The sequence below is a fragment of the Gouania willdenowi genome, chromosome 3 (assembly GCF_900634775.1).
Source record: "Gouania willdenowi chromosome 3, fGouWil2.1, whole genome shotgun sequence".
NCBI classification, from domain to species: domain Eukaryota; kingdom Metazoa; phylum Chordata; class Actinopteri; order Blenniiformes; family Gobiesocidae; genus Gouania; species Gouania willdenowi.
This window is the reverse complement of record NC_041046.1, coordinates 24587353-24875710: the sequence shown is the minus strand read 5'-3', so window position 1 is coordinate 24875710 and position 288358 is coordinate 24587353. Positions and strand designations below refer to the sequence as shown.

At 38.7% G+C, this 288358-nt stretch overlaps 2 protein-coding genes, 1 long non-coding RNA gene and 1 pseudogene across 4 annotated transcripts; 1 reads left to right on the top strand and 3 right to left on the bottom strand.

Annotated features, from left to right (window-relative positions):
* Positions 1–56006: 56006 nt before the first annotated feature.
* Positions 56007–56711, bottom strand: LOC114458943 (coiled-coil-helix-coiled-coil-helix domain-containing protein 2 pseudogene; annotated as a pseudogene).
* Positions 56712–156188: 99477 nt separating this feature from the next.
* Positions 156189–262693, bottom strand: mafa (MAF bZIP transcription factor a). 2 transcript variants are annotated; one of them, XM_028476929.1, is made up of 4 exons: positions 261277–262693; positions 252471–252535; positions 167044–169912; positions 156189–156206 (listed from the first exon to the last, which is right to left on the bottom strand). In XM_028476929.1, exons 1-2 carry the CDS (start codon positions 262242–262244, stop codon positions 252508–252510), a joined length of 996 nt encoding a protein of 331 aa, XP_028332730.1. In that variant the 5' UTR covers positions 262245–262693; the 3' UTR covers positions 156189–156206; positions 167044–169912; positions 252471–252507. The 2 variants fall into 2 exon arrangements, with proteins under 2 accessions (XP_028332730.1, XP_028332723.1); XM_028476922.1 differs by lacking the exons at positions 156189–156206; positions 167044–169912; positions 252471–252535 and adding an exon at positions 259471–260499 and having other exon boundaries at positions 261277–262692.
* On the top strand, positions 209289–209996 carry LOC114481877 (uncharacterized). The gene is made up of 2 exons (XR_003676280.1): positions 209289–209478; positions 209604–209996. It is a non-coding gene; the product is annotated as an uncharacterized LOC114481877 (long non-coding RNA).
* Positions 210242–214199, bottom strand: LOC114481853 (zinc finger BED domain-containing protein 4-like). Its single transcript, XM_028476913.1, has 2 exons — positions 211504–214199; positions 210242–211299 (listed from the first exon to the last, which is right to left on the bottom strand). The coding sequence occupies exons 1-2, from the start codon at positions 212745–212747 to the stop codon at positions 210621–210623; spliced, it is 1923 nt and encodes a 640-aa protein (XP_028332714.1). The 5' UTR covers positions 212748–214199; the 3' UTR covers positions 210242–210620.
* Positions 262694–288358: the final 25665 nt, after the last annotated feature.

Here is a 288358-nt window from a genome sequence, read left to right as displayed (position 1 = left end):
TCTGGGGAGCTTTGGAGTCTGTCCTCGATGATTACTCCCTCTTGTTATTATTTTGTCATTCTGGGATTATTCTGTCATCACAACGCATATTTTCCAGCGTCTGTAGCTGTTGAATGAAGAAATTATCTGTACCTTTCATTACTAACAGTATTTTATTGGCATGGAGGTTTTCTTCTTTTCCTCAGTTTTATTTGGTCTTCTGGCATCAATTTTGCATTATGATCCAAAGTTTTAATGATTAAGCAAAAGCTTTGTTTGTTCTTACTGTTATACTATTGCAAACAAAATTTCATTAAAACCCTTTCCATTTTAGAATAAATCTGAAATGGAGTCCATCGCAACTGACACTGAGTGCAATGCTGTGTCTACGCTAAAAAGGGGTTCAGTCTGTTCTCATTTATTCAGCATTTATTTATCTACATTCCATGCTCATTTTAGATCCTCAGTTTATTTTAGCCAGAGATTTTGCACTGTTTGATTAAATGGTGGAAAATCTTATGAGAAGCTTAACAACAATATCTCACCCAATGGTCCCATGAGGCACATCTTAGTGGTTTGGGATCCTTGCAGCAGTGACGTACAGTCAGAGTGGGCAGGGGAAGCAGAGCCTCACCGTTCATCATGACATGTAAAATACAAACAATGTTAAGAGAAAATCCAATTATCCACTTGACTACTCAATACATGTGTTTTCTGCATTTTTATGATCAAAATTGTCACAAACACTGAGTGAGCAGACAGATAGCACATGCCCATTGCTTTATCTCTTTATATCGCAATTATACATTTTGATTACACGTGTTGACGTTCCAAAGTCTGTCTAATAATTCTAATCAATGTTTGAGACATTTAGTCTTTCTGATAAGCCAAAAATGCACAGTGAAAAAGCACATAGTACTGGGCCACTATGGTAGGAGGCCGCAGTAGTGGACAGAGGAGAGCACAGGGGAGACTAGAGTTCCATGTTCGAATCCAGCAGTGAGTAGGCATGGCCATCACCACTGTACTGGGGCTGAGCCAGGGGGCGGCCACTATAGATCAATTGTCGGCCACCCTCCGGAGCCACCCCAAGCACTACACTGCTTTGCCAGTGCTTTTTTTTTTTTTTTTTTTGTGGAACCATTTCTGTGCGTCAGGGTTGCCACAGGGACGCAATTCAACAGCACACCTCGGACGAGAAGTTCTCCACCAGGACAGATGCTGACGGTAATAAGAAACTCTCAACCTGAACGTCAGTGTCAACCACCAGTTAAAATTGTGTTCCACTATCGTTATACATAAACGGTTTGTTCACCCACATTAGGGTTGGAGGTGGTATTTCCCCATTGATTTACTATGTTTTAAATACTTCTTGTCTTAATGTATGCATTATTTGGCTATGCTGTGGTTGGCAAAATTTGCAAATTTAGGCTTCTAACTGTATGAAAGTAGAACACTTTCACCATATCACTGCTATTGAAAAAATATTATGTTTTATTTACTGACTCCTGATGAAACCTGTTATTTTAATAGTTTTTGTTGTTAATGTTTTTTTTTTTACCCCAAAGCTTTCAGCAAACGCACAGACACAGCACTCCTGTCTGTAAGTGTTCAACCAAGTGCTGGAGCAGCTACAAAGACACCGTGGGAGCCAGGACACTGTTCTGATTCATTGAAGAGCTCGTGTTCACATAGCTTGTAAATCCTCTGAAGCTCTTCGGTTGACGGTGGCTTGGCAGAGCTTTCACTCCCCAGACAGAAGGAGAGAAAATATGGTTTAGCAACAGCAATGCGAAATAAAGTGGAATGCTGCTCCCACTCAAGGTCTTGAAGGCCAATAGGGAGGGTCCCGAATAGAGGACTCAATCACAATAGAAAAACCCTTCACTGTTCATTTTAACGATTAAAGATGCAGACGTTGTTAAAAGAGCATAGGGCAGGATTCGTTAAAAAATAAACATTCATTTTAAGTATTTTAATGCTAATGGGTGATGGGTGAATTTCCCGCACAATCATCCAGTCAAATGATGCTGAATGCACGTTCTCGACGGCACACTCACATGGGGGTGTAGCCAGTACTGGCTTGGAAGTGGGCAGCAGTCTCGCTGATGTCACTTCTGTGACTTTCTAAAACCGTTCCTGCAGACACACACCCTTCACACACACACACACACACAACAGGTTAAACGAAAAGGCTGACTAACTGACGAGAACTTAAACGTCCGACCAAGAGCTGGCCGCCACATTGAAAACAACCAACACCTCCATCTGTCAGTCAGAGACTGATAAAGGCTCCTAATCACTGATCTGCCAGTGCACACAGACTGCAACACCCACGCAGCACGTGCTTAACAAATGCACTTCCGCTCAAACACATGTACAACCTTCACACAAGGCTCCTACACCTCCGACCACGGAACGCTGGCACCACCCAACTGTGCGTTCCAGAAAACAAACTCAAGCACACAAACACGCACACTACACAGAGCAACTCATGCAGGGAACAGACAAAAGACAGAACTGCACACATGGAGACACGCAGCGACGGACCAGAAGACTAAAAACGGACCGGGAGCCACAATCCAACAGGAAGATGTGCACAGAGCGGTGTGGACAGATGGGGAAACACACACATACACACAAAGACCAGGATCCACACACACCACAGTGATCATGCTCTCTCATCCACACCAGATCGCCGGTCATTCAGAAGCCTAAACTTAAAAAAAAAAAGAAAAGACAAACAGCTGACTGAAAAAACAAAGATAGAGGCTGGCACCATGACCATCCCCTTGGCTGCTGACTGTAGTTACCCTAACGGCCATCGTGTTACTATGGAGTCTTATTTCTTGATCCTGTCCTATGCTCCTTTAACAAGTGAGCAATTACCTTTTTCTGAGTTTAACTTCTTTTTATAAACTTCATCTTGTAACAGAATACTGTGACAGTAAACTACATGTTTTAATTTCAGAGGCAGTATTTTACAGGAGTCAAACTAATGTGTCACAAACTTAACACTTTTTACGCTAGATGTAGATATATAGAGCTTTTACACAACCCACATGGCCTTTTTTTTATGAACAGTGCCTAGAACAAGGTTTAGCACATTTTTGACGGTCTCAGTGGCACATGAATGAGCTGCTTATTTGAGCGTATTTGAGTTTATAGGCCGCTGTCAACCCCATTTAACCACAAACGCATACAGCAGTAGTCAGTCAGATTTAGGTATGACCTGCATGTGTGCATATTCATAAACTACAGCCCTCATAATTCATTTCTTATGTCATGTTGCTGAACTGGAAATGGCAACGACAAATTTTCATTTGCAACACTTTTGCTAAGACTGCATGTTAAGGGCTGTTTTATGTTATATCCAATGAGGCAGGGCCGGTTCTACGGTGGTTGCAATTGCACCGCGCCCAATCCTACCAAAAAAAAAAATTGTGATTATTATTTTTTTTTTTTTTTGGTCACTCAGTACAAGGGGCCCTTTTTTCCCCCATAACAAGTTATTTTCAAAAATGTGTCAATTTTGTTAGTTTTGCCCATGCCGAATGCGCAAGAGAGACTTGAGTCAACGCTAGACTCAGACCGTGACTTGCCAACATGTCGGTAAATAGATTAAAATTGGGTTGCCAGAAACAGAGAGAGGTAAAACGAACAGTAGAAAGTACAAAACAGGAGGCAGAATATGCTAAAAAGGTTTACGGTTCGTAGTTTAACGTACGGACAGCCGCAGCAGAAGAACAAGAAGACACTGTGGCTGTCCCTCTGTGTGAAACTCAACACACACACACGCTTACCAACCCCCTCTCCCCCACTCACTCACTCCAGCAGCCACAGTGACAATATTAAGACAGAGTCAAATGAAGAGTTAGTTAGTAAAAAAAAAAAAAAGAATAATGGTTCAATTTGGAAATGGTTTGGCTTCAGAGTGTAACTGTGCGCGAGTGTGTGTGTGTGTGGTGCTGTATAGATGCAGAGGTCTCCGCGGGTCAATAACGTTATAAACAGAACTCAAAACAACTCTTTACAGTCACACTGCACGTTTATTGTAAGCAGGGGAAGCTCAAACACTGCTTCTATGTTGTTTCAGATGGGACGGTAACAGAAAAGTAATATACAGCTCCATCCATGCGCTCAGTACAAATCAGGAAGTAAGCAGGTCCTTGAACTTGAAGACGTTTAATTCCGCTTTAAATTAATTCCGGTCATTTTGCCATGACACGCTGGTGACGACATAATCCAAGATGACCGCCGAGAAAATGTATTTGATAAGAGCCTTAGAAGACATTGATATAATGAAAAGAATGGATGGACGGAAGCATAAACATGTGGACATTCACACAGACACACAGACAAAACAATATTTTATGTATCAAGTTCCATATCATGACAAATGCTTTGACTGTTGAACAGCCATTGCTCACAAACTAGTTTGCACAATTAAAATGTTTAATGCAATTATATTTACAGTGATATTTCAAAATTGAGTTTTGTGAATGTAGAAATTGTATGATCTTTATCTTTTTCTTGATACAATGGTGCAGTATGCCTTTTGCTTTTTGAATCATGGACAAGACACACATGCTATGTGATGGGGTTTCATATTCCTTCTTTCCTCCCTATCTTGCGTTTTCTATCTTTCCAGTGATACAGTGAATGTTTTGGCAGAGAGCTCTCTGTTAAGAACTAAAGGCAGTGCAATTGTTGGACATGGGCCAATATTTGTCAGCCCTTTTTTTTCATAAAAGATTAAGGCGGAAAAGCTTTTACTGTAGGTATCTTACCTTGTCTCAAACTTACTTTGGGAAGTCTCATTCTGCACACGAGCTGGAAACCAGAAATGTTAACACAGGAAAAAGAATTAGAGAAATGTAATAAGGGTCATGGTATGCTGTTTGATTTGAAAGAAAATACAAGTATATTTTATTATACCACCATTTGTAAAATTGAAGATTAATAAACTGTTACCTGTAGCCTGTAGCCCTTAGCCATGCTGCTGAATGGTTTTATTAATGGGTAATGAAGCATGAAGCCAGGGCACTTCCAGTTTTCCTAAAAAACACATTAAGAAGGCCTGATATTTTTACAGCTGTCATGTGGCTGGAGGTGGAGTTGGGATGAAAAGGCCACTGTGTCCAAAGCAGGTCAGTGTGCAAACTATAAAGGAATGTAACAGTTCTTGGCAGCACTTAGGAATATAATTTATTTTCTAAACTGGCTGTTTAAATCAGCAATTCTTTAATTCATTATTTAACATTTTTTCATATCAAATGAAACATTGATCTGACTTTTTTTTTCTCTTTTTAAAACTCATTTCATTTAGCTCTTATCCAAAGCGACACAAAACGAGCAGTTAGGGTTAAGGGACTTGCTCAACATCCTACAGTGATGACCCAGGTTGGATTCAAACCGGTGACCATCCGATTACTTGTAAGTTCGCTTCCTTAACCATAGATGATTGTATGATATACTGCATTTTTTGTTGGTGAATATCTTTCCAGAAAGCAGCAGTGGTCACAACAACTGTGGCAATGTTGCTAATTTGCTGGAGTTAAACGGAGCCTTGACACGTTCCGAAAGCCAGGAATCTATATTTGTGACAGATTGTCTCACATTTTAAGTTAAGGCATGAAAGATGGAACGGGTCAGTGGTGACTCGCCAGGCTCTGTGATACTCTGTGATTCTTGGTCATGATCAGTGGGTGCGCACTAGTATGAGTCATACCGACACAGTACGCGGCACCACACGTGTGACAAATGTTACCAAATGGGTATATAATTGGCTCTACACACATCCAAATTCATCCCTTCTTGGACAGTTTACATCGATCTACAGTTCACCATTCTGTTATTATATAGGAATGTCCCCATTCCCCCCTGTGTTTGCATGTAAATAGTACAACTCAACGTGTAAACAGGAAGTGTTGAGTTAAGTTATGAACCACATGGTGCAGGAGTAATGATTGTGGAGGGCGCCGGTTGGTCTCTGGTCCTGGACTTTGACGTGTTCTGCAACTGTGGCATCTTGAAACGGTGAGAAATGAGGTGAAGATACACTCCAAATGCTTTCAAGCTCTGTTACGTGCCAAAACGGACCAACACGGGGAGACAAGAATGTCTACGCACTGCTCCGCACTCCACTCCACGTAAAAAAAAAATCTGATTTGACTCATCAAACGAGTCCTCTCCAGTTAGGTTGAGCTTCGTCGAGAGTGTCACACATCACACAAATTTGACATTTCTAACTTGTCAGGGTTCTGTGTAACCCCAGCATTTACAGGAGTTTGAGTGACAAAAAAAACAAACTAAATAAAAACAACGCATTATGTTTCATACTTGTTGGGAGAGTTAATAAGCCTAATTTAAAATCGCACTCATATTGCTTCGTAACAATCATATATATAGTTAGGTTGAAGAGAAACATGATTCAAAGAAAAAAACTGCGTGCTCGTCCGACTAGAATCAAGTGACTAGCCAAACTCTTTCCCTTGTTTGCTGGATGAGGAAACCGTTTCAGATTTAGCTGTAGTGTCTTTTTTTGACTCTGTGCCTCTACACATTTGACCATGCATTCCAGGCGAAGTACAATTGATTTTGGCAGTAAAAAGAGAAAATATTGATTAAATTGGAATGGAAAGAACCTTGCTGGATAATTGACCATGCAGTAACCCTTAAGCCGTGTAGGCCTTTGCCAAGAAAGTACTCACAGTTATTCTAGCGTAGGAAGCAATGTGATTACAGCCTTCACACGCAGAGCAACAATAGATGGGAAGGTACTGTTTTCAGTAATGATACATGTGCCCACTGGACTAGTTTTACTGTTAATTGGAAGATTGTCTAATATCTCACTGTGGTCCTGGATGGAATGAGAGAACTGACCTCAACAAACTAGTATGCAAATATTTATTCTGCTTGTAAAATGTCTATTACGTATAGGGACACTGATGAGAAAGAGCTGGTAATGTTAAAAGATTTTACTGCGGCAAAACAGACTCATCTGTTGTCCTTAACCATGTTTTATAGTTCCCACACTTATGGCAAAACAAGCCAAACTAAACTGAAGTGATCTGAACCAACCAACCAACCAACCTCACTTGGAGATGATGAAATACTCCAACATATTTCAAGAAGCAGATATCTATGGGTATTTTATGCTGGGTGTTACTGCTCAGTCTTACAAAGTTCTTGACAATGACACAAAATGGACTTTGAATAATTCAATGTGCCTGGCAACACGATGTCCACATATTTTTGGTGCTGTGCAGCAAGTAACATTACGTGTCTGCAGCACAAAATGAATGTGAAAGTCGTGGTTGCATGCATGAAAAGAAAAAAAAAATTAACAGTCTTACTTCATTATACACTTATTTAACATTTATTATTTCTTTCGTCTTTGTTAAACATTTTTTCTTAAGTACCTGTAACAAAAGCAATTTCCCCCTGGGATTAACAAAGGAATTCTGATTCTGATTACTATTAACACTTATACTTCTAATACAGTGTTAACTTTTTTGCCAGCTTTAACCCCATAAACATTTCCTCTCTGCTCTTAATCCATTTTATATTGACCCTGGTACTATGTTGAGGCTCTGTTTGTTCAGCTGCACATATTATTTTTCTGACGTTTGGGAAGCCTCACCAGACATTGTTTAAAAAAAAAATACACAGAATAAATTGTAATATGAAAAGGAAGAAGATTGGTCAAGGCCATGGACTGCCAAGGAAATATTAAATTGAAGTTACAGCAGAACTCCTCGGACATCCATAGTCAATCTCTGGGGCCACGCCAATGAAAGCAGCATGTTGAGAACCTGAGATGGGGTCCCACAAATTTCATGCCCTCTTTTCTCACCATCATCACTGTTGTCTTCATTTTCTCTTCCACTTTCGATAATATACACACCCTACCAACATTCCCTAATGCTTTGTTTCTTTTATTTTTAGGATTAGAAGAAAATATGTGCTGAGTCATGGAACAGATAACCCTGACTTTGGGCTGAAGCGTAACAGAGCAATGGGAAGTTCTCAGTTTTCAGGTTCAATTGGTACCTGCAGTTGTAGACGATTCTGTTGCTCAACATATCCATTCTGGGGGTTAATGCTGGAGATTCCTTTGCCCATATGCAGTTGGAAACACTTAAGTTCAACAATTTTGCAGATAAATTTCACATTCTTTTATTCTTCAGGACTGGACTTGGAACCTGCTTCATGTAAAAAGAGAACTTTGAAACCATTATTAGAACCTTAAAAAAAGCTAATTCACAGAAAAGAAATTATATTTCAATTCTTTTAAAAAGTACATAACTTTTAAGTGGTTTCCCAAGACGCCAGCCATGTTGAATAAGCATTGAAATATGAACTTCAATTAAAAAGAGGATGCTTTGCAAATTTACATCCCAACCACAGTGTGTTGACTCGGTTATGTATTTGATTTTATTTCCTTGGAGTCTCTTTAATAATGTGCATGCATTTCTTTAAACCTTTTTTATAGTGGGGTATTAAAAGCACAGTGTTCCACTTTAATCCAACTGGGGTATTGTCCCAGATGCTAAGTGTCTTTACAGAGCAGTGACATTAGCTTGTTTATTGGTTGCAGGGGTGTAAAGATGCTATTGTTTTAATTGCTTGTTCATGCTCCTGGGATAAACTAAGATTATGGAGACTGCAGATGGCAGCATATTGGAAATGGGATAACAAAAAGCAACTCAAGAAAGCAAAATATACTATATTTGATTTGTTTGCTATCCGGACCAAAAAAAATTAACATAGTCATTAAAAGCATATTCTCTCAGCTACAAAAACCTAATGAAGGCAATTGTAATACAGTTAAAGATTTAGCAGCTTCAGTGTATTTATAGTCAATTTGAGTACTCTTGCTTGTATATACATACTTGTCTTATGTTTCAAGCTGAAGGTCTGCCTTTGGCTCTCGTTTTGGAGATATTTGAGCTGCTGATTGGCTGATTGCCTTTGTAAGGATCCTAGGCTCTTGGCTGCAGATGACCAGAGGTTGATGGACTACTCCTCCAGCAACTCCTTTGATTGTGTTGTGTTTACTTTTTCAGAGCTTTGCTAATAAATAAGCATACTAGATAGATATTTTAGCTATACTCGCCACCAAACAGCTGCATGTTTATTTAAATGACTTGAGAGAATGTCCGTGCACTGGCCTCGTCAGCTTCACCAGTAATTTAGCATGAGCACTGACACTTATAACTGCACTTTCCAACAATGCTGTGGTACCTGTTTTGGTCCTAGTTTATTACATTTGGCAGATACTGGCCTTTTAGTACAATAACCAGCTGAACCTTTTTTTTTTTATTCTCTAAACCTTTAACCAAATTCCTCTGGTGCGACATTAGCCTGGGAAGTGGCAGAGCAGGGAAGAGGGAGTCAGCAACTTTAACAAGTTCCTGAGAGCTTTGGGCCTCATCTTTTTTTTTTTTTTTTTGCCAATGGCATTATTTAATAATATTTCTAAGGGGCTGTTTAGTGCTTTGAATGTGCCATAGTGCCTGTTCTGTCTCATCAACTCATTCCCAAGATTCGTGCCAATGCTACACCCTATACAAGCTTTCTTAAGCACCTGCTCAGTAAGCCATTTCCCAGCTCTGAAAACATATCTTCCTTCCCAGTTAATAAGGGTCCTTTTTCACCTGTTTACCATTGGGACTGACATTTAATGAACTGTCTAACAAGTGGCTCTTCAGACTTTAAGTCAGCTGTCCCCTCTATGCTTCTCTTGCGTCCTTCCTGTTTCTGTCTCCTGATTCTTCCAATTCTCTGAGGCCAAGTCCACTCATTGCCTGCTATTGGGGCGCAGGGATCGAACGGCAAGACGTTGTTAAGCAAGAAGTGGTGAGGGAGCAAGAAAACAACTTTAGCTGCTGGAGCAGAGAGACGATGTTACCTTAATACAGTGACAGCCATTCGGTGCTGTGGTCGCTGGGGCAAAACGTGGTGGGCAGAGGTCTCACACAACAGGCCCCTTCAGCTGCTTTCCCAGCAAATGAGCTGCCAGGCCAATATAATGGAGCTCTAATTGGTGATTAGGAGAGAGGGAAAGGTGAGGGAGTGTCTACTGGCGGCCTGCTGTTGGTGGAATGAGGCTACCGGCTGCTGTAGTCACTGTTTCTATGAAAGAAAAAAAAAGCAATTAAGATTGTCATGGAGATGCATCAATGTTAATGGTTAGAACTGCCTCCAATAAACAGATTAAGACAATCAATGACTGCATTTTCATTAGGTGAATATGCATAAACACGGTGGGACCTTTTCTGTAGGTTGTTTTACATACAAATCCGTTACATGTGATGTAAAATGAAAATTATCCTCTATACCAGGATCCTATGGATACTTTGTAAATGAAAATAACTTCTTAGCGCTGTCTGTAGCTGTTGTCACCCCATTGTCTGAAGACAATGGGGTGACTTCTGCAGGGGTTCAGACCTTACGGGCCAAGGAGAACAAGGTCTGAAATGACTGCCTGTCTGCTTCCTGCCACTAATCCACCGCATTAGCTGTGTGTGAGCTTGTGTGAGTTCGTTTGTGTATGTGCGTGCACATAACCCTATTTATAGCTGTTCCAGGATGTGAAAAGGCGGTCTCGTTTCACTTTTCATACAGTGAGTAATTTTAGTCTCCATTTGAACCACATCTTGTCTCTCTTCATGAGACACAGGATAGAGTATTCAACATTGGGCCTCTCTTGTGTATTGTCTAGATAAAGTTTTATTTTGTTCCCTTTTATTGTGTAGAGCCTTGATGTTCTATTGAGCTGATATTTAATCCGTCTCGGAAGAAAATATGTTGTTATTGTGTGTTTGTATAAACAAGTCTTCAATCTTCCTGTGAGGTCAAGTAAAAACCTCAAACAAAATGTTGTACTGGTACATAAAAAAAAAAATAAAAAAAAATTGAGAGGTACCATCAATAAATCTGGGCTCTTCATGCTACCAACAAAAAAACAGCTCTTATTAATGCTGCACCAAGTAGAAGGTGACAGCCTATGAGATGGCGTTCAATTGCGTGTACTGTGGAAAAAGAATCCAAAAACAAGGTTCTTGTTTTTGGATTCTTTTTTCAGAGTACACAAAATATAACGCCCTCATTTATCAATCTTGTGTGAATTTGAGGGCAGATTTGTACGCACACTCATAAGACAGGACATACGTGATTTATGAAGCATTCGTATCAGACCCATCGCAGTGTACAAAATGATAAAGTGTTGATAAATGTGATGGCTGAATGCAATTTGCATTAACATGTTACACCCTTAAATATTCCTGGTTCGGAGGCCTTGCCCACTAAGGTCAAACAAACACTGGCAAAAAAATACACATTTTCGAAATGAAAGTCAATTTCCTCACATCTGAGGTGAAGCAAGAGAAAGATATGCTTTTTGGCAATGTGAAAATTGGAATTAAAGGAGCTCATAAAAATGCTCTGTGAAAGAGAATAACTGGCAGGGAACTGGCAGTGTTAATGTACAGGTTTGAATAAAATTCTCTACAACTTAAACTCCTAATGATGGTTTAAACTAATATTTTATTCATCTACAGCCTAATAGCATATGCTTGCTAATTGCTCAAGATATTTCTTTACATTTAGGTAGGTATTTAGACAGAGCGTGGGGGCGGGGTGTTTGCCGGTACATACATAGACTGTAGAAAATACATACAGAGCACTGCGCTAAGGATGATGAAATGCTCATCTTCGTCAATCACGACAGAGAGCTTCCTGGAGATGCGGATTCTCCAGCTCAGTGTCGCGTCAAATTCGTCATTAAAGTGGGAACGCGTCAACAAATTGGAGCGAGGTGTTTGGGCTCGCCCTGCAGTAAGGAAGGATCAAATCACCCTCTAACGATTGAGGGAATCAATGAAAAAAACAGTTTGGGCATGTGTATGAAGCCCACATAGCACTTTGATCATGTTTAAAACACATAAAAGTTGATTTAACGTAACAATACAAAAGTGAAAAGTTTTGTCAATGTCACACACTTTCTCTGTGATCTCCCCCACTGGTCAAAGACAGGGTTGAGGCAGAGAAGTGCTCCACTGTAACCCATGTGCACTCTGCAAACTTTCAAACTACACTGCTGTTCAGTAGTGAGGGATATTGAGGGACATTATTTACACATTACGCTTAGCTTCACATAAAGCAAGTCATGTGTCCGCAACACACCCGTTCCAGACACATTGATCACTGATACAGGTTACGTGGGCAGGGGGCCCGACGGCAGAGGAGGGGCGAAGGAGATAAAGCCGGGGAGAAAAGCCAAAGCTTGCTCTCTTTCTCTGGATCCCGCATGGTGAAGGAGCTTGGAGCCAGAGCCGAAATAGTATTTCACTCACTCGTAAACAGTATCTGTAGTAAATGGTGTTAAATGTATTCCTTGACTTCATCTTCATTATAAGTGTATGATTATAAATGTGTGTCCTCCTCCAGCATTAAAGAACTGGCTCTGGTTGGCAGTGTAGATCCTCTAGGGACTGGACCAGAGCACATGTAAAGAATATACAGTAACCCAACAGTAGCAGGGTTTGCCAGCAGGGTTATTGGGTATTCTGTGACACAAAATAAGTGGTACCAGTAATAACATGGGCTTTCAAAAAAATTGTTTTATTTAGTTTATTTGTTTTAATAATCTGTTTTGATCTGTTCTGAATTTGTGTCTGCTTATTCTTGATTTACAGTTAATATTTTTTGAATAATTATTTTCAGACTCTGTCAGATTTTGCTGCGCTGCCCCACAATTCCACACTCATATTTGCATACACAAACTCAGACTTGACATGAGGTCTTGTAGCTTCAGCTCACGCCTAAATTGATATATAGCTTGCGTGGATATGGTCATACGCTGATAAGTGAGGCCTAAGGTTCATCATCAGGTTGTAATTCCTGCCATTCATGTGTGTGTTTAAGGTGCTTTGCTCCGAGCTACTAACTATAGGGATGTCTGGAACTTTGTGGCTCTGTGGATTCCAAAAGGCAGCATAGCAGGTGTCTGTGCTACTCCTCTTTGTTTACTGGCAAGCTATTAATTGTGCAGTTTATTCGAAAGCAGCCCTTTTTTGTTGACACGGCGTTTCCTGTTTTACCACCGCTATCACAGACCGACCCCTCTTGGTGCATCTGTGGCAGATTAATCAAAAACTTCTGAAGAACTTCGGGGGGCCTAAATCCTCTCTTCATGTGGGCGTGGAAAAATGTTATGGGTTCCCACCCACAGTCTTGAGGTCCAGCCAGAACAACTTCCCTTGTGTTCCACTTAAAACCTGGGCAAAGAGGTATTGAGAAAGCAAAGCAATTTTGCACAGATGGACACCGGCCGTGTGTGTGTGTGTGTGTGTGTGTGTGTGTGTGTGTGTGTGTGCGCATGCTAATCCCAATTGCTAATATTGACATGGGTGTCCCTGTTCAATCTTGTTACAAGGATTATTGTCTATTGAGATTCTATTTCATTAGGCTAAAACACACACCTTGGGGTGTGCATTGGTTTTGCTGCAAGGGTCTCAGCTTTTTAGCTTCCTTGCTTGGCTGATTGAGTAGAGCAGGCCTATAAGTATAAGTCAATATACCATATGTGAGACAAGTTAAACTCTAAAAGAAAACATCATAGGATGTATAAGCCCGTAAATGCTAATAAGCATTGTACTATGAGCACATGGATACCACACTAATACGCACTCTTACTTTGAAAATTGCAATTTCCAGTTGCATCATGTGATAAAACAGGCATTTTTTTGTACGTCTTCTAACATTTCATTTTTTTGTTTTTAGAAACAGACAATAACAGTCTGTTATTTAATGTTTGTTTATCAATTCTCAATGCTGATAATGAAAAATGTCTTGCATTATAATCTTAATTTGTTGAATTTGAAATTTTTTATCAAATAACCACTAATTTCTATTCTTTTTAAATGTCCGTTTCTGAATGGAAAATCTGACGATGACCAAAACAAACACTGACCCTGGGGCTTGACAAACTTTACATCACGGCAGTGACAATTAGGCAGAGGTGCTGGCTGCCTCACCTCGTGCTTTTTTTAGTGTGGTTTTATGTGAAATCAACAAGAGCAAATATGTAATAAACATAACATTACCTATTCTATGGAAAGTGAGGACATACAGTATACATTTGTGACAAACAGTTAGAAAGCAACCCAGTTAAGGAGTCACCTCCCACAGAGAAAGTGAATGTAAATCCTTTGGACAACTTCTCACCTTTTTGGCCCAGAAGGATCTGATGCAAATTGTCTCTGAGGCGACAAAGTTACTCCAACCGGTGCTCACTATACTGGCTAGAACAGCATCCGTGGAAAGGCCTTTCTCTGCATTAAAACAGAACTAAGTAACTTGTGCTTAGCGCTCCCCCTAAAGGTCCCTTTTGGTTATGTCACTGTCGTAAACACTCCGCACCCCCGCCACCTGCCCCACCCCTCAGCTACATGCGCACCTTTGCTCTCCCAAGACGGTTGCAACCGATCACTGAAAAATCCTAATACAACAGTGACACTAAGGGTGCTTTCACACATATAGTCCCATGTGACCATGTGAACAGCACGAGGAAGAGAGATGAGTAAAATACATGAATGATGTAGGAGTAATACGGAAGGGAGTGTGGAAATGTGTGTATTTTTGTTTGCGTGCTGACAAAGCGACTCTGAAAATGGATAGATAGATAGATAGATGTGTATTTATGTATGTATTTGTATGTGCTGCCTGATAAAGTGCTGGGTTGCAAGTGTGTGTGCGTGCCTGTTTCCGCGACCTTAGTGTGTGTGTTTGCTGTGTGTTGCTGCGGAGCTGTCACTATATGGAATTGCTCCGTTCCTCGGACAAAGGTCTTCTCTGCCTTGTTTTTGCTGGCTTCGCCATGATTGATTGAGAAAAGCAAATTTGTAGACAAACGTGTGCATTAGTTTGTATTGGGCTGTCGTAAAGCAGTACAGTACGTCTTGCCACTATGTCGGAGGCAGGAAAGTTGCAAGTGTGGTTTTCTGGCCAGAGACATCATGGAGAGATGAAAGACCCCCCAATCACCCCATAAACACTTGTAGTACCCTCACAGGGACTACGAGAAGGATTTATTAAGGTGAAAAAGTTAAAACATAGAGTCGGAATCGGACTGACCAATGAAAAACTTTCATCCCTGGAAGTAATCTCTAGTGAGAAGGAGATACTTTTAAAACTAAAAGAACACAAGGAGGACTTTTACAACAAAGTCACAGAGATTTTTGTCCAGAAGGATGGGCAAATTGACTTTATTTACAAATCAAGATAAGACCATGACATTTATTGAGTATGAATTGTGGAATTGCAATGGCAAATTAAGAAAACATGGCCAAATATGGCTGCGTGTGTGTAATAATGTTAACATGAAATATAAAACACAACCAGTAGTCAATGTGCAAGCTGCCAATTGAATGGTGAATTTAAGCTACTCTACAAATGGGTTCATATATTTGTAAATCTGACTCTGAAAAATTCAGTGCCTCACCAGCCATGAACCTCACCGCACGTCACTGAGGTAGGACTATGTGAACCAGCCAAAACTTGAGAACAAGTGACTGCAGGAAAATGAGTGCCTTGAAATTGATTTGCTAAATTTGCCTGGCTTTAGTCACTCAACTTCCTGTTTCACTCATGGTATTATTTACAGCTGCCTCTGCCAGTTTAAATACTGAGAACCAATTTGGATTGTGTTTGGAAGCAGAACAAATATGTTATTCCAGTTTCTCATAACATAAAAAAAAGCTTGATTTGACACGTTAGCTTGTTCTTTTCAAACGTATGAGGGATTGTATTATAACTAAAAGTGTATCTGTGGGATTGAACACACAATCTCTGTGCTGGCAAGCAGTAACACCTTAGAGTCATACAACCTAACTTAACACTTACTTTTAGCCTCACTCACCTGACAAATAAACATCTTATTTTATGATCTTTAAAATAACTTGGTAACGATTGACTTTAATTAATAATTTAGTTTAACACATTTTCAAGATTTGAGATTTTTGCATGTTGTGCTTTAGAGTTGCAGACACCTTGTTTTGAAATGTATTTAAAAGAGAAAATGTACTTTATCTGTGAAACCTTGTCATGGTTTTTAAAAATTGATTTTTACAGTCTTAGTCTTGTCGTGGTCTCAACTTCAAAACATCTTTGTTATGGTCTCTGTGAGTGTTCTGGTCTTGGTCTCAGATCGTGTGGTCTTGAGTACCATTACAAATTGATGGATGTAGGGTTGGTAGATGTAGACCTTTATCTGATGTCAGTGATAGCCAATCTGACACCTATTACGATTGATCCTTCCTTATAAACTTACACAGTCATTTTAGTTCATGGGCCAAATGCAAAGCAGCTTTATCTCAAGTGGGCCACAGATTCTATGCTGGAAAACGAGTTATTTCAACATTATTGTGCTCTAGTTTTTACTTCTACGTATACATAAAATGTACAAAATATGTAAGAAAACGACAATGCCCAAGCAATAGGTGACAGATGTCAGTCCCAACAGGATCTTCACTTTAAGTTTCACAGATTTTGTGACCAATTTCTATTAAATTAAGGGAAATATTTTGTAATAATTTGAGGAAAATGTAAGGATTTTGTTAAAATTTTGAGTTTTTTCAACAGTCTCACATAAGAAAATGACTGAAATCATGCAATATAAGCACCGGGAAAACTGTGAGCACCTGCAAATATTGTTTTGTTTCATTTACACAAGGATTCATGTTTTCTCTCTAGTTTTTACTTTCTCCTGCGGGCCAATTGGATGCTCCAAAGGGCCGGATTTGGCCCTTGGACCATGAGTTTGACACATTTGGGTTCGAAGGAAGGATTTAAAACCCATCAAACTCATGTGCTTTATATGTGCATCTACTATGAATTCTCTTGAGCATACATAACTTGCTAATAAAATAGATTTTTCCTTTGTTCATTGCCAGTTCTCCAGTTCCCAGTTGGTGTCCAGACTGTTTGATTTGTGGATCTTCTTGTTACCTGCTGTGCATTTGATGTTCCCGGATACATTGATGTTCTTCTGGTGGGCCGATGTTGTCATACTGGCCTTTGGGCCTGCATTTGTTCGCTAGTATGTTGGCATTTTCACAAAAACACGGATTCCTTTTTTTAAGGTTGTATCACTTGTATGCAATTTAAAACCGTAATTACATTTTATGTGTGAGGGCTTATTGTGTTGACATATAGAAATGTGTCCTAGTCTGAGGGCAGAGCTCAATTCAAAATGTTGAAAAGACATTTGGTGACAGAAATCCACCTCTGGGACATGATTATTATTCCACTAACCTCATTTTGCACAGAGTGGCAGCAGTTGGCTGATAGAATAAAAGAAATGAAGCATCCCTAATGGAGGCAAATAGTGGAAACATGCTCCATCAGAAGTGATTACTGCTAATTAAGCTGTTTTCACAGCTGGCTGCTTTTCTTTAATATGCATGCGTGTATCATACAAAGCGCTGAGTGAAAAGGTGTGAAAACGTTTGCTGATCCACTTGAGTCACTGAACACTGATTAAATGGATTAATGTTATTCACAACAGACAAACACTGGAAATATTAGTGCTCTAAGGTAATTACTTCCTCAGGCATTTAAAAAGAGGAATAAAGTCTGATTTGAATAATTAGAAGGTTGGTGGGAAAGAGAAAATGGCATTAAGAGGCATTGCAGATCCACGTAAGAGTAATTGTGATCATTTTTAATGCATGTGTTGTCTCCCCCTCCTGCTGGCCTGTCTGAGCAGAACCAGCGTTGAGTGACCGAGTTCACACTCTGAGGCCTCGTCCTGACCAATAAATGACTGATTTCGCTTCCCTATTCTTTGAGGCACAAGCCAACATCAAAAAATGTACATGCTTCCGCAAAACAATTTGTTGTTTGATGAGGATCCAAGATGGTGCATTCAAGATTTTTTTTTTTTTACAAAGCATTTAGTGGCACGTGATCAACACGAAAGTACCCAGCACAGCATCATACACACTGGGACTGTCATTTGTCTGGCCCTGCAGGTCCTGGTGGGTCACAAAGAGGATGAAATAAAAGCTTTCATAATGACATGTGTGACATCAACAAGTGACAGTGGTATTGGAGATGAGAATTGGCATATTTTTCATTTCAGAAAACACATAAAAACTCGTATTTCTCTCTTTCCCGGTGGTGATTTGTCAGGGTTCATGACCTTCTACCGTTTAGAATGTATTTTCCCTCTTCTCCTGTTGGACATGATGCCATTTGAATGCTCAAATTTTGGGAAGTGAAATTACCAGTGGGAGACCACCCCAGCTCCTACAAGAAGTTGTTTTGTATTCTTTTCTCCTCTCTGCCAAACTAAGCGTGAGGTCTTTGAGGGACTCGTGCCTGTGAAAACCACAGCAGGAGAAAGAACTGTAGGCTACTCTGTTCTTCAGACCACTCTCTTTTTCACCACTTTTTAAGAGACTTCTTTTCCTGCCCATGCTGTGGTGACGGGATCAAACGTTCAGACTTAGAACCCTTAGAACTAAAGAGAAAGCTTTTACAGAAATTAAAAGGGGATTTGAACCCAGGCTAATTGTTTCAGTCAGGTTTATATCACCAGGTTGTTTAACTGCATTTACTTTCCTCTCAAGGATATTAATGTGGTATTTTTTCCTCTCAAATTTAAAAATGAAATGTAAAAAAATAAGATGCAAATTATTACACTCATTTTTTTTACTCAATGGACAATTATTTCGGAAAACTATTAGGAACTTCCAACAATGTCCATTTTTTTTCTCCATTTCTTCCCACTATGCCATTGCACCTTGTCTTAAAGTGCAACAAACCCTCACTGGTTTTTCATTGACTAAAAAAACGGGACATGTATGGGAAAAGTGTGAATAGAATAGATGTGGACAAGTTATGTGGGTCCCATACAGGTTACCATACATAGGCCCCACATAGGAAGCCCATGTTGGCTTACCATATGCGTCCCATAAAGGACATGTGTGGGAAAAGTTTGAATAGGATAAAAGTAGGCGAGTTATGTAGGTCCCTTACAGGTAATCATATATAGGCCCCACATAGGAAGCCAATGTTAACCAACTGTATAAGCCCAGTAAGGGACATAGATGGGCATAATGGGCATGGGTTGGAGCTAGATATCTTTATTTGGGGCCCATGAGGTTTCAGTGAAATGGGTGCCACAGAGGAAACCTATTTGGGCAGATTGTACTGGTCTCATATGGGATGAGAGTGGGCCAAGTAGGAATAGGCTTGAACTGGAAAAGTTGTGTGGGCCCCAAGTGGTTTCAGTAACATGGGTCCTTCATAGGAAGCCCATGTGGGTAGACTCTTTGGGCCCTACAAGGGCCATAACCAGGTAAACTTGACATGGGTAAGAACTTGGTATCAATATCTTGGACCCATGTTTCTTCTGTAACATGGGTGCCAAATGGTAAGCCCATGTGGGCAGACACTATAGGCCTCATAAGGGATGTAGGCAGTCAATCCTGACTCGGGGAAGAACTTGGTATCAATATCTGGTACCCATGTTTCTTTGTGACATAGGTCCTTAGTCATATAGGACCCAAAAGGGACTAGTAGGGTCCCATGTAAGTTAGTAAATATAGGCCCTACATAGGAAGCCCATGTTAACACTAACCCGGTGGAACTGTGCACGGAAACAAGGCCAAGCTTCACAACAGTAAACAGGTAAATATGATTTTGGCTCTTACCTGACCCATAGACCTATATCAATGTGACCCGATGCAAACTTGTAATGTTCTGTAACGCACGTGCAGAACAGTACAGGCGTGGCTTCTGGTAGAGTGGCACAGGCAGTGGGAGGAAGTGAGGCTGTTTAGGGCGGGACATCGAGACGTTTCTCAGAAACTCCGGATGGCAGCTTCAAGTGTCATTTGTAATCCTAACCCTGAACCTATGTTACCTTCACCGCTAACCCTAACCCCTAACCTTAACCCTAACCTTAAGTTACCCTAAATGCTAACCCCAACCCCTAACCCTAACTTTAACCCCAACCCTACCTAGCCCCTAACCCCACTAGATCCCTCCACCTAACCAAAAAATGCCAACATAGCTCCAAAGGTGTCATAATTTAGAGAACGACACTTAATGACAGCCTTCATGACACCTTATTTATGCTAATGACAGATAATGACAGCGTAATGTCAGCTTTATGTATAAAACTTCAACTAAGTGTTACAGTTTTTTGGATACGTACCAGGTTATAAACTAATAATCTAATGACATTTTAAGATTATATTCTAACCAATTAAAAAGTTGTGCACCACATGCTTGTTAATTAATGAGACTCATAACCTTCAGAAGTATTCTTTAGGTCATTCTCTATTTCATAGGTTTATAGTGTGACCACTTCCTGTATCTCTCTCTCTACGCAATCAAATACACATGCACACATAAGCACACACCCAAACAGTGTAGGACATTTGCTTCAGCCAGAAGCAGCAGTAGAAGAGTGTAGCTGTCATATTAAACCTCTGTGCACACTCACTTAGCACGCTGCACTCTCGGGGGCGCCCCTGTTTGTCTACACCATTGTTCCGGTTCAGTAGAGAGAGCAACAGGGAGAAGAGAGGCTCAGTGTGCATTACTGTCAAGAATTCCTCCACTGATCCTGTAACCCATCCTCACTCATTTATGCATGCATGTGTGCGCGCACACACGCACACACACGCGCACACACACGCACACACGCACACACACACACACACACACACACTTTGGGTTTGCATCCTTTTAATGCTCAGGGCATACACGGGCACTTACCTACTGCAGCTTCATTCATTATGGGTCTAATTGATACATTTTAAAACCTTAATAAGGCTCTTTGATTGTGGCGGTAGTGATTATTATAGTAGAATAACATTAGTAAATTAATAATAAAGCATTCAGTGGTAGTTAGCAGGTTAATAAGGACGGTCTTTGAGGTTTGAGGTGATTGCACTTCAATGTGAAGTTTCTGCTGAGTTTGCTGGAAAATACATCAATCTGGTTTTAGTGCTTTGGCCTTTGTTGAGGAAACAACTGCAGTGTTAGACCAATAGAGGGCATTGTTGTTCAACTGCAGGCACAGAGAGCCACTCATCTGTCACACAGGTAACCATGAATTTTCCTGTTTTATACTTTGCTTCTTTCTTCACTCAGACTCTCTGAGCTGGGTGGTTTTGTTTGGATAAAATCTTAAAATCTTCATCTGTCTGTCAGTCTTATGGGTTTCTAATGATCTTTCAGTTATGACAGTTCTCGAACATTTTCTCTCTTAATGGATAGCTGTTTATAATTCACCATGAATGGATTTAAGATTAAAAGATCCATTTCAAAAAGCTGTGTGCTTTTTTTCTTAATAGGAAGGAATGCTTAAATCAATATATTGTATTATATATAGGCTTTATTTTGTCTGCAGAAAGGACATAACAGTTTAATAAACAAATCCCGATGTGGTCACTCAAATCCACTCAGATTGTGCCTAAAGCATTTGTATAAGGTTTAAAGCAAACACAATAAATTTGCAAAAAAATATAATTTAGTGCCATGAATTATATTATAAAGGGAATTATTTCTGCATATCATTTTCAGAGTAAATAAAATTACAACATGTAAAATATACATCATCCATTCTAGCTGTTTAAAGCCTTGGAATATTCTCAGAGACAAATACATTCACACAGAGATTTACACATGCACACATATACAAAAGGCCTGGCCAGTTGTTACATTAACCATACAGATGAACCAGAAAGGAGTAATTTATCATGATTGTTATTGCTTTTCCACCAAAAACATTTTTTTTCAAATTATCATATTTTACCCTCAATCGATTTTATCCTAATTATTTTAATACGACTTTTTTGCTTGCCCTTTTAAGGAGTCATTTAGTCTTCTCTGTTCTGCTTTATGTGGTATTCATAGTCATTTGTATTGCTTCATATACATTGATCATTTCAGATTATATCTCAAGATCGGAAAAGGGCATATTTGTGATTGAGTACGACTGCTTAGCACAGAAAAATAAGACTGTCATGGAAATTTGTGTTCTCAATTCAGACGGTGACAATATATTTACTTAAAGCATTAAAAAAAAAAAAAAAAAAAAAACAGCTTTTGAGAGTATATCTCTGCGGCTGTGCTGAAAACAAAGCCATTGGTCAAAAGGACAGAACTCATTCATGCTCATTTTAACACAATGGATGAGCATTCAATCAAACGGTCATCAATTTATTGATTTAGGGAAATGCACCAAAGAAATGATTTAAAACATGTCCGATAGCCATTAACAGGGAATCTGAAAGTAGACAGCTGAATGGTCGTAGATCACAACTGGCAGCAAATCTATCTCACCTCACTCATTTCTTCTTTTCATTTGTTCATCCACAGACTGAGATTTTTCACATCACCTTTCTATGGTGTCTAATCATTCTAAGGTTCATAACCTACATTTCAGTCAGGATTTACACTAATTGGTAAAAGCACAATTTTTTAATACAGATATCTGGAGTTTCTGAGAGGACGTCTCGATGTCCCGCCCTCAACAGCTCCACTTCCTCCCCCTGCAATCTACCAGAAGCCACGCCTCTACTTTTCTGCACTCGCATCGCAAAACATAACAAGTTTGCATCGGGTCACATTGATATAAGTCTATGGGTCAGGTAAGAGCCAAAATCATATTTACCTGTTTGCTGTTGTGACGCGCAACCTTGTTTCTGTGCGCAGTTCTGCATTCACTTTGATTGACAGTCTCAAAACAGGAAGTCGAAGCCTATTGGCTGGGTGCACTCGGCAATCGTTTCCATTTGTATAGGGGTCTATAGGACGAAGGAGGGACTTCGGAAATCAGCTTTAAGTTTTCTCTTCAAGTATTAAACAATGTTCTAATAGGAAGGTTAGCAGGCAGTCAGGAGAACAAACATGTATAAGACTGCAGAACAGAGGGTCGTCTTTGTAAGCATATGCATTTTTAGACTCTCCCTCGAAGTTCTCAGAGCAGCTGATATGTGATCTGGCAGAGGGCAGTTCATTGATTTCTGTGGGGACTGAAGTGTTAGGATGACGGTGTATGGTCAGACAGTTTGAGGGGTCATGGTTGCAGCTACACAAGGCGTTTGCTTTGGCATATTGATAGCAAGAGGTAAATGATGAGAGAGAAAGACAAAAAAAATAAATAAAAAAAACACGTTTAAGAACAAGTCAAGGGTTTAAGTTTTATTCAGATAGAAATTTCCTCACCTCATAGTTTTATATTTCTGGCCGCTAAAATACAGTACATAAATCCTTTTTAATACATTTGATTTTTAATTAAATCTGCAAAGATTTGTATTAAAATGATGTTCATGTTCAGATTTTTTTTCGTATATTGAACCAACATTCTACAAAGTTTGAAAAGTTTGAAAAAATTCGGGCTAAAACGTTCCAATTTATTTTGTGGTTTATTTATGTGTGCGCCAAATAAGAGTGTATTGACACATGCAATAAGCTTGTTTTCATCATAAAGAAAAAAACGCATTGCCTCCAATTTGGTGTGAAGATGTCCAGAGGGGTTGGAATGTGAGCTGGGCTGCGGTCGGTGTTCTCAGGTGATGGATAGGGTAGAGGAGTCAGTGGTGGGATGGGCCGACTCTGACCTTGGCAATGAACAGCAAGCGCTAGCTCAGATATCTAACATGATACCCATACATAGCGGCTCATTACGGAAGAGCCCCTATATGCAAAATGCAGAGCTCAACACTCGCTGGCTGACAGGGGCTGGTCTAGCACTGCTGACCTAACAATAAGACAACAGGGTCGTCCCCACCTCCCCAAAAAAAACACATCCTCCGCTGCGTTGCTGTTCGTAATCAGCACGGGTCAGCATTTACAGCGAGTTTGTGTTCCCACAGCTGTGACTATCGCTGGAATGGTAAGTACTTAAAGTACTTAAAAAAAACAGGCTAAAAAAATGCTACTAATAAATACATATTTGGAGTGTTACAGAGCTGAGAAAGTTTTAATAATTTGTGTGATATCTTTTTAGTGTCAGACTACAATATCCTTTCCTGAGTGAGTTTCCTGCAGGTTCTTAAGAGCTCCATGCTCCAACACACCTGAATCTAATACATGTGTAATCAGCCACCTGTGTTGACCTGGCCTGTAATGAGCTCATCACATTCAGGTGTTCCAGCAGGAGGAGTAAAATAAATGTGGGAAAAAAAAAAAAAATGATTCAACAATAAAGTGACATTGAACGAGATGAAGTTATGTTTTTTTTTTTTTCCATATCAGGATCTACACTTTTTTATTTCATGAGCAGTTTCCCACCACATTTGGTTTCCCAAAAATGATGTTATACAGCTGTATTTCAAGCCATGGTTACATGGTTTCTAACGGTGATCAGGAAATATTTTTTAAACTAAAGAAAATATTTGTGATATTTTTGGAATATTGAAAAAGTGGACAAAATTCACCATATCAATGTCAATATAACCTAATCCTGATCCATAACCCCTAAATCTAAATGTACTAAAACAGAAGGTTTTAAAGTGTGGAGGAGAATTCTTAAGAGGGGTGTGTGACATGAAATAAACAAAAAAGAAATTGTGTTAAAATTATTACACAAAGGAGAAGGAGAAACATGATATTTGTTCTTGAATATCTCCCACCAGGTATTTTGAGCATAGGCAGAGATTCTTACAATTTGTGTAACACATACAGTAATGCATCAATTATCAGTAACATAACTGATAATGTTGACTACAAAAAATTGCGTAGACAAGTTGTTTAATGTTGTAAATTTGCGATAAAATCAGGCCGGCAACCACTTCCTGCTTAATTTTTGCTGCAGTACCATAAATGAACTGCTGGGCGCAGTGTCGTTTCACCATTTACATTGTGAAGAAAAATTGCGCAACAGAAGAAAAACCAACCTAAAGTCTCAAAAGTTTGGAGCCATTTCACTGAAAACATATACTACACACCTGAGGGTAGAACTAAGTAACTTTGTAAAGTTACTGCGTTTTATGACTCTGAAAATATTTGTATATCATGTAAATTATATTAAGAATTTCATTTTTTGGAATGCATTTGGGAGAACTGTAATGAAAACTTTGCTCCAACTGCCCCCACAAACTCTTGTGTTGCTTTTTTTGAGGCTTTCTGTAGCTTTCTCATCATCTTTCTTTGTTAAAGGGTCCATGTTACACTAAATCAACTTTTCTGTGCTTTAAACATGATAAAAGTGCTATGTGGGCTTCATACACATGCCCAAAGTGTTTTTTCATTGATTCCCTCAATCATTAGTTAGAGGGTGATTTGCTCCTTTCTTACTGCAGGGTGAGTCCAAACACCTCGCTCCAATTTGATGACGCGTTCCCACTTTGATGACAAATTTGACGCAGCACTGAGTTGGAGAATCATCACCCAGGACCTCTAGTGGGAGCTGAACATCAGCATCCCTCATCAAAAAAGCTCAGCAGAGGATGTACTTCCTGCGGCAGCTGAAGAAGTTCAGTCTGCCAACAAAGATGATGGTGAACTTCTACAGCTCCATCATCCAGTCCATCCTCTGCTCCTCCATCACCATCTGGTACGCTGCAGCTACGGCCAAGGACAAGGCCAGACTGCAGCGTATCATCCACTCAGCAGAGAAGATCATCGGCTGCAATCTGCCCTCCCTCCAGGACCTGTACGCCTCCAGGATTCTGAGGTGTGTAGGAAAGATTGTGGCCGACCCCTCCCACCCCGGTCAAACTGTTTCAATCTCTCCCTTCTGGAAGGAAGTTCTGGTCCACCAGGACCGGAACCTCCAGACACAGAAACAGCTTCTTTCCCTCTGCCACCTTCCACATGAACACTCCCCCAGTCACCCACTGAACCCCCCCCACCACCACCCGATCACCACCTCCATGATGACATTATCTGCTGCACTATATATATATATATATTTATATTTATCCTATTTATCCTTTATTCTCTATCTATCCTTTATTTATCCCTCATCCTTTATATTTATCATTATTATTAATATTGTTGCTGGGTTGTTTCTTTGTTCTTTGTTTTCTTTGTTTTTTGTTTCGTGCACCGACTACAAGACAAATTCCTTGTACTGTCCTTAAAACTGTACTTGGCCATTAAAACATTTCTGATTCTGAGAAGCTGCACCTCTAGGAAGCTCTCTGTCATGTAAACAGACACACCCACGAAGGTGAACATTTCAGCGTCCTTCGCGCAGTGCTATGTATGTATTTTCTACAGTCTATGTACGTGCCGGTGAACGCCCCGCCCCCACGCTCTGTCTCGTGTTTATAAAGCAGCATGAGCTCGGCTACGGAGTGGGTGGGAGGAAGGCGGGCCATCCTCTGGCCCTACGTCACCGTGCAGGGAGGAGGAAGTTAGTGTCCTGTTTATAGACACGCCCACTCGTGAATATGCATAAGTAGGTTGTATATCAGCCTGTTTGTGTAGAGGTGCTCAGAAAGTGACTTTACAGAGGCTAAAACTCTGAAAAACAGGCGAGTTTGGGAAAATAAACCTCAAAAACTATTTTTTGGGGTTCTTAGAACAAATGAAGATGTGTGAAAAATAGCATGATATGGGACCTTTAAGGTGTTGTTTCATGCCTATTGTATATGAGACTCAAGCATCTGAGCACAGGTGAAAGTGTGCATAGGTGTGTGGTAGTGTGATCATTATGATGTGTACATCTCGCACTCTGTCTCTGTGTGTCAGGGGTTTTACTTTTACTCATCAGGGGTTTGGATTTTGTCCTGCCCAGGTAATTTAGCCACTATCTTAAACAATCTGCGCATAAATTGTTGTCCTGGTTAAGTTTAGCTTAAAATTCTGTACAAATGACAGCTTTTACTGTCTTTTGAAAAAAGGCCCCAGGTACACTATGGCTTGAGTGTATTGTATTGTTTTTAGCTGTGTTACATTTAAAGAACTTAGGACAGAATTTGTGAAAAAAATAAACATTCATTTGAAGTCTTTTAATGCTAATGAGTAATGAAGCGTTCAAAAAAAAAAAAAAGAAATTAATAAACCAGAACACATATCTCCACATTGCCTTGAACAGGCTCTGCGAGTCATGGTGTCCTGCAAATCGTGGTCCCAATTTCCCTGGTAGTCCTGCGGACGTGATGTCAAATGAGTCTTGCTTTTTGATCCTACCCTAAGTTCCTTTAAATTGCATATTTAAAATTGAATTTCTTGTTTTTTCCTTAGTTCAATGCAAGTTGTGCAGCAAAATGGCTTTTTGCAGGAAAGCCTTGAGTTTAAATACCTGTTATTTTGTGTTGTTTGCTCATTCGTACCACTATTGTAATGGTTTTATTCTGGGTTGTCTGGTCGGTGTAATGATAATGGAAAAAGGAGAATATTTCGTCTTTGTGTCATCACACTTTGTTTATGTTGTTTTTATACTGTAAATATACAGGAATTCATTATAAATAGTGTTTGCAAAAGTTACAGATAAAATTTAGAATTCATACCGTTTACAAAAAATAATCTAATAACCTAAAAATTGTTTTGTACCTTAAAGTAGTAGACACACAACCCATTACATTAATGGGCAATTTAAAGAGTAACTAAATCTCAAACCCACTTTTTTTCTGCTGAATACATAAGTATTTGGGTATCAAGTAGTGCTGTCGATTGCTACTAGTCTAACTTTTAACATTTTAGGTATTTTAATTTTGCATATTGTGTTGTGAACTGTCAGTGACTGCCCTCTAAGGGTTTAATGCTGGCTATTACAATTAAATTTTGCTATTGGCGAGAACAGATTTTGACATTTCGACCAATGTGCATCACTACCTGTCACTGTTGACCCCGCCCCTCCTATTAAACCTAGTAGGAGGGATCTGTACTTCCTCCAACCCCAGCCTTCAGTAAGTAATGATTGACAGCTCCATGCGTAACCACGTTCCACTGCGATAATATTTGTGACTTTGTGCTTCTATAAAGATCAGATTCTGGTCTAATAATCTTGTGCGTATCCCTGTCTGTCTCTGTGTGTGTGCCATTGTGTGTGTACTTTTTGTTGCTGTATGTGCGTCTTCCTGGTGTGTGTTCAGGGGCTCGTGACTGGAGAGCAGTGGCTGTTTGCCCATAAGTGCTATAGTGTCGATGGGGTTGTCTGTGCGTGGATGAGCTTCACTCAGGGATTGTGTGTGCCTGTGATTGTACCGGCTGCCATAACTGGGCGTGTCTTATCTGCTCCAGAAGGAATGCTCTTTATCATGGTATTTTTTTCAATTTTCCCCCTAGTGGCAGGTCAGTACAAATACGCTTTAGAATTGTGGGAAATCAGAATCTAATTTTGAATTAATTCATTTAAGTCACCTGACCACATAGTTAAAGAGTAACTAAACCCCAAGACCATGAAGGATGTTGTTGATTGATCCTATAGTACAACTCTTGACATTGCAGTAAAAGTATTTTAATGTGTCGTATTTTGCTGTGAAATGTAAAAGTAACTGCCCTCTATTACAATTGAATTTTACTATTGGTAAAATTGGTAGTGTGATGTTTTTTGTCCTTCTTTCATTGCACTGTTGGCCCTGCTCTTTCTATAAAAACAAGTAGGAAGGACTTGTACTTCCTGCTCACTCAGCTGTCTGAGCATTAATGAACAGCTCCGTCGCGCATTGCGTTTAGCTGCTGTGATGCTTGTGGCTTTGTTTCTATAAAGAGCTGATTCGACATACACTATAGCATACATGCAGACATGTATGTCTGGAGGGTTGTGTCTGCATGGGTGAGCTTCACGTCAGGATTGTGTATGCATGTGTTTGTAGAAATGTTGTGTGCACCTGTGTCTTGTTTGTTGGTGGTGTCAGAGATTGACTGGGCGTGTCTTAACTGCTCCAGGAGCAACGCCCATAATCAAAGCATCTTTTTTCTTTATTTCCAGCTTAAGCCAAAACTTTTTGGTTTAGTTATTGTTGCAGCAGGGCAATGAAAACATGGCACACACTTTAATACCCAGTTGGGTATTAAAATAGCAAATGTCCAGATTTATTTAGGAGGGCTACTCACATGATGCAACTGTAATCACCATGTTTGTGAGTTGCGTATGCTACTGTGTTAACGTCAGTCTAACCTCTTCCATCCTGATAGTGTTGGTAAAGACTGCTATAATCCAGAATGGTACAGTTGCACTAAAGCGCGTTACCCACAAGGTTTTTCTAAATCTTGAAATATCTGTTACAGACCCCACACATGAAGCAAACAAATCAGGTATAGAACAGTTTTGATCACACTGTGTATGGTGCGCTCCAATAATTTCTGTCCCACCACCGATGTTCCTTCAAGCAGTCCGGTGATCAAATAAGATCCAAAAATGTGATCTAATGCAGCATTCCAAGCAACTTTTCAAACCCTCTACTTGAAAAAGTGACTTGGAACGCCACCTCAAATTGAAGCTTCTACTTGGTTAGTCGGGAAAAAATATGCTGCTGAACTCAGTTGAACTCGGAAATTTCAAATAAAAAATGTCAAGTTCTGAGATGCATTGAACGCAGCATTGCATGTTTCTTAGCTTGTTTCATGTCACAAATCACGGGGTCATGAGTCTGGAGTCAACAGTTTTCCCCACACACTTGAAGAGTTTTGGTCGTAAATGTGGAGCATGTTTAATATTGTTGGCCCCAACCCATCTCAGAGCCAATTATTGGGACAAATTTACTTTTTACACACCTCAAACCACAGGATGATCTTATTGGGTGATGTTACAAGACATAGAATAACCTGGCATTGCCATCCTTGGCCGGGAAAGGGGAAATTGTGATTGTGTAATCTGCTTGACACGAGCCAAACTGCCTGGACTTTAGCTGTCTAACATGCAAGTGCTAATAGCAAGTGCACATGTGGGATGTTGACCATGCGATTTTTCATTCTTCAGGTTTAGATGTAACTCTTTTACAATAGCTTGTATTACAGGGAGTCACTATTTTCCAAGACAGAAACAATTGTTTCGACGTTTTGTAGGCTTGGTGACAAAAAAGCACATGGAAAATGTCATTTTTGTCATTGAAGTTATTTGAGAGATTTACAACCTAGCCTGTGTGACACTGGATGTTAGCCAATCAGAGATCTTTCTACAAACATGTGTGCTCCATAGGCTGTTTTGGGCATTGCTCTTGGCTGCTCGGCAGCAAAAGTGCAATAGTCATCAGAAGTCTCCATCGTGGCGTTAGGCACAACAGTTACACAGCAAATCAATCGAAAAAAAGGCAGATCGAGGTGGAGAAGCAAGAGTTTAAAGGCAGAAACCTCGAGGATCCCTGTGATTGTGCTGGGTCTGCCCCACGTACTGGTGTCAGATGGAGAGTCATTACAAATGGGATAAATCACATGTAAACCTAAGAGAAGCTTATTCAAGGTGAATTGATTTTACAGTGATGGTTGTCACTCTGCCCTGAGCGGCAGGCAGCTGGGATCACAGCCGACTGTGTGAGCTCTCTGGCCGGGACGAGCTGACGGCAGCAGCCGCTGTTCAGGGCAGTAACTACAGAGTGATATATACTTTCATGTCAGTCTCTTAAACATCAAAAAACTCTCCAATAACACAAGATAAAGACCCTACATCTGTCACAAGTCTCTAGAGAAAAAAAAGTAGCTAAGAGCGTCACAAAAGATACCGGTAAGGGAGGCTAGGTTTCGGTTTCAAAACGAAGCAGAGAGAGGATTCTACAAACTGCAGCTTTAACTTTGATAGAGAAATTAGTATGCCTTGATTCATGAAATGTTTAGCTTTGAGGCCTTTTTAATTTTTTTCACCAGGTTGAGCACAATAAGCTTAATGTTGCTCTGCAGTTGCCAACAAGCAAAAATCAAATTAGGTAGGAAACGCTAAATGTGTATCTATAATCTGCATGTTCACAGTGGTGGAATTTCAGAACAGCCATTGGGCACACTGCAGGAACAGATGGTGTGTTAATTTCAATGTTTATGTCTCAGATGACACAAAATTACCCTCTGTCAACAGAGAGTGGTACTGTCTTCCGTCTTTGTGTGCTAATGGGGGTGTATTGTGTGTGCATGTATGCATGTATGCATACAAGAAAGAGAAAAACATTGGACTCCTGTGAATCCTATCTGCCCCGGGGTAACCTCTTATCAGAGCCATTGGCATATCTTGAGTGGGATGACATGATCAATAATCAGAACTGTTAATCAATAGTATTCTAAATAAGCATTGATTGGACCCACAAGGTTAGCCAGCTTTATTGGTTTACATTAAGCAAAGCAACACAATAGACGAAAGCACCCATGAGTAAAATGGACTTAACCCTTACCAATGCTTGACAAAGAATATAGAGCTACACAGCTGTTCATTCTATCACTTTCTTGTTATACACGGTTATGTCATTTGTTTGTTTTTATTTCAACACTCCTGTGTTGATGAGGATGATGTTCATTTTTCTGGGTTTTTTGATGATCTTGTGCAGCCTCATTTGAATACAATGAAGCTCTAGTTGCATCTCATTATTGACATGGTCAGGTAGACAGCGGTCACTGAATCGTGTCACCTTCCACAGAATAGCCATCTCTTCTGGGAGTGTGTCGAATTAGAAGAAGTGCTAAAGCATCCTGGTGGTGAAAAATCCACGAGAGCTCTGAACATCCCTAAGGAACCAAACGACAAGTCACATAATGTTTATCGGTTAGTTTAGTAAATTATCTGTAGAAGTTGCATACTGTATTCTTAGTGGCAGAGTTAGATTTTTCCTAACAGGAGGCAACATGCAATCTGTACATTTGCCCACTTTCACCGTTTTCAGTGGTTTAGATTTTTCCCTCAATCTCTTTTAAAACATGACAGGTGTGCCTGCACTTATGTCTTAAAACATAATTTTGGCAGGCATGAAGAATTAAACTAAATAACCCTCTTCGTCTCTGCTTACCGCAACAAAACTAGGTTACATGATTACGGTGATCACCAACATGGACAGTCCAATAATTTCCTCACCACTCAGTGCCTAAAAAGTCACTGAGCTTATAATCGGCCCCTGAGAGATGCCTATCTCTACTCATATGAACCAGCTGCCATTATGTGTTTTGTCACTTGTATATTGCTTGTTAAACCTCAATTGCCCTTCCTCTGTTTGTATAATCTCACGTGCACACAGAAAATGAATAAATATTTGGACTTTCTATTAAAGCGTGAATCTAAATCCATCATCATCTATTATTCATACTTGGAAGTTTCACATAGGGTTATCTTCAGCCCTTGAAAGTGTATAAAACTGGTAGTGAGAGGCAATGGTGCTACTTTGATCCTTACTATCTCTCTGAAGTGGTGCGTATCAGTTTCTCCTCTTTGTCGATTTGCAACACATCTCATGTCTTTGCTCCACCTCTCTCTCTGGCTGTCCATCCCTCTCTCTCATTCTCTTTGTCCCTTGTGAAAGCCCCTGTCACCTCTGGCCCTCCTCCTCTCCTCCCCCTCTCTGAGGCTATTACAGGCAGCACTCCTCCTTCTCTGCCTTCCCCATGTATTACCATTAGAAGACATGCATCCTGGGAGCTTCTGCACACTCCTCTGTGTTTTGATTAATATTTTAGCAGCCTCAGGGAGGAAATGGGTCTTCCTCTGAGCTAATCCGTTATGGGGTGGATGATTGGAGCTGAGGAAAGGGAAGATGATAGAGGACGAAGGTCAAGCTCTACTATTTTTATTTTCCATATCACATTTTGTAAAGACATCTTGTAGAAAGCAAATGTATCCAAAGATTTTAGTTTAGCTTTAAAGGGCTTGTATCATGCTAAATCAACTTTTTTGAGCTTATAACCTTGTTACAATGTACTGTACAAAGTATTATTGGGCTTCCTTCCTGCATCTCTGAGCAATCCTCACTTAGAGCTGCTACTCTGCCTTCTTCTGAAAAACGAGTGGTCAGACTTTATTGACATCACTGAAGTCTGAACCGCCCCCTCCAGGAAGTTCCCGCCCACTCTCTCGGAGCTAAAAAGAGTTGGGAGCGGGACAGCGCTGTAAAACTCGCTTTAAACATAACATCATGTCTGCTCCTCTGACAGCCTCCACAACATGTCAGTCATTGTTTTACTGTTATGGAAACACACACACAAACGCTGTAAGTACAGGGACGAGGCAGTAGTAGCAATAATAACAGGAAACACACCTGAGGTTTGGAGCGGACCAATTACAGTCAGCATTTTTGCCTTTAGCTCCGGGAAAGTGGACATGTATGTTCACAAAGGCGTTTGAGGGGCTGCTTCACCAAGGAGAAGGGTCTAGCTGCAGCCGGAGCCGCTACAAACCACGCTCTGTACAAACCACGCCCCCTAGCTTTAGGGCTACGTCACTCACACGGGGAGAGGCGACTCTCCAGAGAACCCGTGTGTTTCAACTTCAGGGTTGAGAGAAAATAAGTCATATTTCTTAATATATTAGTATTTTATTTCGCAAAATGTTAAATATTAACCGTATGTTACTGTAGTTGACTTTGGAAGGTTAAAAAAATAGCATGATATTGGTCCTTTAAGATATCATAAAAGATGCCATATAAAACTGTCCATATTTTGGTCCGAGTATTGTGTAGGTTGTTTGGTGTGCCCTGAACAGTTTGTAAAAGGTGTTCCCCAGCTCCGAACTCAAATGGTTGGCAAACTCTTTGACAGGATACTTATGCAACCAGATTGTGTTTGAATCTGTCAAGGATGTGAGTAGTTGGGTTTTGAACTCAAACGCAAGTGTCACAAGAAGCAGGTAGGCAGGTGTGGCTTAACTTTTGATGCATTTATATAAGATAAATACAATTTAATGCATGAAACTCAAAATCAAAAGGTTAATTTCAACAAAAACCAAAACGATCAAAACTTTAAAACCAAATAAGGGCAAAGCAACAGGGTCCAACGAGTGAAAAATCGAACAAAACAATCGTTCCCCAAGACAATGCACCAGCAAACAGTGTTGAAGCAGTCCTAAAACACAAACACAAAAACAAGGAATAAATGAACAGATTTACAATTCAAGATTTGACAAATAAATATAATTACCAAATCAAAACACAAGGACAAAAGTGAAGGAAAAATTAAATGAAAAATATATTATTTGGTCTTATTCACAACCACGTGTGTGAGGGCTTACAGCTCATAGTGTGCCACTGAACATAATTGAAAAACATAATGGAGTAAAAAATATTTACAAAAAATCACTAAAACCAAAGGCCCTTGACAGTAGCACTGCATAAGAAGAACACTAAAGAACAAATGCATCAGAAATTCTAGGTATGGACAAATGTACAACACAAATTATTAATGAATTCGGCAACTCAACAACTAAAAAGCTGGATAGATTTCTTGTTACATCAAGGTAATACCTGAGAGTTAGTGTATCAGCTCTGAGGTTTGTGTGTCGTTTTACAAGCTTCCCCTTTCATTGATTCCCACTCTCTTTTATTTATGTTTGTTTACTGTGCAGCTTGACTCAAGAACTGCCTATTGCTTTTATTGTCTAATGCAATGAAGGGTGCTTTTATCACTATTTGCCTGCAGGTCAAAGGTGAGAATGGAGACAAATAGGCCAATTGTACAATAAAGAGCAACTGTGTTTACCTAAAAACAAGTGTTTGATCCCCAGCTAGAACCGCACAGTTTCCTTCAAGACAAACTTGAAAATATTTTTTCTGGAGAAAAAAAGCATGAAGAAGGTAATTGCATGCTATGATACTTTTTATTTTACACTCCCCATCATACCTAATGCAGTTTTATAAAAAGGCATTTGAACTATAAATGTAACATAACATTATAGACCACTGGCCATGAGCACTACTTGCACATAGTGTCTGTCTTTTCTCCAGTCCTCAGTCCTACTGCATAACTACCACTCACCATTATGTAGAGTGCTGCATGTTGATCATGACGCTCACATCAGTTATACACTATGTCCCTTTCCTCCATTTTTAAAATGAAACATCATAAATGTTGGTAAAATGAACAACTAGCTTCATTTTCGATAACTGTGCAAGCTCTTCAGTTCCACAGTGAAATAACACTAACATCACAGTCAAAATCAGAACTACCATTGGGAGCAGTTCAGTGACTTTCCCAAGTAAACTTTGACTTTGATAGCTAGCCTTGGAATGGAATCTCCAATTTCTCAATCAAAAGACAAACCGTGTTGCAGCTAAGCCACATTTGTCATCCATAACATAATTGCCAGTATCCAAAGATCTTTTCTTTTAACACCTGTAAATCAGTCTTGACAGAGTTAAGTCTGGTTAGGCCTAAGCCCACACTGTGACATAGCTCTGACTGTATATTGTTAGACCATTGAATCACAACAGGTTAATAACTTTGGGAAATCAATGGCAATGGTGAGCAAAAATCTCACAGGTCTTTTCTTGACTAAAACAATATTTTTGTCTGGTAACACCCAACCTTGGCACTAAATGAGGTGGCATTTTGATGTTAGACACCACTTTGAGCCTTATCTCTGTTGATCAACATGTGAAATATTCAATGGTGGCTATTAGTGTTTGTAGCTCCATTTATTAAAACAAAACAGAGTGAACTAATCATTTTCTTTGTCAAATCAGCAATGTGTGCTGATGTGCACCACTTGTGTTTTGTATACAGATTTTGGCTTGTTGATAAAGCTGGCTTTAAAGTTGGGTAAATTCAGCATGGATAACACACTTTGATAAGTGAGCTAGCTACGTATAGAAATGACGACACTTCTTCAACTGGTTGAAATGTTTGGGTTGGTGTGTGCATGCAAATTATATCTAGAGTGAAGCAGGCAATCCAATTGTAGAGCATATATTTTGACCTAACTTGGAGCATTTCCAATGGAATTCTAGAGCGATCTGGGTGCGAAGTGAACAAGAATAATTTCCACACACTCTTACCTGCCCGCTTTGAGCAACAGATGGGCCCTTTCTTATCTCATTTCTGCTTGTTTGCCCAGAGAAGTTTATATTTCAGTAACAATGCCTCAAGCGACTAGCTCATACAACTGTATCAGAGGTTGTTTGGAGTGGATCAAAAAAATATATGACTGTAAATTCAACAGGTAATAAATTACATAGAAGTTACTGCCGTTGACCTTTTTGATTTTGGGACAATGGGAGAACCCATAGTCTTAGCTGACCTTATTTTGTTTTTAGAGAGAGATTTTTTGTCATTACACTAAAAACAAAATGTATTTGTGAACAATGCCCCACCGCTCTTGCTCTGCTCGTCTTTGCAGCAAGGTTTTCTTCATTAAAACTGACAGAGTCCAGAGCTTTGGGAAGTGTTAAAGCTCTACAGACCTGTCACCACTTTTCCAACAAACCATTATTTAATACGGAACTATAATTGAAGTAATCTTTTCATTTTCTGACAAAGCTGCCAATTGTTAAACCAGAAATCTGCAGACAGGAGAGATAATGTTTTCCCTCATGGTGTTTTAGTTTTGGATTCATTTTCTATTCCAATACATTAAATGCATAAATTTTCTCACTAATGGTTTGTATTAGCCAGAGCGACATCTTATTCAATGATGCAGTTTAAAAGGGGTTTTACGCCTAAAACAAGAACAACCTTAATGGATCCCAATAAATCTGTGGTCTTTCCCGAGCCTAAAATATTTGCCTAGTTAATTTACCTGTCTGCATTGGCCATTTGCAGAAGGGAAAACGTTTTACAGCAACTTACTGCAGAATATTCTGTGTAGAAATTTAAGGTAAAATGAATAATTTGAGACACATAAGAGAAAATGTTCAACAACAAATTAATAAATTTCACACAGTTAATTGTACATTTAGTGTTACTATTTGTTTAACTGTGGGCTTTGGTATTTTATCCTTGTAAGAGTTGAGACTCTTAATGCCAGCTATTAGGCATCAGACCACTAAATATAGTATACAATATACAAAAAACCCCCACAGTGCCACTCTGCCAATCGTAGTTTGCAAGAATACACTCTAAGGCGGTCAACCAGCTTCATTTCACAATGTAAAATATAGAAGTGATAGCCGTACCAGAAAAATGAATAAAATAATACATTTGTGTGTTGCATGAACTTGTCAAAAGTTATGTACTCCAACTAAAAATAAATAAATAAAGTTGCCTGATGCCAAAGTCATTTGCTAGTATATGGCCAAACTTTCCACCTGTGGAAACTTTAATTATATGGGAAAAATGATTCTATCCCTGGGTGAATCATGCCCAAAACAACAACAACAAAAACAAAAAAAATTAAGAGATTTTCAAGTAAAAGTAGCACAACTCAGATCATCGTACAGTCACCGGTCCTCCGTGTGTCTTTACCTGGCTTACAGCATGGGTTGCAACCATGGTTCCTTATACCGTGGCAGCATACTTTAAAGAGTACAATTGGAGAAAACCTCTACTCAATTACAGTAACACAACTTAGTAAATGTTTAGTATCCAGCCAGAAATCTGAAGTCAAAAGATTTTTTTTATCTTTCTTGAAGGACCCATACCTTGGATGCATGGTTTGCTGCACTAAGCTAAAGAATCCCTTTTCGGGAGTGGTGGCCTAGTGGCTTGTATAGACTTTAGAATAGACTTTGTATAAATCTGTGAATGGGTTTGGTCCAGAATACATCAGTGACATGTTAGTCAGGTATGAACCCAGCAGGTCTCTCAGATCTATGGACACAGGTCAGATAGTGGAGCCCAGAGCTCACAGTAAACATGGTGATGCTGCTTTTAGTTGTTATGCTGCAAAGAAGTGGAACAAACTGCCAGCAGAGCTGAAGTCAGCATCCAATGTGAACATTTTTAAATCAAATTTAAAGGCACTTTTTTTCTCAACTGCGTATGATTGAGAGAGAGATTTTTGGTCATGTTGTTGATATGATGATTTTAAGTGATTTTACTGATGATTTTAAATGTTCTTATTGATTTTAAACAATTGAATGTTTTATCATGTAAAGCACATTGAGTTGCCTTCAGTATGAAATGCGCTATACACATAAATTTGCCTTGCCTTGCCTTGCCTTGTAATTGGAGGGTTGCCAGTTCGAGTCTCTCCCGGTCCAACATTGTGGGATGTTTGGCAAGTCCCTTAACCCCCAACTGCTCCCCGGGCGCTGCACCGTTACTGCCCACTGCTCCTTAGGGATGGATCAAACGTAGAAAACAAATTTTGTGTATGTACCTGTACGTATATGACTATAAGGCTAATTAGAAAACACAACAAATATAGAAACAGTGTGTAAAAGGCCATTAAGGCCCAGGTCATTAAAAGAAAATGCAAATCAACATTACACAGTTCAAAAGGAGAACTCATTGATTAAAATAGTCCCGAGAACAAAAAGAAAAGGCAATGATAAAAAGTAAACAACCATTAGTTATATCACAAAATATAAATATTAACAAAAATTAGTTAAATAACTCATCCTACATCAGCATAAACTAGCAAACACTGAGGGTTGGGTTAAATATAATGTCAGGGTTTACCACAATGGACCCTAAAACAATAGAGGAAATCATTCAGCAGCTAAATCCATCACTTTGCCCTGACACAATGCCATCAAACGTCTTTAAAACTGTTAGAAAGTCCAACTGTTAGAAAGTCAAAAGTGTTCATTCCATTTAGACACTGTACCAAAATCCCTAAAAGTAGCTGCTGTGAAACATATGTTAAGAAAGAGAAAACTGGCTAACTACAGACTAATCATAAACATTCCTTGAATGGCCAAGATGATTGAGAAGGAGGTCTTCAAACAGCTAAGTCAACACTTAACCTTCAACAGAATATTTCATACATTCCAGTCAGGCTTTCATTCTCATCACAGCACAGAAACTGCTCTTATCAAAGTGCTAAATGACATAAGGTTGAACACTGATTCAGGAAAAGTGTCTTTTCTCATTCTATTAGATCTAAGTGCTGCATTTGACACTGTGGACCATAACATTTTGCTGCACAGATTGCAATCGTGGGTTGGACTAAATGGAAAAGTAATGCAATGGTTTAAGTTCTACTTGGAGGAGCGAAAGTATTTTTTAAGCATTGGAAACTTTGAATCTGACAGATTACCAATGTCCTCTGGGGTTCCTAAGGGCTCTATTCTTGGACCCCTTCTGTTCAGCCTTTATATGGTTCCGTTAAGTCAAATTCTGCAGAGCTCTAAGGTTGATTATCAGAGCTACGCAGATGATGCACAACTACTGTATATCACTGAACCTGGATAACTATAGTCCCATAGAGGTGTTGTGTGACTGCTTAGAACAGGTAAACTGCTGGATGAGTGAAAACTTCCTTCAACTAAAACATGACAAGATGGAGGCGATTGTGTTTGGTAACAGGGAAAAGAGGACTGCTGTCAGCTAGTACCTTTAGTCTCGATCTCAAAAAACTAAAGACCAAGTCTGAAAGGGTCTTTTGACAAGAATCCACCAAAAGAGCATCAAACAGCTAAAGCTGGTTCAGAACTCTGCAGCTCGGGTCTTAACCAGAACAAAGAGTTCAGAGCCCACTACCCCACTTTTTTAAGTCTTTACACTGGCTTCCAATCAGTCTTGAGGCCCAAACATACGTTCACTTGTTAGGGGAGAGCGTTCACGGAGCGGACTTCACAGATGTCCGCAAGGTCACACCACACCATGTTCTAATTTTTACGACTGCGCAAACTCCGCTCTGCGTTACCCCCAATTTCCACTCTATGCGTCATGCCAGCGAAGCCGATACATTTCTATTTTTGTCAACGTGTCAATTTCCACCGTCAGCGGATGCGGTGCGTAACTATTACGGCCCACTCTGTAACACATACGTAGACCTATTTTTGACGGACGCCAAAGCACGATGCATAAATTCATCAAAGATAAGCTTGTGTGGGACAGGAAGTAATGCACAGACACAGAATAAAACATCTGGTATATTTTTACAGTGAAAATACATTTGTCTTCCCTTGCCTATTGACAAGCTGAAGTAGCTGAGAATACTGTTTCTACCTAGGCTTCAATGCAACCTCTGTGATTATGTTGTGTTTTCTCAAACACATATTTTTCTGCCATTCAAATCCCTCTAAATCATGATGATTCAAATACAAATTAGCTCACAAACAACAACTGCTCTCCTTAACTGCCCGACAACTTCAATATTATGAACACAGTACTGTACATTTTGACATTTCAGCCTTTCATCTTGGAAAAAAAAGGGGCACTGATCAAACTTCTCAATTTTCCTCTATTTCTTCTTACATCACTCTTAGCACAACATTCGACTGTACCTGTAACCAAAATAACCATAGTGTATGCCTCGTTGACACAAAAGAAAAGTGTTTAGTTCCCGTCCATTAATCATTATCCTGAAAATGATTGTGTTTTAAAACATCAATACCTTTTTGATGCATACTGTATATGTATCAATAACAGGAGGAGTTTGGCAACTCCTCCTGTCTTTCTCACTTCACCATAGCAACATTCAAAGAGGGTCAGTGTGGTCACCCATCATGTTGATTGCGGCAAAGATAGATAGCTTTGTGCTGTGAGATAAGTGAAGTGGACTGAGAGGGGTTGAGACACAGTACAATGATATAATATGAACTCATACATATAGGTGAATGATGGAATGGCATGCCAGTTCAAAGCAGGTGTGATTTTGAGAAAAGGACGTGTCAAACTCAAATACAGCCTTTTAGAGTTTCCACTCCAGCCCCTGGGACAGTTTGGCACCCAGTACAAATGTTTAAGGGATAAATGCCATGCAGTGATGTTATAATAACACAAAAAAGCTAGAATGTATAACATATGCCTCATGTTTGACAATCCTGTGATAAATAATTCATTAAAAATGCTGAAGCTCAGTATCTAAATTTTTGTTAAAAGTTTAAATTCTAACAATACCATGCATTTTGTTGTGAGTGATTGTAAATTCTGCACAAGTTTTATCCCCAAAATTGTTGAAATGCTCACAGCAGAGTTATGCAAAATCACAAACAATCATTATCAATGAGATGGAATGTATGATTGATTAATGAAGCTTTTATCAATACAAGGATAGAACGACTGCTGAAATCCACTTACATATCAGCGAGGCACTTTTATCCTTCCTCTCATGAACATGATTTACGAAGGCAGTCGATGCTTGCATGTGACTACATAATGAAATGGTGAGCTAACCTGGCAGAGCACAGACCCTTTGCAAAAAGTATTTAGTTAAGTGTACAGATTAGCATAAGAAAAGCAGTCCCACAACATGTACAGATCTCTCTAATTCAGCCATTGTTTATGTAAGTGGTGTGATTTTCTTTTGGAATAAGTTTTCTCTCTCTACTTTTGCACTGATGGACTATGATGTGTCCATATAAGTTTGTATGTGTGTGAAGGAGAGGACATCCCTTCATATCAATCTCTGCTCAATGGTATGGGACAAGGGGGAGTCATAGTACACACAAAACCAGCCAATAATAAACAGGGTAGCAATATTTCATAATCTATCACTTCTCACATGAATTGATTGATCAAAATTTAATTTTGTGAGTCTGTGCCCGGCTCAAATACTTTTGATTTTTTCTATTAGTTGCAATGCAAAGTCTTTAAGTCACATTTTTGTCTTTAAGTCAAAAAAGGTCAAAGAGAAATGTGTCCTGTCTCTTAGTGTGTAGGTGGTTCAGTGACTAAGAAAGTACCTCGTGTTTCATCAGCAGTGATTGCAACCGGGACAGAGAAGGATGAGTGTTGTCACCTTGCAACATGTTTCCACAAAGCTGTGACTTTGGCTAGATGTCTCCCTCAAAGCTTTTAACAGGCAGATGTAATAGCTTTGTGGTTTTGAAGAGGCCATGCTTAAAATGCCTCAGGAAGAGCAAGCTGCTGTCTCTTGTGGCTTCAGATGTGGTCAAAGTTGTACTTAATGCACGGACAGGTAATCTATCTGAAGGCAAGACGCCTCCTGCTTATTTAGACAGAGAATTAGAGCCTTTTTGTGGTGTTACCCTACAGGAGCATCCTGTTATCACGGTCCATTATGTAAAATGAAATTTTACATTTCCTCTGTTTACAATATTTTGTGTAAAAGTCTGTCTTTCTAGAAGTAACAATTTCATTCAAACTACAACACAGTCTCACAGGGGATTGTATAACTTATCTTTTGTTATGTGCTTGCCAATCTATTTTAAGTGCTGCTTGGAATTAATTTCAAACGTATGTATTTCAAGTGGGGAAGTTATTTTGTGCTACCCACAACATAAAAAAAAAAATATTTTTCCTGTAAAAAAAGGACTGAATCAGTGGATCTCATATTGGGCTACATACACCCTTTGGAGCAGTGGTCCCCAACTTTTTGTTGTCCCCAAAGACAACTGAAATAAATATGAAACAATTTATTAATCTGTATTGAGCCCTTTTTCTTCTGGAAGGTTCTCTCAAAAAACAGATGGAAAAGACAGTCTGGCTGGTCCATGTTGTTATAGTGGAAATGCCATTTGTGTTCATGGTCTTCCTATCTTTGAAAGCTCTTCATCTCTTGACACATGTTATTGATAAATGTGAATAATGACACCATATAACTAAGTATAAATACCGTAAGTAAGCTCTGTTTAAATTTGACTTACTTTGTAAAAAACTCTGTCAGATTATATATGAGAGAGAATAAAACCTAATAGATGTATCTCAGCTATATTTTGATTTTCAAAATCAATCAAAAGTTCATCTATTAGCAAATACTTGCAACTTTGTTGTTCTGTTTCTGCTGTGCGACATTATAGTAAATGTACTCCAAAGTGGGAGAAACTGATTTATCTGCAGTGTCTCATTTACACAAAAACCCAGGCCCTTGCAGTTCTTCTCTGTGATATTTTTAAGCTGTTATTCCCACAGATCTGTTCTCCTGAGACCATCACCCTCTTGAATCCCAGTAAAGGCAACAGCCTCCAAAAGAAGCAATGGGTCTTCTCAGCCTGAAACAGAAGAGCCCTATTACCTCTTTTCATTTTTCAACCCCTCCTCCCTCTTTGGCTTTTCTCTCCCTCCTCTCATTTTTCCTACAGTACATCACTGTGGCTTTATCCATTTCATGTTTAGTGAAACTCCCCTGGCGAGCCAACACAAGACAACGAGATGCCGCAAATCTTTGATATCTTAAACAGAGGGCAAGATGCCAGCACTCCTGCCAGATAGGAAAAAGGGTAATCCAAGGGAGGAACATCCTCCTGAATCAAACAAAATGAATAAATAATCGGGGCTGCTGACACACTTTCATACTTGCGGTGCATGTCCGTGGAGGATTGGTTTACCAGCTTGAGTGATTAGTCTGCTGGCAGAATTATTTGGTTTCTGTGGCCCAACCATTTACAGTATGATATAACAGCAGATCAAATCCTGTTTTGGAGCCTTTGTAGAGCTGCTGGTTTTTAGAAGAAAAAAGCTCACTATTACGCAACTGTCACTTCACATTTGTGATTTTAAAACCAGTGTTTTTCAATCCAGTTAAACCAAAAACCATTTGTGAATTTAAACTGGTTTTGGCTTTTTCCAACACTTCAGTCCATCCAACATCTTGTTGCCACAAATTATTAGAAATTGAATATATTGTCTCAGGTTGCCTTCAGACCAAAATAATCTTAGAGTGTTTAAAATGCTCTAGGATTAAATTGCTCGGATAGTCCGCCTCGTTTTGGCGGTGTGAATTTTGTGAACACACAAACAAAATCTCGAAAGGATCAAATAGGCAAATTCTAGAGTGTTGGTTTTGCTACGTCTCAGAGATCTTCAGCTGTGCCGTGAAAACAGACTCGAGATGACCTAAAAACAGGAAGTATGAGACATAACGTAGAGCACAAGGCATTGTTGATAGGCATGAGAACCGGCTATTGTTAGAAACAGGGCGTTAAAATCACCAAAATCACGGGAATTGGTTGCTGCGCTATTGTTGAATGTTGTAAAAGAACAAATGGAAAAGGCAGAATTCTCTGCACTCCAACATGCTCGCTTTGCCCAATAAATGACTCTCTTCTTTTGATTTCTTTTTGTCTGCCCAAAGACGTCTACTTTAGTAATGTTGCCCCCTGGTGACTTGCTCAGGCAACTGCATAAGAGACTGCTTGGAGTGGATCAAAAAGCTCTGAACACAAACCGAGCCAGATATAGTTGATGAAATTATCCAATATCACCCGACCAGCAGCAGAAAGGGGCATTTTGGTTTGTAAGCGGGTACACCCCCTTCAAAGGCAGAAACACCCCCTTCTTCTTATTCGCTTCTGTTCTTGATCTGTATTTAGAAATAAGATATTGTAATAGGGTTAGGGTTAGGGTCATATTTTCCATATATACCTATATAACCAAGTCAGAAGTCACGTAGCAGAAACTAAGTTTTTTCAAACCCTTTCTGATTGGTTGGTAAAAAGGAACCAGAACCCCCACTAAGGCAGTTTTGTAGCCCATCCGAAATGCCCCACAGCTGGCCCGACCCTCCTCAAATGATCAGCTATTTGGTCTGAGTCGGGGACTATACCAGTGTGAAAGCAGCTTCGGTGTTAAAGCTAGACGTTAATTGGCCTGGCTTGTGACAAATCACTGAGGTCTTAGTTTAAACCCTAATGTGATTTGTAGAGTTTGCATATTCTCTCTTCTTTGAGGTGTACATTTAGTGTGATTACCTGTGTAGCTGTGATTAACTATGTCTGCACTACAGTAGGCTAACATCCTGTCCAGGCTTTGGTTTTCTGGCTATATCACCTAAGACAGTTTCCAGCAGATAGCTGTGTGTTGAAGATTAATAAATAAATAAATAAAGTTGAAGAGCTTTGTCTTCCATTTCTTCCAATAACCATATATATATATGTGCTTTCTATTTATACCTTTTTATTATGATGATGTTAAAACAGTGCTGCAACTGTTTCTGTTGAATTCATACACGGTAGCCTAACAATATACTTCAGCTTATTTCCTTTACAATACTGTCTTTCCTATACAGCATAGAAATTAAAATAGATGGATTTTCTCATTGATAGTGGCTACATGCCTGAAGTTGCAATAATAAACAACCAGGCAGAGATAATATTTTTCAATGGCAAATCGATTTTCACAAGGTTACATTCCTAATATTTATATTTCAGCATCCTCTCTCCTGTTTATACAATAGAGGGTATTAGAAGGGAGATTAAATTTTACCCGCCTGAATATAATACAAACACAAAATTATGCTCCTATTTCCAGGGCAAGCTGTGCATTGTCATTTATTTATGAGGATTTTTTTTTTTATCCGTCCATCCTTTTTTTTTTCTCGCCCAGTAGTAAATATGGAAATTGTGTTTGTATTTGTGTGTATGCACACACCGATTCATGCATATCTATACATGTGCCTTTGTGTTGAAATCTTTAAATGTCTGTCTTTTATATTGCACTGAATGCTAACTTCTGCTGTACGCTGTGCTGTTCATTGGGTGTAGAAGGGTCATGTAGTTCCTGCAAAGAAAAGTCATCTATCCTCCATCACTCAACCTTAACCAACATCAGCAGTCAATTATGTGGCTGCACACATACTTGTCCTCACCTTCCCTGTCTACTTCATTCTTTTAAGGTGTTGATGTACTTTGATTTCAGAAAGGACTTGTCATTATTCTATTGGATAGGAGTTTGCTTTAACATACCCCTGAGGAGAGGAGAACTTTGACATTGAAACAGCTAATTATCCTGTTTTTTAAAATAAATCATCATTATCGCTGCTTCCTTCATCATATCATTTTTTTTTGGTTATCAAGCATTCTTTTTTTTTCCCAGACCAGATTTAAGACTTTCCTATTTGATAATTGTAATAGTTATGGCTGGCTCAGGTATTCCTGAACCTTGTTCCATTGTGGCTCCTATAGAACCTTGTGCACAGAGCAGTTCCCAGTCCATACGCTCCCGTTTCTTTACTTTTTGGTGCCTTTTCCATGTCCCTATCTCTTGCATTGTGTGCTTTCTCCTGCTGTTCTCTTCCTCTACCTTTTCTTTTGCCTATATGTGCCTGAGCTTTGGAGCTGACAGCTCCCGATCTGTGGTTCAAAGTCCAATGTTCTTTTGGTATTTTTATTTTTTTTACATGGTCTCTTCTCCCTGGCCACTAACCCTGACCGGTTGGGGCAGATGGCTGTCACCGCTGAGTATGCTTCTGCTAGAGATTTCTTCCTGGTAAAGGGAATTTTTATTTGATTCCTACGTATGTTAGGACGTGAAAAAATTCCTGGCTTCAGACCCATTTCCCAACCCATTCCATTGGTAATATGTATTTTTCATCAATACGGTTGTATTTGAGTCTTGCAATGTAAACTTATGCAAATGGTGGATTCAACATTATTTTTTGTGTGTTTGAACTGTGTGTCCATTTTGTGTTGCATACTGTAAACCAAACTACTTTGGACCAAGTACAAGTACATGGTAGATTTGCAGATGATTAATATATGAAAGAAAGTCTGAGCTTGGTTGGTCACTGCGTTGGTTTGTAGATGTTCTAGCATAAATTAGGCATGAGAACCCAAACCCATTCTGTACAATCTATAAACCTCCTCTGTTTACTACCACTCTAGGGCTTTAATTGGAGTGGTTGGAAATAAATATCTAATGTAGGACTTTTGGATTTTTTACAGAATAGTTGGCTGGTCAGAAGAGATGCTTACATCTTATTTGTTTAAACTGCATGCTGCAGCGTATTTAAAAGGGCATAATAAAGTTTGAGTTATGAGAATTAACAGTAGAAAAGTACTTGGAGTATTTATTTGTGTTTTTTGGCTTTAACTTTAACTGTTTATGCTCCCTAAAACTGCTCTTTCTAATTTGAGATTAAATAAGATATTCAGTTAACAAAGATTCAACTTCTTTGAAGAAAAACTATTTTCCATCTCTATATATATTTTTTTAACTGAGGAAATTGATTCATGTAAAAAAGAAAAAAAAGGTTACAGCAATTGTAAAACGCGCACACAAAAAACCTCAAACAACTTGTATATTTTTAGGAATCACAGTAAGAAGGGAGATGATGATGAATATCTGATTGGCTATTGATACTTTTCTGTCAGGTATCACTCTGCAAGGCAAGATACAAGAAAGATAAGTAGAATGTAGGTAGAGTTTATCACTGTAGAAGGCAGGGGACGGAGAAGATGTTGTGGTTTACAAAATCAAAGGACTTCTCCCGGCAGAAAAACACTGCATGCATCTTAACTCATTGAGTGCCATTCACGTCTATAGACATTATTGGCTTTAGTATCGTGGAGTGCTATTCACGTCTATAGATGTGAATTGTATTTTTCGGCTGGGGTTGCTAGGAGACAGTGTGACGAAGCTCTCCTGTGAATATCTAACTTGTACAATGATGTAGTGAACAACAGGTGACATGTAGGTGGCAGCAGCCCACCTTTGGATGAGAGATCTCACATGATGGGCAGATCTCAGCGGAAGAGGAAAAGAGTTTACAAGACAGAAAATGATGCTACAAGAGTTTACGCTGAAGTTCCAAGCAGCTCACAGCTGCGCAGACTCGACCAGATCATGTGTGGAACTAAGTGGACTATTGAGATTGTCGCAATGGTGAGAGAAAACAATCAAAAAACATGACAAGCGGTGAGGCATGTCTGGCATGTCCGGGAGGAAGAGAAAGTTGCGTGTGTGGAGAATGATGGGGGAGAGACTTGGAGGAAGGCCAAAATACAGTAAGAAAACCATTCAACTATGACCTAGATAGCAAAATAATAATAATTTTGCCATCAAAAGCCCAGTTTCAGTGTTGTTTTTGGAGATTTATAGAAGGAAACTAATGTTGAGGTGTCCCTGAAGCAAAAAAAAAATGCTTCAAAGTCACTAAACCATTTCTCTCAGCTTTTTGTCACAAACTGGCGTTTTGTGTGAAACTTGCATCTCTTCAACTGCTGATTATGGAAGAACAAATCAAGCTAGAAACAAAATTATTATTTCTAATGAAAGTAGAGTCTAATCTTTCAGAATGTCACATTGTCATAGGACAAAATATTCTGTGGGTCTTGAAAAATCTTGAAAATGGTCTAAAACGCCTGGCACTGAGGGGTTGGCTGCTCTGAAAATGGCTGGCAGTGAATGAGTTAATTGTGCTTGTTTGACCGATGCATCAATTATGTGAGATGTTTACTGACACCTTTTAAAACAAAAGAGCCTGGGTCTGAAGGTTAACCTCCCATTTTCCGCACTTACAGGATTCCATAATCATTTATGGGCTTTCATTGAATCAATGCAGAATAATCTAAGGCAGCTTCACGACACATCAAAACACAATTAAATTCCACACCCTTATTAATATTTTTTTCCTCAGTCCAAGTTTTTGTTTTTATTAATTATCTAAATTGCTGACACATACAAATAATTTACTACTTTAAAGCATCTCTCCAGATCTGACAATCTCAAATATTCTGGCTCACTTGATGTATTGGCTGGGATGCTGAAATTATTCTCAAACACCAGTAATAAAAATAAACAAATCATTTTTTTTTTTAGCTGGGAGGGAGAGTAGACAGAAAACTACATGAAAGCTCACTTTAATTTCTGCTGTATAGTGATGATCTTTAATGACCAAAGACACCTCCTCTAGACGACACACACGCTCCAAAACAGCCAAGTTGTATACTGGCCTCTCATGTTACTCACCCATTAGGCCTGACATTAATAAGTGAAAGCTGACGGCCTGCCACCACTTGTTTTTATAATACCCTATGAAAACAATGGTCAGCTAAAAGGAAGAAGCCTCAACTTGAATGTTTTGCACTCTTTTGATATATTGTGTGATTAATAGATGCATATCAGCTCTATGAGTAATGAATATAGTCTTGTTATAATCAACTCAAACACACTTTTTGGCACTATAATAGCTTTGTAAGGCTGTTTTTACAGAACAGAAAGGGTCCTTAAGACACTGTAAATTAAAGTTAAAGATCAAGTGTTATTTTTGCTAAGTGCAAAATGCGTAGCCTCACATCTAGTACTTGTGCAGTTAGCTTTTTTATTGATCGAACCTTACATAGTACTGTTAGATCTTATATGATCCTGACACCCGATTTGAAGTACTTTCCTCTCCTCTTTTATACACTCTGCTCCCTCCGCTCTCATTCCAGCTGCGAGGTACAATTACTGCCATGAGTAAAATTCTACATTTCCACAGGGCCAGATCATTTAAACCACAATGCCGGTCCCCAGTAACATTAGAGCCCCAGTAGGCCCACTCCAGTGGATCCACAGACCCTGGTGTAAAGGAGGTGACTTGTTTAGCATTTGACATAATGCTCCACTAATGGTCCAAATGTGTTAAGCCAATGATGTCCATATCATAGAAATGTCTTCCAAAGGAACAACAAAAACTCAAGACTTTTTGAAGGTTAAATCAATGTGAGGGAATTGAATGCTTTGACATCATTTAACCAGTCTACTCTATCAAACATTACTGGTGCCTTGGCATAATGTTTGAAATAACATTGTAGTTATTAAGACCCTTTTAATTTTTACATTAAACACGTAAAGAACAAAAAATTGGCTCAACAGCTATATTATTTAATTCATTCTTAGCCATTCAATTCTACTTATCCTGTGCACGGTTGCACGGAATAATTACCTACCCCTGCCTTTTTGCTTTCAAATTAACTTTGCAAACTGTTGTATTCAGACCCTTCCACTGGTACCGGGTGTGTTGATTCCAATATGGTGCGGAATCTCATCACAAGCTGTAATAATTTCATGAGATGAACAAGAGCACCCTGAGAGCACAACCCTCCACCAAGTGCCAAATATCCTCTTTGCCAGATATTTGCAGTTATCTGTTGTAATCATGATCATTCACACTTTAAAGGCTTATAGGAAATGTAAATCCCCATTAAGAACAACACAGGAGGTCCAAATGTATGTGCAGCCTCATTTTAAAAAGAAATCCCAAATGAATAATGCAATCCGCATCTGATCCAGATAAAACTTGGGGGATAATTGAAGAACCATAAATGAGTCAAAATTCATAAATGTTGATCAATGATGAACCGAGATAAACTTTTTTGAAATTTCACCAATGATGACAGATAGGGATTTTTCGATTTTTCAAACTGATCTAGAATCATGTGTATTACGTGTATTGATCTAATGAATTAATTAATGGAATCTTGCATTGCATAAGGTTTATTCTTGGTTAATATTTGAATATTATTACTTCTGACATAATCCTGCTAATGGACAAACAAGCAGACACATAAATGCAGGTAAGGTAACACAAATATTATGGAAGTGATTTGCTGTTTATACCCTGTTAGGCACCTAATCAACAGGGAGATCCAAAGACTGACAGTGCCAATAAGTGTTCATGGAGGATTGGCTAAAGGATGTCCTTGTGATTGATTTTTACTCTAGATTCAAACAACCACCTCTGCCCATAACAGTTGGTTGTGCTGAACAGGACAAACATGAACTTTGAGACACATCAAAGGACTCCCTGTGGTGAAGCAGTAGAGAGTGGAAAGTCCATCTGTGTGATTGCTGCTTAGACATGTCTTTATACTTGGAGTGTAAAACTTGCATCCAATTCCAGTGTCGTGCCAAAGTAGTTACCCCCGACAGACAGTGTATGCCCTGCTGCGGGAGCGCGCATGCATTCGGAAGGGCGGAGCTACAATTCAATGTTTAGATATCAGTTTAGCTTATTAATAAAACTAAATGTGGATTGTTACGATCATGTCTTGATTGTCAAAGATGTTTGGTAATGTAACACGAGACATTTCTACCCAAATAAATGTTTTTGCTATTCTGTACATTACGTGTTGCCCAAGTTAATAGTAGTCATAGCGCTGCTTGACAATGTCACATTCTTCTCCTTTTTCTAGGTGTAATATTGCTAGGCGACCAGCCTGCTAACTAAATGTTGGCTAAATACTCTCTGGGTACTAGAATCAAACACGCTGTAATTCAATCTATAGGATCAATCTGTCCAACTTCTGATACAGTAAAATCAACACCACTGTGACCATTTTAACACACTGCCAGACTCAAATCCACCTTTCTGACTCAAATTATAGGCTATGATGAACTTACTGCAGCACTGCCAACAATAGTTGTTGCTGTAACTCACTTTCCTTTCCATAGGGGATCTTATTTTTAGATATTGCTGTATTTTTTTTTAAAATTCACCCTCTGTTGATCATCATCACGTAATAGCATTAATTCAGAAATTCTCAACAAAGACAAATGGCGATACAGGACTGTCGACCAGAACATGTTATCAGGGGGATACAAATGATTTCAGGCTGCCTCACTGCGCCTGAGAGAAAATGTATCCTCTTATATAATCCTCAGGTGATGAAACATCATGTGGTTTATTCTGTAGACATTTCTGATCATGCATAACCAGTGTTGGGTAAGTTACTCTAAACTTGTAATATATTTATATAAGTAGTTAATGAGATAAAAATTTTATATATTTGTATTACAATATTACTGTTTTTAAAATGTAACTGAGTTACACTACTTTGAATTACTTTGAGTTACTTTTGGTCCAGAACACTAGTTATATCACACTGATAGTGTTTGAATAACATCGGTCTAAGTTTTGTTTCAAATACTTCTGCTGTTTCAGGAGCAGAAAGCTCTTTTTTGTTCCCCATAAGTATTATTTAACTATAATGATCATCTTTTTTAATCAAATAATTGCAAACAGTGAGAAAACAAAGCAAATATGCACTTAAATTAAATATGCATGTAACTTGAGTTACTTTAATTGTAACTAGTAATATATTACCACTTTTCACTTTTGTAATGAGTTACACTACTGAGTTACTTCAAAAAGGAATATATTACTGTAATATATTGGAAAAATAACCATAGTGGCTCCCAACACTGTACATAACTAAACTTGTGAATTAGGACTAGTTTCATCAAACAGATAAATTTATAGGGGGATACAAATTATTTCAGCCTGCTTCTTTTCTTTTTGCAAGAACTGTTTTAGAAAATGTTGAATTTAAAAAACAATAACATATATAAATTACCTGAAATTACCCCAACATGCAGCTTTTATTTACAGAGTTTCACTCCAATTGGTCTATCTGAACTGACCACAATAGCTAGTGCTTCTAAACCAACAACCTGTCTTTTAGATCCAATCCCAACTCCACTATTTAAAGATGTTCTTCCACTAATTAGCACTAATATGATGAACTGGATTAACACATCTCTAGTAACAGGTTATGTGTCACAGGCCTTTAAAACCTCTGTAATCAAACCTCTCCTTAAAAAAACAACCCTTGATCCAAGTGACTTGTCCAATTACAGACCAATATCCAATCTTCCTTTTATTTCCAAAATTCTTGAAAAAGTAATCGCAGGTCAACTATGTGATCACAGGAACAATTTATACGAGAGCTTTCAGTCTGGCTTTAGAGCCTATCACAGCACAGAGACTGCCTTAGTAAAAGTAACCAATGATCTCTTTTTAGCCTCAGACAGAGGGTTGGTCTCAGTTCTGGTGCTCTTAGATCTCAGTGCAGCCTTCGATACAGTTGATCATCATCTACTGCTGCAGAGACTGGAAAGCGTTTTTGGGATTAAAGAAACAGCGCTGGGTTGGTTTAGATCATGATTGGTTTTCATGTTAATAATCTATCCTCAGCGCATGCCAGAGTTAATCATGGAGTTCCACAAGGTTCAGTTCTGGGACCAATACTCTTTACATTATAGAGAACATAATATAAATTCCCATTGTTATGCAGATGATACACAGCTTTATCTCTCAATGAAATCTGATGAAACTCATCAGTTATTAAAACTCCAGGCCTGTCTTAAATACATCACATCCTGGATGAGACACAACTTTCTCCTTCTTAACCAGGATAAAACCGAAGTGATTTTATTTGGTTCAAAACACCTTAGAGATAAATTATAGAGCAAATAGTGTCTCTGGATGGCATTACTCTGTCACCCAGCACCACAGTAAAAAACAGATACTGACTTAACCTTTAATTCTCATATTAAACAAATCACAAGGACAGCCTTCTTCCACCTCCGTAATATCTCTAAAATCAGGAATATCTTGGCCCAGAGTGATGCTGAAAAATTAATCCATGCATTTGTTACATCTAGACTAGATTATTGTAACTCCCTACTGTCAGGATGTCCTAGTAACTCACTAAAAAGTATCCAGTTAATTCAGAAACTACATTGTTATTGTTGTGTTGTGTTTATAATCAATTCACAAATTTGAAGTGGAGCGAAAGTAAAACAACAGTCCTAGGTACAACAAAATAATCTAACCTAAGAATTAAAGACAACTCCCATTATGAAAACAATATTCCATTTTAGAATTAGAAATCACTGTTACTGAATTGCTTTAGTTACCCAGTTCACGTCTGTCTCACGTTCTTGTTCTCCACAAAAGTGACATTTGTCTGTCAGGTTATCTGTTAAAAAAAAGAAGAGGATAGAAAAATATTTTACAATATTTAGGTAACTTCAGAATATTTACTATAACTCACATTTTTACAGGATTTTTATGAACATGTCTGAAATAGCCTGTGTCTGTTTGTGACCTCTTTCGTGGCAGGAAAACTTGTCTTCCTTTTTCAAGAGACATTCTACGAACTGAAAGAAATTTTAACATAACCTTAAGCTATGTCTCTTAGTAATGAAGAGCTTATATATCACCAAATAGAGATGTTAATCTGCTGTGAGTTAATAACTTCTGTGTTTAAATGCCTCAAAGTGTAATTTTATTTGTCTTACAATACAATGTTACAATACAGATATTTGAGGATGATGACCTTGCTCTGCCAAGTAAACATACTTTCAATGCGAAGACTCCACACGATGTACAGTCAGGTTGTTTTGTGTGTCCCTACAGAAATAAAAGAATAATTTCAAAATATGTTTTTCTACTTTGTCAATCACAAAAGCAAACAGTTTAATGTTACCCATTTACACAATTTTGCATTGATATTACAGTAATGTGTGGCAGTTTTGTGGCTATAGTTGACATGCCTATTACCATGCTTTTAAAACAGCTATCCCCATCTTGTTGTGTCCAAGCATTTTTTAATGGCTAATTCGACTCCCCCAGCGAATCCAAGTACAGGGATTTTTTTTTGTCTTGTGGGTAGATGACCTACAAGTATTTTTTCTATGGAAAATAAAATATTAGACATTATATCTTCACTTACTCTAGTTTATACCAAGCACTACATTAGTCTATTGACTCTTTTTATATCATATTTTATTTATAAAATGATTTGTGTCCAGTGATGATGTATCTCTTGAAATATCTAAAATAAAGATTTACAATTGATATGTTTTAAATATTGAAAGCATTAGCTTTCCTTTTAGCTTTGAAATTTCAAATATATTGAAATCTGAGCAAAAATCTATAACAATCATCATAGCAATGCATACTTTGATTCTTTGAGTCCTTTTCTTGCCACATTTCAGTCAAAGCAAATGAATCAATGAATGCACTTTAATAGAAAAAGGAGAAGAATATGACATTGTCAAGCAGCGCTGTGAATACTATTTACTTGGGCAACACGTAATATGCAGAATAGCGAAAGCATTTATTTGGGTAGAAATGTCAAGCGTTAACCCAAACCAAACATCTTTGACAATCAAAGCATGATTGTAACAATCCACATTTAGTTTTATTAATAAGCTAAACTGATGTCTAAACATGGAATTGTAGCTCCGCATCCGCGCTCCCACAGCAGGGGATATACTTTCTGTCGGTGGTAACTACATTGGCACGACAAGGATACCCTTCTTTTATTTGTCAGTGTCAGTTTCTGTTTAGTTTTGTTATTTAGCCTGGTCCCTTCAGTTATTCTGTCTTTGTTTATTCTGTTAGAGTCTGGCCTCCTGTGTTTAACTCTTGTCTTTGTGTTTCAGGTGTTCTTGCTTGTGGCTCCACCCCCAGTGATGTCTGTGTGCTTGATTTCTGACTGATTAGCTACCTCATGTTTTCCACCCAGGTGTGGCCCATTCCCAATCAAGCTTCCCTCATTATTTAGCTGAGTGCTTGGACACAGGGTGACTGCTAAATCATTGTCTTATGTCAATGTCTACCCTCCTCATGTCCTGCTGTGTTTGTTCCCTGCTTCCTGGTGTCTTCGTGCTGCCCTTCTAGTTTTTGGTTTCATTATTAAAAAAGGGACTGGTACCAACGCTACATCTGCCTGCGTCCTCCATCTCTTTCTGCATTTGGGTCCACACCAACACCAAACTCTGACACAGGGGATGTCTACTTGCAGGTTACTACTCACAACTCTACCCTGTTCAACCATTTTTGTAGTTTGTTAGAAGAGATACGATTATTTAGCGGCGCAGAAAATGTTTATTCACACGTTATTTACAAAATGTCAACAATGGAAGACTTGTCCATCCAGCCTTACATGTTCAAGCCAGAGTCGGACCCAGCGGAGCGAGATGAAAATGATGATGAACCTGCAGAACCCTAACAAGTGAGCTAACACAAGCACCAAGCTAACGCTAGCGCCAAGCTAATGTCACAAAATGCATTTTAATACAGTCTTTTTGGAGACAAAAACGGCAAAATGAAACGACTAATGAAAACTTTAGACTTAAATTAAACCACATAGGCCATATCATCAAGGATCTAAAACGAGCACACAGCGCTAACATATGAAGACGGTGCAACTGCTAATGCTAACAAAACAAGCTTACCGAAGTGCTCTGTTCGTCGTCTTCAAAGATAGAAGGAATTGAACCCTCAATCAGACAAATTCTTTCGACAAATCCTTCTTTATACTGGCGGAGGTTGCTGAAGCAGTCATCCTTGAAGTGCTTCGTGCACACAAAAATGACCTCCGTGAAAAAAATTAAACCCAACCAGGCGCTTTGAAAAGGTTCTTTTTTTTTTTTTTTTTTTTTTTTTCATGGTGCAGATGATTTATTAAGTTCACATTTGCTATCAATAAACAGGCCACGTGGCACTGATGTAAAGTCCTGATACACTACAATTGTTGAGTTGCATGATGATAACCTCTAAGTGGAAGCACAGGCACTAAAGAAACAATGGAAATGATCAAACACAACTCACTAAAATGTACAGACATTATTTATAAGACTAAAGCTACAGGCTGTGCAGGAGTCATGACATAACAACAGGTTTCCATTTGAGATAAATCCACTTAAAGTTTTTATATTTTCATTGATTGATTGTTGTCATCTGCTGTGTCGGTCTCTCACTCTCCAACTCATTACATACCGTTAGCAAACTTGCACTGTTTGAGGACGTCACTGAAGCCCTCACAGAGTTTGAGGTCACTCTGATTCTGTGCGCACTCGATAAACTGCTTGAGCTCGTAGGAGCAGGCCTGCTGCTGCTGAGGGACCTCCTGCTGCTGGTACTGGTACGAGGGCTGGGACTGATACGAGGGCTGGGCCTGGTACGGCTCCTGGTACGTGACGTCGGGTTTGGCCGGCTCTGAGTTTCCTCCGCCGAAGCCTCCCGTCATGGCGTGGCCAATGGTGTGTCCTACAGCAGATCCCACTGCGACTCCAGCGGTTGTGGTTGCCATCTGGGCAAACATCCCTGATTGCCTGGGCGCCGCGGCTGGGGTCCCCACAGCAGACGGAGGGGCCTGCATTGGGACTGGAGCATGTGAGGGAGGAGGCGCTGCCCTGGCCATGGGAGGTGGGCGGCTGGCTGGTGGGGCCATCCTGGATGTTCGGCTTCTGCTTCCTCTCGGCATTGTCAAAAATAAACTGCAGAAACCAGTGACTTGGTTATTTAAACTCAGGCAGGTAAAGCTAGGATAACTGTCAGTGACGGTATGTGAAAAGGTTCTGATGCTGGGAGACGGTGTAATGAAGCGTGTGGGTTACTACATCTAACAACCGAACATTTTGACTTATCCTCTCGTAACTTCGGCATCCTTGACTTGGACTACAAAATAAAAGCGAGAAATAAAAATGGCGGATTGCTCAAAGTGTTGGGCCTGGAGTCGATGTCCTAATTTGGCAGTTCCGCTGCAAATACTGTGACGTTATTGTTCAAAAATGTAATAGAGAATCGAAAAATTGAAACAGATTGAAAAATATGACCAAAACAGAATACAAAGATATCAACGGAGCACTTGAAGAGACTAATTTGAACTTTTCTGTGCTTCTAAACACTCTAAATATACAACAAAATGCATTTAAGGACTAAAAAAGTGGATTTAGCAAATGTCCCCTTTAACAGGAAGAAATCTCCAGCAGAACCAGGTTCAAAGGTGGCAGCCATCTGCTTTGACTGGTTGGGGTTAGTGGACAGAAGGACCAACAGACCAGGATAGATAGATAGAACATCAGAGTGTCCCAGACTAGTTGAGCCGTGAACCACAGATCGGGAACTGCCATCATCAGCTTCACGACATCTGAAACAGAGAAGAGAGAGAAGGATGCGGAGAAGGTACTGATTGCAGAAAAACATGATATAGTATTATCAAGTCAGCCTGCCTTGGCCTTGGGCCTCACTCCCAGTGGCCTAGTCAACACGTATTATAAAAGTGATGAATCTCTTCCCGTTTATTGGTAAGCTAACAGAGACTCCAAGGTCTGTAAATGCGACTGTTTATAGAAGAGCCCATGTCCGCTCTAGCGGTTAGGTTATGATGATGGGGCGAGGGTGGTTACCTCTATGTGGTCCGAGTCGATGAACACAGTGTAAAGTGATGTTTTTCACGGTTTCTGTCAGGATCTTTAGAGCAGACGACGTGAAGTTTTTCAGCAGAGCCTCTGGGTCATAGTTGGGGGTTACTGGGATCCCTGAAAAGATCAGGTTTGTGATTTTCCTATTAGTGATGAGAATCTATAAGCAATCATTGAAAAATAAATTTACAGGTGCTTTCATAATAGCAACAATTTCCCCCTCTACAAATGTAGGAGTGATGTATAAATGACCTTTACTAAGGAGGTAATTGTGCAGGTCTTTTGCAAAGGCTTGATTGTAATCTTGCTCTGCAGAGTTGCTGGATCAGCAAGGTTCCATCCTGTTCCTCAACATGGTTCTCTCTTTCCTCCCAAGGTGTCCTCTGGCTCTGCCGGCCTCTTTGAAGGCTCTCCTCTCTATAATGGAAACACTCCATACACTTCCTAGACGGAGCACAGAGAAGCACTAATTCCACACAGATAAAGATCCCCTTTCCTCTCATTTCATAAGTCCCCCACTAGATAGGAAGCTGTGTTAGATTAGATGTGTCACTCCTCCCCCATTCCCTATAACACAAAAGTCCTAACAAAACCCAGCAAGAAAGGTATAAAAAACAGGAGAAAGAGAATTAATTTGATTACTATTCATGTGTGGGTGAACGTGGGGGGAGAGCAACGCACATTTGGGTGGAGATTGTTTTCTTTTTTCTTTTAAACTACAAAAGAGATTTTTTCATTAAAAAAATAAAAAGAATATCTTGAAATGTGCATTGAGAAAGACAAGCCAGAGGTCATTCCCAATATCAGTTAAAGCCAGGTCGTACTTGTCAGATCTGTCAGAGATTCCTCTCTCGCTGTCTAAACAAACACAGGAGGAGGTTCAGTATGATAATGAAGCCCTGTTTGAGTGTATGAATATGTTTGCAGGTGGGAACACAACATATTGGGCTTCCAGTTAAAAAGGTTGTAAAGGACATTTACGATTTTGTTTCAAACTTGCAGTAACAAAATTTACCTAAGCTTCTATTCTATAGTCACATGGGCAAATTTCAAAACACTTCAAAATGTGCAAGAAATCCAGAATCAGCAATTAATACCAAGTTTTTTTTTTTGTTTTCATGCAGCTTTGAATACAAGCAATCAAACATGATAACAGTTTCATTTATATTTGAATAATAATCTTTTTTGTATTAAATAATGTTTGAACTACCAATCAAATGTAGATTCATTCATCAAATTCTAGAAATTTGTCTTAGTCCCTTGTTTATTGCCGGGGTTACGTTCTAAAAATAACCCGCAATAGGTGAAATCTGCGAAGTAGTCAGCTTTATTTTTTACAATTATTATACATGTTTTAAGGCTGTAAAACCCCTCACCACACACTTTATGCACTTTTCTCAGACAGGCATTAACATTTCTGTATTGTTTAAAAACTGTCAAAGTTCAAACCTTCGAAGATTTTAAAACATAAACCTGTTTTCAAACATACAGCACTTCAGATTCACACTGCTAGCAATCAGACATTGATGCCGAACGCATTCTTTGTTGACGATGACATCAGGCCATCAACACAGACAGTCTGTTCACCCATTCACCCCATGGAGTAGAAGCTGTGTTGACCACCAGGAGCTGTATGACACAGCCTTTATAACCGGGACCGGACTAGGAAGGATTAGGCGTGGAGGAGAATCAGTGAGGAGGTGGTAGTAGCAGGTAAAAGTTCTCTCTGTAGCACTGAGCTAGAATAGCATTAGACGCTAATCACACCGCCTTTTTTCACTGGTGGTTTATGTTTATGTTTATGAGAGGAGAAAAAGGAGCGCAGGCAGGGAGTGAAACTTACTGAGTTGGATGTGTCGCTGGTGGGCGAACGCAGCATTAGCCAATCAGGATGCAGAACACAATGCGCATTCATACGCTGTAAAAAAATGCATCCAAAATTGCACTAAATAAAAAAATCAGCGAAACACTAAGGCGGTGAAAGGTGAACCGCGATATAGCGAGGGACTACTGTATATAAACTTCGTCTTAAGTTCTTGAACAAGGCACTTTACTTTTACATTGCCGTATGTTATTGTAAATAAAGAAGTGCTCTATGCATTTACTATGATGAATAATATAAGTTCAGTTAATATAGCAAATTCAACCACTGCACTTCTAATGTTTTTTTTGTTAGCTGTTTAAGGGCATCACTATATGTTTTTATTTTTTTAAAACTTTTAGTTCAAAACAGTCAAATGTGGAAAAAAAAATAACCCAACCATCCCAATATACCAACTTTGAAATAAGCACTTTTTGGGCTAAATATGTTCCATTCCCTTTGTATTATTGAGGAAGTTGTTTAGTTTATGCCAGTTTGATTGAAATGTTATGTCATATGCACAGGACGCCTCCTTTGCTCTTCTCTTTTTCCTCCTTCCTCTCTCTTTGTGCCTGGTATAGGGGATTTCCTTCCAGATGTGGTGCCTTTCCTTTGTTAAGTTTTTCATCTTTTAAAACAGCAGTTTGATCAAAGCTTGTGGATGAAAACAACTTATTTTGTTGTCAATGGTGCTGCTCTTGCATTGCTAAAAATACTTCGCGGGTTCGTGTTTTTATTTTGGAATCCGACAAAGGATTTTGAAAGTACCAAGAAATGTGAGACTAGTTGAACATGCCAATTATTAGCTTCTAAAAGCTATAAAGATTAGACTATTAGATTAAAGATAGGAATATGAAAGATAGGAGTTTATAGATATTAAAAAAAAAAAAAAACTTTGTTTTTAGTTGCATCTAATCACATATTGAACAATAAGCAAATACTTTCCATGACAGATCCTTGCATACCTTTGGCTACCCCTTTGACCGCAACCACAAAACGATCCATATCGTCTAGAAGGTATAGAGTTGCTTGTTGTTGCGTAGGAGTTTTTACCCCCCCACCCCCCATTTATTTATTTATTAACTTTTTGTCTGGTCACTGATAAAAGTGACAACTCAGCCTATTTTATTCTTGCTGGGAACAAGAGTTGGCAGGCATCATATTTCCCTTTAGGTTCAAATGTGCTGTGTACTTTGATAATAGATGGAGAGAGTATGTGAGAGAGTGTTGTATGAGGCCCTGTAGTCAGCTGAGATTAGAGAAAGTAGGTGGGTTAGACTTTGGATTTTATACTTTTAGGGTTTCTCTGTTGTTTTTGAGGCTATTTCCTCACATTTTACAAACAGCCTTAATTAGTGGGGATAACTGACCATTTGAATGTTTTTGATGTCCTGCAAAGACTGCTGACATGGCCAAAGATTTGAATATCAGTCCTATATATATATATATAACAACTTTTTGTGTATTGTTCTTTAAAAATCCATAACCCAGATGTTTTAATTGATTCCCTCACTGTATGCAACCTATATCATTAGCCCAGAAATATCTTCTTTGGAGATAATAGAAGGAGGCAAAACCAGGACATTGTTCTGAAGACCAATTTTCCACTGATAGTTTTTCCATGCTAAATGTTGCACGTATAATCAAACAAAACAACAGAAAAATCTTGGTCTGCCTTTTGTTTGTTTGTTGTATTTTCAGTTTTCACACAGATTAAACATTGTAAATGAATGTGGTAATTAACGTGTGCCGTTCTAGTGTGGGCACGCGTTCTTCTTCTTGTTTGTTTCAGATGAAAGGAACATATTTTCTATAAAACAAAAAAAGTAGAATTGTACTCCGTGCATCAAACCCACTTGTTTATGATGGTCTCCCATGGGGGCTCTCCTCTCTGTTTGTTAGTCTGTTTTGAAAAAGGGAAACTTAAAATAGCCCACATGCTCCAACAGAGCACCATCTATCGGTGAGAGTGCAATGACTGTACTCTAACTTTGTATACTGTATTATCTAGTTTTTCTTCTTATGTTTATTCTGAGAAAAAGAGAGAAAAAGTTCCTATTACTCTTATATTTATACATGATACCATTAAGTTAGATTCTGCACAGTAAACACAACATTGAATCTTAGAACAAACCTGACATTAAGTCTGTAATTAGAATTGTGATTAAATTTGGGTAAGCCAACAGACGGATGTGGTAAGGTAAAGAATATATGAAGTACCAACATTCCTGAGAAAACGGAAAAAAGAAGACATTAAACAGATGATTGTACATTAATAAGAATGGAAATACTGTTAAACAAGCCTCCCATGGTACAATGTAACATTAGGCCAAGTTAGTGACCTTTAAAATCAAAGCATATGCTAATTACAGAGATATTATTAGACGGAGAGGAACTGCTGCTCAAAGCTATACTATCTGTGCCTGCAGAGAAATCACCAATCACACATTGTCACCAGGAAGGTGAACCTATAAATGTCACACAGCTTCTCTTTTGTCTTTACATCAGTGTGGGGAAAGAGCTTAGAAACTATTTGATCCACTTTCTCTCTTTCTAAAGCAATTTCCTGACATTTGCCTTTTTTTCTTTCTTTTTTTAACAAAGCTGTTTTAAAAATTACATGAATATTCATAATTGTGCTACCAATTCATGGTAGGCATCACATGCTTCAAATAATCACCTATTTTAGCATGTTGCAGTGCAATTATATTGAGTACAGTATGCACATTAATACATTGTCTTAGGGTAACTGCATGAAACTGCATGTAGTGGTAATCAGAGCACTCAGGGTTGTGACCTGCACACTAGAGGGGAAGCTACAGCAGTCCTAGAAACAGCTGAGACACATGCATGCACACACACACACGCACACACGCACACACACACACACAGACACACACACACACACACACACACAGACACACACACACACACACACAAATGCGTAAATGCTCCGATCTAAATTGAACAGACCAGCATGGAGTAGGCCAATTACATCACTGTCCTAATTAAAATAAAACAACAGGGCTCTTTCAAGCTGTTCTGCAGGGGAGGGAAATTTAGTCAGAGAGAGAGAAAGAAGCACCATGAAGAACAAATCCCAATCCACTCAGATTGTCATGATGTACATTTTAATTAAAAAATTGGATTCACTGCAATTAACTCCAAACTAATCCCCTGTGGCTCAATGAAAAAGAGAATGATTGACTTTCATTTTACAAACAACTTATGTGAGCGCAACAACGTCCTGTGAACAATTTACCAATAAAGGGGCAGTATTATGAAAAAAAATATATACTGTATATATATATATATATATATATATATATATATATATATATATATATATATATATATATATATATATATATATATGTTCCTTTAGCCTCATTTAGAGGGCCAAAGTTGAAAGGGTTCTGTTTCCTCCCTCCTTTGTTATTCCACATTATATGAAACGTCAGCTCCAAACAGGCCAGTTGGATTTTTCTCGCCTTATGACTCATAGGGTGGAAACTCCTCCTCCTGACAATCCTGGCTCCTCCTACCCTATAAGAATGTGAGCTCTTCCCTCTCAAACTACCTCACAGGTAAAACAAACATAGCGACGGTAGGTTGATATTACAGTTAATATCACAATTAATATATTTACGTTCATTTTAAAGATAATCCGAAGCGCAGTGTGAGCACGCAGTCATTTTCATTAGACATGTTTGTGACCCAATGTGACGCAGTGGTAGGACAAAACAATGGACTATCACCTTAAATGGACTATTTCTGTGGTCAGAAGAGCACGCATTTGCATGAAGGCCCAAAAAACAGCCTGTTTTTAGGAGCGTTCTGAAAGTGACTCTTCAGAGGGCTAAAAACCAGGTGAGTTTGGGAAAATGAACCTCAAATACTATATTGTTGGGGTTCTAGAATAAATGGATATGGGTGAAAATAGCATAACACTGGACCTTTAAAAGAACACAGTGATTATCAATAAATATTTTGGGTATATGACAGACTTTTCAGCAATAGTAAATCCCTCCCCCTGGTTTTTTTTTTAGATTGCTGTGAGGTAAGTGTGTATTTAAGATGACGATGTGGCAGTCAGGAGGACAGTGTTGGAGCCACTCTGCCACTCAGGCTTACAGTGATTGATACATTCTCTGATCAATTCAAACATTCACTTATAGTTGAACCTGCCAGCCTCAATCGACCTTGTAGTAAGTTACATGTCATGTCATTGGGGGGGATGACATTTTCCACTGAGTAGGATGGGCACATGTGTTAATGTGCTGTCCTATGATGTATGTCTTGAAATCTGTAGAGTCGTTGTCTGGGATATGGATTATTACAGTGAAAGGAGTAGAGTGATGAAAGCTTTATGACTAATAGCCTGTCAGAGTGGTACTCAACTCTACTTGGTCACACCGATCAACACTTCTCCATTTTTCTCTGGCATGTGCACACACATTCAGACTTCTGAAATGAGCCAGTGACAAATAGTCATCTACCTAAAGCCAGTCACAATGACATTGTAAGAAAATGTTCTTTAAAATAATTCCAGGACTTTTGGCTCAACCAGTGCAGGTGATACTATAGCAGACAATATAAAAACGCATTCATTTTTGGAAAACTATGTAAATGAAGCTTACAAAGTATATCTCAGTAGAATGCTTGTTAGCTTTATATTTCTTTCAGTAAACACCTTCCAACATTGGATTTTCAGAGCAAGCTACAATAAGAATCTTAAATATAGGATTAAACTAATATTCCCACCAGGCTTTATAAACACTTTAAAAGTAACAACATTTTTAAACATGCCAAAGTCCTCAAGAGTGGGGACTCGCTGTTACTTAATCCGACAGCATACAGTATAAAACTGTGTAGAATAGTTTGAAACAAACAAACAAATGAATGAATGAATGAATGAATTATCAAAAAGTAAAGAAAAATAAATTGTTGTTCTGTACAGCTGTCAGTGACTCACAGCTATTTTAATCTTGCAAACACATATTTTGGTTGTATTTATCAGCCTTGTGTGAAATCATTTTGAAAACCTGAAACAAGACCCTTGTGTGCAAATGTGTCTGCAAGTACTGCAAATTCACTCATAGTCCAAACTCATGTATGTTAGCTTGATTTCCATTAGGAGTAAACGGGTGTTTGAGTTTGTTGTTCTGTCTCTAAACCTAAAACATGATGGAGCTCCTGGAAGCACAATTTTAATAAAGGCTCAAAACCTTCAATCTGCCAGATTTTTAGATTTTTGCTTTTGTGGAACAATGAAAGCTCTGCATTCATTTTTGCTTGAAGGTATAGGTGTTCAATCCTGTTTTTGTGTTATGAAAGTCACCTCCATGAAGTCTTCCACTGGACATTTTCTCAGCAGTAAAGATGAATGATATCAATACCTTTTTCTATCATACTCAAAGTAAATACTCTTTTCTTCCTTTTCTTACAGAGCTGAAATAAAATGAATTATACTGGTAAATAGCTTCTTCCACTTTTGGTATGAACAAACTTTATAAAATGCGAATAATATAAAGAGAAAAATGAACAGCACCAAAAACCTGGGGACACTCACTTCCATACAAAGAGAATGAGTGGTATTCAGGTATACTTTGGTCGTCATTTTTCCCCGCCTGTTCAGTTCTAAAAGCAGCTAAGAGAAATATTCACTTATTAAAGCGTAACCGGAATTGACTGTGCCATGCATCAGACTAATAGCTGAAAGCCATGGTTCAATACAGTAGAATTAGGACAGTCTTTGCTAATGGAAGAAGTGACGTGGTTGCAGCCCAATTGTCATTCATCAGACCGCGCACCGTTCGTTAGGAGCTACAATGCTCTGACATCTCGCACACTTGGGCTCATCTATAACCCTCGGCAAAGGCACCCACTAGATTATGAAAATAACAGATTGAGGAAAACAGGACACCAGTAGGCCATCCATGTGGAAATGATTGGTGTCAGGAGAGCCTTGTGGAAATGTCTGACTGTAAGGGATGCAACACTATTTCCATTGCATGAAGATCTATCTTAGGTGTCGTTGCAGCTGGAAAGCTGAGAGTTGCCTCAGTGGAAACCATGTGCCAGATGTTATAGTCTAGGTAAAGGCTAAGTATAGGCTTTGTGCATTCCTGTCTGCCACTAATAGTGTGCTCTGACTGTGGTTTTCATGTTCTGCGTCAGTGAATGAACTTAAGATCCAATATGTGGGTTAATGTTATTATATCAATGCTGTAAACCTAGGATGGGAGAGGGGCGACATGACAGGAGGAAGACAGACAGAGTGTGGTTTGGTCAGTAAATTGGTCCTCTGAGATTTGGTTAAATTCAAATTTAATGCAAAATGAGTTTAAATCCAAATATCTGTTTCAACTCCAGTAAAGGACCATTCATTTTGTTTTTTCTTCTGCTCCATTTTACTCCATATATAAGAAGACAAATGTCTCGCCTGCCATCTACTCTACAATTAGCTGATTATTTACAAAATTTTGTAACACCAGATGGAGATCATTCATATCTTAACTAACTGAAGGCCAAAATCTTTAGATTAAGATGTAATGAGCTACCAATACATGTTAGAAATGCCTCACCACTGTCCATTTTTAAAACTACTCTTAAAACCCATTTTTATTTCTTGGCGTTTAATCCAGTATGAGACTCTGCTCTTGTTTTAGTGTCCTGTGGTTTGTCATTATTTACTGTTGTGCTGAATAATTACATCCATTTTTATTCTTGTTTTACTTAGTTTATTGAATTGTTTTGCTGTTGTTTTCATTTATTTTGTACAGCCCTTTGTGCCAGCTGTGGCTGCCTTAAAGGGCTAAATAAATAAAGTTGAGTTGAGTTTCAAACTGACCATACGCTCATAAAAATATAACCTTTTTGAGTGGAGTATTTAAAAAAAGAAATGCATGTTATGACAAGACTTGTATTGATAAGAATGTATAGATATCATGAAACCCAGTGTAGATAAATATCCATTTGGGAAAAATGACATTCTCAAGTTTTGTATTATGGAGCAACAATTGTTGTCCAGTTAATATGTTCCCAAATGACCTAAACGCCTAATCTATCAATGACAAATGAGTAATGTTTCTCTTACAACCACATGAATGTCAGGACAATGTGTCCGGACCAGTGGACAATAGAGGTGACGTGACAGGATGATCCAGGACGTGTGTACTGGGTGCTCTGGGTCTGGGCACACAAAGAGATGAAGCCTGCATTAGATCTCACATAGCTCCAGGGGATGATGTGATGTCACTCGCACCCACTCTGCAACAAAGACTTTGTTTAGTCAGCAGTTTGATGTGATGGAGACATGACCATCTCCTCCATACACAAAGGACCCAAATGCCCAAAGGGCTGCAGGGCATGAGTGGATCACAGCTTTGCTGCACAACAGGTGTGTGTTCATCTGTGAATGGAAAAAGTACTGTCACTGAGTGATGAAAAATCCAGTTTCACTTGATTCAGCTTTTCTAAATAACATGTTTTTTTTTTTTTGTTTCTGAGACTGTTTCATGTATGTCAGCAATTCAGTTTGAGGTAAAGTAGTAAACAATGGACATGAAGTTAAAAAAAAACAAAATTAGCCAAACTCTGACAAAGGCAGACACAATTTGGTCTTTATTGACAATAAAATAAAGATCAACCGATGAGAAAGGAACCATTCGGTTGTGACGTAAAATAGTTCGACACATTGGCTTTAGCTAATTTGTTACAAATGAAATGGGATACAGGCAGTGCTGAATTTGAAAATCATCAGGTCCCGGAGCAAACGCTGAGTGTTGTTCCGGCAGTAAGAGACTGACAAAAATGTAACAGAATACATTTTTTCAAGCACCTTTTGCTAACTAAAAAGGCCAATAATATCACGTGAACACAAACAACCAATCAGCGTTAAAGAAGCTCGGACAATCACCCATTACAGAGTATCCGTCTCTCTCTCTGTCAAAATCTGCTGTGTTTCAGCAGCAAGGACAGCGCAAAATCACCGCTAATTTAGCCACAAAGGTCAATAAACTTTCCAAACACAAAAACCCTCAAATACAAAATAATGACAAACTTTTACACCCAAAACATAAGGCCACAACTCATCTAATTAATCAACAGCAGAGCAGAAAATGAAAATAAAATGCACACGTACCTTTTATTTGTCAAAATAGCCAAAAAACAGCCACGGAGAACTTTTTGTCCTCGCAACCTTTTAACATATTTAACAGCCCAGGCCTGTCTTGTCTTTCATAAGACATGAGTAGCATTTTGAGTCCACCCTGAGTCCTTCTCATGTCCACTGGATAATCTCCTTCCATCTTGTCTGTTAGAGGCAGGTTCTCCTGCATTAGCATCATTGCTACAGGTGCTGCTAGCCGCTAAGCTAACTGCTTCTGCTGCTGCTGCGATTTCCACAGAAACAACCTTTACCTCAGGCTTAGCTTCAGTTATTGGCTTAAAAAAGCTTGTTTTTAGCCATTTTCTACCATCTTCAGAGCTGACAGAGAAACTATTTTTGCGCGAAATCACTCTTAGACGTAGAGTGGGGGCGTGGCTCGACTTTCCACTCTCTTCCTCATTCGCGCAATGTGTCTACATTCAGTTTTGTTTTTACAATGAGATTTTCAGTGATGTCAACTCAAAAAAAGACACAGCTGTCCAAACATAATACTTCAAAATTTTATTAAACACCTAAAAGTGAAAAAGGGGTTGGAATTTTTATGAATTTATTTTTTATTTAATGAAAAGCTGGGTCTAATCAAATAATCCCTCTGGATACAGGGGTATTCACAAGTGTTTAAGATAATGTGTTGTTGTTAAAGGTGTACAGCTGAGACAATCCAGACACCAGGGGACACTGTCTCCTAGGCTGCATGGGGGACAACTTTAGAGCTGGTATTATTCTCAACCAAGCTACGAGAGATCAACTTTTCTCATGTAAAAAGATGAAGATTTATTAATGAACCTTTATTATAATTGGTTTCAAAAACACAATGCAAGATGCAGAAAATCACCTAAAAGTATTTCCTAAAGATGGTGACCAAAGATGAATATCAATGCCTCACATTCTTCCTTTCTACAACATACAGACCAGAGCCTCTCTGTAAGGAATTTGCATGTTCTCCTATGAGTTGCCCTGAAGGGCACATGTGTCAAGCTCAAGGCCCCAGGCCACATCCAGCCCCTTTGGAGCATCCATTTCAGCCCACCGGAGAAAGTAAACATGAGAGCAAACTTGAATCATTGTACCAGATAGTTCAGTTGTATACTGTATCTCAGGGGTCCATAATTTTTTTTTTTTAAAATAAGATTCTAGTACATGTAAGAACAGAAAACAAATAAAGACATTTGGAAATATACAGAGACATCAGACTCATTTTCATTACACCAACAAATAAATTAAAAATATGTACATTAAGTTTGGTAAAAATATGATTTTAAAGCAAAGACAAATAGTGACTAAGTTAGAGTTTGAAGCAAGTTGAGTGTTGTACAAGTGGATATGATGGGAGTATTTTGGTCTTTTCTGGAAATAATCTCAGTTTGCCAGTTAAAATGAACTTCTTTATGAATATTAGTAAATTATAATGGATCTAGTTATCACATGATGAAATATCATACGACAGACTATATCACTTAGAGCCAGATAAGCCACTTCCAATGACCTCATGTTGAATGCAAACAAATAAAGAAATGACAGTTGGTTTAATGACAAATGTGATTCTAAACAAAGTTTTGTTTTCTGGAGGAATAATTGTGAAATTGAGGATGTTTGAGTAATTTGTTTAAATGTGAATAAAGTCGACGTACGTTTTTTTTTTTAAATGACATAAGACACATTATGAGCTGGATGACTGGCCCTGAATCTGTATTCTTTACATGGTGGACTGGCTTTCCTTGGAGCCAAACTTAGATTTTGCATTGTTTTATTTTGTATCAAACATCAAACATGACCATTCAACACACAAAACACTTTATACTATCACACGTGCGGGAGACTTTCAGCTCAACTCCACTTTCACTTACATTTTTGGCAGAAATAGGTCTTTTGGGAGTGATATAAATGTGCTCAAACAAATCTAATTTCATTGGATATAGCGGGTATTTATTAGGACAGCAAAAAGTGATTTAATATGTGCGAGAAACAGAATAAAAAGGAAAGCTAATTCTCCCTGATGCCTTGATTTAGTCGGGTGAGAAAGTGGATAGAGATTTGCAGCTACCAGCATCTATCCCCCTGTAGCAGTGTAGATTTCACTTACTGAGCCAAGCTTGGAACCTATAGGCCTCTCTGATTCCCTTGCCTGTTCTTTGCCAGGGTTTTCCAGTATTGGCAAGCCTGTGGCAGAGTTATTAGATAAAGAGGCAGACTCTCTGGCCCCTCTTAACATCTCTCTCAGCAGGAGAAAATTAAATGATTTTACTCTCTCCCTGTTTAGCCGAAAGTGGAAATGGAACAAGACAAACCAAACGACTGCACGCAGAAAGTGCAGAAGCAAACCTGTGGTCCGATCTGACAAACAGGACAAATTGGGGTTTCAGTTTTCTTCACTTTGCAAAGATCACATACAGCAGTTAGATTATCATATAGCATGCATATGTAACCCACGGATACAGTTGCAAAGCAATGTGAGAAGATTAATGATCTAAGTTACTGTAATGTGACATTCAAAACGTTTTGATTGCATTTTCCATAGTGAAAGTGTTTGACCTACTTGAATTAGGTTGCTCATCTTATATACATGCATGCGTCATTGACTTTCTTTAAAAAATAAAAAAAAGGGGAAAAAGAAGTATTTTTTTCAGTGTAAAACCTCTTTTTAAGGAAATTAAATGAATCCTTGGGCTCACTCAGTTGTGCAGCATTAATGTTCAGCCTGTTATAATTACCTTAAATGCCAGCAGTAGACTTCCATTCAATACAAAGCTTCAATAAACAGGATTTCTCCTGACCTAGCTAGCCATGGGACTAATTATCATTGTAGCCCACATCATCTTATGGAAATATGGCTATTTCTGTTACTTCCACATTCCTAATTATTTCTGTTATTCCAATATCAGCCTGGCTTTGATGTCCCAAATCCCATATTTAAATAGTGTAAGATTCCTTTTCTTTGTGCCCTTTGAGGATTGTTCATGTAAAATACATGGACTAAGAGTGGGTATTACCAAGGCCTCCAGGGGCCGGACGTACCAGGTCTGGAGCCTCCTTGTGTTTCTATTTTTCCCCTCATTTCACTCGTCGCCTTATTGTGTCGTTGCTGGGAGAAAACGGACAAAGGTATTATTCGTGTAACTTATTGGAATCTGGTTTGTGGCAATGCATCTTAGTCTGATATATCTATGGTCCCATTACTACCAGGAAGAGAAGAATGAGTTTAGCCGAGGACATTTTTACGAACCGTTCTTTTTCTCAAACTCTGGGAAGTTAAAATGACTAAATAAATCAGTGAATAATATTAATAAGAAACTTCATAAAATTTACACATAAACAAGAATAAGTGCGTGGAAGTATAGGGGCAGCCATCCTTTTTACAAACATTTTTAAATTGGAAGTAGTGTGTAGACTGTGCGAGCATCCCTGCAAACGTTCTGATTCCCCAAATCGCTGACATGCATTGGTGTCATCATGATTTGCTTCTACTCACCTGCATTGTAGGCTAGACAGAACCCCTTAAAAAAAAGTACCAGACATTTGTAGAATAATGAATGTATGTACTTCATAGTATCAGCTCTGCTCTGGCACGCAGGCTCCGTTCTAAAAGATGACTCTGTGTAAAACCATCATCATGTATTTTCATATAGATGAGCTATGGCTACCTTCGCTTCCAGCCATGCTTTTATTAATGGGGAGCTGTCAGGAGTGGGATGCTCTGCATATTCGCATATTAAACAGGCAGGGGGGTGATGCCGAGTTTATTACCGTTTGATATAAATCAGCTTAAAGCATCTCTCCACCCCTGCTCCACCTCTTTTCTCTTGCTTTAAGGACAGCCCACTTTGCATGTCCTCCTCCTCCATTTCTCTGCAGCGAAACTCTCTTCATCTTCACACGCCTCACTTATCATTATCCCACATCTTGCTCTGCTAACAAGAGTGAAAACTAAAATGCAAAGTACATTTCTTCAAATGGAAGGGTTGAGGTTTTTTTTTTGTGTGTACTTTTAGTAATCTGAGTAACCCTCCATCAGCCTAGCTAAACGAAGATGAACAGCATCCCAGCTGTCCTGGTTTAGTTGAGTTATGAGAACCATAGCAGCGAAGCTTAAGCAGATAAAATTTAGTCATAAAATTTCGTGAGACTGCTTCTGTTTATGACTGTGTGCTTATTAAAATGCAACATGTTCCACTACATTTAGATTCATTTTCTTACTCATAACACGATGCCGCGGCAATTTTGTATTTGACTGCATTAAAGAATTAAAACATGGTCTATTAAAGGGATGACAAAATGAAGTGAAAATATGTACGAAAGACAAATGCATGAAATTAGAATTATTCATATAACAACATTTTTCAAACTTGGACTAAAATAGATTCTACATACAACAAACAAACAAATACATAGTTTTATAACAGATTATTCTGTACTTTTAGTTGATTTGTGACACACATTTTTTTTTTTTTGCTTTTGGTAAGGAAGATGCGCTTTCACTGACTTTATGCATGTACAGGCTCATGGACAACAGACTGCTAATGTTAGCTCCCCAAATGATGGAAAGAGTGAGTTCAGTTATTAGTCCAAACAGTGATGATTCCACCACTGAGAGATCAGATTCTGCAACACAATTTTTGTTGGAAGAAATGTTTAAACCACCGCAGCATAAACGCAGGAAAATAAAAGCAAAACAAACGGATGCAGTAGCGATTAGCTGATTTGCTGACTTTCCAAATTAGTAACCTGCCCGTGTGTGGGTGTTGAAAATAGAAGTGCGGTCATATGTTCTTCACGAGTTTTTCTAGTTTGACATTTCCACCCATGCAAAGAGTGATATTACACTTCAGACCACATAAATGGATTCAAAGCCCAAAACATAAATACATCTAAACAGGTTTTTTGATGCAGAATCCAGCAATTGCCATTCTGAAAGCACATGATTTTTGAAACAGTTTATAACTTGTTTATAATAATAATAATAATAATAATAATAATAATAATAATAATAATAATAATAATAATAATAATAATAATAATAATAAATGTGTATTTAAACTACACTTTTTTGTGTGTTTATGGGTTTTCTTATAAAACACCGCAATGTAGTGTATATATCTAATATTAGCATTGTAAATATCAATAAGAGATCATCTATGATGACAGTGAAAATGCCTTTATTGACTGGCCTGTTAACTAGCCTATAACTAGCCTAAAATAAACAACAACTTTCCACTGCGGTCTATAAACGCATGTATAATTAAATTATACAATTCTAATGATAACCGTGCAAATTTAAACCACCTTCAAATACCTACTACTACTATTTACAGGGCCATTGACCAGTTATAGCCCAATTCACAAATAGTGAGTTAGAAGCTCAGAAAGTGTGTGTCAGATAAATATATATATATATATATGAATATAATAGAAAAAGTGTCTAGAGATACGTTAAACATACTCATAGCCCCCCCCGGTACTATGGGTACGTTTCAGGACCTTTTCTACATAAGCGTAATATGTGCCTGTATTTTCATCGTGTCAGGATGGACGAATTGTCTAAGGCGCCACACTGAAGGATTCTTCCTTCTGCTAACATGAGTTTGAATCCCACTTTTGACATGTACATTTTTTCATTTTAACATATTTAACACGGCAAATTCCACCTTTAAAAATACATATCAGACAAAATAAACATTTTAGGGTTAGGGTTATGGTTAGGGATAGGGATAGGGATAGGGCTAAAATAAAAGGATTAGTGGGGTATCTAAAAATAAATATGAGCTAAAATACAACTTTAAGTCACGTGGTGCACCTATCACATGATCTAAACTGGCCAATGAGGGGCGCTGCGTATACATAGAGTGGCCGTGGCTATGGATACGTTTAATATATCCATAGCCACGGCTTACACTGTATACCTTCTGAAAAACAGGGAAAAACAGGCTCAAAGTTTCAGGACTTCAGTCACACCTTTAATCAATGAGCATTTAAAACATGACAAACTTACTTTGAACCCACCCAACCCCACACTGCCACTCAACTGTAATGCTTGTTGTGTACCTAGCATGCTAGCTACAATAGCACAATAAAAACGTTAGCAAACACTGCCACAACTTAGCTTAGCATAAGCATAAACAGCCCAGGGTGACTTTTGCACTTTGTAAGTAAGTTTGGGATACACTTACAGAGCTTTATTGGCTGCAGTTGTAAATGGAGCGCTGTGCTGGCACCTGTCCCCAGACAGAGCTGTAACTATTGTAAGCATGGTGACGTGGTTACTCAGGCATGTCAATGAAAACAATGTAGTCCTGTTTCAGAAAACTACGATATTTTTTTTTTTTTTGCACAATGGAAAAAAAAATCACATCTGTCTGCTGGTACTGTACTTAGGATGATTCCTATTACTCCCAATAGAGTTTTGTAAAAAAGTAATTTTTTTTGTATTATTACTGGCTAAAGACATGGGAGATCAATGTTTATCTATTCTAGAGTGACCATATTTTGTGTATTTGTATTATCTTGTAGGGTCTTCCTGATGAAATTTTTCACAAAAATCAGCCATTATTTTGCCTCTTTTTACCCACTTGTTCTCTTTTCTGTCTATCCTGTGTACAATATACAATATACAAACCACCCCACAGATGACACCTGCCAATCTCCTGAATTGTATTTTAACTTTTCACTCAAATGAATTATTATTGGAAAAAAGTTTTGATTAAATGTTTATGTTTTCTACAGCTAATTCTAATTTGTTATTTTGTAATGACATACTAAATGATTCTTCATAATTGAAGGCAACATGGTGGCATCGTTGTGTCTGCATGTTTTCTCAGCGCTTGCTTTGGTTTTTAGGGATTTCTTTTTTCTTCCACTCTCCAAAAACATGACATGTACAGTATTTGGTTAAGTGGAAGCCCTGAAAAGGAGTTACTCCATGTGTGACTTATCACTTTCTGTGTGGTGTACGCATATCTTTCTCTTTGGTTGTACGTTTTTGAATAGGTTCTTGTAAAGACAAAAATGTCTGGCTTCAGACCTTCTTGCAGAATTTAAACAGTAGCTATTTCTAATTGCTCACCAATAAATACTTTAAAAATGTTTTTGTTTACATGTTTGTGTTGAGCGCCATTTTTTTTTTTTTAGCTAATTTCATTGATTGAATATTGTGTTGGATATTCATTTTTGCCAATCAATTATTACTATCATGATAACTTAATCACAAAGGATGCCATTTTGCATGGATGATTCTGCATTTCAATTTCTTCTTGTTTTTTGTAGCTTACGTTGGTATCCCCACCCCAATTGATGTAAGACGTTCATAGTGTTTGAAGGGAGCATTTAATTCCATGTGGTGGCCCACTGTGTTTAGCTTATGCATGTATAATGTTGTTGAACATGAACGCACAACAAGCCTGTCATAAACATGGCAGCTGCTACACATAAAAGGTCATAAACCTGTCAATGAAATTAGAGTGGCATGTCCACCAGTGCCAGTTTACCCACACAACACCTGCTTTGAGAGGAAAATGTGGGAAAAGACTTCTTATCGTCATCACTATCGTAGCTAAAGAGTCAATAACTATGGGGTGCGGATCGTAAAGTTGTGCATGCTAAAATAAATAGCAACTTTTTACCACATTTAGCAACAAGCCATGTTTAAAAAAACATATCTTTTTTGTTTATTTTTGACCAGATTTACAGCAATATTTGTGAAATTTGTGATATTTAATTTTCTCGTAAAAATATAATGTCAATGGTAAATCTAAATGTTAAATTTAAGTATATATGTTAAATCGAAATGAACTTTTATTCTGGTACTGCAGGTGAATTTGAATATTAGCTAAATATTTAGTTTCATTCATGACATTTAGATTTCACATTTAACATTTAGATTAAACATTTACATTTAACATTCAGATTTAACATTTAGATTTAACATTGAGCATTTAGATTCAACATTTATATTTAAACGCAGCATTTAACATTTACGTTTAACATTTATATTATGTTTTACGAGAAAATTAAATATCACAAATTTCACAAAAATTGCTGCAAATCTGTCAAAATTATCATTAAAGAATTAAACTTTTCAATCGGTGCCCTATAAATAACTGCTGTTTGCGGAAGTCATTGGCTTTGACATTTAGTTGTAGTTTATGTGTCACAATGTATATATATATATATATATATATATATATATATATATATATATATATATATATATATATGCGTGTGTGTGTGTGTGTGTCTTTTTTATCCTGTGTGTCAGAGGACTTAGAATAGTGCCCTTAAGGATGATCTTCAATTTTTAGGTTAACTGCGTGTGCTGCCAGCTGCCGCGGGGCAAAAATAACACTCTTCTACCAGACCATTATTCATTCAGCTCCATTACTCATTAGAACACTATCTGGCATGAGAAAATTCACTTACTGATAAGGAATGCATGACCTCAATACAAGATTTCCAGCTATTGTAAAGCATGACTAATTGATCACGGTCCATTTCTGGGACCAACTGGAGTGTCTCTCACTGAACTGACACTTTTGTTTGCTTGTCCTCTCAATCTCCTCTTTTCTTCCAAATATATTCATAAGGAACTTCTGGAAGTTTCAAATTGAAATTGCCCTTAGTTTTTTTGTTTTGTTTTTGACTAACAAGCCATGTGTAGGAAAGTTGGAGCAGGACAACAAACTGACAAGCTGGACAACAGCTCGATGTTCTTCTTCACTTAGCTCTAGATAACTGGGTAGATTTTTTTAATAATCTCAGAGAAAATGTATTTTATTGTAGCAGTAAAAAAATGCAAACTATTAAAAAATGTGTTATTATATTTTAATAATCTAAATTGTTAATAATTAACTGTAAACATACCTCATATTTACAAACAACAACAAATACACTGCTCCACTGCTTGCTATTACTCTTAAACTCGACGTGAGATTATTCATCACGTTTTTCCTTCTTCTAATATTTAATTTACACTAGTTTACAAGTATGTCAAAATGCTAATGTTATGCTGCCTATTCACCTATTGCCAAAGGTAGACAGTTAGACATACTTTTCTTTCAAAAGCTAATTTAAAAACATAATTATAGTCATAAAAAAAATGCATGTTTTTTTTCTTAGGTAGAAAATCCAAAGGAAACAAACACTCGAATCCAATAATGGTGTAATGAGTGGGTTTTCCTCTTATATTGAAAACACTTTGAACTTTAATGTTCATGATTCATATGTTCCGGGTTACTTATGAAAACTGTCAAAGGAAACTGACAAGAAACGTGCGGTTACTCTATGGCTTTCAACTTTTTGTCATGTTAAAGGAAAATTACTGGTAATGTCACGCAGCTCTGAGATGTTTTACCACTGAAAGACTTTTTTTTTTTGGTATGAACTCATTCAATTATAGACGTAGTTTTGAGTAATTCCCATTCATTCTGTTGATTATGTGGGTGGTCGCATTACAGACCCACTCGGAGGATCAGGCTGACCACTCTGTGGTGTTCCCTGGTCAGACCTACAGAACTAGCAATTTTATGTGGTCTGTGGTCAACAAACAGCCTTTGACCTCAAAGAGTAGATGGTGTATCCATTGTGTGAGTTCTCAGGGCAAGGGTGGAAACGTCAGACAGTGAGCTCTGATTGAGTTACTTTAGGCCTGAGTTCTATTACCTCCTGCTTTCTTGTTATGCTGAATTATTTAATAGATGTTCACAGCATCCCAAGGACAGAGATCTAAGGGCTGAAATCCCTGGGTGGCTTTATTTTAAAGCATGGACCTGAAAAACTGCATACTACAAGCAAGGCAATATGATGTGTTTCAATAACATTTGGATCCTTAAAGGAATACTGTACTCAACCCAAATAACAAAGACAGCACAACTGAAGACATATGTAAAGTTTATTAGTGAAGATGATAAACTATAAAGCATTTTAAATGCATGCTTGTGGAATTTGACAAACTGTGACATGACTGTTTCTGCAGATGTGTGTGTTTCCCTGACCCCAAACTGGGTCTTTTGAGGTTAAAGAAATCCAATCGTGCCGATTGCAGTGTAGATCTTTCTGTTTTAAGGTGCCTTCCTTGTACAGCGAGAAGACGTGTAGATCTGTAGTAAGATGGCTGATAGTGGCATCCAAATGCTGCGCCCATCGAAATTCTAAAAGTCCAATTTGCTAAGTGCAACGTTGAAATCCATCCACCCTAATGTTCCTGGTTTTCTTATAAATAATGTCAAAATGTCCAAGGAATTGGATGAGAACACAAAAACATCTGTTTGAAATCCTTTTTTTTTTTACCATAGAGTAGCATTGCACTGGAAATACATAGGTGTATTTATGACATGCCGTAATGTCCCAAAGCTGAAATCTCCTTATTATTGGCCATTGCCAACATATTAATGAATAATATGAGTAATTAGGCTAAAAGTTTATCGAAATGACTCCAAAGACCATTCTAACATGAACAGGTTTTTAACTCTGTTCAATGTTTTTATTGATTTTAAACTGTTTATTTTTTTTCTTGCAGTTTTTAATGATGTAAAGCACATTGCCTTGTGCATAAAATGTGCTATACAAATGAATTTGCCTTGCCTTGCCTATCATCTAAAATCAATTAATGTCATAAGTTGCATATCGCTTTAAAAATTTCACACTTGTTCAAACAGAAAATACAGGCCTAATCCACAGCAATGTTGCATGTCTGCAGATTTCACAGCTGTTGTGAGGCTCTTCATTTTTTTTTTTACATTTCAGGAATCTTCGGAGCCAAATGAGTTATTTATGGATGAATTCAACAGTTTTACTCTAAATCAGTCTGAATATCAATCTTTTTTAAACCAATCCATGACTCTAATCATCTGATGAAGCCCAAAAGAGTCATTGTTAAGTTTTTCACCTTTAGTTTCTTTTTGCCCGATACTAGAAATGGGTAAAGCCAATTCATTAAACTAGAAAATAGTTTTTTGGGACATGAAAGAAGTAGTGGTTAGCACTTCAGCAAAAAAAATTCTGTTCAACTTTGGCCTTTCTGTGTAGAGTTTGCATCTTTACTCTGTTTCCTCAATGTACCTGCTTTAGTTAGCTTGAAGCTGCACTACCTGAATCTTGAACATGGCTGAATTTGAACCGTAAATCCCGCCCCCCATTCTGATCCCTCCCAGTCTCCTCTGGAGCTGGACGGGTTGACCACCAAGACTTTGTCTTCTGGGTTTTATTACCTAAAATGATTAATTATAAGGCACAGACAGCACGTAAACGTACGATTTTTTCAGAAATTATTACTTTTACGATATACTATAAGAAGCTAATAAGAGTCTTTTTTTTAATTCAAGAAAAAAAAATTGAGTACCCTAGCTTTAACTGAAGGTTTGACAGAGGAACCCTTTTTTAGGCCAGGCTACCGAACTCAAAACGCCACTCAAGGCAAGGCAAGACAGATTTATTTGTATAGAGCATTTCATGCACAAAGCAACTCAATGTGCTTTACATGAACAAAAAGTGCAACAGACAACAGCTTAAAATCAATAAGAACATTAAAGTAGGCAACAAAACATTGAAAATCATCAACAAACAACAACAACATGACCAAAAATCTCCCTCTCAATCATACGCAGTAGAGAAAAAAAGTGCCTTTAACTTTGATTAAAAATGTTCACATTGGATGCTGACTTTAGCTCTGCTGGCAGTTTGTTCCACTTCTTTGCAGCATAACAAGTAAACACAGCATCACGTTTGTTGTTCTTCTTCTTCTTGTTGTGTACATTAGTTAAAATCGCTACTCCTCTGTTATTCGTGAACGGATCAGGCTGAAATTTGGTAGTTATAATCTACGGATGTGTACGCATCATCGCTCGGTCCCAACGTTCGATTTGGGGCTAAGAAAAAAACTATTTCTCATTTAATTGTGAATTAAATATTACGACGGTTGGTGGAAGCAAATCATTGGCACATACCAATATATAAATGTGGCCTATTACCCCGTACGTGTCACGGGGGCACCCGTGTGCCTCATTTTTCAAATGACTACTCATCCATTAGTTCTCGTTAGATTGGAATGCAATGGTATGAATACTATGAATGAATATAATGAGACACTCGGAGCCCTTTTTTTAAAAAATGGGGCCTGGGAGCCCACTCCCTATTTCCGATAATTTCCAAATTTATGGGAACATAGTTATGTGATATATCATTTCTAAGGTAATTCAATGTAGATTACGATTATGCCTCACACAATTTGATTAGGGGCCCAAGGGGGCCGTGGGCCTACCCCCCAATTTTTCTGCAATTTTCATGAAAGTAATTTTCTCATTTATTTGTGAGTCAAATATTGCAACAGTTGATGGGACAGAATCATTGACACATACCAATATATGAATGGGGCCTATTACTCTGTATGTGCCACAGGAGCGCCAAATGACTACTCCTTTGTTAATGCTTGTTGAATCGGGCTGTAATGTGACATGGATATTCAATGAGTGGATGTCAAGGGCCTGTCGGAGACCTTTTTGAACACAGGGGGCAGCACCCCCTTTTCCGGTAATTTCCAAATGTATCTGAACATACGTAGTCGTGTGATATATTGTTTCAAAGGCAATTCAACGTAGATCACGAGTTTACGTTGCACAATTTGATTTGTTTTACTTGGTGGAACCGAGTCCTTTGACTGAATTCTCTGGAACGTGGTACGTGCTATTCGGCGTGGAGACATTCCGCGTACCCGGTCGTAGTTCATCAGAACTTGTTCAGACAGGCTTAAGAGCTGAGAAAACATTACAAAATCTGGCTCAATGGTTTCCAACCAAACTATTAATCTCTTCAGCTGTACGAGAAGAGATTTGTAGCCCTACTATATAAATGGAATGATAACTGTGCGTGTATTCCAGGTGGCAAGAAACCTAATCCCCTCTGACCATCACATTAATAGAAACACATATTAATTCACTAAAGTAGATTGAATGAAGTGATGGAATGTAGGTTTCAGCCTGCAAGTACCTTTTATACAATACCAACATGCTAGTAATGGCAATAAATTACAGTATTGTATTCTGTTTATGATCTGTATTGATCTTTTTTTTTTCGTCTGCTCTGAGCACTGCGCAATGTCATTTGCTCACTCAGATTCACACATCCATATTTCTGAGCCTCCTGTTTTAGTCTATTGTACTGTATATGAAATGTTTTACCAGCTGCTAAACAGATCCTCGGAAACACTACACAGGGTGTCGACATGAGACTTTTAAAGCACAGCACATGTGGAAACAGCATTTCATGTTCTACTACAATTATATCTGAAGCTAAAGCACATTACTGAACCTGTTTGTCTCATGGATACTCATCAGTTTTTGCATCATCTGTTGAAGATGAAGATCGGTTTGGCTTCGCACGTTGACTCGAATGGGCTTTGATTGTTGCGTTAAAATAACAAACCGTCTTTGCCAAACATTACTGTAAATATTACTTCAAATGGAGACATTTAATGTCATGCTTATTGTGAAATGATGAAATATGTGGGCACTCTTGGGGCACCTTTGGGTACCAAACGTGTACCTTCTGCTTATTCAGTTTTATAAATTCTCAATATCTCATTCAGTTTAAAGCCTAATTGTCTGAACTTTGGCCAGGAGTTTTTTTTTTTTTAATATCATAGTTCCATGATCACTTTTATTGCAAGACGTATAGAACACTCGATATATACAGTAAAATGCACCGACACACATTGTGTTTGGGACCAATTTGGTCCCATTGACATATAACAGTGGTTTACACCATAAATACCTAAAAAATCTAAGCTTATACCTTCAAAACACAAAATGCACCTCATTTTTTTGGGGAAAAATGCACAAATTGTGATTTTCTCATTGAATTTTTTTTTTTTTATGACAAGAAAAGGCAAAAAATTTAAAATAAAATAAAATTCATGTTAAGGTCTGAAGTTCTTGAAATGTGATCTGAAAAAAGTGGGGAAAAATATTTATATATGACCTTTTATGGAGGGTAACTAAGCTCAAAGACAGTAGTTTTTTCCCCCCCCAATTAATGCTCATAGCCCTAATTGACCTAGTCAAGGCTGTAATAACGTCATACCAAATATTTCACTTTGCACCTTTAAAAAAAAAAGAAAAAAAATAATATTTTTTGTTTTCTCTTATTGGAAAAAAAAAATGTTTTTATGACAGAAATGGCATAAATGAAAAACAAAATGAAAAAAATTAAAATGCTGAAATATAATGAAAACTATATATATATATATATATATATACATGGTTAAGTCTGGAGTTGTAGAAAAGATCTAATGTGAGAAAAAAACAGGTGGAAAAAAAACATTTTTGTTAAGAATTTTTACGACAGTTTTATGAAGGGTACTGTTTTGGTACAAAAGCTCAAAGAGTGTAATTTTTTTTTCAAAGGTGCCCCGAGGGTTAATGCACTGGTGCATTTCTAGAGCAAAATATATGCTTGGAAATTTTGATGACACATCCTTCGTCCGACTGAATATTTCCACAGTTGTCCTTAATATCTTACTCTTCACACTATAGAGCCATGTTACAGTGGTTTAAATCCATTTATATACATCTATGTATTGTTTTTGAGCAGTTGAACACACCTCTGTGTATCTGCACCTGTAGGAGCCCCAGTGTTTGCTCCTGTTCATTATATTTTCATGAGGTATGCAGTGCAAAGCAGATTGTTCCACTTGTGATCCCAGACATTTTCTAGTCCAATCCAGTCATGGTAGGGAGTTACAGTACTCCCTGTTGGATGTACTGTATATTATTCCAACATCCCCCTCTTTTAGGTTTGCTGTTTGTTTTTCCACTTTCTTCACACTCTCCCACTGAGACCATAAGGATGGGATTCTGAGTGTGAGTGCAGTGCTGGACACACAACTTGGCTGTCTTTATAAGGGGAATGGGAGGGGGAGGGGGAGTGTGTGTGTGTGGGGGGGATTGACTGAGACTCTGAATCAATAGAGTGGCTCTTCAATCTCAAGCATGGGATCCAAGTGGTCAGGGGGTTGATGCACATATGGTTGTTATGTACTAAGGTTAAGTGAATGCATACACAACACATATTGACATTACAGAGTGCAGATATAACCCCTATATAGCAGTCACCCAAACTATGATATAGAATATTGTTTGAAGGTAACAAAATTATACGGCAAAAGTAGGAATAAGTCGGCCAAACTTTTTGTGAATTTTTTTGTTGTTTGTTTACAAAAAAAATAAAAAATAAAATATGCTAGAGAAGCCAAGAAGAAACCACTCCATGCTTTAAATAACAACACAAGAGGTTGTATTCCCTGCTGTGGGTCTTGTGCATTTCATGGATGGGGAAATCCACAGCTGTCTTAACATAGCAGCTTTCTTTGGCCGTATTCACACACTTTTGTCATGTTTCATCCAATGAGCTCCATGTTGAAGTGAAACACATGGCCACACATGGCTACCTAAGCAGCAATTCCCATTAAGAGTTGTGGTAAATGCTGCTTTAGTAAACTCTGCGTGCGTGCATGTGTGTGTTTTAAAGAAGATGGACCAGGCCAAATACCTTGCACAAGAACTAAGCAGTGGCTGTTAAAGTGCATTGCTATGGCAGTAATTGGTCATCAAGACATATGCTTTCGAATATGCCTACATCCATAAATTTGCCTTGGTTTGTTTGTAACACAGCAGCAGCAGCGTCATTCTTGAACAATCAACTGTTTTAAAAACTCTTTGGACAGTGCCAACACATCCATATCTTCTTGAAATGCATATTTTTTCATTCATGTAAATGACATCATTAGAAAGTGATTTGTAAAAAAAACTCCAACTGCCACTGGAGTGACCTGTTTCTGGTTTTGCCAAGGTCAGTCACATATAAAAAGACTCACCTTTTTTGATAAGTTCAAGTCAATCCTTTGAACATTTTTGAAATTTTGCTATATTTCATCAGTTTTGTCCTCCCTCCTGAGGTGTGTCTAGAAGACCCAAACATAGTGAGGGAAGCAGCAGGCAGAAGCTACTATCATATAACTTGTCTAAAGTTCAAAACTTCATCAAACAATGTACAAAACCTAAGCACAAAAACCAACAAGTTGTAACCGTGCTTAGTTGCTCTTCAACAATGCGTTGTCTACGAGTTGATGGACAGGATGGTCGTTTGTCTGTTTATTCTGAATAAGAACAGGATATACAGTATGCTGGTTAAACACAAAAATCATGCACTGCAAAATTGAAGTTGCATTAGCACACAATTGTATGATTAATTCTTATACAATGTGTTTGTAAAAATGATTTAACATTGACAACACTGTAATATAATGTGTACAATACATAACTGAGTCAATACATGTAAATACAAACATAGACACAACTAACAATATGTGGTGACTGGCAACGATTGCTATGCCCACTGCCGATGTAACAGGCTAAAAGGGGACACCAGGGAGCCATTAAAACTTGCAAGTGGAATATAACAACCTAAACTCTGCTACAAAAGCACAAAACCAAGATAAATGTGACTCACATGAGGTGAAAGACAAATAACGTAAAGGAGAAAACATACCAAAGACAACACAACAGCATTCACTATAGAGGGAGGCCGTCAGGAAATAAGGCACACGTAAGTGGGGAAGAAGATGGAGAAGAGGGACTACATTTCAACAATCTCACACAAACATACTGACAAGACAGGATGTGTTGACACAAGCATAAAACGTTGACCTACAGAGAAGCATGGGGAAAAAAACGGAAAACGAAGTAACCAACAAAAATACCTCAACCAAACCAGACTAACAGACGTAAACTGTTTCACAATCACAACTTCATAGCCCGCCATTAAACAGAACAGAAAATCAGCATGGAACAAAGAGAAAACCAATTCCAACCAAACATAAACACTAAAAACTAAATACAAAAACAAACCACCAACCTCAGATCATGACAGCAGCTGCAAAGTCAGTTAGAAAGGTGAGTGAGGTCTATAGATAATCAGGGACAACAAAACAATGATCACCATCACTCAACCTGTAGATGCTCATTATAAAATGTAAGTATCCCTATATATCTTATTTAAAGGTACAGAGAACTTTGATTTAACTAAATACACATTTGTTAAGTTTGGATTTATTTTTTAAGAGGCAAATTGTTGCTTTATGTTTCTCCTTCCCTTGTGTTCTCCAGAAAATGATAGGGATTTAAACCAATTATTTTCTTTTTTACTGTTTCTCCAGTCCACATAGGGGAATAGACTCTAATTGGCCTGAAGTGAATTAGCTCAAATAATTTCAGCAGAAGTCAGAGGATATCGCCAGAATTAAACAATACTCCCTTTCTTGGCCTCAACAGACGTTTTCTCATTTCATTCTAATCAAGTAAAACAATTGAAGGAATGTTGGGCAGCAGCGTAAGGTGCATTAGCTCTTGTTAAGCATCTGTTCTGAACACAATTATTCACAGTGGTGTGCTTTCTCTTGCTGGAGTAATTAACTGTGTACACGAATGAGGAATGAACAACATCTTTTTGATAAGCAATTGATTTCCCATTTGTGGAATCTTGATTCTTTTCAAATTGAATAACACAAATATCCCCAAAATCCTAAAAGTATTCACTAAAAGCTAAAAATTGTGTTATTATTGTGATTTTCTATCCGATATTAGCTTTTGGTGAAAACAAGATTAAGTCAGGTACAGAGGACAGTTGACAAAGTTGTTGAAGTTTAGAAGCTTCAAATTTAATGTAGAGATGAAGAAAGACCAGAAAAATATAAGGGATAAGTAAAGTTATAACATATATACAGCATTTTATCCAAATACTATGATGTATTATTTAGCTTCTAATGTATTTGTTATAAAGCCATGCAACAGATTTTAGGATACCTTAGTTTGTAACTCTGAAATTTGGATTTTTTTCAAATGGAAAAATATTGATTATTGAATTGTTGCGGGGGGAACAAATCCTGATTGGTGCATCCCTAATCCTGCCATTCTGAGATAGTTTGCAGCCATCTTTGTACAGCAAAGGTATCGAAAAATCAACTAAACGTAGAGGGCTAAACTCATATCACAGAGGAAAAGGTTTGTTTTAGACTTGGGGTGGGATCAGAGATCAATAAAGAGATGGAGAAACAACGAGGTTCTACATGTGGACAGTTTTTCCTTCCCCCTTTTGCTCTTCTAAACAAATGCATTTCAAACAGGTTCAGGGAGCAACCCCGCTAACAATGACAAATGACAGCACATGGAGTTTCTCTCTTTATTAACATAAAGTAATATAAACTGAAGGACACTAGTCTATAGAGAGAGTTAGGGGCTAATGTTCCATATCAGATGTGGACAATGTCAGGACTGAATACAGATTAGGCTTTGTCCTTCCCTCCCAGGGGGAATTAAAGGGTTGACACTATTCTAGCTGCCAAGAGTATTATTGTAACATGTTGGTGCCAGGTCTGTCTTCCCTGCACTATTAACCCCACTGTCCCCAAAGCCTTCTCCAACTCGCCAACTGTCTCGCAGAACCACAACACTTGTTAAATATTGGTGCATTTTTGCTCTTATGCCTACATTGGCATTATGCCGACATCGGCATGCACAAATGGTACTTGACGTTTACTTAAACATACCTTGTAGTAGTTCTATCAAGTACTACTAAGCAGTTATCTTGTGTAAAGTTGGAAAACTTTCAAAAAACTTCATTTATAAATAACTAATGATTGAAAACAATCTAAAATCTGAGCTGACTCAAGTCAATTTCTTTTATTATGCATGAAACAATCAATAATTTGAAAAATCCTAAAATATTTAAATCACTAAATTGTTTAAAAATATATAAAAAAATCAGATATATTCCCTTCAATGAATTCAAACTTTACAGTACATAGTAGGCATACACTGCTCAAATATTACCATAAGCCAACAACGCTTTGTCATGTTACACAGTTCTAAAAAAAAAAACATTTAAAACATGTGACAAGGAAACATGTTTGAGCCAACATACTTTATACATCATTCTAAAACGTTTCCATACGATACAAGCATCAGCTTACACACAAATCAATGTTGAATGTAAGATTGGGAGAGAAAAACAGAACAAGTTTTTTTTAGTCCAGAAGTTGATTTCATCTTAACTTTCCCCTTTGAAGTTTACCCTAAACCTAACCCTAACCCTAACACGCTACGCACTTGTATTTCGGTAACCGTACCTAAAGCAATGGGGGTTGCCGTATGGCAACCGTACAAATAGTCACTTTCGAGAAGTTTTGGCAACATAAAAGGCTGACATTACGCTGTCATTAATTGTCATTAGCATGAATAAGGTGTCATGAAGGCTGTCATTATGTGTCGTTCGCTAAGATACGACATATTTCGCTTAATTATGACACCTTTCGAGCTATGTTGGCCTTTTTCTGGTTAGGTGGAGAGATCTAGTCAGGTTAAGGTTAAGGTTAGGGTTAAGGTTAGGGTAACAAAGAGTTAGCGTTAGGGTAACGAACGGCACTTAATAACAGCCTTCATGGCACCTTATTTATGCTAATGATAGGCGTCATGTCATAATAATGATAGCGTAATGTCAACCTTTATGTATAAAACTTCAAGTAAAGTGTTGCCAAAGTTTTTTTTCCTGTCTTCTTTTAAGACACTTTTGTCTGGCTTAAAAAGTTTAATCCAGTATTTTTATTTGATAAAAAAGAGTAGATGTAAACAACTTATGTTTACAATTACAATTTCATTTAGCAGACATACAAGACAAACAGCGATGGCCCAGGTTGGAATTGAACCTGTGACCCTCCGATTACGAGCCTGCTTCCATAACACAATTGATTTATTAAATTTACAGAAACAGCTTTAGGTCAGGAATCACATGGCCATTCCATGCCAGAGTAGTTAATGTTGCTGCCTGTCATTGTAGAGTTTGTAGGTTCAAGTCTTGATAGTAAACTTCTCCAACTCTTTATGTTATCTTTGCAATACGCTGGTGTCCTCTCCACAGGGTATCCTGCGTTGTGCTTTGATGCCAGCTGGGATCCTCGTAACCCTCCACAAAAAAAACTTGAGAGAAGACTTCTAATGAGGCTGAGCAAAAATATACGTTTAATTTATTCTTCTGAACTTGGTAAACATTTATAAATGTCCTTTTCTTAGCATTAGGTCTTCCTAAATATCACCGCTACAAGCATGTATTTCAAGTTATTCTGTCTCTTTAGTCTGTCCTTGGATCTCTTTTTTTAAATGACTGACAATACAAAGTGTCTTCTGCACACAGGAGCCAGTATATCTTCTTTTTGCACTTCAGAGTTTAGGCAACTTAATTGCCAGCAAACGTGGAAACATATTACGATGTGTGATGAGAGACTGTTGCTGGAAAATTCCATGCAATAATGCCTGTGGGTGTCGGTGCCATGTGAGCGATAATATGTGGGTAGAGGCTTATTTTCTCCTTAATACAGGCATGCCCACACTGGTACCCACAGAGCCCTAGTTTGAGCTAATGAAAGAAACAAGCTGTCACAGAGGTTGGGTTTTGAGGTGTTGTTAAAGTCTTTGAGGTTTTCTCCCTGTGGGCTCCTGTCTACTGCCCTAAATAAGAGGGGCTTTGTTAGATTAGTGACAGAGGCTTTGGTGAAGCTTGTTGGACAGACCCTCCAATGCAGGATTCTAGACAGGCTCAATCTTCCAAATAAGTGCCAGGGTCTATCTCCCATTTCAGGCTGCAATACACTGAAGGATCACACACAGCTATTGACAGACACCCGCTTTCTTTCAGAGATGTGAAATTATTGATTAAAAATACTCATAAGGCAAATTAGTAGGTGAGGGCATCCCTGCCAAGGAATGACTCAGAAAGAACACATTTCATTCAAACAAAAAATAACTAATAATAATTCAAGTATTTTTGCTGACTTGGTTACAACAGTAAAAAAAATCAACCTCAACTTCAAACAACTTCAACTTGTATTTGCATCTAACTGTGAAAACAACTTCCAAGTCTGCAACAATGCAATGTTTTAGAGTAAGAAAATGTATTGGCTAAAACTAATAATGTAATTTAGCTATTCAGGTAGAGCTGATGATATCTAAATAATGTGTTGGGAAAACTGACAAATCATTGCCATCCTACAAAACCTGACTACGTAAAGAAAATATTATGTCTCCCTTGTTCACCTCTAATAGAATACATGTTATATTATGTTCTGTAGGTGTGCAGTAAGCCAGGTAATAGACATCCCATCGTGATAAAGTATTTTGGAGCATTGCGACTATCAACAAAACTCCAGCTTTTGAGGTTGATGTAAAAGAATCAAAAATTATCTCTCTACAAAAATATATTTCTTTTTCAATGTAGCTCTAAGTCTTTGTTTAAATTAAGATATTATTCATCTTCCTTATCATTACCTAATGGTAAATCATATGCATCTTTTCTTTATGCCCTTATAATTAAAGCTGCAGTATGTACGTTTTTTTTTTTTTTTTTTTTGTTTGCATCATTTGTTAAAAAATCCATAATTATCTTAAAGCATATTGTAATCCAAAGTGTTCTGAGTGGACAGTGAATCTGTTCTCCTTCTTTTGGCTCTCTAAGGTTTAGAAATCCAGGACCGTGACGCTGGACTTCAGCAAATCAGATATCATTCTACCAACAGAGTGATCCATGAGCTGTTTTGGGCATTACTATTGGCTGCTCGAGCTGCTCGTCAAATGTCTGCGCGTTCATGATCTGAGAATTGGGAAAGTGCAAAGGCACATTTTCCAGCAGATGTCTCCATCGCAGCTTTTGGTACAGCAGTTACATGGCAAAGCATGACGAAAAAGGAAGACAGAGGTGGAGAAGCAACAGAATAAAGGCATAAACGTGTTCGGGAAGAACAGACTCACAGAGGTCCCTCTGATTCGGTATGTGCGGTGTACTTATGTAAAATATCAGAATACTCTCCAATAACACCAGATAAAGTTCCTACATTTGTCACTAGTCTCTATTGAGAAAAAAAAGTGGCTACAGTGTGCATGTTCACGCCGCAAGCATTCACAGGACCGGTAAGTTTCGTTCAGGAGGGGAGGGGGGAGTGTGCAGCTTTAACTCACATCTAAATATTCACCCAAGACTTAGCATTGGTTGGACTCCATATTGGCCACTCCCTGTCCTTTGTGTCCAATCTAGGCATGGGTTATTGACCTATAAATATCCCCGCTATACCAATAAAAAAAAGTCTGTGAGAGGCCAGCAGGAAGATGTTCGCATGCCTCTCCTCTCCAAGCAGGAAGTCAGCCTCCTCTCCTCAATAGCCAACTGGGAAATATTTCCCTTTCCCCTTCCCTTGACAGAAAGTGATAAAATGGTCATTAACATGGTTGCCATTCTGCCAAACAGACCCTCCTTTGTCAACTCAAAGTCCCGCATGAGTGAGAGATCTTCCAGGGCATGTCATTCTTCAAGTCCCCACTGCCTCAAACTCCCCACCCTTGACCGCTCAGCAGTGCAACACAACACAGCAGGAGCATGTCAGCCATATGTCTCATTCTTTACTTTCTCTCATTTTTCTCCCATCCTGCTCTTTTGGAATGAGCAGGATTGACCTAGATGTGTTCAAATAATCCAAAACCAGCTTCCTTGTGATGTACATCAAAATAAGGACAAATCTGATACATAGAACAAAGTGTATATTGTAGAAAGGCTGGCTAATATTTTGCCATATTTGTGACAATGTAAAACTTAACACTTGTGTTTTAGTTTTGAAAGTAATGATGCATGCATGAAGTAAAAAATAAGGTTTATCTGAGGTCCTCAATTTGATAGTGTAAGTAGAAAAATCAGTTATGGGGAGATTTTGTATGAGAATTATCATTTGTAAATCTCCAATCCTGCTTGTGAATTGTTGAAAGTGCACTTGTGCATTGAAGGCCTCGCCCTTTCTCTCCAACCATTAGCAAGCAGTGTCCCTGTCTATATTGACGACTGTGTTTTATTTTAGGGAGTCCACCACCGCTGAAATTTAAATCGACTTTGGCTCAACAAGGTCGACAACCAGTTATTGAAGGTCTGCCTTCATTGGTATAAAAATAAAATAAAATAAAATGAAATATCCTTCCTCATTTGTCAACACAAAACAAAAAACAGCTTTTTTCATTATGTGTTTAAATAATTACTCATGTTAATGTGTTTATAAAACACGTGTCTATCAAGTATTAATTTCATTGCAGTCCTTTAAATAAAGAAATTACCCGATAACAATATAGATACTTGCAGTGACGTGCCATGAACACTAGGGTTGTGTAGGCAGGGCGTTGCGAAATCGAGACCACCAATGACAATTTCATATGTTTCTGCTGGCAAGTGTTAATTCAATTCAACTTTATTTGTATAAAGCAATTTACAACAAAGTCATCTCAATGTGCTTCTCAAAATATAAAATGCATAATACAAAGAAAAAAACCCAACAAGATCCACATGAATAAGCATTTAGCCATCTAACAAAATCAACATTGTAAAATCCCATTAAAGATACATAAACAATTATTTAATATAGCCTCCATACTCTCCCAACAAGATATAGCTCACGACACAACAGCTCATTCGTTGTTTGTGTTGGAAACACAGAAACATGGAGAAAATGACAACAACAACTTGGAACAGCCTCAGTAAGGAGCATCCACAAAGCCAATCCTTCCTTTTGTACTATTCACTATGAAAAATATGAACAATGTTCAGACCTTTCCTTTGCTGAAGGTCTGGTTGCTCAGGTGTTGGTCTCCCATCTTTTAAAAACTGTTGTTTTTCCTCAAAAAAAATGTTTCTCTATCGTCTCTAGCGCTGTCATCCTGACTGTAGTGTTATCCCGCCCACTCGCTAGAGCGAGAGAGAACGTAGCAGCAACCGTCATGTGGGATCAAGTCACTAATGCACTGTGAACTTACGTATAGCATTTCGCATAGCGTGGTTACGTCCAAAGGCAGGGTAGAGAGCTGCCTTTTTACGTAAATGGTTTTCATCTTGGGGAACTGATTGCACATGTGCAAACACATAAAAACACGCTATGGGAACAGAGGCAGAGCAGCAATATTCTTTTGGGAGGGGGTGTGGCCTCCTACTTGCCTTACAGTGGAGTGAGACTGTGCAGCCGTTCCAGGAAATAGCGCTGTTTAGTAATTTGGGCTATGAAACAAAAAATGTGGACACTTTCAAACTTATAGGTACTGTAGGCTATCAGAAATGGAAAAATAGATAATTTATAATTATATTATAATTACCCTTGGGTAGGCACTGTCTACCTTGCCTACCTTGACTGCATGTCTATGGACACTTGGCAGAGCAAGTGAGTAAATTAGGCAAATGAGAAGAGAGTTGAAAGACTGAAATTTTGCCTCTGCTTGTCAGTCGACCAGATGTTGCCCCCCTTTTGTTCCCCAGAGAGTCTGTGGTGGAACTCATCCGGTAATAGGTTGACAATCAACTGTAAACTGTAATATACGTATGCTCAATATTGTTCATCCTTTTGTAAGTATTTTGTTGATGTAACTTTTTGGATGGATTTTAGCTCAATGGAAAAAATTGACTTTACCAAATTCTTTTTGTCGTTGCAGTCCCTCAATGGAGTCTGCAACACTGCCCCCTAGGAGATGAAGAGGAAGTGCGGGCGTTCCACATGTAAATCTGTATGTATTTGTGTGTGAATCTCTTGTGAGACTGCTTTATGTTTGTCTCAACAGTCCATGTGTGTGTCAGTTGATCAACAAGCACACTTTCAACAATCCACAAGCAGAATCGGACATTTACAAATAATAATTAACTGCAGGGTTTATTCCCCCGTCTGGACTTGAGCGCTTTTTTGCGCGCCTGCAGTTACGCACCTCTCTCCTGCGTGTATTCTCCCGTCCAGGTTCCTGACACGCCCACCGTGCTTAAGAAGACCAAAAGCCCGCAGTCTGTGAATGAAGGCGGTCTGAAGCAAAGGAGGCCGACTGGGGCATGACGTCAATATTTCTGGGCTGTCGAGAAATCACAATACATTGAGTTTTCCCAACGCAATTTTTTATTTGAAACGCCTTTGTTTGATAAACAATGTAACAGGTTGATTTGATCAGATTACTGCAGTGTGAGGATCGGACACATTTTTCTGTCTGAGCCCCAGTTAAAATTTCTCTTTTTCCCCTCATATTAACGCCAGCGTTTGTTTGTGTGGAAAGCCTGGTTTTATTAACTTCTTACATTCCTTCATTCAGAAATGATCAGCGCACATTTTTTCCATCTTCATCATCATCTGTCATTAATGTTTCACTTGTTATTTACTCTTGTAGTGTAATCAAACTGTGGCTTTACATTGTACACAGTGTTAAAGTAGCTGGACATCAGTCTGACGTCTGTCAGTTAAAGAGCAGCAGCAGCCGAGGCACACACACACACACACACACACACACACACACACACACACACACACACACACACACACACACAAACACACACCCTTCCAGGACAAGAAGTCGGCGGCACGGGTGAAATATAATTAAATGTAACACATTTTGTCCCGTCTAGAACTGATAAATGTGAACATATTAGTAACGCTGATGGTCAATCCTTTGGCGTGCTTGCGTGACTCCCCCCACCCCTGTGATAGCGCGAGAGTGTCAGTTTGGATATATTCAATCCAGGAGTCTCTTCTGCAATATTATGAGTCCGTGTGGCTTAAATTGTAACTAAGTCCATATTTCTAGTGCAATATAATGTTTCACCTTATTGAGGCGCTGCACTTATTCCAGGATTAGAAGTGCGTAAGAGGTAAAGAACTTAAGCAAACGGGAGAATACGCGTAAAGCCAGATTTGAATGAGAATGCCCACATTTCAGGGTCGCGCCACCCAGAGTGCGTTACTGGGATGAAGGCGTGAAACGACTGACTTGAGTACAGGGGGAGAATAGCACGCAGCATGGGAGAATAGACCTCTACATGCGCACACAAAAATGAGAAAACACATCTGTGTTTGTGGGTTTTCAAAACACGTGTGAATAATGTTGGTATCTCTTGAAAGAATAAAGCCACTATTTTGATTGATACTCCTGATCAGCTTTGTGCAAACCTCGAATAGTGCTGTGTCAAACAGAGAACTTTATGAGAAGCAGCAAAGTGCTGTCAGTAATACCTCTGATGGTCAGCTATAAATGTGGAGATGAGTTGCGCATGTGTGTGTTTTTGTGTGAATGCTTAGTGGGCAGTGGAGAGGTTTGGGGCAGTGCCATGCCCCCTTTAGTAGTTTATCTTGGAGTTGTACATGCCGCCCTTTGGCGGGGTCAATCCTTGGGGCGCCCTGCCCCAGTGCAGCTCCATTAGCGGGTGTGCTAACCTTGCAACAATGATGTGACACCCTCGTTTTTCATCCGACCCTGCCTTCAGCTTTTCTTTTTCTTTTACCTCGACTAAGGTTTACCAGACAGAATAGAGGTGAAAAAATCTGTTCACCCACAGAGAGACTAAGCCTTTTACCATACCAATCAAATAGTCAAAATATATATTTTAATTATTCTACAATGTAAGGTGTCATCTTTGAACATGTCTTTCTTAGAATTGCTTTAATTTACAGATAAAGTTATGATCTTACTTGCTGCCTTTGGGTCATTATGTGCAAAAATTGTTGGTTTATTCCTGCTGCTGGGCCACAAACCTGTGTCTGTAAGGCATTGTGTATCCAGGGAATTTACTCTGCCAATGTTAGCTGGGATAGGCTCCAGCAACCCTCTGTACAGGATAAGCAGGTACATATGACAAGAGATGGTTCAGCTTCGAGATTTTCAAGTTTTACCCTGAAATTGAGAATTCTTCACTCAATCTTGACTATAAGTTTTAACGTAAATACTTAGATTTACTTTTCCTTCAAAGTACTACAGAATGCCTCTCTTTATGGTTTTGTTTTCTTTCCTCTTCCCTGTCTTTTCATATATAATATTGTTTTATTCATTTAAAACCTCGGCTCTGAACAAACCACTTCTGTTGTGCTCACGTGGTGAAGCTCTTTAAATTAGAGGGCGGGGTTTAGATCGTCGTACTGGGAGCAGATAGCTTTTCTGGAAATGAAATGCAGATGACACGTCTTGTAAAATCAATTTAAGACAAGATCTCTAATCACCATCAATCAGATCATCACTGCGGTCGTGTGTCTGGCTCAGTTGTCTCACAGCTAATTTTTCCTCCATTCATGCAAATTACACTTCATGAATACATTTATTCCAGATGACCTTAATGACCCTGTTTCATGTTAGAGTAAAAAAATAAAGAAAAGGCTTTAAGTATGTATAATGTGAGCTTAAACAAAGCCCAGATCACCAAGGCAGTTACACACATAGAGAAGGAAAAGAGATTTTAAACACAGTGACTTTTGGTTTCCTTTGTTTCTATGTCTTCTTTATGACCCACTGCCTTTACAGGTTAGTATTTTTGAATAATTTTTGCTTGTAGCTTTACGAATCCCAATAACCTCAAATTGCTGATATCTTTCACCTTCACTGTTCCTTTAAGAGGCTAAAAAGGGTGACCTGTATGGGTTTTGAGTTAATGCTTCCTTTTGTTGAAATCATACAAGTGATTAACCATCAAATGAACAGCTTTAGACATTTTGGTCATCATGCGAGTGCTTGTGGTGTGCACTCCTCTGCATGGTTATTATGTTATTTATTCACATACGTGGCAATTCATTATTCTTTCTCACTGTTCCCCTGCAAGCTTTTTGTGTATTGGTGAAAAGTCTCCCCCCATTTTGGCAGGTGTTTTGCAGCTATGCGCCTTGCCTCACGATACATAATCAATCTATGCAAAGCTTTTGAAGACTGCAGGACTAGAGAAAGCACGGGCCGCCCGCTTTCTAACGCGCTGGGATGATTAAATGGATGTAATGTATATTCCCGCCCGTTTTGGCATTACTGTATTTTGTGTTGCATGTCTTTTCTTCTCAGACATCCATGCGATCCATCATACCTGCTGCTGATAGATATCCATGCCCTTCCTAAGCTGCCCCGGACACGTACTTATTGTATCCTTTTACTGAGGTGGAGTGATGAACTCACGTGGCCCTGGTACTACACTGGCAGATACTCAATAAGTGAATGAGCAAGAGGGTTATAAAAAGCTGAATTACAGCACGCGATATCACCACACTGTAAAGTCGAGTGCATGAAGAAAGAAGGATGAAAAGACATGAATAACATGACAAATCAAAGTGCTCCAAAATGGCAAAAATCTCCGAGGAATTACATGGTTGTTACAGTTCTTTTCTGTAGTAAGTAGAATGAATTAGTTTCTTTTTTACGCCACTCAGGATTGTCTGTGATAAAACATTCAATCAGAAGTAGCCCAGGGTGATTCTATTTTAGTGCTGGGTGCTGTCGTGTCCTCCTGTATTCTTCTTTCCAGGGAATTTAGCCTGATTTATGGTGTAATCTTAGCACAATAGAGAGGGGGTTTTCTACTGCACGTATGGAAACAATGACATTATTTCCTGCACACAATTTAAACTATTTCAAAGAAGAAATTAGTGCTACAGACACAATTCAATTTTGAGGTTTGTAACATTGTCCACATATCTATCTATTCAATACAATATCAACTATTCAGTAAATAGTTGAAAAACATAATTATAGTCCAAACGTTTTGCCTTTCGAAAATATATTTTAAACTTCAGGAAAGGTTTGTACAAGTGAAATGAATATCATTCAAACCTTTTATGTTTGAATCAACCCCCTACCAAGTTATTATTAAAATAATTAGATTGTGATAACACACAGAGATGTCTGAATTTAAGAGAAAAATCCTTTCGATCCTTAAGTCTCCAGTGTAACGACATGTTTGACTGCGTTATATCCGCAGCCACCACAAATCATAGTGAGGTGAGAGCCAAATCTGATATTAGTGTGCTCTCTCCATTTGGCATGCACTAGTTAAACTTTAGAGAGGAGAAGCACTCTCATCATCTGCAAATGTAGGCGTAAGCCCTCTAATAAGAAGGCTTAGTTACTGATAAGGCATGGCCACACAATGAATTAGCTTCAGATTATTTGCTATCATTACAGCGTAATCTTTTATAAGCTGCCCCTTTTCTCTAACCTGATGCTGAACCACACTTTTACCCATACAGACAGCATGACCAGGCTCGCTGTTTACTGGCATCAGTGTCTTTGTTAAACTCAGAAGTTAACTAAAAAAAACACAATGGAATTGACATTGGTGAGGAAAAGATATGACTAAAACATTCTGTCTCATGTATGGATGGTGTGATTATTCCTGAGAACGAGGATATTCGTGTATAAGTGTTGAGGAGAAGGACAGGTGTGGTTGACTGAGCACCCTGACCTCCGCCTGTCCTGGAGAGCCTTATTGCCTGTGTGGGCACAGGTGTGGTTGGCAGCGAGCTTCTGTATAACGGCACTCACAGTGTGTCCCATGCAGTTTCACCAGCCGGCGTGCCCTGGCAAGTAGCCGTGTCCTTCGCCTCTTCTGCCTTCATGACCACAGATGTATGGAGTGTTATGACTTAATTTTCTCAAGCCGAGTGTAATTAAGAGTGGCCTGCTAATAATGAGAAGTGTACCTCTGTATATGGTGTGTAAGTCTGTGTATGTTCATATTCCTCTGCTATAATTTCCCTACATTGTTAAGCAGAAGGCTTCAGGCAAGAGATATAGGTGAGTCTGTGTGCAAGCATGTGATTGTGTGTGTTTATATTTACAGGCTCTTACAAGACAATGCATATTTACAGTATGTGTGATATCTATGTGTATTAAGAGTACACAGAATGGTTTTTATAGGTGGTCCAAATAAATGAATAGTGTTCATCACAAGTTCTCCTAATCTTCATTACATTATCAATCAAATTTCAGGGAAACTAAGGGAAAGTAACATCAACAAATCAGATAAGAGATCCTGGAGCCGCTTTGTGGAAGCACTGTAAGGGTCCCAAATTTCTATATGGAGATATTCTTAGTTCATTCATTCAGGGGTGGGCAGCTCCAGTCCTCGAGAGTCAGACTCCTGAGACCTTTAGATGTCTCCCTGCTCCAACACACCTGGTTGAAACCAATGTGTTGTCATCAAGCTCTGCAGAAGCATGATAACGAGCCATTCATTTGATTCAGGTGTGTTGGAGCAGGGACACATCTAAAAGTCTCAGGAGTCCGGCCCTCGAGGACTGGATTTGCCCACCCCTGCATTAAATGATCTACCGACTGCAACAAACTAATACACTTCACTAGCTAAACAGTCATTAAATCCCTTTCTTTAAAACTAATCTTCTAAAAAGCTGCAGTATTTAGAATCAGTGAGACTGGTGTGGTAACAACCCACACAGCTCTCCCTCCCTTCCCTGTTTCGAAAATTACTTCTAGTGTTGTTCTGATGCCCATTTTTCGGTCCCGATGCCGATACGATGCCCAGTCGCATAGTGTCAGCCGACACCAATACATGCACATAACGCTGCGGGGGGAGAGGGCAAACGCTTTTTGGTGGATTCTTCTTCATTGGTGTTAGGCGGCTTATTCTTCCATTCGGCCAACTATCGATAGTAGTTTGAAGAAGAGTTTGATGCTGTAAATGCTATCGGCGTGTATATAGTAATTGCCGATATCGATGCCAGCCTTTTAGTGCCGTATCGGATTTCCTACCGACACTAGCATCGTCGTTGGCAAGGCATTTCTTACTTCATATTTCATGTCGTTCACGAGCATCCTAGTGAACTCTGTTATCACTCTCCCTCTTAGACTGTTGCTTCTCTAAGGACCGGTTGATTTTATTCTCTTCACATGAGTCCAAGGTATCAACTAGGGACCCCCTAGTGAATTATGGGGCCCTATGCAATTGCAAAAGAAATGGCTCCGAGGCAGTGTGGTGGCAAGAAGGAGGGCCGGGGTGGCTGATATTTTATCAGATGTTGCTTTAAGTACTTTACCTTTTCCCTGAGTGCCTGTATATATACAAAGGTAAAAGATGTAAATAGTTTTGGCACCTCTGCCTTTTGGCTTTAAAGAGAAATTTCAAAAAATCAATGTAAAAAATAAATCCTGACAAATGTTTCACATTCTGGCACCAATCGTGTGATTTGAGACCCTCGTCTCAATGTTTTCAACACACGATAAGGACAAACTAATAAATTCTACATGGATATTTGCTCGTGTTTACATGTTCTTTTCATGTGAATGTCAGAGTGGGAAAGTCATTATTCCTTAGCAACACGTGTTGTACTTAAGAGAGTTAAAATACCCACAGGGAATTTCCTCTTTGTCAAGCAAACGGCTTATATCTGAAACTTCAAGGACACCTTTTATATTAAAGATCTGCTATTAATGATTCATTTACTATTGATGAATATTTAACATTTCTTAATAAATTATTATGTATGCTATTAAGCACTGCATGTATCTGCCTAAGAGGCCCTTTTAAGCTCATTGGATAGTAACTCTTCTAAGCATGTGTATTTGCCGTATCTGTATCATTGTGTGTGTGTGTGTGTGTGTGTGTGTGTGTGTGTGCACATGAGTCCATGTGTGCACCATGGGAATTGTCTTGCTCCGGTTGTATTTTGACATTTGATTTATGTTAGTGTGAAACCATTTTCATGCAGCCCATTATGCAATCTATAAAAGCGTACGTGTGGTTTTCACTGAGCACGGGGACCTGCTGCTGCATCTCTGGCATACCAAGTGGCTCTTCTTCAGAAATTTCATTACACTATAGATACAGCTGCAGTTGTGACCATAAGCTAAAGGTGCCATTGGCTAATGAAGGAGGAGACTGGGGTTAAGTGCAGATGGACGCTGGCACCACTGATGCAGGCTGTATCATAAATATGTGTCAGTTTACGTGCGCAGAAATATGAAATGAGGCTGACACTATTGCTTGGTCCAAGATGTGACTGCTTTGGATTGACAGCTGCATTAATAACAGAAAAGATGGAGTGCCTGCAGTAGTGGGAAGTCCAGAAGGAATTCATGGTTTAAGTGCTGTCAATTTTAAATTCACTAATGCAGAACTATTTGTTCAGTATAGTACTTTTTTGTATACATTTAGTTCCTTTATTTTTTTACGTTTAACAGCTGATTTTCTGTTTCCTGTGTTGACCTCATCTTGTTTTTTTTTTTTTTGTTTTAAAAAAAACTAAAATTATTTGTTGAACTAATAAAATAAAATAAAACTTTGTCTTTGATTAATGTTGTTTATGGTCTGGTTTTCATTGTTGCCCATTGTATATTGTGTAATATTCGTCATGGCTCCATGTTCTTTGAATAAAATGTTTGTATGCATATTCCTATCATTGTGTTAATGTGTTTAAGGATGTTTGTGTGTACGCTACACAGAGATGATCAGCTTTGATGGCTCATCATTCCAACAGATCCCTATTGTGAGGACTGAATAACTCTGCTACTCTAGAGTGCATTTTAATGCTATACTGGACTCTTTTAAATCACTTTAAAGTTGCTTTCAAAAGCCTCGGACCTATTCATCCACACCCCAAACCCTTCATGTAACTGAAAAGAAGAGATGGCTTTTACTCTGAAAGGCAATACAATGACGATTACATTATGGTGGCTGCACTTTGGTCATCCATGCGGCTGCTGTGACCACCCTGATTGGTTAAGCTCTGACTGTGGCTCAGCTGGGAGACAAAGGTGATGCTCATGGCAGCTTCATTGTTTGGGGAAAAACTTCTTTATGTGCAGCTGGTGTTGCCTCTGATGTGATTTAGTCCGTCTCATCCTCACTTTGGATGATAAAAAGCTTTCCCGTTTGGAGTTCGAATATCACTTATAGCCTACCTGTTAAAGAGCAAGGTTATGGTTGTTGGAAGGGCTGTTGCTCGTGCCATTCTTTATGTAAAGCTATTTGAATAATATTTTTTTTACATTTAACTACTTTCTTTGCATGAAAAATACAATTTGGTGAAGTCAATTAGTAAGAAAGCCCCCTAATTATCACAAACACCCTCTCTGTCCATGCACCACAACACTTGTTCAGCTCCATTGGGTTTGTAGACATCATCTTTTTTCGCAGGATTTGAATACATCCACAAACTTGGTCGTCCATTTCATGTCCAATCTCCTATTCTGTCATTCTTCAGATCTTTCTCTTCCATTCACTTCACAGTACCATCTGCCTTTCTCACTGCTGGAGAGCTTAGCTGCTCTTCTTCTCAACTCTTAAAATCACCACCCAAGGAATAAAAACAAAACCTTACCCTACTTCAACTCATGTATGCAGTATGACACTCAATATGATCACATTTGCACAATTCATTTAGAAACAAAATTGATATTTTAAGGTTTTATTACTGTTCTTGTTTTCATTTTTTAGGGCCTCCATGAATGTTAACTTTATGTTCCCATTGTTCCCAAAAAACCATGTGTTTAACAATACAGCTATACGGAAGGTGAAATTACTGATAACTAACTATAAATTGCATAAAATTATTGCATTTAAAAAAAAAGTTACATGACAATACAGAGGATCCAAAGGAACTAAAATCACTCAGGAAAATTAACACTACAATAAAAAAGAAATGCACATTTGAATATCAAATGTGCATTTTTTTTCCATGCACCTCTCATAGATTTAAAATGTTGGACCCTTAGGTGGGCAACCATTATCCACAAGTGTCCCACTAAGCCTGCTGTGAGTGTGTACATGACAAAAAGAGGTTAGGCCTCCTCTGAGATGCTCTACTTTCACAGGCTTCTGCTTACACTCACCCCTACTCTGGCAATACCGCAAGACAGAGATAAGCGAGCGTTCTTTTAACCACCCCCCTGAGTTAAGTCACCATTTCCACCTTACTTACTCAGTACATCATTGTGGTTGCAAAAAAGAAATAGCTCCATAAGCAGTCACAAATAAACCACATTTAACCGAGTGGCCCTTTTCAGTTGTAGAATATTGTTTCTTACTCAACCCTGGAGGTTTTCTTAGATTGACTAAGTGCCTGCCCATAGTGCTATTTTCTATCTGCTGCATGCTGTTCTTCTTTTCCTGTCAAACATACAGCAAAACAGATAGGCCATCTGTCAGAGTATTTTCCAGCAGCCAGAAGATTTTAAGAAAGAAAGACAGAAGCTTCCTAGCCCCCTTCAGCTTGTGTGCTCTACATCTCTAAGAGCTCCCCTGTTATGTGGGAGAGAAGCTGTCTGACAAGACCACCTCTCTAGCCAGATTGAGAGGAAAGGTGGGGGAGGATAAAAAAGAGAGGAGAGAGAAAGAAAGAAGATGAGGGAGATGGGAGAGCCCAGAGACTCTTTGCCTAATCTTTATGTATTAACAAAAACAACATATTTACTCAAGCTTGCCAAAGTGTTACAATCTCCTGAAGGAGAACATGTTGGACAGAATTTGTTTATCTTTCCATTAGAGATTCTCCTTCTCTCTCTCAGTGTGTGTGTGTGTGTGTGTGTGTGTGTGTGTGAGAGAGAGACTTAAGAATGACTCTTCATTTGTTGAGTGTTTCTAGGTCCACACATATAGAGCGATTCATCAGTTATCTGACAATTATAAATCTGCACTGTAATTGTTATAAATGTAATTGTTGTATTTGTTATAGATCACGTTTCAAACGGCCCGGGGGCCAAATCTGGCCCTTCAGAGCATCCAATGTGGCTAACAGGAGAAAGTAAAAAAGAAAACAAAAAAAAAAAAAAACAGAGAAACCACAAATAATTGTGTATTTTACCAGCTAATAGAGATAGATATATTTGAGTCCCTCTAAATACACAAATTAAATGAAACTTCAAAATATGTGCTGAGCTCACAGTTTCCACATGCTTATATCACATGATGGTATCTTTTTTCTTTTTTTTTATTTTAAATTGTTGAAATAATCCTCAATTTGTCCAAAATCATGCAGTTTTCATCAATGATTCTGCATTTTCCCTAAATTAAACAGAAATTTGGCACAAAATCAAGCAAATATAAAGTGAAGATTTTTTTAGGGACTGATATTAGTCACTTTTTGCTTGGGAATTGTCGGTGCCTTACATCCTTCATCATTTATGTGGGCGCGCTAGTGACCCCTCCTTCACTGTACGGTTTATGCACTCCAACTCACCTACATTTATTTATATCTAATTGGGTATTTTCATTTATTTTGATTTTACTAATTTGCAGTTTGAAATGAGTTTATTAACAGGTGTCATTTTTGTGATCGTCTTTGACTTGAATTAAAAATATACAATATCGATCATGCATATTTGGGGTGGGGTGGGGGTACACTGTTTATCCTGTGTGGTGTGGAACAATAAATGTCCAGTGCTGTGATTTCTGCTTGGTTCATCAGTTGTCTTAATTTTTACTGGCCACCTTGTAAGATAACCATCTAAATCTTATAGACACCCCTGGATAAATGTTATTGATATCTAGACAACAACAGTGTAGAATATCACACTGGGACTTCTTAGTCCTTTTAGGTGAGATTTTTATTAATTTAGTTTTATTGAAATAAATCTTAACTCATTCAGTGCCATTGAAGTAATATTATGTCATTTCAAAACCAAATGCTAGGTGCCAAAGACATAATATTACGTCAATTACGTTTTTTCACGGACGTTGCTACACTGTGACGGAGTTCTACTGTGAATATCAAGCTTCTCTGTTGAAGTGGTGACCAAGTGGTGCCCTGAAGGTGGCAGCAGCGCATCTGTGGATGAGAGATTAGCCACTGACGTAACCATTAGCTAAGGAGGAAGAAGCAAGGACGAGGGAGATTATGGCGCTATGGAGTGATATTGAGAAGTATCCAGCAGCTCACAGCACCACATACTAACACAGAACACATGTGGACTTGAGTGGATTATTGATAACGTCGCAATCGTGAGATAAAACCATCAACTGACCGGGCCAAATGGGTCATCTCTGCGTGTCGGGAGGAAGAGGAAGTTACATCTGTGTGATTGACGGGGGGAGCAGATACAAAATACATTAAGCAAAACATTCAACTGTGAGCCAGATAGCAAAATAATAGGTAACATCTTGGTTGTAGCAGTGTACCTTTGGATGAGAGATCACCCGTGATGGACAGAGCTCAGAGGAAGAGGAAATGAGTTTACGAGACAGAAAATGGCGCTACGAGAGCTGATGCTGAAGTTCCCACCAACTCCCAGCAGCGCACACTCAACCAGAGCATGTGTGGAACTAAGTGGACTATTGAGAGTGTGGCGATGGTGAGATAAAACAATAATAAAAAAGGGGCAAGCGGTGAGACTCGGTATGTCCGGGAGGAGGAGAAAGTTGCGTGTGTGGAGAATGACAGGGGGAGAGACTTGGAGGACGGCCAAAATACAGTAAGAAATTCATTCAACTCTGACCAAGATAGCAAAATAATAATAATTTTGCCAACAAAATCCCGGTCTCAGTGTTGTTTTTAAGTAAGTAAGTAAGTAAGTAAGTAAGTAAGTATTTATTTATAAAGCGCTTTTCGCAGATAAAATCACAAAGTGCTGTACACAGAAACAATAAACATACATTTACATCACATGTGTAGCATCATAAAAGGGCAGTAAAAATTAAAAATAAAATCTTGTTAACTAAAAGCTTTTTTGAAAAGCGAAGTCTTCAAATGTTTTTTAAAAGTGTCCACGCAGTTCATCTCCCGGAGAGACTGGGGCAGACCATTCCAGAGTCTGGGGGCTGCAGCCTGGAACGCCAGGTCTCCTCTGGTTTTAAATTTAGTTTTTGGGAACCTTAGTAGACCCTGACCTGAGGATCGAAGGCTGCGTCCTGAAGTGTAGGGACACAACATGTCTGAAATGTATAGAGGAGCCTGGCCATGCAAAGCCCGGAATGTTAGAACCAGTATTTATATTCAATCCGGAAATTGACAGGGAGCCAGTGCAGGGAGGAAAGTATCGGGGTAATGTGTGATGTTCTGGACGTACCGGTCAAAAGTCTGGCAGCAGCATTTTGAACCATTTGGAGTTTACACAGGGTTGACTTATTAAAACAGGTAAAAACTGAGTTACAGTAGTCAATGCGGGACGAAATAAAAGCATGGATGACCAGTTCCAGATCAGGTTTGGACAGTAGATGCCTCAGTTTTGAGATATTTCTCAGATGGTAAAAACAGTTTTTAGTCAGTTGACGACAGTGGCCCTCCAAAGACATCGATTGGTTAAACACAACCCCAAGATTTCTGATGCTGGATTTCACTGATGAACCCAAATCACCGAGAGAGTTCTTAATAAGTGGGATCTTTTTATCAGGGGCGATGATCAGAGTTTCAGTTTTGTTGGGGTTTATCTGGAGGTAGTTTGATGAAAACCAGTTTTTGATGCATGAGATACAGTCCAAGAACTCAGGTAAAAAGTGAAACTCTGAGTCATTAAAAGAGCAGTATAACTGGATATCATCAGCATAAAAATGATAAGAAACATTTTTAAAACCACGGATCAACCGACCAAGAGGCATCAGGTACAATAAAAACAAAACAGGCCCCAGAACAGAGCCCTGGGGTACTCCACATGACAGGGTGGACACATTGGACATTACATCATTAAAAGCCACATTAAAAGTTCTACCATTTATATACGAGGCAAACCACTGTAGTACAGCACCGGAAAACCCCATTTCTGATTTGAGACGATGGATCAGTGTGTTGTGATCTACGGTGTCGAAAGCAGATGTTAAATCCAATAAAGTTAAAACTGTGTAGCGACCAGAATCAGCAGCCATCATCACGTCACTGGAAACCTTCACAAGGGCAGTTTCAGTGGAGTGGATCGACCTAAAACCAGATTGATATTTATCATAAAGATCATTATCTTCCATGATTGATGTTAGCTGCTTGGCTACCACTTTTTCCATCATTTTTGACATGAAGGGAAGCTTAGATATGGGCCGGTAGTTTATAGGCTGACCTGGATCAAGATTAGGCTTTTTGAGAATGGGATTTACTAGGGCGTGTTTAAAGTAGCTGGGGACTGTGCCGGATTTAAGTGAAAGGTTGATCAGTTTCACCAACCATGGACCGACTTCATCAAAAACATTTAAAAGCAGTGAGGTTGGAATAATATCCACAGGGCTCGATGTGGGTTTCATTTTTCTCACTAGATCCTGAATATCCTGTAGGCTGACAGGAGAGAAGGAGGACCAAGTGCTGACGGGAGCTACAGAAGTGCACAAGCTGACCAAAGGAGTCGTGATACTGGCCCTAATATCTTCTACTTTATTTACAAAGAAGTTTAAAAACATGTTACAATCATCCCTTGTGTGTACAGGGACATGGGACGGTGGGGGTGTAACAAGATGTTCAATAGTGTTGAACAAGACTCTGGGGTTTCTCTTATTTTGTAGAACAAGGTTAGTGAAATAAGTAGAGCGGGCGCACTTTATTATTTCATTTAGCTCCATTATCTTTTCCTTAAGATGGAGTCGATGCACTTCCAGTTTAGTTGTTTTCCACAACCGTTCCACTTTCCGACAGCTTCTTTTGAAGTTAAAAATGGTTTCATTCATCCATGGACAAGGTTTTTTATGAGTGCTAACAACGTTTTTAGCTGGTGCTACTGTGTCTAACAGAGTCAGACAGTGATTATTAAAGTTAGCCATAAAAGAGTCAACATCATCACAGCTAGCGAAGGAAGTTGGGTCAAAGGAGGCAGAAAACCCACTGAAAGCTGCTTCATTTAGGATGCGTCGCTGTTTTTTCACATTGGAAGGGATTTTAGTCAGAGTGATTGACAGGTTAAATAAAATACAGCAGTGGTCACTTAACTGTAAATCATTTATGCTTAATTTGTCTATTTTTAAACCAAAAGATAAAACTAAATCTAAAGTATGACCTTTGGTGTGTGTTGGACCTGACACATGTTGTACAAAGTTAAAAGAGTCCATAAGAGTCATCAACTCAGTGGCCATAGGACATGTGGAGTTATCAACATGGAGGTTAAAATCTCCAAGGATTAAAACACTCTCAAGTGTTATAATAGATGACATGAACTCAGAGAACTCATCTAAAAATATACGAGCAGGACCAGGCGGTCGGTACAGTAAAACACAGTGAAAAGAGTGTTCGTTTCCAACCTTGTACATCTGGAGCTCGAAGGAGTTGAACGCGTTCGTGTCCAACAGTCTGCAGCTGAATGTGTCCCGGTAAACGAGCGCCAATCCTCCTCCGCGACGCGTGATCCGTGGGGTTCCAAACACAGAACAGTCTGCAGGGCGCAGCTCATTTAAGTGAACGTACTCGTTCTCCCGTTGCCATGTCTCTGTGATGAACATCAGGTCCAACCCGCGGGACATGAAAACATCTTTCAGGATGTGCGCTTTATTTGCCAGCGATCTGGCGTTTTGTAATCCAAGGCGCAGCGACACTTCCGTGTTGGCCCGTGGAGAGTCGCGCTGCAGCGGGCGAAGGCATCCATAATCCACGGCACGGTGTCTGGGAAGGCGCCGGTGAAGCAGCGCTACGATCGGCAGATGTAGTTGTAGTTTTATAGAAGGAAACTAATGTTGAGGTGTTCCTAAAGCAAAAAAAGAATTGCTTCAAAGACACTCATAGGTTTTTTCAGAAAAAAAAACATTTTTCTCAGCTTTTTGTCACAAACTGACGATTTGTGTGAAACTTGCCTCTATTCAACTGCTGATTACGGCAGAACGAAACAAGCGATTAACAAAATTATTTTTTCTCCTGAAATTAGAAACTTTAATCTTTAATTCAGATTGTCATAGTAAAAAAAAATATTCTGTGGGTCTTTAAAATCAGTCTAAATGCTCTAAAACAATCTTGGGAAACATTATGCCTTTATCTTTGTCTTCACCTTCACTATTGTTTTGTACTGTTACTTTAAAACACCAAATCTGAAGTAAATTGGGAGGGAGTAGTCTCCTGATTGGAAAGTTGGTGCCATGTAAGATGAAACAGTTCAGCCAAAATAAAAGTTTTGTTTATTATCATTGACTTTCCCCATTTCAAGGTTTGCTTTGCTCATCTTTGTGTCGATCCTCTCTTCTTCACTGCTTAAATTTCTTCCAGCTGGATTTGCTCTCGGCACCGTTTATGTTATTCACTCAGTTGATGGCATGTGCCTCTATGCATCACGGCTCCTAAGCTCTGATTGAAACATCAAACAAGGCAAACGGGACCCCAGAGATGGCTTCAGCCTGACACTACCTCTCAGCACTGAGTTTTATCATACCTGCTGCTTTGCTCCCACACACATCAGGTATGCTCCATGGCCCCAATGTAAATTAATCAATGACAATATGATTACCTCTGAATGGGCTGTATACATTATTTAAAGCGCTGCCCCTGGCTTACAGTGCGTCTGCCTTTCAAATTAAACTCAGACTCAATAATTGATGTCAAGATTATCTGAGTGCACATTTAGAGGGCAGGTGTTGAGAGCGTATGAACATAGAGGGAAAAAAAAACATCTTTGTGTGTGCATGTTGGTTTGTGTCATGTATAGCCAGGTGCCTCTCACGCCTTGGGGGATGCAGGGAATGTGACACCCACAGTTTTATAAAAACAAAAATGAATCCCCCTCACTTTTAACAGAGGAATTCATTGTTGAAAACGTATCGGTTTAGTTAGATTGATTGAATGGCGATCAAGCCAATCACAGCCATTTGAGGAAGCCGAAAATCTGACAAAGGAAGTTGCAAAATGGCCAAAGACAAAGGTAAAAAGGGGATTAAAAGTTTCCTCCCTTTAAGATTTTCTGGGGGAATAATAATTCAAATTAAACAATAAAGAGCCACATGTTGAGTATCACTGACTTAATAACAGCTTTATCAAGGTTTTACTAAATTACTTTAATTCACTAAATAGGGAGTCAACGGTTTCCAAACCCAAACCCCCTCACTTTAAAATTGCTGCTCCACCCATGTGTATAGCAGCAATAAGGTTCATTGCTCCTTTTTGTGAGAAATCATCTCAAACAGCACTGGAAAAAAAACCTCTCTACTTCTGTTAGAAAAGACTATGATGATAACATGTATACCACTAACAAAAGCCATGACCATGGTTTGGTTTTTCTCCTAATGACATGGGCTAAAGCATTATCTGGATCTCTCTAAGGTTAAGGGTCACACTGTCCAAGCAAGAGCCTGGGCTTTCTCACAAATGGAAGGACTTTCTCCACGGTTCAAGGCCCCTGAAATCTGTCTGGGTGATAAGCTGCCAGTACAGGCGGAACAACAGCAGATAGGCCTTTTAAAGCAGTTCAGCTCAACTGGAGGGCTTCTCTCTGCCTGCCAAAAGCCTGATTGCTCAATCCAGTTTTTCTGTTGCCCACAATCTGCCCAGAGAGCTCCTGAGGCTGGGCCTCATGGCTACCTGTCAATACCTGATACTGGCATGAATACTGCTGCTCCAGAAAGACTGTACACACAAGGTTACAGGAAGTCTAATCTCATGTTGCAGCTCTGTAAACTCCAAACAACCTTGCACCCAGCAGCAGAATAAAACAGCTGCAAGGCTGGCTGTATAGTCTTTAGTAAAATCATTCATTTCAACTGTGAATAATGAAGAAAAAAAAAAAAAAAAAAGTATCTAATGTTGATATGCCTCCCGTACCACCTTTTAGTTTTTAAATGAAACTGCTCCTTTACTTAATTTGCCTACAAAATAAAGTTCAGTGGGATAATACTAAACACAGCCAGAGAAAATGTACATCTAGAAATGTTTATGGTGAAAAATGAGTGATTCATATTGGCTTATTGTGTGTGGATTTGTGTCAGCTTGAAGTTCCTCCTTAAGTTTAGCTCATTTTTATAACTTAGGGCTTGGCAAGGCAAATATTAGTTAAATGTTTAGCTTTTTATACTGATTTTGAATTTAGATAGAAACTATAAATGAGAGGGGGAAAAAACATTTTTTGTCTGACTTACACTCTCATTACATGCACATGTGCACAGATTGTAAGCCTGGTTTTGCAAAATAAAACTATTTTCACACATTTCAATTAATGGCTTTAATGCTTTAGGATTTTTGTGGTTTAGATGTCTTGAAACTGATGTAATTTAACTCTCAAAGAGTGGAGAGCAGAGTGTCTTCACAAAGCCTCGTACCATTCTGTAAACTCTTGCTCACACTCACAGAGCAAAGCAAACAAATGTGATCATCTCTGACCTCTACCTTCAGCTGATGATAGATCATCCCCAATTTCACGGCATCCATTTTCCTCTTTAACAAAAGTCACCAACTTGGAGGAAGGAAAGAGCCAGATGTTTGACCGAACTTTCCCTCATACGTTCAAGTAGGGATCCCCAACTACTGGGGCGGTGACCATTATCTGTCTGGTACTGGTTCCAAGATCCGCTTTAATGCTTATCACTACTGGTCATTGTGTGATGCATCACACAACCTCTACACACACACTCACACACGCATACAGGTTGTGGATCACAAACCTAAATTTATTTACCTCTTAATGTTCTTTGCCTTGACATGAAATATAAACATCAAACAATCATCAGTCTTCAACAGTGATAAAATGCTTTTCAATCTAAAAGTGACTATGTATTAGAATGCTACAGGGGCATTAGTCTAACCTGCATCATTGCCAAACTGTACAATCGCTTGATACTGAAGGAGTGCTCTGGATGTCAAACTAAGAAAAAATCCAAATGGATTCAGGACCAATCGCACCATGTCGCTCAGATTTTGGCACTACGAAGAATAATTGAAGGTGTGAAGGCCAGCAACATCCCAGCAGTCCTGAAAATCATAGATTTCAAGATGGCATTAGATTCCATACGCCGGGGCAAGATGATGAAGATCCTAACAGCATACGGCATACCACCAAGACTAGTTCAGGCAATAGAAACTATGTACAGAATCACCAGAGCAAGGATAATTACCCCAGATGGTGAGACAGAACTGTTTGACATCACAGCTGGAGTGTTGCAATTGGACACCCTGGCTCATTTTCTCTTCATCATAGTTCTGGAATATGCCTTGCAAAGAGCTGAAAAGGAAAGGAGGACAAACTGGGATTTACCATCCACCCCAGACGCTCAACTAAATTTCCCAAAGAAGCGCTAACTGATCTGGACTTCGCTGATGACATCGCCCTCTTATCAGATGAGATAGAGCAAGCCCAGGAACTGTTAGTGAAAGTGGAAGTCGAGTGCAAGAAGGTAGGACTAGGCATCAATGCCAAGAAGACCAAATTCCTAAATTATAACATTGATGAAATGGCGCCAATAAAGACAAAAAAGGGTACTGAGCTAGAGCTAAAGGAGGACTTTAAATACCTTGGTTCCTGGGAGATAACACACACAGAAAGATATTTGAGTAAGGAAGGCACGAGCATGGCAAGCCCTGAACAAAAAGAAAGGCATGGTCTTTAGGAATGTCTCGGGACCTAAAGACCAGATTGTTCCTGGCTGCTGTAGAATCCATTCTCCCATGTGGAAGTGAGAGCTGAACAGTTACTCCTAAAACTGAACGCTCTCTGAACGGCACATACACATGCATGCTGGGGAATGCACTGAATCTGAAGTGGTGGACTCACACAGTGAACGCCCAGTAGTATGGCAGGCTACTTCAAGTGGGAAACAAGATTGCAGCAAGGAGAATGCAATTAGCTGGACATTGCCAACGTCATCCAGAATTGAGTGCCCACAAGCTTGTGCTGTGGCAGTCAACCCATTGACACTACCAGAGGAAGACCAAGACTGAGCTATGTGGACATACTCCAACAAGATGCAGGTGGAGTCCCCTCAACAGAAATGAAAGTATCAATGGAGGACATGAACATCTGGAGAAAACATGTGGTCGCTCGCCTGAATGCGACCAAGTAAGTAGTAAGTATTGAAATGCTGACCATAGATCATATCGTCATACTCACTATTCTGTTTCTAAACAAGGTATTGGAAACTATGGTTAGTAACCTACTATTAACATTGTAAAGAAACAGTGTGTGTATGCTTCAATGTTCTCTTTGCGTAAAGTAGTCAAGACCAAGTGGAATATAGTAGCAGTTTATGATGATCCTGGTAGTTGGTTGACATTTGATTTCACTCGTCCAAGAAACTTCTTCTAAAACTGAACTTCTACGATAAGAGATGAAACATCTTCCAGTCCAGCTGTCGCAACTGCGATTAGTCATTAGTCAACTAATGTTTTAGTTGACTAATTACCTTCCAAAACAGCAGTATATACAGCCACATTATGCAATTTTTCAGGTTTCCTCCTTGCCCCACTAACCTATTTTTTCAATTGCAAAGGTCGGCTTGTGGTAGCAGAATACACAAATGAAAAATCTATTTTTCACTAATGGGACAGCGATTGTTCATTCTCAATTCAAAGATCGTATGGGACATTTTGTCATTTATGATGTCAAATACTGTATGTGCCATTATTGTGTGGCTATGTATCAACATTGGAATGGGTGGATCCCTCAACGCTACAGACCTTTTCTCTGTAATTACCTGCCTCTCAAGTTGTTCTAGTAGGGTTGAGGTGAGGTTCCTTGTGCTCCTCTTGCGCACTTTGGGGCATTACCATAAATGTGGCACATTAACATTTGTTCCGGGCTTGTCAGGATATAAATTAAGTCTGCAGGTGTCCCACCGAGGTTTACCCCTGATACTAATTAAAGCATGATAATTAGGTTTGTTAAATTCGGTCCTTTATGCCCGATACCCCTTGGAATACAACAATCGCAGATTGCAGACAAGCAAAGGGCTTAGAGGATCCTCTCTCTGCTAGCATACAAGAGCAGACCAATGGATGCCTGATGAAGTCATTTCCCAGTGCTGCCGGGAATGTGTGAGCTTGTAATTATGATTTTGCGCATGACAATTCTCATTCATCCGACTTGAATATAGACTCGTTTTGAGAAGGGAAGAGACAACATTTGATGAGGTTCTTCCTCTTCATCTAAAGAGAGATAGACCTATTAATTTACACCAGAGAGATACCCCCCAGCGCCCCCCCCCCATTCTTCTTCTCTTCTCCTGTCTCCATGACCTTGGCGTCTGGCATGCCTTATCAAGCGAGAGACAAGAACAAAGAACCCAAAGCATAACAGAAGGTTATGGCAGCTCTTTAAAGCATTATGCAAGCTTAAGCATAAGTTCTGTCTCTTGTATGAGTGAAAACAAAGTCAGTGCAGTGGAGAATGCTCAGCTGGAAAAAAAAAATGTCTTTGGAAAAACATTCTCTACATTTCGTAAACTAGGAAATCTAGATTGCTAGTTAAAATACAGTCCATTATCCATTCAATGCCTCTTTATTAGGTAGTGTTCACTTGCTCATGATATTAAAAAAGAAAGAGGATTAAGGTGCTATGGAGTTTGTTAAAAGTTTTTATCTGCCAGGCACTTTTACAAGATGATATAGCGAAATAAAAAAAAAAAAAACTCAAAAATGTACTTATTGTTACTAGAGAAAAAAAAAAGCACCAAAAGAAGAGGACCTGACTGTGTACCACTTTTCAGTCAGTGGGTTTACATGAAGTTTAAGAAAACTAAATACATTTCTTAATCATTGTAACTGAATGTATTATTATTATTATTATTATTATTTTTTTTTTAAATGAATGTAAAGTGGTTTGTTTGGTTAGAATCAGACAATCCGTTGCTCGACTAACGCACCACTCAATAGCATCAGCCAAACTGTGGGGGCTAAAGTCTGAGACATTGATGGATATGGAGAGTCAGAAAGAAACATAGTTAGGTTGAACAAAAAAATGTGAGAGAATGTAAATGATCAATCCCTCCTGTATAACCCAGATGTCAGTGTGTGCAGGCCTCCTAGTCACAGGCCTTTGGGAGAGATGCAGCCTGGTGAGGCCCACTGACAGCACAGTGAAAACAGATGTGCACAGGTCCTCAGCTCATCTACTCACAGCTTAGATTTGGGACAAACAATGTTTACACTTGCTCATTGCGTATGAATTGTGCTTGTTTACTTGCTTTTTCTGGACGTGTTCCTATTTGATGGTCTCTCCTGACAGACATTGTTCTGCATGGTCATTATTTTCAAGTTTAGGCGTCTGGCAGCTGACAGTTCTCTTGGGGTCTAGTTGGAGTATGCCACAATGAACATAACTAAGAGATAATACATTTTACACTTCTCATTGAGCAAAGCTGCACCTGATGCCTCTGTCTGCTCTCAAACTAATCTCCCTTAAATCAGCTTTTTTTTTTTTTTTTGACAAAAATGTTGAAGTCCATTAAGTTTTTTGCACATACAAAATGAACTTGTAAATCATTTTCACTGTGAACATGACAACAAGTGGATGTGGTGTATCTGTAACAAAGACATCCAGAGCTGGATTTTCAGTCAGTGATAGACTGTTGTTGACAGCAACCCAAAGAGCTATACATTATGAATGAAGCAGAAAGAAAGAGGTCTGAATAGAGTGAAACTGAAGAAGACCAGGCAGTGTGCTTCACATCGCTGAACACTTGATTGAGTCCAGACCCAGAACTGCTAAGGATGTTGTACCAAGAACAGTGATTACACTTGCCGCTTAAGAAATGGACAGGGGTAATTGACATCTGGTTGCTTTCTCTTTTTAAAGTTTTTATCTGAAAAAAACAAAACAAAAAACAACAACAAAAAAACTACAATTATATACCGTTAATTAAATGAAACGAAAACCAAACATGTTTTTTTTTTATTATTTCCAAAAGTTCATAAAGTGAATAAATGAGAAGAAAGTATAATGGGACTAGTGAGCTTTATAGAGAAAACTTAAAAACAACTTTTTATGCTGCAAAGTTGAACAAACTGATAGCAGAGCAAAAGTTTAAGTTTGTTTGTTTCAATCTAACAAAAAATATTCAAACATAAATCACAATTTAAAAATATATAACAGGCAGAAGCAAAAATGCTTATGCTAAACATAAATCATAACATTCACATTACCTTTTTTCAAAAATACACACAAAAGAAATGCAAGCATTCAACAAGTACATTTGAGTTGACTTTTTTAATATAATGCAAATATATATATATATATATATATATATATATATATATATATATATATATATATATATATATATATATATTATTATTATTATTATTTTTTTTTCTTTTATATTCATTTAACAAAGAACACAAACATATTTCTACTATTTCACATAACTATCTAAAATATATTGTGACATTTTCTTTTTGAAATTAAATAGTGTGTCATTCAATCATTATTCCACAAATTAATCTCTAGAACAGACAGATGTCTTTGTTTCACTTCTAATCTTGCTTTTGATTAAAAAAAAAAAAAAACAAAAACAAATTCATCTCTGAGACTGTATTTGCTGGTCTGTCGTGTTTTTTTTAGTCAGCAACCAATGTGAACATTTTTAAATCTAAGTTTGATACTATCCTTATTCTGTTGCTTATGACCGACAGTAGGATTTTGTATCTTTTTTGCTGAGTTGAAAATCTGTTTAATGTTTTCTAAATCCTGCATTGCACCATAAACCATGGATTCCTGAGACTTTTAGATGTCTGTGCACCAACACACCTGAATCAAAAGAATGGTTCATTATCATGCTTCTGCAAACAACACATTGGTTTCAAACAGATGTGTTGGAGCAGGCAGACATCTAAAAGTCTAAGGAATCCAGGCCTCGAGGACTGGAGTTGCCCACCCCGGCTCTATACAAACACTTTTGTCTTTAAAAAAAAAAAAAAAAAAAAACACTTAGACTCTACCAATACAATCCAGACTGAAATCACATTTCACATTTTTGAAATGTGATCTTTCCAGATCCTAAGGTGTCTGAGTAAATATTCCAGCTAATTATGAGAAAATGATGCTCAGTAGTTCATTGTTGCTTCTAAATAACCTCACCAGCAATATTATCAGTACATGTGCAGGACCTGAGCGGAGCCTGGCTCTGTTCTCTTCAAATGTGATGACCTGTCCCAGCCCCCATGCGATAACTCCAATGTCTCGGGTGTTCTGCCAGTACTGTATCCCAGTGAGAGGTGGGGGTAGGTGTGCTGGCCACAAGGCATCCTGAAGACTGCCTTTATGTAAAGGAAACACGAGCGAACAAACAAAGGGGGTCTGCAGCCAGGAAGCCTTAATCACTGCCACTACCATTAGAGTAATGAGGCCTGATGGACGCACAGCCTAGTGAGAGACAAGAGAAAGGAGAGAGGAAAGGGGGGGTGCAGGAGGATTGGAGGGGAGCTTTCCTCACAGAGATGATGGCTGCTGATAACACACACCCCCCACCCCTTTTTCTTCTTCTGCCACTAAACTCTCAGGGGTATATTAATGAAACAGTGCCCCAGTGAGAGATGTCAGGATTTGCATTGAAGATACACAAAAAAATCAACATTGTGTTTGAAACGTCTCACTTTGACTAAACACTACATAAAAGCCTTTTTACTACGAGATCAAAACTCAACCAATTTCATGTAGTTTATAAGTGTTACCAATTGTTGTTGTTTTTTTTTTGTGCTCCATGCTAATTTAATCAGTGATCTGTGCTTTGCTTATGTGTGACCATAATGCTTTCTGAGGGGCGTTTTGAATACCATCATGCAGGGACTGCCTGTTGTGTACTCTTCTGTTTATGGATCTCATTGCTCTTTACAACGCACTTCAAAAATTAATCACCCCAGAGTGCTCTACAAGTCTCTAACAATCAACCGCTGAACTGCTCCGACCAAGCTGTCTCACTCTGAAGCAGCGAGCAGAGGAAAAAAAAAAAGTGCTGCTGTGCTATGGCTTCATTTCATTAAGCAATGAGAGAAAAAAAACGAAGGTACGGCTCTTGTTATATAAAGTAGATTTCAATTAAATCCCCCTTGAGGAGCATTAATAGCACCATGCGTAATGTCACAAAGCAGAGTTGACAGTGATGACTAGTCATGGAGCCGTTTGCTCATGCTATATTGGACTGGTTCTCTTTGCCTGCCGGTGCTGGCTAATATTTCCAGTAGGTTTCAGTTTTAAGGCTCTCAGGTGGGCCTTTAAATGGTTGCTCCGACAACAGTGAAGGCTTCCCCCTGATTTTCCATCCCTCTCTCCTCCTGTCCATTGTCCTTTTCAGTGGCTGATTTATGGCCCACATAAGTGTGCAAGAGACGCTAAGATTTCAGAGGAAGTCATAAATGGAATAAAAACCAAAGGGAAAAAAAAGCAGGGAAGAGCAAACAGAAAAAAAGCGTGAGAGCAACAGAGAAATAGACCTTGCCTTATTATTTCAGTCATTTCTCATGTTGATGGAAGTCTTTCTGTCAGTTAGTCGACTGTACCGAATCTCTGATTGGCTGCTTTCTCTTTTTCCTTCCCGTTCAATGACCTTTGAACTCCTGACAGTGGTGTGCCTGCCTGTGGTTTGTTCTCCTAATTGGAGTCAGGATGCAGATGCTCCGGCGGCTTGGCAGTGACATACACTGAGAGTGAACAGAGTCAGAATAGGAAGGATGAACAAAGAGAGAATGAGTTAAAGGGGAGGGTTTAAGGATGTGAAGGGGAAACTTTTGGATTGGAAGGTTGTTTATATTTGCATGGATTTTCCAACAACTAAAATGAAGCTTTTAGTGCAGCTGGCTTTCCAAGAATGAGAATATATAAAATATTGTTGCTATTATTAAATGTATATTTATATGCATTATTATTATTATTATTATTATTATTATTATTATTATTATTATTATTATTATTATTATTATTATTATCTTTTTGTATTATCCTATTTAGTTTTGCACATATTAGTCTTTAACTACTGTTTGTATATATGTACTTTTTTTTTTTTTCTATTGATATTATTTATTGTTTACATCATTAGAGAGAGCACAGTTCACCAAGTCAAATTTCTCGTGTGTATAACATACAGTACATTTTATGCCAATGAAGCTGATTCTGATTCTGATTCTAATATTTTTGTTTGTTAGCCCAGATCAGGGTGGGGGTCAAATCCGTTTTTTGAATTACAATTCATTCTTTAATTATAATTGTTCAATTACAAATATTATTTCCAACTCAAAGTCACTTACAATTACATTTTCAATTACTAAAGTTCAAATTAAATTAATCACAATTACTGAGCCTTTAATAAATAAGCCCATAAAACATAACCTTCCACTTGTGTTAGCTTTTTGTTAGCATCTCTTATGATAACGGGTCAGTTTGACTCATGTCAAACTGCTGTAAAACACTAAAATATATTATCTATCATCTAATTTGTTTCTCATCTCTTGGTTACCTTGTTAGGCTACTTTATCCAAGAAATTATAGATTATACAGTTTTTGGTGTGGGCTTCTGAGCCTTTTTTTCTGTCGGTATACCTCTAGATTTGAATTTTCAAAAAAATGGGAAAATGATCCACAAAAGAACTGACAAGTAAAGTTGATATGAAACACATTTTAATAATTACCTTATGTGTAAGACATAGAACTGTAACATGGTTCCCCAGGTTTGTGTTTAATTAAATGTAGAACATTTATACCAATTACAGTTACAAAAAAATGATGACCTCAATTACAATTAAATTATAGTTACAACAGCAACATATAATTCCAATTACAATTATGTCAGAATTGTAATTAATTATCAATTACACAATTGTAATTATAATTGAGAAACTCTTCTTATTTGTTATTTTGTCCCTTTATTCCTGGTATAATCAAGAACAGCCCTGTGTTTATTATTCCAATATTTCTGCTTGGGTTTCTTTTTTGTTTGTTTCTTTTTTTATGTCTTAACCATAATAATTGGGGGAAAAAATTAAATGAAATGACCAGTTGCTACACTCCTGGGTTAATAATAAAATAGTATTTTTACTGAAAACATAAAAATATTATGTTTTATGTGTTTCTTCAGCTTTTGAGATCAAAGGGTTTATAGCTTTACCATTTTATGAACAGTAATTGACCCTCAACTTCAAATAGTTTAAGCAGTGGGCCTATACTTAACAATTCTACAACTCACATAAACACCATAGACGACAAACATGCCATAAACACTTTCAAATTTGAAATAAAATTGGCAGAACTGTAATTTATCAAGTCGACCACACCGCTTGTGGAATTTTAACTCAAGAGTTATAATCCCAGGTTAAGAAAAATAAGACGTTCATGTAAAAAGTCACAGATTTGTTGTGAGGCATGAGACATGATCCACTTCTATCAAAAAACTTTATTTTTAAAAGAGAACTCAAGGACTAGTGCATGTTGTTTAAGGGTGTCCCGATCCGATATCGGATATCAGTCCGATATCAGCCTGAAAACGAATATCAGATATTGGATTTAAATTTCCAAATTTCTGATTTTTATTTATTTGTTTATTTTTTTCCCCAATTCATTTTTATTTATTTATTTTTTTTTTTTTATTCAATTGTAGAATACTGTAGATATTATCTTGAAGGTTAAAATGTATGTAACCAACTGGTTAATGATAAATGAGTCAGTTTTTCTCATACTTACTGTTGCTGATTATTGTTCTCTGTTTGAGTAACATGACTTGATCAAACCTTTTCTAAAATCCCACACAACAAAATAAGTCATTATTTTTTAATTAAAGAAAAAAAAAGTAATAAAAGTATCTATGATTCATGCTGATATTGGATCAATATCGGGATGGAGATGAAGCTGACCAACAAGGAAGCCCACAGCTGATGTCCTGTAATAGAAAGGAAACAATTATACGACCAGGAGGCATCCGAAACAGATGCCCGAGCCACCTCAGCTGGCTCCTTTCGACGTGAAGGAGCAGCGACTCTACTCTGAGCTCCTCCCGAATGACTGAGCTACTCACCCTATCTCGAAGGGTACAGTATGCCCAGCCACCATGCGAAGGAAACTCATGTTCATAAGACCCTTTATGGACAGTATAAAATCAAGGACTGTGATGTCACACGGTATGGCGCAGCCGGGACCCCACCCTGGAGCCAGGCCTGGGGCGGGAGCTCAAATGCGAGCGCCTGGAGGTCGGGCCTTTGCCCACGGGGCCCGGCCGGGCCTAGCCCGAAAGGACGACGTGGACCCGCCCTCCTGTGGACCCACCACCCACAGAGGGATCTGTAGTGGTTGGGTGCAGAGAGCACTGGGTGGCGATCGAGGGGTGTGCTTCGGCGGCCCGCTCCGCGTCCACAGCTTCTGGCTGTTGGGACATGGAATGTCAATACTTTAGAGAACAAATGGTTCACTCAAGCAAAAAAACATAAGAAAAATTATAGCTGTGCAGCAATGGTTGGGTGAATGGTGGTGAATGTTTAATTCATGACAAAGTAGTTCTAAAGCTTTTTACAATATCAGCTAATTCACCCATCATTAAGACAGAGCTGCCATGCAAGGCACTAATCAAACTTTTGGAGCAACTTCGATTTCAGACTTTTTGCCAAAGACACTTGGACAAGTATAGCCTTGGGATCATATGGAAGCACATCTGTACCATAATTCAATTTTAAATGGATTAACAGAAATGCTTTTTCATTTTCAGAATATAGCTGCATTTTTTAACTCATAAATAAAATGAATATTTCGTTACACTTTGCGCGGGGGGTGGGGCATGAAAGCGCAAATGCAATAACCTCAGCTTTCTTTAGTTGTGTCACAAAATGAGCAGGGTTGGGGAAGAAAATGAAAATGCAATTTGGATTATTTATTACCAATTTGATTTAGGAGTCAAATAATGCAGCTACAACCTTCAATGCATTAGCCTTTCTGCTAATGCATTTGGATTTTCAAATTTTCCATTTCAAATTGAATTTTGGTACCTATGTGCTGGGCCATTATTTGAAAATTAAAACTCAAATGTAATTTCCTTTATCATTTTAATTAAGTTACAAAATGAGCAACCTTGAAGAAGAAAATGAAAATGCAGTTTGGATTATTCATTAATATTTTTCTTTTACGAGTTAAAAATGCAGCTATATTCTGAAAATGAAAAAAAGCATTTCTGTTGATCCATTTCAAATTGACATATGGTACAGACATGCTTCCATAGGATCAAACCCACAACCTCGCAACCAGAAAACGACCCCTCTATACTAACTGGGGCAGCGTTGCCCATAACTCAGGAGTTATAGTATAGTAAGATGAATCATCAGTTGAGGCTTGAACTCACAATTTCTGGTACAAGAAAGTACTGTATGCTGTATGTCACTGAGTTCATTAGTAACAGACAACTGCTGTACATATGTTTAAATCTTCTCGCTCATTATAGAAATTCTACAGCGGCAAGTATTTGTTTATAAATCAAACATATAATTAATCCCCAACTATTTCATGATGGAACTTCCCTAATGTCACCTGTCGCTTCATTAATCTATTAAACCAGTCACCTGTGTGCAAGACAGCAGCTATTAGCATTTTTAAAGGCAGATTTCAAATGGCTGTCAAAAAATCAGGTATAAAGACCAAAATCCAAAAATACACATATTGCATGACAGCATGGAGATGTTGGTTAATTTTGTGATTTATTAGCTCCGTAAGTGAAAAAAAAATATTTGAAAAATGCCATTTTTACCTTGACTCCAATTGTTGGCATGAAATTGTGAAATTCAAAATTGCCGTAAAAACTTTTTTTGAGATGAAATGGTGATATTTTCTAAACATCATCAACAAGAACTCCAAAAGTTTGTTCCACTTCTTTGAAGCAAAACAACTAAAAGCAGCGTCACCATGTTTGCTGTGAACTCAACAACTAATATATTACATCATCAACATGACCAAAAATCTCCCTCTCAATCATACGAGAACTCTGGGCTCCACTATCTGACCTGTGTCCATAGATCTGAGAGACCTGCTGGGTTCATACCTGACTAACATCTCACTGATGTATTCTGGACCAAACCCATTCACATTATTATATACCAGCAGTATCATCAGTAATTTAATATTGTCTTTATATGCACCTTAATACTTGTTTTTTTACTTCATTTGTCTCCTGAGCTTTTGTTTACAGTATATAAAGAAAATAAAAGCCAAGTTTTGTCATTGGATGCTTGTTTTCTGTCTGCGACTGAGTTGTTTGTTCATTTCGGTTTTTAGTGTGTGTATGTGCGTGTGTTTGTGGAGCCCAGACAGCTCATACATCACATCCTCTTTACAGTGTTTCCCAGTGAGTCATTTGCATGTCATTACAGCTTTGTTTTATAAGTGAGTGGCTATTAAGGAAGCTGCTCCATAAAATGCCTGTTAAAATGGAGGAAAGCGGCAGTGTAGAACTTAAAAAGCCAACAGCACTCTCCCTTTTCTCACCTTACACGATTGATATACCGTATGATGTGTGTGTGCGTATGTGTGTCTGTGTGCACATGTGTGTAAGTGTGTATTGTATGACGGAGAGGGCAGATGTCTTTCTTGGGGGACTCGCACATCTGTTATTTTTTTTTTTAAATGACAGCAAAATTTCATGCATAACCATTTCTATTCCCGCTTTCCCCACTGACCCTTCCTGCTGCAGTCCCCCTGTTCTCCTTCTTTTCACACATCTGGAGAAAGCTATGTAAGCCCTGATGTGGTCCCCATCTGTGAAGGACGACAACTGATAGCACAGTTGTGCTATCCATTGAATCATTTTTGTCCAGTGATGTCACATGATGTATCATTATTGTTTTTACTGAGAAAGCTGTGCGATGAGTTCCCTTAAGTATGAAATGTAGGGGTGTTGAAATATTTTGCGATACAAACGTGGCCGACTCTGAATCAACGTAGAGATCACATAATAGATTGTAGTGTTTTAATGTTCCTTTTTGATTGTCTGTCTGGAGCAGGACAATAAATATTTCAAAAATTATGTCCCATTGAATTGTGGGAGAACAAGGCTATCAGTATGATGGAGGAAGGTAAAAACAAGAGTATGAGATCAAAAAATAAATTAAATAAATGAAACAAAAACGCACCCAAAGCCAATCTTTTGACACATTTTGGATTTAATTAAGGGAATTGGAAATTCAGTGATTTATTGGCCCCATAAGTAATGAAATTATTTTTTTAAATGCCATTTTTGCCTTCAATTATTGGCATGAGAGTGAAATTGAATATGCTGTAAAAACATGAGTTTAAAATTTGTATATATTCAAAAGTTTGTTCCACTTCTTTGAAGCAAAACAACTAAAAGCAACTTCAATGTGTTTGCTGTGAACTCTGGGCTCCATTATCTGACCTGTGTCCATAAATCTGAGAGCAGACCTTTGGACACATTTTGGATTTAATTAAGGGAGCTGGAAAACCACGGGTTTTGCTCAAGAATGGGACATAACTTTTGTTAGTGTGGGGTAACATTTTAATAAATAAAAGTGCTAACTTCAGCATTACATCTTCTGTTTATATTTTTTTAAATTATCATTTCCAACCCCGCCCCCGCTACTGCATATAAAGGGGAAACTTATATAAGGGACATTTACAACAATTATTATGTATGACATAAAAACAAATTCCAATGTAGGGCTATTGTTAATGTTTTATTTTTTTAAGCATTTCGGCCGTAACAACTTAATAACTTTGCAGTGTGCATCTGTGAGATTACATTCCTAGTCGCACATGCACAATGAATCACAACCAGTGTTTTTTCCACGATCGCTTAGCTGCATTTGTGAGGTAAGTTTAAAAATCTTAAAGCTGATATCCTCCGTTTCTGAGAAACGTCTGTTTGCTGTTGTGGCTCACGGCCTTGTTTCCGTGCACAGTTCAAACATTCAGTTTGATTGACAGTCTCAAAAACAGGAAGTCAAAGCCTATTGGCTGGGCGTACTCGGCGATCGTTTCTATTTGTATAGGGGTCTATAGGACAAAGGAGGGACTTATATACATTAATGTATATGAATGACCACCTGCAGTAGACCATAGTAAAAGACTAGTTAGGTATTTTTTCTCATTTCAAAAGAATCCTACATAAACATGGATTTCTCAGATGTCTGTCAGCTGAGTACACTGCTGCTATTCACATGTCTGCTTAACTCCTTTGTCGTTTTCAGACTGCTCTTCACCATCACTTTCTCTGTTTTCTTTCTCTTCTAACTCCTGTCCTCTCTGTCCACTCTAGCACACACTTCCTTATTGCTGTTTCTCTCCCTCCCCCTCAGTCCCACTCCTTCTCATGGACATGACAGTGTGGGGGGATAAGGGAAGAGTAATTATGGTTCAGTGAGGCTGCCAGGTGTGATAAATGACTAATAAGGGGAGCGGAGCCCTGGGTCCTCTAAGGAGGACTATTACACTCTTATCAGCACAGGGCTGCTGCCCACAGCCTGGCCTGGGACAGAGGCCGTTGTAGCTGTGCTCGCTCCTTTCCTAACCCCTTAACCTCAGTCGTCTTCCACCAGCAACATCAGTCCAGCCCACCCCAGAGACAAGCTGTAGCTTTAACACCTTCACCACTGCCTCCCACACTATATGAGAGTTTTTTTTTTCTTTTTCAACACGTTTAACATTATATATATATATATATATTTTTTTTTTTTTCTTTTTTTTTTTTTCAGTAATATGATGCTAAACCATGAAACCGCCAAATATATATTTTAGTCACCAAGCTTCTGAAAATGATCAATAAATCAAACTATTAGTTTAGCCTAATGGTACATTTGAGTTTGGTTCAATTTTGTGGACTGAATGATTGTTTACAACAAGAATAGATGGAGAAGCAAGGTACAAGAAAAAAACATAACTGTGTTAACAATATTAATCCCAAAGCTTTGAATTTGACTCTGAAAACACATTAGCAACACAAAAACACAGGACAGTCACTAAAAGCAAAGTCAATGTGTATGTGATAGATCAGTGTTTCTCAAATGGGGGTACGTGTACCTCTAGGAGAACGCAATGGCACCACAGGGGGTACTTGAGAGAGAGAGACAGAGAGATGGAAATTAACAAATGAGAGCAATAAAATATGGGGTTTTATATTGTTTATTTTTAGTTAAAAATGATAATCATACTAAATATTACCAGCAACTCACAAAAAGACAACAAAAACACACTAAATGAGAAAAATACTCAAGATCACTAGAAAATAACAGAAATATACAAAACAACATAAGAAGCAACCGTACGACACCAAAAACACACACACTGAGAGAGAATAATTTAAATAATACCAACAACACACAAAAACAACAACAAAAACACAAGTGAAAAATATACTGAATAATAAAATGAACAAACAACAAAATGACACGAAAAACACAAAATAGAAATGAGTTGGAATAGAACATAAACTGAAAATACACGGATCAGTCACACATCAGGAGGGAGATGACCGGAAATTATTAAAACTATGAAAATAAATCTATTCAGTGTTCTCACTCGTGTATTCCATCATTATGCTCTATAATTGTTTTTTCACAGAATTCTGAGCAAAATGTGGTAGTCGGACATGAAGGGGTAACCTGGCAAGAGCCAGATTGATGTGTAGCCCTCCCTCTAACTCGAGTTCTCCACATCGATCTGGGTCTGTGTCTGAACAGAATGCTTGAAGCTGATTGGGGCGAAGCGCCTGTTCACCGTGATTTGTTTTAGCCAATCACACGGCAGAGACGCTGCTATGGCTACAACAACAACAAGGCTCTGCTGGTGAAAACACATGTCTTTACCATCCAAAAATGCACAAAGCGCCTCAGCTTTGCCCAGCGAGTTCCTCTCCCCGCAAATGCGCATGCACCAGTTTTGCTTCGACATTTCTGCCTTCGTCACTTTGGATATCCCGCCCTAAACCACAACACTGCCTCATGATTGGTTCGAATCGGTTCGGTTTGCTCACAGGAGGTAAGGGCTGGAGCTGTACAAGATGGATTCTGGTGCTTGTGAACACCAGGAGAATCCATCTTGCAGGCAAGGTTAACAAAGGAGTACTTGCATTCAAAAGTTAGAGGAAGGGGGTTCTTGAGCCAAAAAAAGTTTGAGAACTATTCTGATAGATTATTTCTGTCAGGTTTGGTTTTGTTATTTAGCCCTTGTGGTCCTCTTTCAGTTATTCTGTGTCTTTGTTTATTCTGTTTGAGTCTGGCCTCCTGTGTTTAACTCTTGTCTTTGTGTTTCAGGTGTTCCTGCTTGTGGCTCCACCCCCAGTGATGTCTGTGTGCTTGATTTCTGACTGATTAGCTGCCTCATGTTTTCCACCCAGGTGTGGCCCATTCCCAATCAAGCTTCCCTCACTATTTAGCTGAGTGCTTGGACACAGGGGCTGTTTCTCAGTCTGTGTACTTGTGCAGGCTTGTGTGCTCGTGGTTTGTTTCTTATAAACAACTCAAAATATGTGTCAATGGTAAATAACTTTTTACGCATAGAATAATTGGAAAATTTTCATAGCTGCAAACCACATACCGGTAATCGGCTGTGCTGCCTATCCCACAAATATATGGTCATTATGTAAGAGAAAGTTAATAGATACAATAATGGAAGTCTCTGAATCTTCCTATATGCTTATAGGGCTCCCCCTCCTAACGCTGGTCAGAAGCCTGGTCATATCTGAATCTGGAATGGAATTTCATTTATAAACCTGCATTTTTTGGGGGTCAAATCCTGAGGAGGATTAAATGACCTGCTTGCAGTTCTAAACCTAACCTTAATTTCATTGAACCCTTCGTGAATAAGGTTGGTTGATCTGTTTGTACTGTAATGGCCAGAATACATGGCTGACATGCAAAAAAGTTGGTTTAATTTTCACATATCTTCTGTCTGTTAAAATGCCACTTCCATTTCCGGTATAAAGCTTTTTGAAACTCTTTGTAACGTGAATCTATATTTTAAACATTTTTTTTCTTCTGTATTGTGCTGAATAAGATGCGTCCAAAGCACAATCACCGACAGTCACCTTTTTAATGCAGCTAGCAATGGCCACCTTTACTTGTTACCAAATAAAAAAAGCTGATACATTTGAATCCTGCTCCTTTTTTATGCAAGTTAATTTTGGTCTCATTTTATGGTAAACAGGTTGACAAAAGTCTGTCTTCTGTTGTATCTCGTACAGCTATAGGGTACACGTTATTCCTATAAACTGTTCATGAAGGTACTCGTTCTCAGGCTGCACAATGTGTGAATTTTCAGACGACTGAATAATATCACGTCTGGTCTAAATTGCTTTGCCACCAGTTTTATCTGATTGTATTGTGGTTTTCTCTATGCATGACAATGCCGAAATAGTGTTCAATCTTGAGCCGTTTTTGCTAGAAATAAAATAACCAAAATAAACTGTAGCACTGTACAGTGTTTATGTCCTCTAAAACCTGTCAGGTAAAAACATCTTCTCTGTACACTTAATTTTTTTTTCTATTAAAAACTTTCTGCTCTGTCCTGAAAAAAAAAAAAAAAAAAAAAACCTCCGTCACTGTTTCATAGCCAACATACTTTCAACATTTAGCTCACTTTCCTCACATTTACATAATTTTTCTTTCATTTTAGTCAAATTCATGTAAACAGCATGTTCTATATCATTGTTAAAAATGTGTACGCATGTAAAAAAATCTAAACCTAATGGTTAAATCTGAATGTAAAAATTAAATATAAATGTTAAATATAAATATAAATGTTAAATCAGTCGCCAAGTGTAAAGTATAATGTTTAGGAATTATACAGGTTATATATAGGTCAGCACCTGTCAATCACGTGGCCCCGCTAAACATTTAGCTTTATACTTGGTGACCGATTTAACATTTAGACTTGGTATTTAGATTTAGCATTTAAATTTAACATTGAGTTTTAGATTTAATGTTTAGATTTAGCATTTAAATTTAACATTTAGATTTAATATTTAGATTTAACATTTAGCTTTAAATTTAACATTCATATTTATTTTTTCATGTGTACACATTTTTAACAAAGATAAAGAACATGCCGTTTTACACTAATTTCTGTCTCAAATGAAAGAAAAATTAGCTAAATGTGAGGAAAGTGAGCTAAATGTTCAAAATATGTCGGCTATGAAACACTGACGGAGAGCACCCCATACGTACGCCACTGCAAAATGACAGCAAACAAAGGAAAGATGTTCTCTACAGTATTCTTCAGCTACTGATGGATTCCAGCATGAGCTGGAAAAATCCCTTCTGGGTCTGTCCTTGGATCGACTCCCAGTAGGGTATTCCTAGAATACCTCTGTGGCGAGGTATTTTAAAGCCATCCTGCTTATGGGTTTTAATCACCTTGTCCTTCAGAATCACTGGGTCAGTAGCAAGAGTATTTTGCCCATGTCATCAATCAGATTTCATCTCATTTTTTCAAAAACCAACACCTAGAATCTCTCGTTTTTTCAATGTGGTTTAGAAGCTCCCTTCAAAAATGCAAACAGAAACATTTGTCGATTAGAGTCGACCATATGTCTGTGCCTGTATTTGTTGAGTTTTAGATATGAATCACAATAAAAGAGAAACTTTCACTCAGTCCAATTGGAACCTTTTGGGACACATTTGTAAAAAAAAAAAAAAAAAAAAAAAAAGAGGAGAAGAAGGACTGGACTGTTGGCCAGTGGTCCAAGGTCCTCTTTTCTGATAAAAGTAAAGTGTGTCTTTCTTTCTGGAATCAAGGGCCAAGGGTTTGGAGGAAGACAGGTGAGGAACAGAACCCAAGCTGCTTGAGGTCCAGTGTAAAATATCCAGAGTCATGATTTGGTGTGCAATGTCCTGTTCTGTTCCTCACCCGTCTTCCTCCAAACCTTTGGACCTTGATTCCAGAATGAAAGACACACTTTACTTTTATCAGAAAAGAGGACCTTGGACCACTGGCCAACAGTCAAGTTCTTCTCCTCTTTTTTTTCTGCAAAAACTGAGAAGTAAATGGTGATTTCTTCACAGTATTCTAATTTTTTGAATTCCTGTTTTCATGGGTTTCATGAGCTGGAAGAAATATGTCAAAATAAGCAAAAAAAAAAAAATACTTGAAATTGTTTAAATTGTGGGCCCTGAATCTATAATCTATGAAAGTTTAACTTTTTGAATGGAATTATGGAAATTAAACAATTTTTCCATGATATTCCAATTTTTTGAAGATGGTCTGCATATAAAGATCTACTTATGTCTATGTAAATCCGTAAAGAAACAAACAGCATAATTGGGTTTATATGAATATACTTATATATCCTCCTCTAACCTGGTCCACTACCATTAGAGCCACATGGGCTTTGACCTTCCACATCTGCTCTAGTTATTTCTGTCAGCCCAAGTTGCTTTTCCAATTTCTAATGTTCCTTCTTCCTGATGTTGCAGTCAGCTGGTATCACCACATCTATGACCACTGCCCTCTGCTGGTGTTTATCAACCACCACTATGTCTGGTTGGTTAGCCAGCAACTGTGTCAGTCTGGAAGCTGATGTTCCAAAGTATAATAGCCTTGATATTCTCAATTACTTTTGGTGGTGTTTCCTCCTGGGATTTGGGAGCTTCCAGTCAGTACTGAGTACAGAGTTCCTGTACACTATCTCAGCCACTTGGTTGTGCCTTTCCATGTAGGTGAATCCTGCATTTTATATCCTGCCACTATGTGCTGGAATATCTCCCCATCTGCTTTGGTAAGAGCCTGGCCTCTGGGGTTCTTGTGCTGCATTAATAGTTCCTCAGTGCTGTCTGTTAGACCAGTCTTTTCCTGCCAGTGGTATTATATCTATCTGTCTGTCTGTCTGTCTACTGTATATATATATTTTATTTGATGTCCAAACTTCATAGGTTTATAAATAAAGAAAAACACTTTTTTTAAATGAATTTTAACTAAATGCTTCATGTTTGTTTTACTCTAAAGCACAAACAAAGTTATCCAGTCCAAGCATCATAATAAAAGTTAACCAGTAAAGTATTTTTGTGACTTTAAGAAACACATTAAGTTTAAAGTTCTAAGACTCACGGTTGCCAAATATCATGAAGTGCCAATTTAATCTCTTTTAACAACAAGTTAAAGTGCACATATATTTTTAGCATCTTCTATAGGATGATGTGTTTTTAGGGGAGTGAATGACAAATGAGTAAAACACGCAGCATATCCTTAAACCCCCCCATCTAAAACTCACTGCTAATTCATAGCCCCGTTGATTACCCAAGGGAATTCTTTTATCTCCCCCATTTCATTCCTGAAGCGCTTGGCGGACATTTTAATAGCTGCACTTTCATCGTCTGTCAGATATTTAAATGGGGAAATGTGTGCAAGTGTTGAGGAGTGAGGCAGAGTGGGGGGAGATCTCAGATTCCGCATGTCAATCTTTAATGCCTGGAGATATGGATGAGCTATGACCTCTTACTCTGTCATCCTGCCTCTCCATTGCATAAATTGACCTCTTGATAATCATTTCCCGCTCCTATCCACTGTAACGAGTGTTCCAGAGCTGTTGGCAGCCACGTGATCAAAAGAGAGCCGTTAGGGTTGAGAGATTGACCCTTCTGCAATGGCGTGGTCATTGAGCCTGTGTCTGACATATGGACTGCAGTAAGACTGCAATGGCAAGTGAATTTCACTTGGTCTAATATGACTATGAACATCACAGAAAGACTTGTAATTGAAAAGGGACCCATTGGTTTAATGGAACTGCATGAGAGCATGAGAGCCATTTTCTCGTATTGCTGCCAGTTGGTAGTTTGAGCTACATGGATGTGTGGTAAAGATACATCAGGAGCGAATGTACTTCTATCAATGTTGAACTCTTGGTATAATTTGGTAATATTTGGCTGTGGTGCCACATGTCCATTACCAAACTGTCCCATGGTGGTGCTGCTTATTGACAACTGCGGATACCTTCATACTACTGTAGCAATGTGCAAATCAATCAATCAATCAAATTTGATTTATAATAAGAAACACTTTTCATACAAGTGTAAACTCAAAGCGCTTTTACATAATTAAAAATACACCCACCTTGCACAAACCCCATCCACCGCACACAGGTTAAAACAAGGACAATCCAATCCTACTTTATTTATTAAGCACTTTAAAAACCCAGGAAGTGGGGGACAAAATGCTGTACAAAAGTGACAAAAGTGAATACACTAAGACAAACAATACAAAACACAACATAACAGTGTACATAAAATCAATGCAATTTAAAACCATACACCAAAGTAAAAAGATGCGTTTTTAAAGAGTTTTTAAACAGGCAGAGATGAAGCCTCTCTGATATAAATATGCGTTCCACAGCTTCGGACCCGCAACTGCAAAAGCTTGGTCGCCTCTGAGCTTTTTTCTGCTGTCTGGCACCCTTAGCAGTGACTGGTCAGCTGATCTAAGTGCCCGAGCAGGAACATAGGGGTGAAGAAGGTCTGCCAGGATTTTGGGTGCGAGGCCATGCAATGATTTAAAAACACATAAAAGGAGTTTAAAATCAATCCTAAAATGAACTAGCAGCCAGTGTAAAGTGCTCAGGACAGGGCAAATGTGCTCAAATTTCCTTGTGTCAGTTAAAAGCCGTGCAGCAGTGTTCTGTACTATCTGGAGACAAGAGATGGAGGATTTACTAATCCCCACATAGTGAGTTACAGTAGTCCAGTCGAGAGGTAATGATAGCATAGATCACTGTCTTAAAATGTTGCTGAGTAAGCATGGGCTTGATTTTGGCCAGTTGCATTGAATGAAAAAAGCTTGATTTGACAACAGCTCTGATCTGACTATTAAAAGTGAGTGTGTCACCTAGTGTAAAACCAAGGTTTGTGACTCTTGTTTTAACATGAGGACCAAATAAGGACAATGGCACATGACTGGGCACAGAAGATCTAGTTAAAGAGACATCACAAGGAGCCGTCCGCACCAGGAGCAGGACACAGACCCTGCGGGCACGGTGCTGAGAAGGAGCCCCCAGTCCAGCACAGTAGCAAAAGCTATTCACTGAGGGCCACGGTACAGCACCACTGCAGCCACAGCCCATCATAGCCCCTTGCGCAGAGGGCCCCCTCCGAGGAAACACTGGGATAGTAGACATAAAACAAAAAACATAAAAATCCTCTAAGACTATAAAACAACATAAAATATAACAATCATAAAACTATAAAACAACATAAAAGATAACAATCTTAAAACTATTAAAATTATAAAAACCACAAAAGACAACAATAAAAACGTGAAAGATAACAATCCTAAAATGAATAAATAATAAGCTTATTTGAAAAGGTGGGTCTTGAGCCTCTTCTTAAAAACATGAACGTTCTCTGCAGCCCTGAGGTTCTCCGGCAGACTGTAGGGTCAGTCAGGGTTGGCAAGGTAGGCACCCAAGGGTGAATTGATATTTTGATTATTTGTTTCCATTATAATATATTTATTTAGCCTACAATACCTATAAGTTTGAAAGTGTCAGCATTTTCTGCTTTTCATAGCCTAAATGACTAAACATTGCTATTTCCTGGTACGGCAGAGATGCTGCACAGTCTCACTCCGCTGTAAGGCAGGAGAAGGCCACACCCCCTCCCAAAAGAACATTGCTGCTCTGCCTCTGGCCCCATAGCGTGTTTTTATGTGTTTGCACATGTGCAGTCAGTTCCCCAAGATGAAAACCATTTACGTAAAAAGGCAGCTCTCTACCCTGCCTTTGGACGTAATTGCGCTATGCTAAATGCTATACGTACCTTCAGAGTGCATTAGTGAATTGATACGACGTGGCTGCTGCTACATTCTCTAGCTCGTGGGCGGGATAACGCTACAGGCAGGATGACAGCGCTAGAGAAGATAAAGAAACTTTCTTTTGAGGAAAAACGACAGCTTTTAAAAGATGGGAGACAACACCTGAGCTACCAGACCTTCAGCAAAGGTAAGGTCTGAAAATTGTTCATATTTTTCACAGTGAATGGTACAAAAGGAAGGATTGGCTTTGTGGATGCACCTCACTGAAGATGTTCTGAAATTGTTGTTGTTGTCATTTTCTCTGTGTTTCTGTGTTTCCAACACAAATAACAGATGCGATGCTGTGTCATGATATATCGTGTTGGGAGAGTATGGAGGCTATATTCAATAATTGTTTATGTTTCTTTAACGGTGTTTTATGATGTTGATTTTGTTTGATTAACACTTGCCAGCCGAAACTACCTGAAATTGTCACTGGTGTCGACATTGGTGGTCTCGATTTGCAACGCCCTGCCTACCCAACCCTAGTGCTCACGGCACGTCACTGCTGTAGGGATTACTAAAAGGAAAGCGCCGGAGGATCTCAGGGTTCAAGAAGGCTCATAGGGTAAAAGTAGTTCTGAAAGGTAGGAAGGCCTAAGACCATTAAGGCACTTAAAAACTTAAAATCAATCCTGAAACTCACGGGGAGCCAATGCAGCAAATTTAAAATGAGTGTAATGTGTTCCCTTCACCTGGTCTTTGTCAGGACACGTGCTGCTGAATTCTTTAGTAGTTGTAAACTTGAAATACTCTTTTTGGGAAGACCAGAAAGCAGGGCATTAGAGTAGTCAATCCAGCTGGTGATAAAAGCATGCATTAGTGTCTCCCTAGAGAGAATGGGGCGGACTCTGGCTATGTTCTTCAAATGATAAAAACCTAATTTTGTTATATTTTAATGTGAGGAATAAAAGTGAGCTCAGAGTCTAAAATAACGCCCAGGTTTTTAACTTGTGTGGAGGAAATCAAAGACCAAAAAAATTTCACTCTCCGGGCTTCACACCTTGCTTTACAGCAGTCACTGTTTACAAATGACCTGCCACTTTATTGGACTCAGGTTAAAATCTAAATACACGTTCTTCCTGTGGTATACCTTTCATGCTTGATGAGAGAAATCTCCCTCTATTTACATCTTTCAGTCTTTAACACCTAATTCCATTGTGTGATTCCTGCCTGCTGTTACTGTGACTACATTTGTTATAAAAAATTGAAAAACAAAAAGTAAGATCACTAACCCAGCAATTTCCTAAATGTACACACCCAATTACCTTCAAATGCTAATTCTGCTTAATTAGTTTACCTAATCCCTTCAAGAGTCCACACCACACACCAGTGGTCTTCAAATGAGCACTTAATCCTTTTGGGGCCACCTCTAATCTTTACATATTAAAAGCTAAATAATCCAATGTGAGTATTGATCTAATTACACGGGAAATTCTCTTGAGAGCTTGAAAAATTAAATGCGTTCCATATGTAGCGTCCACCTAATGTTGATTTCACCAAATTAGAAGTCTATTATTTTCAATGTGTTATTAATTAGAGTGTCATGGTAGAGTGAATGAGTGAGTGGAACCTAACACAGCTTGTGCCTAAGGAAAATCTGTACAGGATTCCGTCTCTTTGTGTCCTTATACGGTGAATGTCAGAGTCAGACAAAGTCACAACCAATGTTACAACTCCAGTAAGACTAACCTACACATTTAAAGGGCCGAAGAGCCTTTGAAGAGGATTAAACTCACATTCAGACAAATCCACACAAACTTTCATAGGATATTAGCATTAACGGGGCTTCAATCTATGATTTCTACTCTTGCAGACTTCAAAGCTTACCATCGCTCAGCTAACCGTAACATTACCAAGAAATAGATTACATTTTTCTATTTTCCCCTCACCTCTGATTAAACTCTGATACTGTTTTCATTCTGTGTAACAGCTCTCATGTAAACGTGGCCAATGTAATCCAGCTGCTGCATTTGCTATATCCTAAGAGATACATTGGAGCATAAAATCCATTGGAACCCCTTTCAGCTCACAGGACTGCTTGTTTAAAGAAGCTTAGGGCACGATCAAGAAATAAGACTCAATAGTGACACAACAGCCACTAGGGTAAACTGCATCCATCAGCCAAGCAGGCATGAGAGTGTGGAAGTCTGGCAGTCACACTGTGACTTTTCTGCACTTTTTCTGCACAAGAAAATGGATTATCCTTAGTTTTGATACATGCATTATGTAAATAGATCAACTGGGTCTCTTGTGTGAACTGCTTACCACTAAAACAACAATAAATATGTCATTTGTATGAGGGAAAAAATAAGTTTTAACTGTCGGTTTTGGGGTCCGCACTCTAACTGCAAGGCCTATGTGCATTTCTCTGCATGCCTTCGCAAAATCAAACAGTACTTTTGTCTTCTTTTAGTCTCCATGCAGTCTTCTTTTTCTACTTCTTTAATTCTGACAGAAGGGACGCCTCTCCAAGCCGCCAAGAACAATAGGGCACTGTTCAAAGCAGTAGGGAGATGTGTGAGCTCATTCTTTTTGGTTTTGAATGCTTCACTCATTAACATTAGAAGACTTAAAAATAAATGTTTATTTTTTCACAAATCATGTCCTATGTTTTTTCAATGAAAGACGATTATTGCTACCTTACTGCAAAAAGATCATGTTGTGATCCCACCCCGACCAGGTCTATATCGGTGGAGTTTCCATGTTTCCCCAGATTGTGCAAAGGTTCTTGGTGTGTAAATTGGTTGCTGGCCAGCTTCAGTTCCATCAGCTGATCTCTGGACTAAACAATGCGAGTGTGTTGTTGGGCTAAGTGTCCATCATCAAACATAAACTATTAGAAAAGCTAAGTAAACAAGTCTAATTGAGAAAGTAAGAAAAAAGGAGCGACTGTAACAGGCAGCATGCACGATGGTGAAACTTCTGCATGAATGTTTATGAACATTTTGAGTATCTGAATTGACAGATCAATGAGCGTGTGAATGTGATTGTTTGTCTCAGATTGATGACTTGCAAAGGTCTAGCAACCCGTCCAGGGTATACCCTGCCTTTCACTGTTAGTCAGTTGGGATAAGCTCCAGTGATCTATAACCCTGATCAAGTTAAGTCACAGTAGAAGATGGATAGACTCCATCAATGGACCAACAGGCAGAAAATTACAAGCACACAGACAAACTCATACCAATGGGTAGTTTAGAGACTTGAAATTAGCTCAAATGTATTTTGTGGACCATTAGTAAAATTCAAAGTACTTGTTAAGAACCTGTATGGAGTAGAAAGAAAAAGCAAACATCAAAGAGAGAATGCAAAGACAGAACTAGAAACAAGAATACAATAAACATAATCATTTTAAACACTAATATGCCAAGGAGAAAAAAAATATACATATATTTTTTTAACTCCACCTTTCAAAAACAACAGAAAAATCACTAAAAGTGACTATTTTCCTTTGTCAAAAAGATTTGGATAAAAATCTATCAATAGTATCCAGGGCGTTAAATTTACACCCGCCAACCCGCCAAATGTGGATAAAAATTAACTTTGGCGGGTAACATTGTAGCGTTACTAGCCATTTTGGCTGGAAAAGAACGAAACAAATACCACTGCATCTGTTTGAATCGACAGGCTGCACAAACAATACAAGTCATTGTTGTCAGATTGGGCTGTTTTCCACCAAGAAATGTGAGGGTATTTGTCTGTGTTTAGACATTAAAACGTAACGTGTATCTGGCAACACTGCTGGTTGTACTAATCCTACATTTCCCATGAACACTATGTTTTGAAGTGTCATACAACAATTGGCTACGTGTTTACGTTAGCGTGACTGTTATGGTTCGTTAAATGAGGAATCAGACGGAATGATGATGTCAAATTAGTTAGGAACAAACAAACAAGCGTGGAGATATTTATCTGGTGTTTGAAAAACCTGAACTGCAAAAAAGGAAGGCTGCTGCCGACACAAGGGAAAATAACAGGGTTCCAGGTATCCAATTTTCATCTGAGTTAAGTTTGTTTAAGAATACTTTATAAAGAATTCACTTCTCCGACACACCCAAAGTTCCAAATTGCACCTTTTAGGCATTGGTACAACATTATTTTTAAATTGAATGTTTATATTTTTACCATTTTATTGTATTTCTGCAATCAACTAAAATAAAAACCATTTAAAAAAAGAATATTTTTTTTTTGCTGGAAAAAAAATTTGGCTGGTGGAAAATCTGGTTGGCTGGTAACTTTAAGATTCTACTAGCCATGCTGGCTGGTGATCTAAAAAGTGAATTAAAAAGCCCTGATAGTACCAAAGTGCACTGCCTTTATGAAAACGAGATCTAAAACAACAATGACAGACAATAAAGAGACTAAGATGTTCTAATCATTAGAAAGAGCCTCCAAAGACTGTGGCTGGTTGAAGTCTGATGGGAGTTCTGAGAGACGTTTGTAGCCTTCAAATGTTGATTCTCCTGGAGCTCTCAGGGTCCTGTCGCGTGTTATCTCTATCGCCATGCTCGGAGGATACACACTTCATGGGAAGGGCTATCACTGTTTGCTGGTGGGGAATCAGATTCCCATATCACAGCTCCTGACCTCATTGATATACGATAGAAAGTGAAAGTTAACCTGGAGAAGGGCCTGGGGATAGAAGCTGCCTTTGTCAGGGGAATATGAGATTTCACTACTTCCAGACTTCTTTCCCCTCACACTGTCAACTGTTTCCAATGTGGAGCAGCCTGAATAGCAAATTGCTAAATTGCTTAACAAATTATAGTCTTCTATCCACGCAACCAGTCTGTGCAGTTATTTACTAATGTTCACACTTCTTTGTCCAGGTTGTCACATTTTAAAAATGAGAGAGTCCTATGGCCACAGAAATACACATTTTTAAGTTATTTTTGACCAAATTCCCTTTACTGCTTGCATGTCAGTATCACTATCTCTGTTGAGTAATCCCAAAACACTGAGGCTTTCAAGTTTATCACCAAAGCTACATGCTACATCAAGAAAAAAACTAAATGTCATCACTTATCACTGTACAAGGTACAGGTGTGACTTTTCAGAGATAGAAGAATTTGCTGCTTCTAATCTGCTGGGAGGATCTGTGCATGCAGTGTTTTGTGAAAAGGTTAATGAAATTACACAAGGGGTTTGTACCAAAGCTGCAGGTGTGCTCTCTCTCTTACATACACACACTGGCACACTCGACAGAGCAATGAGAAAGAGAACAGACTGAGATATAAAGCTGACATAATATTCATCTGCACTGGAGGAGAGAGAAAGCACACATCGGCTACCAATTGGCTATAAGATTATCACAAAATTATTAACCTCCTACTGGTGACGCCCCTTTGTCCTAAACTATGTGATAACTTCAATAAGTTCATTTTGTCTTCTTTTTTGAAGTATAAGTTTAGGTTTTGTTTATTACAAAACTCATAGGGACACATGAAAGCAATCAGAAAATGCTTTGATGCATTCCTTATTCAATTCAATTCAACTTTATTTGTATAGCGCAAATTACAACAATGCAATTATCAAAATATAAAATTCATAATATGAAAAAAACAAAACCAACAAGATCTACATGAACAAGCATTTAGCAACAGTGGGAAGATACAACTCACTTTTAACAGGAAGAAATCTCCAGCAGAACCAGGTTCAGAGGTGGCAGCCATCTGCTGTGACTGGTTGGGGTTAGTGGACAGAAGGACCAACAGAACAGGATAGAGAGATAGAACATCAGAGTGTCTCAGACTAGTTGAGCCGTGAACCACAGATCAAGAACTGCCATCATCAGCTTCACGACACCTGAAACAGAGAAGACTGAGAAGGATGCGGAGAGAACACATACTCGGGACACATCAAGGCATCACCTCTGAGGAATACTGGCAGTTGACAGAACATGTCAGGAGATATAAAAAAAAAAAAACCTATCTGAAAAAAACAAAACCTTAACATATGTGATAACACCTTTCATTGTTATTCTGTTGAATTGGCCGACAGAGGCCAGGCTTTACTTCTAACATGAATGATTGGTCTTTTGCGAACAACGACCCTGTGGCCAGTCATGCTTTTACCTTATCAAAATACTTAAGTTACTAGAAACACCACACCAGAGCTCAGGTTTTTGAAATGCTCCAAACTGTCTTGACAACACAATCTTGCTTTTCTGCTTGCTGACATCCTTCTTATGTATGCTGCATGTTCCTGCTCTTAAGATATATTGTCAGTACAAACTGTTTACTTGCTCCCCACTAGCATGTGTTTAGCATGTGGACCATTAACATATGATTAAATACCCAATCATTGTTATATATTACCCTCGCCAAGGAAGTCATATTTTCACTGCTGTTTGTTTGTCTCTTAGCAGGATTACGTCAAAAGTACTTCATACTAAATATTAGCAAAAGATAAACCTTACACCATAGTAGATTCCATTAAATTTTGAAGGGGATACTGATCAATACAATGATTCTGGATCAGTTTTAAAAAAAAATCAGGAAATCTCTATCTCTCATCAATGTCGAAAATGACAAAAAATCATATCTCAATTTGTAATTGATTTTTATGAAATTTGACTCAGTTATGTCAGGTTGGTTCCTCAATTACCCCATCCGGATTGCGCACTTCATCACCATTCGTCCCAAAAAAGGGAGGTGCCCTTACATTTTAAAGTGTGAATGATCATGGTACCATGAACAAGATCACTGATCCAGATAACAGCCATTATCTGGCAAAGATGATATTTGGTGCATGGCAGAGATTTGCGTTTTGTTAAATTTAGTTTGATTAACTCTTCTGTGAATTATGAGCAATCCTTTTTATGGCTTTGTTTGGATCGTGCGACTCCTTTAGGCTCGACGTGGTGATCTCTAGTTTCAGTCAGGACTCTGTAAGGCTTGCATCTTACACTACTAGTTTTAACTATCAAAATGAGCCAAATCATCTAAAAGGGAAACTTAGATTTGCGTTGATCGAAAACTTTTACTCTAACACAATTTGTAAAAATGTATTTCTCTTTCCTGAAAAAATTCAAATATTTTGTTTATAAATGGCAATGCATGAGAAAAGTGTCTTTTTTTCCCCTCATCCATCCTGTAACAATGACAGAAGTCAGTTTTGTAACTCCCTGAATGAAAAACTGCAGAAAAAGGTGCCGTTTTCAATCAGAAATAATTTTCCATAAAATTTGTTTCGTGAATACACAAACCCAAATTGTTGTTACAGTATAGTTAGGGCCCGAGCACCAGGGCCCACCTCCAAGCCCAAGGCCCCCACCCCGCAAATCTCACCCCCTGTTGTCACCAGATCATACTCAGTGGTTAACATGGCTACCATGGCAACCATGACAGAGTCAAAAGGAAATTGGTCAAAGTTTAATCTTCCATCCATCCATCCATCCATCCATCCATCCATCCATCTTCTTCTGCTTAGCCGTTTGCGGGTCGCGGGGGCAGCATCCTCAGTAGGGAGGCCCAAACTTCCCTCTCCCCGGCCACTTCCTCCAGCTCTTCCGGGGGGACCCCGAGACGTTCCCAGGCCAGCCGAGAGACATAGTCTCTCCAGCGTGTCCTGGGTCTTCCCCGGGGCCTCCTTCCGGAGGGACGTGCCCTGAACGCCTCACTAGGGAGGCGTCCAGGGGGCATCCTAATTAGGTGCCCGAGCCACCTCATCTGGCTCTTCTCGATGCGGAGGAGCAGCGACTCTACTTTGAGCCCCTCCCGAATGCCTGAGCTTCTCACCCTATCTCTAAGGGAGAGCCCAGCCACCCTACGGAGGAAACTCATTTCAGCTGCTTGTACCCGCGATCTTGTTCTTTCGGTCATGACCCAAAGCTCATGACCATAGGTGAGGGTTGGAACGTAGACCGACCTGTAAATCGAGAGCTTCGTTTTTTGACTCACCTCCCTTTTCACAATGACGGACCGCATTACTGCAGACGCCGTTTAATCTTTATAGATGTAAATATTCCTCTTAGCAGCCTGTTCACTGTTCAGCTGAAAATTATAGCAGCTTTCATTTGTATGCCAAAAAAAGTTAGTTATGGTTTAACCTAAACGTCATTCATAGTCATAGCGCCACCTATTGGTAAAAGGAAATCATAGGCATTATATTTACACAGAACATTGCAGGAAAGTTTGTGATATAATCCTTGAAAATGATCAACTGCGTCTCAACACTTAAAATTTTCTGCCACACCTCGACATGCGTGTGGTTGCGAGGGCCCGTTCAGCGCTGCTTGCCGCTTTAATATACACTTTGTAATTTCGTAACGGGTCATATTTTGATGTTCATTGCTTTGCCTGATTAGAGAATTGGAAGCAGCCCAACTGCAAATATGGCAGCAGCAGCGCAGAGATATTTAGTTTCATTGTCTTCAGTCTGTTTCCTATTCTTACAGCTGTTTACAAATATGTCTGATCCCAGGGAACAGATGGCAGTCTTCCGCAATGTCTTTTCTTTTTTTCATGTATGTCGCCATTTGTTCAAAAAGCATTTACAACAAGCGCAAGATGTTACTTGTAATTATAAATGCAATCCCTGTTTTTTGTCATGGTTTACGGTTCAAACTATCTCTAGTTTTATTATGCCATAGGCACCACTTTGCATTGCATCACTATTGTTTACAATAATTTATTCCACTGTGGGGTTTTACGAGTTAAATAAACAAAGAACGGCTCTCAGCATCACCACACAAAGTTCACAACAGGTTTTCCATTAACCAGCAGATTCTAGAAGTTGGTGATGAATAACAATAAATTAGGAGGGAATTTTAACAAATAAATGAGAAATTGCATGGACACAAAGCACAATGCAGCTAGGAGAGAGGGTGGTGAAAGAAATAAACAAATAAAATAAAGTTGTTCTGAGAGATTGAGTTTGCAGACAGAGAGGGCTGGAGGGATACAGGCACTGTTCTAATGACTTCACACCCCATTAGCCACTTACTCTGATGCGTCACACCTCATTATGCTGCTGAAGCAGCAGTGCATGAATGCGTGAAACCGTCCACTCAGCCAGACCTGTCCACCAGCTCCAAACACTCACTCACTTACAGCAATTAGGCCGTGTGCGTTTGCGCTCACGTCTTGTTTGCATGTTAAGGTATAGTTCCAACAGGTCCAACTCAAAACGTATTTCCAAAAGTCTAATGAGGATCTTTTTAACAGGTATGTAAAATGTCTTACGATGGCATTTCAGTATAAGTTTGCCATGGCTAGTCATATACACTGATGTAGGAAATGCTGTGAGCAGGGTTAAGCAGGGCGCTCTTTTACTGCAGACAAAGCAGAGGAGGACTGAACCTGCTCCTGAGGACTCTCTTCAATCACTCACTCTCAAACGAGCAAGTCAAACACACACACACACACACACACACACACACACACACACAGAGTGAGGTCTTTCCATGTCATTGTCTGCATGGACAGCCCTACTTGGCAGAGTGTGAAGTGTTCCTCTCCAGGACAAGGCCGACTAACTCGAATCCCTGGCGAGTAGCCACACTTCTCTCCATTACAAACACTAGGCTTATTTATCCTGGAGTCCCTGTCCATGTATACAGCAACCCTAGGGGGAAACACCACATAATGACTCTGTAGCCTCCATAACTGACATCTCTATTCAGCTAATGTTTATTGTTTTCCTCTGCATGATTTGTGGGAATAGAACACAAATAGGCAGCACAAGAACAATAAAAAAGAAAATATGTAAATAATTGTATCCTCATGCCAAGCTTTGTTTAATTCATGGGTCGCAGACAAATACTTTATATTTAATATAAGTAGACTGATTTTCTTTGCTGCCAAGTTAGGCTGTACTAATACCCAGGAGTTGAAGGAGCTACTGTAATATGCTATTTTATTTTTTCTAAGTAGCTTTTTAGTTTTAGTTTAATCCAAGCCACTGACCTTAAATTGTCTTTCCTTTTTTTTATTATTACTATCTTTGGATGAATCCCTTTTCTTTATCTTGTGTTACAAATCTGAAGTGAAATTTCATTATGAAATGATTGTCCCTATCTTACTAACTTAGATTAGATACAAACAGATGGAAAAAAAGGTGTTTTGACTCATTTGGATTTCTGAACTTTATGTTTTTTGTTAAATTTAGAAGTTGTGATAGCCCTGCCGATGCGATGCCTGTGTTATCTGCAGTGTTGGGAACGTTACTATAGAAAAGTAATTATTATATAGTTACTCACTACTTGTTCAAAAAAGTAACTGCGTTAGTAACTGAATAACTCTGTAATAAAAGTATCTCATTACCAAGGAAAGTAATTATTTGCGTTACTGTAAAAAAAAAAAAAAAGTTGCTATATGTCAAATAATTCACATGTTTTAGATTCGTGTGTCGTGAGGTGCTTCATTAAATTTGAGTTGCTTACAACGGATGTGGACAAAGTCTTCTCTCCTGGATATAATGAACACTTCACATACACGTTCTTGCCTTTGACCACAATTAATTTAAAGTAATGTTTGTATCGCCACCTTAAAAATGCCAACTTTTCATCAGACTGCTCTACGCTCGCCATCTCTGCTACTTTATCAATTCTGCTGTGTGTGTGTGTGTGTGTGTGTCGGTCGTGCTGGCACGTCGCCTTAGCCAATCATAATCGCTCACCTTGTTTTTAACCCGCCTCCTTTTGCTGGCACGTGTAAAAACACTGGCTCTGATTGGCTACCATGAAACATGACGCCGCCTTAGCCAATCATAATCGCTCACCTTGTTTTTAACCCACCTCCTCACTACAGCTGCGTATGAAGCCAGGGGTGCTTTCGGATAACAGTTTATTCAATCATAACGGACCGCATTTAACGTTCAGTAACGGTAACGGCATTGTAACGGCGTAAAAAGTAATTAGTTAGATTACCCCGTTACTGAAAAACAAACGCCGTTACATAACGTCGTTATTTTAAACGCCGTTTTTTAAACGCCGTTATTCCAAACACTAGTTATCTGTCCCTTTCCTTCACCTACAGGTAATGAGGGTGCAGCTTAATAATAATAATAATAATAATGGCTCGGTTTTATATAGCACTTTCTTTTGAGGAGACTCAAAGCGCGTTACAGAAACCATTATTCATTCACACCAGTCACTCACACAGTCATACCGGTGGTGGTAAGCCACAATGTAGCCACAGCTAGGGCACCTCTGACCACCGCCACCAACATTCATGCACAATTCATACACATTAATACGACGACAATGACTCAGATAGAGCGGGATTCGAACCCACAACCCTTTACTGGACGACCCACTTTACCACTGAGCCACGGTCGCCTCAATAAGCTGCCAATAAGCTTGATTGCTTATTGGCAGCACCTGTGTTAATGTGGTTTAGTTTGATTGTTTCATGGGACTTAGAATTTGGTTTAATACATAAATACCTTTTTAAGCACCAACCCTAATATTTGTGCCTTTTGTCATAGTCCAGGTTGTGACACAGTCGAATGGCTTTGATATATGTAGTCCTGTACATGATATTCAAAATATTGTTTTAAATGTGTTAAAAAAAAAGGTTTTCCTTCTTCTAAGTGTTTTCAACATGATAAATAATTTATTTTTTTTAAGTGGAAAGATGTACAGCCTTCAGGTCAATACATTTCAATTTTACCTTAAAAAAAACAAAAGACGATGATTCCAGGTTGCTAGTCCTTCAGTTTGAGTGGACATTGCTTTTAAAATATTCAATATATTCCTCTATCTGAAAAGACCATATTTTACTGTAAATGCAGACAAAGCAGGTGATTGCACGCCAACTCCCTGCAAAATGATTCCTCTGGACATGCTGGATAAAAAAGAAGGTAAAGTTAATTTACAGGGCAAATGGCAATTATGACACAATATTCTGAAATGCCTGTTAGTGTAACATGCAAAAGAAAAAAATCAATTTGAGGAAACTGTTGCTTAAATTGCTTTATTTATTATTTTGCAAAATCTTTTTAGTTTTCAATCTATTAAAACTTTTTAATTGTATCTCCAGTCAAACCAGACTAAACAATTGTTAGCAAGCGGCTACTTGAGTGCATTTGATCAAGGTAGTGGCTATCCGCATGGTTGCCATATCAATATACCGACATTCTATCCGTATGCAGCGCCACTCTTTGGCCAGTTTAAGTCACGTGACTAAGACTAAACCTGACCCTAAACCTAACCTAAACTCTAACCCTAAATATTGTTAGATTATAACCTAATCCTAACCCTAACCTTAAGACGCTACGTACTTGCACTTCAGTAAACGTACCAATAGCACTGGTGGTTGTCCGTACGACAACCGTACAAATAGACACTTTCTTTGATCAATGTGCTGTATTTTGTCACTATGTTTTACTTGAATAGTATTTTAATAATGTTTGCCGTTATAGGAAGTGTGATTTTATTTTAGGTTTGAGTTCTGCAGGCAGTATGAATGCTCAACCTGAGCTTCCAAGGGTTTCCTCTTGATCAGGGGTCTGCAACCTTTACTCTACAAGGAACCATTTTACCTCATCTCACCTGGATTAAAGTCCTCCTGGAGCCCAAAAAAATACCTTCTCAATGAAGACAATACATGTGTATTACATTTTATACAGTAAAAAATGTATAGAATAATGTTTGATTAAAGTTGATTTGATTTATATTGATCATGTAAATGGCAACTTAAAAACAATTTAACATAAAATAAAATACAATGAGATCAAGAAATAAAACAGTTTCTTGCATCTTCAAATTCTTACGCATCTTAGTTTACATGAACACAATGTTATATAAAGAATATTTGTTTTTAGTTAATGTACTTGAAAGGCTGCAAAAAGTAACTTGAATTTGATGTAGTAAAGTTGATGGTCTGTAGCAGGAGGTGAAGTACAAAGGTGGCAGAGTCACTGCACAACGTGATTTATTTTAGGTTAACAAATTGTTATATCTTGATTTTATTTGTCATTAATCATTAATAGCTTCTGTCAAAAAAATAACTCTTTATTTCAATAGCTTTTTTTTTTAAAGCTATAGGGAGCCATTGCAAAAGAGTCAAAGAGTCACGTTCGGCTCCAGATTCGCAGGTTGCAGACCCCTGCTCTAGATAATCTGCTTTCATCTGATGGAGTTTCCGTAATTGCTGTAGGAGTACTGTGTAGGTGCATACCAGTGAAAGCCTGTGTGTAAACCCTGACTGGTTTCCTCTCCATGGTGTATGCTGGCTTGTGCTATAAATCAGCTGGGTTATGTTATAAAGACCCTAGAGGAGAATTGGTTCGAGTAGACAAATATCAAAACAATTGCACGCAGAGCTTACATCTCTGCCAAACTCCAGATCTCCTCTTTGCCAGATATTGGAAGTTATCTGGATCAGTGATCTGATCATGGTACCATGATCATTCACATTTTAAAGGCTTGGAATTTTTTTGTCCTCAATAATACCGATAAAGTAGGTCCAAATGTATGGGCACCCTTAGGAAAATCATGATGAGATGCACAATTCGGATCCAATCTAGATGAAACTCAGCGGAGTAATTAAGGAACCAACCCAACATAACTGAGTCACATTTTATAAAGAGTGGTCAGTTATTAACTGATATGATTTTTTGGAATTTTGCCAACAATGAGAGCTAGGGATATTTTGATTTTTGAAAGTGATTCAGCATCAGTATAATAATCCCGATCCCCTCCGAAATAAGGTTTATCTTTGGTTAAAATGTTGGGAAAATCTGTTAAGTAGACAATTTAATACAAACTGGTGAAAATATGACCCCGTTGGTGTAGGTAACTAATGCGCTGTACTGTCGTAGCTCATCTGCCAGTTTCTCCTCTAAGCTTGTGTTCATCTCTCCTCTCTGTTTCACCAGGCAGGTGAAATGCAGGTTGGTGTTACATTTAATACGGGTCAACACAATGCCGAGCAGTGTTTTGTGTGACAACAACTACGCAGAGAAGTCAGCGCAGACTCCGCTTTGTGGGTGTCCAACCAAGCATGTTTGAGCCCTAAGTGTATATTCCTGACTTCCAAGTTGGGCGGTCCCCTGACCTTCAGCATCACACTGAGAGATAATTTAATCATGGTTAGGGAGTCCATGATGTCAAACATGTCTTCTATTTGTGATGAACCCATGCTGTGCGAGCATGTCAGACATCACACACCTGAACACCTGTCTGTTTCAGTCTCCAGATTAACTAACCTCCATCATTCATGGTGGGTTGGAGATAGGACAAAACATGGGGGAAGGGTTAAATAAAGGCATCTCCAAAGAGAATCTTGTCCTACAAGAAGTAATTAGGCTTGATTGTTTTTGCGGGTATACATGGCTCTGATGCAGGTTGGATTATAATTACTTCCCGATCAGATGTTGCTTAGCTGTCAGCTGTGACAGTGGACACAGCTTGGAGTATGTTGGCTCCTGCTGTGTTTTGATACTGGGTCAAAGGGGTCACGATGTACTGCTGTGTGCTGCATGAGAGGGCATTTAGCGTTAGTCATCTGTGACCTTACTCCTGCATGCATCCTGTCCTCTGTACTTGGCCAGTTTTTACCAGTGTTCATCATTCAGATTAGAACATGGCTAGCTGGTATAAGATGGCATGCAAGAAAGTGGATATTTTTTTTTCCTAAACATGATACTGGGAGATTAACAATGATTTGTGTATCTTTTTGTGTGTACTGGATATGTGTTAATATATCATCTGTCATTAGACATTCATAACCTATAAAAGCTTTCCTTTTCTCTACTGCTTATGAGTGAGAGGTCGATTTTTAGCTTCACCAAGGAGATCATATTTCCACATTTCTTTGTTTGTTTGTTATCAGGATTGCATCCAAAGTACTTAATAGACTTTGACAAAATTTTAACCAAAGTTCGACCAAATAAGATGAAGATTCCATTCAATTTGGGGGCAGTGGTGGCCTAGTGGTTAAAGAAGCTAGCTGCCTTGTAATCAGAGGGCCACCCGGGCCATCACTGTGGGACGTTGAGCAAGTCCCTTAGTCCCAACCCAACTTCTCCCCAGGTCCCTGTACTTGGCAGTGCACTGCTACACTGCTAAAATGGGTAAAATGCAGAGGTGAACTTCACTACGGTGATTAATATTACATTTCAGAGGGGATCCGGTTCAAAATACTGATTTTAAATCATTTTTGAAAAATCAAGAAATCCTTATCTCATCATTGGTGGAATTTCAATAATTTATTAAATTTGACCAAGTTATGGTTTGGTTCTTCAGTTTTCCCAGTTTTATCCGAATCAGATTCAAATTGTGTATTTCATAATTTGAAAAAATGGGGGTGCCCCTAGATTCCTCACCTACTGTATCGTTATTATTAAGGATATAAGTAATTTAGAAGCCTTTAAAGTGTGAATGATCATGGTACCACGATCAGGATCATTGATCGAGGTAACTGCTAATATCTGGAAAAGAAAGTATTTGCCGCTTGGCGTAAAGTTTGCACTGTGAGTGCCCTTGTTTGAAATTATTTCTTTGTTGTTTTGAAATTGTGTTTAATATTATATTTTTAAAGTCTGTTTAATGTTTTTTTAAATGTTGCACTTTTAATCATGTACAGTATATGACATTGAATTGGCCTGTGTAGGAAATGTGGTAAATAATGTTGCTTTGCCTTGTCTAAAGCGTTGTCTTTTAATCACTTATCTTAATTCTATGGGAAAGCAGTAATAGCAGTTTGTCGTGCCCTTTGCCCTGCACTCAAATGACAAAATAACTGTTATTTTTTAAGGAGGATAAAAAAAATCCTATACACAAATATTTGTCGTTATAGTTTATTTTTCGTTTGAATGCCTCCAAGTCGGTCATTTCTCTCTCCGATTTAAAGTCTTTTATTTCCTCTTGTTTAGTACCTCATCTCCTTTAGACAGTGGCATAGCTGAGATCATAATTATGTTTTGACACATGGCGTTAGCCCCCAGTGCACTAGCATCTTAACTCAAAGTAGGAGTTGTCAGTACAGCAGCCCTTACTGCTCCTAATTTGAGGGGAGGGCCAAGTGGCCCACCCACAGACCAGGATGGCAGTTTTAATGAGGTTACGTGGATACAGAAACTCGCATCTGTGACAGGGGGAAACTGTCATTGGCCTGTTAAAGAGAGTAGCTGATGTCTCTCAAAGCTTGTTTGTCAGTAAGAGAGGAAAAATATTCCCACTTTTCTCTACAGGTGGAAGGAAGCAATTAAATTAGAAAAGAAGAGGGAGAAAAAAACACCCGCAGCAGCCACATTAGGCTGAATAAATCAACAATAAACAAAAATTGAGATGAGGAGAATTGCTGATGGAATTTTAATAGTCAAATATTTTATGAACCTCCCTGGATTTAGTTTAACATGGTTTAGTAAAGTCTTGAATTGTTTTATCCAAAATAAAAAAAAATGTGTGTGCATACTGTTCACATATATATAAGTTATAAGTTATAACAGTAATTGTGAAAATTCAACTGTGTTTTCTTCAGCATTGTCACCCATTCCTAAGGGCTAGTGGAGCTAAGGGGTGGACTGGCCATCTAGTGTCCCGGTGGGCTGTCGACCCGAAATGGACCAGGCCGGTCCCGTCTGCTACAATTTTTTTTTTTTTGGAGGCAGATATGTTAATAGGTGGCCGAAAAGAGTGAAAAGTGACTAAAATGGATCAAAAGTAGTCCAGAGACGTCAAAATATGGGCAAATAAAGAGGAATTAGGTTGTATGTAATGGGAAAGGGTTGCTTAAATGGGAAAAATGTGGCAAACAATAGTGAAAAAGGACAAACGTGGAAGAAAATTTAGGGGAAAAGGAAAAAAGTGATATTTATTGGGCAAAGGGTAGCTTATTTGGATGAAAAGTGGCAATAAAAAAATAAAGAAAGGACATAAATTGGATTAAAGTGTCAAAAAGAACTTGAAAAAAATAGGAAAAAGGGAATATACAGTATTTAGGGGCAAATGGCAGCTAAAGTCTCATAAAAAGTGTCAGAACTTTTAGAAAAGGGACAAAAAGGTGACAAAGGAAGTTGCAAAATGGAAATGGTTAAAAAGGGGTTAAAAGTTTTCTGGGGGAATAATAATTAAAATTAAGACAAAGAGCCACATGTTGATTATCACTGACCTAAAGCTGATATCCAGAGTTTCTGAGAAACGTCTTGATGTCCCACCCTAAACAGCCTCACTTCCTCCCACTGCCTAGGTCTATGGGTCAGGTAAGAGCCAAAATCATATGTATCTTGTTTCCGTGGACAGCACCCCATTCACTTTGATTGACAGTCTCAAAAACAGGAAGTCGAGGCCTATTGGCTGGGCGCACTCGGCGATCTTTCCATGTGTATAGGGGTCTATAGGATGAAGGAGGGACTGACATACATTAATGTAAATGAATGACCAGCTCGGTATTTTTTAGCATTTCAAAAGAATCATACATAAACATAGATTTCTCACATATATGGGGGCGCGCTTCACGCGCGCCTCAGAGCAAGGACTTACACAAAACACATCCATTATTAGAAGCCTGTACGTCTGCTTGCCTTATGTCAGCACATATCACATCCAACCTCCACACACGCATCAAATCTTAATCAAATCTAAAATGTGTCAGCCTGTCTACAAGGGATCAAGTTTGCATCAACATGCGCAAAATAACTTCTGAAATACTATAACATGAATCAACAAACCAATCAATGACAAAACACACGACCATCATAATTTAAAAAATAAATAAAAAATCGGCCAGGCTGTGTAACGCACGCCAATGTATTATTGTCCGCAATCATGATAAAAATCTATAGCATTTAATGCAATAACTCACAAGACAGCGCTAACAATTAATAATACCATTTATAGGCCTACAGATTAGCACTTACCACAAAACAGAAGTGAACACACAGGCCTGGGATCAGCTACCTTTGCTGTTGGTCCAGAAGCCCATGATGTGGACAGGCGATGACCTGATTTAATCCAGGATGTGATGAAGGGAGTTGGGTTGAATCTCTCTAAGATCCACAAAAAAGAGCGATGAGAGGCTATTTTCACACAGTCTATTGCGGGTTTTACTCAGTCAGTGTCATTGACGGCAGAAAATCCCCTCTCACACTCTGATGAGGTGGGGAGATATGTTCTGCTTGCTTTTCCAATGATTTGCCTGGTGCTTTATTTTGCAACTTACAGTTTCGGAACTCATCCACTGCCCCTCTCTCACCGAGTTTTTTAGCAAGTGTTCATGCGTTGTGGTCCTGTGGCCAGAAGTGCCTATTCAAGGGGTTTTAACATGTGGACAAGGTCTGAATCCGGCATTCATCTTTTAAGGCCGTCAATCACAGACTGATGAAACTGACGCCGGTTGATTTTTCCCCTGCCCTCAACCAGTTGAATGCCTTTAAACAGGGCTCAAGCGCAACTGATCCAGCGTCTTTTTTATTTTCGATGTCTGACTTAAAGTGACGTTTAAGACATAGGGGTAGCGCCCCCATGCTTCAATGGTGAGGACAAGAACTGCATGCAGGCCGTCATCTTTATTAAAGTGTAATAGTGATGCGCAAATCATACATTTAATATAGCCTAATTCTACACATGATCCAGGATTATTATAATACAAAAAAATAACATACATGAATAAAATAAAGGAAATATATGGGAAAAACAGTATTTTGACAACCCCCCCCCCCCCCAAAAAAAAAAAAAAAAAAGTTTGCACTGTGGTGTCTCTGGTGATAATGTAGTGGGCTGGTCTGAACACAAAATGCCAGAGTTGAATTTTTGTCCCAGTCCACTCTTGGGGGGCTTAGCTGTCAACATGTTCACTTGTAATTAATTTTTCTTGTGACCAAACATTGGCCTCGATGTTCTCCAGGTTCAGTCTGTTAAAATATGGCATTGCTGCCAGTATAATGTGGCTGTTGTGAGTCTGCCTTAACAAAGAGCGTACAACCTTTGATCCAAACCACCCTCAAAGTGAAAAGATTTATTTTCTAAATTCAAATGTATTCCATTCTTCCTTGACAGTCATAGCAGTATTGGATATTTATTTGTTGAAGGGGGTTCATTTTATTCAGCGAGACGGCTTTTGAACTGGCTGCAGTTCCACAAATGCTTTTCAGCACACACACACACACACACACACACACACACACACACACACACACACACACACACACACACACACACACACACACACACACACACACACACACACACACACACACACGTGTGTCAGCATCCAACCCAAATCATAACACTCATTTCCTCTCTGACTGTTGCTCCACAGGCTTCTGCCCATAGGTCCATCAATCCAGTTTGTTTTACGGACAGGGCTTCGAAAGGCAGGAATTTTGAGTTTTAAAACTTTTTTTCCTTACAAAAAAAATAAAAATATGACACATGGTTTGTAGATGTGTACATTGTTCTTTCATGAGAGTATCATTGCGTTATGAAAGTAAGAAATTGACAGATTTGAGTCCAAATTTTCATACAAGTTACCAATGGAACTAAAGCGATTAGGTTTGGTTAAAACGAGTCATTCTTTGAGCTGCATGATGGCGACGTTACAGCTTCAACCTAATAGACTTTCTTTGTCCACCATGACAATATGTGGCTTCACACAATTAGAGAGGTCTCCTTCCTGCCATACTACAGATAAGCATCACCTGCTGGCTGTATAGATTGAAAATGGCTCTCCAAGGTTGTCTGGAGGTCTTTCTATATTCAGCTTCATGTTTGCACAAACATCAACAATCTTGCCTCTTTAAGGATCTGTAAAAGAATGTGGGATGATATGTCATGACTTTATATGACCTGGTTCATCAAGCGTAAGACATGAACGAGGTTAAACATTTAACCCCAAGTAAAAAAAGACAAGGTCACACATTTTTCACACACAAGCGTGAGGAGGTTGTTTGGTTTGTTAAGATGGACTAGAACTTATAAGTGTTACAGAGAGAAGGAGACGGCAAGGTGAAACAGGCCAGAGTCTCATTTAAATCATGTCTGAATTTAATGGAATAGTGACCATGATTCTTTAGAATGGTGCTTTATAAAGGCTACTTTAGGGATCTTTTGTGATGTTGATCTGGAAGGAAAACCACTTGAAAATCAAGTACATAAAGAACAGCTGTCCAATCTGTGTCAGCCCTGCCAATAAGTGCTGTGGTTTTTGTTGCGCTGCACCTCTTCATTTCTCTCCTGCAGGTAATGGGGCGTGGCAATCCTGCAAAGTTGGATTGGGAGAACCTCTAAATCCTCTAAAACCTTAAAAAGCCCATCTTCAGCCAACACTTGTCTCTCTGAATAGTGCAACTGCTCACTACAACACATTTATCACACAACCATATAAACAGTAGTAACCACACTGACACACATTGATGAAGGTATTGCTTTTTCAACAGATACAAGTAAAGATTTGTATGTACACTGGACATGTGATGTTTATTCTAATCCTAATTTAAATAAACATGGTTGTATTAATAAAAAAGTGTGAGCAGATGGAGCTTTCTCTTCTGCTTCTTGGTGAAGGCGGTCACATTTTTCTTCTCCTGCTATCCTCCCATATCTGCCCTAGCTGCTTGTTTTTGTCTGCTATCTTGTGAAGCTAATAAGACACTCTCTCTGCTTTCTTCCAAACCCCGAAATTATGGAATTGGTCAGCTGGTCTCTTAATGCTATTGATCAAATTTTCTCAATGAGAAGACCAGGCCGTGGTGAGCTTGCGTGTCCGGATGGAACGTTTGCAGCCAGATACACAAAGTATTCTTAGAACAAGTAGAAGGCCGTGTGTCTGTCTTTACTCTCCGTGGAGGATGTTGAGGATATATACATGATTGGAATCCTGGTAGCAGGGATGCTGTTGATTGGAGCTGGCAGCTTTCTGATCTATCATAAAGTCTTTATTACGTTGGCAGCTGTTTTGGGAAGGATGTCAGTCATCTTTGAAGGATGGGGCAGTGTACTGAACTCTCAAACTGTCATGATGAACAAACTCAAAAGTAAGCAGGAGGCTACTTTGGAGCATTTGCGTGGATTCAAATCGATTTTGGAAAGGATGGAGAGGATGTCTCGGCCAACTGCTGTTTGATGCCACATTATTGGATTTACTGTGACCAGAGACAAGCCTGAAACGAAAACAAATGGTTTTGGCCGCACTGGACACGCCAGCTCAAGGTTGTGTCCCAATCTCACCATGGATGTTTACAGATCTGATGCTCTGTCCCCCCCCCACCCCCCCATTTGCCATCTAGACTCGCATCTTCTGAACCACAACATCTGACTGTATCAGAGGGAGAACAAAGTTTATTTTGTTTACGCCTTCACTGGCCCCCCACCCGTCCCCCCTCCCCTCCTGCCCGGGGAAGGTGTCAGGAGGAGTGCCCAGAGAGGCTGCTCGCCCATGCCCCCCAGCAGCTGGATATCATCTCCCCCTCTCCGCTGTTTTAAAGGTATTGCTACTGCCGTAGCTCGTCTGCCAGTCTCTCCTCTAAGATCAAGTTCATCTTTCCTGCTCTGTTTCACCAGGAGGGTGAAATACAGGTCGGTGTAACATTTAACGCGGGTTGATACAATGCCGAGCAGTATTTTGTGTGATACAAACTACGCAGAGACGTCCTCACAGTTGAAAAATCTGAGCTTTAATTGGCCTGGCGGAGTCCTCGCCGACTCCACGCAGACTCTGTTTAGTGGGTGTCCGCTCGAGTATGTTTGAACCTTAATTCTGCACATGGTTTTGAGAGCAACAATGATTGCCCAATCTCTATTTTGAGGACAAACTTTAAGCGTCACTCGCTGCTGATTTATTTAGGTCAGAATCCTTATCAGGTATGAACCTTGTCTTATGCATATTTAAATTTAATTAAAGCGATGACAGAGTTCACGCACACTATTGTGTTTAGTTGGTTTTCCAGGATTCAAGAGTATCATCATCTTGGCACATTATTGCTGGAAAACTTTAGTCCTATGGTATCGCACAGACTTCTTGCAAGCAAGAATCCTTAATGCTCTGAGTTCCACTTAGCTGAGCTTTACTGACATTAATAATGCAGCTCATTTTTGTAACGAAGGAACATATTTTTTCTTTTTCCATTTTTCTTTCAAAATGTTGGATAACTGTGTTAATCAAGGATTACCTCACTAATGGCATATCCAGTAAAGGGAAAAGGTCATGGTGGTAACAGACTGATCTGTAGTCCTCAGGGAGACTGTCTCTCTCTTCCCCATGTTTCTTGTTCTTTCCATACCTCTCTCTGCCACTCTCTCTTTTTGCTCAGACAAGCAGTCTCAGTCCCAGACATCCTCATCTGCCTCCCACTGCGCTCAGCCCAGGATTTCAATCACAGGGCCAAATGAAATTATTAAGAGGTGTTAAACTTATTAATCATTAAATTAGCTAAATGATCCTCCAAGTACAGCCTAGATGAATGACACGCCATGTTTTAATGCAATTTGCCTCACCACTTTTGCAGCAGGTGAAGGTCGTGAGAGGCCCATGGCACAGCCAATTTTGTTAAACCATTTATTTTATCAATTTCCTTCCTAAGATTTGTATTCCTACCCAAACATGAAGAAAAGAGGGCAATCCAAAAACAGTAAAAATGTTTTTCCACTACCTGGTTGTAAAGGCAAATCAAATTAGATGTGTCTGCAAGCCAGAACAAATATTTAGTGTGAAAGTTAGGGTTACCGTGGCTCAGGTGGTAGTGGGTCGTCTTCTGATCGAGAGGTTGGGGGTTCGATCCCAGTACCTGACTATGTGTCGAAGTGTCCTTGGGCAAGACACTGAACCCTAAGTTGCTCCCAGTGGTCGACTAGCGCCTTGCATGGCAGTCCTGTCCCACTGGTGTGTGAATGTGAGAGTGATTGGGTGAATGAGCTGATATGTAAAGCGCTTTGAGACTGCTTCAGTGTGGTGATAAAGCGCTATATAAATCAAGTCCATTTACCATTTAAGGAATTTAACAAAATCCCTAACTGTTTGTGTAATATCATCACACTCTAAGTAGTCGCAATGGATTTCTTTTAAGCCTTTCCAATAAGCCATAATACTTGCACTGTTATGGCCAAAAATCAATATACCATCATTTTTTGTCAAGTTTTGAGCTTTAAAAAAATATTTCACAAAGCTTAAGTGAATTAATTAACAACAAACAAAATGTCATTTATACTTTTTTTATCTTCTAAGAATGGCTTAGAAGACAAAACAGTTTGAATATTTTATTTTTTGTACTGTTTAACTGACAAGACAATGAATAGATTTCTTCCACTCAAAGGTAAAATAGCAAAATGCAATAATATAACCAAAAAGGTAAATAATAATAATGTTTGACAGTCACGTATTCAGTGTAAAAATGGCTTTAATAGGTACAGTATCTGAATTTAGAAAATATCTTGTCCTCATGTCGCAGTGATTTATTTTTATTTTTCTTATGGTCTGTGGACTAAATCTTTCTGGACAAACCAGTAACAAAGAACACATTTTAATTTAAATAATCTGTAGCACGATGGTGTAGTTCAGGGGTACCCAAATTCTTTTCATTGAAGTTAATCACGGTGGAGGGACACCGGCCAAAACTAAACATCCATGTTGCATTGCTTGAAATTAAATATGCCAATAAAATAACTGTGTTAAATAAACACTAAGTTGTTTGAAATTGAAGAACACTTTTCGTTATTGTGTTTCATGGCATAAAATATGATACATCTAAATGTCTTCAACGACATTTAGTACAATATAAATTCAACAAAATGGGAGACAACATACCCCGCCTATTCAATCAAAACACTACATTTTCCCTGCCTTGAACAATCCTTTAAAATTTGAGAAAAATAATGTAATTTGACATCAGCTTTAAATACATTTTTCTTATAAATCACTGTACTGTATTTCATTAATCTAAAAAATCCGCAGTTTCCAACTTCAGCTTCCTCCTACGGTCTAAAAAAATCATCCTTGTCAGGATAAAAGAAGTCTCTATAAAAGTTGATGCGAGTGTGATTTTTTTGTCTTTGACAGTACATGATTGACCTCAGAACAGCCCGATGTGAGCTGGAATTGGCACCTGCAGACCTTAGTGACCCTAGACAGTAGATGAATAAATATAACAATGAATCTAACCAAGGAACATTATCTTTTTCCATTGTAATAAATCAAATGTCTTCTTGTGCTTTAGGGTCTGTCTTTGTAATGAGCTCACTCATTGTACAATGTTTCCGCTTTGAGACACATTTCTGATCATGCCTTTCAAATTCATTTAAATGTGTCCTGTGTGTGTGTGTGTGTGTCTACGTATGCATGTGTATGTATGACATATAGCCCACTAGTGCAGATTACAGTCCGAGGGGATTTAAATATAATTTTAATTAATCTGCTCACCTGAATTTAATGAGACATGTCCAAGGGGCTGTATGCATGTATGAATATGCACGTGAAAATGTCCATATATGAAAGTGTGGGGAGGTGTGTGTGTGCTGCATCTGCATCTGTATGTTCAAGTGTGCATGCCTGTGACTAATGAAGTTCATTGTCGGACTTCAAATAGCCTCCTTCACTTAGTCTTCCAAGAATTTGCATATATTATCCGTTTGATATCAAGGAAGACGGGGTCATGGAGACTTCCATGTGTTTACTATGTGAGCTGCACCACTTTTTAGATAATAGAATACAAAGCAGTTTCAATTGGTATTATTACAAGTTTGATTATATGATTAGACTTGGATCAATGCGGACATTGATTCCATAGCAAACAAGGGATTAGAGCATTATGTGCTCTCTGGACGGTTCAGCCGACGTGATCTGGACTTGTTCGACAGGCCGACAGACTGACCTGTACAACCTTGACCAAGTGTCCATCGATATGCAACACAAAGGTTGTGGGAAAATTTCGGTGAGACTTTGCCAAAAAAAGCTGATGTATTTCAGCATTAGGACAACCCAATATTAAAACTATAGTTTGTCATGTTTGATTGTTTGCTATATATCATTTTTTGCTATTTATCATTATATTGTTACATTTTCTAGCACAAGGAATACCAGTAAAATAAAGCTCATTTATGCAGATCTGAGAGAGGCTTCTGCATTTAACACTTTTAAAAGCAGATTGAAAACTCAACTTTTTGCACCATTTTATAGTTAGATGTTGATGTCTGCTTTCAGTGTGTTTGTTTGTATGCATATTGTATGATCTACTTAATGTGGATAATTTTTATGTACATGTTGAGCTTTTATTCTGAAATAATATATTGTATTTCTAATTTGCAAGTGGTCGTTGAAATGACTTGTTTTTGACTGTGAAGCACATTGTGTTGCCTCGTGCATAAAATGTTCTAGAATAGAATAGCCTTTTATTATCATTACATAACATGTAATGAGATAGAGCTCCCCATAAAAATACAAACATAAGAATAAACAATGTATATACAATATAAATAGATTTTAAAGATTGAAATCAAACTATATGAATAAAGTTTGATTTCACTTTTTTTGACTATGGCACTGGGCTTTTGTAATATTGACTAGGTCCCGTTTCCTCCTAAAATATTAAGATTTTGTATTGGAAGTGGTAATCTATTCAGCACTTAAAAGTGAAATGAACAAATATTAGTATTAACCTTGTGACATAATAATAGATTTGCTGCTAATATCTTGAGTAGAGCTGTAATCAGGCCTCAAAAGTTTAACCCAACACAGACTGAGCCTGACTGAATCTGACTCGAATGAAGCTGATTTTTTTTAGGGCTGAACCTGTTACAGCCCAACACTATTCAAATCTGTGTACTCAAATAACTCAAGAACATTTGAACAAGTCAAAAACTCACAATACTGCCCCGTCAGGTGGGCCCCTCCATGGATGGTTGGGGACGGGCTTTCTCCGGGCGGCCTTTCCCGGTGGCTTGCCCTCAGGGGTCCACGGGGAGCGGTAGACTCTGCCTTCCAAGGCAGGTGGCGCAAATTTTGTCCTTGCATGTCTGCTGGTGCAGTGGGTGCTGCTCCACTTTGGGCGGCTCCACCCACTTGGTGCCACGTGCACTGCATTGTGGGCTGTCTGAGGCCACAGGGGTACTTACCTTTGACGATCGCCAGGCTCACTGTGCTTGCGGCCAGAGTAGAGAGTGGCTTAGGGCTCTCTGGGGCTTCTGCCCCTGTCCCCGGGTGCAGGTAGGGTGGCTTGGGGCATGGGTGGGTACTGGTGGCGGGCCCTGTTGTGGAAGGTCGGGTGGAGGGTGCCTTGGGGCCTCAGCTCCCATGGCTTGTTCTTGTGTGTGAGAGGGTGCCACTTCTCAGCTTGGGGTCTTTGGGTTGCCCGGGATTTGGGGGACAGCTCAACCCTGGGGGTGGCTTAGTCATCCTTGGCTTCCATTGGGTGCTTCCAGCCTGGTTGGTCTGCCAGGGTTCCAATAGTGGCTGTTGCACGCATCGGTTGTGGATACTTTAGGCTTTAGAATAAGCTCTTATTGGGCCTAACCTTGATCCCAACTATCAGTTCTAGGTGTAAGCACCCACCCTCTACCTCTGTTCATGGCCACCATCATTATACTTAAGCATTGTGCTGCGTCACCCTCTTGAATCTTTCCACATTTGTCACCAGACTGGTTGAGGAGATTACACCCCACAACACAATATGTACAACTGTAACATCACACTTTTATCCAAAGTAACATACAACACGAGAAATTAGGTTTAAAGGACTTGCTCAACATCCTACAGTATTGACCCAGGTTGGATTCAAAGCAATGACCCTCCGATTACAAGCCCACTTCCTTAAGTTTCCTTACGCCACAACCGCCCACATTATACTTTCAGCACAACCAAAATAGCTTGACGTCAATCACCCCTCCAAATGTCCCACCGTAACTCCCTCTTCCCTGTCCCTTTCCCTCTCACACAGGTGTAACACTGCCCTCTCTTTTTATGTTTTTCCTGTAATAAAGTTTTTCTTACCCTTCCTTAGGGAGAGCTAATGATGGTCACAATCAAGCAATAAAATAAAAGTATGCTTTTCATTGCAATAATAAAACATGCAGTGTTGACCTTTGATTGTATATGCAGACAAGGTAAAAAAATAAATAAATAAACAAACGGTTTATGAGTCTAGTTTAAACACAATTTATTTATTTGCTAGAGGCCAGCCTTTGATTCACCTCCCTAATATCCATTTGTGCTCTAATCCAAACGCATCACCTTATCGCTCATTCATAGCGCAGCACCCAAACCTGACCGGAGCATTTATAAAATGAAGAATTTGAGACTGAACCTGACACGGCCTCAGTAAGGGCCTTACTTGTTATTGGGTGGGCAGTTCTAATGTTGCAAAACCACGTATGATAATGTGTTTGACTCGGTTCCAGCAGGACATTGCTGCTGTGCAGCTGTCAAGTCTATCCATGTTACTCTGCATACAATCTACTGCTGGTGATTCACTTACTCTCATGTCATCCTTTGCTAAAAAAAGAAACTGCAAATTACAATTATGTAATGACCCAAAAATGATTTAACTTTTATATAAAGTATAATCATTCCAGCATCTGTTATTATTGACCTAGGTTGTTGTATACAATTTTCTGCTCACATTACAGTGCCACTTATGTGGTGGATCTCTGAGTGTGTGTGCAGGCATGTGTGTGCGTCCGTGTGAGTGTGTGTGTGTGTGTGTGTGTGTGTGTGTGTGTGTGTGTGTGTGTGTGTGTGTCGTTGTTGGCATCGTGCATGACTGTTGTCAGGACGTGGTTGTCAGTGTGAAAGACGACAACAAACATGCACACATGTTGCCAGGCATTACACAATAGGCCTACACAAAACGCTCCCTCCGTCAAACACAATTGTCTGTTCCTCTCTCTTTAGCTTTTGTTTTGTTCTGCCTCATTTGTGATGGTATTTTTTTCAGTAAGGGATACACAAAAACATTGCTTTTTTCCCCAGAGTGAAGAGTCCTTTACAATCATTTACATTAACAAAAACTATATTTTACCATTACAATAACCCCAGACAATAGCGTATATCCGCATCATTCATTTTGAGCAACAATTGAATAGAGGTACATACTTCCATTGTTCTGCTTGAAATGTGCCGTAGCGTAATCATATTCCCCTCTACTTTGTGTATTAGATAATGAGAAGATGCTGATAAGTTTCTCAATAAAATCTGTTCCTCACTGGCTAATCCACATCATGCTCCATTGTGAGGATCACAATGACGGTTTATTATTGCTTATTCACAGCTCAACAATGATTCCAACATTTAGAATAAAGGAGCAAACACTTTGTGTCAGATCACACATCCATTTAAAAGGACACCCATTGTTCTTCATTTCTGCAGCTCTTTAGTAAATACCCCCTCTTAACAAACCGAATCAAAAAAGCTTAGAGGCTCACTTGTGAATGTTTAGTGGCTGCACCCACTAAATTAGATGCTGGGCACACAAGTACCGTTATACGTCTGACTTATAGTCCTGATTAATGCTGCTTTACGCAAAAATCTATAAATATAAATGTAGCTATTTTCCTGAAAACTTAGAAGCTTAGTGCATCTTTCTGTTTGGCTCATCAGCTTATCTGCTGTCACGCATCTGGACTGTAGAAACTCACTGATATTCAGGCCCTTAATGAGAAGCAGAATGACACTTTTATATTATAGCTCTTGCCCTACCTTTCTCCATTCCAATGACTTGATTTAATAAATTACTGTCCAATAAGAACTTTTATGATCTTGGCATATGTTGCCTTTTATAGGTGAAAATAATTGCATTCCCAGATCACCCTGGCCATTCTGAACATGAGAATGAGACTAGCAGAGCCTACAAAATGAGATAGTTTCACAGTGTCTGCACAAGTCCTTCTCATTTGGGTCGTTATACGACTCCCCCTCCCTCGTTCTCAGTTTCCTGGCATACCTTCACAAGCCCTAACCCCCCCTTCGCCACTCTCAACTCCACTCATGCCTAAAGAGGCCTGCGCTTGCATGCCAACAGGCACTCTTAAACCCACAATACCCTCCCCCAATCAGCCGCACACACACACGCATATGTATATGCACACCACCAACACACACACACACACACACGTACGGAGTCTTGTTTTTGAGTTTGCGCTGAAGTGTGACAGAAGCCACTTGACAGGTGACACACACACTTGATGTTATCAGGTCAGGGCCACAGATTCAGCCTCCTGAGTGATGAGAGACTGTCACTTGCATTGTTTATCCATGCTATGAGGGGAGAGAGAGAAGGTAGTGACAGAGAGAGTGAGCACTTCTTTCTTTCTTCACCATATATCACTCAAGGGGAGGGTGAAGAAAAGAAAAGGACAAATCCTGTGCTCTCTGCGGACGGCAAAGTCTACGTATGTGGAGACTCCAGTCTGCAAACACAGTGTGGATATCCAACAGCTTTAGTCATTTGGAGAAATGTGCTGAAGTCCACTAAGAATTGATACAATTCTGCTATTGGTTTTGTCAATGGGTGATAATGAATTAACTAACTGTAAACAAACCCCAGACTCGCCTTATTATTTGTGATGAGCTTTGAATACTTTCACAAAACTATAAACTACGCCTTTCCTAGAGGCAGTTTTCATAATGATAAAGCTAACTATAAGACACAGATGGTAACAGGGAATAATGAAGATTGATTTTTGTGGCAGCAAACATGGGAAGATAATAGCTAGTTTTTCTTGTACTATGGAGGAGAAGTGAAAATTAAAGTGAAATGTTCACCATCTGGGAGCATGGGGCCAAAGGTCAATGTGTGTGAGACTGTGGTTTCTTTTTACTTTATTATGAATGTAAAGAGTAAAAAAAAACAAAAAAAACACCCATTGGAATCCTCCAAAGCAGATTACGTAATGGTGCATAAATCTCTTCTTCTTTTCTTCCCCTGTCCTAATGAAGCTCTGCATGTGAAAGATATCATCCATAAAACAACATATAGACATTGAGAAGACAATTTGACAAATTTTCTTGTTACAATATTTATTAAATTTAAAATATCTTTAGCACAGGTTAAAAATGTTTCACTCCATCTACCATGACGGCCTCAGATTTTGATGCGATACCATGTTTAATAAGAAACTCTCAGAGAAACCAAAGAGGTATACTTCTCACGTCCTTTGTTGATCTTTTCACAATAATTCACATTTGTGTTCCTCAGGCAGAGGCAATTTTGGCATTGAGGATAACCATTGTCATCGGAGAAATTGAAGCGTAAAAAAAAAAAAAACAAGATGAGTTTACTTTACAAAACCAGGAATTCAGAATGAGTGAATGTTTGTTTCACCAGATTAATTGTGTGTTTATTCAGATTGTTCATGTTATAGTAGTAAATGTGTGCTTGAAAGCAGACCAGATTACAGCTGGTGATGTAAATTTTTTGATTACGTACAATGGAAAACCTTAACATTTTTTATATGATTTTGCCATCATTCAAATTTAGTAATAGATTCTCAGGATATGTAACTCAATATGGAGTTTTTGCTTTTGAGCGTGCCATTGCAATGGGAAACAAAAAGTACCATCAGTATGACACCTTCACTTCATCCTCATATTCATGACTGGTTCACAAACCAGTCATTTTTTTTTCGTGGCCCAACAAATGAAAACATATAAAAGATAACACGTAACATGAGCAGAGCACTGTAGTAAATGACGGGTCATGTGGTAGAAATCATTGACAGCAAAGACAAAGTTTTTTTTTTTTCACTTTTGAAGTTGTTTACAAACTATCTCCTTCTTTACAATTGATATGTTTTCCCTGTTGTTTCCCATGTTTTCTTTTTGTAGTCTTAGCACATGCCATACGAGAAGTCTGGATTACAAAAGTACCTGAACAAATTGCTTGTATATTAGCATGCATAGCTGTTTGCTATTTACATCCTATTTACAGACTCCAACTGAGAAGAACAGGATCTGCAATACATTTTCTTTCATGTGTGTCATTTACATTTCCAAGATGGAGAACAAAAAAACCAGACTCGTACCGGATTGTAGTGCATGCACACAAAATACAAGGTTTGCTTGACTGAATAAATGTGGTTTTATTCCCCATTATTAAAAAGGGAATTGCTCAATTCTGTAACAGGCTGTGACCGGTGCTACTCAATTGCATAACACAGATTTCTGTTTTTTTTTTTTTTTTTTTTTTTTTTTTTGTCCTTCTTTGTCTGGATTGCGCACCAGTCTTTGAGCACAAGAGGATTGGAAAGGTTAATTTACGATGCTAACCGTGCCGTGAAGGGAAAAGTAAATAGGAAAAAGCATGCCCAGCACCAGAAAAGGACATTAGGCTGTGGCTACGTCTTTCTCTCTGCTCCCTCTATCTGTCTGCTGAAAGCAGTAGGGCCCTGATGTGTACAAAGACACAGTGCTATCATCATCCATCATTGCAGACATGCTAAGAGAATCTTACACCGGTGATCGGCCAGTAAGCAGGGACTTTGCACCAACACTTCAGGTTTTTGTATTTCTTTGTTTTCATTGTAGTAATGAAAGGAATGACAAGTTAAATAACAAACAATGAAGAATAAAAAAATAGATCCTTGTGAGGAGAAAAAAGAAGATGCCATGAGGAATAGATTCAAAAAGAATATATTACATGATAATAATCAGCCCATTGGTTGTCTATTGCTTTAAGATGAATTCATAGTTATTGCAGAAAGACCGGAAGACATGGATGTGAAATCCTATTAGACCAAAGACAGTGTTGTCTATAGTGTAATCACAGAGGAAATAACTGGGTTGTGGTTGTTGTGGTCTTAAAAAAAGTTGCTCATTTAGTGAGAAAAGCTTAAGCATCAGATCTTTAATTTTACCCGCCACTGCGGGTCATTTGTCCACCTCCAGCTCATTTACAATCAACTTCTAATAAAGGCAATCAGCAGACTATACCCTCACCGGGGGTCCATAAACACTTGATTTCACAGAACTGCCTTTGATAAAGGATCAGGGTGACTGCCGGAGCATGTTAATGTGCTTTCCCATAAAGCTTATCTCTGACTGAGGTCATGGAGGCCAAGTGGCGGGGGACTGATCGCCATTGCAATAAGACCCTAGAAGCTGTTACCTCGGCTTACGACCCCTTTGACAATAACAGAGTCGGCCAAGGTCTACCTTTGGATAATCAAACTCCTCATCCAGGCCCTTGTGGGAAATAATGAGGACATTTACTACGCTACAATTGAAATGAGGGGTGAGCACAAATTAACCTCTGGTAGCAAGGAAGGGGCTCATTGTGATAGGAATCATAAATTCTTAATTGCTCAGAAGCGGCAATATTTTAAAAGCATATAATAATGAGAGAAAAAAAGCACATTATTGTAACCTAAACTACAGAACCATGGTTTAAGCAAAGTTTGAAAGCATGTAATTTGAGATCAAAAATATATTTTTCATTGAACAAAGCAAAAGTAAGGTTTAAGACTTTTTCTTCCAAATCTATAATTTGAGCTGCTTAATTATGTTTTTTCAGGTGTATGTGATGATACTGTATAATTTAGTTGAATAAAGATGAGAGCATTGAAGAAGACTTTGATAGCATATGGTTATCTCCTGCTGTCTCACACTCGCTGCTCTGCAGGGGGGTCCAGAAGGGATGTATTTGTAACTTTCTGCACTCTCGAAACTTTTCACTTCTTTAAAACTGAAAGAGTGCACCCTGTTCACAGCAGGGAGAACAGCATGAGTCCGAGTATCTTCCTTTGAGCCCCTGTAATCTCTCTTTTACACCCTAAAGATAAAACCCCTAATGCTCCCCACAAACAAGCCTTTGCCTCAGATGGAAAAAAAATGAGTGCTTCCTAGTTTCCTGATGTATTTGACCCTGTCTTGGTGCTCACCAGCTTTGTATTATCACAGTCATTTCCCCTAAGCCACCACACATTATTTTTCCACGTGTATAAGCTTCATTAATTGTGTTCTAGTGCACAACAATTAAAATCTATTCAAGCATTTTATACATAATTAAATCAATGTTTTCTGGATCAGTTGCAGAAAACTAAATCAAACTGTAAGAAATCAGACTGCACATCTGATTGCTGCAGACTGACGTATGTTACTAATTTATTATTATTTAACATGTATTTGTTGACTAATGAATGCTTTAGCTCTTTGTTAGGCTGTTTACAACTGGTTTCAGTTTTTTTATTAGTACTAATCTTTGTGATGCTAGAGATTTGGTTCATAGCGTTTATCAATGGTATTACAACGAGGTCAGCTCAGTGCAGTTTTTCCAATTGAGGTAATTTGGTTAATCCGATTCTCTCCACCAACAGGCCGAGACCCCAACCCCAAATCTTCTTGGGAGCCCAGCTCATCCCAGCAAAGGCCTGGGTGGCTAACTGCCCACCCAGTGCTCAAGCTTAGATCCCAGCCAGAATGAGGTGGGAGCGTTGGTTTTAAAGTCTCTATTAGTCATCCATGTCATTATCTATGTGACATAAGGAGGTCTGCTCTGTCTTTGCTCCTGTCTGGTCATTAGAAAAAGCCTCATCTACACTTAGCTATGTCAAAATCTAAGCTGCCTAGTAACACACTGTCTCTCAAGCACTTGTAGAAATCCTCTAACAGCGTCGACAAAGATGTTCTTATTTTATGAGTCATGTTGTGATGCAGGGGTGGACTGGCCATCTGGCATACAGGGCATCATCCTAGTGGGCCATCGACCCGAAGTGGGCCGGTCAGCTACGTTTTTTTATTTATTTTTGACAAGCGAGTGGAGGCAGACATGGTAACAGGTGGCCAAAAATGGTCCAAAAGTGAAACAAAATGTGGCAAGAAAACGGTGAAAAATGACAAAAGGCCCCAAAAGCAGTCAAGAGTGGCCAAAAAATAGGCAAATGAAGAGGAACCAGGTCGTACGTAACGGCAAAGGGTAGCTTTAAGGGGAAAATGTGGCAAAGAAGAGTGAAAAAGGGCAAAAATGTGGAAGAAAAAGGGGAAAAATGTAAAAAAAAAGGAAACAAGTGTATTTATTGGGCTAAAGATAGCTTATTGGGATAAAAGTGCCCAAAAGAACTTGCAAAAATGAACAAAAAATGTTGGAAAAAAGCAAATGTATTGGCAAACAGTAGCTAAAGTCTGAAAAAAGTTTAGGTAAAAGGGGGTTAAAGTTTCCTCTTTTAAGGTTTTCTGAGGAAATGATAATCAAAATGAAGACATAAAGAGCCACATATATATGTAGTGGGATGATTTTGGTCCCAGTCCTCCCCTGTTGTGACGTGGACCCACAATATACACTTCTGAGAGTCAAACTCAAGCTCATTTTTTTTTAAGCTAAACAATATTTTTCTTCCCAGTGTTCTCCCTGACTGTTTACTCTGTTGCATGGCCCTAATGTGTTTCTGCTTCAGTGCTCTTCACACATATACACACACAACCAAAGCTGTGATGACACTAATAGAGTGTTTATCCAGGACCTATTAACCAGTCGAGAGAATAAACTAGATTATAATCAAATAAAGTGAGGATAAGGTAATAAACTGTGTGCCCGCTAAGTTTACTCTCACTGACATGCTGCTTGTACGCTGCTAATGTATGACAAAAATAAGCACAGCGCCTTACACATGATTAGATTCTGTAAACTGTTTTTACGTCATCAATCACAATGTTGTCTTTATGACAACAATCGCTGCATATATTTTCATTATCTGATCTTAATGTCCTTTGATCACTGCAATGGAGCATTCAGCTATTGTATCTATCACTTTTAAACAAGAAAGAGATATTAAAATATCACTCTTTTGTGCAATTAAAAATAACAAAAATAAATGAGGAAAAATTAGGTTCTGTGTATTTTGTTGTTATTTTTTAAAGGTGTATGAGCTGAAGGAGAATAGTGGATTCCACTCTTCTTCTTCTGTTAATTATGTGAGGACCATATGATGAAGGAAGAGGGAAGAAGGGTAGTTGAGGGAGCCCAATGGGGTAAATCTGAATTATTAGAGCTCTGTATATCACATGACCCTGCCCCCTCCTCTTTTCCCTATATCCATCATGTTAATATACATACAGCATGGCCCTCTGGGTAATATATCTTTGACCTGTGATTACGCTAACAGCTTATTGTTTGCACACTGAACAATCCCATTATGTCGACGATCTGTTTACACACAGCCCTGTTGTTTGGATTAGCATGACGTGTGTGTGTGTGTGTGCATGTGGCCAGGAACGGGACTCTTTGTGTGGATGTGACTCTGTGATTTACAAATATCAAAGCCGTCCGCACCAGGACAGGGTCAGTTAAAAAATGCTCATAATACCAATTTATTATTTAGTGATACATTTTCGAGTTGAAAAAACACAGAATATTTGAAGCAGGATGTTGGATTTTGTTACATCTATGAAGAAATGGGACTTTGTTTTACATCTAACAAGGTGGAACGCTCCACGACTTAGCGAGACACATTCTTAGTGTCTTGTTTGTTACCACACATGCCTCCAATTTGAGAGACATCTTCATCCTTCCTCAAATATTTAATCTTCTTTAACTAATCACTGCTTAGTCACAAGACATGATTCCAAGTTTGTTTACATGCAGACCGTAAAAACCCTCACGTGATTGACGTGACAGAGTTTGATTTAAGTATATTGGCTCATTTGCATTGGATATGTCTTTTATCATTGTTTGACATTTTTGTAGAAATACAGTACGAGAGAGACACTTGTTTTCTTATATCATCTTAACTATCACTAATATTGAACCTCTTTCATTACTGTCTGTAGAACATTTCTAATACTTGCTGACAAAGTGTAAATATTCTGTGGGGAGACATTGATAACATGAGGAAAAACATCTGGTTGATGTAAATGCCATGATCAATAACTTAACTCTGTCCCCAGACGGGAAGTGAGGTCACGACAGCACAGGAAGCTGTTTGACTAAAACAACAACAAAGATGACAAGCCCCAGTTCCACAGGTTCAGGCTGTAACTGAAATAGTTGTGAAATGGATATGATAACCTACAGAATGTCAGAACAACCTTGAAATTTGATCCCTCTACGAAAACCTTGCTTGATTTCTCCGTACCCCGCTGCTTCGCGATGAAACATTTCTATCAGAGCGAAGACTCATTGAGACGTGCAAATCCTTTGACTCAGAATGAATAAACAGTTGCTGGCAGGATTCACTGTGCAATTTGTGTGCTGCCACTTAATTTGAGCGCCCCAGTTTGCCTAATCGCATCCCTTGTTCTAACAACGCTTGCCTTGACCAGGTTCTGTCTGACATTTAAGGTTATATCCATATACCATCGAGGGGTTTGAAGTGCTGTCTGCGTTGCCGTTGGAATACAAAATGGAAAACTTAAAGCTTCTTCTGCTGTCTTACTGTATCTTATGTGATCAAATCAATAACATTTAAAAGCTGACAAAGAGCTTGCATTGTTTATGAGAGTCAACCTGCTGACTACCTGCAAATTGTCTGATAGAATTATGGTCACATTTCATCTACAGTTCGACATGCAAAGTACAGCATCTGAGACTATACACAGTGGATATTCTGTACATATACACAAAAGCATTACTCCATGGTGCAATGTAGGGTTGTGCATTTGTATGCATGCACTCACACGTGTGTTTGTTCCTATGTTAGCTAACATTTAGTTTTCCCCATCGCCGTATGTGTTTCTCAGCCACGTCTTTTGAAAGTCAAGAGAGGCATGCAGCAGAAAAGTAGGAAGTGGACTGTGTAGCTGGACAGGTATCAGTTCCTCAGAGCCCAGCCACACATGTAGAGGTAGAAGATGTCAAACGGTGAAGGTGACGTGTTCAGTAAGCTTGTATCTTTCCTGCTGCCTGTGCAAATGGCGTTATGTCTTCACTCGAGAAGGGCTCGTCTTTGAGGCTTTTTGCTCTTTTTTTTTTTCTTTTTTTCTGTGCATGTTTTCCATTAGTTTGTTGGGCTGTCAGCAGAGTTCATGGAAGACAAAAGTCCTCGTGTCTACAGTAGAGTCAGTGAGGTGCGTTCCAACGTGTCGGCCCAGGAACGAAGCAATCAGTTCAAACCACACCAAGAAAAAAGTCCCTTTCAACCAGACGACAGCTTTCAGACTACAGTATCAGTTTGTAATTATTGCAATGACAAACAATAATTAAGAGTATCAATAGAAAATAATGTAATACATGTTAAAAATAATACTCTCGGAGTGATAAATCACACTCATGGCTTGGGTGACTAGCTTACATTTGCTGCTTGGTTGAACAGTTTTGTCAGCAGTTTGTAGAAAGTTTTGCTTACTTCCTAATGAATGAGGATGCCAGTAGCTAACGATTACATGGATCTATCTGAATATCTGAAAAAAACTTATTTTAAGTTATTCTAAGATAGCCACATACTGGGGTGTGTGATCTAACAAGATGGGAAATATTCACTACAGGTCTGCTCCATGCTGTTGTCTTCAGTCATCTCTATTTACATGTACTAATGTGGATATTTGTGAGGAAGACTAGACTGTTACATAAAGAGAATAAGAAGAGGAAGATATACAATTTTTACAGCCAAAAAAGTCTAAAGCCTAAAAAAGTGCTTAAAATGATAATTACACGGGCTCTGATTAGTTATGAATAGTAGAGATAATAAATGGAATATATGGAAATGTGATTACTCTATTCACTGTAATGAGGATTTATGAAGTGGGTGAGACTGAATCTGTATGTTTTCCTATAGGAGGAAAATGATTCATCTATTTACATAAGCATGCATCATTGATCTTCTCTTTGAAGAGAAAATAGTTTCGGTTGAATTTACCTTGCTTTATCAACTTGAAATTTTACAGTCTCTTTGTTCATTTTTCCTTTTTTTCTTATAAAAAAGCTGGAGGTAAAATATCTCAGAGGGAATCAGGAAAAGTAAGAAGCTTTCAAGAACTTTGCAGTGGGGATTTCAGGGGAGTCTTAATGCGGCTTGAGCGGTGATCTTCGGAGTCGATTTGAACATTGTGCTTTGGAGGAGCCTCAGTGTGATTGGTTGATCACTCTGATGTCATCACTGCTCAGTCTTTATGATATCTGAAAAAAGGAAAGAAAACACAGAGGAGATAAGATAAATACTTTATACATCAAGAAAACAGAGTTTTGGAGTTAAGCAACCAACAAACACACACGCACACACACACACGCGCGCGCGCACACACACGTCCGAGACCCCTGTCTGAACCCCTGCCTTCTTGTCCTGGGTTTACAGTGACACTCACTGAGTCACCGTCGCTGTATCTGGAGTGTGGGGTGGGCTTCTGTGTCACCTGTGAGTGTTCATGGGAAAAACCACTTGGCTGAGATTCAGAGTGACAGTGGCGAGAGGACGGGGGGGGGGGGGGGGGGGGGGGGGGGGGACTTTATAATCAGCTTTAATTAAGGCCAAGAAGAGATGAGCAATTTACTAGCATGGTTGTTGGTTCTACTTCACATCTACTCTACATCATTCAGTTTGTTTTAATATAGTGGATTATTTCAACACAGGATTTTGTGAGATTCTCCCACACTGTGTGCATTCCAGATGAAACATGATGGATGGGCTGATGGAAAAAAAAAGAAATCATGTTTTTTTTTTTCATTGAATAAAATTGCTAAATTGGGGGGAAATTTGTGCAATATTTGATATTCCTGATATTCAATTTCAGGATTTTGGAAAAATGTATATTTCTTTCAACAATTTGAGATTTAAAATGATTGCCATCGTGTGGTAGAAGCGTGGAGAAACTGTGAGACCTGCTAACATTATGAACAGAATGAATAGTATGAATTTGTGTATTTGGAGGGGGTTTTATCTAGAATGGAATCAGTTGACACAATGATTGATGTTTTCTATTTTTTTATATTCTCCTGCGGGCCAAAATGGATGCTCCAAAAAGTAGGCTCTGAGTTTGACACGTAGTTTAAAACCTTCATTAAAACAATGGAATAAATAGTAAAGTGTTTTCCTAAAATCATGATTTTTATTATCTTATTTTTATTTTTTAAAATAAATTCAATTTCTATTGGGCAGATAGGAAGCATAGATGACCTCAAGCCAGATTATGGCTTGACAAAATATAAGATGAGATCTATAGAATGTTAGTAAAATATGTAGAATTAAAAACAGACCTTCTGCTAGTTCCAGTGAGATTCAGAAAACTTTGTCTGAATAAACAAAACCTCAACTTAACAGACCTTCTGCTATTTCTCATTTTGTTGACTAAAGGTCAAGAATCCGTGCACACTGGACACAGTTGTATCTGTTTGACTTCTGATACGCCGCTCACACGTCACTAAAGGCCTTTATTTTGTCCACCTTTTGCACAGCGGTGGAGCATGTTCTTTGAGTTAAAACCCTCACAGCTGAGATCAGACATATTGCCCTAGGGTATGCTACATCCACTCAGTGCGCAGCAACCACCAACAGTCCGGCTCTTCAAGACCTGAATGTGGTCCCAGGGTGTGTGATAATAGAGTGTGTGATGGGAATGCAGGGCCATTTGGACCTCCAAAGCCAGGTGTTAGCACTTCAGCTCACTGCCTCATCAATAATTGACAGAGGCAAACCAATCAGAACAATTTGCTCCCCACAGGGAAGTGCTAGAGCAGCCTAACACCAGTGAATCATTAATGAGGCAATTAGCTGAAATGGTTAGACGGTTAGCCCTCACTGGCAGCACTCCTGTGACCGGTCTATGAAGAGACTCATTCTACAGCGGCTGTGTATGATGGAGTGATGTACTAGCCAACATAAGCTGGGTGAGAGGAAAGGCTGCAGAAATGCACAACAGTGCTTGGACACAGTGCTTGGTGTCCTTACGGTTGGAATGTATCTTGGGTCAGTGATGCCAGCTCTCCATCTGTTGACCACAGCTTAGAGGGCCAATAATGGGAACAAATCCAATTGGCCATTACCATGGGAGATTGACCTTTATTGGTTGTTACCATTGCACAGACCAACAGAAGCTGTCTCCCGGGTGATTCAAGTGTGGGAGAGCCTTTATGGACATGGATGAAATCGACCTTGGTGACATCACTCAAACATGGGGAAAAGCAACAACAATAACACCAAAGATAGAGTTTGTCTTTGAAGAGTGGAGATCCTGGATTGTTGTTTGAGAGGAAAATCAAAGGCCCAGGGGAGCCGCTCACAAAGCCTCATCGACTGGCCATATTGAAACCATTTCATAGTTTATCAATGCTCCTCTGCTTGCTCCTTCAGCCATGGGCCTAGTACAGGCTCAATTAAACTAGCAACCTTGATCTCAGGAACAAACCATTCACAAATTACACAAAGCTTTGTACCAATCACATCCTCTAACATACTGTATATCTACCAAAGGTTAACAGAGAAGATAAATGTCACTATCATGTTTAGCTACAATGAAAAAAAGACATCAACATCTCTTGCGTGTTCTCTATTGCAATAGACTGTGTACATTTTTGAGTCATTAAACCACATACACAAGTTTACCAATGTATACACATTAAATGTATGTACCTTGTACCCGTATATAAATAGAAGGGTTTGGTTTAGAGTGTGGGACAGAACAAGATTAGCTTGGGTTTTCATTCAATGCATGAACAGCGTGATATGTAATCACAAAACACTCTTTCCTGGTCAGTTCTGGTCAGACTGCCCTAAGTAGGCCGGATACCATTGCACACTGATAGCACATACCAAGGTCTCTGCCTGAGGAGGCTCAGCCATGTTTTGACTACCACTATCAGCAACATACACAGCAAGGAGAGCACCAAACAGCAGGCAGATTCATAGAGGCACACACTCAAAGCTGCTTGGTTAAAGGGTCCATGTTATGCTAAATCAACTTTTCTGTGCTTTAAACATGATAAAAGTGCTATCTGGGATTCATACACATGCACAAAGTGTTTTTTTTCATTGATTCCCTCAATCAATATTTAGAGGGTGATTTGCTCCTTTCTTACTGCAGGGTGAGCCCAAACATTTCGCTTCAATTCGATGACGCGTTCCCACTTTGATGACGAATTTGACGCAGCACTGAGCTGGAGAAGCCACGCCTCCAGGAAGCTCTCTGTCGTGATTGACATGTAAACAGACACGCCCACGAAGGTGAGCATCTCAGCGTCCTTCGTGCAGTGCTATGTATGTATTTTCTACAGTCTATGTATGTACTGGGGAACGCCCCGCCCCCCACGCTCTGTCTTGTCTTTATAAAGCAGCATGAGCTCAGCTACGGAGTGGGTGGGAGGAGGGTGGGCCATCCTCTGGCTCTACCTCACCGTGCGGGGAGGAGGAAGTCAGTGTCCCGTCTATAGACATGCCCACTCATGAATATGCATAAGAAGGCCGCAAATCAGCCTGTTTGTGTAGAGTTGCTCAGAAAGTGACTTTTCAGAGGCTAAAACTCTGAAAAACAGGCGAGTTTGAGAAAATAAACCTCAAATACTATGTTTTTGGGGTTCTTAGAACAAATGGAGATGGGTGAAAAATAGCATGACATTAGACCTTTAATCTCTGAATCCCAGACTGGTCCGTTCGCCCCAATCTTTTTGACTTAATAAACACTGAATCCGCATCTGACAGCAACCTAAAGCTTGACTCCATCTCAGTCATAAAAACAGCCACAACGCAGGTTACTATCAGAAAAATATTGGAATGAATCACAAAGCTCTAGATTTTATATAAAAATGTATGATCTCAAACATACACCATGGATATATTAATCAGCTGTAGTTTATGTTTGTGTATTGAGAAAAACAAAGGGAGCTCTTAATCAAGATGTATTGAAATAAAACTTTATTGTCTGGGACTCATTAAAGGATCATTGTTTGACACTTAACTGGCAACTCCATTTATCCAGAATAAAAATGCAGCACTATGCCATCCATAATAGTCTTTCTAGTTTCAGATCTAAACTGAAGATTGGATATATTTTTCAGTGCTAAACATTTGAAAACAGTTTTTGTTCACAAAATGGTGAATTTCTTTAAATCACTGTAATGTTACAGTATGTTACAACCAGGAAACTAGTCAATACAACAAAGTAAATGTAATGATGTCAGAGAAAGATTGAGGCAGTACCTTGCTCATGAAAATTTACAAAAGAAAGCACAGAAATGAGAAATTTAGCAAAAAGAAATCGCAAACCTATACATCTATCGCTCAAACAGGAAACTATCAAATGTGTTGATAATATTTTCTTCATATCTTTTAATTTAGTTTATCAAAGAAGATGCAAAATAACTTATGTTTGTTCACATACACTTTCCACCAATAACTGACTGCACATTGAACCAGAGGGTCTACGGTTTCTAAATAGTCCTAATAAATAAAGATGAAAGATCAAATTAATGGATCCATTAGTATGAAGAACGTTATTACCATTTATATATAAGTAAAAAATGTTTTTTGTTATAGTGTGGATTATTATCCCTGGCCTGAAGGAGTAGGAAGAGCAAATGGGTCAACCATGTAGGTGTTATTGACACTTAAGTAGATATTGTCGACACTATGTTTAATGATTGCTTTCATGACCCTCCTGGGGTATTATCCTTAATAAATATTTGCAAATAGGAAATTTAGATTGTGATCAGAGAGAGTAATAACTGGCACCCATGTGTCTTGAGATTACCATTTGATTAAAATAGTAAATCAATGTTTATTAAGCAGCAGTAATACAAATTATATGAAAGGTTTGATGAAGTCATAGAAAAGCTGTTTGTTATAGTGACGTGGCCTTAAATGAGGCAAACAAGCCACTAGGCCTAACCAGCGTTTCAGAAGACTGCTGCAAAGTGGCTCTTTAATGATTTAGCTACTATATACTTTTTTTTAATTACTTATATTTTACCCCGCAGATATTCATCCAAGCCTATACACTCTGCACACACACAACTGATCACAAAGCTGCCGGTCACAGCCCACACTCTGCATCTCCTGAACTCTGAGAAAGAGAAGATGTTAAAAGCTTAATGGACTGCTCCTCTTATTGTTTAAAAATTGCTCGACTTATAAATGGCTGAAGAAAAGAAGACCTGCCCATCATTGCCTGGCCTCAATTATGCATTGAAAATAAAGTTATGAGCTAGAGGCTGAATTATTGATGCTGGCAACGGGAAAAAGAGCACGTTGGCAATGTGTCACTGCGTTTTTGCTGATGCTTCTTTTTGTATTGATAATTTTTCATCTAAAAAGCCCATGAAATCTTGATCTGTGGAAGATGGAAAAACACACCATATTGGAAATCTGAAGCAATGTTACTGGAAAAAGGAAAAAAAGCAACATCCAGTAACAGAATAGATGGATGTGATCAAAGATATAGAGATATTACTCGACTAATGTAAAATGAATTACTACAGTTTTGTGTACTGCAATACTGTAATAAAATGCAAATGCTCATAGGTCATAAAGGTGCATGTGCTCTCTTGTGCGCGCCCACACACACACACACACACACACACACACGGTCAAACTATATTTCTTGCAGAATCAAAACATAACATTTTTTTTTAAATAAAATAAATTCCCTATTGCAGAAATTGTAGTTACTATAGTTGTATTATTTTTTCAGACTACAGAGCTTATGAAAATGGTTTGACGCAACTTGATTAAAAAAACACTATTTGTTATGGCATTCTGTTGTTTTTTTTCCTTTGTTATCCTTTTTTTTTGTAATAATCAAGAAAATATGGCTTTTTGTTTGAGGCCTTTCTTGTATGTGACACCAGTTCAAATGGTTAAATATTATTGCATTTTTTGCTGTGAGTTGTGTCCTGTTGTTTGTTTGACTGACCCTGTTGTTATTCATCTAAGAAGAACTGCAGAACCTTTAAATAAAACATTAATGAGTCCTGTTTAATTATGACGTATAATAATGAATGAATTAAAAAGATCCAAACTTCCAACCAAAGCATTTTTTTTTTTAGCTAATTCTCCAAAAGTGATGAGTAGAATGATCTGGTTTCATCTCTGCGGATATTGAGACAGTTTTGCAACTCTCTCAGGTCATTGGTGTAATTTCAGTGTTGAAGAGACTGTGGTGGCGACACAGATTACCCAATGAGTCTACAGAGGAAGCCACAATGCACTCTTTCGGTGTTTCACAATCTGCGGCCCTTTGGCTGCCTTTGCAAAGCTGCATAGCATAAAACAATTCTCAAAATGATATTCTTCATTTGTATTAAGTAGCTGTGCATGACTTGTAATAAGCTGCCACTGTATTTAACAATGTAAAGAAATGTAATCTCAGCCTTTTCTGACCCGCTTACAAAGGATTTGACAGATACTGTAGATTTATGAATCGTCTCGCAGGAGGATCAGGGGGAAAAGTACAGAAATTATGTAAGAATAAAAAGTAGGGGGATATTTTAGACTTAAACATTGTGACCAGTTCAAGCCTGCAGCCAAGTATTTAGAGAATCTCAATTAAATGTTCTGTTACATAAGTCACTCACAATTGATGCAATGCTAGATGGCAAAAAAATCACTGCTGGTCCAATCTCAATAACATATTCATTCATTTATCATTTGCACATTGTTGTGTTTTTTATGCCATTGTTGTTTTTTTTTGCTTTTGTTTTTAATTATTTTAATATTTTGTTCTAATTAATGTTTGTTCCGCAGTCGTATATTTGCACTATTATGATATGATGGTATTTGTTTTTGTCATTATTTAATTTGTTTCCAGCCCTGTCTTTTATCAGTGAAAAAGCCAACACTGTGCTTTTGTCTCTTTAAGGTCTAATAAATAAGTTACATTTGACTGCCAGTCAAAAGCTGCAATTACCTTATGCACACCTCCACATTATTTATCACCTTGATGTGGCTGTTGTCTTCCTGATGTGCTCCAGATTTCATATGCATGTACACACTTTAGTTTGGATGGGGCCCAAAAAATCGACATAAAGCCCGACCCAACCCAAGCCCGACCCATTAACTTAAATTTTAGGCCTGAGCCCGAAGCAAATCCGACGTAAATGATTATTTTATTGTACGTATTGCAGCCGGTAGATTAGTATTGGGGTGCCTCGGGGAGAGAGGGGGGTGGGCACACACTCACCACAGCCCAAAAGGTATCGTAATGAAGTGACTCGAGCCGTTATCACAGTTTTACAGGCTTTAATGGAGGTCGTAATAACGCCAAAAAAAAAAAAAAACAAACACAAAGAACCGTCTTACACCGTCATACACTCACACTATCGTGGGAACAGAATTGTTTCCTCTTTTCCCCGCTTACGCCCGCCCTTTCCCCTGCCTCCCAGCCAATCAACATTCAGAACACATGTAAACAAGGACAGATTGGCAGAGAAAGCTGCACGTGACCATGATGCCTTCTCGGCCATGGGAAATCTCAGCATCAGTTAACCACTGAATACACACAAGTGGAACATAACAAGAACATAGAACACAGTCCGTTTCAGTAACCAGACCAGACCGGGCGGCCCGTGCGTGGAGCGCAGACCTGACTGAAGCACGCAGTCATATTTGTTCCCTGCGCTCCAGCAGAAAGTGAGGAATGAGCAAAATCAGCACTCGGTTCGGGCTCGGACCAAGGGCCAAGAATCTAAACTCTAGTTTACACTGGCCAAAGGCAGCAGAATTCCCTGGCAAATTAATTCTAAAGTGCTAGGATCTGCCTTAAAGCGATTATCCGGAGGATGAAAAGAGAGAGAGAAAATTCAAAAGCAAACGTCTCAATGTCCCTCCCTAAACAGCTCCACTTCCTCCCCTGCCTCTGCCAATCTACTAGAAGCCACGCCTCTACTTTTCTGCACGCGCGTAGCATAACGACAATACAAATTCTGATCGTCTTTAACACACCAACAGGTGTAGTATTGTTTTTCACTAATAAAACACTTAGGTGCAGATTCACTGAGATCTGAAATAGAGGGTAGTAAACCAGGTTCTTAAATCCTTTGGTGAGACAGTTTCCTCAACTGTTACGAGGAATTCACTAAGATTGCCGCAATGATTAGCGAGCTTGGGGAAGTGGTGGAGACTGCCCTATTTAAATGAGCGTTTTGCTCAGAGGCACAAAATGACATTTGAGGAAGTTAAATTGAAGGCAGATGGACTTCTCTCTCTGCTGCACAAACATTTAATCATGTAGAAAACTAAATAAACAAAAATGTTTTTTTTTTTTTTTTTTTTTTTTAAAACCTATTGATATTTTTTCTCCCTAATTTAATGTGGCTGCTCCGTCAGGTCCTGTAACTTTGCTCTGATCAGTCTGTGAAAAATAGGCAGATTTGGACAGAAACTGTCCTATTGATCTGCCATTGATCCGAGTTAATGCAGCAACAGAGTCTGTCAATCAGTCTGCACAATTTGAAGATGATCTACTGACCATCATCCAGAAAGTCTGGTTCCTGAGTAGTCACGCACGCTCTCATTGGTGAACATTGTGCCATCGCTGCGTAAAGTACGCATGCTGCTCAGCTGATTCTGGCCTGACGTTGCTGCCATCAACGCGACACGAGAGTTTTACGGTCAAAACATGGAGAAAAAGACACAGGAGCTCATCCATGGACGTCCAGCTTTCTCTCTCTCTCTCTCTCACACACACACACACACACTTTACTCTGTATGTTCTTATTCAATGGCTATTAATATTGACTAATGTTATATTTAGATTCATTTCTTATACTAGAAAGGTTAACTGGAGCATTTTTTTTCTTTCTCCGCTGTGTTTATTCAGTGCACCTGATCTCTGAGTGTGTGTTTGCACCTGCTTGTCAGTCGTACTATTTTCGGCACAGAAAACAATAACCGCAAACAGTTCCTGTTTTGATGAATTGCGTTGCGCCCACGGCATTCATTTATTTGCATGTCCTCCTCCCATTTATTTGCTCGAATTGTTAGCTCCGCCTACTATACATATTCATTAGGGGAAAACACACTAAATGGATTACATTGCGACGTGCAGCAGCTGCGCACTCCTGATTCCCTAGGATTCGTACGGCTTATGAGCATGTGGAGTGATGTTTACCCCATAAACCTTTAGTTAATCCTTATGGTAGTTTGTACAAAACATGTTTATTACCTGTCCATGAGAAATGTTGCTAAATCAGGGTCCATTCGGAATCCTTTTAAAACCCTCCACCTTCGAAAAGCTGCTCCAAACATTGTAACCAGACTTTTATTTGTTTTTTTAGTAGAAGTTTTATCGTGGAATGGGTAACTTTGGAGTTTCGGAGTGCTCCTCAATGATGCTATGCTGCTCAGAGTGATACCGGTTTACTGTTGTGACGTGCGGCCTTGTTTCCGTGCACAGTTTACGCACGTGCATTCACTTTGATTGACAGTTTCCGCTGCAGGAAATCGAAGCCTATTGGCTGGGTGATCTAGACTCAATTTTATTTGTATATGGGTCTATAGGACGGGGGCGGGACGTATATGAATGACCACCGACAGTAGACTATAGTAAAAGACTAATAAGGCATTTTTTCGCATTTCAAAAAAATGTTACATAAACAGATTTCTCCGAAACTCTGAGTATAAGCTTTAAGTGTGCTTTTCACCTCACGTGTCGCCAGCTCTCTTTTCTGTACAGGTCCCATAATGTAAACCTGTCGAGAAGCCACTGTTAAGATCAATACCCATCAGACTGCTAAAATAAATACATTTATCACAGCCTGATACTTGCTACACAACACGACTAGTCAGTGACATCAGATTGGAGATGTTCCTGCTCATTCAGCAGCTTCACTAACATCCATAACACTGAGCCATTTCTCACTTAATCAAAGTTCATTAATTAACACACTGTAGAGGTAAATGCAACTTGTTTTTGAAGATGCTGAAAAACACTGTCATTTTGAAAACAATGCTTTCAAATCTTTTCTCTATTTAAGGCCGAGGGCAGCTGCTTTTAAAAGTCTTTTATAAGGGAAAAAAAAAAAAAAAAGCTCCTACTTTCCTCCCTCTGCTGCAGATAAAAAACAGGCGTTTGAGTAATTATAGCACGATATCGCCAAGGAACATTTCATTACTACATTTTAAGATGTGTAGTGAGCGGTGACAAACAAACGACCATTTTAATTCCTATCAGGAGGAAAAACACATGGCTAGAGCCAATGAAGTCAGCTCGCTCATTCCGCCACTGACTGAGACCATCTGGACCAAATCAAGTTTTTTTCTTTTTGAATCAACAGCTGTTAGACATTACACTTCAGTTCCCTTTGTCAATATATCCAAAAATCCTTTCTTCGTCTTTTAAAATCTTTAAAATATTTGGATAAATGTTAGAATTGATGATCATTCACAAAATACCAGGACAAATATGACCTCCTTTGTGCATTTATTTCGCTTGCATCTTATTCTTTCCATCTCTGCCCACCCTCTTGGTTGTAATCGACGATTGACTATGTCAGTCAATCTGTCATCAACTGACAGTTTCACAACACAGGCACTACATTGATGGAGCACCATCACTCAAGCAACGACTGCCCTGAACACTGAAATCAGAAAGGTAGACAGAAGGAGTGAATCGCAGAGAAAGGCAGAGAATCCACGAATCTGAGGCGAGACAAGAAGTGTTTGTGTGTGTAACAGTAAAACCTGATCTTGTTTTTTCTTGAGGATTTTCCTCACAGTGGCAATGAGATGGAATCACTGTGGTTTTAAGTTGAAAACCAGATCATTTGTTCCACTATACAGGCAGATTTGATTATAATTAAGACAACGTATTTTTGCACTCAGGTTTAAAGTAATCATCCCATACTTTCTGCCACCCTGGACGAGTTTCATGTCGGAAAACTTCATAAGCCATTACCTCATGTTCCCAAAGCCTTCTTTCATCACTTATAAGATGGTTAATTCTTTAATGTGTTTATTTATTTTATTTTTTTTGTGTTGCATTTTGTTCTGTTGCAGAGATGGGCAACATTTATCAAAGCAGGGGCCACAAAAATGTAATAATAATAATAATAATAATAATAATAATAATAATAATAATAATAATAATAATAATAATAATAATGAATAAAGACCAAACTGAGCATTACCACAGTAAAGAACAAGGGTTTGTGCATTTTTGTTTTCTATATTTTTCTCTCATTTTGTGTGCGCAAGTTGTTGTTTAGCAGTTTTGAATTCTTTTTATTTTTCTTGTCAATTTGTGTGCTTTTGGTATTCATTTTTCTTGTTTTTTTTCTTGTTGTTTTGTATGTTTTTCTCTCATTGCATTTTTTTTTTCATTGTTTTTTGTCGTCTTTTGTGATGTTGTACATTTTTGTTGCCAAATTGTGTTTTTGTGGCATTTTTGGTTATTTTTTGTTGTTTTGTATACTTTTCACACATTTTATGTATTTTAGTTTACTTTTCTTTTTTTTTTGAGTGCGTTTGTCTATTTGTGCTCTTTTTGGTCATTTTGTGTGTATTTTGTAATTTTCTGGGCTCCCAGTTGCCCATGCTTGCTGTCTCTTCACTACCCATTTATTGAGTGCATACATTTTCAAAATAAAAGCCTGTGATCAAAGACATGAACTGTACGCCAATAAAGTTCCTGCTGCTCTGGTCTAACTGCCTTTTTTCAATGTTGGCACATTTCTATTACCTCAATGAACCAGAGAATATCATGGAACATGCCTACCATTGTATTGTTTTAGACTAAAAAGTTACAGCAACCATAAGTGTGATTTCTGGACAATTCAATTACACAAAAATGACAAATCTTCACATAACAGCTAACTTTTATGAGACACAGCAAAGTGTTTCCCTCAAAGCAGGAGGAAAAGCTGCCCAGAGGAGGGAGGCAATCGAGCCAATCTGTTTGTCTGTTTCTGGGGAATGGCAGCAAAAGCCTCCTGCCACACTGCAATGTCATATGGGAGGCAGCCTTTCACAGGCACATGGCTAATGACTCCACTCATTCACCCTGTCAGTATCTCTTTATCTTTCCCTTTCTATTTTGAATGATTTTGCATATCCATATGGCCCTGCACTTTTCTTACCCTGTTGTGTGTTACGGACACAAGCATTCCTACTTGAGGAGCGTGCCTATGACAAACTTCTTGTAAAAGGGTTTCGGGTCAGGTGGCATCATACAGTAGTTACTGTGTGGCCTTTTGTGTTTATAGAACGCTTGCATGTTAGCGTCACATAGACCAACACTGCATAGACATTGATCAGCCCATAGCTCAGGAATGTCTCTTCAAAGCTTTTTCCTTAAATGTACGCTGACAGGCGATGACATGATGAAGACGAGGCTGGTGAATTGATTGTCTCCTCGCTCTCTCCCCCCTCTCGCATACTCTCTTTACTCTTCTACTCTGTTCTATCATTCCGCCCTTCTATTCCTTCCACCCCCACCTTCTGTTCTTTCTTTCCATCCTCTTCTACTCATTGCTTCGATGTGTTGAGCGCAAGATGTCAGATTATTTCCCCGCAGACACTGCACAGTTTGACAGAGGACTGGAGCCGTATATCACTGGATGACACTTTCTTTGCCTCCTCCCTGTCTCCTAGCAGACAACATCAAATATCGCTCCACTGTTTTGATCACTTAAAAGGCTTGTATTAGAAGTAGAGCTGGTACCTAAACGTAAGCAAACAAAGTGTTTCATCTGTCATGTTTGGTAGTGCACCATATGTGCAGTGTAACATCTTATTTTTCTCAGAAAGAGGTAAACTGAGCAAAAAAGAGGAGTGAGAAACAGGCCAAGTACAGTTCTTCATTAGCTAACGTGTGATCAGATGCTGTGGTCAAATTAGCAAATGCACCATTTTTCCATTTTGTGGCAATATAAATGAGGTTTGCTCAATCATTTTTACGGATTAATGGTAATTTGACTTTAGCCCAAGTGGAAAAATGGGTTTTGGACTTCTCTAGGAGCAAAGTTAATCTTCCAGTGTATCTTAAAGTTGATAAACCAATATTTGATGATGGTGTGGTTAGCATCACTGACTCCCAACTATTATGTTGTGGGATATCTATCTGTCTTTAATTGCCAACTGGACTGTAACAGTGTTTGTTTGATCTATAAGTGACTGGAAAAATCATTTTGGTTCAGGGACCAAATACAGAACAGCTTCATCTCAAGTTGGCTGTAGATTTTTGATAGAAAAAAAGGCAGTTTCAACATTATGTGCAATAGTTTGCACTTCCTTGTACCGCATATGAGATATCCATAATACCAGTATGTGCCAACTAAGAATGTGCGTTGAGTTATGGTAAGAATAAGCCATTCCATGATATAAACAATAAATTCCCATGTCAGAAATTAGTTTGGGCCACAGGCCATTTTTCCCACAATTTAGCCAAGAATGCCTCTAAAAACCTTGTTCCACTGGCCAAAATTGCCCTCAAGTTTTTTGTCAAAAAACTTATCATTCTCTGGAGCGGAGCGCTGTTCACAGAAGCTCCGCAGCAGAGCCTCTGCAGTGTGCGCCGCCCCTCCCACCCCTGCACACGCACACACAGACGGCAGTGATCGTCATGGCTTACCTTAAGCTGCCGTGCTGCGATAGATCATGGACCGCTACTTAAGACCAGACAACCATCAAAACCATCAAGTGAACCAGTCCAAGTTCCTCTGCCAGTTCCACCCAAAGTTCCACAAACACGTTGACAGCTGCCAGCAACATTTATGAACTGGAAACTCAACTAAAACTAACAAAGCTAAGCTAACCCACCAACACAAACAAAGAGACTGGGCTAAGAGCTGAAGTTATAATGACTTCATTAAAGGAATAGACTAAGTAAAAAGTACACGGCTTACAGTTTATGGAAAGATTTGTATGGATGAATAAAAGCTAACATGTCACACATTGTGTGAAATAATATTAACATAAATACTTATATCACTATTCATCCATCCGATCTTGTGAAACACAATTTTTTTTTAAAATTATACAGTATTTCACATGTTCACAAGACAAAGATGGTCCCATTAAACTAATGTAACTACTAATAATGTGATTATTACACCAAAATATCTTGAATTATTAAATCATCAGCTTGATCCAGTTTAAATATAGGAAATCAAAGATATATTTATCAATCATAACTTTATGTAACTCATTATCAGAAAAAAATCAGCAGCAGTAAAAACACTATTGGAGTTATTTTTGCTTTTTATGCGCTTTTTTTTTTAGAAAATAATTTCATTTTAACTGAGGAAATAATCAAATTGCATAAAATAACACTAAAAGAGTGATCCACATGCACACATGTAGACCAATGGTAAGAGACCACCGTCCACCTGCTCTCATATCCCCATCTATCCATAACAGGAGAAAAAGCAAGCTTGTAACTCAATGTTTCGGTCCTTAAAAGGACCTTCTTCAGGCAGGCTTGCTTGCTAATACACGTGTAAAAACGTGTAGGAAGAGAGTGTATTAGATGTGTCTCGTGAAATCTGAGCATGGAGTGAGGAATCAATCTTTGATATGAGGGGGCAAGACATTTATTTTTTTAGGGGGCGCTGCCCCCTCTTGCCCCTGCGTAGAGCCGGCCCCGATCTGGTGTAATTTTGGGTATTTTGTTGTTGTTTTTGTGTTTTGTTGATTTTATCTAAATTATTATCTCTTTTAGTGCGTCTTTTTGATGTCATTTTGTGTATTTTGTTGTTGTTTTTACTATTCAGTATATTTTTCTCTTTTGTGTGTTTTAGTTGTTGTTTTGTGAGTTGCTGGTAATATTTAGTAAGTAATCATTAATCAACATTATAAAATCCCATTTTAATGCTTTCATTTGTTAATTTTCTTCTCTCTCTCAAGTACCCCCTGTAGTGCCATTGCGCACCCCAAGGGATACACGTACCTCCATTTGAGAAACACTGCTCTAGAGGGCTGGATGTGCCCCCTGGGCCTTGGGTTTAACACATGTGGCTCATGGAATGGATAAAATAAAAACTTTTAGGGTACAGTTTAGAATAGTTTTCTGCATGTTTATGAGTGTTTTACTGTATATACCTTTAATCATGACGTCTGCAGAGCTGTATGATGAATAAGTCACTACATAGAGGTGCGCTAACTGAGTAGGATAATGCACACTCAATTATAGGGCTCTCACAGACTTAGTATGAACATAAAGAAGCAATGACTGTATTCTTAATGTGAAGTAGACCTGCATTTAAAACAACATTTTTTTTCCAGGCTCATTAAACCTCGGCTTCAGTTCATAGCTTGTAATTCTAACTGAATACATCTAATGCTTTGACATGGGTGGAGCTTGGCCCGGTTTCCAAGCCAACTGCTGAGCATATTGTGTCTGTGGCACCTGTCCCCCTAGATTAATAACTTCAAGGACTGTGCTGGCAAAGAATGCATGCACACTAGAAATTACAATGCTAATACAGCACCAGGGATTTATGATGTAGGAGAGCTGAGGATTGAACAAGAAGAAAGAAAGAGAAGAAAAGGGACAAGTAATGCAGGCAAAAGTGATTAACTCAATTGGAGAAATTGTTCGTTTGTACTCCTGCAATTATTATTGTGTTTTTCATCATATAATGAGTTTGAACAATGTAGTTAATGGTATTATTGGCGAGCCACCAGGAAATAAAAAAGGCAAGTAGATATAAGCTTGACATGACTTTTTCGCCAACGAACCACTCCAATGCACATGGCAATATTCAAATCTATGGTTATTAAAAGTGTTGGAACAACACTATCAGATTTATGTTGTGTTATTTTCTTATGGATTGATTATCATCACGGGCGTATCTGATTTGCGTAGAAGCAGCTGGAGCGTGAGTGGTTTAATCCATTTTGATTGCTCTGCAGAGGAACGGATGTTTGCTTGAGTGGTCAGCAGCATGCTGAGTTGTACCTATGATTAGCTTGGTCACACAGACACCAAAACACAATCCTTCTTTTGTTTCCCAACATCTATGGTATTTACAACTAGATCTATAAAAAATCCTTCACCCCAGAAAGTCAACTGCTTATTTTTTTTTTTTTTTTTTTTTTTTGAGAAATCATTACAAGAACAAAATCAAAATCAAATTACAACTGAAAAAGGAGAATGTTAGAAATGGTACATTATAGGCAATCACTTCCTCACCTTTTACCTCTCTGAATCATTTATCTCGCTAAAACTGGCGATATAGAGAGTACTTAGAGTGTTTACAAGTTTGATGAAAGCAATATGGAACACTTCAGCCCCCAAACCAGTTGTATATAGATGATGAAGACAAATGAAAAATAAATAAATACATTCTATAAAGGCCCAAAGAGTAAAGAAATTGTAGGAAGAAAACCAGACAAACACAACACTGAAATCAAAAGAAGTGAGAGGTGACAGGGCAGTTTCAAAATGTATGTGCCATAGTTTGCACTTCCTTGTACCGCATAGAGATATCCATAGCACCAGTATGAGCTTACACTATTCTAGATACAACTGACGGATCTCCATTTCAGAATTTTTTGATTTTGTAACACATTTCAATGTACTTGAGGGCAACTTTGAGTAAGAAATTGTAAGATTTAGAAAAAATGTACAGTTTTATTAGCAATTTGTGACTGCATTCATGTGTTAAACGCACACACAAAACATGAGTCTCTTTAAAGTATTAAGTTTCATTAATGTTTCATTAATGTTGTGTATTTGGAGGGACTGAGATGCGTACAACTAAATTGGTTAGTAAATTACACAAACATAAATGTTTACTTTGGATGCTCTAAATGGCTGGATTTGGCCCCTGGGCCTTGAGTTTGACACATGGAATGGATAAAATAACAACTTTTAAGGTACAGTTTAGACTAGTTGTCTGCATGTTTATGAGAGTTTACTGTATATACCTTTAATCATGATATCTGCAGAGCTGTATGATGAGCAGATCACTATATAGATGTGTGCTGAGTAGGGTAATGGATGCTCAATTACAACAAAATCAAATTACAACTAAAAAAGGGGAATGTTAGGAAGGGTACGGCAATCACTTCCTTGCTTTTTATCTCTCTGAATCATTTATCTTGCTGATGAAAGCATTGTTAATCACTTCAGCCCCCAAATCAGTTGTATATGGATGATGAAGACAAATGAAAAAAAAGTTATAGAAAGGCCCAACGTATAAAGAAATTGTGGGAAGAAAACCAAACAAACAAAATGCTGAAATGAGAAGAAGCAAGAGGTGACAGTAAGACACAAACTTTCCTCCCGGTTTACAAAGTAGCCTGAAATAAATCTAATTGTAAATACTTTGTTTGCTTGATATCAGATGAATGAAAATTTTGGTTAGCTGAATAAATAGGAAAGAGATCAGTGTGAGTAATGAAAGGCCGCGGAGTGCGTTGGCTCACAGATCCGGTAGCAGAATTACCGGCTCCTGGAACTGTGACAACCCTGAAATTACAATTGAGTTCCACTCGTTCCTGCTTTCACACCTGCCTCCTCCTGCCTTTCCTTATTCACCCTCCTTTCTCAATACTTTCTTTCTCACTCTCCACTCCCCCTTCCTCTGACAGCTCAATAACAGGTGCCATGCTAAGAGAGCTGTTACAGCCGTCCCTGAGTGGTTGTGTCAGCAGCAATGTAAGGGTTGAGCTCTATAACCTGCTCACCATGCAGGAAAAAAGAGAGCGAGGGAAAGTAGAAAAAATTCTCTCAGGTCCCCAAATGGTGCCCACTGGGAGCCATCGTGCACTAAATTTTGCCTGGTGGTTCTCTCCTGTTTTTTCGCTCTTATGGCCCCTAGACTCCGATTTATCGACAAAGCCGTACTGGACCTTTCTGCATGGCAGGATCCAAACAGCTGTGTTCAGCAGGAAAAAAAAAAAAAAAAAACCATGCAAAGAAAATAAAAAAAATAAACTAATCAGGAAAAAAAGAAAAGAAAAGTTCAGCCAAAGTTCAGCAAAAATTGAAATAAAGACATTTTTGGACCATCTGCAGAAAATGAAGTGGATAGTGTGACCTTGACTGCAGTCAAGGAGGTGCCTCGTAATAATACACTGATGTTGAAAACAGGCAAAAAAAAATTACACAAATAACAAGTCGAGTGATTTGTCTGTCGTCTCTTATTTAAAGACTCTCTTTACTGAAACTGACTAATATTACACACACTTTATGATTACCCTTCTCCACTCCGAGCGCTCTCGTTAAGACGCGAGCAGTTCTTGGCAAAATCTATGCAAATGAAGCAGCTTTGTGAAAAGAGGCATCACCGTGCGTGAAGCCTGAAGCGCGCCATCATCACAGAAAGATTGTGAGCAAACAAGAGATACTAAGCACCTCAAACCCTGGCAAGCAACACAAACACAGGGAGGTAGAGGAACTACAGAGCGATGGAGATAACGCGCAGGTGATTGCTGGTTGTTTAACTTTTTCCTTTTTGCTGACATGCAAAACTAATCTACCTTTGCTCACAGAAAAACATTTTGTTTTCAATTTCTGTGGCTATAATGTGCTTCTTGGTTAGTGCAAAGTTAAGAATTTGTTCAGACTAAGTAAAAATTAGTGAACTATAACTCATTAAATTTAGTCAGGAAATATTTGGGGCGACCGGGACTCAGCTTGGATGAGTGGTTGTCTTCTGATCAAGAGATTGAGGGTTAGATCCCAGTCTATACCTATCTATGCACGAAGTGTCTTTGGGCAAGACACTGAACCCAAGTTGCCCCCAGTGGTCGATTAGCGCTCAGTCCCATTGGCGTGTGGATGGGTGAATGAGATGACATTGTAAAGCGCTTTGAGACTACTTCAGTGTGGGGATAAAGCACTATATAAATCAAGTCTATTTACCATTTACCATTAATGGGTGGCTTACTCTTATTCAGGAATCCCTGTCATTTGAAGGTAGAAGAGTTTGTAGTGTGTAAGTAATCTAAACTTAGCTTCCATACCATCAGGGGGCGTTTTATTTTACGCCCACAAAAAATGATAAATTCTAAAGGTGACCTGATGGGTTTCATTACAGCTGATTGATCGGCTTATGTGATGGTGTCACAAAATGGACAGAGCAGACATCGTACACCATCAACAACCCCCTATATACAACATAATGGCCTTCTAACAACAGCAGCAATTGCATGTCACCTAATGGAACATTCAGCTTTAATGAATACTTCACTTTTATTTGAAGAAGTTGTTGGTATGAACATAATTTTATGATCCGCTATCTTAAAAGTAAAACATCGTAAAAAGTCATTTTGTTGAATTCAAGTAGAAAAACAGAAGCAACTACAATATCAGGTAACCTCTCAGATCATAGATCAGGCACACGTAGGCAACTGTCGGCCCGGGGGCCACATCTCTAATTTTGTGCGACCACCAAAAATTGTATTTCAAGAAGTTGGAAGTAATATAAAGCCAAACACATGACATAAAATAACTCTCAAAACACACAAATCGACAGCAAAATGCACAAAGTACACAAAAAAATTCCAAAAATACACAAAATGACAACAAAGACAAAACAACCACTTAAACAAACAAAATGACTATGAAAACACAAAAAAACAACAACACATTACAGAATAGCTCCAGACACACAAACTGTCAACAAACTGTACACAAAATGACAGGAAAATACAGAACACAACAACAGAAATACAGAAAGTGACCTCCAAAAAACACAAATCGACAACATAAATGCAGAAAACACAAAAAATAACAAAAACACACATGACTCCAAAAACACACAAACTGACAATTCAACAAAACCACAGACAAAGACAAAACCCTCCCCAACCCACACCACATTTATACTCATCATTATTCTAAATGCTGACAAAAAGGTGGAGAATGTGGCCCTCGGATCAGATACAATTACTGTTTTGTGGCCCGCGCTGTAAAAGAGTTGCCCATCACTGCCATAGTTCAATGCTGTAGGGCTAAACGTTATTTGTTGTTGTAAATTTAAATCAAATTATTACAAATGTTTTCAACATTTCTATACATATATATATATATTTTTATTATTATTATTATTTATGTTGTTACATTAACTGTTACAAATGACAATAATTTACAAGGGAATACTTACACAATCCTTCTGCTTTCTTTGTGAGTGTTTGGGAGCTAAACAGGGATTTGTGAGTTTCTCCCATGAACTAGTAAACAACCCCTGCAATTCATCATAGGAACAAGAAGGAAATGTCAAGGGCACAGGAGTTTCTTTTTTACGAGGTCAGATGTGCAGGAAAAAACGAAACAAAGATGCAGAATTCTCCACACACATCTATTGTACATGCTGCATTGTGACCACTCAACATGGAAGTTGAGGCATTGACAAATCACTGAGAGCTAAGAGTGGGGCCAAGGTGGGACTAATTGAAATGAACTTTAGAAAAAGGGGGAACACCTAATTAAAGATGAACTTTCTTTCCTCTGTTTCTGTTGACATCTTAGGGTCTAAATTTAGGCACATCTTTGTTTGTCCAAACCTGGCAATGCAGGCAAATTGTGTGAGTTTTAAGAAGGAATAAGGTCATCGCTTTTCCTCAGTGAGAACATTTCTTTTTTCTTTTCCAAAGTCACATTTCTGGAAAGTAAGAGGGGCCCATTCATTATCTGCTGCCTGTTCTCCAAGAGACAGTAGGGCATATGGTGTCTTAGGTTGTGCATGTTTACTTGTTTCTCTGTTCTGTTTTTGAGATGGCTATTCAGAGCATCGTACTTATTGGTAGCCGACGCATACGGCAGGTCCTTAACCACCCGGGTGTGTGTGAGGGAGTATGGGAGGGTGATGTAAGTGTGTGTGTGTGTATTTATTCTGGAGCTGTTTATTGCCTGTTCCAATTTTCTGTTTTACTTTGGCGGGGTCGGGGCTTGATATGGAAGCTTTGCAGTCTCCCATTAATACACCAATTCCTCAGTGGCTGTTTAGAGTCTCTGCTGCAGTTTCTAAGTGTTCTCCTCTCTGTGCCCGATCAGAAAGCAGGACCACTTTAGTCAGTTTGTTTAAGGTCCCATGAGACGGCTCTCATATCTTCCACCTACTCACTTCTTTTTTTCCCCCCAAGCTGTCTCTTTGTCGCACTCTCATACACACAAACATATTGCCATGTCAGTTTCAGTAGATTGAGAAAGACTGCATTTCAAACAGATCTACATTTTTTGTACAAATGACCAAATTGGTTTTCTTTTGTAGATTTTATTCTGAAAACACTTTTATTTATATATTGTCTTTTCATTAAAAAAACACACAAAAAAAACAGGAAAATCAGATTCAATTAAAACTACATTTTATGCAAATGTCTGTTCCAGAAGGAAAATTGGGTGTTGGATAAAATCTCATCTTTTTAAATAGGGATTATAGAACATACTTCCAAAAATAGAATCCAGCCCTTCATTAATAACTGTGGGAAATGTGCTGCTTTAAAATAAAGGAGGAATAGCCGTGTTACTGTTGTAAAACGGCGACATTTAAACAGATATAGAAACTCACACTTTTGTTTGAGGAGCATTTTACAAATACAAATTTGATGTATCAAATACTCACAAAATACGATTCCTTTGAAAAAAGTCAATATTAGAGAAATGTAATACATTTTTAATATTGTGTATCATCTGATTTTATGTCCAATTTTAGATTACTCTTCACATGCTGACATGCTCCGTCTGTAGAAAGAAGAAAATTGCACATATCTGTAAACTGGTGTGGCGAGATAAATTTGACATAATATATTTAATGAAAGTTGTTGGTGAAATAACTTACTCTCTATATACTACTTCAGTATTATGCATTGTTTTAGAGGATAGATTAAAAAGTATTGATTCAAATTCACTTTGCAGGAAACATACCTCACAGCACAGAAACATATTCCCTGTGTTTTCTAAGGTCTTGCTTGTTCGGCTATCCTTGTGTAAAGGTGAAGTTTCCTCACAAGAGCTGACAAGTGTGAAATTACGATAGGAAGTGCTTCATACTCTGCCATTTACCTTCATTCATAATCACACACGCACACACATACACACACGCATGCACGCACGCACACAGACACATTCTTCTTTCCACAGCTGACTGGCTGATAACGCTCCCATTTAGGCAGGAGTTTGAAAATGCCACACATTCTATGCATGACGGTTTTTCTTTGAGATTTTTCAAAAGTTAGTCCTTGAAAGGCCTCAGATTTCTTTTTTGAGTCGTATTGAACGAGTCGGTACAAAGTGAGGAAATGAGAGAGAAAGAGCTACATGGATTATAGCTCATCCATACGTCTATACTACTAGTCTTTGGCTCAAGAAGAAGATCTATATGATTCAAAGGAGCGCTGGACCACGGAGATTTTCTGCAGAGGTGAAGTTGTCGGTCGGCATAATGTTGTAACAAGAGCGATCTTTTACATCTGTTCTTTAAAAAAAAAAGAATAATTTGCAAAAAAAATCTATCTTCTATACTTGTAGAAATCATTGCAACATCAGTGTTTTAATGAGTATGTTTTTGTCTCATACTGAGCAGTCTTTGTGAGCTATAGTTTCAGGAATAAAAAGCTGAGAACCTCTGAAAACTGTCTCATCGGGTTTCCCTCCTCCCTTGTTAGTGCGTGTTGTCTGAAGGTTATCCAGCTGACTCTATGGCCAGAGGAACTGAGACGATGGGCGGTCATAAGTCTTTGTCTTTGAAGACCGCACACTGTGGCCGTATCGCTGTAGCAGCGTAATTGATACAGGCTCACGCTGTTGAGCTTAACTGTGCCCCATCATAGCTTTACACCCAGATCTTTCACAGCTGTAGGGCTCAGCGTGCTGAGCTCTCACAAAAATCACACACGCACACACACACACGCTCAAAGCACCCAGCTGGCTTCTGGCGTGATCACAGTTAAAGAGATCCAGAGTGGAGCTGGTTAGCCTAACACTAATGGAGATGAGCTCGCTGGTTATCTAAATGGAAAATTGAGGTTATTCCATCCCAGCAGTGGTTTACTCCCCTGAGAACACGCAGTCAAGTTACACTGATTTTAATTCTTAGTAAAACAGACAAAAATAAACATTATTGTTTTGTGTGAGCAATCTTGTCGGCTCACCACAGAGAACCCTTTATAATCTGAAGTATTACATTGCATCTAACCACATGTGATAGATGACTTTCATCTCGTACAAAGAATACATTTGAAAGATCACGCTGTGCCCAATCAAAATCCTCTGCTGCCAAAGATCTCTTCTCACTTAGCTCCTTAGTAGCAAGGGCATTAAATCATGTCACCAGCTGGTCCGGCAAAATCTGGGCCACACCTGATTGCATATGCCCTGCCCGCAAGCGCTGTAGCATAGTAAAAACTATCGAGGATCACTGGCAAGCATGAAGAGGTCCCCTGCTTTTATCCCTTCGTCTGACATTCTGTGACATTTAAGAAGTCGTTAAAGGTGTGAGAATGTGGGGGGGGGCAGCGGACTTCCTCAGGCGGAGAAACACCCTCAGCACTATCACCACGTAAAACCCAGTCAGATGAACAGATCATGCAGACATAAAAAAGTCACGGTGATAGTTGACGCTCTGATGCAACAATCTATTTACTGTGTTGACAAATCACATTGGAATGGTTGTAAAAACACCTGTGGCAGTCCAGGAATAAAACACATCCAAAGAGCAACGCAGAGAAGAGACTGGAGAGCCAAATGTATTGCAGACAGTCTCTGGCCGGGCCTGCTGTTGGTGTGTTTCATTGTGTGACTCTCAACTGTGGCAAACAAACAGGCTCCTCATAAGATATGAGTGTCCTCTTTTATGAGTCTCTTCCTCTCAAACCAACAAACAGCTTTTAAAGTGTGTCCAGATCTGGCTCCTGCTGTTTTTGCTGACAGCTAATGTCCTGCTATTTGTTCATTGCTGGCATCCTACTCTATGAGGCCTGGGCTTAAAAAGGAAAAAAGAACCTCAGATGACCTACATCATTAGAGGCCGACCCTCTCTTTACGGCACTAAATGTTTGTTTAGGGGCAGTCCCTCTGTTCTAAAGTAACGATTAGCCTCTGGTGGAGCAAGAGAGCCCTCTGGTACAGAGCCCTTACTCCAGCGCGAGGCTGTCAGCTCCAATACCAACAAAAAACACAGACGGAGAAATGCAGAGGCTTAGACATGACAGTGATTACAAAGCCTCTGCTCTCTGTTCAGGGCCTTGCACAACATCTCTAGAGGGTAGAAAAACTACTCTCCTCAACGCAATGAACTGACAACCAGAAGAGTTCAAACCTAGCAGTTGAAAAAAGATCACTCTGCTCCAGAAATTGGGTTTACAACCTACAACGCAGGCACTGCAGAGAAACACACACTAAAAGCATCCACGCATAAGTAGTAGTAAAAAAAAAACTAATGTGAAATATACAAAGACTATTCAAAACTCCTCTTGAAATTCAGAGAGGATGATTTTGTTCTCCACTCTTTTACCAAAAACAAAAAAAAGAGATCAAATACAAGACATAAGCTCAAGCGTCACATGCAATTTAACCTATCCTTATGTAGATGTTCTTTCAAAATTACATATTTACTGGAAAATACCAGTGTTTTTTTTTTTTTTTTCTTTCAGTAGATGACACATTTTGGTTTGCTTAACTCACTCACTGCCATTGACGTAAAATTATGTCATTTCAAATCCATACATTTACTGCATTCATATGCTGATTACGGAAGAAGGAAACAAGTTAAAAACAAAAAAATATATATATTCTGATGACAGTAGAGAGAGTAATATTTCAGAATCAGATTTCAGATTGTCATCGTACAAAATATTCTGCGGGTTATTAAAAAGCAGTCAAAATGCTCTAAAATGGCTGGCAGTGAGGGGGGTAGCCGTTCTAAAATTGGCTGGCAGTGAATGAGTTAAAGTGTAATTCAAAGAAGCTTGCATGTGAAGATCGTGTTTTTCGTTGTTGTTTTCTTGGATTTCAATCATTGTCTACATCTTAAGGGTAAAAACCAAGGAGATGAGGGGGTGACCATGTAAATCTATGTGAGTGGGTAAAAAAACAAAAAAAAACAGAAACCGAGATTTGTAGACAGAATCGAAACCTATAAACTGAAACATTTACACACCAGACCAACTGGAACCATAATGAGTGATAAGTATTGTTGAAAGAAACCCTTTACCTAGTCTTGACTCAGAGTGCAGTGTGGAGTAATTCCTATTTGACTCTGCGTAGCACCACGGAGCAATTCAAAATAGTACTCAGAATCAGTAACCTAGAAATGAACTGAACTCCAACAGGCCTTAAAAGAAGAAAAGTCCCACAGAGACTGACCAAAAACCAGGCGGAAAAGATTAGAAGAAGCTAAACCAAGTGCAGAACCTAATATTTAAATAGAATACATTTCTCATAAAAGCTTAGGACATCATTATTAGGTAACTACAAGTACAAATGCCAACTCTTGTGTTAAGTGCTTAGTGTAGTATGCGTTGACACTGAAACACATTGCATTCTTTTCAGAAAAATGGAACTAGTTTCTAAATTTTTCATGAATAATAAGCCATTATTAGAGGAGGACTGTGATACCTTTATGTTAATGCCATGCAAACCTGTCTGTGCTGAGAGAGGAGAATGCAGTGTGGATAGATGTTTGCCCACAAATCTGAAGCACACCTCTGTACTATAAGTTCCCGACATCCACAAAATACATGCAGTGGTATGGGACCCCAAGAGTTGCCTAAAGGGACAAAAGTTAGAGACAAAATAGGAGGTGACAGACTGCTACAAATGGGTACCTTCAGTTTTACGTACAAGCCCGGAGGTGGCCTCAGTCCCAATTGTTTCCACGTAACCAGTTTAGGTCTGTCCTCAGCCATATCCCCTATCAGATGCAGAGGAGAGGGGAACTCTAAGATGGATGTTGACGGTTGGAGGTCTATGAGTTTAAATAGGGAGCACATCTGTAATGTCCCTTGTGATGCCTAAACTGCTACAACATACATTTAAAATCCCTCCCTTAGTCTCCAGGATGACAGCTGCAGAGCTACATGCTGCTCTCTGTACTAGTGGAAATCTATCTTTTCTGCTTTTCCCCCAATAGGCTTGTACAGTACAGAAGAATAAATCCGAAGCAAGCAGGTTTGTCTTCTCTGCATAAACATGTTTTAGTTGCAGGTCCAAAACACTTCGGCTCTACATCCACATTTGAGCAGAGAGAGCACAGCTTTAATGCAAGATATATACTATACTATACTATACGATACTATACTATACTATACTATACTATACTATACTATACTATACTATACTATACTATATTATACGTATCCAGGCACAAGCAAACTAATGTAATAGTGTTTTATCCGAATACATATTTAGTCACTTCGCTAAAGAATATAAAAGTGGACTGGTACCATGAAGGTTATGATGTAAGATTATGCAAAAATAAATAAATAAATAAATACAACTAAATAAAATGCTGGTTATGTACCATGGTCTGTAGGTTATTGATGAAGCCATTATTAAACCTATTTTGAAATAAATGCATTCACTGTCCTGCACTGCAGCACTCAGTGTACTCTAACATCACGATAAGTCATCTTTGAATCCTTTAGTTTGGAACTGGGACCTCACTTGCTCAGTATGACCTGAAGCTGCCTGGGTTGAAGCCAAAAATAAAAAGACAGACATGTGGTACCCCCTAATCCTCTTATAAAAGCACCCCCACACATTGCTGTGTCTGTGACATTGTGACATGGCCATTAACTTTAACTTACAGTATGTTCATTGATTATCCATAAGCAGCTTACCATAGCAAGGGTCAAGGGACATGCATAGACTCTTAGACCAAACTGGGGGGGCACCACATCCATCTGACTGTGGTGTAGAGACAACTTCAGCTTTGCATCCTTACATGGGCGGCCCCAGACAGCAGCTAGAGGGATACCCATAGCACCCCACAAGCACCCCCCCAAAAAGTCTGCAGTTTAATAAGATTTTTATTTTTTGTTACCCTACCATATTTTACCTATAATTTGAAAAATATATTGAATAAAACAAATTTGTAGACAAAAAACATAAATCTAACACAAGGTAGTTCGGCCAATGAGCAGAAAGTCTCAGCCTTTTTGTTTGATGTTACAGGTAGGGTAGGCGATTTTTGAAAGCTAGCATGATTTTGAATGTAGCCTCCCAGACGGCTCTGCCTTCACCCCCCTCCCCCCTCCCCTCTGTGCTCCGTCTCACTCACATAACTCTGCACAGCTGCTGCAGAAGCATCACAGAACATAATGCATCAGGTCACGTTGATATAGGTCTATGGGTCAGGTATGAGCCAAAATCATATTTACTTGTTTGCTGTTGTGATGCGCGGCCTTGTTTCTGTGCACTGTTCCGCATTCACTTTGATTGACAGTCTCAAAAACAGGAAGTCAAAGCCTATTGGCTCCGTGCAGTCGGCGATCGTTTCCATTTGTATCGGGGTCTATAGGACGAAGGCGGGACTTATATACATTCGTGTATATGAATGACCACCGGCAGTAGACCATAGTTAAAGACTAGTTAGGTATTTTTTTTTCACATTTTAAAAGAATCATACATAAACATAGATTTCTCAGAAACTCCAGATATCAGCTTTAATTGTACATGCTTACTTACATTTTTTTTAATTTATTTTTTTTAATTGAAAATTACCTTTACATAAATTATCTTTTATCACTTTTTTCCACTGAGGGTGATGGTTTTAAGTAGGGGAATTGGTTTGTTTGTTTTATTTATATATAACTTTAAAATAGTCTAATGAAAAAAATTGTGAAAAAATTGTGATTGTTCATCTCTTGGACCAGAGACAATCACTGATCTTTATCTGATGAATTTACCTGCCTGTTTTATGTTTTGTGCCAACGGAATCCTGTCAGTATTTACTTTTCTGGATATGTCTGTACCCCCCTCCCCTCCTCCCCAATAATTCAATAAAAGTTTTGATCACAAAAAAAAAATGTGATTGTGATTTTGCGTGTGCGTGTTGAAATATATATTCATACAGAGAGGTGTGTTGACTTAGGATTGTGAACGTATATGAACTAGCCTTGTGTTACCTTAGAATGTTGTGAAGTGGGTCTATGTGATCATACGTGTGTGCTGCGGCCTTGCAGGTGTTGCAGTAGAAATTGAACTGGTAACCGGCATATGGAGAACCCTTAATCTCAGCACCTATAAAAGAAAATGTCTGGAGCCGCCCCTGCATCCTTATAAATGAAGTATACAGGAATACCAGCTTTTCCAGGTCATAGATTGTTAAATTAAAATATACATTTTTACACTTGTTTGTCTGTTAGCAGGATTATGTTCAAATTTGGGCTCGGACTTTAACCTGTTAAATAACGCACACAAAAATTAAAACATGCAGCACTGTGACTGCAGGTGTACCTGTCCCAGCACCATGTATGCTCAGTACTACTGAGTTCAGGGCTCATAGTGGCCGAATACTGACTAACACTGTCCTGCAAACACCACCAGGGCAATCAAAGAAGTCACATGGTGCTGTCACATGACTCTGTTCATATGAAGCCAGTTTTTCCAACAAAATAGGCCAAATTTTATAAAAAGAGTTGGGCAAGAATCAATCAAAAACATTACTTTATACGCAAAATATACTTGTTTTCAGCAGAAAAAAAGGGGTTTAGTTACTCATTAGGGGCTCTATTCTCCCATGTGCGTAAGTCCAAAAAGCCACGCAGCGGCGCTGTTTTTGGCCGTGTGCTATTTCCCCCCGTACTTATGTCAGTCACTACGCGCCTTCATTCCAGTTACGCACTGTGGGCTGAGCGTCCCTGAAATGTGGGTGTTCCCATTGAAATCTGGCTTTACTCTGGTGTGCGTAAGTCCTTTTCCTCTTACTCGCTTCTAACCCTGGAATAAGTGCAGCGCCCCGATAAGGTGAAACATTATATTGCACTAGAAATATGGACTTGGTTACATTTGAAGTCACACGGACTCGTGCGTCGTGCAGCAGCAGCTGTGATCACTCATTAATTAAAACTCTGACAGACGCAGACTTCTGTCCACGTTGGTCACAGTGATTCAACTATTTTCATACTACGTCCAACGTAAAGTCACAGTTTGATCCACTACAGAGTGAAACAAGCTGTCATATGCAGATGAGGATGGAACACAAAATGTTCCCACACATGTTTTAATGAGGCTCAGCTCAGGTCGCTTTAAACAATTTATATTTAAAACTGCGTATTATGGAAGCCAATAGTTCTGTTTCATGATGAGGATGATGATCAAGGAGAGAGATCTTAACTGTGACTTGGACAGAATGTGGCCGATCCTCAGTCACACTGCAATAATCTGATCAAATCAACCTGTTATATTTTTTATCAATGAAGGCGATTCAAATTAAAAGTGAACTTTATCATTTTCACGGATTTCAATGACATTTACAAGCGTTGGGAAAACTCCATGTTTCATGATTTCTAGACAGCCCAAAAAAATGACATCACTACCTCCTTTTCTTCAACCCGCCTTCATTCACTCATAAGCACTTTTTGTCTACCTTACGCGCGATGAGCGTGTCAGCAGCCTGGACTGGAGAATACTCGTTTGAGAGAAGTGTGTAACCCCAGACGGGAGAATAGACCCCTTAATGTGTGGAGTGAGTCTGGCTTTAAATCAGCCCCCTCGCCAGTGGCGGCGCCATTTCCCCACATCTCCAAAATGTTTGTGCTCACAGTTCAAAGTGAACATACCAGTGCTCGCATTCTCATGCCAAGTTAATTTTTATAAATTGGAAACTTTGTGTGGAAAGTGGATTGCACATCTTTCAGGCCCTGTTTTGCATCTGCACAATGTTTATAAATGCTGTCCTTTCCTCTGCTCCTCTGGTCACTGTAGGTTTTTCAGACTGGCTTCTTAATCAAACTAAACTTTCAAATGATACAACCAATGCATATGTACATGCTGACAATTGGATTTTATATCAGTTTATACATAGGCCTACATTACATACATTATATATCTACGGATCCCATGTGTCAGGGTCTGTTAGTGTTTAGCCTTTTTGGCTCTCTTTTACTTTATTTCTGTGAGTCTTAGTGTTACCAGGTCTTTCTGCTTGTGTCTCCTCCTCCCAGTGTATGTCAGGTGTTTGGGTTGTGACTGATTATAGCTGCCTCACACCCATGTGTGGTCCGTTCCCAATCAAGCCTCCCTTACTATTTAGCTGAGTGTTTGGACACAGAATGATGGCTGGTTCACTGTCCATGTTACCCTCTCTACTTTTACCCTGCTCCCAGTTTTCCTTGTGCTTCTTTTGGATTTGGTTTTTTTCGTCAGTATTGCAATTAAACATGGACTGGTTCTATGAATGCGAAGCCTTCCTGCATCCTCCATCTCTTTCTGCGCTTGGCTCCTCCATCACCACACCCTCCCATTGTGACACTATGAATTGTTTTATTTAAAAATGAGATGTTAAGTTACTACAATCAATGAAAATTCAACTGAAATTTATTTTTAAGGCCCAAACATCAGTCTAACATTTTATGTTGTAGTCTTTTAACGACCAAGTATAAGAGCTGCTGTGTTCTGTGGTTTGTGGGGTTTTAGGCTGCGTCCCAATACCCGCACTACGGACTTCCACAAAGGGTGCACTTCGGATGTAAAGTATGTAAGGAAACAAGTGTGCTGAAAAGGTAGACTTGGGACAGTTAGCGGTTTCTGTCATCCCCCTAAATCAGAACGTAATATATTGTGACGGCAAAGTGTATAAAGTAATTCTTTTTTTTTTTTAAGCTTTTTCTCTTAAAACAATGCAAAGAAAAAGCATTAAAATAAAACACTCCTTGTGTGGAAGCATTTGGGTGGCCTGTGAAAAGTTGGTCATTTTCTGCCCTCAACTGAATAAAATTAAATGTCATTCTGTTTGTTCCTATGAAAGATTGAATCAGCCATTTCATGTATGTTTCATATTTTCACTATTAGAAAAAATTGGGGAAATGTACAGAACATAACTACATGTACCAATGTTCTTGTAATACAAAAGGTATTTTAGTATAATACGTATTACAGAAAATAAATCGATTCCTTACTTCCACTTGAATTTTTTTTTTTTTTTTTCTTTTTCCATTTTTGCTGCTTTGGGTGACACATGGGTAATTCCCTTCATCGAAGTCCGCTTGCATGTACCCTTCGCACAGGTGTGCATGAAGAACACATTGTGGGTGAAGCTAAAGCACACTCTGTAATAATGGGACACCCTACACACTCCCGAGAGCGCGCAAGGTGGCAAGTGTGGATATAGATACGCAAGTCAATGTTCTGATAAATTACATTAATTGTAACAACACCTACACAGTGACTTTTTCTAAAATGAATTCATGGTTTATAAAAGATTAAAGAAGACGCAAGTTTAAGGAGAACAGGACAGCTTTGGTGTGACCCTGGAGATAAGAAGTAAACACTGTGCCCCTGCCATGGTGAACAGCCCTGCTGTCATCACTCACAGGATCATCCTCTGTCATGCAAGTTTGCATCTTGTATTTCCTAATTCATTACATGTTCCACATGTTAAGTGTGCAGACCTCCTGGGTGCAATTTCAGCGGCAGCAAAACCTCAACAAATCTTTGTTTCTCCCCTTGGCAGAACGCTTAGTAGAGGCGATTAAAGCTTTTTCAGAGAAACAGACTGGAACAATGGTGAGGACTTTAAACGGCTTCCTGTTGCGCTGCGCCGCAAGATTGAGCACTGCTTCAAAAAGAAGAAAGAAAAGGAGAGAGAGGAGCATTCTGTATCCTTGCTATTCAAATAGTTCCCCATCACCCCTTAATAATGTATTCAAAAATTAAATTATACTAATTGATAAATATTTTAACAATAGCTAAATTATACATACATCAATTTGCGACACTTGCCCCGAATTTTGCAGCCCTGCCGTTGTGTACGTCTGGCCAAGACATAGATATAAATACGTAGACAATTCTTTTCTCTCCACAGCCACTGATCTCTATTACCAGTGGCCGAGGCTCGTTTTAGAGAGTCTGTTTTTTTTTTTTAAAACATTATGTCATAATCAAAATAAAAGAGATGTAAGTTTGACGGAGAAAATAGGCTGTTCTAACAAGTATGCAAACCTGCGATGGAAGGTGTTACTCTTCCTGCTTTACTTCATGAAAAATTTCCTCGCTCGGCACCTGAAAACTGTTGTGTATGTCATGACTTCTGCTCAGTGAACAAAAACTATAACATGCAGAGGCATTTTAAAACGTAACAAACTACAAATCAAAAGAACAGGTGAGGACATCTATGACGTAAATTCCTCTGCCTGATACAACAGAACAGAAGGAGGGACGTTTGTGATGGATATATAATATATTAGTGAAATACAGTAACACAACAAGGTATAGAAGCATATAAACTATGTGAAAGAAAAGACAGAGCTACAGAATCAGAGAAAATAGGAGAGAAATGCCCTAATTTCTCCTAAAAATGTTGTGCACTTCGTTTAATTAAGAAATAAATAAAGCGACAACAATGTACAAGGAATAAATTATTACTGTTGAATTGTTTCTAAACCAAAAATTATTATGACTTAAAGGTATAGAGGAGGATTTTTCCAAAGTTTAGAAAAGAAACGCCCTCTGCACTTTTTGAAAAAAAACTACCTGCTCCTAAGAGGAAACGCTTATTAAACGAGTGAGAGAGAGAGCATGCACAAGCACAGTTTTCCTCGTGCACAGCTCTATTTACAACATCGGGCTTCAACAAATGGCTGAAACCGTAGCTCACGAGGCACATAAACACTTGTAATGGTGCGTTCACACCGAACGCGACTGTAGCGACTGCAGTCACTTCAATCGCCTGTGATGAGTCGCTTGAACATAGTGGCGCTTTTTGGTCACTCCATCATTTCATTGGTCCAGTGATGTGATGAACAGGGGTGTGTGTGTGTGTGTGTGTGTGTGTGTGTGTGTGTGTGTGTGTGTGTGTGTGTGTGTGTGTGTGTGTGTGTGTGTGTGTGTGTGTGTGTGTGTGTGTGTGTGTGTGTGTGTGTGTGTGTGTGTGTGTGTGTGTGTGTGTGTGTGTGTGTGTGTGTGTGTGTGTGTGTGTCGCTGACAGGGGGGAGAGAGAGAGGGTTGATCACTTCTTCTTCGGCCATATCATAGACAGCGCCACTTTTACGGTTTTAATACACTTTAATTTGGCCCTGGTAAATTCAAGAGGTCCTGGCTCCAGACTTCCGCTGCAGCCGTCTCACTGAAGCGGGTGGGAGGGGCTGCTGCCTAGATGATCTTCCTGGAAGTGGAAGCCAAAATACCATCCTCTACAATACCTTTAAGTATAACAGTAAACCTGAAGTTTGTCCATACATTTGACCAAAATTCTATCCTTTATTAATACTATATATTAATTAAAATGAAAAATCACTTCAAATACTGACAATTTATTCAAATTTCACAGTTTTGATGATTTATTGGTATTAGATTGGTATCGATGACATCTCTAATGTCTTGACCTTTGACAATCACTTTCCAAATATTTGGCCCAGGACAGGATACAGTTGAGTAGTAGTATTTTATATGTATTATTTGCCTTGAGAGCTGAAGAGAGAAAAAAGATAAAGAGAGACTGAAAGTGAAAGGGAGATACTTAAAACAAACAGTTTATTGACCGCTTAGGAGAGCTTGTGCGAAGTGAAAGGAGAGCAAAGATGCCCTCTTGTCAGGAGAGGCATATCTGTCGTTCTTTGTACCAGGCTCTCCCAGTCCTTTAAACCATTTACCATCGGGCCAATGTAAGCTCAATTGGCTGCTGCTTAAAAGCCTCTGGGGTTAAAACACTGGAGAGTCACAGTTTATTAAAAAAGATGTGCAGTAGATGGCACAAAGTGCAGCTTGCTTTTTGTGGTAGTGCTTCATTGATGGATTTTTACCATCTATTTTTAGCTGTCACTATAATGGATAGAAGAAGTTGTTGAATCTGCTATCAAAGAGGAAGGATGGCTGTAAGGCATTATGCTAACACTGCTTTCAGCTATTTTTAGTTTTGGCAAGACATGCTACAGACCAGAGGTGTTTAAATGTTGTACTTAGGAGCTGATTTCCTGCAGATTTTAGGTATATCCACGCCTGAATATAAAGACTGTGTTATTATCCAACTCTAGAGAAAACTTAAAAATGAGGCACTCATTACAATTGGGTCTTTATGAGCAGAAAAACATCCAAGATGTTATTTTAATATGCTTTATTATCACATGAAGCCTCACATTAGGCCTGAATTAAGGCTGTGTTTTTTTTAAGGCCTTGATTTCCATTTTAACCTTTACCTTGTTTTCTACTGAACTTGTTTAAGAAACTTTTATTTTATTTGTGTTGTTAATGGAGAAAAAAAAATTAGTTTGCATTTAACTTTTGACCCCCTTTTGTTTTTTTTATTCATTTTTTTTTTTACTTCAATATTATTAACCATGTTTCTTGTTCCATGGTCTGTTTTCTCCCCTTCCTCTCTCTTTTCCCCTCCATAATTGCCTGCACTTACTCATGTGGAAATGTTGGGTTTTGACATTAAACAATGTCATTATTCTTTATATAATAAGTGTCATTAGATTACATTACACAATAAAGTCAAAAAAAGAAAGAAAATCAATGAATGCAACGAAAAAATTCAATGTAACTTTAATCAATTCCAACCATCGTAATCAGAAACAGTGACTTCGTCAGTAGCCAACTCTCCCCCTGTTTTTCATTAAAATGCTGGCCACTACCTCTCACATTTCTGTGTGCATTTAAATAGTTAATGTACTGCCCAGCTGCACATGGCTACTGTATGTTAGAGTAGTTATAAGAGGTGGGGCTGCGCTCTTTCACAGTTCCGCTTTCACACCAGAAAAACATACTTTACAATACTGCAATATTCATGATGTGTTTTGGATCTCTATACACTTTCCTGGCTTTGATGTTCAAATAAATAAAATAAATTTTCCTCCTTTTTCAAAAATTCCTCTCCATTTTACCAGTCAATAGGTGATATCCCAACCCGCACTGCAGTGCAAATCTGTTCTTATTTAGCCACTCTTTGTGTCCACCCATTCAGTGAAATACATTGTATCTTTTCTTAATAAGAAAAAAAGTCAGCACTTAGTACATTATACTACAAAGTAACACAGGTTTAACAGTGTTTTTGCTGTTTAACAGTAGCAGTTTGTGTTTAGAAAGTGTACCTTTGATTTAATGTAATTATGATAATGACAATGTCTTTTTGTATGTATAACTTCTTTTAGTTTTTGATAAACAGCAAAATTAAGAATCAAAATACATTATTGCCTGTGAGAAAGGAGTTGAGTAAAGAAAGTATGGTAACTATACAGAGGTTCATAATACCAGGTGGAAAGTCAGAAATCTATAGGTTATTTACCTAACGCCGGTTCTCTGAGTAATATGAGTGAGATGTCTCACTATGGGATATACGTCTCTGAGTCATATCACAGAAGCCCTTTCTAATAAAGTCAACCTGATTGGCTGGTGAAATGTATTCTTCTGCAACACGTGGCTGCTCGTCGCTAAGCTAGCGGAGGGCCGACAACCAGCGACTGCGTTGGGTGTCATTGTCACCGAGCTGCCAACTGGGGTGTCAGGTCCGGTGCTCGATAGCCGTGGGGTGACGTCGAGCAGTAAGTGGTGAGCCGAGCCGAAGTGTGACGGCCGTGGAGGGCGCCGAAGCAGTGTAATTCCGAGCATGGGGGCAAGGAAAAACACTGGTTGACCTGGTGGTCATTAGAATGAATACCAGCAGTAGCGTCCGGCTACGGAATCCGAGTAATGGCCACCTGTGAACAGTTCAGCTGCCGCGGCGAGAAGCTTCCTGATGAGAAGAGGTTTTTGAATGCCAATGTATTTTCCGCCCACTCTACTTATAGTTGGTGGGACTACCTGTTAGCTTTATGAGAAAGGGCTTCTATGATATGCCCCGGAGGAGTATATCCCATAGACATCGAAATGAATGTTATGAAAGAGAACTTGCTGTAAAGTCAAGCAGAGACTTTAGTAAGGGCAGCAGGGCCCTTTGAAGGAAACCATAAAATATTAAGGAGAAGCGGATACCTCACTTGGCCTAATGCAGACATGAGTCACGCCCCACACAGGATCAAAGGAAGAACTTTTTTTTCTTCTTATCTTGTATACACTCCTTTTACAATTCCTTTTCTGGTTACACTTTTCATGGTCCATTTTGTAAAAAAAAAAAACCTTACAATGGACAACTAAGCATCAAAAGAAGGACGTGGGGAAGGAGTGTCTGTGTTTGTCTACAGGTGTTTTTAGTTTTAACCTGTTTGTAAACTATTAATGAACCGTTAAAAAAGCACACATCCAATGGATTTCCTAAAGTACTAAAGTAAAAGTGCTTTCTCCATCTGGTGCCACTCTACACTATAGCTGCTTTGACCAAGATGTGTATTCCAAGCATGTGCATGAACTTGTTTTAATGTGTATCAGTGCCTTGTGCTTGTTTTTGGTTATTTTGGAGAGTACCAAATACACATTTGTTTTTGCTGGACTGCTATTTTACCCTTTGGTCAAATTATTGTCCCTCTGGTTCAAACTAGAGTTCAATCCCTCAACACTGCTCAAATGATAACGTTTAAAATCATACTTTGCAGGGTTCAACCATCAGAACTTTTACCTTATATTTCTATTAATTTGTCTTCCATACAGCCAGCCTATACAGCCTATAAGATTTGGCACATATAATAAGGTGCAACACAAGTCTCCAATTCACTACAGCAACAAATTTGTACCTAAAAATACAATCCATGGAAAGCAGCAATTTTGTCCCGATGTGATCCCGGGTCGTTACTTCTGGTTACTTGGTTGGTCGTTACTACTGGTTACTTCTTTGTTTTTTGTACTGCTTTTGTTCACATTTTCTTCATTGTTATATTCATTATTACATATAACACAAGGATGTGTGGTGGAACAATTTCTGTAGTATCTGAAAATTTGTTTTTGCTGTGCATCTAAGCAGTGCACCGAGAGTCTTGGATGACATTATAAGGGGTAAAATCAGCTAGTGAAGGCAATGCTAACTGCAACAACTAAGGGTTAGGGTTAGGGATGTCTAAGGTTAGCATAATGACAGTCAAGTCTCATGAACGAGCATGTTTTTTCTTATTCTGGCTGGTGTAAAAGATCTTTTAATGAAAATAATCCAACTAAACCTCTAGTATTATATATGATCATTTGGTAGAGCTTCCAATTAAAAATTCACAACCCTTTATTATACAGCTTATCTTCAATAACTGGCTTGATGTCATCCATAAAAGTGAGCTTAACAAGGCCTGAAGCTCTCATGATGTGTTTGCTTTACTGGAATCAAAGATTTCTTGCATGACATAAAAAAGGAGAAAAAGGAGACCCTTTTATTGTGTCCAATAATGTTTCTACTGATCACTTTTTGAATGAAAAAACAGATTTTGTTGTAAGTAGGTAGTAAGAGCTTCACTACTTTGTATTTAGAAATAGATGGATGTCCCCTTCTTCTGTTTCTTTCTCCATTTCCCCGGTTCCTCACCTGATTGAAAATACTTAAATTGAACAGTTTTAGCAAAAACGTAGTGTAACAGACTGGTTGAGTCAGCAAGATAATATCAGAAAGAAAAAAAGTCGGTTGACAGCATTTCCTATAACACATGCTTGAAATTTCTTGCTTACGTATATTTGCAAACGTACACATTTTGCAGACTACCAATAAAAGAGGTATTTAGCAGTTTACCTAAATCACTTCTAAACTTACGTCATCAATGTATCTCTGTAAGAAGACATATCATTGTCAAGCAACAACTTTTCAAAATAAGCACTATTAAAACCGTTAACAGGGTTTCTAGTTCTTTATAGTTGACAACTATAGCTTCTGATTTGTTATTTTTTTTGTCTTTCTTAATGTTCTCTCTGGCGCATTTTCATCTGAGAAATGCAACACCACAAAAACAAACATAAAACAAGAAGTCACAAAAGGCAACACAGCAGCACCGACTTTGCATGACCTATAAACCCCTCAGCATTTCTGAATGTGTTGCCAACAGTGCACCCTCATATGTTTCAGGGCTGGGCCCTATACAGAAAATCAGAAAGATAAAATCATTGTCAAGAACACCTGCTCCATCCCAGAGGAGACAACCCCCTGAACAACACCTCAGACTTTAACTGAGACTGCTCCTCGCTGTTTTACAATCAAGGTTATCTAATTACTCCCCCTGTGCTTGTCCATCCCAAGCAGGTAAAAACTTCATGTTAGCTGCACACAAAGGTGGTGACGGACTTAGACCACTACCTTATGTAGCTCCACGGCACGCATGAACACCCAGTGCTCTGTCGGGCTCCTTTTACATGGATTTAACCTGTACCCTACTGGTTATTCTGCCCTACATTCAATTACAGTTTCCAAAATCAGAAATACTCATTTAGTGTGAATTTTGTTCTAGCAACGAGTCATATCATACATTTGGATACATTTTCTTCACGTATTCCGAGACAACTAAAGGTGCGACTGGAGTGACTGAAGCGACTAGATTACAGTCAAATCAATATAAATGACTCAACCTCAAGTTATCTCCCCTCAAGCGACTTGAAAAATTTGAACTTTTTAAGTGACTTCAAGCGACAACTCCCCCAACGGTCACTGTTTGTAGAGCCGAGCCAGCAGCCCCTCCCACCCGCTACAGTGAGAAGGCTGCAGCGGAGGTCTGGAGCCAGGACCTCTTGAATTTACCGGTTCAAAATTAAAGCGGTTAACTCATTGAATAAGCCTGAATTCTGTGGGAACTCATTAGTAACCCCGTAAGTTGATCATTTAAACCGTAAAAGTGGCGCTGTCTATGATACTGCCGAAGAAAAAGTGATTAACCCTCTCTCTCTCCTCTGTAAGCGGCAGACACACACACACTGTTCCCTCGTCATCACATCACTGGAGCAATGAAATGATGGAGTGACCTAAAAGCGCCACTATGTTCAAGCGGCTCATCACGGGCGATTGAAGTAACTGCAGTTGCTACAGTCGCGTTCGGCGTGAACGCACCTTTACAATTGTTTATATGTCTCGTGATCTACGTTTTCAGCCATTTATTGAAGCTCGCCTTTGTAAACAGAGCTGTGCACAAGGAAATCTGGGCTTGAGCATGCTCTCTCTCACTCGTTTAATAGGCGTTCCCTCTTGGGAGCAGGTAGAGTTGCGCATTTGCATTTTTTCAAAAAGTAGAGAGGGGCGTTTCTTTTCTAAACTTCAGGAAAATCCTCCTTTATACCTTTAAGTACAAGTGAAATTACTGATTTAGAAATATACTCAAGAAAGTACAAGTACCCATAAAAGCAACTCAATTATAGTAACGTGAGCACTTGTAATCTGTTACTTTCACCTCTGGTGGAGACTAACTCAAAGCCAAGGATGAACAGTCACTGGTAAGATGCACACATGGGATTATGTCAAAGTTACAGAGGGAGAAACAGACAAACTGGCCGTAGCTCAGTAGCTTCACCAGTGATTAGAGCTTCACTACAAATCTGCTGGTTTCTCAGAGATTTAAAAGTGTAAAGTTGCTCACAACAGCAACCAAAACATGTTGAAGTCACAACATGTAAAGACCTTGAGGAGGTGTTATCAAATAGTGATGGGAAAACCGGTTCTTTCCTCTGATTCGATTCTTTAACTCTCGAACATTAAATTGAACGAGTCCCGAACGAATCATTTCGTTCATTTGTACAGCAGATGGCGCTGAAGCCTGCACAATGCAGAACTCATACCGCCGACGTGTTTTCTCCAACTATAAATACTGTAGACAAGATGGTTTGCTTCAGGTGACAAAGTATAACACACAAAATGCCATAAGCTATTCAAGCCATTTGAAAACCCAGGAAAGCTAACACACACCACAATAATGTAACTTGTGTCCTGTATCCTCTCTGTTATCATTGTTTAACAGCACGGCAGTCTGGGTAACTGTCACGTGACAGTGAAAACAGACCAATCAGAGAGAAGTAATGCTGCTGGCGCAGAGCTCAGCCTGAGCCAGAGCTGTGAACCGATGAACGATGAACGAGAAAGACCCGGTCAGCCCGCGAGTCATGTGACAAAGGAACCAGTTGGACGAACGAGAACGAAGTACTGAGCTGTGAACGATGAACGAGAAAGACCCGGTCAGCCCGCGAGTCAGACTCGTGACAAATGAACGAGTTGGATGAACGAGAACAAGTACTGCTCTGCTCCACAGCCTGAGCAGACAGAGACCCTTTCGGCTGAGCAGTCGATCACATGACAGCTGGGGAGAGGACAGCGAATGTAAAACTAATTTTGACAATTAATGATACAATTAAAACAAAAAATAATAGTTGATGAGTTGCCTATGTTTACATGGTGCATTTATTGTGTCCAAAAAGTGACATTATTATTATTACTATTATTGTTATTTTTATTGTGTTTGTTGTTATCATTGTTATGTTTGATTATTTTGTGGCAGAGTATAACACAATAAATATGCTGATATAATTTTCGAAAATATTTATTTTTAAAGAGACTTATATATAAAACACACTTTACATTATATACACAACACTACACACATCTAAGAGACAAAAATAAAGTTAAATAGAAAAAGTTAAAGAATAAAATTAAATAAAAACCAAACCAACAATATTGCACAATTAAAAGTGACACATGTGTATTATATACACAACATACACATCTAAGAGTAAGAGACATAAAGTTAAATAGAAAAAGTTAAATAAGAATAAAATTAAATAAAAACCAAACCAAACCAACAATATTGCACAATTAAAAGTGACACATGTATATTACATACACAACACTATACACATCTAAGAGACATAAATAAAGTTAAATAGAAAAAGTTAAATAAGAATAAAATTAAATAAAAACCAAACCAAACCAAACCAACAATATTGCACAATTAAAAGTGACACATGTATATTAAAGGCCAGCTTTAAGGCAAGTTGGCATTTAGAAACACAAGCTGGCGGACCTTGGAGGGGCTGAGCCTGTTCCGTCTGTCTGTGATTATCTGCCCAGTCTTTGAGAAAACTCTCTCAGAGGGCACAGATGTGGCCACAATGCACAGTCTAGTTTTCATCACCTCACACAGAGTTTTGAATACGGGCGAGCACATCCTCCACCATGCCAGAGGATCTGATGAGCGGGATAGGAGTGGCTCTGCCAAGTAGGCCCGCATCTCCATCATGGCAGCAGTTGAGGTGCTCGATGTGGCAGAATCTGAGGAAGTGGAAGCCCTGGTGCTTGCAACCCTCTCATCGAAGTCTTCCCAAAACATGGCCCCTGTGCTGGCAGCCACAGAGGGATTTTGAGACTCCTCCTCCTCACTGTGACTGGGGTGGTTGTGTGCTGCAGCAGCTGTGATTCTCTTCACAGTGTCCTCTGCAGCCTTGCTGTTAACAAAAGCTTGCTTTTTGAACCTTGGGTCCAAACAAGTTGCATCAGCAAGCTTCTCAATGTGCTCCACCTTGCTGAACCTCTTCTGCATTTCAGACATCAGGCTGTCCACCAGTTTTTTAATAGGTTCATGGACTGACGGGCTTCTTTGATGGCGAGCAACAATCCTCTGAAGACCTCTTGCCATCAGAATCACTTTGGAGGCAGTCACAAACCTACAGACAGAGTTCAATTATTCATATTTTGTTCTCAAAAGCAGTTATAACAGTGTACTATCACAGATCAATGTCATGTGTCTTTGTTAACAGTAAGGATACAGTTAAAATCCATCACTAACTATATATATATTTTTAAATATGAAGTTTGTGCTTATTAAAAGTGAGTTAGTTTAATATAAATGAATTACTTTAACTACATACCTCTCAGCGCTCACTTCAACGGTGACCTCCTCAAAAGGTTTGAGGATGTCCGCTGTTTCCTGAGCAATTTCCCATTCCTCTGTGGACAGTGTGGATAGGGGTGCATTGATAAGTGCCAGGGTGGAGATGACTGGATCCTTGACATCAATGAACCTTTTCACCATATAAAATGTGGAATTCCACCTTGTAACCACATCCTGCTTCAAGCGCAGCTGCTCCTGGCCCATCTGTTGCTGTGTGGCCTTCAGCTTGTCTGAAGCAACTGTGCTTCTGTGGAAGTATTCCACCACAGCTTTTATTTTATGAACTGTACCCTGAACCTCTCTAAGTGCAGCTCTCACAACAAGATTTAAAACATGAGCAAAGCATGGTATGTGGTCCCAGTGCAGGTGGTCTCTCAGGGCTGCCACAATGTTGCTGGCATTGTCTGTGACACAAGCTACAACTTTGTCACTGACACCCCATTCATCTGCAACTCTCTTCAACTCACTTGCCAGGTGAGCAGAAGTGTGTCTGTCTGTCAAGACAAAACAGTCCAGGAGATGGGATGTCATTGCAAAATCCTGTACATAGTGGCAGGTCACAGACATGTAGCTTGTGGTTGTTACAGATGTCCAGCAGTCAGTTGTGAGGCATACAGCAGGAGCATTCTTGATTTTCTCCAACAACTCAGCTCTTATCTTTCCATACATCTTTGGCAGTAGAGTTTGAGAAAGTGTTTTCCTGCTTGGCAGAGTGTATGAAGGGTCCAGGGTCTTTGTGAATTCTTTGAAGCCTTTGTCCTCAACGATGGAGAATGGTTGATAGTCAGAAGCTATCATTTTAACCAGTGCTTCATCCAGTTTGCTCTGCCTGAGTGGATCCATTGGCCTTGTAATGTAAGTGCCCATATGTGTTTGTTGTGGCCTCCGTGGTCTAACTGCTGTTTGGGTGGTGGTGGTGGGTGCTGCTGGTGTACTGGATATTGCAGAAGCTGTAGCCAGTGTTGCAGCAGCAGTGATTTGAGGTCCAGATAAAGTGCTACTGGTGGAGATATTTGCAGCTGCTGCAGTGGCTCCATCGTCACTCTCCCCCCTCACTTGTGCTAACTGCACAGTTGGATGTGCCGTTTTAAGGTGTCTTCTCAAATTTGAAGTGCTTCCTCCTTGGGTTGATAAAATCCTTTTGCAAATATTGCATTTGGATTTAGTGGCTGAAACCTCACTGAAATGGTTCCAAATGTCACTCCTTTTCCTTCCACTCATTTTTCTGACCTGCTCAGACCCCTGTTGTTTGTGTTCTGATTTTACCTGGCACTTAATGTAAATGTAGGTGATGGGTGGGGGGATGGGTAACTGCCCATCATGGAGCCTTGAATGACAGTAGCGCTCAATTTGTGGCCCAGAATCACGTCACTCCTAGTAGTTCACTCTGTGCGACATTAAAATGTGACGAGGTGAAAAAAGCTATATCATTAGAGTCAAACAATTGCCACTTTGCACACAATTTCATGCCAAACCCCATTTAGCTCAGGTAGTAGAAAAATGTATAAATAATTACGCCAACTTGTGACGTGAATTAGTTTCGCACAGTGGGAGTGGATGCGACACCGGCATGTGCCGTGACTATAACCGAGTGAACCCCCTGTTGCGCTGTGTGAAAGTGTGTACGACTAATTATGCTCTCAAGTGCTCTTAAACCAGTATGCAAATTTGGGCTATGTGAGCTGCTGATCAGAGGCTCTAAAGTTAACATTTAGTGAGAATTTGTGGTGCGTTTCCACCTCCTTTTCTCATCCGATGCAAACCCGTTATGTAGGCTATCAGACTGACAGCGATACTGCAGCAGCAGACGAGCAGAGCAATACACAGATTAATATAGCGCAGGTAGACTTATATAAAAAATAAAAAAATCTCATGAAATTGTGACTTTTTCTCCGGACATGTCACAGAACACAGACGTGTGCAGAAAGTTTTGAACATGAGCAAAAGCAGAGTGGGTAACCGGAGCTATTAAGTGCAGCCTAGATGTTTAACGTAATTAAAATTATATTATTCAAATAAAAAAGGTTAAAAGAACCGGAGACCGCTGATTAGTTATGATTTCATGAATGAATAACGTATTGTGGTATTTTACTATTGTGTGGCAAATAACACAAAGTTAACACGTTGATATAATTTTCGAAAGTATTTATTTACAAACACATTCATTATATAGGCTATACAATAACACAACAAGGACTGAAGACCACTATAATTATGATTTCGTGAATAAATAATCTATATCGGGTGTCACATGACAAATAAACTGTAGATATCAGACATCAATCATTTCCTTGTTCAGCTCTCAGTCAACAGCCCCCCAGCCCCGTAGCTGTCTGAGCCACAGCTGTCACGTGACGAATGAACGAAAGAGCAATCCGTCATGATCCGTATGAACGAATCGTGAACGAACCGAACGAACTGCAGTGCTTGCTGCTCACAGACAGCCTGTCTGTCACGTGACTAAAGAACTGGGACCTGAGAATGGATCCAGCTGAGTGAGTGGTGAACGAATCATTTCTGTTTCCTGTCTGCTGCTGACTGAGCTCATGCAGCTGCTGCCATGTGGCGAGAGAAGGTACTGCATGAAAATGAACGAATCGCTCCCTGAGAAGACTCGTTACTCCCGAGTCATATAAAAGATTAGTTCATTTTGAACGAATCGTTCACGAACGATACAACACTATTATCAAATGTACTGCAGCTAGGAGCTGGCCTGTGCTCTGCTCACTCTGACCAAAAATGACGACCAGCACTCTGAGCACAGGTCACAGTTCATAGCTGAAAATATGGAAAGAGCGGTTCTGGAATAATTATTTACTTGGGTTATGAATGACCCTAACTGGAAACTGTCATTAAATTAATGCCTCAATTAGATTGGGAACATTAAAGGTGGTAATGACTCCACTTCTCTTTATTGTAACTCAGGGTCTGCTTGGTCTAATGATTGAATTAAAGTAGAATAATGATAAGACGACAATGTGGAAATGGCTTGCACTGAACATCAGGCCACTCCACAACTTTGCACTTCATAAATGTTTAGTAGCATACAGAGACATGTTGGAGAAGAATTGCAGTTTTTGTCAAATAGATTATATGTACCATAAATTGTCAATGTCACACTGAAACACAAAGAAACTAAAGAAAGTATCCTGTCTTGATGCAGTGTCTTTAAAGTACATCACCTCTCCCTGTTTTGTTGGAAATTTCTCCATGGCTCCACCTGAGCTCTGGGGTGGGGCTATTATGATCCCTGTGTGTAAGTGATCCATCCCTAATCGATCCAGACTGTCAGCATAGACTAGACATTCACCTCTGCTTGTTATCTCTATCTGTAAGGAAACCTGCCTCAGCTACAGAACTGACCACAGCCTAACCTAGCTGGTCAGCTCCAGTCACAACCTGCTGTCATGGAGATGATTGGCCTGTTACTTCTCACAAAGATCTGCGGTTTTGGATTTTAGTCAGCTTTCAGTTTAGGAAATTAACAGTAAAGGAGTCTTTTCTGGTTTATATTGCATTAAAAGGTTAAATCTATAGTGACCCTTTTTTTTTTTTTTAAAGCAGCATGATAATTGGAAGTCCTCCACAACACCAGGGATTACAGTGTTTATCCTCCTATAATCCTCATAAACATTGAGACACAATGAGATACATGCTAATTAGCTTCAGGCAGGAACAATCAATCAGAGGGTAATAAAATGCCCCCCCCCCCCCTAGCTTTTTAGTCACATGAAACCATTAAACAGCTCATTTCTTGATGAGAATGACTTTCTATTGACAATACTGCTCCTAATGTATGTAGAAGAGGGAAACCCTCCCTTGCTTATTCTTATTATTGCTAAAAAAAAAAAAAAAAAAAAGTTAAATTGGACTTTCAAAGCAAGTTATTGACATAAATAATCTCAATCAAAAGTCTTAACATTTATCATATGCCCCAGACCTTGGCAGTCTTGGGGCTATTTTGCCATGCTGCATATTTGCCTATTCATAAGGGGAATGGGCAGAGCCCCTCAAGCAGAACATATTCAGCAAGTGCGTTTTAAGGACTTCATGTTTGCAAATGACTTGCCAGGTACACACATAAAACCTCCTACCAACTCTCGATAAAGACTTGTTGAAGCCCAGACAAGTGAGGCAGCTCAGCCACTCTAAGCAGAAGCAGGCTGGTAAAGACAGGCTGTGTGGTGAGATGGAAGAGAGCGGGAGGGAGACAGGGCGCCATACGCTCTTTTCTTGTCCGTGCAACGCTATGATAAGGAGACACTAGAGCTTGTTTACATGCGGCAATGAGAAAACAAATTGAAAATCCCTGCCGGGACGCAGATGCATATCAAAACAGGATTATTTTAGAAATAATCGCCCATGCCACAAACTGTCACCAGCTAATCTCCACTTTGTTAGAATTCAAATTACTTTCCCATGTTTACATTGCCATTACTGCAAGGGCAGGAACCATGGACTATGGGGGCCTATTTGCACAAGAGTAGCAATAAAAAAAAAAGATAAAATAGACTTCCCATAAATATTCTAACCTTAAAGAATGTTCAGGTCCTGTTGGTGCAGTAGGGAAATTGAATAGGACAAGGTTTTGGAGTATTGGAGACTGGAAGTCTCAGCTTTAAAGCCAAAGCAGAATAATGATTTAAATTTTGATGATGTGTCTTATCACATAGTGAAATAGCCAAGTGAGAGCCAATCAAAAATGAGCCCAGAGTAGCCATCTCTGACCTCTACCCAGCCAGGATGTGACAGGCCAAGCAAGAGTGAGACAAGCAAATCTGGACTTGGCTAAGACGAATAGAAGTGCATTAAGTTTGAGCTTTGTCGGAGGTAGAGGCGTCTCTTGTCTCTGGATCAAGTTGCTTATGTTTATCACTTCTAGCTGTGCTGGCACTGAGGGCAGACACATTATCCGTTATCCGGGGCTGTCAGTCAGCAGGCCGAGCCATCTCACTCATAGCAGCCCTGAGCATCAGCGTAGTTCAGTGGTGATGTGAGGCATGGAAAAACTCACCAGGCTTCTATCCCCACCGATCAATGGGGCTTGTCCTTAAGTGAGAACGGAAGTGCAAAGCTGTGCAAAACAGTTCTCGTATATCAGAAGTCTTGCCAAGTCATTAAATTGTTAATTTGGGATATGTGGATAAAAAGGTAATAGAATTTTACGCCTCTCAAAATTAATTGATTTGGGAAAATTTAAAAGACACAAGAGGAAGAAAAGCTGTAACAACTTCAAAGATGAGGGATTCTTTTCTAAACACTAACAGTTTCTATTGGTATACCGCAAAGACTCAAAATGTTTGCCCTGAATTCTGTCATAAAAGCTGAACTGAGGGTTCCTTGAAAAAGGATCAGAAATGTTTCCTGTGGTAAAAATCTTACTCTGTGACAGACACAACAGGAGACATTAGACACACAGCTTAAAGAAAGGTCTCCTCAAAGACTGCTTTACAAATTTCTTGGATTCTCAGCTTGTTTTTTTTCAATCTCCATAATCCTAAAAAAACAATGTTCAATGGCCCTTTTCTCTCTGTAATGTTCAAGGTGAGCGTACTGCTCATCAGTGTTTAGTTTACCATGCAGGCCTGCTCCTTTAAAACAAAGCATGCCATCTGAGAGGAGACACTGGTGGTGACTCGATTCAGCGACTCTGCTCTGACATTGCTCTTATGTTCCCAGCCCTTGCCTAAGGCAGTGAATGGCTTTGCTTGCTCAGAGAGCGATCGTGGTGTGGAGTGAGAGGGGAGAGCGGAGGCTGGGTTAGATTAGGTTTGACAGCGTAGTGCTTTCAAAAGAGGTCTGTTCAATGATTTATTCCTAAACACCTATACATAATGGGGCAGTGTGTGGTTCTTTTACGGCCGATTGAAACTGTGCCGTGCTCCCTGTTTCAGACATCCCATGGTCGTAAGGCTCTGTTCTTTTTTTATATATCTTCATATCTCTTAATCTTATAAGTTGTCCCCCATGCAATCCTATGTGGTACACCCATGAATTTACCCTCTTTGCACTCTTTAACATATCGCGCTCTTTAGGGATTCCATTAGGTGTTTCATCAAGTTCAAGTAGTGGGTCTTTAATGGTAGAGTTGGTGCACTATCCGAATCACCTATAACAATTCATGAAAACAATTTGGGGCCCTCGGGCCAAAGTTGGCCTGCAAGCGATTAGTTTTGGCCCACTGCCCATATTTGAAATTGTTATTTTTTTCATATTTTTTTAACATATAAAAAAAAATGCAATACAGTATAGTGATTTATAAGAAAAAAAATCTAAAGCTGATGTCCAATTACATTATTTTTCTTGAGTTTTAAAGGATTGTTCAAGGTGGTGAAAAATCGTATAGGGCAGGCGGGGTATGTTGTGTCCCATTTTGTTGAATTTATATTGCACTAAATGTCTTTGAAGACAATAAGATGTTTAATAATTTTGTGCCATTAAACCCAATAAAGAAAAGTGTTCTTCAATTTCAAACTACTGTTTATTTTGCACAGTTAAGTTATTGACATATTTAATTTCATGCACTGCAACATGAATGTTTAGTTTTGGCTCGCAGCCCTCCACCATGATTCATTTTTGGCCCTTCAATGAAAAGAAGTTGGGCACACCTGACCTAAAATTGTGTGACGCTTGCCAAAAGTTGGCCAAACGTAGGCCTGTTTTCATAGGCGTGTCTTTTCACCCTTTCACTACTTGCAGTGTGTGCGCGCGAACGTGCGCGTGTGTGTGTGTGTGTGTCATACAGTTTTCTTTTAAGTGCATCAGAAATGGATAAGGATGGAACAGACAAATAGGAATCACATCTCAGAGGGTAAATGAAAGATGAAGCATAAACAGCATGTAGTCTCTGGATGCAATCGAAACCCTAAGCTGTTTGTTTAATCTAAATGAGAAAAAGACTGCACTACAATACAAACAAACCCATATTCCACAACATAAATTATTTTATATGGCCCGGTTTTTTATTCCTGGTGCTTGGTTGTCAGAAGCAATATCTTTTAGAGAGCTGAGAGATATATGTATATTTTCAAACTCAAAGCTGCTAGATTTCTGTATACAAATTATTCATAAATGTTTTTTTATAAAACGTTCCTGATGAGCATTCAGAACTTCATACCACTTTCATCACTAAGTCTGAGGCTCTGGGTTTAAAACATGACTTCCTGTCACTGTGGCAAACCAGATCTGATAACAGTGGTTTCAGTTAAGTAAGGGCAAAGTTGATGCAGGAACATTAGAGGAACAAGCAAAAGACATTTAGCTCATCTTGGACAAACCAAACAGGAAGTAGTATTTTACTGAGTGGAGGCTGACAAAGATATGTGTCTAGAGAGACCTATATGATGGGGTTATGGTGAGGTATGAATGCCCGCTCTAAGCCATGGCAGGAAGAAGCAGAAATAGATACTACTCTTTCCGCAGTGCTCGGAAGGTGCAATTCATATCGGCCATTCATATTACGGATGAAAACAAAGAGAAATGTAAGACAAGAAACTGAACATTTGAGGGCAAAATTACAGACAGTAAAAGTTGGTTAATCTATGGGGACATTGTATTATAGAGATGCATGCCTGTTGAAAGCAATTACAGATTAGTGTATTTCTGCAACCTGTGGAAGTACATCCTGGCCATGTGGAAATATGAGAGTTAAAACCAAGCTTGATTATTTCAATGTTTCATGTATTCATTCCCTTGTTGTATATTAAAGGTTCAACCAGTCTTTTTTTTTTTTTTGCATTAACACACATTCAACGAACCATCTAATCTGAAACCCACCTGTCATACACGTGTTTTATACACATAGAAAAACAGCAAAAACTACAAGATTGCTTAAACGCGACCCACTATCTGTTCACATTTGGTTAAACGCATGAAATATACTGTAGTATCTCCAGGGCAATTCAATATACCCCTTTCACATTATAATACATTTTTAGAAATGTCATACATTATACTTATACAAGAAGCGCCTTTAACAGCAAAAATAACTGCTCCTGGACGCAGGAGCAGCTGCATATTTGACTGCATTAGTGTTTCAAACCTTACAGCAGAAAGCCTGGGTCACTGAGAACCATTGCAATAAATCCAGCTAATTCATTGTCAAGACAGTTTGCTGAAAACCTACTGTACATTCATTATAGAAGCCCGTGCAGCTCAACATGTCAGTGGCCTTTTTAGAAGTTCAGAGTCTGTTAGTGTTTTCATTTTCACAGCAGTGGCAGGAGCTGCTGTGTCGCATTTTTGGGGGATTTTGAGTCGCTGTGAAATAATACGCTATCTGTGGTGACAAAACTTTTCCTTCTTGCTTCACCCTCCAGCCAAAAATCAACAATATACAGCATGCATGGAGAAAATGTTTTAAAGAGCTCTGAACCTTCTGAGCTACTTTACCATAAATTACCTTGGGCACTTCACCTACACCTGTAAACTGAAATATTTAAACTTTTTTACGACGACATTCTGTTGCTTAGACATAGCAATGCTGGTAAAATAACCTTCCCTTTTCAGAATGACTGATACAAAAAAATGAGTTTAAAGATTGGCAAGTATTTATATGGGTTAAACTGCATAATACTGGAAAACATTCTGAAGGGGACAACCCCCTTTCTATGCTCCTGTGTGGTGGTGATGATGATGATACCTACCGATGACCCACATTTCACCATCATAGGCTATCAAAACCAGGCATTCATACCAGTAAAAAAAACATTAAAATATGTAGCATTGAATCTCGTGTCCTTCACTGTATCTCTCAGGTGGATAGTCAACAAAACCAATATTTCATACAACACATTTTATACATTCCATTTCTGTAAAGGGCCCATGTTACGCTAATTAAACTGTTCTGTGCTTTAAACATTATAAAAGTGCTATTTGGGCTTCATACACATGCCCAAAGTGTTTTTTTCATTGATTCCCTCAATCGTTAGTTAGAGGGTGATTTGCTCCTTTCTTACTGCAGGACGAGTGCAAACACCTCGCTCCAATTTGATGACGCATTCCCACTTCAAACAGACATGCCCACAAAGAAGAACATCCTTCGTGCAGTGCTATGTATGTATTTTCTACAGTCTATGAATACCGGTGAGTATTCACACCCCACACTCTCTTTTTAATATATACATAAATATATATATATATTTTTTTCTCAAGAATATTTCTAGAAAACTGTAAGAACCCAATCATCTGATTGCCTACCTTTGAATTGAAGAAGTTATTTATTTAGCGTACAAGTGTTCTGCTGACACTTTCGTTCACAAAATAACGTTAAACAGTTACTAGATTTGTTAAAACAATGTCTTTAAATACACGACATTTTTCAAGCATCATAAAAATGAGAGTAAAACGTATCGTATGCTCCTTGCCTTGGTTGCCAACGTCATAAAATTACACAGAAGAAGAAGAATCTTTGATTGTCATTATTAGGTAGGCCTAACTTGAGTTTTTTTCAATGATGCTTTTTGCAAAAACAGTTTTGAGAATTTACAACCTTTTTCATAACAAGTGTCACTTTGCGGTTCACTGTCTAAACAATGATAGAGCTCTTCCAGGGCTGACCCCTGTTATCAGAAGACTTTGCTACTTTAACAAAGTTAAACAAAAAAATTTCAATGACAAGCCTCATGTTCATGACAAGTATGACTTTTGGGAAGGATTCAACAAAGTGTCTGAGATTTGATGAAACACACTTTAAAAAACTATATCTGTGAATTTTTTTGAGTGTTTATTTTTTTCAATTATAGGACCTGACAGGCTGTAGAAGTAACCCCACTTCCCCCTCACACTTCTGTGAATGAGAGGACCCTCTTCAGATAAGAATGGACTGAACAAACAGGCATCCTGATGCCTGTGCTTTTCTAACCCTAACCTTGTAACCAGTTGAGTTCCAGTAACTTTATGTTCCCCTCTGGGCTCATAAACCTGCCAGTGCTCAGGATGCAGCACACTCCGCCAAGCATGTCACTCCCTCCTCCTCTGACATCAGTAGAGCTTGCTCATGACAAGTGCAGTGCAGGCTATTTGATGGTTGTCTCATGTGTGCTGCTGGGTGTTAAGATAACAAAAGCAGGTAGCTTTCCCACCACCTCACCCTGCAGCACCCTCTCAGAAGCCTTTTGCTATCAGTCATTTATGTGACAGAGAGTCCGGGGGATGGAAAGGAGGTGGAAGCTGATCAAAACAGGACCTTAAAAAGTTTATCAAGTAGCCAGATAGCACTTAGGTAATGTGTTTTCCAAATGTCTTTAAGTTTAAGTAAGCGCAAAAGGATTAACTTTTTTTTATTTGACAACCTTTTCCTCTTTTGAGATTCTACACTGTCTTGTTTTTGAAGAAGCTGCTGCAGTTAGAATGCAGTGTCTTAGGCATGCAAAGCTATCATTAACTCCTGTTCAGATGAGGTGTTGAATGCTTGAAGCCCATGAGAGTATTGCCGTGTTCCCAGAACAGACTTCTACGAACCAGCTTAAGTTACAGCCCAACTGGGAGCAAGGCCTAAAAACTCTGATCTCTCACACATGCAAATACATGCAATGATTAATTGCATGCAAACCTCTTGACCACAAACCAAATGCTTGGGTTTAGATTTTAATGAGTGTACCAGGTCCAGGCTTAATCTGGAATGCTGTTGACTGACCAAATAAGCAGTGTGTTCTATTGATAGAGGGTTGGGTTGTCTTCTCTCTAATTGGCTAGTGGGAAAAAAAGTTATTCTTACGCTGTAACTCTTGCCAAGTCGACAATTGGTAGTCCCGGTCTCTGTATTTCATTATCCTGTAGACTCGATTATATAAAAGAGTGATTTTCAAGTTTCCTTGCTCAGTCTAGACGCAACAGTGGATATGAAAGTCAGCAATGGACAGATGAAAATGCAAATATGCAAAGAGAAGGGGTTTCTTAATCAAGTTATTAAATCGAAATGAAAAAAAATAATCAGATTATGTATTAGATGTTGAATTTTAAAAACAACCAAAAAAATAAAATGTTTGTATTATTGTATTTGTAGACACATTACACTAGTTTAAAAATCAATAGATATCCACTTTCGGCAATAAAATAAATGCTTGGGGTTTTTTTTAAAATAATAAAACATGCATGGCTATTGCAAAACGATTGCATGTGTAGTGTTGGCCTTTGATAGCATATGCAGATAAAAAAAATAAAAAATAAAATTTAAATAAAAATGAATCCATCTCATTCTCATCCACCTCAATAAAGAGATAAAATACAAGACAAAAAATGCATTTGTTTCATGAGTTGAAAAGCACTTCTTAAATCTAAGCCATTGCTATTTTATTCAATCAGTTTGACTTGTACTACTATGTAAGCACAACTCTTTGTTTTAGCTGTGGTTATTTTTTAAGAGCACTATAGATTAAGCTGAGTGGATTTATTTATTTTATTATCAGAGGAAAGATGAGCCGAAGGTCTAGAACAGCTACATTTCAGGACCAGCCTTTATTCTAAAGCCCGTGCTAGGCAGCGTGCATGCACAACATAAACCCAAGTAAATGGTCTGTTGTAAAAAAAGTGTTGGTAATGATTCCCAAAGACAAAGCTCAGACATAAAAGCATCAACCCTTACACACAGGTCCACATATGCAGCAAAGATGTTTACTATCACTGTGCCTTTAGTGTTTACACATTTCTACAAAGACAGACAGACACACACACACACGCACACACACCATTCACAACCTATGTTAACCAGGGCAAATCCTTTCCGTCAATAATGCAAACAAACATCTTTATTACTTAATTTATTCAATGGCATGATTTACAAGGAAAACATTCCCACCAGTGTTTTTTATTTATTTATTTTTTTTTTGTCCTTTGGCACATGGAACACATACACAGGGAGACAGTGAAAGGCCTCTAAGACAGAGAAAGTCTCTGCAGCTGAGTGCCTTGGCCAGACATGCTGTACACGCTGCCTCTTGTGGTCATAAACTGTAAATTTAGCAGATTTCAATAAAATGATTTGTGTTTGACTGTATAAGTTATTGTAATTAAGAGTAATTGTGATTTAAAACAATGCATTATTGCATTTCTAAAAAATAAATCCCATGTATCTATTAAATGGACATATTGTAAAGAATTAGAGACTAGAGACTTAAAGAATTGTAACTCAGTCGAAAATTAAAGGAAGAAGCAGAGGTAGATGAAAGAGTCAAGTTTTCAGACATGTTATATTAGATATAGATCCTAGGTTCCCAAAGTGGGGTATGCAAATTGTCATAGGGGGTACTTGAATAGAAATGAAAAAACATAGATTAATGTACCCAAGTTTGTACTTTACATGACGTATAAATCATACATAAAGAATGTATGGCACCAACAATATCCAAGCAATAAGTGAATTTTGTATTTAATTTGTGGAAATGATGTTAAATAATTGCAGGAAAATTGACTTTGTTTGCAGTCATGGGAAAAAAGATTCTGGAAAATACATTGAATTTGTGTGTTTAGATATCTGAGATATCTGAGCTGATTTATCTACAACTGAATTATTTGGTAATCTGGACAATAATTTTAACTCTCTCCTGCAGGCCGAATTTGATGGTCTAAAGGGCCAAATTTTCACTGTAGAGCTACGTTATATATGGCATTACATTATTATGTTTTTTTTAAGTGTGCAGGAGTAGGGGGTACATGGCTTCCGGTTCAATGTCTGAAGGGGTACGGGACTGTGAAAAGTTTGGAAACCACTGAGATGTAGACATCATTTAATCAAATGAAAAGAAGTAAAGTGGTGTGCTTGTATTTCATACCAGCAAACACTTTTTTATTGCCAATGCATACAAAGATTTTTATATTTTGTGTTAATGTGTTTATTTTTTTCACATGCAGGTGCACTTTGATCAGATTTATTCCAATATTTAGTTTTAACTCAAAGTTGTGAAGAAAAAAAAAAGATACGTGGGACGTGGGATTTCCCATTTTTCCTGAGCGCTCTTGGTGGTGGTCGCTACCAGCGAGCGTGGCTCTACGAATATCACAAAGACTAGCTAATGAGCATTAGCATTATCGCTAAGAAATGCACAGGTAAAAACACAGTGAAAGGAACCCCCTGAGGATACGTCTAACTTTTAAATCCCCCTTTTTTTTTACTCCCCTTTATTTTCCCCCTACGGACCATTAGCCAGTTGCTTCCTCCCACCTCCCCTCGATGCCCGTCTTCTTTTTTTCTTTCTTTCAGCATGGTGCAATTTGCGCTCTCATTGAATATTGAAGGTATGAAGAAGAATGGGGCTTTTTAGCCGTTTCTCTTCCGTTAAGACCATAGCTTTGCTGAGGGATGGCTGAAGGCTCCGACTAAATCAGGATGCTGAGCTACAGCAACAGCACTTTAGAGCCAAACAATCACTGATCATTTATTTAGTCAGCGTTATTTATTCATCCCCATTTGCTTTTGCTCACAGCTGTGATTATTTCACTTAGAAAGATTCTCATGTGGCTTTTTTTTCATCCAGAAAAAAACAAAAAAATAATTTAAAGGTGTTGTAATTAATGACAATCTCAAGACTGCAAACCCTAATTTAGTTATTTTGTGACACATGATAGTGCTTGTTGGAGAAGTTCATTATGTGTTGCAAATAAAATCAATAAAAAAGTTCTTAATGTCACAATTTCTGTATTTTGTTATATAGAGTCAACATTGAAGTGTCCCATTGAAGTGTCATTTCAATTTACTCTATTGAGCAAACACAATATTCATCAAGGGTGATACTGTAAATAGAGGCAGAACAATGTTGGCAGGGATTGGCAACAATGTTAATAAATAAATAAATAAAAAAAAATGCTACAAATTACACGCGTGCATGTACATGCTTCCTCCATGACAGACTCTCATTCCATCTAATACCAAAACCCAACTCACACTGCACACTTGCTTTTTTTAAAAACCTTTGTTTAACCAGTAGAGACTGATTGAGATTAAAGGTGCTTTCACACATATAGTCTGGCGGACTCTGCAACATGGATGCATTTTCATTTGGTCCTGTCTGCTTTCACACTACTCTTTGCCAAGCGCACAAACTTTCTAAACAGTGTCACGAAAATGGTCGGTCGCTTATTAGACAGAATACTTCCGCCTCCTTCTTCTTTGTCTGAGTGAAATACTGTCAACACAGAAAAATGCATTTTCCAAAGGAAATCCTAAAACAACCTCCCAGAATCGTAATTGATAATAATTAAAAATTAATTTAAAAAAAAAATCAAGGAACATATCAAAATTATGAATGGGAGAAACATTGCAGGCAATAAACTGATTATTGTAACCCACCCCCATGCTTGCCAAAGGTCTCAATTAGTACACCAGTGTCCTTAATCAGTCAAAACAATTCAACAAATAGGATTTTATTATTTAAAATAGCTGGAAGGTTGAGTTAATGTGATTGTTTCCGTGTGTTAAGACTACCCCTTTAAAAATCAGCAACTGCATCAGTAAAATAATAACTTTCTGAGCTTTGTAATAAGCACAAATGTAATTATTTATTTGAGAAAACATAGTGCAAGCAAGATGCCAAGATCATACTGTGATAGTGCAGCACACACTCTCACAGACACATTGACGAAAGTATTGCAGTGTTTTTCTCCTCCCACTTCCTTTCATCTAGCTGTGGTAAGAGTCATAATGCATAACATCAGTGCACTACACATCGACAGTGATGCAAATACAGGAATCAAATACTTGTTTTTTTCTTTCCTTTCCAGGAAGTCATGTCTTACTGCTGTGCATGTGGCCACAGGCAGCACCAGACACTTATCACTCTCGTTTCTTCAGATTTGTTGCGTCTCCTCTTAGCGGCACTTGCTGCAGACAGCTTTATTTGACCCCATTCAAATTAACCATAGCAGCAAATGTAACAAATTGTGAAAGGACAGGACAGTTTGAATGAGGACAAGTCACAGACAGAGAAAAGACTTACTGTAGGCAAAAAGGGGCAGACCACAGAAGTCAGGCTCCAGCTTTCTCTTACATCTCAATCAATGTTCAGTGCTGTGTGGCAGAGAAGGGTCAGCGTGTCTGGACTGCCACCCTCACAGGTTTGTAAAATAAACCTTTGTTCAGGAAACCTCTGGCAAAAGTTACTTTTATTAGAAAATGAGTTGTGATCTTACATTTACCACATTCTCAATTATTGTATTTCAGTTATATTCCAGTTGTTTTTAATTTGTTGATCTTTACTAAATACACTTTTTTTTATTTTTTTTATTTTTTAATAAGTAGGTTCAACCATTTATTTATTATACGTTTGTTATGTATTGTGTGTTGTGTGTTATAAATGAAACAAAACCAAGTCCTATAGTATAATAGTAGGTTGTACTCACGTTGCTGTAATTGAGTTGCTTCTAGGGGTACTTGTACTTTTTTGAGTATATTTCTAAATGAATATTTTTTTTGTAAAGTAATTCATTACATTTATACACCCATACATTTACTGAGTAAATTATAATTTGTTTTGTTAACACACATTGTGAAACTACAAAAAATTAAATGACCAGACAACAATCAAATGCATCACATCACATCATATTAAACATAATGCACTGCACCACAACAGCATTAAATGGAGATTATGTTCTCAGCTTTAAAAGTATCTATGCATAGAGCCTGAGAATGAATTTATTTTGAATTCAATGATGTTATTTTATTTAAAAAATAATTGTACATTTTGACAAAAAATTTATTTTATTCAGATGCCTTTGTGGAAAATAAATTAAGTTCCAAAAGTGGTAGATTTGGTCTCTTATATTTAAGTTTCTACATGAGATGTTTACTGTATGCAAGGGAACCGTGGGAAGATTTATTACACAAAATAAACATGGGGGGTGAAAGTAATTAGTAACTTTTACTTTGAGTACTATTTAATTGAGCTACTTTTTACTTGTATTTGTGTATTTTATGAATGACTTACTTGTACTTGAGTATAATTTCAATCAAATAACTTGAGTAGGATATGTCAGTACTCTTTACACTTCTGTTTACTTTAACACCTGCAATGAAGACGTCCAGGTTAAAGGTTCACTTGACGAGTGGGAGTGAGCAATAGGCTCACAGCCTATGTTCAAGCCCCTTCCTGAGAGGAAGTCCTGTATAACGATAAGCACATACTATCTGTATATGACCTTTTGTGAGTCTACTCTGCGATCGAGAGAAGGAAAAAGGGCCCAATTTCTGAAGCTGTACACCATGTCTGAATGCATGAACATACGCTTATGCACACAGGCACCTACAAACTGTGATCATGTGTACCTTCCCTGTCATTGAGGCATTCAGCTGCAAAAGGGTCAGTGTGTGTTTGAGAGGTGGGTTGGCAGATCTTCATCTGATGTGCCCATTGAGAAGGTCGTGACCATGGGTTCAGTACACTAGCTGGAAATACGCAAAATCTAAATAGCGCAATAAAAACTGGTAATGGAAATGCCTGAATTTTGAAAAAACACTAAAAAGTTTTTAAGCTTTCATGAGGAGAAATTTTAGACGTTTCGATATTGAAATGTCTCGCAAAAGCGCTATGGAAACGCTTTATTCCGCAAATGCATGTCACAGAACATGACGTACCTGGTCATATGACGTGAAGTACCGGGTCACATGACCACTTTTTTCCAAGAAAACATGGTGCGGTACATTTAGACAGAAGAGGAGACTGGGACATTTCTTAGTATCATACATAAAAATTATTACTGCCACATTAGATGTGAAACAACAAAGGAATACAGAGTGTTATAAGGAGGTTCTGAGCGTCCATCTTCATGCAGCGAAACCTCGCAAGATGATATTTCACAGGAGTTACGAGGCTCCTGCCCAAAACAACCTTAAATGGAAACACATTCAAAGCGCAATTATACTTTGTCGACATTTGGAAATATCGCTTTTATTTTGCGAAAATCTGTTATGGAAACCGAGCTAGTGACAGATATAGGTGCAGGTTTGAGCTTTTAGAGGTTCAGTCTTTACTGTGCATAGTGCAGGTGATCCTTTTGGATTCATACAAACACACATTTTTAAGTGTTTATCCAGGCTACATAACTACAAAGCGGCTTTCATTTTGTCAACCTGGAAGTAGCACTGCTACATTTTCTGTCAACACGCAAGCATATAGCAGTGCACATATTAGGTGAGACTTTTGTCCTGAAGGGACGTCAAACCTGCAGCATCTGTGGCTGGCAGGCGGGCAGGAGGAGAGGAACGGAGAAAGTTAAAAAAAAAAAAAAAAAAAAAGAGAAGAAACGATGGAAGAGGGAGGGAAAGTGCTGACTCTGACACCGTCTCTGTGTGCCGCAAACACAGGAACCAATTAGCTAGAAGCCAGCTTCCGTTGCCTGGACTGTTATAGGACCTCCTCTCTCCCAGTCCCCAGGGCTGACTGCAGCTTCAGGGCTACGGTGGCACATATACTGTATGCAGACAAACTATAGGAGAGACACAGATACACAGTAGACATAGTGCAGACAGGGATGTGGGATGAGAGCAGACAGAGATAATAGGTCAAAGAGGATGTGTGAGTATTGTGGATGGATGGGGTTATTGTAACACACGTGAAAATATTACAGGGAAAAGGTCGGACTCAGTCAGTCTGAAGGAACCGTGGCTTTCCAATATTTCACACCTAAGAGAACGTCTTTATTCTCACATAATTGTTTCAAATTAGTTTTTATAACTAATTTGAAAAAAAGTACAATCAAATACCTCAAATGCTAATTTCACACATGTAGGTCAACAACACACCAATCTAAACGCACACCACCTCACTGTCCTGCTCAAAGAGGGAACCGGGTGACGCAGTCTTTTTATGACAATTATTGATCTTCCGGAGCACAGTAAAAACTATCCCCAGACAGACAACAAAAATAACTGTAACCATATAACAGCTTCCTGCCAGGGTAACACATCCCACACAGTGTCCACGTGACCACACTATTCCTGGAGCATGCTGTAGACCCTTAGCAGGCCCAGGCACTGACCAAGGCATACGTTCACTGACAATGTGGGGAGAAGAGGTGAACAGAGGGGAAGGTTATAGAGGAAATGGCACAATCTGACTTTGGCAGTTTTTCAGGTTGAAAAATGTGCATTTCACGTCGTTCTCCGCATTGAGAGGCTTTCACTTTGATTGTTCGTATTCAGCTTCTCTCCCACACCATATGGTGCGGCTCACTTTTAATTATGATAATATCAAAGTCTTTGTCTCGTGTAGTCCATTTATTTAATGGCAATATTTCAATAAAGTACTCAGGGCTAACGATCTCCTTCATTCACCACATTCACAGTAAAACAAAAAAGGTATGTTATGAAATGTCTTCTCTTTGATAACTAGAAACCCCTCAAAACAAAGATGCTGGGCAGCATAAGAGGTGGGATATATTAAGTCAGAAATTATGGTTTGTTCTTGCATAAATGTATGAAACAGCCAAACTATCTTCTGCTAAACACAATTTGAGATCAGATTCAAAGAGTTATATATTGGTAATTAACTAAAAAAAGATGTTGCCATAAACTACAGCAACATAATAAAATGCCAAGGTTTTGACAAGGCATAAAACTCTGTCCACACTCCCAAACGACAGTGAGACATTTTATACAAGGCTGTGTTCCTGCAAGTGATTAATTTTGAAATCCAAAATATGGTAGCAGCAAATTCCTTTCACTTCACGCTATTGCTCACTCAATATACTCAAATGAAACAGCAGTAAAAATGGGTCATTGTATCAATTGAGAAGCAGTTGCTTTTTGCATCAAATTGATGTTGGATTTGACAATCAAGTATTTCTCCCTCAAAACAACTAAACTCCTACCAAGGTGAGAGGAAGTTTAAAAAAGTGTCCTTGATCTCCTCACTCGGTTAAGAATGAAGAGAAGCACATCTGAAGTCTTGAGGAAAGGTGTCTTCTGAAGATGGATCAAACAATGACTGAGGTAGTTGGAAAGAGAGTATTCTTAACGGGACGGCTCGATCTGAAGAGCTGCTTTATTGCATATATTCTAAAAACTGAAGTGGGTTACACACAGGGATTTTTAATCTGTTACAGACCCTACACATGAAGATAAGAAATCAGGCATAGAACAGTTTTCATCGTACTGTGAACACGTACACACACACACACAGAGATTCTCTCCAACCACTGATCTTCCTCTAAGTCAGAAATCTTGCGTCTGATTCTCAAACAAAATTCCAAAGTTTCCGACCTCCTACTTCAAAAATTGACTTGGAACGCTACTTCAAGTTGGAAGCTCGACTCGATGAAGTAAAAAAAAAATAAAAATAAAAATTGTTTCGATTTGCGATTTTTTAAGATATTCCGATGTGCTTACGCTGAACTTCAAAATTGGATTTTTTACTTACAGAATTCTGAGTTGCCTGGAACGCAGCATTACGTGTTTCTCAGTTAGCTTAATTCTTGGCTCATTACATTCTGTTTCACGTCACAAGTCACGGGGTCATGAATCTGGAATCGTCTGTTCCCACACTCATGAGGAGCTTTGGTCGTTAATATTGAACATGTTTAATTATTACAATTTTTGCAACAAATTCACTCCTAAAACATCTCAGACCACAGGATAATCTTATAAAACAAAAGATAATCTGGTGTTTTCTGTTCTTGCTTGGAAAAGGGGAACATTTTGTCTGTTTTGAATTTAAATATTTTAAAGTGTTTTTTTGATTTTCTTTTGGTATTTCAAGACCTTGTCTAGGGACATATTTAACTTGGCCTATGTGACATTTTTTTATTCCTAATAGGATTTGATGGATTGATGTACCCCTGTCTAGGACCTTTTAAGAGATGGGGATATGCACCTGCAGACCCCTGTGACCCTGAACAGGGACTGTTGTCTAATTTGGGGCACATGTTACATCTCAGTCAAATATGAAACTAAATGGTCGTGTTGTCAGCAGTTAAAAATCAATACTGCTTTGATTTCACAAGTGTTTTCTTTCTAAAATTCCACAAACATATCTTCACATTTCATTATCAGCTGTTTACATTTGGCAACATGAGATCAACAGCGCTAACTTCTTTATGAAGTCCCAGGGCTAATAGAAAACACTGCATTGAAATCCTTTAGCAAAAAGTCGTTTATTCAAGTGTACTACAAGTATACTTATTTTATACTAAAATTGAGGCAGTTTTAGTATACTTGAAGTGTGCTTTTTATATACTATATTTTATATACTTGAGAAAAGTATAGTGAAGTATACTTAGCTTATACTGAAAAGTGTAAATAATTGTCTAAGACTTAATACATTAATACTTAGACTTACACTTATACTTTAACACTAAAGCTTACAGTATTCTTGTACTACAAGTATACTTATTTTGTACTAAAACTGAGGCAGTAGACTTGAAAGTATACTTTTGTAAACTTAAAATGACCTTATAAAGTATACTTTAATAAACTAAAATGTGTACTAGAAGTATGAACTTAGTACACTAGTAGTATATAGATGAGTGCACTTGTATACTTGAAAGTGTACTTTTGTAAACATAAAATGACCTTATAAAGTATACTTTTATTAACTTAAAATGTTCCAATTTAGTCGAAAGAAGTGATAAATTACTATACTTTCTAGTACGCTACAAGTACATGGTCCATTATATACTTGCTATACTTATACTTAGGCATACTTAATAAAATGGACTTCAAGTATACTACTTTTTGCTAAGGGATTGCAAAGAAACCTAGATAAAGCCAAAATAAAAATGTACCTCTGAGCCAGAGGAGACAAAGTACTCAGGACTTAGATAAAGAACAGTAAGCAGGCAGTCGGACAACGGGTGCTTAGTGTTGTCAAATTCCAACACATTGTCCACATTAGCTCCTGGCTCCCAGCCAGCCCAGTGACATAAACCTCTCATCAATGCCATTCCCTCACTGTCCTCAGAGTCCCATTGTCTGCATGTTCAGATCACTTCAGCCCAGATCGCAATCCAGAAAACAGTTTATTGTATAACCATTAAAATCCTTGTCAATAGTGATTGCACTCAGAATTAGCTCCAAAAGATGCTTTTTAGTCATCTACAGTTGCACATGGAGCAACCAAGAAAAACAGCAAATTACAGTGACATCAGATCCTTAATAACTGTTAGTTTTTTTGTGTTATCACCTCGTTAGTGGTTGCTCTGTTGGTTCCAGTACATCATACACTGCCTGGTGCTCCGCCGCCCTCCTGCCCCTCTGCTGGAGAAGTCTCTTTGATCCGAGCACTTATCTGCTTCATTTCTGTTCTCTTATGTGGTACTCACCAACCATCATTTTGATTTGTGGTCAGGCTTAAGTCAGGTGCATTAACCACGCTGCACACGCAGATGTATAAAGCTACGTAAACATGCACATAAATAGACACACCATCAAAACAAAATGCTCCTTCGCCAAACCTCAGCCAGAGTGAGTTGAGTGAGCCTGTATTTTATGTCTCCAAGTATTATCATAGAGTGTGTCTACTGAGAGCAGAATTCAATTCAATTCATTTTTTTCTTGAAGTTTTGTTTGTTTTTTTTGTGTTTTTCAATTTCTTGGAATACCTAATGTTTTTTAGTATTCACCCATTAACTGTATATAGATTGCTCTTTACATCTATCCATATGCCTTAACAACAGTGATTCCCCAACAAAATAATTGTTTCCAAATGGAACACGACTGTAAACTTCTTAACTACACCAAATGCTTGAAAAACTCACAAACAATTTACAAAATGATTAATGTTTTCTCTGTCATTTTTGTAGGTGGAAAAACTGAGAATGTCAGGATGAAGTAAAAAAAAAAAAAAAAAAACAGCCTATAATTTCTAAAAGCAATAAAATGCTACACGTAAAAACAACGATGAGTTTGAGCATTGTTTGAGCATTGTTTCTTCTTTGCACTTTACCAGCTAGAGCAAACGTTTTCCCTTCCTGTTTAGAATACACGAAAATAATCTGCTTCATCATCTTGTTGCGTAGCACAAAAGCACCCTTAACATCTTCTATGTACCCTAATTAAAGATTGAATGAATGATAATCATGCCACTACTTACGTAATCGCACAATAATTGGATTATTATCTTTAAAAGATGAGAATGACAATTAAAACCCATGACAAAGCAGTTTTGTTGATACACTGCCTTTTATAAAGATGACTGCAGGTTTGAATTTCAAACATTTACCTTTCTAAATGTTTGTTTGTTTTTTTTCTAAATATTTCCACAGACTGATCCACTTATACCGTATAGCACATTCATATGATGTGTGTTTCTATTAGCATACAAAAGGCCTAACATCACTATACATTGAGCACGTTTAAGCTTTGATAGTAAAAAAAATTAGAGACAATGCAAAGAAATGAATGTCTAAAGACTAAATATTTGTGTAAAATTATGTTTGATTACATGTGTGAAATGGCACCTTAGGTAAAGTCCTACTGCATGGGACCAAGCCCAGAATCACATGGGTATAAAAGAGTAAATCTTAAAATAAATGAGGAGTTTGATATATAAATGAGCTTTGATGAATATTTTTCAGATGTTTCTAGTTTTTAGCAATTGTCATTCAGATACAGGGCTGTGCATAGATCACCTGTGTTTTTCACTCAAAACAAAGTGTTGATGGAGACTGTGAAATGCCCGCTCATGTTAGAAACAGTATAAATTACGGTACCATTAAAAATACCCTCAAACAGAGGTTGAAAACAAACCAATTCTGAATTGACTTAAAATTTATGTGAAATGGAATTGACTTTCTTTTTTTTTTTTTTTTTTCATGAAGGATTTCAACATGTTTTATCCAATGGTCATGGTGAATTGTCTGTATGTGTTTTGTTTTGTTTTTAACTTCCTTAGAACGACGAATGAAATCCAGCATATTTATTTCCATGCTTTTTGCTGAAATGTAAACCATTGTGCATTTTCCTAATAAGATAAATACATATAAAAGTTTTTCTTTATTTACTACAGCCTAATGAAGTAAAAAGATATGATCGACAAAACTACCCTAAGATGAGGTATTCTTTTAGCGTTTTTATGGTATTTGTTAAAGTTGAATATGCTCGTATTGAGCTTATTGATTTACACTGTGATTTCAAAGAGTTACAAAGCCTTGCCGGAGAAACCATTTTTAAAAATAAAAACATTATATTTGAAGATGTGTTTTCTCTTTTGTTTTAACGCTGACAATTAAACCTGTTAAAAAAAAAACAATAATCAATAACAGAGTGGCAACCTGGGTCAGTGGAATTGAAGGAAAATACCCTTTTACTCTGTTCTTAGTCCTGTTCTCAGCCCTGTGCATCTACATGTGAAATAGTTTCCTTTCCCATCCTAAGTCCTTCACGCTCCTCGGTACCAACGTCCTTAAAATAAAAGAAGGTAAGTATGCATGTAGATTAGCTCCAGCCCTACTGATGCACCCCAAGAAACAGTTGGCCTGTTTCAAACGAGAAAAGATTTCATTTTTTTTTTGGTTTTTTTTTTTCTTCTGCCAGTGAAAGTGAAGCACTTGAGGGCTGTTTTGTTCTGCAGAGTCTGCGATAAAAGAGTTAATTTCTGGAGGTGTCTCCTTTCAATAGCTGTTACTGTTAAGGAATAGAAGCCACAAAGGAGGAGTTTTAGAGTTTGAGGAGATGCTGGAGGCTTCTCGTTGCAGGTTATCTATTTAAATAAATCCATGCAAAGCTACGTGATCATTGGAGAAAAACACACTTGCATGAATTAGCTATCCCTGAAGAAACACTTGCAAAAACACTTTTGAGAGGTTAACATGCGGAAGGTCAGCTCATTCAAAATGGAATTTGTGCTAGTCTATTGTTGTACTGAGTGTCATTAAGAAATGTCAAAAGACAAGAACTGGTTTTGTTGATTTTGTTAAGAAGTAATACATTGAACTCAACCTTTTCTTGTGTTTAATCCTTTCATTCTTGATTATCTTATGCGTAATTGTTCCTCTGTCTGCCAGAAATCCTACTGACGTCAAGAAAGATCACAAGCGGTAAAGAAAATAAGACACGAAACCGTGAAGACACCCGGTGCAAAAGCATTGTAGATAAAGACCAGAGATTTCAGATGTAGCCTTGAGCAGTTCAGCCATATGATGGTGGTTGAACACAGCTGTCAGACCCAGATGTTAAGGTGCTAATAACATTCAGAGATTTGCAGTGCACTGTTTATTTTCTAATAATAAAACTGTTAGCACTGGCTAAACTCATAGCCTCTGCGTGCAAACCACATGTCACGGCTGACACTATGTGTCATTTATAGTTCATCATTGGACAGGTGGAGGTTAAAATGTCTCACAGCTGTAATTTAATGGTATCTTTATAAGTAAAGTCATCCAATTATTTTTGATCACTTATACACTTAATAAAGAGATCATTGTTGGCTGTTTAAAGCTGCTGGAGACTAAAGTTTTTAATCAGATGTAGACAGAGTATATATCTGAAGACAATTTGCTCAAAAAAAGATGTAAAAAAGGGTTAGGGTTAGTTTAAATTCCCGCTTGAAAGTTTGTTTTGATGTCCTCAGTACAAACACAATGCACATTGCATTGTGGGATGCGTCGTCCCGTAAACAGCTGCATAGAAATGATTTTACTTTGTTTTTAGAGTGATTTTTTTGTGTTTGCCTCAAAACCTCAGCCAAAGTTACCTCCCAACACGTTTCTGATGTTTTCACGGACTACAAGTTGTGGCAAAAAAAATAAATAAAAACCCAAGTGAATCACTGTCCTCCTTGTCTGGTGAAGAAACACAAGAAATCCCAGTAAGAATGAAGTAAAAACACTTGTTTACAGGACTTTACATCTTAGTTACTATTTAGTAACTTATTACTAAACAGGGGTGTCAAACATATTTTAGCTCAAGGTCCAAATACAAACCAGTTTGATCACCAGTGGGCTGCAGGTTTCAGGCGGGAAAATGAACAATTTCAACATTAATGTGTCCAAGTTTGCACTTCAGTCATAAATTAGACAAAAGTATGGATGGAACAATAAGCAATAAGTGAGAGATTCTTAAATGTATTTTGATTTGTTTATTTTTTGACCATTTTTCATGTAATTTGGGGAGATTTTGTGGAAACATTTAGAGAAAAAATGTATGGATTTTTGAAAAATTTAGAGTTCTTTCAATAACAATTTACAACTGAATTATTTAGTTTTCTCTGTCATTTTCACTTTCTCCTGCAGGCCGAATCAGATGCCCTGAAGGGCCTGATTTGGCCCACGGGCCTTGAGTTTGGCACAACTGCTCTAAAATGACCACTGTAATCTAACGCATTACTATTTCCAAACCATTAATCAGATTAAAGTTACTTACCCAAATCACTGTGAGATACTAATTACCAAATATCCTCACTTATAAAAGTCACATGTTCAGCATGATACATACTGAGAGGATAATAAGAGATACTGTTCTTGTTTTTGTTTTTATCCAAACATGTATTTTTTTTCAGGTAATAGTTTGTCAGGAAATACATTGATGTTTCTGTTAAAAATGCATTTCTAATAAAGAGAGTATTAGCAAAGCTACAATTTAATTAATCAGACACTTTTATCCAAAGTGACGTACAACATGAGCAGTTAGGGTTAAGGGACGTACTCAACATCCCACAGTGATGGACCAGGTCAGATTGGAACCAGTGACCCTGATTACAAGCCTGCTTCCTTAACCTTTACTGGTTGTAAAGTAAAGTAACTTTTTAAAAGGAGTAATCAGTAGTCAGATTACTTTTGCAAGGTGGTAATTGTGGCAACACTATAGTCACATCTCACAATACAAACACACAGTGGGAATTTCAACCTTTCCACACTTTTTTTTTTTTTTTTTAATCAAGCAATTGATTATCAATGTGTTGATCTTTAAGGCCTACATTACAGATTTGTTTGATAAAGAATTTTGTTCAAGCTCTCGCTTGTTGCGTTGATGGTGTTTCAGAAGTTTTCCATTAGTCAAAGAGCAGTACTGTTATCTGTATTGACTTGTTTAGCTTTGTCATCTCAATTTCAGAGAATACAACACATCTTACAAAATGTTAATGTTTTGGAAATGACAAAACTGTCTTTAACTTGTCTTCAAAGTGATACAAAACATTTAGTTCAATCCAAAACAATGCAAATCAAAATTTTAATATAATTTCCAGTGACAATTAAAACACTAACAGGAAGTTATGATCAAAAAAAAAAAAAAAGGAAAAACAATCAGTTTTGTAAATGGACCCAGCCCCCAGACTACCAGAGAAAAAACAAAAAGCGGCTGTTCTGTAAAAAGTAAGAACACTGATTCGTCACAGTGTGCCCTACAATGGAGAGTTACTGGGGTGTGACACGATAGCTATTGTATGTCACTGACCCTATTAGTTTCCTTTTATAGACTTTCTCATTTTGAGTTGGATTAACTGTATTCAAGCACATTGAATGATTTCACATTTTTTAGAGTAATGAGAACCTGCAACGTATTCGGCGCATCTTTTAACTACCTGCACATCAATTGGTTTCTCTGTTGAATTACAGTGTGTTTGGAAGTGGAACCGAGCAAGCTGTGTTTGTCACTGTGATCCGAGGTTGTTTCATCCCTCAAGTTATTTATTAAATATTTCAACAGGATCCAATTTCCCGTTAAGTGTCATTACAGTGTTTCTGCACACAAGTGCCACAATTAATTGGACTTCATTTCCAGGAGATAATTTCCGACTGTTAGGCAGGCTGTAAAGACACATCACCATGCACATAATTGCATAAGAAAGCCAGAGCAGGGCTGCGAAAATTTATCATCCACCCCAAATATGAGAGGCTGGTGAGTGGGACCCCAGCCTTTGAGAATGTGTTTATGTCCATATTATAACATTTCCTAAATGAGCTAGTACTGTCATATCACAAATATGCAGCTTCATTTCTGTTAAAGCCATTGCTTCTGTATCATTAATTTGCACAAAATATTAACACAATGAATGAATTGTAAAGGTGTGGGTTGAAATTTCCTTTTCCCAGGTGAGAAAATGAAAAATAAAGGAGAAAGAAATCATGGAAAAATTGGAAATAATGAACCAAAACAGCAAACTGTATAAATTAAGTATAAATTAACTCTTGAAGAAACACCGCATCACTTGCTGGTTCATTATGGCAAGAACAGAATTATGTGTCTGTGGTAAATGACCCCCAGCTCTGTCTAAATTATCATTTTTCTTATCACTGTGAGTAATATAGCAGTCTCGTCTGTTCTATTTGGCCTTAGAAGTGAAATTTGCCCTGCCGTATTTGAAGTGAACAACTCAAAGAAGAAAACATGGGAGGTGTGTGGAGGACACGGGGGCTGCCAAGTGGCACAGCAGGGGGGCTTTTGTTAAACGTCTCCTCAGTCAGAGTTTATGGGGGGAAAAAACGAAGGGATGAAAGAAACACTTTCAACCTCCGGAGGATATTCAACAACTAATGAAAGTCTACGAGGTGGGTCAAGCACTGTCAAGAATAATCAGGTTTTGCCTACATGTGTGGCTGCTTTCCTGTGTGTGCACGACAGAAGGTTCCGGGGGCTGCTGTGTGCGGTCCAGTTGGCAGGGTGGGCTTTCAAGAGTGGCCCTGTTTCCTGTGTCAGCTCTAAATTGGGTCCAAGCACAGCAGAGACGCATGAAACACTCTGGCTATTTACAGCTTTAACGCAGTGTGTGTGCTCAGGATGCTGCCAAGTGGATGGAAGCAGACGCCCTGCGTGTTTACTGTGTACGGTCACAGGTGGAAGATTTGTACATTTAAAATAGCATACCACATTAAAGGCAAAGGAGCGAAAAATGCATTGATATATCTGCACCAGCCTATATAGGGTTTTGTTACTAAATGAGCGTTATTCAGGTTGTCACTGCCCTTGAACCCTCCATGTGTGAGTGTTGTAAGAGTATTGGGCATGGATGGGCCACTGTGTCCTGCTTATGTCATTGTATCCACCTCCTGCTCTCTGGGAAAATGTCCTCTGTGTGTCCCTGACAACCATAAAACCTCACAAATGGATTAGAAACAAGGATGGACTGGGACCAAAATTCAGCCCTGGTATTTTGACACTATGACAATATTACCCTTGGAAATGCACAAAATTTAAAAAGCGTCATAAAAACTGGTATTCTGAATTAAAAAAAAAAAAAAAAAAACACTCAAATATTGCTAAAAACTTTTTACGCTTTCATGAAAAGGAATTTCAGATGTTTCGATGTGGAAACACTTTTTCTGCAAATAGATGTCACAGAACTTGACATATCTGGTCACATGACCATTTCTCTTCGAGAAAACAGGGCACGGTCATCATCATAATTGTAGTCAATCAATAGGTCGACTATGATTGTCCTATGGTTGAGGTCTCATCACTATACTTCTCCTCCAGGCAGGCCGGTCCTGTGCCAGAGCTTGGCTTCTCTTTCTGTGACAATATTTCATAGGAACTGCATGCAATTGGTTTGAAGTAAGACCAGCTTTTACAATTACTGGAAACAATCTCTCGACAAGCAAGGTGTTATCCAGCGAGTAAGGACTGGCCGAGACATCCTGTCATCTTGCTTGTTGCAGCGGCTGACCGGTAGGTAGGTATATTTAACTCCGCTCTTGAGGGTGCTGCACATCTCCTTTGGGGATGATCCACCACAGACCTTAGAGACAGTTTTTCATTTTTGTTCTGCCAGGACTCCCAGTGGGGTGTCGGTTTAGTTGCCGATTATCCAACCATGAGACAGGTTGTACTGGATTACATGTTACCAGTAGCAGGTGGTGTAGAGACCACCTGACCTGACATGACAGAGCGCGGTACAGAGTGTTGTAAAGAGGTTTGGAGCGTCCATCCTCCTGCAGCGAAATCTTGCGGGATGAGATTTCATTAGATTTACGAGGCTTCTGCCCAAAACAACCTTCAATGGAAACACGTTCAAAGTGCACTTATACTTTGTCGATGTTACAAATATCGCTTTTATTTTGCGAAAATCTGTAATAGAAACCCAGCTAGAGTCTTCTATGTTTTTTTTCCAAACACTGTATATTTTTATTGGCTTTACACTGTCAGCTTTCATTACGAGATATTGAGAATTAGGTGCAAGCATCTATTTATTTCAGTGTTTTGTGTCTGATATGCTTGCGTGTGTACAAAAAGATCCCCGTGACTCCCTGCTTAACATCCAAGCACCCCCATGACCAAGCTTTGAACCACAAAGGTTAACCTAGAAATCGTGTCTTAGTCGATGTGTGTAGGTGCATGTGTGTCTACACATTTTTTCTGCTCCATGAACCATAGGAACCATGGGTCGGATGCTCCTTGTGTTGAGCTTAGAGTTGATTTCAATGAACCAGGCTGTGCACATCGTCTGTCTAATCTTCCTGCTTGTGTGAGTGTGGGGAGGAAGAGGAAAAAATCTATAGTCTTTTCATCCTCCTGTGACCACTGTGCCTGTGAGACAGCAGCCGTGGGAATGGAGATGGATACAGGCAGACCTGCCTCTGACCTCCCTCTATTCCAACACAAGGGTAGAGATAAACAGGGCCACAAGGATCGCTAACATCTCTCTTTCTCAGGCGCACGCACAGACACACAAGCACACACTCATAGCGGCGCACACAACAGCCCAGACATCTCATTAAAGCAATAGTAGGTGAATGTTGCAACAGCAGTGTGCCACTGGGAGGGAGGTCTATTAGGGATACTATCAAGAGACGAAGGGAGGAAATGAGACTTGAGTGTGCTTGTCCTGTGAGCATCTAATTCTGATCCTGCATATGTGTTTGATGCATGTCTAATTTTGACCCAGGAGATTGAACTGAGTCTATATTATTAATTATTGGCTGAATCATTGTAATAATGGGGTGACTAGAGAGGTAATGAAAGAATTCATGTAATCCATATATATTTTTGTGCATGCAGGCGTGTTGGTGTGAGTGCGCGCAAGCTTTGTTGACACTATTTTCTATCTCCGAAAATGAAAAAAAGGACATCATCGTAAAGCTCACACACACCATAAAGAAGGCAGGCGGTTCTTCCCAAATTACTCTTCTGTCCTCTTCGCTTCATGGGGATTTTGGAGTGATGCTCCCTTCCTGCTCCCGCGCTCCCTCAGCTGTCACAACCCGTCACCACAACTATTTCACTTCAGCCACAGGGACGAAGAAAAAGCTTTGTCCCTCTCCATCATCGTCCTTTCACATCATTCTCCCTAATAGCTACTGGGGTTTGCACAGTAAAAATGATTTGCTTTTACCTTATTTCTCCAAGTGCAACACATTAAGGACAAATAAGGTCCTTTTAAAAAAATCTTTTATAAAATTGAAATTAAGTATACATCATCTAAGAATTTTTTTAGGGGTCATCAGTGTAATTCAAGCAAACATATAGGTTTATACTGAGTCACGCAAGTGATAGTATTCTCTTTCTGTGTGTGTCATTTTTTTTTCTCTGCATCTATTTGCAGCCATTTCCGACAATGTAATTGTACACTGTTCCCCACTCGTCGCAACCAGACACTATCAACTGTAAACACGTCGTTCCGCCGTAATGACCGGGTCACCGCGAGAGGAATCATGGAAATAAATTTAAAATAAACAATTTAGAATATATTGTTGAGAGGGAGAACTGTTTTTTACTAGTTCTACAACACCAGGTTTTCCATTTGAAAATGTATTTTTTGTTTCTGCCACAGTATATTTTTTTTTTTGGATAGGTTTCTCTCTATCTTCCAAACCCTTTAAAAAAAGACAGCAAAGAAAAAACCAAGAGAATTAGAGATTGGCAAAAACCTTCAGACTAATGTGTGCGTATGACTTCCTAAGAAGTCAAAATCTGAAGTAACACCTATTGTGCAAAAAAGCCTTTATAACACGTGTTATCACTCATATCATGTACAATATCCCCTGAGCCTCGAGCAACCTTACTGTATAAGAAAGTGCTCCATTTTCCCTCTCGCTGTTTCTCTGTTTTCATGTTGTCCTACAGCCTTTGTCACAGTCTTATAATTCCCACCTGCGCAACCGCGGGAACAGCAAAATATTGCGTTCTCTATTTCTCTCTTATTTTTTTTCTTTAAAGAATAGTTTTTTTGTTTAAAGAATTGTTTTGGGTATAGCATTTGCCTCTGTATTAAGAAATAAGTGTATACATAGTAGTAAAAGAAAATATAATATTTTTTTGTTGTTGCAATAATAACGTATGTGTCAAGTGACAGACAAAGGATTTCAGATCTTACTTTTATTCTTTCATATGACAAGAAAAACTTTTGAACACAAAACACAATGCAAATAAGTTCATAATTTTTCATCAAACAAGGTAAGTACAAATAAACCCAATTTCAGGTAAGTACATTTTTATAAATTATATTTAAATTTTTTTTTTTTTTTTACTAAATCAATGCATGTACGTAATCTGTAAAATTAGGCATTAACCAAACAGAAAACTAGGTGTACTTTTATAACCTGAAACCATTTTCCTTATGTTTATATCAATTATAGATATTACAATTTCAATTTTAATTTAACAATTTCTCAACAGAAATACTTTTATATTGTACTATTTTCATACATAAATTAAATATTATTACTCTGAATTTTATTAAGGAGAAATTTGCTATATTTTAAATATTAACTTATTTTAGCCCTTAAATACATAAACAATTAAAGTTTTAAGCCTAAACTCTTTTCCTCTTCTCATATAAACAACTTCATTAACTCAGCAAATGAACTGAGCAAAAATGAATTATACAATGATGAGTTCACATTTTAACAGTCCAGTCATTATGAGCTCACCGGTAGCCCTTTTGGTTTCAGTCCTTTTCCCATGAGTATTGTGCAGTGCACGTTTCTGGTGTACTCATAGCTCCGTTGCGCACAGCTTAAGGCTGGCGCACCTGCTTTTCCTCTCCATTTATAGGGTCACTTTCTCATCAGTACGATTGCGCTCGCCTGTTGAGGTGAGAATCATGTGCACAGACGGAGCAGTATGAGCACGCGCCTGCATGCACGCTCGGAGCACTCAGGCAGATCGCCGCAACAGCATGTTTGTCACAAAATCCCATGGCACACCCAGACTTGCCTCGCGGCACACCGTTTGGGAACCACTGGTCTAGACCATCACCGAACATGCCTTTACAACATGTGGACCTGTAGCCATGGGCATCAGACTTGGGGGGGGTAAAGGGTACTGAGTACCTAGGGCCCAAGGTAGAAGGGGGCCCTCAAAAGTCTTTTTTATATACAGTATATACAAAAATGCATTTTAAACAAAGGGCCCTGTGTGAAAATAAGGTGGTTGTTAAGCACAGTTTTGCACTACAAACATTTTTCCTGCTGCATCAGGGCCCTAGCTACCACCCCTTTAAAACAGTGCAAATGGTAGGACCCACATATTCTTCTGTGGCTGCACTGTACCAGGTAGTCTGAACAAGGAGCGGGAGATAGACAGCAGCAGGAAACCATGTCTTTTCTCAAGAAAGGAAAACAAACCAAAAATGCAAGGAAAGAAAGGAGAGAGAGAGAAGGTCAAATGAGGAAAAGCAACTGCTTACTTAATTCTTCAGAGGTCAGCTTTAAAACACACAGTTTCAAGGAAATACATTATTTAGATTGAATTTAACTATGTGCACTCTCGCACATTTAAAAAATGCCGTAACATTATTTTTGCACTACAAATCTGAATAGGAAATAACATTATTTTAAAATGAAGACTAGGTTTTGCATCCACCAAGTCATACGTGGTGGCCAGAGTGTCCCTATGATTCTAATAATTCTATATTTACCTTTAATTAACCACAAAAAACTATTTTAGCAACTAAATTGTAGCAAAAGTATGTCACAAACACAATATTCTATAAACCACTAAAAGTAGAACAGATTTTAAAAAAACACAAGCAATGGATATTGATTAATTAGGTTATTGTGAAGAAAAAAGCTTATATAATAATGCAAGAACACTAGTATAGTTTTCGGGCGGAAAAATAAAAAAGTGTCCATAACTTTCAGTAGGGACCCAACAAGATGGTTTGTACCCACAAAATTTGGTGCTACGCCCCTGCCTGTGGCACTATGGATCCACACTTGGTGTCCACTTAGAGACGTGACAGAGGACGACTGTCTGTAAACACTGAGGCTATTTACTCTTCAACAGTGACACTGCCCCAACTCTGTCATTATGAAACCCAAAGAGCATTCCTCAGACTGGTTAACCAGAACTATGACAGAGAAGGACAAATATTTACTAACCCCAAACCTCCACCCCTTTCTTCTGTCCCACCTCCTTTAATGCACCCCTGCTCCAATAATTTAACAGTAAGAGCAACTCAGCCTTGTAAACACAATAGTTATGTCTGTGCTCACAGTGCCATGACGCAGACATACAGGCTCCAGTTCCCCTGCAGCAGCAACTTACCCTGCTTCTCCTCTCCTCCTATTCAGACAGAGGTTTTTACATCCCAGCATTCAGCCATCAGAAGGGGTTTCGTAAAGAATGACGTAAACTTAATGGCATATCTGTAGTATATACATTACATATACAACTACTATGTAATTTTACATCCAATTTCAGATGATGTAACAAGCTTTATATAGGCTCAAATTAGATAGCTAATGTATTTCTATAATGTACATTGACATTGACATCCCCATTATATCATGTGTTTAAGGCTGCTCAGTTTAATCGGCATATGCTCAATTAAATGTAGGCTAATCAAATAATTAAATTAACTACTTGTTTGTTGTTGATGTACGTTTTCAAAGTTTGGCTTGATCTTTCTCTCAAAACTCTGATATTTCTTTCATTCATTCATTTATAATACTTTAGGGGAAATTCAGTATCAACACAATCTCACGGGGATACGTAACACTGTCACAAAAAAAATAACAGTTTTGCTTTCCGTGCGTGCTACCGCAACTTCCGCATTTCATTGTACACACAAAAGTGAATGTAAAAAGTGAGTGCGAGTGAGGAAGAGAGGGGTAGTCAGGCCACGCCCACGCTACATCTAAAGTGTGATTTTGCACAAAAATTGTTTCTCTGTCAGCATGGAGGACAGTAGAAAAAGGCTAAAAAGGCAGTTGATTTAAAAAGCTTTTTTTAGGTCAATAAGTGAAGCTAAGCCTGAGGTAAAAGAAGTCCAAGGTTGTTTCTGTGAAAATCGTGGAAAAGAGTAGCAACACCTATAGTGATGATGCTAATGCAGGAGAACTTGTCTCCAACAGACAGGACACAGGAAGAGAACTATCCAAGGGACATGAGGAAAACTCAGGAACAGAGAGGAGAGAAGGAGATGACAGGGAATGTTCTGGTATGGACATTAAGACTGGGGAAGTTCAATGAGCTGCTACTCTTGGCTTATTAAAGACAAGGCAGGCCTCGGATGTGAAATATGTAAAACAGTTGTGAGGATAGAAAATGTTCCATGGCAGTTTTTATAAAAAAGGTAAGCACACGTTTTATTTTCATTTTCTGCTGTGCTGCTGATTCATTGGAGAAATTATGGCTTTATGGGTGTAAAAGTGTGAAAATATTTAGTATTTGTGAGTTTTTGTGTTTTGAAAGTTTAGTGACCTTTGTAATGAGTGGCTAATTTAGCTGTGATTTTGCACTGTCCTTGGGGTTGAAACATGGCAGATTTGACAGCTGTCACTCAGAGTGAATGCGCTTCGTAACGGGCTTTTGGAAAATGTGTATTCAGTGACATTTTTGTCTTTCTCTTACTGCCGGAACAACACAGGACATGATGATTTACAAATAAAGCACTGCCTCCATCCATCCAAAATAAAATAAAATTAAAAAAAACATGAATGCAAACACCAGAGTCTTAACCCAGTATCAAGTCTACACACTTGAGGACCAGAGTGTTTATATTAAAAATGTAGACAGTGTGATGATATCTTAAGCGATCATTTCTGTCTATGCATGCTTTCTGATTATCCTCGAGTGATCAAACATTTTTACAATTTAATTAAACTAATAAAAAAAAGAATACAATATTTTAGTTCAAGTGTTCCCATCTGACTGTAGGAAATTGAGAGAATTGTGTTGTTCTCAAAGGTTATCTCTGTTTTGATGTTAACTGGCAAGCACAATGCATTAAGCTTTGAATGTAAGTAATGTGCACTTAGACGTACTGGCCAAGCAGCCCTGCATGTACCGCACCGTTTAATGTGCTGCAATAACTCTGTTAGGCTGCCGCTTCTCATCGCCTCTTTTTTTTTTTTTTCCCCCAGCATCTTCTCTATCTCTCTTCTCATTATTGCTCTCTGTATACATTCTCTAAATGTTGCACTGGTGTAAAAGATGAAAGATGAGAGAGGACACTTCAAGTCTCTTTGGAGCTATTTGCTTTGTAGCATTCTGTCTCCCTCTGGTCTTGTTTGTCTGAAATGAAGCAAGATGCTGAAAATACTCGAGAAACATTTGATATGATGCTGCAGCGCTCGACAACTTTTATCCTCGCCTCACAAATAGAAGCACATGTTGTGATTCAGGACCGGAGCTGAACTCTATCAGTGTAAATGCAGACTTGTCCTCTACAGAGAACCTGCAGCTTTGGGTGAATGACTGTGAGAGCTGCTGTATGGCAGGATGAAGTGTGTTCATTTTCTTATTTATTGACTCACTTGCTTTTCTGAGTGTTTGAAATTAATAACAGCCAGCAGAAATCAGACAGAGGGATGAAAATCAGCACTTTCCCCGCAGCGAAGTCATTCATCAAGCTAACGAGGAGGAGAATAGAAGTGCAGGAGTAAAGGGGGGGGGAGAAAGTGACATTTGGAGAGAGAGCAGAGAGCAGGAGGAAAGCAGGTGCAGAGTGAGGTGGAGGGAGGGAGAGAGGGACTGGGAACGGAGGCGACGGTGAAGGAAGCTAAATTTATTTGGGAGGAGAGTCATTTGGAGGATAGCAGGGCAGAAGAAGAGGGGGAGCTGCATGTCACAAAAGGAGTTGTATAGAGATAAAACAACAAAAATAAACAACTAACATGATTATAAGCAAAGATTGATGAAATAAACAGACCACTACTTGTACTTGATCTTATAGGATGGTAATAGCCATGGTTACATGATGTTTTTTGAATTCTGAATTAAATTATTCAGGATGTTAATAGTAATTTCAAATGGAGGTTTACATGATAATATTTATGCTTCCGTCAATCCACTTTTTTTCATTATATCCATTGTCTTCTAAGGCTCTTACTAAATAAATAGTCCTGGCTCAAGTTCCTGCAGCCATATTGGATTATGTCGTCAACAGCACGTCATCGACAAGACGAGCATGCGCAGAACGACCGGAATTAACTTAAAGCGGATTTACAAGATTGAGGAATTCTTTCATTAGGAATTAAAACCAGCTACCTAATTCAGATATAAATCTAATTTGGAATTACCATTTTCTTTAGAAGTGTTTACAAGGTCAGTTAAAAATTTTTCTGAATTAAATGGGAATTAAAGCTCCCATGTAAACATGGCCATTGCAAGACACACAGGAGCGATTATCAATGGGATGTTTAGAAATACATTACTTAATATATTTGATTGATGAAAATAAATAATCTGCATCCCCATATACATCCAAAGAGAAACACGTGATGAGCGTATTGGGTGGACCTCACTTCAGGGAAGCACCAAGGCTCCGGGAATTTGACGCTTTGTATTTTCTGCAGCTCAGTCGAGACATTTTTTTTAACACCCAGGGTAAAACTGACTAAGCACTTACCACTGAACCTTACCTCTTAAAGTGAGAAAGCAGCGCCCCGCTGAGAACTCTGTTGCCAGAAAATAATTAGCAAAGTGGAGCTGCCCAAAAAAGACTCTGCTAAATCAAGTAGCGCTTATACACTCAGGAGCTATAAATGTCTTTCTTTCTCTATCTCTGATGATGGAGCTAAATTGTTGGTTACTAAATGAAGTCATATATTTGATAAGTATGAGCAACAGATCATCATATGTAACGTAACCTGAACAGTAGCTATACCACATGCTGTTTGTCACCAGCTGCTCTGCATACCGTCTAAATCTAAAGAATAAGAAATCAGTTGAAACAAAGATTTATGCTTGTTTTCTGACACTTTTGTACCCATCTCACTGTGCATTGATGTCTGTATTTTTGCTTATACATAGACCGTAATGTCTTGGGTCACTCTGGCTAAATATAAGCAGCTCATTCTGTCTCTAGTTTCTCACTCCTTTCACAGAGGCAGGTGGAGCCCCCCATAGAAAAGGGGGTAAAGAGAGACAGCAACCGGAGTTGAATAAATCATTCCACTGACTTTTGACCCGTACAGGGCAGAGGGTTGTTTTGGTACTTCTTCACAGCCACTTTTTTTTGGTGCTATCCGCTCCCCTCCTCTATGTCATTTATTTTCTTCCTTGCATGACAGGTCATTCGGGATAGATTTCATCTGCCCTCAATGACTGGGGCCAACATCCTGGCACCCATAAATAGAGCTCAGTGGGACAGATGAGCCTCAAAACCACCAGTACTAAGCATGTAGCTCTAAGAACGAAGAGAGACACAAAACTGGTTTGCAACGATACAGTAAAGATCGTCTCCTTCGCTAAAAAAAACTACCTCCTACTTATGCACTACATTAAAACTGTTACCCCCAATTTTTTAATATATAAAGCCATAGTATTTAGTCTATCATTTACTCCACGGTTGAAATTCCTGCTTGAAAGTTTGTTTTTATCTCCATCGTAAACATTTTGTTTGCTGACATTTTCCCACATAAATTGTAGGATGTGGAGTCGTGGAGACGAGTGCATAGAAGTGTTTCTACTTTAATACCTGGATCAAACTAGAACAAAGTAGTGTCCTCCTTGTCCAGCAAAAGATACTTAAAGGGAAGGTATTTTTAAAAAATGCCTTTATAATGGTTTTGCTACAGTGATATACATCCCTTTAGCCTCATTCAGAGGGCCAAAGTTGAAAAAGTTCTGTTTCCTCCCTCCCTTGTTATTCCACTTTTTGACAAAAGTCAGCTCCAAACAGTTGGATTGTCCCCGCTACCTTTTTTTTTTTTTTTTTTTTGTCTTCACATTCTGTCGAAGGTCAACACTACAAGAAGTGCAATCTTTTAAAATACAGCAATGCATGTTTTGTTATTGCAATTAAATAAAGGCATTTATTTTATTGTATAATAGTGACCATCACCAGCCCTCCCTTAGGAAGGGTCAGAAACACTTTATTATAGGGAGGATATAAAAAGCGAGGGCAGTGTTACACCTAGGTGAGAAGGAAGGGAACAGGGAGTCAGGGTAGGAAAAATGGCAGTGTTGCATTTAAGTGAGGGGGGTGGGGGGGGGCAGACTCAAGGTAGGAAATGGAAAGGGTAGGGAAGAGCTGATTATTTTAAAGTGAAAGTGAGATATGATTTTGTAGTTGTCCATATTCTGCTTATTGTGTTGTGTAATCAAGCCAGACTGGTGACAAGTGTGGAGCTAACGTATAATGGTGGTGGCCGTGGACAGGGAAGGAGTGAGTGGTAATACCAAAAACAGGTATTTGGAATCAACGCGCCTAAGGTTAAAGCCAGTGCGAGTTTATCCCACAGCTCAAGGCACGCCAGTGCATCGTAGACCAATGTATGTGCAAGAACCGCTTCTGCAAACCCATGCGTGTACGTCTGTCACATTTCGGCATGTCGGTAGCAGCTTTGGTGAGTGATCCTAATTTTGAAAACAGCTGATTGACTCCACTGCTGTTTATGCCACATACACACAATGAAAAAGTGTTTGTCTGACTCACAATCACAATACCCGCCTAAATAGCTATGTGTTTTACTGCAATATGCAGTTTTGGGGGTTTTTTGGCTAAAAATAATAACAGTGTGTGGATAGCAAAAGAATATTGTTTTGATGATCATTGATCTCCCTCGCAAAAGCGAGGCATTAAGTTTGCCTACAGACACGCCTACTCATGAATATGCATAAGCATATTCATGAATATGCATAAGCATATCCGTTTTTAGAATTGCTCAGAGTCACTTTTCAGAGGGCTAAATCTCTGGAAAGCCGGCGAGTTAGGGAAAATAAACCTTCAATAATATGTAAAATACAATGTTGGGGTTCTTAGAACAAAGGGAGATGGGTGATAAAAAGCATTATACCACACCTTTAGAAATAAAACACTGTAAAAATCAAGTAAAAACACTTCTATGTTTTTGTTTATTGTACTCCACATAATACATGAAAGTGTCATCAAAATCAAAGGTTTACAGTGGAGATGAATACACACTTTCAAGTGAATTTTTTCATTCTTTTTGAAGTAAATTATGTTTGGTTCATTAATCTATGAGGCACATATCAAATAAAACAATTACTGTGGGTAGCAGCTTTAAATGGTTTGCATCTTGGTATTTTTTCTTTATCAGAATATAATCGGGGCTTCAACCCCCCTCTGAGGGTTTGAATCCCTGGGACCCCCTAAAATTCAACTTTATTTATGTATACAGCGCCAAACACAATGAGTTCATTTTTGTCTCACACTCGTTGGTCTCAGGTGAGTTATGTAGCCTACATAGCCTGCTGTAGTTTTACACCAGTACCAGTAGTAACACATTTTCTCATTAAAACCATTTTTCCTTGGTGGCAGCAGAGCAGGGACACACAGTGTCCTGCTGGTGACCGGCCAGTCCATGCTGGAGTCAGGACACTCTTTCCTCAGGCAAGGACACCAAGATCTGGCTCTCGCTCTCCATCACTCAGTTTGCTCTCCTAGAGCTACATGGCCAGACTGTCCATAACCCCCCCACCCCCACCTCCAGCACTCATATACATGCATTTGCATTCAACATAGCTGTGGCCTTCTCTGCAATGGCCTGAAATGGTTGAACCTGCAAAGAACAGGAAGGACGAGAAAAAACAGGCCTCCTGCACGCTCAGCTGGCAGCTTGTCAGAGCTCAACACCACTATAGCGCAGCAGCATGGCGTAGGAGATTTATGAGGCTGACTAAGATAGACACCCTCATGTTTTTCCACTTTCATTCGTTTAACATCCGTTCTCCTGGCATTGTTTATACTAGACAACTCTTTGCAGTAAGCAGAGGGCAACTAATTTACAGTGATGACGTGGGAGGAGAATTGGAGCACTTAAAACACTTCATCTAAAGATGATTTGTCCTTGTCTTGCTTGATGGCTTTTGTCCTGCTTCCCTTATAAAGTTAAATGGATCTGGACTCACGCCAGCTCCTAATCCCACACCCCACTTAGACACAATCAGGTAAATAACGATTGACACACACACACACTTGAACAAACCCCCGAAAGAAACGAACACATATGGGCAAATGGGAAATGTCTGCAACGGGATGGTGTCATTAAATTGTTAAAATGAGTCTCATTATTGTGTGTACAACACATTGGGTTGCTCTGAAATGATCACAGAAGGCATTTAGTGAATCATTTGCTTTGTAAATTAGATTATTTAGGATCATTTGTGTGCATGTCCCAAATATTACGGCGTGTTTTACATCATCATTTGAGGTGGAAGCTATTTTGATATTGTGACCTACTATGGTTGTACTAAAGTTCCTGTGTGTGTGTATGTGTGCTTTAGACAACATATGAAAATGTATATGTGGTCATCATAGTAGAGAAATAAAGGATGAGGGCAGACAGTGCCAGCACTAAGGAGATTTGTAGTCCTCAGCAGTGAATAGAAATTGAATAACTACAGCACATTATGCATTCATTATAAACGCCTGACAGACATGCATTATGCTCTATACTGAATGTGGTGTCTGTGTCATCTTTTTATTTATTAAGATAATCTAGAATTATTGATTAGTTGATTCCAACTTTACTGTGTAGTGATAAGAAAGATTCATTTTGACAGGGCCAAAGCTTAAAGAGCACACACACAACAGTGAACAGAGGAGCTTTTTGAAATGAGCTAATCATATATGTTGGATTTTTTTAATTTTTTTTTAATTTATTTTTTTTTTACGACTAAATTTAATTAAAAAAAAAATGTAAAGGCTTCTACATGAAAAGGTATTTTACCTTTTGGATTGCAGGGTATGGAGTCAGATGCTGGAAATCACAGATGGAGGAATTTTCTCGATGACCTAAAGAAAAACAATAAGATTGAATTAAAAAAAAAAAAAAAAAAAAACGTATCAGCAATGCGATTTTCTGTCTCCTCTGTCTCCCTCTCACGTACACACAAAAATACATGCACAGTACACACAATCATATAAAAACAAGAACAGAAAATTTGAGAGCACTTCAATCCAATCTCATCCTTCATCTGAAATACAGCAGGCGTGTCATGAGGACTTGATATGAGGTGGAATGTAAAGATTTGCATGCAAATAGATCCAACAGGCACTCTGCATGCATGAAAACGCTGTAACCACATGGGAACTAAGTCACACATTAAATTAAGGCACACAGAAAGGGAGTTTAAACTCTAATTGCATTATTCCTTCAATTCCTAAGATTATAATTAGCTAGTCTTAGATGGGAAGAATTGAAAGTTTCACAAACACACCTCTCTGGGCAGATGAAATGTAGCCCAATGTGGATTCAAACACATTCATTCATAACTTGTGAGTGTTAGTTCAAATGATTATCTAATATCTCACTTTACACAGATTTTTTTTTTTACAAGATATGCAAAGTAGCAGAGTTAAATAATATATTTGTGTAAAAGAAAAAAAATGAATAAATTAATGTCACTCAGGCAACCTATACAGGAGACGTGCCAATGTGGCGCTGTGCTTTGATAAAAAGTAGAAATATGAGATTACACAATGAAAATACAGATGGAATTTAAGTACTTTGAGTAATGGCTAGAAACAGTAATAGATTTTTGGGCAGTTAGAAGTGCCAGTGTCTTTTTCAATTCTACAAGGCGTATTTCCCTGCTGGCAGACTGATTTGGAAGGGAAAAAAAAAAATACTCTAAATAATAAATATGTGGGAAAAGGAAATAGACTTTCATTGAGATCCATATTGAGATCAATATTCTGTGAATAGATCTGTATACTTTAATGGATATTTAGCTAAAGTATGCAACAGTTCTTGTTTTAGATATTTACGTATACGTATTGGCTACTTGGACATTGCAGGAGAGATGGAGTTTCATTTATTTAAGTCACACTCTTTTGGTTGGGTTCCATTTACAGACATATAAAATTACCCCAGCAAGTCCCCGCCACCTCATTACAGCCCTAACCTGCAGCCAGACTTTCAAGGACAACTCTTTAATGACACCCTATGAAGCTCCTTAATGCCTATTTGAAACAGTCCTCAATGCAGAGTGACGCGAAACGTATTTGAGAAGTGCACAAAAAAACTGTGATAAAACATGTTTAACTGATGCAAATTATTTTCGAGTGTTTCTGTATACTATATGTGCACTGTGAGCTCAAAATATCTTATTTTTAGTCAGTGTGTCCAGTGTGAAAGCACAGACTGCGTTATTACAACTTAATTTTTTTTTTTTTTTTTTTGCTTTTTGGTACCAAAATTATACATCATAATTATCTAAATGCAATCAATTTCTCACAATAGCCACAATTAAGCACTAAAGGTTCCACTAAAAAAATAAAACAAACCTTCTAGAAGTCTGAGTGAAGTATTTTTATTTTATTTTTTTTTGACTGCATTTCTAATTATTTTTTACAGAACATCTGCAAAAAGCAAACATATAGAACATGTAACTTAGGTGTCATATCTAAATATATAAGTTAACATTCCAAGCAAAAACTTACCTCTTACATTAGCTCTTGTCATGAGTAAAAATGAATGGAATATTCACATTATGCCAAATTTAGCCAGTGATGGAAACACAGAAATGTAGTCAAGGACTACAGAATGTACAGTATAGTAATGTTGGTTATTTTTCCAACTTGAAATTAGGTTTTTATTTCAATGACTACATATGTAGAAAATAGTATGATACGTTTAGTTAAAAATATTAATAATTAAAAAAAGAGGAAGAAAAAAAAGAAAGAAAATGTCTGCAAGACAATTAAAAGAAGGCTATTATCAGGCTTTCATAAATGTAAGGGATTTGTTCTTTGTGGGGTTTGCTTGTTCTCTACCTACTTGTGTGAGTTTTCTCTGGGTACTCTGATTTCCTTCCACAGTCCAAAACCATGTACTTTAGGCTGATTCAAGTCTGAGTGAATGATGTGTGAATAATATGTATTTGGAATAAAAACAGACGTGACAAGTGAATAAACAAAGTATGAAGAGGTCCTCTGGTGTTGTCCTCACCTTGAAAGGGTGGCTTTCTCCAGAAAGTCGGATCTTTCATGGACTATGATTAGGAATTCCTTATTTTTCTAAAGAGCTTTAAAACCTTTTCCAGTATCAGTTCCTAACGCTCTCTGACCAGTTGTACTGCTAGAACTACAGCCGACTGAGAGCAGCCTTTTTTGACCGGATGTGACATAGACACCAGTATTTTGCATTAGCTCCCATTCTTTCTTTGTTTTTGTTTTTTTCTTTTCTCCAGATTTTCTTTCATATACTTGTTATTCATTACTGCGGACAACGCAACAATGTGTAAGGTAATTTTGATGAACATCAAGAGCTGTCGTTTCACACCAGAACAGCCTACAGCAATATTTACTGTCGGGACATGCCGCTGATCGCTCTGTGCGACCGGAGCAAACAGAAATCTGGATGTCCTGATGATGGAGATGGAGAGGATATCATAGTGACTTTTTCTGATCACAGTTATTCTTCTGTGGGCCACCGTCTAGTCCATTGCACCCTGCAATGCTGTAAATCTCTCTATGGCCTTAAACATTGATACACGCCTTCATTTTGCGACTTCTAGCAACTTCCTGGTTGGACTACAGAGACTTTTAATGCAGAGGAGTCGGCAACACTGATCAGATCCATTGTAAGTAAATTGTATTTATATAGCGCTATTCACAGATAAAATCACAAAGTGTTGTACAAACAAAGGTGAAACTAAAACAACAGCAACATCCCAAAAGGATAATAAAACACAAGAGAATTTAAAACAACAGTAGGAACATAATTTAAAAAAAAACGAGGATATGTGATGTCAGCGTGTCGATACCTACCTACGGCGGTAAGATGGCGCTGACCGTTTCTTCCTAAAAAAGCAGTTATATTTTCCCGTATAGTAACCTGACTAAACTTTAAATAATATATGTGCTTTTTTGATCGATCGTGCTGTTCACTCAAGGTGTCCTTTAATTGCACTTACAAGCTGTTTCACAATACATCAATTGAAATTAGGATCAGACTAAGAAGTTAATCTCAGTTAGCGATATTATTAAAATGTAGTTAATGTAAAACTGCAAACAACACAATAAACAAATGTGACTCCCACAGAGATATTAAGGTAAGAAGAAAAGGATCGTATTGTGAATAGTTCCTGAGTTACTGTGAACATGAACAATACTACATAGGTTGTAAATAGACGTCTTATTTGGTCTGGTCTGGTTGGAGTAAATGAGCCAGAGTTTCCCAGGTCAGGGATTATTGTAATAACTTACAAAGCCTTGTGCATGGCAACCTCTGACCTCTGCCTATCCTCTTCTCCAAAAACAAAGCTCCAATGAGAGCATGAAGTCAGTCTCCTACAATACCTGTAGATACTCTGATAATATCTACACAAGCACTGTTTGTCTAGCGGCAGATGTAAGTGTATTTTAAATCGATCACTTCCTTTAAAAAATTAAAAAATAAATAAAAATAAATAAAATAGAAACAAATTATACTAATCTATCACTTCCTCTAAAGCCTTTTCACTGGACTTGGGCAGCAGAGATAAAACAAAATGCTTAATTACTGACGGGTTTATGGCTCAAATCCTGTTCTATCATCATGGCTGTGCGTACTTTTGGCAAGAGCCTTAACCGACATTGCCCAACGTAATTGGTAATATATAAATGAATTTGGCTGTGGTGAGAGGGACAGTTGTGTGTGGACTGGCAGCTACTCTTCCATGAGATTGCCCGTGGGCAGTTGTGGCAACCGAAGTATCTTAACTCCATATGAATGTTGTGTGTAAGAATAACAAGATATTTAAAGCTCTACGAGTGTCTAGAAAAGTCTTAAACAAAACATTATTCTAAATGACATCTATTATTAAAAGCCTTTATAAATGTAGACCTCCTTTGTGTGTGTGTGTGTGTGGGGGGGGGTGTCTACCTCAGACAGAAGGCTTCTTCTGCTGTCAGCGAGCACAACACCAGTGTTCCCTTTGAGTGCATCACTGGAAGATTGATAAGTTACATAACAGTGATGTCACAGTTGTAAGTAGAAGCATCTGTTTAACAATCTGTCCTCACACATCGCTAGACAAGCTTCAAGACGTCACGCGTTTTATACGGGTGTGCGTAAGTGTGCAGCACATCCGTTAAATTACACCCGTTTAATTAAATGAATGAAAAAAGGTCATGTCTTCTTTGAAACTGTGTGGCATTCTGTTTGAGCGAATTGCATAAAGTGTCAAAGAGTCTAATTAGAGAGCACTGAAAAAAAGTTTTTCATTTATCAGATCTTAAAAGTGTAATACACAAATATAAGGACTTAATATCAAAGTTATTTTCTGTATATACAGTGGTTCTCCAACTTTTTAGGTTGAAGTACCCCATTTCTCTTGTTTTTGAGTACCCCCTTTGTCCAACTACAACATTTTGCATAGAAAACTATTTAAAAACAACTATAGAGCATAAAGATGGACTGAACAAGTAATAACACACATTTTAAAGAATCTAATTTCGTAAATAAGTGGATATAAACAGTATTTAGTGCAGTGTCCCAAACCGTTTTTGGATCGTGACCATCATTTGGTGACCCCAAAGACTTTTTTTTTTTTTTCTAGAATTTGTATTTGATCATGTTTGAGCTCAGATATATATATATATATATATATATATATATATATATATATATATATATATTGTTTACTGCATTTTAGTTGAACTAGATTTATATTTCACAAAGTGAAATATGAGATTGTGTGTTGTTTTAATTTTTCAAAAAATAATAATAATTTTTTTAAATTAAAAATTCTATTTTTATTTTTCCGAAACATTAGGCGATGCCATTTAAACTCCAGGCAACCCCACATGGAGTCACGACCCCAGGGTTGGAAAAAACTGATTTAGTGGAGCCTGAATAGATTCATTTCTATAGTTTTTAACACTTCCAGTCACTTTATTCGTAAATTTTCCACTCTCACTCTCTCATGTACCCCCAGTGCTACGTACCCCCATTTGGGAAACCCAATAAGGCAGGAAGAGAATCATTATTTTCAAAGAGGAGCAGATGATAAATAGTTACCCGAGGTCATTCAGTACATTGTTGTGGTTCATTTGAAACACCAAAATATAGCAGCACTTTTGCTTGAATCAAATACATTTAATTAGATAAATTGAGGAAGAAGGAAAGTGGCTTTGCTGGAAATTGCACAGTGTGTGCATGTTAAGACCCAACACTGGCACAGCTGCACGGAGCTGCACTCACGATTTATCATCTCCACATCGCATGAGCCAGTGGCCCACACCGCTATTAATCATCAGCAAAATCATTTAATTCAGCCAAAGCCCAACTATTGTCTCCATCTTTCCTCTCACTCAGGACAAACCAGCACCACCACAGCAGCAGCAGCAGCAGCACAGCACACACCTTAGATGAGTTTACAGTGTCCGTGCATTCTTTCTAACTCTGTTTTTTAACTTGTCTTTTTCTATCCATTCATTTTGCACTTATTTTAGTTAATTCAGAAAAACGTACAGACTGTTCAGTACATGTGTAGTGTGCACTAGCTGATTTAAATCAGCTTTTATTTCAATCAAAGATGGCCTGTGAGTTCAGTGCACACGAGAGCACAAAAAGCTGACAAACCCAGACTAAATGTGACTTCAGAAACCCTAATGTTTCCGTTGAGTGTGTTTTGGCCGAATACTCTTCCTGTTCCAACAAATTCTTCTGGATCGCTGAAAAATGAAGCCCACAAAACTTAATCTGTGCCAAAAAAAACACAGGCAGACTTTTTCTGATGTGCTTAAAAGGGATTTTTGATTGAATTTGCTATAAACTTAAAAAATGACTCAACACTATCAGTAATGCATAATTGGATTTCTAAGCTATACGACTTGTTCTGTTTACTACTCTGGTAAACCGAATTTGGCACCATCTTCAGCGCCCCATGGCTGTTTGCACTCCCTTTCCCTGCTCCAGGCCACCGTCCAGTCCCACTGACAAACAGGATGAAAGCCAGTGAAAGTGCAAAAGGTAAATGATGAGCGTGCAGTGTGTGAGATAGTGTGAATGAAAAACACACAAAGATTGGGAAACAGAGGACAGGAAAAATAAAGCTGACATAAAGTCAAGTAAATCCCATTATTAGGGCTGTCTTTCATGGAAAGACACACATGTGTATGGTCACGCTTTCTTTAGATCACATGCATGCTTAAACACACCCACATATGAAGATAAAACAGTAGCACACATGCATACATAGGAAATCTCAGATCACGGTTTACAATATGAATCACGCAGGGTGTGATAATTACATTTAAATCAAAGAATGATTGACCTTTTGAAGATGCATCACATAAAACACACAAAGCAAAACAATGGCTCTTTCTCTGCACTGAATATGGTTGATGTAAGAAAGAAAAAATTAAATTGAAGCCAAGAGAATTCAACGAAACAGGAAGATTTCAACCTGCAATTCAATTTTTGTTTTTTGTTTTTTTTCTTTTTCACAAACTCATTTGTCACACACAATGATTTTCTCTGCCTTTTATTAGAGCATCAGTGCATGAATGAAGAAAAAAAGGTAATCCTTTCATTTTCTCATAACATGCAAGTGGTAAAATAGGGTCTAAGTTTTACGTGTTCCTCAAAAAGCTGTACATCAACGACATCGAATGTGTCAACGCCGTGCAGCAGTTAACTTATAGAGTCGTGATGTATTTGTTTCCATGCACTTTTAATCATAAATAAATGAATAAATAAAAAAGCAGGACCAAAAGAAAGATGAGAAACTCTTTGAAGGCATGTTACATACATTTATTGCATATCATTAAACCGTATGAAATGAAAAAAATGAACACATATGAACATCACATAATGATTAGTGAGTGAAATAATTTTGCACAGCAAAATATATATATATATATATATATATATATATATATACTATGTATATTTAAAATGAAGGATTAATTACCATTTTCTTACAATTTATTGGCGGTAACCCGCTTTGTACATGCAGGGGGGGCGACCCCTGAAAATCTAACAATGTCCAGACATTATTGATTATAATAATGAGTTATTGCTTTGCAAATATTGAGTTCATTTTAATATCATAAGGTTACGATCAGGTCGTAACAGGCTGCCAAACTTTAATTCGTTGACAGGTGGAGAACCCTTTCTCTCACTTCAAGAGGTGAGATTATTTTATATAGTGCATTTTCAGTTTAAAACATGATGAAGAAGACAGAACTATTTACCCAGAAAATGTCTTTTTTCTCCAACAACACTTAACATAGGGTCAAGTGTTTCAATATATTTGAAGCACACATGCTGCAGAAGCGTCGTTTATGCACTGCACAATCCTGCTTACTGTTTAAACTGGAGCCGAGCCAATTTATCTAAAAAAAAATAATAAATCATTGATAAAAAATACATTTTTGCAGCAAACTGTCATCTTCGTAACATAATGCTTCACCTGTAGCACTTTTTTTATTTCTCTTATAAAACTTTTTTTTTTTTATTACTTAAATTAGGTTTTTAAAAATTAACTGAAGGTTGACCAAAGCACAATGGAATATCTTTAAATAATATTAATAATATAAAATACTATAGGCTTAGCGACAGACTGAAGGTCCAGGACTGGCTATTTCTTTTATAAAGTCTTTTTTCATTGTCCCCGTCGACACACTCCCATCAGGAATGCACTGCAGCCTATGACAGCCGATGGTGGTGCACTTCAACACAGCTGAGAGTGCACTTGTATGGATTGCAGGGGGATTGTGGGAAGTCCTGTCACTTTTTTGTCTCTGTCCCAAAAAAGTGAAGAGGCCTTGGAAAAAAAAAGGAAAAAAAAAAAAAAAAAAAAAAAAAAATGAAGTAATGAATGCCATGCTTTAGTCATCCGACAAAAAAAGAACATCTTCAAACACAGCGGGAGAATAAACCACGCATGTCCAGCATGCAGGCACTTTAAAAACTCACATTAAAATTAAAATACAAAATGAAGAGTTTGTAAAAAAAAAAATGTACGTCTTTTGTTGCTCAACACAATAACAAACATGAGATGAGGAGGCGGGAGGCTCGCAATTGTCCGAGTTTGCCAGATGAAAAAAAAAAAAGTCAAAAAGGACAAAAGTATAAAATAAAATAAAAACAATGTTGATGAATGCCGTTTAGAGTCTGTACACCGACTCAAAATTTAAAAGATGAAATGGGGCCAGTTGTTGAACTTTAATTCAGCTTAAAAAAAAAAAAAAATAATAAAAAATAAAAAAAATCAAACACTGCAAATGAGATACAGGAATGAAGGGGAAATTATATTAAATGAAAGTTTTCTCCGAAATTAAAAAAAAAAAAAAAAAAAAATGATCAAAAAGCCTTTTGTCGGTGAAATTTAAAGAAATATCTCCTTTCAAGACTTAGGAAAATAAAATAAAATATTTATAATTAAAAAAAGTTGACCAATTTGTCCTTGGTCAAGTTAGCTTTGAGTGATGTTGTTTAAATAAAAATAAAAAAAATAATTATAGTAATGGAAACTTTTCAAGCGGGTTAAGTGGTTTAATGTGGGGGAAAAAAGTTTGTTCACGATAATGTCGACACTCACATGAAAAACTCCGGGGATGAGGGGTTGTTGTCACTGCTGGATCCGTTTTCTCTGAAGCCGTTGCTGATGAGCTTCTCATACTTTTCCTTGTACGCGTCCCTCTCCCGGACCAGCCTGGAGATCTCCTGCTTTAGGTGCTCCACCTGCTGCAGGAGCTGCGTCTTCTCTCCCTCCAGGACGTGCCGCTGCTGGACGCGCTTGTAGCGGCACGACTGCGCGTAGCCTCTGTTCTTTAGGGTCCTCCTCTTCTGTTTCAGTCTGATCACTTCTTCCTTGCTGACCCCTCGGAGCTGCCGGTTCAATTCCCGCACCGACATGGACACCAGCTGGTCGTCCGTGAACCGGTCATCTAGGCGCATGTGTGGGTGGCCTGACCCAGAAGTGCCGTTAGACTGGGCGCCGGGTGACTGGTGGTGGTGTCCGCTGCTGAGGTGGTGATGGTGGTGGTGGTGCTGGGATCCGTTCTGAGCGGCTGCCGCAGCGATGACAGCCGACACCACCGCGGCCGCAGAGCCCATCTCCTCCCCGGCCATGGCGCCTCCTGTCCCGGCTCCTCCAGCGAACTGCTGCCCCCGGGCGTAGCCATCGAAGGACTGGAGCTGGTGACTACTGTTGATCAGAGCCTCGACCGCGTCTTCAGGGCTGAAGCCCAGCGCCTCTGGATTCAACTGCTGTTGATAACCGGACATCCAGTAGAAATCCTCTATGTGTGTCTTCTGCTCGCTCCCGGAGCCCGGACTGGGCGCCGAGAAGCTCGGGGAAGGGGGCACCGAGCTGCAGGGCGTGCTCATCGGTGTGGAAGACAAGGATCCCCCGGCGATAAGGCGGCTGCACTGGCTGATGTTGCGATCGGGCTCCACCGGCTCCTTTTTCACTTCAAACTTCATCAGATCGAAGTCATTAACATATTCCATGGCCAGGGGACTGGTGGGCAGGTCGGAGTTGCTCATTGCCAGTTCTGATGCCATCCTCTTGCTGCTGCTGCTGCTGCTGCTGCTGCTGACAGTTCTCCAAACTGGGTGAAGAGCAGCTGTCAGACTGGGTTGGTTGGGAACAACAACGTGAGCCAGTTTGACTTCTTTTTTAAAGCGTTTTGTCTTGAAAGTAGAGACGAAGAACAAGAAGGGAAAAAAAAAAGAGCTTTTTCAGTTCAGTGTCCCGTTTGAGCAGAATTGGTCTTTGCGGAGTCTAGAGCACAGACACAGCAGTGCCGCGCACACGCACCAGCAGCATGGGTTCGAACTCTTCTGTCAAACATTCAACACTTTACGCTTTCTTCAGGAGTTCATGGTGCGGAGTGAGAGGGAGTGAAGCCTCGCACGCTACACACCGCGGACTGCTGCTGCTGCTGCTGCTGCTGGGACGCTTCTTTTTTTTCTTTTTTTACTGGGATCACAAAGCAGATGAGTTTAAGTGCCTTGTAGCTGCCCTGACGTCAGGCTGGAAATGGGAAATTGACTCGGACTCAGAGCCAATAGGCTCTCTCACTGACGGAGCTAATTAACATATCAACAGCCGACACAAAGCAAACTTTTCTCAACTGTCAAAGACCAACAGCTGACTGTCAACCACTAGTCTATAGCCATTTACACCACGTATAGATACAGTTCAAACAATACGTTCACAGAGTCTGTGTTTAGTTTAACTACTGGCGAGAAAGTTTAAAGAAGTGAAAATGTGTGTCTAGATAAATAGATACATTTACGTATTTATAGTAGTCCATTAATGTATGACCATTCCTATATGCTTTATATGTACTGTATGTTATATATATATACATGTGTGTGTGTGTGTGTGTGTGTGTGTGTGTGTGTGTGTGTGTGTGTGTGTAACCCTTTGTTTTACACAAGAACATTTTTGCTTTTTTTATTTTTATTTCTGTGTATATTGTTCTATGTGTCACACTTTGGCAATGCAAACTTTTTTTCCAATGCCAATAAAGCTGTTTTGATATTGAATAGATAGATAGATAGATAGATAGATAGATAGATAGATAGATAGATAGATAGATAGATAGATAGACATTATACTAAATAAAATACACTGTTTACCATCTTACACTTTACCATTGACCATTTTCAGCATTCACACTTTTTTTCAAATCTGTAGAGGTTATACTTGAATGTTTTTGTCAACTTTTCTGATAAAGAAACTCAATCATGACGACATTCATTTTTTTATGGATAAAAAACTAGGTGAAGTTGTGGGAACTTGATCATTTTAATATATAGGGTTAGTTTAAAAGGTCTACAGTGGTCCTCTCAACTCAACACTGCCACCTTTTGGACATTGTTAAAAAAAAAAAAAAAAAAAAAAAAATCAGTCAGTAAAGATAGTCACATATAGACAAAATTGTTCTATTTCAGCACCAAGTGTAGAACATTTTTACTGGTTAAGAAAAATACATATTTAGTTTAAAGGTTAGCCTGTAGGAGGTCTTCTTCTGTTTCAGTCAGGGTTAGAAGTGTGCATGCATGGCTCATTCCAAACAGATATTATGACCAGCAGTCATAAAAGGCACGTTATCTAAGCTCAGGCCTTACTTTAGGACTCATATAAACTGCTCTTGTACACTTTATCTCAGTTCAGAGGTCTTCAACATTTGACTGACTTGTGTTCCATAGTAACAGCTTGTAGTGAGTGTGATTTCTGCTCGTTGTGGCTTTGCTTATAGACAACGCTTTAAGGTTTTATTTCTTTATAGTCAGTAAATTCCATAGTGTTTGCTAATTAAGAAACAGTCAACTAAAAATAAAGTTGTTTTTTTTTCAAAATGTCCCTGAAATTGTTTGTTAGTGGTGAGAGACATATGCTGTCTCATCTCTCTGGCCCGTCAGGGATCATTTCTTCTGTGGCTTCTTTGGGACAGGATTTTGACAATCAGCTGCCTCTCTCTCCACAGTCAAAGCCTATAATCACACACTTTCTCTGAATGCATTATATCATCTCATCAATACATATATATATATATATATATATATTTTTTTTTTTTAATTATTATTCTTTAATGTGTTTTTGAGTATACTCAAAGTAATAATAGAGCAGAGTTAAGTCATGTCTCCTCTGCCAGCACGGCCATGATTACATTTTCCAAACCATGTACAGCAAATTACTTTCATACAATTGTCCAAATTTGCTACAATAAGGCATTTATCCAATATAAATGTAGCTAAAGCTCTCATATTCCATCTTTCTGTTGAGAAGCTGTGGCTGGGATAATCAGAAAACATCAAGTTTTTGCTTTTAAAAAAAACAAAAACTAAATATCTCAAGCAGTAGGTCCTATACTTTTTTTTTTTTTGCCTTGTCATCTATATGAGTTTATAGGAAGACACAGCAGTGGTCTGCTCCCTGAGGTATGGCCACGGCAGAGCGAGACTAATATACAAACGAAGGGAGAGCTCATTAGTCAAGACAGAGGAAAGTGGCGGACCTAATTTACTTGCTTTTGTGCCTTTGAAGTTATTGATGATACAGAGCTGAGAGAGATCTACATGCAGAGAGATCAGGTCGTTGTGGGAGCGTATATGACATCAGGAAGAGGAGATATGGGGGAGCAATATGGGCCGTAGAACAGAGATTGGAGAACATCACGACACCATATCAAAGGTCAATTCTGTCTTTTGTATTGTGATTTAGAAACCTGACGTTTTTTTCTTCTTCTTTTAATTCTGGAATCCACAGCAAGTAAGATGTTTTTTTTTTTATTAGTATGGAGCAAAAATTGAGAATTTTTATTATTACCAGTCAAGAAGTGGCAATTATTTTTGGCCTCTGTTTGCATGCAACTTTGAACAAGAGCTCTCAGAGAGCGCAAACCTCCACCTAGCACCAATACTCCTCTTTGCCAGATATTGGCAGTTGTCTGGATCATTGTTCCATGATCATTCACGCTTTAATTTCTTTCCCCATCAATAACTTTACATTTATAGGTAAACATGTATGGGTACCCCCATTTAAAAAAAAAAAATTACATTTCAAAAAATGCAACGAAATTTCTAATCAGGATAGGTGGGTGTAAATATACATTTCTCAAAATTTGCCAATGATGAGAGATAGGGATTTTTCAATTTTGAAACACATCCAGAATCAGCATATTGATCAGGGTTCCCTCTGAATGTATTTGGAATCTTCCATGGCATAAGCCTTAGACCAAATTTAATCAAAGATGGACCTTAAACTCTAAGTTCTACCTTTGTTTGAATTTGTTCAACAATCTGTTAAGTCCTTTTGATGTAATTCTGCAAACAGTCAAACAAACAAACAAGCAAACAAATGAACACTGGTAAAACATATGACCTTATGACCTCCTTACCTCCTTTTGTCAAATAGTCTACCAAAAAGGTACCGTAATTTCCAGACTAAAAGCCGCTACTTTTTTTCTCACGCTTTGAACCCTGTGGCTTAAACAATGACGTGGCTAAATTGTGGATTTTTCCTAGTTTTATAAGCTTCATGTCGCCACAAAATTGAGCTCCATCACATCAGACCAGGTGGAACAATGAAATTGTTAACATTAAATTGTTCTTGTGCGCACTGAATCATTCTGATCACTCATTTTGTCATGATGCACACTGCCTCACCATAGCAACGACGTGGATACATTTTGTCAGAGAGGGAGAGAGAGTGAGAGAGAGAGAGAGTGCCCGCTACAGCAGCAGCGGGGATGCAGTAAAAGTCAGCCAGTCTGAAACAGAAATATAAACAGCATAAAGTTGTTAAATCACCACGTTAGGTTTGTTCAGGATTAATTGGTGCTCTGGACTCTAAGGCTGATGGAGACGCTTCCGTAAGGAGGACGGACAGACGGAGCGGAGATCAGGACAGCCTGGATCCAGGCTGTCCTGATCTCCGCTCCGTCTACAGTAAAAGTCAGCCAGTTTGTAATTGTAGCATAACAGCAGGAAGTTACCAAATCACCACGTTAGATTTGTTCAGAAGCGATCGTGTCCATATTCTGACTCAGAGTCCGACTCGCTGTGATCGCACTGCGGTAGTTCAGAGAAGAGCAGACAAAGCGGTGTATCAGTCTGGTTTCAGCAAAAAGTGACCATAAAAAGCTGTAAATGGACTCATATGTAGACGTGGGGCAGTGAGGATCAGACTTCATGTCTTAAAGAAAACTTATCAGTTGAAACACGGACACTTCCGTGAAACCTAACTTGAGTACAGCAGCCCGCCTGACTCCCCTTCCTGATTGGCCCAGTTGTCTTAGAAAATTGCTAAATTATTGTAATGCGGCCAATACAATAGTGCGCTTTATAGCCCGGAAATTACGGTAATACATTTTTGAAAATATGAAAAGTAAAAAAGTTTTGCTCTTCCTCTCAATGTAAGCACAAGAAACTCACATCTGGAAAATGGCTCCACAATCAATGATCAGATTACAATAGTTTGCATTTGAGCCTTTCGGCTTAGAATTAAGTAATTATCATGATACCGTTTGTCTTCATTGTAGGGAAGGACGTAAGATACTTACAGGTTCACCTGATGTTTTTTGTTAAATTATTTTATTTTTATTATTCATTTTTGCCCCAACAGCTCAGTTACATACCAACTAGAAGTCATCGATAACTTAGGAGTGTCAACTTAGGATAGAAATAAAGGCAAACTGAGTGAAAAGATCAGAGGTCAGTGAGTTGTTTTCTCTATGGCTGTTAGACGATGTTTGTGTTTGTGGGGGTAGCTGAGTTCCAGACAGGACTCGATAAGGCCATTTAATCAGCCTCTTTACATTCCAGCATGTTTGTAAGCCGCCCCTAACCTGAGCCTATTACTGTATCCATGTCGACTGTGGTAAACAGAGAAAAACTGATAGCCCCTGTAAACACAAGCAGTCATACTGAAGAAACAGAGTCCCATTGCAAAAGGTGGAAATAAAAAAACAAAAAAAAGTTTTGTCCTTGTATGGTTTAAAACTTATAATAAAGAACTGAGAAACAATTCATATATGCTTTACATTGCTGCAAGCGCAAATAGGTATTGTTGCTCTGGGGCAACGCAATTTCATCAACAGTAGAGTGAGAACAACGTAGATTAAATGTCAGTTTTCACTTTGCCAACAGAATGTGGGCACACCCATGTCATAATTACCTTAATCCATTAGTCAAGATGAGGATGAGGTCAAGACTGGTCAGATGGAGGACAGATCAGCAGACAAAATAAGGTCAGCAGGAGAGCATGATTTGTGGTATGAGGTGAATTTTTGGACGGCCTCTAGCACTGGTGGAAAGTATTTAGTAGGCAGCAGCTAGTAGGCTGCTATATGTGAGTGGGAAACTCAAGAGCTAACAGTCCAGTGGGCTGATGGCAGAGGACCAACTGTAAACCAGTAAATGTGTTACAGAGCTGTGAACAGTGAAATCACTCGTTTCCCAAGCCGTCACACAGCACAGAGTGACACAGAGTTTTTGAGGGTTATTCCCCTCCCTTGAAGATTTGTCAAGTTAACAAACCTGTGTTAATTAATAGTGTGTGGCCCATCCATCCGTCGACTATTGTGTCCCCTCCATGCAGAGGAATCGAAGACGACAGGTCAATAGTGCACAATAGTTGACAGAGTGGTTTGCATATTAGCCATAATTACATCCACATAAACATACTATATTGGTTTACTGTCATGTGTGAGGTTAATGTGTTTCAGAGTTTACCGTTTAATGATATAATAACTTGTGGGTAGGTTTCCTGGGTTATCTGCTTTCAACGTGCTTAATGATTGAGAACAACTATCTTTTATCAGTTTTTATATCCGTCCATTAATCTGTGTGCGCAGATGTGTACGTGTATGTGCGCATGCATGTGTGTCTGATGTGTGTTTGCATGCACGTGCATGTGTGTGTGTGTGTGTGTGTGTGTGTGTGTGTGTGAGTGCACCTTCATTTGAACTTAAGCATGTGTTTGTGCATGTTAGAGCTAGAATTTCCCTCCATGTTTAGTTGTTTTAGACACAATAATGTATCTGTCATTTTTAAGACGTGTTGTTAAGAAATAATAAATAACTTGTAATTGCAGCTTAAAGACAAGAAAAGCCTACATCTTTCAAGTGTTTGTGAATTCACCAGCATTGTCTCTGGACAAAAATAAATCTATTTGGACAGATTTGAAGTTATACACATAAGGTGATGATCAAGTTACACTCATTTTAATATCTTGTGCAGGAATTCTGAGCTTTTAAATGAGTCTCCCACCATTTTCTTTTTTTTTTCCCATTTTTTTTTAATCCATGGAGTTCACCTCATCCCCTGCTCCTCATATCTCTCTTGCCCTCCCCCGACATTGCTCTGCCCTTTACCGGCTGTAGCCTGGAACTGACATTAACAATAAAATATAATTTTTTCAATTATAGACAGTCAGTGAGCTGATTAGAGCTAATATAGGGAGGGCATATCAGATACCAGGACGTTTTAACCTGTCCCAGGAAAATATATAGTCATACCTTTCATTGTGTCCCCTACTGTCAGAGGATGTGAAGAAGATCTGAAAGGTTTCGTATTGTCTCACACTAATGCTGCTTTACTTGTGTTGCTTGTGTTGTTTGACACCTTTGTCGTAATCAGTGATTTATGGAACACTCTTCGGATGAGGCCTTCACTGTCTTATGGAAGATTTTTGTCAATTGCCAAGTGCAGACTTTGACTTACATCAGAGCGCTATGTTGCCTGTGCAGATAATAGTTTGATAAAAATAAAACAAAAAAAAAAAAAAAAACTTTTGTTATGATTTATAGATATACATTTTACAACAAACGTGACTTGGCTTACACAGCCACACATTGGGGGACATGCATGCGCACATTCCTATCATAATGAGAGATTTTTTGACCTTTTCTTATGTACCCCTGGAGAATATTGATGAATCCCCTTTTAAAAATAACTCTTGCCTTGTAGGGTCATTAAATGATTTACTGTTATTTCACCAACACATAATTATTACATTTATTATGTCGGACTGCACAGGGCTGGGCTATTGTGGTAGGGGGTGGTCCTTTTAACAAAGAATAGAGGTAAATAAAAGTTTTTTTTTTTTTTGAGAATGTAAGAACAATATCTCACAGCAAAAACAGTTTTAGCCACATATTCCTAGAGTCCTTAGCGCCACTGTCTGATAAGTCAACTGAAATTCATCAGATAAGTAGAAAGCACACATTTTAGCAGCAGCTGTGCGTGAATTCATATTTAACTATTTAACTGAATCCTTAAATCCCTGAGCAAGAAATTCAACCATTCCCAATCAGAGGATTTTCAATGACATTTAAGTCTTTTATTATTATACAATATTAAGTTTCATTGAAACGTGAGTGGATTAGTTTTGTCCCCTCTTATAGCATTCCTATTACCCATGTCAAATCAGACATAATCTTACAAGGTGAGCTAAGTCAGCATGGCTAATGCTGCTGTTACTCTTGGACAAAAAAAAAAAGGGGACTTACATCAGAAAAAGAAATGCAAAGTTCTGAAGTTGTTTGAATTATTGAACCTTCTCTGTGTTTCCAATACTAATCGAGTTGTAGCATGCCTGTATCCTGCTGTTTTAATCTCTTGCTATCAACAATAACTTATTGTTTGTTAAGCTGTTAGTCTAGTTCAAAATGTGATCTGACAGTGATGATGAGAACGACCCTGTTATTGCTCCCACTGGGTGAAATGTTTATGTTCATTTGAGACCTGAATTGAACACACATGCATTGAAAACCCAACAGAAGCCCAAATGAAGATGATTTGGATGAAGTCATTTAAGGAACATTTAATTACCACTGCAGATTAATTGAATGTTTCTCTGAAATGCTGAGAGATTCCTAATGAAATGAAAAAGACTGGGGAGAAGCAGAGCACAGAGGAGGATCCATTGGTCCATTCTCAGCCAACAGGGCTAATGAGAGGATGAGAGAAGTACTGTATCTATTAGACATATAAATCTTATTGTGTGAAATGAACCTTAGAGAAAAACTGAGTCACTCCTCTGCTTTCTAATCCGTGTATCATTCGTTTTTCATTATGTAACAAAAACATTAAAAAAAAAAAAACACTCATTATTTGATTAACGCCTTGTATTTCAAATGTAAGCTCTTTTGTTTCCGTACAGAAAATGAAAAACTAACACCTTTATTTGTTTTCTGTAATCTCAGTGTAAGTCTTAAATGTAATCTCATCCGACGCTAACGGCTATGCTAACGGTAGTACGGCATGACAAGATTGCTGCTTCCAACTGTGCATTCGAAACATGTCCTTTTCGCTTTAGCTGGTGTTGGGCACAGTACCTCCTAACGGACATTTCAGAGGATTTAAAGACTCCTAAGTGTTGCAGAGCTAAAGATATCTCAGAATGTGTAATGCTTCACTTCCGGGTCACGTACTTCGGCCAATCGGTAATGAAGAAAACGAATAAAGGTGTTCGTTTTCCGTTTTTCGTTTTATGTACCGAAGAAAAAAAGGTTGAATTTGAAAAACTAGGCGTTTTCCGTTTTTTTCAATTTGGTTTTGAAAACAAATATCAAATAATGAGGGTTTTTTTTTTGTTTTTCATATTTTTGTTACAAAATGAAAACAAATGAATTAATGATACACAGATTATTTCTCATCCAAGCTTTTTAGGTTTCTTTCTCTACTCTAAATTAGAAAGGACAGTGCAAACACTTGAAAGCCACTGTTTGATTTAAACGTTCATATTTGTGCAGCTCACAAAGGAATCATTCTCCCTGGTGGAACCATAGGTATTAAAAGGTGAAAGATATTTACAGGGCAGGTGTGCTCCCAAGCAGTTAAAGTACCTTCCTCTGGACACATGTTGTGAGGTCAAAACTGCTGCTGGCTGTGTCATTGTAACTAGTAAGTTCCATGGCCTGTGAAAATTCCCACACCCCAATATCCTTTGACCTGCAGCATCCCTAGGAAAAGGAATGCTCCTCTTTCCCCACCCCTTATATAAGGTGTGTAAGTGTTAGTGTTTTCGAAGAAGAACTAAACAGTGCATGTGTATGCAATCTTTACACGTATGATAGATGTTACAGCTCAGGCTCTGTCTGTGTCATCCTAAAGGCCTGAAGGCATCGAAACATATCATGGTACTATAAATCCAACAAACTACACAATAGTGACTGTAGTTAGCAAAATGGCAAAATGTCAGGAGCCGAGCTGATTATTTTTTTTTTTTGTAAAAAGAGCACGTGATTGGTTATTATATAGAAGAGGATTCACAAAAGGTAGTTTTCTACATTATTAAATGTTTGTGCAGCAGACAGAGAAGTTCATCTGCCTCAAATGTAACTTCCTCAAATGTCAGTGCTTGTACGCACTGACGTCTCCACATTAAACGAGCAAAACGCTCATTTAAATAGGGGACGATTGCTGCAATCTTAGTGAATTCCACGCAGCAGGTGAGGAAACTGCGTCGCGAAAGGATTTAGGAAAGCAACTGAATTACCAGCCTCTATTTCAGATCTTTGTGAATCTGGCCCACAGTGGTGAGCAGGACACCAAACAGAAGCCAAAAGTGAAGGAGAGATAAGAGAGTGAGAGACTTGGCATTACACGTATTCAGAAACAGACAACAAAGTGTAAAGGTGAGGGAAGGTGAGGGAAGTGAGTGAAAGAACAGTTTGGTCACATGTTAATGTGATGGACATTTCCAGAGCTGATTGTTGACTGAGCCATGTAAACATTTCATATCACACAGGCTCCACAAACAACCTGCACAGACACATGTGAGCAGTCCATCCATCAGTGACATGAACTGAAAATTTCATCTTCTTAACATTTATTATTGTAGCACTCTTGTTGTAATGTATGCTTAAAATGAGTCATTTGTTTTATAGATAATTTGGTAATACATTAAATTGATTCATTTGAGGAGCAGATTGGGAGCTGGAAGAGCCAGCTGTTTTTAGAGACCCAAGCCAAAAAAAGCCAAATCTCTAAAAAGAGCCAAAATTCACTGCTACACATACAAAAACCCTGGTGGTACGGCAGTTAGCACTTCTGCCTCACATCAAGAAGGCCTTCGGTGTGACTCTACCTATGTGGAGTTTGCATGCTCTCTCCAAACCTAAAGGATCACTGTGGACTTTTTGACCTAAAGAGTTGACCCATATGGGTCATTTTAAATGATTCCTCAGGCCAATATACAGCACTTAACAGTATCAATGCTCTGAGCGGGGCTTCCCTCTTGAAATACCAACTATGTAAGTTTGGAGAGGACGGATCATCTTTCACTAGGTCATGTGACCTGGAGAATGCCTGGAGAATGTTTCACTTTACGGCAGTCATGTGACCAGAGGCTTGGATATATATAGTTCCCATGTGACAAACATACTAGCATTTCCAGACCCGGCGCCATTGCTGTGGGAAGCTGAAACGAGTTAGCTGATATGGTAGTTTCGTGTTGGGTTAATGGTGCACTGATCGTTGAGTTAAACGTGGATTCTTTAGTAAGGGAAGTCGGCAAGTCAGATCTGTAACTTCGGGATAATGATTGGCTCTCAGGGCTGGGGTGTGAAGCAGGGCTGGGCTCACGCCGCGGCTACAGTCTATGGGCTGGAGGAGCAGCCGCCACCGCCGCACTCTTCTCCCCGCAGCCGGAGACTCGGTGCTCGGCCCACCTCACCGCGGCAGTGGCACTTATCTCCTACTCCCTGGCCTTGCTGTCGTTGTCGGCCCCCTTCGCCGTGGGTCGGAGCGGACTGGCGACTCGGCACTTGTGGCCACTAGGGGAAAGTTACCGGTCTAGCGCCCCTAGTGGTCAAAAGTTAAACAGTGTGCTTTTAAGGTTTTGTAGCTTTCTTCAATCTTGCAAAGTCATAATATCTGTAATTTGGTCCTGTGAAATACTGATGATGATACTGTTGAGGGTGAAACCATGCCTCATGCTACGTCTACACACACACACACACACACCTTATGACCAGGTTTTTTGGAGGAGAAAGAGACACTAAAACTGGGTTGTTAACTAACTACTTTTTAACAGCCAAGAGTCTTCTACACAAAGGTTAAATGTTGATGGTTTGACTGCAAGGTTAAATCTAGAGTACACAAGCCACCAGTTTGTGTAGAGCATTTCCTGTTGAACAAAGTGTGTGACAGAGACAGAGATAGCAAAGACTCAGTGAGAACAAAACAAAGGAAAGCTCATCACTGCACATGTCTGTACTTGGATGCATACCGTTTAATTTTGCATCACAGTTACACAGTTGGTATTTCAATGTTCATCAATATTCTTTGACACAAACACATTTTAACATTTGATGCTGTCAACCTCAAGTAATTTTTCATACTTATACACCCATCTCTCGCTCGCACCGTCTTACGTTAACAATATGCATATAGAACATTCACAGCTTAATCGTTTAAATAGACGTCACAAGGTTGTTGTACTCGCAGTCCACTCAAACTGGTTGGTCAAATGCCCTTCTGTGCTAGACTCCAGTTTTCCAAATGGAGACATGGGAACCAAGTTGACTAATAAAAACTGATGAACTAAATTGCAGTTATTGACTCCACCACTGTGACACTGGAGTGCGCACAGACAATGACACGCAATTGTTGACCATCATCCTCAAATCAAGCAGACATTCCTCACAACAATTACAGTACCGGGCCCACCAAACCAGACCAGAACACCTACTCACAAAAACAAAAGCATCACTGTGTGCACACAAGGGAAACCTCTCACACATTACTTCTGCTCCAATCTTTTTATTAAACGTTTGTTAACTCATTCATTGGTGAATTACTCTGCCATTACATGTTCTCACATTATTGTAATGACCCTGACAGAAGGTCGTGCCCCAGCACTAAGCCATTTCTAAAGATGTCCACATTATCAGATTTTGAATATTTGCATTTATTTTGATATCAAACAAATTCTGACAATTGAAATAAAAGAAGAAGTAACATGACAATGAAAAAAAAATATGGAAGATTTTTTAAACGTGATTAAAAGCTTACAAACAAAAATGTTAATATCATGTCTAATGTAGAAATTAAGGCACATGAAACTACTGCACAAGTTTAGGTTACTAACACCCAAAGCCTCTTTTCACAGCTCGTAATTACGTGTTAATGACATGCTTAGCAGTTCTGTGAGCAAAATCCGGTTTGAAATGAAATGTTGGATGAAACATTGTAGTTGCAATGGAAATGCATCAGTGCATGACAGACATTAGAGCAGTGATTCTCAACCCTTTTTGTCTGGATTACCCCCTGAGCCTTGTCTTACAGTATGTGTGTCAGTAGGCCCCCCATGAACCTTCCTTCCTGAGCCACTTATCCAAGCTTTCTTGAGGCTTAAGCTATGCTGGCATAGTGGCATCCTTTTTGCTAGTTGTGCTATACAGTTTGTGTTGACCTGTTTGAATTAGTTGTGAGGCTAGTGTATTTGAAATAGGGTTAAAACATGATTAGGAAAATAATAATACATAAATGAAAATAAACTGCTCAATATTGGGAGCTTTAACCACAGTTAGTTTTAGATTTAGTAGCTAAATTATTATATTTTGATTTAGAAAAAAAAAAACATTTGTATTTCTTGAAAACAATGATTTAGTATGAGATTAATTATGTAGGAAACAATACAATTTTTAAACTCATGGAGCTCGTTCACTTGAATTGACGTTGATATTGCAATGTCTTTGTTTTTTTTTTGTCAACAGAGATGAAGGGATAAAAAGATTTGCCTCATGTTTAGCCACAAACAGAGCAAAAAGTACCCTCACGGTGCACCTATTGCATCACAGGAGGAATCAATAGGAGGAATCACGTCTGTCACCAGCGTGTTTGCTGGTGGCTGCACGTCAAACCATCTGCAGCAAACTGAGCTCACTGTCGGGCTGCACACGAACCCAGTCTTGTGCAACGCTCCCTCTAAAGAACATTTGTTGGCCATCTGTGGCTGCTGCTTCTACTCCACGCAGAGTTAAAGGGAAGATGCCATGCAGTTCATTTTCCTACAATGCGAAATAAGTTGCCACCATGCCATCTCTAACCTCATCCCTCCCCTTGAAACAAAAAAATGTAAAATATATTTTACAGCACTGTTTATGACATCAAATCTTAAACATGGAACCATAATTTTACTTTCACTTCATAAATTAAATCACTTCTTTTATTACCAAAACCCCTGGCCAGAAAGTGTGTTTTGATGACAGCTATGCGTTTCCTGTTGCACCTCATTCAGGTTGCAGCAGTGATGGTAAAGACATTAGTCCAAGCTGGAAACGTTGCATTATTGCCAGTTAAACTCACATGTCTTCACAGACACTCTCAATCAAACACAAGCAGCTGAGTGACAGGAGAAAAAACCCACTACAGTTTATTCAACATGCAGTTGTGTTAAAAAGCCCTGTGGAGTACAACAATGATTATAGCAGCTGAAGTTGCACCAGTATGAACCAAACAGCTCAAAAACTCATTGCTCTATCTAACGCAAGTATTGTACTGTGCAGGAAGAATGTTGTCTGAATAATCACAACTCCCAGTGACTCTACTGGGATGCATACATTGTACAGGCACGAGAAAACAAAGAGTTAATACCAACATCCTTTGTTTCTGTTACAGCACACAGACTCACACATGTCCAATATGCGCTGTGTCATTGCCCAGCCATGTGGGATCTCCACATTTGTTTGTTTTTTCCCCTCTTTCTCTGCCAGAGGATTCTGGCTTTGTCTGTGGAGCTGAACTTTTGAGGAATCTAGAGTTTTAACCGCTTGCTGAAATTAATAGAAGAGAAATAGATGACTTACAATAATTCTTCTTTAAACATGTATCCAGAGCAGAGCGGTCGGTGTGGGCTGTACTGCTACTGTTTCCACACAAATGCACAAAACCAAAAGCACGCATATTTGGTTTAATTATGACTCCGCATTGACTAAATCTGTGAACGGCTGCCTACTTTAGCTCTATTAATAGCTGACAGTTTCATCATTGATGAAGTCAGAGTATTATAAAGGCTACAACTCCCTCCAACAGGAAGTTTGTTTGCAAAGTTTCCTCAGAATTACTGAGTAAATACATTTTGATTACCCATTGTGGTTGATAATAAAACAGAATGACATTTAGGGGTTAGTTCCATGTGACTTAGGGTGACCAAATCTTGAAAACTCGAAACGGGACAGTAATTTAACCAAAGAAGACAACAGATTTTCAAAAGAAACTAATGGCATATGCTTTTAAGGTCACATGAATTACATTTATTTTTTCTTCCTTTTGGATGAAATGTATTATTGCAACAGCTGAACCAAATTTAAAGTGTCCATCAGTCAAAAAAAGACACATTTTAAGTTAGCATAAAATTGTTTTGAATAATCAAAAAAATTTGTTTATCTTTTTGGCATGTTGAAGGAGAAAGCAGTGAACGAGTAATATTGTGAATGCCATTGACCAATCAGCATCGAGTTGCAAAGGCATGGAAGACTTTTGAGCTTTTTAATTGGTTTAAATTGCAAGCGCTACAATGACTACTGTTGTGATTGACAACTCACAGTCATACCTGTCAAGTATCCCGTTTTGGCCGGGAAACTCCCGTATTTTACCCCTTTTTCCCACCATCTTCTTGTATTAGTATTTTCCCGTAAAAATGTTGTATTTTAATGTAATAATAATTAAAAGATGCCTTACTAAACTGAACGCCGTCACTAGCCTTGCGAGAACTGCCACCTGAAATGGCCTGGCTTGGTGGCAGCTCTCACGAGATTAGTGCAGACAGCGGCACCAAACCCGGAAACAACTCAGAAGAGAGATGGATAGATGAAGACATAAAAAATAAATAAATACTTTGGAAAATGTGACAGAGAGCTTGCCTTCCTAAAGAGCAGCAGGATGGGACACAGTTACGCGTTCTGTTAGATTAGTAACTGAGATTTTAACGTCTACCACAGCGGAAGGAACTACGTAAGTCACCATGAAAAATCAGCCAATCACAAGCACCACAAATATACACTCTTTTCAAAAAGTGTTAAAGGAAATAAAGTCTTCAACAAATGTGTCATTAGTGAATACCAGAGAACCACATGAGTGAGCATGAGAAATTGTAAGAAAATATGTAGTCATAGTCATAGCGGGCACCAGAAAAAAATGTCCCTTATTTTCAAATCCAAAACTTGACAGGTATGCTCACAATTCACAGAGATCGCGTTTTTAAGCCAAATGCGCTGCTGCTTTCAGAGTCTTTTCTGTCATCGTCAATAGACGTCCATGCCTTAATAAACGGGACAAATGATCCTGAGCTTGTGAAAAACCAGGACAAATCAGTGCTTTGGGGAAAATCGACCGGGGCACGCAAAGTAGCTCTGAAAACCAGGACTGTCCCGGGTAAATTGGGACATTTGGTCACCCTAATGTAATCATACTCAGTGACGTGCAGTCAGGGTAGGCAAGGTCGGCAGTGCCTACCCAAGGGTGAATTGATATTTTGATTATTTGTTTTAGTTATAATATAATTACCAATTATTTATTTTTCCATTTCCAATAGCCTACAGTAACTATAAGTTTGAAAGTGTCAGCATTTTGTGCTTTTCATAGCCCAAAATACTAAACATCGCTATTTCCTGGTACGGCAAAGATGCTAAACAAGTCTCACTCCGCTATGGAGCCAGGAGGAGGCCACACCCTCTCCCAAAAGCACATTGCTGCTCTGCCTCTGTTCCCATAGCTTGTTTGAGCATGCGCAGTCACTTCCCCAAGATGAAAACCATTTACGTAAAAAGTCAGCTCTTTACGCTGCCTTTGGACGTAACCGTACTATGCTAAATGCTATACGTACATTCAAAGTGCATTAGTGAATTGTTACATGGTGGCTGCTGCTACATTCTCTAGCTCGTGGGCGGGATAACACTAGTCAGGATGACAGCGCTAGAAACAATAAAGAAACTTTCTTTTGAGGAAAAACAACAGCTTTCAAAAGATGGGAGACCAACACCTGAGCTACCAGACCTTCAGCAAAGGTAAGGTCAGAAAATGTTTCGTACTTTCCACAGTGAATGGTACAAAATGAAGGATTGGCTTTGTGGATGCTCCTCACTGAATCAGCTGTTCTGAGTTGCTGTTGTTGTTGTTGTTGTTGTTGTTGTTGTTGTCATTTTCTTCGTGTTTCTGTGTTTCCAACACAAACAATGGATGTGCTGCCATGTCATGAGATATATCTTGTTGGGAGAGTATGGAGGCCATGTTGAATAATTGTTTATGTTTCTTTAATGGTGTTTTACAGTGTTGATTTTTTTAGATTAAGACTTGCCAGCCGATACATATGAAATTGTCATTGGTGTTGACATTGGTGGTCTTGATTTGCAACGCCCTGCCTACCCAACCCTAGTGCTCACGGCACGTCACTGACTATATTCTATATCATTTTCAGATTTGGTACAAAGTGGGATACACGGACAGAAAACCAGTTGATCGCTGAAATAACACACTGTAGGACACAAAAGAGAGATAAACCTAATAAGCTAACCATTGCAGCCATAAACTGATGGTTAGAGAAGCGACGTTGTGACCGGTGGGTGACTGGTTCCAGTCCAGGGCTGGCAGTAGAACTGGATAATATGGGAGAGGCTAGTACTTGTTTAGACCCTGATCATCACTACTGTGGGCTTTAAGTATGTCTTTAAACCCAAATTATCTCTGAATGCTACACAGCAGCTGCTAACTACTGCTTGGAGAGGGATCAAATGAGAAGCCAAATTCATGTGTGATTAATCTAAAAGAAAGAATAGTTCATTGGCTGTACTGGTTATTATCACTGCTTTACAGTTCAAAGGGGAGTCAAATCCCCTTCTGTGCAAACTCGAACAAACAAAGGTCAGGATTTGAACTTGTAATACTGACACATGTCAGGAACACGCTATACCACATAAACCAATGAGGTCAGAGACAAAGCTACAGTCATACTATGAAGTAAAAAAAAAAAAAAAAAATGCAGATGCATGGCTCGTAGAGGAAACAAAAGCCAGTTTAATGAGAGGTTAAAGGTCATTCTGGGTCAAGTAGTTGATGTGGAGACTACATGTTAAACACACTCCCTGAGGGTAAAGAGGGACGGCACAATGTCTGACAAGATTAGCGGTGTAACCCCTAATTAGTGCAAACGCGGATGCCAGGGTCAATGTAAACTTCTTAATAATAAAAGTGTACCTGTAGTGAATTTTAATTGTAAGCTCTATCAAAAGATCATTTATTACACTTTCTTTAGAAGTCCATCTAGAGCCCCCAGGGGGAGAAAGAAACAAGACAGTGGGCACCATTTATGCCCAAATAGTAGGGGTGTTGGGACAAAATCTGTGAACTGACAAAGTTAACTAAGACTTCAGCCACCATTTTCTCAGGTCACATATAATACTATAATATATTGCACAGTAATTCACTGGGGACAAAAAGTTTCTTAACTGATCATAAGTTGGCTTTCAGTTAGTGCTGCTTCCTTCATCACCAAAAAGGAATTTCTGTGTGGAGCAAATTTTGGACTCGTTCCTTGAAGAAACCACTTCCCCAAGGGAAAGACAATTAGTCCTTCGACAAACAGCTCGGGTCAGTCGCTTTAATTAAACCCCCTCTCTCATCAGTGAATTGCCCTTCCTCCATAACGGTCCCTCCCCTTTCTTTCATCCCCACTTTTTCTCCTCTGTGTTTATGAGTAGGAGCCTGGATTTTTAATCCGAGGCCAGATGACACCGTAATAATTTGTTGTTTGGCTGGGTGAGCCCCTTGCTGGGGGATTAGATGGATATTGGTCAGTGGAGTAGTTTGTGGCGCTAGTGCTAACAGGATTTACCATCCACTGAGTATATCAAAGGCAGAGTCCTGCACTAAGCACTTCACCAAATTAAAAAGTGACCCACAGGTGGTCTCTCTGCACTGCTTGTGCCGATGGGCCATGACACTAATTGCTTTCTAACTCTGTTACTAGTGTCATCAAATTACACTCGTCAATTAGGGTGAGGAGAAGTGTATGGAAGGTCCAGCAGCTTACCTCACCAATTACTGTTGTGTGCTGTCCTTGTGCTATTATTTGCACAATGTGCCATTGCACATTGTGCACAGTGTCCCCCAGAAATATCATTCCCTTTTGGGAATGCCATGTTAAATGTTTTACATATATTTAACTTTTTGGGTATCTGTCGTGAACTTTATTAGTAAGATCTATCAAATGATGATGATGTAAATTAGTAGAGGTTTAGTCAGGTTCTGTTAGCCATAAGTCCTTTGAAGCAGCCACAAGAACCAAATAACCAATTCTCTGAAAGACCATTTTACCTCCTTAAAGCTGATATCCGGAGTTTCTGAGAGGACGTCTCGATGTCCCGCCCTCAACAGCTCCACTTCCTCCCCCTGCCTCTGCAATCTACCAAAATCATATTTACCTGTTTGCTGTTGTGATGTGCAGCCTTGTTTCCGTGCACAGTTCCACATTCACTTTGATTGACAGTCTCAAAAACAGGAAGTTGAAGCCAATTGCCTGGGTGCGCTCGGCGATCATTTCCATTTGTATATGGGTCTATAGGACAAAAGAGGGACTTATATACATTAATGTATATAAATGACCACTGGCAGTAGACCATAGTAAAAAAAACTAGTTAGGTATTATTTCGCATTTCAAAAGAATCATAAACACAGATTTCTCAGAAACCAGCTTTAACAGGCTGGTATTGATGCAACAATAGTTAAAACAAATACAAAACAATAATTAATGTGAATTAAAATGTATATTATTAAAGGGCTTAGCGCTAAATTGCTGGATTTGTAAGAAGAAAAACAAAGAAAGAAAGTACAATGTATAAAAAGAAGTTGACTTACCTAAAAAGTTTGAAAAAAAATCATTTTGATTTTTTTTTTTTTCTAAAAAAATGTTTGCATAATTTTTCAGTATATAGTAGCAAATCCAAAATCTGATTGAAATTGGCTGCTTCCAATGGGTTATGTTTCAAGAAATAAGTAGATAGTAAATTGTAAGTAAGTAAATAGTTCAGAAGTAGAATTTTATTTTTTATTTTTTAATGTATGTGGACATCTTTTTTAATGATTAAATCATAAAGCACATTAACATGTAAAGATCTGAGATCCCTGCTGATGATGTGTAAGGGTTCCAATAATGTGGATGCCCCAATAAACGTCATCTTGGAAGTTGATTTGCATCATAGTTAGGGTAGTTCCTGCTGTAGCATCTTGTAGCAAAGCATCTCTGATGTTTACTTCACCTAAACATGACCAGTACAAGCCATTGAAGAGTTTTGTTGGTTTAGGGGTGGAAATTTACAAAGCAGACATGCATTCCTCTTTTTCTTTTATTTTAAAGTTTCACCCCGTAATGTCATTATTATTTTTTAAGGCATTTTAAGATTCCTAACAATAAAAATTATAGATTTTCATTATCATTTGATTAATAATTATTTGAAGAAAACTTTAAAGTAAGAGTAGAACCAGAATCGAAAATGTCACAAAAAGTTTTAATGTTGATGTGTGAATTTGGATTTTTGTGTGTGTGTGTGTGTGTGTGTGTGTGTGTGTGTGCGTGTGCGTGTGCGTGTGTGTGATTTCTTGTGTGTGACATGGTTTTGTCGGAAGGCAGGATGTGACACTTTGTAACATCATGTAATGTTGGGGATCCCCACACTTGTCATTCCCATAAACTACTTTTTCATATTATTTGAAACTGAGTCATTCTTGTGCCACTATAACATTTAAAAAAAATTCTTATTTCTTTAAAGATCTCCACATCAAAGCTGCCATCAAGTTCCTCCCTTTAGGTGCCCCCTTAGAGAATGAAATAAAACTCTCTTGATTTAATTGCTCGTGGTTTGGCAGGTTTGGTTCCATTTTTACATTAAGTTGCACTGTATATTAAAACATTTTGAGACGTTCTGTATCTCACCAACCTCAGTTGACTGAGTGACATGAGCTGGGTTGATGAATGGGTGTGTGACACCTGTGCTAAATGCTTTCCTGGCATCACTAGGCGTGTCTTTCCTGGAAGAAACAAAATAAATGGGAAGAGGGAGACTGCACTGCTCAAACAACACACCTGTGGCAGGAGGTGAGTTACACTCAGGGTAGTAATTCCATCTACACTCGGGCCCTCTGGGCTCAAACTCACAGCAATATGCTGCACGGAAGTAAGACTTACAATTATCCAGTCATTGTGAAGAGCAGTGAAAAGACTTAACCAGTAGAAAATGATACCACAGACTGATCATTTAGTCTTTTTCTGACATCACTATAAGGCATGGGCATCTGCTACCACTCAGTTTTCTAAGATTCACTCCAACAAGCCTGGTGCACCACAGCTGTTCTCCTTCGCAGCTTTCAAGTGTTTTGATTTTCATCAGATTTGCTGCTTCAGGGCACTAAACCTCCACTGTGGCAAACCACACGTCTGGCATATCAGGTCTTAAATAAACAATAGGCCTCTGTTGTACATGGTGCCACACACACACTATGGTGTCTGATGCAATGTGTGTGGTAACCTGAACTCATTCATACTGGTATTTATTGATTGACCGTGTTGTGTTTTGTATTCAAGTTTAAATATTTTTCTCTGATGCCTGTCATCAAAAAATCTTGTGATGATGAAAACTATTAGGTTATTAATACAACGGGATTACAGGCAATTTAAGTGTAATAATCACAACCTTTTATAATCACAGATGATCCTAACATGAAGTAGGTGATTAATTAATTAATTCATTTTAAAATATGTGTCTATAGATCATTTTCCCACCTTCTTTGTTTTACTGGTTCAACTTAAATTAAGCGATTCCTGATTACCTCTGCTACCCTTGGCACATGTTAGTCTGTCTTTACAACAGTTATCACCAAAACCACTGATGTGCTTTTGTTCTAAAGGCACAAATGAGGCATGGTGGGTTTCAGCAGAAGCCCTTCACTGTATGCAATCTCCTATACATAACACAAGCATGTTACACACGTGTAATGTATTTTCACATGCTGCTCGAGAGAATTTGGATTAAAACAACAGATCTGAAAAAAAAATTAAATAAATAAATAATAAAATAAAAAAATAAAAAATTATAATAATAATATGTAAGTCATTCAATTTGTGAGATAGAAACCGGATGATTATTTTATTTGAATAGTAGCATCTTTACAGCATGGGTTAACTTCATCACATTAAGTTGAAACAAATTACCCCACTTAACCTAAAGACTATACTGGCACCACCAGTATAGTACTATGTGAGGTATGCAGTTCTTAAGTGCAAATGAGTACATAGTAATTAGGTAATCTTTTCTGTGGCAATCTGTTTATGAAAGCTGCTTGGTTGTCCAGTAATGCTTTCAAATAAACAAAGAGGATTTAAGGCAAAAGACATAACACTGTTCACTGATGAAGGCTGTGTAGTAGAGGTGGGATGAGTTCATGATATGATACACAACTCATGTGATTGATATTATGCAAATAAAAAAACTTTGAATTCTGTATGAGTTTTTCAAGTAAACTAAATGTGGTTTTTATTTGTTTTATTAGTTAGAAGTATTAACTGTCTCAAATTCAAATCAAATACATACACATCCAGCTACCAACAGTGTTGGGGTAATTACTCAAAAAAAGGATTTCATTACTGGTTACTCGTTACTTCTGTGAATTGCGATGATTAATTTATTACCGGTAGTTACTGCATTTGAAAAGTAACTTACTTATAATCCGACTAGATACATGGACAAACATCATAGCCATAACATCATCTAGCCTGTCTGCATAGTGTTTTGAGGTTAATGATTGATTGGTTCATTATTGATTATTTTACTTTATGAATCCTTCCACTGTGAGATTGATTGATATTCATTTGTTCTTGGCTGTTTTCCAAGATATACAATACAATGAAAATAAATTACATTAATTTTAACAACCAAAAATGGAATGGGCTTTTTTTTTTTCAGTTTAAGCTGCAGTTGGAATGAACCACCTAGTTATTGTATAGTATACACAATGTACTGTAAATGCTGGTTATACACAAAAAAAAAATGTTACTGGTAGGTGTCACTCAGCCAATCAGAATGTGCAGGTAGACAGGCTGTTACTCCCAAGTTTCAACTGATATATGTACCAACCATCATCCCTGGTGGATGACTGAACTGGCACAGCCACTGGAAATTTCTGTGAAACAATTGTTCAAAAATGAGCGGATGCAGAAATCAGTGCAGGTCAAGATGGCAGCATTTCAGCATGACATGAAGTGCAATTCGAGTCATAGGCAGAAAATTCCTGTATTTTTTCTAATTGCAATATATATTACAGGGTTAAAAACAAAAAAATTGCGAAGTCAGTTTTTTCCAATTTTGTGCAGCCCTAGTCCAGTGGATGTGCCAGTTTAGTCATTCCGTGGCCCGCCAGGGACGGTGGTGGTACACTGTTCATCCTCCCGACAGCTGATTTTACCGGACAAATGTGTGTCTGATATTGCCACCTCGTGCTAATGCGATGGAAAATACAGGTAACGCAGGAAAACTCGTTGCTTGTATAGTCGTTTTGTTATCAATATATATATATATCAATAAGTGCAGTGCAATATTTCGTTACACGAAAAAGTAAAAACGTTACCGTAACGCGTGGTAACGCATTAGGGTACACTAGGTACAAACATATATATATATATATATATATACATACTATGCATATAACAACAAAAGTTGAGCATTGAATTGGGAAAATCTTAAGAACAAGTGATTATTGTTAACATTTTATTCTTTAATTCCAATCACGTCATTCTACTATGAGATCAGTAAGGCTTTTTAAACCAGTCTTATATTTCTGCTCTTCTTTGGACTTTTCTTCACAATCTGAAGACCACATAAACTGCAAATCAGCAGTTTCTTTTTCTGATGATTTTAATCTCAGCTCATCCTTATATGCTTCCTCCCATACAATGAGTTGCTATCATGTGATTCTCTGATTACCAAGCCGTAGGGTGTATTTAATGGTCAATGTTTAAGCCAAAGTGTAGAAGATCCATGGTATTTTTGTTTTGTATTTTTCTTGGGGGTGGGGGTTGCATTTTATTGAGAGATGGCCTTTGAGTGTTCAGTAGTTTTTTGGTCTGTCACAGGAAAAACTTCCTCCTTTCTCAGGCTCAGCATAGAAGATTTTGTCTAAATGATGAAGACACAATGTTTGTCCTCTCAATTTAGTTTCGTGCCAAGTGTTGAGCATCATGGGGCACGCTCCTGCAGGCCTTGCAGACTCTAGGATTACCTCCCCCTGTTTGCTTACCTCTTCACTCGCTTTGCAGCATTCCCCCTGAGGTCCCTCTTTTCTTTCTCTTTACGCAAAGCCAATTTGTTGTGGCAGGAGAGAGTCTCAGGGTTCAGATCTTGTTATACAAATTTTAGGTTTTGCTGAGAGATTTTGGATGTGGTCCAGACCAGATAAACTTGGCAGTTAACATCTGTACTAGAGGCCAAGCAGAGACGACATGATGTAGGCTTTTAGAGTTGATGAGATTTGAGCGAGTCATCTTCTGAGCTATATACAAAGAGCAGAATGTGGATATACTGCCAAACTTCAACTTATAACGTTAACATATTATGTTACATTAGACATGTTGGTTACTCATCTAAAATAATATTTAATGATACATGTTGATACAGCACTTTATACGTCAATCATCCCTGGTGCTCTTTTGCAAATCAGTCAAGCTGGTTCCACAGTGACCACAGAACAAGCATTAGCTTGTAGAATACTCATTGTTTCCTGGATGAAATCCTACTGCAGTCTTTGACACAGGAAGCAGCGGTCATAGGTTTTGTGTTTGTGAGGAAGAGAAGCTGCTGTGGTTTACACAGGACTGTTTTTTTTTTTTTTTTTATCTCCCCTATTGTTGTTTTTGGGATTGGTTGGCTGATGAGGCTGAGCAGGGATTGAAGTGTTGAAGAGGGATGTCCGGCACTGATTATCATCTCGAGGCAGTGCACTGCAAGTTTGATGACGGTACTGAAATCCCTACACATAAGATGACATTGCTCTCTAGCAACACTGCCGGAGAGGGTTTTTAAAAAGATGGCGAATAATAAACACCTAATAAATAAATAAATAAATATCAAATACACCTAACAGAATTTAATTTAAAGATTAGGATAAAAATAGGAGATTAATTTATTGTCAGGTATGCATAAACATACCTTCATCTCAACATACCTACTTCCTGTAAGTAACTGAGGTGAACCAATGTTTAAATATTTAGTTTTCAAAATTCCACCAAAATAAAGTCACTGATTGGATTTTCTTGTGTTGCAACAAAATCAGTGTCTCCTCTTTTTCTGATGCCATTTGCTTTAACACAGCCCCATGTTTGTCAGCGTGTAGACTGCATGTCTCTCTGCCTCGACCTTCCTTCTTCCGATGCCAACTTGATCAGCACTGAGGTACTGAGAGGGTAAAAAGGACAAAAAACTGGAATGTGGCTCGCTCTGCCATCAAAAACAATAACTTTTCGATTTTGCTTATTAACCTTTTCTTGTTTTCCTGCATGCATCACATGGACTGCTGGGTTTCTGTTCCATATCAACAAGTTTGTTCAAGATCTAATCCCATGACCTCTCTCAAGACCTAAACACACACCTACATGTTTATAATGTTCAATGGTTGTGAGATATTGCTATTACTTAATATTGCATGTTCTGAAATGTTTTAGGGATCAACTACATTAGCATTGGGATAAAAGTACTCAATTATAAAGGTACTCTACACAGTCTTTTTTAGTGGATACAACTATATTGTTTGGAATACATTTTTTTGAAGTATTTGATACTAATGTTCTCTTTCAGAGACAGTACTGGCTTTTCCTTTCCTCCTCTACAAACAAGTGAGCAGCCACGCTGAGAACATTGGCCAGAGAGAGCCCCCCAAACGGACACAGAATTGAAGAAACAAGGAAGAATGAAGCATCTGAAACATGTGGGCACTGTGGGAATGTCCGACTGGCTGGACAAAGGCGAATTGTGATGGATGAAAGACATGGAAGTGTCTTTCTTTGTTTGGAAAAGTTTACAAATTTATGAAGAGAGTTATTTTCCCACAGGCCTTACATAAAGTATTGAGAACCCGTTTATCTGACAGGACCATTTAGTCTGCAGGCATAAAGTTGGAATACATGTTGGTCTGATGTAAAGGGACTTGCTGTTTAAATGAGTTCAATCAGTTCACAGCAACCAAATATTTTTCTCTTTCATTTATTAGGCTTTTCACATCATATTAGGTTTCTTGATGTTAGCGTTTTTCACGGCGTCATGTCTACTATATTCCTAACAGCTTAAAACTGCACTCAAAGTGAAAGAAGCCAAATATTCTGCTTAGAATGTGACATATTAGTGTCATTACCATCATTATAATGTTGGACTATAGTTATAATGCTGGTACACTCGCTGACAAGCAGAGGATTTAAAGAGAGCAGTATTTCTTTGGCAGACTCTTAAACATCTCATTTTCCATTAACATGAGACCTAGAGCAGCATGTGTCACAGAAGGACATAAATCTCCTGTTTCCCTTCCCCCGTTCTGGCCCCGCACATTGTGGAGGAATAGAATACAATCCAGCCACGGTTATTTTCTGCTTAACCCTGTAGTGTGCTGAAAAATGAAAGCCACTAACAAAAAACATATTCCTTTATAAAATACATATCAATTCACCCTTTTTAAAGACACATAATCTATCTGATTTTATAGTTTGTAAATGTCAGAGAAGAAGACACTGATATTTATCTGTCCTCCATTTCCAACCAGAGCAAAGCACTCATTAGCAGATCCTTCTCATGTGAAAAGATCTCACAACCACAATGATGGATTGCTCCTCTCAGTCCTCTCTCCTGAGGCAGAGGAGCTTAGCGATCCACCAAAGGTCCTTTTGCCTGTTGTCTAATCTGCTAAAGATATGACCCATAATCATCTGGAAATGGGCCCATTCCCAATCCTCTTGAAGAGTTGCTAGAAACTGGTAAATGGTCATCAGATTTCTTTTTAGAGGTTTCTCATTTTAACGTCTCCAGTGGACACAGAGCAAAAAAAAAAAGTCTTTGAGAGAACATGATCAGCAGTTGTGCTTTAGATATTAAGGTATCTTGTGGGAATTTGATAAAGGGCTTTTATTG

What these genes read in the sequence shown, in the direction of transcription:
- mafa (XM_028476922.1), bottom strand. Translation starts at nt 262,244, where the DNA reads ATGGCATCAGAACTGGCAATGAGCAACTCCGACCTGCCCACCAGTCCC. An exon ending in TCATCCCCGGAGTTTTTCAT is followed by an intron (nt 260,500 to 261,276) that starts GTGAGTGTCGAC and finishes TTTTTTTCCAAG; the next exon opens with GCCTCTTCACTTTTTTGGGA.
- LOC114481853 (XM_028476913.1), bottom strand. Translation starts at nt 212,747, where the DNA reads ATGAGTGGAAGGAAAAGGAGTGACATTTGGAACCATTTCAGTGAGGTT. An exon ending in GTTGAAGTGAGCGCTGAGAG is followed by an intron (nt 211,300 to 211,503) that starts GTATGTAGTTAA and finishes CTCTGTCTGTAG; the next exon opens with GTTTGTGACTGCCTCCAAAG.